This window comes from Natator depressus, chromosome 22 (genome assembly GCF_965152275.1).
Source record: "Natator depressus isolate rNatDep1 chromosome 22, rNatDep2.hap1, whole genome shotgun sequence".
Classification (NCBI taxonomy): domain Eukaryota; kingdom Metazoa; phylum Chordata; order Testudines; family Cheloniidae; genus Natator; species Natator depressus.
In genome coordinates this window covers 16,022,179-16,310,536 of record NC_134255.1, presented here as the reverse complement: position 1 = coordinate 16,310,536, position 288,358 = coordinate 16,022,179, and the positions used below count along the sequence as shown (strand labels likewise).

Below are 288,358 nucleotides of genomic sequence, written 5' to 3'. Positions count from 1 at the left end.
TTTAGCTCCGGAGAGAGATTAGATAGCAAGTCTCTGAAACACAAAGCCCCACAGCAGACTGAAACGCTATCACTGCCACACACAGAGACAGCTGCTCTGTCTAGATACAACTGTTGTTTTATTATTTATCAATTGTGTTACCTCATTCACACCATGGCCCTTTGCAGACCCGTGTATAGACAAGAGCCCTCTTCCAAGGACCTTCCTCTTCAGACTAACTAGAATTTTTTATTCTAGACAAGCTCTCAACAAGGTCCCATGAGAGGCCCCTGCTGGCCCAGAGTGGAATTTTACAGACATTTACACGCTATTGGGAAATATAATTTGTCTGGTTTTCCAGGTTTCAATGTCCTGTTTAAACATATAACCCCACAGGAAACTAAAAAGCGAGAGGCATCCATGTTCTCTGCACTGGCCAAGTAGCAGGTTACAATGACTGAACCGTATTCAACCAGAGCGGAAAAAGGGCGAATTGAGAGAAGCAGGAGTGGGATCGGTGTTTGTACAGCTGCGCTTACACAGTTGGCAGTAACTACTTGCACTCCACTGAATGAATGTCCTGGGAGGGGTAATGCCCAGAACTACAAGCCTGGAAATTACCAAGTAAGGAGAGACTGTGGCATGGCACAGCAAAGGTGATGCATATAGAAACCTTATTACCAGAACTAGGGAATTTAGTAAAGGTCTGTGTCCTGGTTGGTCATTTCAATATGACTTTGGATTCAGGTTTCAAATCCCTCCACATATGCTTTTGAAAGACATACACTGAGTCCTTGCCATCTACGGTGGGAGCAGTGGTCATGTAGTCAAAACAAAGACCCGCGTTTTAGTTCTCACTCTGCCACTGACTTCCTGTATGATCTTGGGCATGTTACTTCCCCTCTCTGCACCTTAGTCTCCCCATCTTTAAAATGGAGATAAAAATGCTTCCTTATCTGTCTCAGCAGTGTAGTTGTAGCCATGTTGGTCACAAGATATTAAAGATACAAGGTGGGTGAGGTAATATCTTTTATTAGACCAACTTCCATCCAATAACTTGATCCAATAAAAAAAATTTACCTCACCGACATTGTCCCCTTATCTGTCTACCTAGGTATTTATGCTATGCCCATCACCATGGTATTTCACCTTCCAGAGTTGTTATGAAGCTAAATTCATGTATGTTTTTAAAACTCACAGTCAACCTCTGGAACTCCTTGCCAGGGGATATTGTGAAGGCCAAAAGTATAGCTGGGTTCAAATAGCATTAGGTAAGTTCATTGAGGATAGGTCCATCAATGGTTATTGGCCAAGATGGTCAGGGACACAATCCCATCCTCTGATGTCCCTAAGCCTCTGACTGCCAGATGCTGGGACCGGACAACAGGGAATGGATCACTTGATAATTGCCCTGTTCTGTTCATTCCCTTTGAAGAATCTGGCCACTGTCAGACAGGGTACTACTGGGCTAGATGGACCATTGGTCTGACCTGATATGACCATTCTTATGTTCTTATGAGATGGAAGGTGACTGAGAACTGTGAAGTATTAGTACATATTAGAATAGTTATTTCAGTACAATAGTGTGAAATTTAGTTGGTAAGGTCTCTGGGGCAGGGACCTTCTTTTTGCTGTATGTTTGTACAGCACCTAACACAAGGGGGTCCTTATCCATGGCTATGCAGGCGTGCTGGAACAATTTTTATAGTGGGAGTGCTGACAGCCATTGAACCAAATTGTAAACCCTGTATATAATGCAATCAACTTCAAGCCTGGGGGTACTGCAGTCCCCTTATTTCCAGCACCTATGTGTGTAACACATCATGTTACCTATAAAAGTCTCCCTAAGGCGGATCCTTTTGAAATAGAGGGGTTTCAACATGAAATTTTGTCCTGAGAATTATTATTAAGGTCACCAATCATGAAAGGAAAAATGACAAATTCTATGCACAAAGAAAATGTATGTTCTAAATTTTCAAAAGTGACTAGTGATTTTGGGAGACTCTTTTTGGGTGTCCAACTTGAGCTACCTTAAAGGGAGCCTGATTGTCACATGGGAAGTGCTTAGGACATACTAGATTTGGGCCTTTTTTACAGCATCTCATTTAATGCACCCAAAAAACTAGTCACCTGGGAAAATGTGCAGAGCTGGTCAGAAAAATGTCCAAACCAAACGTTGATGGAAAATGATGGGGGAAGTTACACGAAGATGTCCATGGTTTTTTGTTTGTTTTCCAACCAGCTGCAATTAGTTAAAAAAAAAATTAGTTAAGTTTGAGAAGCATGCAGGCTTCAGCGCTCTGTGAGAGGTATGGGAGGCTTTCCTGATAGCAGCTACAGAGAATGTGTGACAGGATCATACTTCTGAGTTGTTTTATAATAAAGGCTGAAAAGAGAGGATTGTTATTCTGTTTGCAGCACTATTCTAATCAAAAATTTTACACAACACAGAGGTAAACCCTAGGCCCTGACCCTAAAACACTTACACACTGCTTCACTTCAGCCAATGTATTATTATTTATTATTTGTATTACTACAACGCAGGGGAGCTGGAACAATTTGTACAGTGGGGGTGCTGAGAGCCATTAACCCAAACTGTAAACCCTGTATGTGATGGAAACCACTTCAATCCGGGGGGTGCTGCAGCATCCCCAGCACCCTTCGTTCCAGCCACTATGTGGCTATGGCTCGTGGGTGCTATGGTAATAAAGATAGTATCATAGTAAGTATAACTAATAATAACAGTGACACATGACCTATAGGGTTCAGCCGGCAGCTTCCACACATGGCAGTTGGATCCAGGAGCGAGCGTTTCCAGTGGATTCCCATTTCCTGAGCCTCCCCTGCGTCTGTCATATGTCAGCCTTTGGGTGTCCTACTCAGTTTGTCATTGTGTTTTCGCATCACACTCTAGTAAGAGGTCCCCTCCCCTGCAGGGGTTCATTTCCGTGACAAGACATGTTTCCTCTGACTGGATCATCAGTAGCCAGGTCACCCTTCCTTACCTGTCTCCTTCCAGCTCACACACGTATTTCACCACTGGAGTCCAGTCAAACGCTCCTGGCTCATTCTTCAGCCATTTCTCCAGTTCCTGGCGGTTCCGGTCTGTATAGTCCGAAGCGATGATCTCCTTAAAGTTCTCGCAGGCGGAAAGGAGCTGATAAATGGTGGGGCCGCTGCCGATGTCAATCAGGGTGTCGCCTTTCAACCCACCTGGTTGGAACGGCAGGGAACAAAGTTACATTGGTGCATTGCATGACCCATAAGACGGAGAAGTTGTACTCAGTGTTGGTTGGGGTTTTTTTGAGGCGGGCTTTTTGTTTGTTTGGTTTTCATTTGCTTCTTTGATGCCTCATGCGAATAGTATGTAGGATGGAACGCTCCCCAGCAACAGCCTCAACACCTAAGGAGGTGTGTTCTGGTTAGGGCCTTTGCCTAGGACTAATGAAATGTGCCACAGACTCGCCGTGTGACTTTGGTGAGTCACTTAATCTCTCTGAGCCTCAGTCCTTCATGTGTTAAGTGGGAATAACAATCCTGCCTTTGTACATCTTGTCTATTTAGATTATAAACTCTCTGCCTAGGCTGAAGTTGGTTCCTTATTCCCAATTCCTTGTCTGTGGTACCAGCATCCTATCCACTATTCCCAGTTGTTTATTTAACCTCCAAAATTATTTCAAAATATGTCAATGTAAAATTTCTAAATTTCTAAAATTTTAGAAATTTTATCAAATGTATGTGATTGAATGTGATAAAAATTTAAATGACTAATTACTTAATTATTTATTAATTGAATGACCAAATAAGTGGATTGGCAGTGTGACATGAGGCAGAGCATTGCACAGTAACAAAACTTCAGGTCAGCCAGCGGCATGCCTCAGTTCCTTCAGAAGAGTCTGACAGTGGCGGGGATGTGTCAGTCGGGGTGACCCAAGACTGATTTTGTCATGTTTGGCCTGTCAAAACCCAGCTCCTTACTTCATTCGTAATTGAATAATCAGCTCATTATCTTTCACATTTTATCAATTCAATCACATTGATAAATATATTTTAAATAATTTTGCCCTTTGAATAAGGGTCTAGGAACCATGAATAAGGAACTAACTTCAGTCTCAGAACTCTGTAGGGTAAGGACTTCCTCTGTGCTTGTACAGTGCTCAGCACACCAGGGTCCTGATCTCAGCTGGGGACTCTCTATACCATCACAATAATCATTCTATAGACGCTCATTATCATAGGTGTTCTGATACCATGATCCTCAACATGCTTTAAAAATGTTGCTAGAAAACCAGAGTAGGGAACCAGCAGTGGAAAGGCTAACCCAGAATACCCTGGTTATAAACTGCTTAGCAGTGAGCCCAGTCACATGCTATGAGATGCCACGGAGAAGTTCTCCAGGGTTTGTAGTAACATCAGTAACCCCTAGTCCATTTCCAGGTTTAGAATCCAGCTGGCAACATCTGTTACTTCTCATAACACATAGCAGGAAAGAAATCAGATTAATTTATGAAGAGGGGGGATTTTTTTTAATTCCTGTGATATTAAAGGGTTTAACAGCTTGTACAACAGTGAGGATAGTTCCAGATTGCAACATTGATCATAATAGGATGCAGGGAACCAGGTCACCTGCTCCTTTTAGTAGTTGCAATTTGAAGTCCATCTGAGTCAGTGATTTTAATTCTCATGAGAGTCTGGGGTTGATGACACAGATGGCTCCCTAATCAGGGTCCCCCATCCTGAGTCTGCCATTCCAGCCTTGGGCCTCACCCTCGATTCTGCCATTGCATCTCATTCTTGAACTGCAGCTCCCACTCGCTCTTCCCCTCCTGGGCTCTACCACACACAGCTCTGCTAATGCAGCTCATACGCTTGTTATTCTAATCCCAAACTTCACTATACACAGTGCTGCAGACGCTCTTCAGTCCTGACTCACAGTCCCCACTTTTCTCTGTTCTAGGTCTCCTCCAACCCCAGCTCTGCCAATACCCCTCAGTCCTGACCCACAGCTCCTCCAATGCATTATTCCAGCCCTCGACCTCTCCAGAATTGAGATTGCCACTGGTATATGGATTTTAAAGGGGAAAATTGAGTAGCTAAACTAGCTGCAACACTTAGGAAATGAAGGGGCTAACTTAACTCGGAAATACTTTCAGTGGCTTAGTGTGAGTATGTAGCTCTAGAGACTAGTGTGTGTGACATACAAAACCCCACATCATACTGAACCATCATGGCCTCTACAGCTGCTAGTTACAATTAGAAATGCTCTCAATATTATTTATTATGTGCATGCCATGAGTATGAAGACAAGACTCCTGTCCTAAAAGCCTTGCTACCCTTATAGAGCCTTGTTGTTTCCCGTCACAGACAGCATTATTAAACGAGCATGTGATCACAGGACAGGGGAAAAGTTGAGAACTTCTCAGTCCTAGTGCACTATACCCGCAGGACACTATACTCACCTGAAATGAATATCTTAAACAGGCTTCTCAGATTTAATTCCAGAATTTCATTCCCTTGGCAATGACTGGAACCAAAGGAATAATAGGTCTTCAAATACACTGCAGGATTAAAATCTTTCTGGTAAGCTTCTCCCCCTGTGAAAGTAGCTGGAGATTCCATCTTGCACAAACAACCTCTGCTCTGCATTTGTTCCGAATGGAGACTGATAGCTCTTCCTGTTGATACTTTAACCCCCTCCTTGTACTTGCAAATTTCACTTTCACTTCAGACTGGGAAATTTTTCAGGCTGAGAGATCCCACAGGATCTGCAAGATTTTCTCAGTCTGCAGAATCAAAAGAAGAAGCAGCAGAAAAGACTATATGGGGAAGAAAGTGTGTCGTGACCACATTTTCCCAATGGGAAAATGGGACACTGTGTGGGGCTGGTCTGCACGGGGCTAGCCTGAAGCCCCCTGCCACCCACCCGCATGGGGCTGGCCCAGCCCAAGCTGCTCTCCTCAGCCTTCCCTCCCTTCCACTCAGGGCTGGTGTTGCTGCTCTCCCACCTCCACCAGCACGTTCCTCCATGCCCTGCTAGGGGTCGCCCCCCACTTTTTTTGGCCAAACTGGGCATTTGTCCCTTTTGCTGATCATCAGTTGGCAAGAACAAATGGTACAAATGCCCAGTTTGGCCAAAAAAAAGTGGGGACAGTTGGGACAGGGCTTAAAAAAGCAACTGTCCCAGCCAAAACAGGACATATGGTCACCCTAGTCTGAGGCTATGTCTATACTAGCCGTGGGATGATGATCTGGTCCTGAGCTCAGATGATCTGGTCTGGTTCTGGTCTGGTCTGGTCCAGATCTGGAGCTCATTCTGCAGCCATTTCTGCACTCCTGGGGTTTCTGGTCCATCTAGTCTCTGGCAATGATCACTTTGAAGGTTTTGCTGGTGTATGGTGGGGCTGGTGCAGATATCAATCAGGGTCTCCCCTTTAATATTGTCTGATTTGGAATAAACAATCCCAGCTTCTCAGGACATACAGCAGCAGGGGATGGACGATGAAGTTGGATGGGTAGAGGCTGAGTCTAGCAAGCTTGAGGATTTCTCCTCTACTTTTCTTCCACATGTCTATTCAGGGGACACCATCATAGGGCCTAATCACATCAGCCACACTATCAGAGGCTCGTTCACCTGCACATCTACCAATGTGCTCTATGCCATCATGTGCCAGCAATGCCCCTCTGCCATGTACATTGGTCAAACCAGACAGTCTCTACGTAAAAGAATAAATGGACACAAATCTGACAACAGGAATCATAGCATTCAAAAACCAGTAGGAGAACACTTCAATCTCTTTGGTCACTCGATTACAGATGTAAAAGTTGCAATTCTTCAACAAAAAAAACTTCAAAACCAGACTCCAGCGAGAGACTGCTGAATTGGAATTAATTTGCAAACTGGATACAATTAACTTAGGCTTGAATAGAGACTGGGAATGGGTGGGTCATTACACAAAGTAAAGTATTTCCCCATGTTTATTCCCCCCCTCCACCCCCCCACTGTTCCTCAGACGTTCTTGTCAAATGCTGGAAATGGCCCACCTTGATTATCACTATAAAAGGTTCCCCCCACCCCACCTCCCGCCCCTGCTCTCCTGCTGGTAATAGCTCACCTTAAGTGATCACTCTCGTTACAGTGTGTATGGTAACACCCATTGTTTCATGTTCTCTATGTATATAAATCTCCCCACTGTATTTTCCACTTTATGCATCTGATGAAGTGAGCTGTAGCTCACGAAAGCTTATGCTCAGATAAATTTGTTAGTCTCTAAGGTGCCACAATTCCTCCTTTTCTTTTTGCGAATGCAGACTAACACGGCGGCTACTCTGATACTTTTCTTAAGAGTTTCAAGAAGGCCATTTCCCATGAGAGGTAAAATGCAACGAAGGACCCCATATACAGCATTCCCCACACACAGGGATGTCTGTAAAGTGCTTTGAGAGCCTCATGCGAAAGGGCTATTGTGACAATGATCAATAGATACAACAGTCCAAATTAGGGTGACCAGATAGCAAGTGTGAAAAATCGGGACCGGGCTGGGGGGTAATTGGCACCTATATAAGACAAAGCCCCAAATATCAGGACTGTCCCTATAAAATCGGGACATCTGGTCACCCGAGTCCGAATACATGTGATGTAACAGGCTAAAAATTGAGGTTGCCACTTAGGCTTGCTTGAGCCTCATTCAAATGAGAACTTCAAGATCTGGCCCAGTGCAATGTGAAGAGCCACCTTACATGCCCTGCTGAGGGTCAGGGATAGGCAGCACTTGATTGCAGTGCCCAGGAGCTGTACACAGACGGTACGCGGACACCAGAACCACAGCCTTACGCCATGCCCTGAACTGTCTTACTGTGGTTTTTCAGGACAAAGGGCTGCAGAGAACGTGGTTAGCAGCAGTCAAAATAGGTTGGCCATCCTATATCTCCCCCTGCTGGGTGTAGTATGTATGCAGATGCCTCTTTACAGTGCCCTACCAGTATTTATCAAAATTTATGGGGTTGAAAAGAGCTAGCTCAGCGTAAGTTATTCATTGTTTATTACATGTGGAAGCAATAGTGGGTCCACTCTCAAGGCAGATTTTGTGCTGCTTATATTATTTAAATTATGCTCTCCCACCAAAATCAGAGAGCTGATCCAGAGCATTTTCATTCTGGTTTCCTATCCGAAAGTAAATGGTAGGGAGAATACACTGTAGTTAGACGATGAATGTTTTTTGCTAATACTCAACTACATTGAACTCTCCTGTTTACTGGCAGCTCAAGAATTTCTATTGTAGTTCAGAAAAGAAGCCCCAAACAAAACTCTGGACCCAAATAATCCTGAATTTTACCAAAGTCCGGGTCGAAATCTGAGCTTTGCATCTGGCTCTGAATTGTATTATGATCCATCAGAGCCAAACATGCCCAAACTTTGGGGAGATACACGTGCAGAGCTGGACTTCCAGGCTCAGGTGCATGTTCTCACAAGACCTGTTGCTTGTGTATGAAGGTGTAGCCTCACCGCTCATCCCCAAGACTGTGTGCTATTCAAATTCTTATCAGTAATTCCAGTCCATCCCAACACACCAGGCTAGAGCATCCCGCTCAGCAGCATCTCAGAGAAAGTCGGGAGTACAACACCTTGAGAATCCAAGAGTTCAGGGCCAAAGCCCATGAAATATTTAGATAGACCAATATATAAGTGCACTTTGTGTTTTATGGCTCACACAATGAGAAGGATTAAACATAGTATGGTCAGTCTGTTGTCTAGCTAAGCTCTGTCCCATGGGGCTGGGACCAAATAACACTCCAGGATTGCTCCCACTAGATGAAATTAAGGGGCCAATCCTGGATCCCACTATGAACCTACTGTATTTCTCTCATGCAGAAAGGGTTCCACAGTCTGACCCATTGACAGCTCAATACAATATTGGTCAAACCTGGAAACCATTTTGTACAGGCCTGTTGAATTCGAATGACAATGATCTTTTGACTCATTCTAAACAGACCTGACAATTTGAATTTCCTACCCATGGATTCTAAATGACAGAATTCACTCCTGTAAAGAGGGGAGATCACAGGATATAAGCTTCACACTAAGGTTTTGGGGTGTTCTTCTGCACAGGATGAAGTTCGCCCAAAACAAAACACTTCTGGAAATGTGTGTTTCAAAGTAAAGAATCAAATTAACATTGACTCTACTCAGCAATGATAAGGCCTCAGCTGGAGTACTTGTGTCCAGTTGTGGGCATCATGCCTTGAGCAAGATTTGGACAAATAGGAGAAAATCCAGAGGAGAGCAACAAAAAGAATTAAAGGTCCAGAAAAGATTAAAACAATTGGGTTTGTTCAGTCTGGAGAAGAGAAGACTGAGTGTGGGGCGGACATGATGTCTTCAAGTACATAAAAGGTTGTTATAAAGAGGAGAATGATCCATTGTTCTCCTTATCCACTGAGGACAGGACAAGAAGCAATGGGATTAAATTGCATCAAGAGAGATTTAGGCTAGACATTAGGAAAAACTTCCTAACTGTGAGTATTAGAGAACAAATTGCTTACTGGAGTGATGTCTATTTTCAGGGTCTTTGGGGGACCTTTTTTATTTTTGGTTTGTGGATCAGGTTTTAACAAATGCCAAATCTCCAAGTGAAACTAAGCCCAACCTTTAATGCCAAATTTTGCTCAGAACTCATGCCAAGGTTGCTGATGCATCCTGAACCCTAGCAAACTTTTTAGCAAGGATTTGTAACAATATCTTGAACTAGGAAAGGTTGCTTTAGCATCTCAGCTTAATGCTTTCCCTATAAATGTTTCAGTTTGGATACCCCGCCATTCTCTGCCAACAGCTTCCAGCCTCCACAGGACTTTGATGCTGAGCCCCATTGGGGACCTTAAAGAGACTCTGAATCCCCCTGTCCCATGTGTTCCCCCTTGAACCTGCTCCCCTTTTTTCCCCTTGAAATTTCTGCCTGCATTCTGTACCACTGCAAACTCTTCTGGCCTGTCTACAACAAAGTTTTTCCCCAAGGATCTCTTTGTTGATAAATTTGCATTTGATCAGTGAGAGTTGCTGGCCCTGCATAAAAGCAGCTTTGCAATACTCACGGGATTTAAATAACAAGCTTCTTCCAGCTCAGTACCTGTCCTGTCCAGCTCACACACACCGTGCAACCCCAGAGTCTGACTCCACTCCAGCTCATTCTTCAGCCAGTTCTGCAGTTCCTGGCAATTCCAGTCCCTGTAGTCTGAAGCAATGATCTCCATAAAGATCTTGCAAAGATCTAGAAGCTGGTAAATGGTGGGCCACTGCCGACATTCACCAAGGTGTTTTTTACACCTCCTGGTTCAGACTGGGGAATTCTTCAAGCTCATCATGTCCTAACCAGGCTAAATGCAGCTGCATCTCAATTACACTGGGCTGTTTTTCCAATGCATTTTTTTTTCTGTTAAAATCATGCCCTGCTTCCATTCAGGGCAATAGCCAAACTCCCACTAATTTCAGTGGCCTGGGGCTTTGCCCCTAAGACTTTAAATCTTCTAAGCAATCTCAGCTCAGTTGGTGTTATGAGTGGTGACAGCTTAGATTCTGCTCTGGTTCTCCCTGTGACCTCCCACCCACAGTCAGAGCGAGGAATCTGAACTCTGTCTGAACTGACCCAGCATCAGGAGTCTGCCTCTGAAAAGGTTCGTGGCCCTGCCAATAGCAAAGGCACAGAGGCTATTGATCTCAGCTGTTCAGATTGGCACTTTGCTCTTTTTGTTTTTTCTGCCATTTTTTTAAAAAAATCACATTAGATTTCAAGGTAACAAGTCAAACGACAGATTAGGTACAACCTGCATGTTCTGTCAATGGGTCCTAGCAACATGCTAGGGCGGCGGTTCTCAAACTGTGGGTCGGGACCCCAAAGTGGGTCATGACCCAATTTTAATGGTGTTGCCAGGGCTGGCGTTAGACTTGCTGGAGTCTGGGGCTGAAACTGGAGCCCAAACCCCTCTACCCAGGGCTGATGCCAGGGCTTAGGCTCAGGCTTCTGTCCCCTCTCCCGGGGCCATGTAGTAATTTTTGTTGTCAGAACCATGCTGGTGGCTTCCAAGGCCTGGTCTACACCTAAAACCCAGGCTGGCCTTGCTACGTTGCTCAGGGTTGTGAAAAATTGTACACGTTGTGCGCCATAGTTAGGTTGACCTAACCCCACCGTAGATGCAGCGAGGTCGATGGAAGAATTTTTCCATCGAACTAGCTACTGCCTCTCAACGGGGTGGAGTCACTCTAGCAATGGGAAAACCCCTTCCGTCACTCGAGTAAGTGTCTCCAACGCTAGAGCTGCAGCTGTCCCACGGAAGCGCTTCAGGTGCAGACATGCCCTATGGCAGAAAGAAGCAAGTTCTCAGGGCTTTTTTGAGCCTGCAGATTGGCTTGCCTCCAGCCCCCGCCAAAGGCACTTGTGGTCTGAGTATAGCCCCGCCACCAGCATTTTGCACACATCCGCTCAGGAACAGAGAAGGGAATTGACTTTCTTGACCTGGAATCAAGCTTGACAGCTCAGGCGCATCTTAGAGGAGATCCGACAAGACCAGGTGCTTGAGCCAGAAGTTCTGGATACCCCTCTCAGCCCCAGACCTGCATCCATCCAGATTCTTATCTGGAATTCTGACCTATCTGACCAGTCCAGCCAGTGGCGTCCCACTTTGGAGAGCAGCCGTGAGAAACTGGGGAGCATAGAACCTGGGGAATATCCAACAGTGTAGGCTCCAGGCCCACAGAACATTACAGAATTATATATAATATTACAGCTGCATTGTGCTCTGCTGATAAAATAGTATGGATGGTACATGTGGCAGAGACTGGCCTGTGGTGGGGGTCATGACCAGAGTATCTCTGGGTTCCATGATCCTTGGCTACTAGAACAGTCCTTTGCAGGCTCTTACTAGCCAGTGCAATTTAGAGTAGCCCTGCAGCTGCTCTAACTTTTGCAAAGAGCTGAACTGGCTGCCAGTTAGCTAAAGGTTCAGGAGGTAAAGGAGTGGGGGAAGAGAAGGAGGCACAAAGCCACATTCATCTCCTCACCTCAGTTAGGTGCTGCCTGAACACAGACTGACTGGACCAGAGGGCCAAGCCCGACTTGTCTAATTCCATTGAAAATTGCATTTCCGGAGAAACCTGAAACCTGAACTAGGAGACAAAAAATTAAGATTAGAGCCCATGAGCCCATGTTCATTAAAGCAATGGAAAGCTATGCACATTGGATAGGGTTCGAATAGAGCAAATCCACCTCAATATCCTCACTGGGAATATTTAATGAGGCCAGTTTTTTCACACAAAAAATACACATTTTTCATACCGTAAAACAGAAGATTTCAAGGAGTAACATGGCATTTCATTAACACAAGAAGAGCATCAATCAAAGTAATATAAGGTGCTAAGTACGTTTACAGAAACAAAACCATTCCTCTGACTATGTAGCTCATTGGAGCTTTTCTTTGGCAAATGCCAACAACCAAGCAGAACTTGGATAAAATTATTCAAAGATTGCAAAAAAATTTTTAAAAAATAGCGACCAAAATTGTCTGTTGGAACTCATCCTGCAGAGAAGCATTTCCTCAGTTCAGTTCATCCTGCAGCAACAATTTAGCTGCTTATATTCTCCTGTATTTGTCATGGGCATTGTGTATTTCACAACAAAGGGTTAATTTAACATTGCTGGAGAAAATACTGCATTGATTTCATTGTTATGTTTATTAGTAATATTAAGCTCTGTTCCTTCGGGTAGGGTTTGCTTTACCCATACTCCCCAAAGGATTTATATTGCTTCCTCTTTGCGAGCGAGAATGAAGTACATCCCAGAGAAATCAGAGCTGTCATCGATGAAATTATCATCCCTGAAGAGAATCTCAAACTCCTGAATGATGAAGCCAGTTTCACTGAGGACTTCCCTCAGAAATTCTTCTCTCAGGACCAAACACGAGAACCTTTTGGGGCCAACCATGAAGAAACTGCAGCCCAAATCTCCACTCAGCACCAAGTGCCCTCCTGGCTTTAACAGGGAGCTGATGTTCTTCAGAGCATTGTGGTAAGTGTTCAGATCTTTGCAAGCAGCTTCCAAGCACAGTGATGAGATCAGACAGTCAGCTGGAGGCAGGATGATTGGATCCATGGGGTTGCTTTTGTGGACATCACATTTTAGAACCTGTTTGATGGTTTTCCTTAACTTCATCTCTTTCTCAGCCTTCTTCTCCCTACAGAGATATACACATATACAATACAAGATGAACTCCCAAGGGTTATCTGCAATTTCAGTGTCTTTCTATGATATAGATGTGAATATTAGGAGGAAAACATTGTTTGCTAGAGTGATGTCTATTTGTAGGACCTTGTGTTAACTATCTTTAGTTCCCTCTTCTCTGGGTCAGTTTTAAGACATGCCAGAAAGCCACCACATTTTGGTCAGAACTCATCCCAGTTTGCTAACAGGGTCATGAACTCTGGCTACGTTTTCAGGGGACCCCCTGATTAAATTGTGATTTTGTAAGAAAATATGCAAACAGGTGAATTTATTTCAGCAACACTTTACCAGTTGATAACTGTCTCCAAGGTCTCTAATATTGAGAACCACAGGGGACCCTATACAGATTCTATCATGACTAAAAACCACATTCCCCCAGCTTTCTATTTTCTCCCCAGAAATTCTGCCTGTATTCACCACTGATTATATTGCTGATCAGCATAAGTAGACCTTGCTGCATAGACAAACTAAGCAATACACAAGGGATTTAGGCAATCTGCTTTTTCCAGCCCCGGTACCTGTTTCCCTCTAGCTCACACACGTATTCCACCACTGGAGTCCAGTCAAATGCTCCTGGCTCATTCTTCAGCCATTTCTCCAGTTCCCAGTGGTTCCGGTCTGTATAGTCTGAAGCAATGATCTCCTTAAAGGACTCGCAGGCAGAGAGGAGCTGGTGAATGTTGGGGCCACTGCCAATATCAATCAGGGTGTCCCCTTTCACCCCACCTGGTTCAGAATACAGAATTCTTGGAGCTTATTGTGTCTTAACCAGACTAAATGCAACTTCGTCTCAATTAAGCTTAGTTGATTGAGTTTTAATACATCTAGAGCTAAATCTTGCTTCCACTGAAGGCAATGGCCAAACGCCTAGTGACTTCAGCGTTACCAAGCTTTGGCTGCAAGTCCTCAATGCTTCTTGACATGCAAATTAACATCAGATACTCTCCTGCATATCTAAACTAACCCAGGCAGCAGTATAGAAGACGACAATGTTGACGCTGCCTGGAAGATGTATACGGAATGAGTGCTCTTTTTGTAGCTGTAAGAATACTATTGTACATCAGGCGGAGCTATTCACAGTAATGATTATTTACTCGGCTGTTACAGGGCTTCACACCATGGACCTGATTCACCACTGACCGTCACCTTGTGTCGTCCCATAAAATCCTCCTCTGCAATGTATAAATGAATTGATACAGAGCAAAGACGAACATTTATGTTTCCAATTAGCAGGTGTTAGTAATTTTCTTCTGTCTAGACTCCTACATTCAGTCCCTTTCCATGGTGGATTGATACCATAGTATGTGCTTTTTGTTGCACTTACATTTTTGTTCAGCTTTAGTGTTTCCAAAATGCAAGATGCTCTAATTCCATTACCAGTCCCCTGAGCCATGCAATTCCCCCTTACAAGTTACCATATTTAAGGACAATCCCCAGGATTATACCATGTGTCTATGGGGTTGCAGTAATTGTTAGTAATAGAAAAAATACAGTATGATGCACTATAGCTGGCTCTTGGAATCAAACAGCTTTGTAAACAGAATTGAAATTTGCATCACATCAACTTCTTAAAAAGGGATGCAACCAAATATATTCAATAATTTAACTGCAGGGGTGATTTTGAACACATTTAGAGCTATTGATAAAAGACCTCACTTCCACTCCCAGGAGAAGGCTAAAGGGAAATTTGCTATATAATAATTAATAATAACTAACTTTTCTGTCTGGTGCTTTACATTTATACAGCTCCAAGCACTTTGGACCGGAACACTCATGTCATTATCCCCCTTTTACAAATGAGGCACAGAGAGGTGATGTGGCTTGCCCGGGGTCAAAGGGAAGGTCAATGGCAGGCGTGAGAACAGAACTCAGGTGTCCTGAGTGTCAGTCCAAGGCCGTACTGCATGGATGCTTGCAGAAAGGGGAGGATGGGAAAAGCTTTCTGATAATCTGTGGTACTTGCAAAGGCTGAGCAATAATATTTAGCCTATCTAATGGGCTTTTTATCTGGAAACGCTAGCTGAAGGGTCCTCAGCCCCCTGTGCAGCAAGGTGAGACTTGATGAACTGCCATAGCATGTTTGTTGCACATCAGCTAGGGGTGACCGTGGAAACCAAATAACTAATGCATATTACAGGATACTTCACCACAACCCAGGCCAAAAGGAGGCATGATAATAACCTGGTTTCTGATGTCACAGACAGGGATAGATGAGCAGGGATGAGTCCCAAATCCCACCTACAGGCCATACCTGAAGTGAAGGTTTTACAGTATTGTTTCAGGATGAAGATAAGAAAGTCATCTCTCCAGGTGTCTTCCCCAAACTTAAAATATTCCAGGAAGGCCTTTGGGTCAAATTCTGCCTGGTAAACATCGCCTCCGGTGAACTCAGTCATGATGCTCCCTCTGAATCTGCACATACAATGCGTTGCTTTTCCCTAGGATTCCTGTGCACAGCCAGCTGCTCCTGATCATTCAGAATCTGAACTCGGCCTTTTAACTCTTTCCAGCAGCTTTGTAAACAGTATTGAAAAATTGCATCACTCTGCCTTTTAACGCTTTCTTGGGCCTGAAACCTGAGAGCAACCGTGAACCGCAGCCCAATGGTGTTTACCTTTAGACGTACTACTTTCTGTTCTTTTAGACCTTTTTAATCCCATTTCCTTTCCACACCTACTGAACAAGTTACAGGGCCCTAAAGGAATCCCAAGCTGCAGCGGGTACAGCGTTCTGTGAATAGGTCATGTCGCCATGCCGGCCTCACCCCTTCCAGAGCTCACAAATTGTGTTCGTGGACAGTGGGAGGGTCCTGAGATTAGGTGAGGGTCTGTCATGAACTTCAGTGCTCAAGTGTGTGGGTGAAGAGAGAAAGGAGAATCATGAAAAGATCAACTTCAGAAGCACATAGACTATCATAACCCATGCTGCAGCATTAATATGACTCAACCCCTCATTGACATATGTCAGGGACTCTGCAAGGTGTCTTCACTAAACTGGTGTAAGCAGCAGGGATTGTGACAGTGTGAGATATCTACTGAATGAACAACATGTTCATGGACTAAAAAATTCTGCTGGATCTCAGGCAGAGCAATCTCTGGTAAGGACCTTCATTGGAGGATTGCTGAGCTGCAGGTTTGGCCCTGATTTACAGTTGCCCGGGACCTGTATATATTGCATAGAAGATCTATGTGGAATGAGTTCTCTTTTTGTGAAAGTAAGAATACTCTCATACATCAGGCAGAGGTGTCCTCTGTAGAGATTATTTACTAGGACCTGATTCACCACTGACCATCTTGTGTCCTCATATACACTCTTCCTCTGCAATATATAAAATAATTAATGCAGAGCAAAGACTTATGTTACCAGTGATTTCCTCCTGTCTAGTCTCCTGATTTCAGTCCTGTTTCATTCAGGATTCATACTCCAGCATGTACTTTTTATTGCATCTATATTTCTTTTAATTGTTTTCATATTGCAAGATGTTCTAACCAGTCCCCTAAACCATGCAATCCCCACATTACAAGTTACTGTACTTAAGGGCAATACTTAGGATTGCACTCTGTGTCTATGGGGCTGCAGTAATTGGGAATAATAAATAATAAAAAACACATGATGCCATACAGCTGGCATTTGTATTGCAATGGCTTAACGCACAGCATTAAAAATTGCAGCGCTCTACCTTTTAATGCTTTCATAGCCCCGCAAGCTGAAATCAGCTGGGGAATTCAGACCTACTGTCTTTAACTATAGATGTACAGCTTGTTATTGTTTTAAACCTCCTTTTTATCCCATTTGCTTTGTTCAAATCCAGGGCTGGTTACAGGTCCCTAAAGGAATCCAAGCTGCAGCTGATACAGAGTTCTGTGACCAGTTAGCAGCACTATGCCAGCCTTACCCCTTCCAGAGCTCACCAGCAGATACATGTACAGGGGGAGGGTTCTGAGATTAGGCTAGGTTTGTGTCACAGACTTCAGTGTTCTAGTGTGGGGGGAAAGGAAGAGAAAAAGGAAAGTCACATACAAATCAACTTCAGTAGTTTATGACCTCTCATGCACCATCCTGCAGCATTCGTGTGGAGAAACCCATTGTTGACATATGTCTGCAAGGTGTCTTCACTAAACTGGTGTAAGCAGTAGGGATTGTGACACTACATGTAAAATGTACACAGAATGAGCAACCTGTTCATGGACTAAAGAATCTCACTGGATCTCAGGCAGAGCTGTCTTGGGTGAGGATCTTCATGAGGGTATTGCTGAGCTGCACATTTGGACCCAATTTACAGTTTCTCTGGACCTGAGTAGACACCTCATGGAAGATATCTACAGCATGAGTACTCTCTTTGCAGAAGTAAGAATACTCTTGTACATCAGGCAAAGGTGTCCTCAATATAGATTAGTTACTCGGCTCCACACCAGGGACCTGATTCACCACTGACCTGTACCTTGTTTCATTGTATAAACTCTTCCTCTGCAATATATAAAGTAATTAATACAGAGCAAAGACAGACATTAATGTTTCCAATTAGCAGGTGTCATTTTCTCCTCTCTAGTCTTCTGCATTCAGTCCCATTTCATTCAGCATTCATCCCCCAGCACGTACTTTGTATTGCATTTATATACCTATTCAGTTTTAGTTTTTCCATAATTGTAAGATGCTCTAATTCCATGACCAGTCCCCTGAGCCCTGCAATTGCCAGTTACAAGTTACTGTACTTAAGAACAATCTATAGGGTTACACAATGGCTGAGTCTACAGAGGGATAAAAAACCTGTAGCTGACTCAGGCTTGCGGGACTAAGGTTTTGGGGCTGAAAAATCTCTGTGTAAATGTTCAGACTTAGTTTGGCGCCCAAGATCTGGAGCCATGCAAAGGAGAAGGGTCCCAAAGCCCAGGGTTCAGCTCAAGCCCAAATGTCTACCCAGTGATTTTTAGCCCTGCAGCCCATGCTCTGCAAGCCTGAGTCAGCTGAGGTAGGCCAGCCACAACTGTGACATAGGTCTTTTATCCCTGTGTAGACATGCCCTATGTGTCCATGGGGTTGCAGTAATTATTAGTAATAAAAAATACAATGTGATGCAACATAGATGGCATTTGCAATCGAAAAGCTTTGTAAACCAGTGTTAAAAATTGCATCATTCTGTTTTTTAACACTTTTATATCCCTGAAAGCTGCAAGCAGGTACGGAAAGCAGCCCTACCATATTTACTCTCAGACATACAGCTTGCTGGTGTTTAAAACCTTCTTTTAAATCCCATCTCCTTATCACAACCACAGGGCAGGTTGCAGGTCCCGAAAGGAATCCCAAGCTGCACCTGATACAGATTTGTGTGAATAGTTATTAGTGCCCGGCCAGCCTTCGGACCTGATTTACGGTTTCCCTGCACCTGTGTAGACACTGAATGGAAGATACGTATGGAACAAGTACTCTTTTTACAGAAGTATGCATACTACTGTACATCAGGCAGAGGTGTCCTCAATAACGATTATTTACTAGGATGTTACAGAGCTTCACACCACAGACCAGATTCAGCCCTGACCTTCACCTTGTGGCACCATATAAAGTCTTCCTCTGCAATGTATCAATTAATTGAGACAGAGCCGACATATATTAATGTTTCCAATTCACAAGTATTAGTTATTTTCTCTTGTCTAGCCTCCTACATTCAGTCCCTTTCCATTCAGGATTCATACCTCATGAGGTACTTTTTATTGCACTTACATTTCAATTCAGTTTTAGTTTCCATAATGCACAATGCTCTAATACCATGAACCAGTCCCCTGAGCCATGCAATCCTCTGTAACATGTTACTGTATTTAACAACAATCCTTAGGTTTACACTGTGTGTTTATGGGCTTGCAGCAAATGTTAGTAATAAAAAATACAAAGTGATGCAATATAGCTGGCATTTGCCCTCCAAAACCTTTGTAACAGTATTAATTGCATCACTCTGCCTTTTAATGCGTTTGTATCCCTGCAAGATGAGTGTATCTGTGGAACTCAGCCCCTACCGTCTTTAACTTTAGATCTGCATCTTGCTGTTTAAAACCTTTTCTTTAAAAGCCTGTTTGCTTTTCCCAACCACAGGGCTGGTTACAGGTACCTAAGGGAATCGCAAGCTGCAGCTGATACAGAGTTCTGTGACCAGTTAATAGCACTCTGCCAGCCCCAGCCCTTCCAGAGCTGACAAGCAGATACATGCACAGGGGAAGGGTTCTCCGATTAGTCCAGAGTCCTGTTGCAGACTGAGTTGCTCTAAGTGTATGGGCGAAGAGAGAAAGTCACATACAGATCAACTTCAGCAGCTTATGAACTCTCATGCACCGTGCTGCAGCATTAGTGTGAATCAACCCATTGTTGACATGTCAGAAACTCTCCAAGGTGTCTTCTCTAAATTGTGTTAGCAGTAGGGATTGTGACAGTGTCAGACACTGCGTGTAAGATATATACCGAATGAGAGTCCTGTTCATGGACTAAAGAATCTCATTGGATCTCAGGCAGAGCTGTCTCTGGTAAGGATCTTCACGAGGGTATTGGGGAGCTGCACATTTGGACTCGATTTACAGTTGCTCTGCACCTGTGTAGACACTGCAAGCACGAGTATACGGAACAAGTACTCAGCATGCATCAGGCAGAGGAGTCCTCAATAAAGATTATTAACAGGGCTTCACCCCATGGACCAGATTCACCATTGACCTTCACCTTATGTCCTCATATAAACTGTTCCTCTGCAATATGTAAAGCAATTGATACAGAGGAAAGACAAATATTAATGTTTCCAGTTACCAGGTGTTAGTGATTTTCTCCTGTCTAGTCTCCTACATTCAGTCCTTTCATTTAGGATTAATACCCCAGGAGGTACTTTTTATTGCACTTATATTGCTATTCATTTTTAATGTTTCCATAATGCAAGACGCTCTAATTCCATTACTAGTCCCCAGAGCCTGCCATCTCCTCTTACAAATTATTGTCCTTAAAGACAATCCCCAGGATTACACGATGTGTCTATGGGGTTGAAGTAATTGTTAGTAATAAAAAATACAAGGTGATGCAACAGAGCTGGCATTTGCAATCCAATAGGTTTGTAAACAGTGTTAAAAATTGCATCATTCAGCTTTTTAACGCTTTCATGTGCCTGCAAACTGTGATCAACTGTGGAACTCAGCCCTATAGTCTTTACCTTTAGGCATACATCTTGCTATTATTTTAAACCTTCATTTTAATCCCGTTTGCTTTTCACAACTACCGGGCAGGTAACAGGTCCCCAAAGGAATCCCATGTTGCAACTGGTACAGAATTAGAGAATGTAGACATTTAATACTTTGTACGGATCCTCGGAGTGTGTGGCAAGGACGTGATCACAGAGCACAAAGTCAGGCTTTTGAGATTTTTATTAAAATAAAGGAAAGAGTTATCATAGCCCCAAACCACAGAGCCGCAAAGAAATAGCACAGTTCTATAGACCCTGGTGCAATCATCCCTTTACAAAAGCTCCTGAAACTAGCATACTCACACCCTTCCTTGGGGACCTGGTAGTGGGAGACAGATTACATAATAAAGTAAGCTTGCAGGCTAGCTGCATAGGCTACATATCTCTGTTCCTTTGGGGGGGGGGGTTCCTTTACCCATACTCCCTAAAGGATTTATATTATTTTCTCCTTTGAGCGAGAATGAAGAACATCCCAGGGAAATCAGAGCTGTCATCGATGAAATTATCATCCCTGAAGAGAACCTCAAACTCCTGAATGATGAAGTCAGTTTCACTGAGGACTTCCCTCAGAAATTCCTCTCTCAGGACCAAACACGAGAACCTTTTGGGGCCAACCACGTAGAAACTGCAGGCCAAAGCTCCACTCAGCACCAAGTGCCCTCCTGGCTTTAACAGGGAGCTGATGTTCTTCAGAGCAAGTCGATAAGTGTTCAGATCTTTGCAAGCAGCTTCCAAGCACAGTGATGAGACCAGGCAGTCAGCTGGAGGCAGGATGATTGGATGCATGGGGTTGCTTTTGTGGACATCGCATTTTAGAACCTGTTTGATGGTTTTCCTTAACTTCATCTCTTTCTCAGCCTCCTTTCCCCTAGAGAGACATACGCATATACAATACAAGATGAACTCCAAATGGTTATCTGCAATTTCAGTATCTTTGTATGACATAGGTGTGAGTATTAGAAGGAAAACATAATTTGCTAGAGTGATGTCTGTTTGTAGGACCTTGTGTTAACTTTGTCTTTAGTCCCCTTTCCCCTGGGTGAGGTTTTCAGATATGCTGGAATGCCCAGAAATGTTAAGTCCTAGCCACCACATTGTGCTCAGAACTCATCCTACTTTTGCTAACAGGGTCATGAACTCTGGCTACTTTTTCAGTGGACTCCTCCCTCCCTCCCCCCACGCGCCCACTGTCTGAATTTAGGATTTTTTAAACATCTACAACCAGGTGAATTTACATCAGCCACATTTCCCTCTGCATTTCAGACTGGAAAAATGCCAACACCAGTTGATAGCTCTCTCCAAGTCTCGGATGCTGAGACCTCCTGGGGACTCTATACAGACTCCTACCACATTCTGCCTGCTCTTTATTTTCTCCCCAAAATTTCTTCCTATATTCACCATTGATTATGTTGCAGCTTCCAGCTGATCAGTATAAGTAGATGATGCTGCATAGACAAACTAAGCAATACACAAGGGATTTAGGCAATCTGCTTTTTCCAGCCCCGGTACCTGTTTCCCTCTAGCTCACACACGTATTCCACCACTGGAGTCCAGTCAAACACTCCTGGCTCATTCTTCAGCCATTTCTCCAGTTCCTGGCGGTTCCGGTCTGTATAGTCCGAAGCAATGATCTCCTTAAAGGACTCGCAGGCAGAGAGGAGCTGGTGGATAGTGGGGCCACTGCCAATATCAATCAGGGTGTCCCCTTTCACCCCACCTGGTTCAGAATACAGAATTCTTGGAGCTCATTGTGTCTTAACCAGACTAAATGCAACTTTGTCTCAATTAAGCTTAGTTGATTGAGTTTTAATACATCTAGAGCTAAATCTTGCTTCCACTGAAGGCAATGGCCAAACGCCTAGTGACTTCAGCGTTACCAAGCTTTGGCTGCAAGTCCTCAATGCTTCTTGACATGCAAATTAACATCAGATACTCTCCTGCATATCTAAACTAACCCAGGCAGCAGTATAGAAGACGACAATGTTGACGCTGCCTGGAAGATGTATACGGAATGAGTGCTCTTTTTGTAGCTGTAAGAATACTATTGTACATCAGGCGGAGCTATTCACAGTAATGATTATTTACTCGGCTGTTACAGGGCTTCACACCATGGACCTGATTCACCACTGACCGTCACCTTGTGTCGTCCCATAAACTCCTCCTCTGCAATGTATAAATGAATTGATACAGAGCAAAGACGAACATTTATGTTTCCAATTAGCAGGTGTTAGCAATTTTCTTCTGTCTAGACTCCTACATTCAGTCCCTTTCCATGGTGGATTGATACCGTAGTATGTGCTTTTTGTTGCACTTACATTTTTGTTCAGCTTTAGTGTTTCCAAAATGCAAGATGCTCTAATTCCATTACCAGTCCCCTGAGCCATGCAATTCCCCCTTACAAGTTACCATATTTAAGGACAATCCCCAGGATTATACCATGTGTCTATGGGGTTGCAGTAATTGTTAGAAATAGAAAAAATACAGTATGATGCACTATAGCTGGCTCTTGGAATCAAACAGCTTTGTAAACAGAATTGAAATTTGCATCACATCAACTTCTTAAAAAGGGATGCAACCAAATATATTCAATAATTTAACTGCAGGGGTGATTTTGAACACATTTAGAGCTATTGATAAAAGACCTCACTTCCACTCCCAGGAGAAGGCTAAAGGGAAATTTGCTATATAATAATTAATAATAACTAACTTTTCTGTCTAGTGCTTTACATTTATACAGCTCCAAGCACTTTGGACCGGAACACTCATGTCATTATCCCTCTTTTACAAATGAGGCACAGAGAGGTGATGTGACTTGCCCGGGGTCAAAGGAAAGGTCAATGGCAGGCTTGAGAACAGAACTCAGGTGTCCTGAGTGTCAGTCCAAGGCCGTACTGCATGGATGCTTGCAGAAAGGGGAGGATGGGAAAAGCTTTTTCATAATCTGTGGTACTTGCAAAGGCTGAGCAATAATATTTAGCCTATCTAATGGGCTTTTTATCTGGAAACGCTAGCTGAAGGGTCCTCAGCCCCCCTGTGCAGCAAGGTGAGACTTGATGAACTGCCATAGCATGTTTGTTGCACATCAGCTAGGGGTGACCGTGGAAACCAAATAACTAATGCATATTACAGGATACTTCACCACAACCCAGGCCGAAAGGAGGCATGATAATAACCTGGTTACTCATAGAATCATAGAGTTAGAAGGGATCACAAGGGTCATCTAGTCCAACCCCCTGCCAAGATTACTCCTGGAGAAATTCTGCACCACTGCGCAGGTGCAGAATTCATATTGTCCGCATATTTCTTTGCTCCCTCACAGAAAAATGGGGAAGCAAAGAAATCTGGCAGCCAGGGCATGTCTGGTTGAGTGCCTGGAGCAGCTGGCAGAGACTTAAATCACGTTGGGTTGAGGGGGCTGGGGTATGGATGCTTGGACGCATGGGAAGATGTTAATCACCGCCAGGGGTATGGGCATGCATGGCAATAAGGGAGAGGGACTCTGTCCCTCTCACTGGCATGGAGGGGTAGGGCTTTGTTTTGTTTAGATTTAGGTGTGAGGCAGGCTCTGTCCCCTGAGGCAGAGCAGAAATACAGCAGCCTGCCTGTGTAGTTGTTAATGTTCCTATTATTAGTTAATTGTTCCCATTCTTAGTCAATTCTCCCAGGAGCATAAAATAGGTATAAAAGTTTTAAGGTTCCTTTACATTGCCAGAGTGGTGTAAAGAAGCCTTATTATAAATGACAGTCAGCTAGGGAGATCTATGTGCTTTCTCCCTTTTTCCTGTGTCACAATGGGGTTAGATTACAGCTCAGGAGCAATTTTATTTACCCATTTTTTTTAAAAAAAAAAAAAGAATTTTTGAGGGCAAATAAAACATTTGTCAAGCAGTCAAAAAAATGTCAGGACAGTTAGAACCAAGCATTTCCCAAAGTAGCCAGCCAGGATTATAACTGGAATGGAGGGTACTGTTTACCAAGTATTTGTAACTTAACTTTCATGTGTTTAGGAAATGCTGAATAGTTACTGTGACTTTTTTTTCTGTATTATAGTTTAAATAAATTACTAAAGTAATTGAAACTGGTGTAATTACACTGCATTATTTTGAAAAATAAAATATACAGAATTTTTAATTTTTTTTGGCACAGAATTCCCCCAGAAGTACGAGATGCAGGATTTGTTGTGTCTAAACCATTGAAGGCAGATGGCTCCAGCCTCCTTTTGAAAACCACCAGTGAAGGAGCTTCTACAACCTCCCCAGGCAGGCTGTTCCATTGCCCTACTGTTCTGAAGTTTTCCTGAGATTTAATCTAAATCTGCTATGCTGTAGTTTGAACCCATTGCCTCTGGTTCTGCCCTCTGTGGCATGTCACAGACAAGGATAGACAAGCCAGGGATAAATCCCTAATCCCACCAAGAGGCCATACCTGAAGTGAAGGTTTTACAATAATGTTTCAGGGCAAAGTTCAGATATTCTTCTCCCCAGGTGCCTTCCCCAAATTTATAATGTTCGAGATAGGCCTTTGGATCAAACTCTGCCTGGTAGTCATCTCCTCCGGTGAACTCAGCCATGGTGCTCACTCAAAGTCTGCACAGAAAATGTGCTGGTTTTCCCTGGGTCTCCTGCCCACAGTAGTGCATGTCACTAGGGACAGCTCATCTGACCTCTGTCTTTTAACACTTTCATGTCCCTGCAAGAAGAGTGCCGCTGTGGAACTCAGCTCCTACACTCTTTAACGTTAGATGTACAACTTGCTGTTGCTTAAACTTTTCTTTCTTAATCCCATTTGTTTTTCACAACTCCAGGGCAGATTACAGGTCCCGAAAGGAATCCCAAGCTGGAAGCTGATATAAAGTTCTATGAATAGTTAATAGCATTATGCCAGCCTCTCTCCTTCCAGAGGGCACAAGTTGATACCTGCACAGTGGGAGGGTTTGGGGATCAACTTCAGCAGCACTAGACTCTCATACACCATGCTGCAGCATTAATATGAATCAACCCCTCATTGACATATGTCAGGGACTCTGCAAGGTGTCTTCACTAAACTGGTGTAAGCAGTAGGGATTGTTACAGTGTGAGACTGCATGGAAGATATGTAGCAAATGAGCATCCTGTTCATGGACAAAAGAATCCCATTGGATCTCGGGCCTGGGCTGTCTTTGGTAGGGATCTTCACGAGGGTATTGCTGAGCTGCACATCTGGACCCGATTTACAATTTACAGTTGCCCTGTACTTGTGTCTTTATATCCTAGATGGCTTTGAAAATAACAGGCTAAATATATATTGTACAAAAACATGGTAGGGGACCCGGACAATGTCTCTCAGGAAACCATCCTGCTCAGCCCCTTGGGGTTTCACTAGATGAGAGTTTACATGTATGGCTTTGTCATTATTTATGATTGACTTATGATATTAGAGCAGTGCCTACGAGCCAATGGAGAATCGGGTCCCATTGTGCTAGGTGCTGTATAGAAACAGCATAATACACAGTCCCTGCCCTCAAAGATCTTACAATCTAATATCATTGATACAGCAACTAATACAGAACAATGACAAATAATTCAGTGTTTTCAATTAGCAAGTTTTCTGGAAGTGTAATTCTTCTGCATAAAGTCCATTCTTATTCATGACCAACTCCTCAGTACCCCAGAACATACTTTTTATTGTACTTATAGTTTTAATCAGTGTATATATGCAAAATACACTAATCCCATTACCAGTCCCCTGAGCCACCCAATCCCATTTACAAATGACTGTGAATAAGGACAGTGCCTAGGATTACAGAATGTCTGAGCAGACAGTGATTGGTGGTAATAGACCAATACAATGTAATTTGGTATTACGGGCATTTGTTATAAAAAGTGCTTTACATTTACTTATTAAAAATAGATACCAGAAAATACAGTCAAATAACTGAATGGGGTGGAGGGTGCTAATGAAGCTGGGTCTTTTAACAATAGATTCATGTATCCATTCCTTCAGGAGAGCTTGGAGGGAATTTGCCTCATAATAATAGCAATAAGAACAAACACAAACCACTTTACAAAGAGAGGTTACAATTAAGGTTTACCAAATGTTTCTAAATGAAAAAAATATTGTCAGAAATGCTGTTTGGTTGCAGTCTATATATTTTGTGAAAACAGTTCATTTTCTTTGAAATTTCCCTTTTTTAAAAAAATAAGAAATTGTAATTTTGGTGTGTGTGTGTGTGTGTGTGTGTGTGTGTGTGTGTGTGTGTGTGTGTGTGTGTGTGTGTGTGTGTGTGTGTGTGTGTGTGTGTGTAAAAATACACTATCGAAAAGATAAATTGTTACTTTGCAACTTTTGGTTGCTGAGTTTGTTTTGTCAGATGTTGCCCTGCGGTGATTCGTGGTTGGATGTTTGTAGCCATAAATTCTGGGGGACTGTGCAGTTCGGTCAGTTGATCCACATGTCATGGAGGTCCCTTGACAGGCTAAGGTTCAGGCTAAAATGCTGCATGATCAACTTGTTGCTATCAGGCTTCTCTTAGACTTTGGCCAGAAGAATTGAACCCTTCTGAAAACATAAATCAATAACTGATAACCTCCTGAACTTTAGTTCAGCCAAAGCACTTGGGCTCTGTAATATTTCACTTACGTAGGAGAGTGGAATAATTCCTTCCACTGCAGGAACGACTGAGTGAAATTCTATGGCCTCTGTGATGCTGGTGGTCAAACTAGATGTTCATAGTTGTCCCTTCCGGCCATAAAACCTGTGACTCATGAAACTTGATTGACGTTCAGTGGAACTCAAGCTTCTAGGTCACTTAGGCACTTTTGAAAATTTTACCCATCTAAACTAAACAGGTGTATGTGATGGGGTGATCACCCCACACTCGCCCAGAAAGGGTCAATGCAGAGTGAGGAGTGGGCTAATGAATGCAACAGGCCATAGTGGAGAGCAATCAGGTGGCTAAGCAATCCCCTGATTGAATGAGGGAGCCCAGCTGAGGAGGAATGAGCTAGGCTGTGACTATAAAGGCAGGAAATTGGCAGCAAAGGAACGGCTGGGAAAGGTTACAGTTACTCTCTGGGAGAAGGGAGGTGTGTTTGGGCTGGTAGACCCAAAGAGGAGAAGCCAGGAAGGTAGAACAGGGCTCAGGGAAAGGCAGTAAGGTCCAGGAGGGAACAGACCTTGATTGTTGGCCCAGAGTAGTGGGCGGGCCTGGGTTCCCCTGCCAGTCACTGAGGGAGTGGAACTACGAAGCAGTGAATAGGAAGAATGCTGGAGCCTGTTTTGTGGGAAGAGACTTTCCAATGCCGGAAGGGGAAACCATTTGGTGATCTGGCCCGAGGGCCAAGTCATGAAGAGGCAGCATCAGCTCGTGGTGCAAGAAAGGGGCCACAGATCCAGAGAGAGAGTCGGAGAGACAGTGTGCAACCATGGGAAGGAGCATTGACCTAGCAAGCTATTCCCCAGAATGACCAGATGGAGGTGCTGTCCTAACGGTGGGCGGGGCACCCTGTCACAGGGCACCAGTAGAGGTGGTGACTATGATGACACAGCATGAAAGAGATACACATATTCCTCTTGTTCATGGAGGAACCCTGCTGCTGCTTCAATAAGGATTTCTTACCAAAATATCCCAGGGCTACTGATTAGGAGCCAATAAATAGGCATAGACAAAACAAAACACTCACAGAGTTTGAGCGAGTCTGAAGTATTGTAGAGGAACAACTCTAGGGAGTGAGAAACAAAGTCTTCTAACAAATTAAGCTGCTGAGTTTAGATCTGGTCTCTTAGTGCACGTCTACTGCTAATGTCACCTGGAATAAGCTATAAATCAGGGCATTTAGGATGTTGCTCAGAATTTTCTCCATATCCTAAAAGGTAAGGTTGAACTTTTCAGAGCAGTCTAACTCCTTATGAAAATCAAAACCTAAATCTCTCTCCTATATCCACCCCCTCTATACCATATACAGAATCTAGAGAATGCCCTCTGGAAATAAGCCTGCACTGGCCCTCAGGGGTTGGACTAGATGAGACCTAGTAGATCTCTTCCACCTCCCAGAGCCATGGTTGTCTGAGTATTTATCAGGCGCCTTTCCATTCCTCCAGCAGAAGTACAGAAAATACAGTCTCTTCCTGAAGTGGTGACTGTTCACGTTTCTTGTGATATTTCACCTGCACCTATTCTCTTCCTCTGGGTAACTGGTACAGAGCAAAGACAAACGTTACCGTTTCTGGTTAGCAGGTGTTAAGTGATATTTTTTTTTCTCTTGTCTGTTTCTCTACATTCCATCCATGGTTGATGCCCCAGCTCAAGCTTTTTATTGCATGTCAATCTCTGTTCAGTTATAGTTTTTCTATAATGCAAGATGCTTTAATCCCATGACCAGACTCCTGTGCCATGCAGCTCTCCCACCTCCCCCCTTGCCCCAGACAAATTGCTGTAATTAAGGGCAATCCCTAGGATTAGAACTCCATGCCTGTGATTTCTCAGTAACTGATTGTTTTGTTACTTTGTGAATTTTTTTTTGTAGAGCTGGCATTTACAATCCATCAGCTTTCTAACCAGTATTAAAAAGTGCATCGTTATTGACTTATTAAACAGATTCAAGCAAGTGCATTCAATAATTTAACGGCAAGGGGGAATTTTAATGAAGTTGAGTCAATTTAATAAAATACTCTCATGCTTTCCCCTGCAAGGAGGCTGAAGGGGAATTTGCCATATAATTAGAGCAGGTTTGGAAATTCTCATTCCCATGAAAATTTTCAACTAAAGTTTTCATTACAATTTTCTTTGAAAGTTTTCAAGTTTTAATTGGGAATTTTGTTTAGCAACTGAACTTTTTGAGTTTGAAACTAAAATAAAAATGCAGTTTTCATTTTTCCCATGAAAACCTAAAACTTTTCAAAAAACCTGACAGCTTTCTCAAACAATTCCATTTTTTTAATGGAAAAGGAAAAGCGTTTTTCCACCAAGAAAACACTTTAGTGGAAAATTGTTTACCATCTCTGCAAATCATAATCAAAACACTTTTCTCTTGTGCTCTTCTCCATAGATTTTTTTAAGGTGCTTTACAAAGAGAGGTCCATGCACTATCCCTATTAGCAGCTGGGCTGGGCTGATACATACAGAAGGGAAGAGACTTGGGTAGGGTCACATAGCAAGTCAGTAGCAGAGGCAGGAGCTAATCCCAGGCTTGCTGGTGGTATTGTATTGCATTCCAATTGGATACTATGCAGAAAGGGGAGGGAGGGTCAGATCTCACAGACTAATAGCACTTATAAAGGGCTTCTCATCTTCAAAGCACTGTAACAAATACTAGCTAACGAATCCTCTAAGCAGCCCTGTGCAGTAGGGTAAGTCTGAAGCATGGCCACAATGAGCCAGAGTTTTTACTGCGAAGTGCTCTCCTAAAGAGATGTCTGTATACATGTAGATAGTTCACTGATAATGTGCTACTGGTTGATGCTCAAGAATATGTAGCTTTGTACATAGGTTATCTAAGACCTATAAAAGTTGTTGTAGTTATGCACTTCAAATTGCTTCCACTGTGCAGCTCTTTCCATCAGTACTTTTTTGTGCTATAGGTTGTTTTTTGTTACAGGCCCGTTGTGAGTGACTCTGGATACCAAATAACCAAAGCACATTCTAGTGATAGTTTGCCCCAACAAAGAGCCACACAAAACCTGGGTTTGTGTCACAGACAAGGATAGACAAGCCAAAGACATAGCCCAGGTAAATTAAGCACTGGTGTCAGTCCCCGTGAATGGATCGGCAGGGTTTTCACTGCCCTGATCACAACACTCAATGTGAGGAAAGTGAGGCACAGAAGGGAGGTGGCTTTCCCCAAGAGCACACAATGAGGCAGGGGCAGAGCTGGGATTAGACACCCAGAATTCTAACACCTAGCCCAATGCTCTGCCTTATAGCCCCTTTGACCTACTTCATAAAGAAATCTTGATCTGCTGTGAAAGCTCATTATGCAGGGATCAGGCCTTCCTAGCACTGACCACTGCAGGCTTTGGCACTGCATGTGACTTTCTTGCCTCCTGTAAGCACATGGAGAGCTGATTACACTGAATTAGATGAGGATGGGGAAGTAGGTTAGCCACTTGTTGACACATCCTATCCAGCTTTCATGCTGCTTTCTCTTTTCTCGCCACTAAGGGGAAGTAAAGGATCATGTTAAACTGAAAGGAGAATCCTAGCAACTGATGAACTGGTCTCAAATATCTCATCCTATGAGCAATTACAGCAGGTGCCAAAATGATCCAACAATTCTAGGTTCATTACAAACTCGATATATACATAATTGGCCTTTATTTTTTTAAAGAGTTGTCATTGGCAATGATGGGTAGATGAGCTGCTATGTCATAGTCATGCTAATCATTTCTATGTTAGATCCTAAGGTGGCTTTGATTAATAAACCCCACTTTACAGACAGCATGTGTGGTGAGTCCCGCTGGTAAAAACTAGCTACCAAAAAAGGAAGCTAAAAAATAAAATTTGCAAATCTGAAAGGTGAAACTTTTAATTAGGTTGTCGTCTTTTTAGTGTGAAGAGCACAGCAGTTCTGACCTGCTATTCAAACAGACTCAGATGATTACAGTGAAACTCACACCAGACATAATTTGTCAGGGGAACTCAGAGCACTTTATAAACATTCATTAAATAAGCCCCACAACACCCAGGGGGTACGGAGGCCAATACTGTCAGCATCTTTACCTTATAGATGGGAAAATGAAGGCACAAAGAGGGGAAATGACTTCCTCAAGTTTCTTAGCAGGTCAGTGGCAGGGCTGGGAATAGATTCCCCGGTCTGATAAAGCACAAACAAAACCGTGTGAACTCTTCCCACACTGATCCACGGGTGAAAAGGGGAATAGAGTCTGCCACACATAGTCTATTTCCATATTGGCAGTAAATAGTATCCAAAGCAGGCACTGAAGACCTCCTCTGCATTAGGAAAACTGCTACTCACTTTTCAGCACTGGAACACCCGTGATGATCCCAAAAGTGTGCAGCAGAACCTAGGCACAGTACATGTATATTTTTACTCCTTGTTGTCTAGCTCTGCTCTGAGTTACAGAAGTCCCTGAAATAGATGCCCCCTGGGGAAAAAGGAACAAAATGGAAGTGGGGTGAGATGGCCATCTCAATGCAAGTCCCAAAAGGGCTGGTACCTTGTCATGAGACCCACCAGCACCGGTCTCTCAGAAGAGAGACCGCAGTTTGAGTCGTAGACTTGAACGTCCTCCCTTACCCTTAGGCCTTGTCTACGCTGGAATTTCAGCCACTAGCACAGCTGCACTGACACAAACCATTAGCGTGTACAAGATTTGCACTGATGCAACTTACTCTGATATGAAACCAAACTGTGTCCACACCGTGGGCTTTGCATCAGTGGCTGAAACCCCAGCACAGACAAGGCCAGAGAGGGGGTTCCCTGATGGGGGAGGCATGCTCTGATTCTGTGGGGTATCTGCTCTGTGGGACTCCATGCACTTCCCGCCCAGCAAGGGGCCTCGCACCTGCCCCACAGTGTAAATGTTCATGCATCTCCAGCTTTCCCTGCAGCTGGATGTAGATCAGAGTCCCCACCCCCCTCCGTGCCTTGCACAAATCCAGGGGGAGGTGACAGCGCCTGCCTTGCTGCATTGTGCATTTCTGGGCAGCTCAGGAGCTGTCATGATGCTCTCACTAGGTGGAGCTAGAGCACTGGGCATGGCGGGGCTGGGGAAGATGTCCCTGTCCCGAGAGCCGGAATGCGTGCCAGCTGGGTAAGGGCAACTGCCTTTCTCTGTGAGTTAGGTGCAGCGTTCTGGCAGACAACAGTGGGGAATCACCCACTCATGCCATTTTGGGGCAGCTCCAGCTAATCCTCTGCATAGAGCACGGAGGCACTTTGCATGGCCACGTGACCCTCTGGCTGTGAGCACGGCTCTTTGCACCTACGCTGGCCTTCAGCCAGGAGACAAGCAAGGCACCACCCTCAGCAGACTTGGGGAGCAGTAGAAGGGGAGCCAAAGCCACTGGAAGAAGCTGCCGGCTCTCTATGGCCATGCCTGCTCTGCAATGGGATGCCCTAGGGCCCCACAGTGATGTCTTCACCGTGCACTGGACAGAATAAGCATCATGATGATGATGTGCTGCAGCCTACAGGCCCCCCAAAGTGGGAACTTTCAAACTCGCGTTGGATTCATGGACCTAGCCATTGAAATGCTGCGTAGCAGGTCAAGATGCAACCTCCATCCACCCCTCCGATGCTGCACAGGGTCCATTCTCATTGAAGTAGAAATGCCAGCAGCAGAGTTCAAATATTAAAACTGACAATTAAATTGTGGTTTGGGCTTTAGTTGGTCTCTGCCCACTGGATGGGGGTGATCACTAACTTAAGCCTGCTCGTGCTTGTGCACTGTGTGTTCCCCAATAAACCCCTTATTCTCCCCACTCCTGATTCCAATGACATTCTCTTTGAAATTTACTTAGAGCTCCCGCCTGCCCCCATCCCCAGAGAAGAGAATATGCTCAGGCTCTGGAGGACTGTTCCTGACAAGGGGGGACCAGCTTCAAAGGCAGCTCCGGGGGGAAGAGGTAACTACATCAGATGGGGGCATTAGGCAAACTCAATTTCAAACATACTGAATCAGTTCTTCCAACTCCCCCTTCAGCACTCGTGCAATGCTCCAGGCCCAGCTTCAGGGAGTGCTCTTCCAAAGCATTGCTCAGAGTATGGACCCCCCATCACTGAGAACGGGGCAGTCACAGGCTGTGATTTTGCTGCAGGTGGGGGAAATGTTCCTAAGAGGTGGGGAGCTGCTGGAAGTGTGCGGCTTAATTTCTGGGAGACTCTGTAAGCAGGGAGAGAGAGCTAGGCACCTGCCTGGGAGCCCAGGAGCACCGGAGTTCTAATGCCAGTTCTGCTGCTGATTTCCTCTGTATTGTGGCAAATCACCTGACTATTCTCTCTCTCTGTGAGTGACCTGTCTAGAGCCACAGAGAGAGAGTCAACAGTAGGGCTGGCATTCGGGTGCCTCCTGGCTCCCAGTCCTGTGCTCAGACCAGTCGACCATGTCTTTCTCTCTGTGGTTCCCTGTAAACGTTCAGCCGGGTAACACTGCAAAACACCAGCATTCCAAGGACTAAAGTGCACTGTGCTTGTGAAACTATAGGCGGGCAGGATTCCACGTGACACAGTGAAGGAAGGGGGCATTTCCCTTTCCCAACCCCAAAACTCCAAAGAAAATCACTGCAGCTCTGTACACAGGGAGCCAGATCTGCTGCCAGTCTGGGCCCTGATCGAGGCTGCTGCTGGCTCCTTAAGAAAATGTGACCCGGAGAAATGCAGAATCTTTCCACTGAAGAACTGAATGCTGGCTGTTTCCATCCCAGCCCTGCACTGTGGTGCATTGAGTCCTCCTGAAAGGGCAATGTGCTCTCGGTAGCAGGACTGGCTCAGCCACTGAGGGCACCTGTTGCACCCTGTGGATGGACAGATGCTCATGTCCTGGGGGGAAAAAAGGAAGCCTCCATTTGCACACTGAACTGGTGGACTGTTCAGCCACTTCCTCTGCTGCTGTAAAGGACCAGGGGAAACTGCCTTCCCCTGCCATTGTGCATGTCGCTGGAGCAGGATTCCCGAATGCAACCTGCTTGAGCCACTCCCATGCGAGACGGGACACCGCCTCAGATCCAACACCAGAGGGTAATGGTAGCACGATGCTGCTAGGGGAAGGATTTCAGAGACGGATGGGTTTCCGTGAGAGACTGGCTAATTCTGCACTGGCTGTGTCAGGCCTGGGTCACACAGCAGCGGGAAACGGAGCTACTGCTGCCAGGAAGCTGAGTGCAACAAGCCCTTTTCTCTCTGGTCACGGCTCCAGTTGGTGGAGTTAATGGGCTCAGTGATCCGTAGGTCCCAAGCCCATTTTCCCATCACCATCACAGTTCCCCTTCTCCGCCCTATTAGAGCAGGAAGCAGAGAGATTCTGTAAAAAGCCTCCGGCATCCATATTCTCGGCACAGGACCACAAAGGTCACATGACTGTGGCATGATCCCCACAACTGAGCAGCGACACTCCCCAGGCAAGCGCTATGCTGGGCTTGCGACGTAGGTGCGTGCTGTCAACGCAGACGGTGCGGTGGGCATGAATAGTCTTGTCTTCCACGAGTTAGACCTAGTTCCCCTGGGTATAAATGCAACGCCATTCACATGTGGTGGAAACTTACTGGTTACACACAAGGTAGAACCTACACTTGAGGTGGGGAAAGAGTTGCTGTGTTAGCATGAGGCATTACGATATGCTGAGTGTGCAATGCAAACCTGCCGTGATACTGCATGGTTGCATGACATATTGCATGATACTGCGTGCTGCCTTTGGTTTCCTGAGTCTTCTCATTAACGCCTTCCGTGTGGTGAGATATTAACACAGAGCAATAGATCAGATCAGCAGTGAGGTTTTCTGAGTGACCTCTTTCATTGCAATCCTCTTGTGGGATTCCAAGAGGTATTTACATCACTGAACCTCACTTACTGCTGCACTCACTAGGAAATGAGGTCAGATGTCACCAGAGGCATAATCTCTCATGCACTGGAGCATAGGATAATGTCTTGCATGGGTCTGGAAGGAGATGCTCAATGCAGGAAAGCCTCACACATCAGATTGGGGGCACTGTGGAAGAATTCCACCTGCAGTTGAAATGACAGGTTTATAGGCCGCATCTGGAGTCCAGTTCCTCGCCCCTTTCAATCCAGATCTCAATGCACCTTACAACATGAATTAGTTGAACATTAAACCTTAGCTGTGATGTAAGTACATACAGTCCCCATTTTAGAGAGATGCAAAATGAATTGGCCAAGGTCACACAGTGAGCCTGTGGAATAGGCAGGAATAGACCCCAGGAGTCCTAGCTCCCTGAGTGTGTATCATGTTGTAGAAATAGGCCTGAGGTCCAAGTACCCTAGAAGGTATCCAGATCCAAAGTGGACTGGACTGAAATATCAGATGAAAACACCCGTTCACTTTGGGAGAGATTGGAACCACCTCTGAGCTCTGAGGCTTGGGCTCAGTTTTTGGTCTTGTCCCGCAGAGCAGCTCCAGTGTTTGTCAGGATAGTCTATTTGCATGAAATTGCACAAAGCGGGTTGGGGATAAAAATGAATTTGAAAAAGACAAGAGGGGCCCAATGGTATTTGTGGCTGCAGAATCTCAGTGGGCCATGGGGGACCTCTCCATCTTGGCTCTCCATCTCCCAACACAGTGTGTCACCATTACCTGACTCTGTGCCAACCTGGTGGTGTTATGGAACAGGCCTTCTCCCACTTCTATGCAGACCCATCCCCTTTGCAGCTCCTGCTGCCTGGAACACTCTCCCTGTATCTCTCTGCTTCTCCAGCTCTATTCAGAACTCAGCTGTAGACATCAGCTGATTGCCATTTTCCCTAATACTTTTAGTTCAACCGAAGTGTATCATTAGGGCTCTATTGTCTTCTCCTCCTAAGTGCTTCTCTGCTTAATAGAAACAGCGTTTTGATATTTACACTGGGTTGAATGGAACTTATTTCTCTGGTTAGTATTCCAGGATAATGCATTAAATCTGTCATTAAAGGGGGGGACTCCGCACAGGCTAAGGGATCTGAGCTCTGTGCAGCATCTCATCTTAGTCACATCGAAGTGATGCATAACTCCATCACCCCACCCCCTTGATTCGGAAGGGGCAGCTGAAAGCAGCTTGATTTTCAGAGGCATTACATATCTACAGTCCCCATTAACTTCAAGGAGATCTGTGAATACTCAGCATCTGTGCCTATCATGTCATTCGTGACTCTCTCTCTGCCGCTGACACAGGGAGGGCGGGATAGAGAAAGAGATCAGAAAGAAGGATGACACTGGGAAGTCACAATGTGGCAAATGATTGATTTTTTTCCCCATCTTAAATTAAAAGCTTGCTAAAAAACCCGAAAGACGCAGTAGTGGAGCAATCCAGCCCTTTTGTCTATTGTGAGGCAGTGGCTTTCCTATAGCCCAGGGTCATCAGGGCTTTTCATGTTGGAGGTCATAGGGAAGGGTTTCCCATAGGTCAAAGGTGAAACCCAGCTTGATCTTGGTGAGTTTTATTATAGAGCATGGACTTAAAAATATCTTTGCAGGAGATAAAATATTAAAGTGCAAAGAAATATCTGCAATAACAATGATGCTTTTGATTTAGATAGCACCTATTACCAACATATAACAGGAACTATAAGGAAAGCTGAATACAGATGAAATGCCATTTTATCCCCTGCTAAATGCAGTTCACTGTGCAGAGGTGCAAGGCTCTGTAGAAAGCAACTGAATGGTGCAAACTAAGTGGAAAGAGAAATGAGGTGATTTGCTAAGTTTAGTGGTAGAAAACTGGTCCTTTCTGTATTTTAAATTTTCCTAAATGGACTAAGAGTCAAGTGCCCTCTCCTTTTATTTGCACCAAAAAGTGTAGATAATGTTTCTTAAAAGTAAATATTTCCATTAATAAATGTCTTTCTGGAAAAAGAGACCGACTGTTCTTTTGTTGAGGCCCCTTTGCCCCCCCAAAATAAAAATGGAGACAACTGTGCTTTTTAAAGGATACAGTGCTTTTAATTTCACAAATGAAACTTTCAAACAGCTCCTCATGGGCTGTTCGAGAACTCCATGGCATTCTTCAATAAGCATTGATGGAAAGCTGCATTGCCAGTTAAAACGGTCGGTCTTTTGGCCATACAAGACCATGTCTAGAGGGGAGAGAGCGGATGTTTTTTAAAGATGACTTGCAAAGATGAAAATTATGGGTGTGTACTAGAACGGGTTAGGAAAGGAATTTTTTTCCCTTGAAATTTAGACTTTATTTTTTTTCATTTCTGTTGAAAATTTTCAGGTTTTTAGCAAAAGCTGTATCCCTCTCCCCCCCTCCCCACCCAGTTTTTGGCACCTGAAACCCCCAAATTTTTCAACAAAACCAGAGTTTTTTCTCAAAAATTCCCATTTAGTCAAAAAGCCATTTTCTGTCAGGAAAATGGTTGTTGGAAGATTTTCCAGCAGCTCTGGTGTGTGCTCTTGTATGCTGCCTTAAAAAGGATAAGGAAAGCCTGATGATCGAGAAGTGGAAGGTGGTCAGGTTTGTGATGGTCCTTAGCTCCTGTGGAAGTTCATGCTAAAGACTTGAACCAGTCACTGAGAAACCACTGTAGTTTAAAGCCACCTTTGCCGTCCCCAATCCGATCTTCCCTACTTTTGGAAACTAACAGAGTAATTGAGAATCAGGCCCAACAAATTTTGTATAATCTGAACAAAAATCTCCACCAGGTCAAATCTGCCTTGGTGTGTCTAATGTCCTAAACCTGCTCATTATCCATTTGTCCTTAGTCAGGGTAGGCAAGATCTGAATTTCTAGTATGAAGACAGAAACAGAAAAATCAAATTTTAAAAAATAATCATTTCAGGCCTTCTCTCTGCACCATAAAAAAACAAAAATCCCCACTGAGATACTGCACCCCATATTCTTCACAGGGATTATATTGTGATATGATTATGGCATAATTATGATGCATTTTGTATAAGACAGGTCATGTGAGATGTCAGTGGAAAAGTTATGATTTGCTGAATATAATTATCCTATTAGTATCTGAAGTTATGAATATTGACTATGTATCTGTATTTCAAATGTAGTTACACCTGGGTGATGCCCACTAGGCAAGATGCTTTCAGTGTAGCTAGGTCATAGTGAAGGGCCTATTCAGGGTAATGAGCCATTGGGGAAAACAATAGGCCTTAGGAGAAGCTTATCCCCCACCTGGTGAGCCTCCCTGAGAATGCTCCAGACAGCCTGTAAGTAATGGCTGCTATGACTCCACAAGGTCATGTGACCAGACCACATGACTCTGGACTCTATTTTGGGGTGTCAGTGTTTTTCCACAAACTGAGTTTGGGGCAAAGCTGAAGCTATATAAGGCAGGGAGTGATAGATCTGTTGTTCTTCACTCCCCACACAAGAGGACTCCCAGAAAACACCTGAGGAACAAAGATTGAACTGGGGGAAGTGCTGGATGCAGGCTAAAGGGGTTTCTAGCCTGTGCATGAAAACCTGGGGATCCCAAGCTGCAAAGCAAATGCAGTTTGTCCCTTAAGAATCTGCCAGCCTGCTTGTATCATCAGTCAGGGTGAGAGATTATTAATTCAAATCTTATCCTTCTAGTATGTTAAGCTCAGTTTGTGTTTTTGTTTATTTGCTAGGTAATCTGCTTTGATCTGTTTGCTATCCCTTACATCACTTAAAATCTATCTTTTTGTAGTTAATAAACTTATTTTATGTTTTAATCTAAACCAGTAAGCTTGGAGTGAAGTGCTTGGGAATCTTAGCTCAGGGGGCTGTTCCATTTCTTCTCCACATTGAAGGAGGGGCAAACTCTGAGTTTTCACTGTGCAGTGCAAGACAGTATAATTTTGGGTTTATACTCCAGTGTGGGGGACGTAGGCTGAGAAGCTGGCAATTATTTTGGCTGTAGCCTCTCTATTAGGCTGGTCTGAGGGCCTGCATTTAACTTCCACTGGGTGTGTCCCTACCTGTGTGAATGCTGGTAGAAGTGTAGGACTGGAAGCGGGTCTGCAGCTTGTCATAGCAGCAGTGTGAGAGGGAGCCCAGGCTGGTGGGTCAGAGGGCTCAGTGGTACCCCAGTTCCAGGTGGCACCCCAGAGGGAACCCGTCACACACACACACACCCACCCCTTTTTCAGGTCACCTTTCAATCGCAGCACAGCCATCTTGCCCCCTGGTGTTATCTATAGGGTTTTAATCCCTCTGTATTTATTTCCCCAGGAACAAAATATTTCTCTTTTTCCCTATAATACTGAGAATTCTGAAACAAAAGATGTGTTCTTGTTCTGCCTTTCTTTTTCCTGTGTGCGCTCACCTCTCCTCTCCTGCTCTCCAGTGATGGTGTTAAAGGTGGGTGCAAGGAGTTAGTTATTCATTTGTTTTTTAATTTGAATCTTTGTTGTAACCAGAAACTAGCAATTAACAATTACCAGACTGTTTTATAGTCCTGTAGAAGCCCCTTTTATCCACTTGGTTTTAAATGGTTCTATCTTTTATTCCTAGTTTTCAGGAATATAAAACTTGAGGTAAACATTGTAAAATCATCACACTTTGCTTTCCTGTTTTATTGCTCCCTCTGCAGATATACCTTTACACATAAATAAGACTTTCATCTCTACAGTACTTGACAACTGAGTACTAAGAACTGCAATAGCTCTGAGAAGTTTCATTAATGGACTTTTGCCTACAAATCTCACTATGATTCATACCAAATCTCAGTCTTTGCTTGGCCCAATGGTGTGGAGCCTTGAGAAACTGGCTCAGCCCTGCTTGGCTATTCGGCTGGGTCACTGAGGTGCCTGTCAGGGAATTCATACAGTTGCATTAGGACTGGTGAGGTTATGGGTTGGAGGGGTAACTCCAAAAGGCTTGGTTGTGCTGCACGTGTTAATGCAATCGCTGTCCCACAGTCCCAGCTGGTGTAAATAACGTGGGGATGGGCAACGTTTAAAAACATAGTTAGATGGACCTAGGAGAAGCAGTGTGGTCTTGTGGCTACAACACTGAACACTGGTTTAACCCATCCCATGTAGACAAGCCCTAAGAGATCTGCTGTCTATTCCCAGCTCTGCCACTGACCTTCCGTGTAACCTTGGGCGAGGCACCTCATTTCTCTGTGCTTCTGTTTCCCCTGCTGCTCTTTGGCTAACCTACTTAAGCTGTAAGTTCTCTCGTTATTTGGAGGTGCAGCACTCAGGACAGTGGGGCTCTGATGTCCTCTGCAGCCACTCGGCATTACTGTGATACAAAGAGCGAATAATAATAAATCCGCTCCATAACTCATGTCTCCGATATCTGACCCATGAGGTGAGATCGTGGAACAGTGTTGTCGGCCAGTATGGAGGCACACATATAAGGTTAGCGTCAGCAATACGGAGGTTTTATGATGGATAATGACAGCTGTAGCTGTGCTTGAGGAATGGGGGATAACCAGATCTCTCTCTCTCTCTCCCGCTCATCACTGCAGGGCTCATGAAGGAGTTTGCAGCAGTACTCAACAGGCCAAGGACTTACCCTTCCCACGAAGCCTCAGGTATGGGTTGCTGCCAAAGTCAGGATACCAGCTGTGATGAACCAATACTCTGCTCTGGCAAAATCTTTGTTCCTCCTGTAACCTACACTTACACAGTGGGACTCTCTGCGCCCCGCTGGTGTCAGGGCCACAAAAGGATGCGTCTACACAGGGATCAAAGCCCTGCGGCATGGCTGCAGCTGGCCCAGGACAGCTGACTTGCGTTCAGGATGTGGGGCTAAAAATTGCTGTGTAGACATTCGGGCTTGGACTGGAGCCTGAACGTCTACAGAGCAATTTTTCAGCCCCGGAGTCCGAGCCCCTCAAACCAGTCAGCAGGCCTGGGCCAGCCAGGGGTTTTTCATCGCTGTGTAGACATACCCAAAGAGGTTAATGAGTCTGTACAGACAGTGAGCATAACAGAGCTGGGTCTTTAATCTCAGACAGTAGAGGCTCATGGTCTTAAATCCAGAGGTGCTGGGTAGGATCCCCCCTGTCAACGACCCACCCTGGGGTATCATGTCTCACTGAGAATAATTTTGGAAGGAACCCCTGAGTCCTGTTACTGCGGCCAGCAGGGACTGGAGCATGCCACCTCCTCCATGCACCTGCATCTGAGAATGCAGGAAGCCCCTAGAACCATTCTGCCATGACACCTCTAATGACGGTACGAGTATCACTCTGTCAGCTAGCTCCAAAATTCAGCTGTCCTCTATTGTAAAGGCCGCACCATGGGGCTGGGGGTAGAGGATGGTGGCAGTGGTGTTGGTAGATGTATTTGGGATTCTCTGGCCTGATGCATGCTCAGAACCAGCCCTGAGAGCAATCAGGGGAGGCGCATCTCTGAGCGTAGACAAGAATAAAAACCCAATTCAGTTTACACCAGCTGGAACCCCAGCTTGCTCTTACCTATATTTAGGGACCGCAACAGCACAGGTAAACCAATCACGGAACCAAGATTATTCCCAGCTGTAGGCAAGGCCTTATAAAGGAAGTGGAAAACGCCCTTCCCTTACCCCAGCTCGGGGGGCGGGGGTGGAATCTCAATATTCCAAGAGACCTCACCACTTATTGAACATCACATGCAGCAAGTGTAGGTGGGTTTCTGAGGCTAGGGGCACTTGGGCCATTTTGTTCAGCTGCGAAGAGAAAGCGAGCTCTGTCTCCCAAGGGTATGTTTTGTAAAGACAAGTTGCATCGTAGACCTTCTCCTTTCATTGGAATGTCTCGGGGTCATGGCTCATCTGGCGCAATGGGAGAGCATTATTCACTCCCTGCTCCAGCACGTGGAGGTATACACAAATATTTATCCAGCCTCTTGATGAGCCAGAACTAGTTGTACCACTGCCTTTTGTATAACATTACATGACACAACCTCGCTAAGAAGTTTCAACATGCCCGCTGCTTTGTTTACCAGGGTTTGTCCTTGCTTCTCTCCAAACACGATTCGTCAGTACAAATCTGCTCAGCAGCCTGATCACCAGGCAGAGCTGTTAGATTGGTGCAGTGGTCAGAAACACGACTTGCCAAGTGCTTTCAAGTGTATTCCTGTACTGCTGCTTTTCTGCTAACTGCAGAGCAGAGAAACGCTTCTGTTACCAGCAGCGACATTAGCTTTTGGTTAGATGTCCGGGGAAGCTCTTGAATAAAAAGCCAGGGGAGCTTGACAGCAGTCTGTGGATTTAGAAACATTAGTAAAACAGCTGTTTCAAGGGCCAACTGCCCAGCTGGCGGAAATTGGCATCACTTCATTGAAGCCAAGAGAGCAATGTCAGTTTACGTCAGCTGAGAATTTGGCTTCTGTTGTTCAGTTTAGCTAATCTAATCTGATGGACTCCCAGAGGGTGCTGGTGGTGGTTTTTATTATTAACAGAAATTTACAGATTTTGTTGGCTTGCTTTTTTAAATTCCGAGTCACTGGGAAGATGATGTGTGGAAATGGGTCTGACTTTGCTCTTGGTTACTCTGGTGTAAATCTGGAGCGAGCACACTGAAATCAATAGAGCTGTACTCACGTAAAAATATTGATCTGGGATGAAAATCGGGTCCACTGTGTTTTGTTGAGATGCGGAGTGACTTCACTTTTATACAACTTATGAGTGCGTGCATGTAGAAGGGGCGTTGTTTGCATGTAGGGGGATGCACATGTTTGTGGTTGTGAGTTTCAGAGAGGAAGAAAGGAGGGAGAGGCTTATAGAGAGATAAAACGGAGCAGCAGTGTCTAAAACTGCTGAGATGCTAGCCTGTTTAATCAAAGGATTGCAAGAGAGGTGCAGCAAGTGAATTGCAGTTTTCAGTCACTCACTCACGACATGGTAATTTCATCACAGTAGGAGGACACTGTGGCTTTTAAAAATCGCTCCCTTCCTCCTCATCCAGCCAAATATTTTTATTTCACAAAATGCACTTAAGACCCACTTGCTTAGACCAGCCACATGGCCCAAAATATCAGCAATGGGATTAAACCGCAGTGCTGTGCATTGTGAATGCTGCGCGGAAGTTCTTGTTACGGCTCAAAGTTTCCCTGTGTTAAAACGGGCAGAGTTTGGTAGGGAACGTTCCATGGGTTGTGAATATCGATGGGTTGGACTTCAAAGGTACAAAAGGCAGTTAGTGCCCCAGTGCCTATTGAAAGTCAAGGGGGGTTTGGTGTCTTTTGTGCCTTTGAAAATCTCAACTCTATTGTACTTTTAAAAGATGCCACTCTGGGCATGTCTAGACTAGGGAAATAGCTTGTGTTTAAAAATGTGTTCGCTGGTTGTGGCCATCTCTGCACTTCTACTCAGGTCTGACGCTCCCCTTCCCTCGCTCCCACCCCCCAAGGGAGCTAAGGGGAGCAGGAACCGATGGGAGGAAAGGCCTGCTGTTGCGTGTAGTTTGTTGCCCTGGATTTACTTACTCACGGAGGGGGAATCAAGGCTTAGATGCAAACCAGCAGATATCATGGTATCAAATGGTTTATGATACTATTTGCCAGCGCCTCTATCTGCTACCAAGTCTTCAAATGTCAAAGTCAGTCAGGAGCGGGGATGCAGGTGATGAGAACAGGTGGGTTATGCTAGCCTCTTGGGTCTCACTAATTCATAGGAATTAGAGGGGAATCAGTTAACGACAGTAATGGATACAAGCACCTGCGATGGGTGCCTGTAACTGAGGGAGGGGGAGGGAAGAGCCCTGTTGTGCCCTTGATTTTGCAGTCAGAGCTAACCTTAAAGACAGCCTGCCTTCAGTGTTGCCTTCACACGGGACTTTTGAAGCAGTGGCAGACGTTTAAAATAAAATGAGTGTCTTCTCTAATCACATTAGGCTCTATATCTACCATATAAACAGTCACTCTGCCTTTCCTGGGTAAAAGAACCAATGCTTTCTTAACCCCCGATCCATTTAGAGTTAATGACATCTACTCTGTGGGCAAGACTTGGGGCAAGATCCTCAGGTGGCATAAATCAAGCTGGCTTCACTAGTTTCAGTGGGGCTATGCCAGTTTACGCCAGCGAAGCACCTGGCCCTTCTCCCTACTGACCAGATACACCTCACATGCTCACCGGTTAAAGAGGTTCACAAGCGAATTTGGTTTATGAACAAGTAAATAGCCATTTAAAACTGGCCTGGGTTGAAGACCACTCGCCACTTGACCTTTCTTCAGGGTTTCAGGGCTTATGCTTCTGTTTCCCTTGGCATAGTTCCTTTCCAGCTCTGCAACAGCAGAGATCCACGTGCTCCCGTGAAGACTTACACGCAGTTAAATTATAGCTTTAAGGCCTGCCTTAAACCCATCAAAGCTAAGAAACTTAGAGCCAAGAATGAGACTTCATTCTTAACTCACCTCCTTGGCATCAATGCATCAAGAGATGGGAAAGGCCAATTAAACCCTGTTGACTCAAACTCCCAGCTTGGGCAGGTGTGTTCCCTACAGGCTGTTCTCTCTTCAAGCTTCGCCCAGTCTAGTTTTCAAACAATTCAAGTAATGTGGCTCCCACCTCCACCCCGCCCTTGCGGGTCTATTCCACAGTCTAACTCTTAGGAAATACTTCCTTGATATTAAACCTCTGCTCAGTTCCACCCTATCCCCCTGGTGTTTACCCTTTTGTTGCACTCTAGGCAGATCCTCTACTTCTTTGATGGTTTACACCCTTTGTGCAGTAGCAAATAGCAATGTCTTCCTCCACTTAGTCTTCATGTGGACAAGCAAGATGCATTCAGAATGTAGCACTTTTAATCTTTGCTCCCAAATCAGTTCCTTTGGGCCTTATCTGGACCCCGTTGCCACAGTACCTCAGCACTTCACAATTTTTAGTGGATTTAACCTCATAACCCCCTGTGAGGCAGGGCAGTGCTATTAACCTCATTTTACAAGTGGGGAACTGAGGTACAGGCAGACTAACTAGCTTGCCCAAGATCACAAAATGAAGTCTGTGACTGAGCGGGGAATTGAATTCAGCTCTCCAAACCCCAGTCTAGTGCCAGGAGTGGGGCAGACAGGCCCTAGACTGGCAAGGAAAGGGTTAATGAGAGCCCACGGACTGGACAGCTAGACTGTGGCAGGTGTCAGGTGCCGTGAGGGGAGTTAACTGGCCCTCACCTCGGTCAGGGCTGACCAGAAAGGAAAGCTGTCATGACCGGACCCAGGGAGACCAGCTAAATTACTGGTTATTTGAAGACAAGCCCTGAATATCAGGGCCCTGCTGAAGGTTCACTGGATGACCCTATTTTGAGCTGGGGTTTTTTGGGGGGTTTTTTCCGCATGATTTCTTTTGGACCTTCCCATCCCAGAAGGGGAAGGACTAAATCATGCCTTGGCCAGCAGGTAAAGCACTGCTACATTGGACCTCGCACAGGGCAGCGATCTACCAGCGGAGACCTGTGGCTGGGTGAGTTGTATTGTTTGGAGGCACAAGGATGTACCACAGAAACAAACCTCTGACAGTAGCGTCACCACCGGACTAGACCTTCCTCTCCAAGGAGAGTGTCCTCTGGTTATCCTCTGTATGGCTGGCATTTGTCTGGGTCCCACGGTGCCCAGAATTGAAGATGATATCTTCAATTGGGGAAATGTAACTAGGCACCAGTCCTGCAAACGCTTCTGCATGTGCTCACAAGTTAAACACATGCCCAAGTGTTGGTGGGATTGTGGTCTTCATTCTGACCAAGACCTCAGAACTTCCAGTGGGAATTTCACCACAAGGCAGGGGGAGAGAGACCTGTGCACTAAATTCTCCCCTGTCCCTTCTGAAAGAGAATTATTGAATCGCTTTCCAGAACCAGTATATGTTCCTGTCTCCCAATCCTGGAGCCTTTAGTGAGCCTTCCAGCATCATAGGGAGTGAAAAGTGAAGTTGTGCATGCAAGAAGTGGGATGGGGAGCAGCAGAATTGCCAAAAGTAATGGAAGAAAAGAAACTATAGAAACAGCACTTATTTAAAAAGCTGTAAAACAAATCATTGTTACCTAGTGACTCCGTATCTGCATGGTTTCGATTTTGTGTATGCTGTTTTTATAGGATCCCTGAATTAGCCTTCAGAATGGTAATATTGTATTTTCCAGCTTTGGCTAGGATTTTCCCACCCTAGTTATACTGTAGGTAGTATTTTCTCAATTTTTGACTAGTCCGGGAAGGGGAAGGTTAATGGACACCTGCTGTGTTACTGTTACATTCATTAAACATATTTAGAAACTTCTCGGCCACATTAGTTCTTCAGGGTATATTAGGTCTCCCCCTGACAAGAAGAGGGGCTTTAAATCATATAGTTTCCCAGCTATATATAAGCCAAATGAGAGTTTGGGGGTTGTATGCTGCAATAAGGATTCAATTTAGAATGTAAAAAGGAGAATGGTTGTTTTTTGTTATTACATGCCTGCCAATTATGACAAACATTTATAGAGAGATCTATTGTGTAGTGCTTGAGCCTTTCTGGATTAATATGTTTATAATAACTGATTGGTAATGAATATTACAACTAGTTCCATCTAACTTTTAGATTTTATGAGCAAGGTACTATGTCTTGTTTAAAGCTGCAACTGGCTATTAAACATGATGGCCAATAAGATAAAGTCACTTGAATTATTAAATTGATCATTAAAAATATTTATAGTTTCAAATCTATGGGCCACGGGGGGTGTTGGCTGGACAGAGTAGTGAAACTGGAAGGCAAGACTCCTGGGTTCTATTTTGAGACCTGCCTCTGAGAAGCTCTGTGACTTTGGGCAAGTCACTTGGCCTCTGTGGACCTTAGTTTCCGTGTTTGTAAAATGGGGAGAATGATACACCCCCCCTGGTGATGAAGGTCAGTATGAAGCTTAAATAATTAGGACTTGTGACGTGCTTTGAAATACTTGGCTAACAGGCTTTATGGGAGGCTGAATTATTGTTAATAGATGCATCAGTTTATACCATAGATTCTTATTATGGAGGCTCCATTTGTGACTCCTTAGTTAATTCTGAGTCTATGGATACAGCAATAGAAAATACATAGCAGGGAACCATCCTACATTGTCCCCAGCAAGGAACAGACAGGATGGCATGTGCGAACCTTTTCCAGCTGTGATTCGGTGTTAGGAAAGGATTTTCCCTGGAAGCCTGTTCCTGCAGAATTGTTCATTGTGGGATTATAGACTTGCCCTGCAACATGAGGTACTAGCCACTGCCAGATACATGATACCAACCTATAAGGGCCATTCCTCTGATCTGGTCTGGCAGTGCCTGTGTATTGGTCCATAGGATCTGTCACACGTTTGTAAAAGCTCAGTAAATCTGCTTCAGATTGTGATGTTTTGCTAGCTTGCAGTTCTGGTGAAATAAAATCAACTCCAGCAGATCAATAGGACTTCCACAGTTTTTCATCTTCCCTCTTTCTCCAGTTGGAGATTGTAGATCCATCCGTCCTTCTGGTGGCCACCCAATGGCCAGGAGAAAGATGGATGAGGCCTCCTCTGCTGAGAGAGGAGCTCTGATTTCTACCACGTCAGTCCTGAAGATGTGCAAGCAAAAACCTTCCCAACAACTACTGTATCTTCTTGTCTCTCTTCTCTTTGCCAGAGTTGGACTCTGTGCTGAGAGCCACACCTCTAAAACCGTTCCTTTTTAAATGAATAAAGTCCTATTTTCAAAAGCCGCTTCTGATCTCAGGTGCCTCCATTCTCTCATCTGAACTGCAGAGATGCTGAACAATCACAGCTCCCAGTGGCTTCAGTTGGAGTTGTGGGTTCTCATCACCTCCAGAAATGAGGCCCAAGCGATGTCTCAGAGATGGCACCCAAAATCAGAGGCCATTCTAGCAAATTGTGGGCTCAGTGCCTGCATCATGGAGTATGGGGGAGATGTTAACAAGACCACACGTTTGAAATTGGGGCGGCAGGGGGAATGAAGTGCTCAAGATGTAAAACTTTCTGGGAGCAGGCTGCTGCTACCAGGCCAAAAGATCCTGCGCAGATGGCTGAGAGATCAATGACACCATCTTTTTACTGTAATGGTTCAGTCATAATTTCTAAAAGACATTTATTAGACTCATCTCTTCCCTTTTCTCAGGGACTGCAACTTCTTGGGTGCAGGGAACTGCAAGAAGCAAGGTAGAAAGAGGAACCCGATGTTAATAATGAGACCAGTGCCCAAAACCCCATCTATTCCTCGCCTCCAATTTTCTCCTGTGACAATTTATAGGTTAGTTTGATGCTTGAATAGCTGTGTCTCTCTAGTAATATGTATTCTCCGTAAGTATTCCCTGCTGTGGCATATCCTAAGAGAACTCCATCAAATAATTATCTTCCCTTTTATTTATTCAGTCTTTTCACTCGATCTGCATCACTATAAAATATTCCAATGGCTTCCTCTTAGTACAGAGCCTTCCTGCGCTTGTAAAGTGTATTTATGTACAGTATTAAATCCACAGTATGTGACTCTTTATCTTGGCACTTTCCTCATTTGATGCCACTGCCAGGGCTGGCCCCAGCCACCTTCCATCTCCGCAATAATACTCTATATAATTAGCACATGCCCCAAATCTGTTTCAGTTACACAAAGGTGATGGCATAAATAAAAATTATATACGAGTTTGCACTTCCCCCCAATTCCCAAAGTCCTTTGCAAACATGCATTAAAGAAACTCCCTGGAAGCCCTGAGAGGAAGAGTAAGTCAACATGATTATGTTTATTTTATAGAGAGGGGAAGTGATTTGCCCCAAACTACAAAGTATGGCAATGGTAGAGTAAGGAATAGAGGCCAGGTCTCCTGAGTCCCTGTGCTCCATGCTAAGGAATAACCCACCCCAAGCTGCTAAGTTCCCAGTGTTGGATATCAGCTCTCCTATGCTATCCATCCCTGAGGTTTTGTACTCTTCTCTGAGATCCTTTAAAATGCAGAGGTCCCAGCTGTGACGGCACTGAGGAGTAATCAAGGTTAGGTAGAAGTGCAGGGAGCTATTGACCACATGCATAAGCACTGGTGGGTGTAATGGAAAAGGGGGGAAAAATCAATTTCCTAAGCTGCCCCTTGACATGGGGAAAACCAAACTTGAATAAGCCATGCTGGTTTTAATGCAAGACTCGGAACAGGGGTCCCCAACACAGCTACCTGGTACCTGTTGTGTGTTAATATTGTGATTATATGGTCCGTGGAAAAATGAAAGAGCTTGATTCTCCTTTCCACGGGCTCCTGTGTAATCCTTTACAGCACTACAAAGGGGTTGCATGATGCTACCGAGTCAGAATGGCCATGTTTCACAGCTGTTTTGAATGGGAGCTAAAAGGAAGCACAAGAGGCAGGTCTTGGAGTCTTGGGCCCCTCTTGTGTCTACATGGTGGCCAAGGAGTTACAGCATGTCTGCCTTCCCAAAGCAGCATCGTTTTCTCTCGACATGCCCAGTGGGTAGCTTGGTCTGCAGAGAGCGATGTAATAAGTACTCCAAAGTGGCAGTCACCAGAGTGAATTCTTCCCAGAAATGTTTAAAAATGTGAAGAACCAGCATGAACGAGACGTTCCAGCTCACTGTTTACTAATTGACTAGAACAGCAAAACCTGGGTATTATTCCTAGGATGCTGTTTGCTCAGTAGTAGAAAAGAAGCACAGGATGGAGATAAGCGGCAGGTCAGTGTGGCTCAGAAACTTCCAAACACAGGGGGGCAACTTGTCCAGACTTAGCTGATTTACACCTGAGTAGCAAATGTTGGAACATCTGGGAGGTCTTGAATCCTGGGTTTAGACCCATGTCTGTTGCTTTGGATTTCAATAGCAGTCGTCGCTGTCTGACCTGTCTGCGCACCCCACAAGCATTTGTGAATTGAGCTTCGCAGCCTGCCCTGTAAGGTAGGTCTCTGTTATTGTGTCACTTTTACAGAAGAGGAAACTGAGGCACAGCAGGGGGAAATGACTTGCCCAGGGTCATAAAGGGAATCTGAGAATTGAACCCAGAAACTCCAACTCACCTCTGAATTCTTAATTCTTTATAGTTATTCAGAATCCAGCGTTGAATAGGAACAGCAAGGCAGATAAGTGCTGAACTGCCCAGAGGCCAAAGAAGCTTCTCTGAGCTTCCACAGTAGCTCCCCTGCCCAAATTCTGTAGTCAGATATACTACTCAATACCATAAAACACCCAAACCTTTGAAATCCAGAGTGAGCTATGTTGTACTGGGCGGGGTTAAGATGTGGTTAGGGTATTGGGCTTGTTCTCTGCAGTCAATGCCTTGTTCTGCCACAGTCTTCCTATGTGAACCTGGTCAAGTAACTTAGAGCAAGAGTTTGCAACCATTATTCATGCTGGTGAGCAGTTAGACACACAAATAGTCCCAATGATATCAATGAGATTGCTCAGATGAGTAAGTGCCCCTAACATGAATAAAGGCTCCAAGCTAGCCCTTAACCTCTCTGTGTACCAGGGGATAATTACAGCAGGTCGGGAAATCAAATTTTTCACAAGGGGAAAAAAAATATGTTCATTGTCCGTTTCAAAAATTTCAAACTGAAAATTTTTCAGCTGCCAAAAATCAAAATATTTTCAGATTTTGTTGTTGAAAATGATTTTTTTCCACAAAACATTTTGATGAAGCCCCATTTTTCAGCAAAAAGTTTTTTTTAATCACAAAAATGTCAACAATCTCTAGTAATACTACTTTCCTACCTCATAGAGAAATCCCTTAATGTATGTGGCACACTAAATACTGTGGTGATGTTACCCATAACAAACCCCTACATAAAAAGTCATCAGCCCAAGCTCTTATTGTCTGATTATACCTTGAGGCAATGGCAGCTGCTCTTACTCATTTTCATGGGTGCCACATACACCAAGGAAATATTTCCATTGCTCTCCCTTCTTAAATTCTTTCATTCACTCACAGAAGCTCCAGCTCTTACAGATGTTGTTGCTTCTGGGAGTAATTGAAAGGAATAATAAATTATGGTTTTCCCTTCTCTCCTAGTATGCAGTGTGCCCCAGAGATGAGACAGCTAGTGGGATTACAGAGGAGTGCGCTGGACAATTTAATCACAGCGCAGGTCTTGCAGAAATAGTTGTGTTCACAAGGAACTCTGTCCATAGCGTGCAGGCTAAAGCTGGATTCCAAACTCAAGCAGATTTTGCAAAGGTTCCCAGGTGATGCCGATGATGGGTTTTGGCAATGCATCCCAAAGGAATCCAATAATGTCATGCCTCAGCTGCAGGCATGTCAGTGTAAAATGGCCCTTAATTATAACATCCCACAGACTCAACCTGGGCTGCTTATGGTGAGGCCAACAGACATGGGATGCTCCTGGAAGTGGAATGAAGCCTTGCCTGTCAGTTGCCCATAAAGGGAAACTCACAGCTCTTCACCATGAAGCTGCTAGTGCTACGCTTAACAGGGCCAGGTCCTGACAGGTATCCCTAGCAAGCAGCAGACCATGACACCTGTCGGGGCTGTGTCCATCTCTGGGAGTTTCCCTTGAGAGAACAAATACATACAAAACTTCCAGTCTGCTCTGGCCACACATAAGACCGAGCACCCCTCTGTCCTTTGCTGTCTTCCCCCCCACACACACACACAGCTGCCAACCTCCTCCCCCGGGCAAGTGTGCATCATATTGCACGGGCAGTGCTGGAGTAACATCCCTGGTCTAGTTTGTTCTGGATGCCACTGTCTGATGTGGGCACATCTGAACACAGAGCCCGGGGAGCTAGTCCACAATCCTGGTGCCAATAGCTGGCATACCCCTTGGTTTTCCTGCAGGGAGCTAGAACACAATTCTGGTGCACAGGTTATGTAACACAGATGGGCTTTGTAGGCTACAGTCGTCACTGCAAATGGTCCAGGGAGGGGTGTGCCACGGTCAACTACCTGACAGAGCAGGCTGGAGGAGACTAGTGGTGACCTCCTTGCTTCTGGCCAGCTAGGTGCATCCTCTCACTGGGGGGAGTGCACACAGGGGACAGAAGCAGGGACATGGCTCAGAGTCCACAACAGGAGCACTCACCTGTCAGGGAGCCAGAACAATGGGAGCACTGGGGGTGTCTGTATTTGTTCTTTCAAGGGAAACTCCCAGGGATGGACATGGCCCCGATGGGTGTCATGGTCTGCTGCTTGCTAGGGATACCCATCAGGACCCATGTATGTAGTACAGGTTCTTCTACAATTACAGCAGCCAGGAACAGTGAGGCTATACCCAGAGTCAGAGAGATGGCAGTCACACCAAAGCTCAAGGCCAGCCCTCTTAACCGTCACCTATGGCTTAAGGCAAGGGCATGACCCATTTAAACACTGGCATCATACAACCCAGACAGATCATGTCACTGTTAGGAGGCAAAATGAAAGGGGAAAAAATATCCTTTGTCTTGTCTCATGAGAGTTTGCTGCTTGGGTGTTCTGCCGATGGCCCATTCAGGGCAGGGCATAAGTGGATGGGAGGAGAGTCTAAAAAGAGTTCAAGCTGAAGAGAGCAGCTTGTCGTGTGTAAAATAAGTGATTTGATTGGACGCAATCTGGATCTGTTGAAGTCAGTGAGAAAGTGGGGGAAATGGCAGTTTTCTAACTGGATGAGATCAGGATTCATCCATCCTCTGACCAACAGCTGCAAGAAACCCTGCAGTTATGGAAGAACCGGTCTCCATGGAAAGTCTCTTCCTAACCTCCATCAGGTAGCAAATGGCTAATGCCCTGAAGCTGGAGGGGTTTATACCCATTCCAAAAGTCTTGTTTATCTTTTTAAATCTTAACTATTATAACCTTGGATATTCTTGTCTTTAATTGACTTCAGTAGGCTGTGGATCAGCGTTGTCACTCACAGCATCTGCACATCGCTCTATAAAATCCCACTTCTGAAAGGCAGAGCAAGTAATTGCATGCGCGTGCACTGTGCCCAGGTGCACAAATGCCCATTTGCAGGTATGACAGAGTCATGCGTTAGTGGCTGTGGCTGTATCTTAGCTGCCTGTGTTTAAAAAATTTAGCCCATCGTGACGCTTGTGAGAGGAGGAGCTCTTCAGGGCTGCAACAGGCCGAAACATTCTCCATGTGTAACATTGCTTGCACTACTCTTTTAAAGTAAGAAAACATTTCATAAAAAGTTGGTCAGCTGCTCAATGTTGGATTTTTACACCACGGGCGGTTATTTGGCTGCTGCAATTTGATTGCTGCTAGTTAATAACATTGAGTTATGGGAAAAAATAGCAGCAACGGTTCAGAATTGTTGCTTTTTACCTGAAGACCTCTCATCATTCTGCCTCTACTCAGGCTGGCTCAGGCCCGGAAAGATCTTTAAAGAGGATGCTCCTGGTATAAGGAGATGTCTAAGGAAAATAAATGTTTATGCTGATGACAATAATGCTTGCACCCATTTGGACCCAGTGTATCTTTAAGTGGCTTAATATGAAATCACTGAGAGAACTCCCTAGCAAGGGTTAACTGTGGGTATAAAATTGATTGCGATTTTAGTAATTCAGTATAATCACAGTCTACCAGCAGGTTGCTTTTCCAGCAGGAGGGTTTGGAATTATTTTCTGGAGTTTGCAATATAGAACTTAAATTAAGTCTCAGAAGTCAGAGGATCTCTGCTGCATCTCTAATGTGGTGCTAAATTCTCAGCAGCACATTCTTTGTATTAAAGTCTTTGCTAGCAATTAGGTTCATTAACTATCACAATACCTTATTTATTACTCGGCATGCCATATGGTTTCCCAGCTAAAGAATGGCACCCGTTCTAGCACAGACCATTTGGCATCATAAAAATGTTAACAAATAATGTTATGGCTCTCAAGGGCAAAAGGGCTCACTGGGTTGCAGGTCTGAATGGCAGGAGAGAATATGAAAACATTTTTCTTCTATAGCGAAATAAAGAATTCCTCCAGACAGAAGTATTCAAAGAATATAACACTTGCATAACACAAATGGGAGTTTTATACATGCCTATAATAGCTATGTCAATATTTGCAGTAGGCAATGCTCTCACTCATCTCCTTTCCTCTCCCCCATTTATTTCTCCTCCCTCTTGCTAGGACGCTGTTTAAGAGAAACAAACCAGGAGGATCCAGGTCCCAAAATGCTGAAAACTGGAAGGCAGAGCTGGAGATTTACTAAAGTTCAAATGCATCTTTGCAACTGGCTTGGGAATGACTTCTCCCCAACACCCCCATTCTTCTTCTTGTGTTTTCTTGGAGATCAGTGAAAGCTCTTCCTATTTTGATGAGGAAATGTATTTGGTCAGCTCACAGGCAGAAATCAAGCCGGGGGGAAGGGGTAGGAGACGGGGAGAGAGATATGATCTTGAAAGAGAAGTATTTGATTTTGTAATCAATGTCTTTTGTTCCCCTTTCCTTCATCCCCTTCCCATCATGTATTTTTTAACACCTTGGAGGTTTTTGCATTTTTTGCTTCGTACGTGTTCAGGGCTCTAGAGGCAGAATTTATTTTTCACAGCCTGGTTTAAATATATACATCTATTGCTTTAAATCTCAATTTTGGATGACCCTGGTTTTGTGGACCACAAACACACTTTAGTGGGTGATTGCATGTGCAAAAACTACCTTTGATGTGGGACTTTGCTATGGGTGAGAATGTTCATAACATGCAGTTCCAACTTGTAACAATCCAACCTTTGTCCCAGCCAAAGGAACTGTGGCCCTGGTATCGAAGCACTTTGGATGATGATATTCACGCTCCGTAATGATAGGATCTGTAAAGTTCTGAGCCTTCTTCACCCAAACATCCAAGAGGCAACAGCTGGCTCAGGGCCTCGTTAATGGAACAGAGAGCTTTTCACCTCTAGGTCACTGGCTCAGCTGTGACCCAGGCAGTAGAGAATAAAAGACTTACAATCTGACAGCTATTCAGTGGCCTTTGGGGAAAAAGCTTGGCATCTCAGTTCAGTTCCTAGTGTCAATGTCACAAAAACCACCATTGCGGTTGATCCTCTTGTTGGCAGTCTTATCAGAAAGGCTAGGGATTAAAAGGCTCTTGGAGATTAACATTCTCTCTTGCCATTATAGGTGCTCCTTCCTGGTCTGTGATGTGACACACCCACAGGGAGTGATGTGAGGGGGAAACTTGGCCTGATGCACCTATTCTGTGGCTATTCTCCAGGACTGTCAGTCTGGGAATTTGATGCACTCCTAGACGGAAAAACAACATTGGAAGGAGGATGCTGGTAAAGTGAAACTGAAGTTATGATAATGATGAAAGTCCAGATTAAATTGGATGTTTCTCTGTCTTCAGTATTCCCAGATTTACTGGAAATGGTAACCATTAACTGCCAGCATCTATGATTATCTCATTGATCCCCCCCATGCTGTAGTCTCCTCTCTCCTAGATATTCAGAAGATACTGATCCAGGAAAGGACATCGTCACAGACTGGTCAAATCCATGTCCCTCCTGCACAGGGTTCTATGTCACTCTCAAACATACCCATTTCAGTGATGGGGCCTTCCGGGACTGGCGAGAAAAATAGGGTGGTTTGCAGTGTCAGGTAACCCCAGCAAGCTGGCTTGCGTTGGGAGGTACACGCTTAGTTTTTTTTAACTGGACTCATTTCCATACTTCTCAGAGTGTTCCTAATGTGAATGCCCCATGTTATTAGGAGTGGGGGCACCATCCAATTATTCCCAGAGACACTTAGAGAAATTTCATGCAGAGACTTGTCATTGATTCATAGAGTCCCAGGCCAGAAGGGACCACTGTGATCATCTAGTCTGACCTCCTGTATAACACGGGCCATAGAACTTCCACACAATAATAATTGCAGAAGTTGTCTTCTCTTGCTAAGAGTTCAACTCATTTGGGGGCTGGGGAATTCTCTCCTCCTGCTTGGACTATGTTTAACCTGCAGTTGCTGTAACTCCCCCTATAGGACAGAACCTGATCCAACTCCCACTGATGTCAGTGGAAGGACATGGATCACACAGATGCCAGTAATTAAATATGTTCCCATCACAGATCCCCAGGAAGGGGAGGCACTACTGTGAGTGAGTGGAACAGGGCTGATGCCATCTGGCATGGACAGAGCAGTTGGGGCACCCAACCGCAGTGTTTAACAATAACTCCTTATGTTGATATAGTACTGGTCATCCAAGAAGACTGAACACTGTGGGGCTAATAAACTTCTTCTGAGATACAGAACCTGAGTTGGAATATGACGGCTGACAACTCTATTCTTGCAGAAGGTACCATGGCATCTTTACTTGGCCACAGCCACTCGGAGCATGTTTCCTATTTCATCTGAAAAATGGCATATCTACCAGCCAGGGGCATTGGTTTCAGCAGTGACTAAAGGATGAATGATCTTCTACTGAATTCACTAGCCCAACTTCTGTGACACCTGGGTTTTATTTGGAGGTCTCTTGTACAAGTTGCAGCCAGCCCCAACCATGGTTAGCTATTGCATCTGATTAGATCACGGCCCAAGGAGATAAGGCATGCTGCACTTAGATAATAAATATGGTGATGAGCATTCTAGGCATACCTTAGATATACAGAGCATGCTCACCTCTTATTCCAATGAACAGGAACAATCATGTTTCCATTTCATTCTTATACAAGTAAGTGTGTGTAAGCAGTGGCTCCTGTTGCTAAAATGATATTTCAGGCCCTAGACATGAAGAGGCCAGTGCTCTCCTATGGATATTTTGCTTTTTCTTGCTGATCTTTTTACTTCTTGTTTCTGAAACTTTATTTCCCTTTTTGGTTCTTTACTAAAAGTTACCCACTGCCCACAAAGTGGGACATTCTGGGTGATCAGGTATCTCTGGGAGTGAGAATAAACAGCCCACAAACACTAAAAGAAAGGAGCAAGGGGTGTGATGGGTAAGTGTTTATTCTTAGATTCATTGATTTTTAAGGTCAGAGGGGACTAGTATGCTCATTTAGTATGACCTCCTGCATAACACAGACAGAACCTCACACAGTGATTCCTGCATCCAGCCCCACAGCTTGTGGGTGGACTAGAATGTATCTTTTGGAAAAACATCCCATCTTGATTTAAAGGTGCCAAGCAATGATGAATGTACCACATCCCCTTGGTTCTCTGTTCCAGTGGCTAACTACCCTCGCTGTTGAAAATCTGAGCCTTATTTCCTTGCTGAACTTCAGTTTTCTATAGCATTGACCTCAGAAATTGGGAATTCTCTCCCTCTCTATTTTTATGCACTGAAACTGCTTCTGTATCCTAAAGCAATTAACAGTTTTGTGGCCTCACGTGCAACTTGAGGACGGGGTGGTGCAGCAACCAACTGAAAAGGTGGCTGTGAAAAGCAAGAACAAAATACATATGCACACAGGAGCTAATTTTCAGGAACATTACACATAGGCTCAAGATGAGCTGAAGAGGATTATTGTAACTGGGCGTAGATGCTAGAAATTAATGTCACTATACTGGGCCTGGCCCTTTAGCCACATTTAGCCCTGTAACCAAAAACCTCCTAGATAGCAGCATTGAGGATGACTCCGGTGTGGACAGAAACAGCGCTGTTAATAGTATGTGGAGCTCTTAGAACGTCTCAGACTAAGACCCAAGTGTTTGAAAGCGATGCATAAGGTAGAAATTATGGGGTCATTTCCCGTCCAGGCTCTGTGCAGGGAACTTCATGAGGGCATTGCACATACGACTGCTGGTAGCATATGGTCCTGTGTTAAAGTGTGCAGGCCTAGGGCTTGAAGAATGGATAGTCAGATTGCAAACTCAGCCCCCACGCAGATCCGATCAAATGCAGTGTTTGGAGGGAAGGGCTGGTTCGCCCAAAACAGGTACCTTGAGGAAGGGAAGCCTGAAATGATGGTCTCCTGCCCCCTGCTGGAAAACTGTATTTTAAGGAACGTGCTTAAGCGACGGGACTCCTAGGTGCTGGTCTACCAGTCAGAACAATGAATTTAGTGGGAGTCAGGACAAATGAGTCTTAATCCTGGGGCTCTTCCACTCATGGGCTAGCTGACCCCAGGCAATCGGTTAACCTCCGTGCTGCAGGGGAGTTTATTCAATTCATTTATTATTGGGCAGGGCAGATCCACCACCCCAGACAGGAAGGGGTTAAAGAGCTCCTCTGGGCACAGATAGCTCCAACCTGGCACACCTGGTGAATCCCATCAAGCCTGGGGAGGGGTAGGTCCTTACAAGGGAGCATCCCGGTTCAGCTGGGGGCAGGTGGCACTTTGAGGGAAGTAAGGCTGATACTCCCCAGCCAGGGGAAGCCCCCTGGGAGCCTTGACCAGCTAGGCACTCTTGGAGAGGGGCCAGTTCTCTTCTCTTTTTTGCTTGTCTTCCCTGAAGGCACTGGAGTCTGCCCTTTGTGCAGCTACTTTACCTGCCCTGTGAGGGGGTCAGACAACCTGAACAGCCCATGCTAGAGGGCTGTGCTCTGGACTTTGAGACAGGAGTGACACCCACCCACCCTCAAAAGGGGCACCAGAGAGGTATAACCTACGACAACTGTCCTGTATTTATTGGTGGGGATTAGTCAGCCCCAACAAAGCATTTCTGGCAGGCCTCTTATAACCATGTAAAGTAACAGTAGGGGTACAACTTTCAAAAGCACCAAGGCTCAGATCCTGCAATGTATTTAGGTATGTGACTCACGTTGAAATCAACTCACCTAATGGAGTTAGGTACCTAAATCCACTGGAGAAGCTGCGCCTTAGGAGTCTAAGCCCCATTTTCCAAAGTGATTCAGGCACTTCAGAGCCACATCTCCTTGAGAGTCAGTGGTATTCACTGGTTACCTCCCCTTAGGTGATCTTCCAAATATGATCCTAGATGGATTTCCTCCACTTCGGTGTATATTCTTTCTGGGACTTGTGTTAGCATTTGCTGAATATATTATGACATAGTATTTACTCTGGTTAACTTTGAAACTTTTCTGTGGCTTCCCTTCCCATTTCAGTGTTTAACAGCTAAAGCACTGGTGTATTCTTGCACTATTAATTATCATTATTCTGGGCTGTGGCTTAAAGCTGGTTGAGTGCGTTTTCATTTCCTGACCTCTAGGTCTGAGCACACCCCTGCACTCCATCCAGATGGAAGCTCCAGGTGCCCAAGGAATGAACACACATGCACTTAATAGCAAAAAATACACACTGGCCTCTTGCTACCAGTGCATGAGCTGGCTCAGTTGTTGTTGTCAGCAACCACTAGAGGTCAGCAGAAGTTGCTGAGAAAGGGGCCCTAGCTTGTCTTGAGTTCTCACTGCAGAATGCAAGGAGAGCATCAAATATTTCTCATTATTCTTTGTTCTGAGCTTGGTTTGGCTTCAAGCACAAGCCAGGCTATTGGCTTTGAGTAGGAGGAGCGCAGGGCTTGGGAATCCAAAGAAAGGGGGATAAAAGTGAACTCTTTTATTAAAAAGAAAAGGAGGACTTGTGGCACCTTAGAGACTAACAAATTTATTTGAGCATAAGCTTTTAATGTGGCTTTTTAAGTAAGAAGTAAATAAAGTGAACTTCCTCTCTAAGGAGAAGCAGGTATTTATTCTTAGATTTTGTATTTAGTCACTTTAAAGACAATGAAAACAGAAGACCAGAGCCTGAGCTAGTGCCGATGGTGTAGGTACTACTGACGTCCATACAGCCATATCAGTTTATGCTAGTTGACGATCTGGCCCTATTTGTGCCAATTGAGCTGAGCTGAATGTTCACCAGCCCCCGTGTTTCTTAGCTGTGGCTGAACTTGAGCTTTGCTATAAGCTGATTTTTCAGAATGCCACTTCGCAGGCCCCTAGGGCTGTTGTCAGGACTTCTTTTTCCCTCCTCCCCAAAGTCAAAACACTTTAATGTCCCTAATGGGGTGAAAGATGCTGGCTGGACAGACCTGGAGACTGAAGTCCTCTGTTTATCTATGAAACAAATACAGCATAGTGAGCAGTAATGAGAATTTCCCCCAGTGCCCTGTGAATGGGCCACTATGCATGCCTTATTCATCCACTGGCATTTCTACCGAGTTATCCTGAGGGTACCAGCTGGGATGCGGATACCTATCCATTAAGAACTGGGCTGAAATTAGACAGCACTTAGAGGCCCCAGTCAGGGATGGGGACCCCATTGTGGCTTGGCCCTGGAACATGTCATGAAAAGACAGCCTTTGCTCCAAAGAGTTTACAGTCTAATCACCAACTTGTTTCACGCTGGCCACTGGAAACCAGTCAGATGTGGAAAACTTTTATTCACGGCGATCCTGGCCTCTGACTGCATAGCTCGTTGGCAAGCCCTTGAGCTATTTGGCTCCCCATTGCCACTTGATTTGGAGTCAGGGTTATACTTTCTAAGCCCAGCCCCAGCTGGTCATTTTTAAACTCCTTTTATGCTAGGCTCAGTCTGTCCCTCATGATACTGGTTGCAATTCTGCCTTCATAAAAGGCCTTCTGCCTGGTTTCCTCCTTTGCGGCCTGTGAATGTAAGAGCTGCTTTTCCCTCCCCACCTCATCCGAGCTAGATTCCATCTGATCTTTGCTGGATCTGCCTCTCTCATTCTCCACATCTCCAGGCTCATTCTGATTGTATGTTCTGTTGCCCACATCAACACGGGCAGCCTGTCTGCAACCAATTATTCTCCGCACATTGCTCTGTCCCTCCTGCTCTAAGCTCTCATAATGAGCAGGGTTCCTAAAGGAGCGGCTAACAAAGAGCTTTGGCTTTTGGATTGTACTCAGCCTCAGAGGTAGATGGGCAGAGTTTACCAAACCAGTGCTTGAATTCTACGGTTCTTTCAATACGTTCAGATATGTGCTGGGATGACATGGTATTGAGCACAGCCTTTCCACACCAATGAGAGGTGGTTAATTTAAAATGGGGCTTTAAAGATGGGAAAATCTTCCAGAGACTGTGTACCCCTTTCACTAAATCCCAGTCTGCTTTTAGCGTCTTCACAATTTGCCCTTGCTCTGTGTCATGATTATCAGAAATATTGGTCTAAATTTTCAAAAGTGACTAGCGATTTTTTTTATTTTATTCTTTTTTTTTGGCACCCATCCTCTGAATATTATGTCTCTAATGGTTTCCCAAGTTTGGCTTCCTAAAATTGAGTCCCCACTCAATCACCAGTTAGATGGGACAAGTGAGGCCATTTTTATTTTAAAGAAGAGGTTGCTCCCTTCCCATCTGGGTCATTTCCTTCATGCCACGGGGTAGACCTAATGTTAAACTGGTTACATCATATTCTTTTACATGATTAGGCTTTGATGTCACAAAGCCCTTGTAACAAAGAGCCTGTGATTTGAAGAAGCCCTGTCAACCGGTGAAGGAGAGTGGAGTTTTGGTCAACTTCTGACATAATTAGCATATAGGGTGTCTACAGGACTAGAAATGGTTGGCTACAGAGAGCCAAGCAAGCCACTCAGGATCAGATTATCGAAGGTAAGATTTATATTGGGATGACTGGACTAGAGTGGAGAATGGATAGAGTTTTCCTGGATAAGAACTAGTTTCCAAGGCCCAGATTTTCAAAGGTACTTAGGGCCTAAAAATGTAGCGAGATGCCTCGTGTGATTCCCCTTCTCCCCCCACAAAGCACAGAGGTGCCTAAGGCCTATTGAAATATCTGCGCCACTAGATGTCTAAATATCTTTGAAAATCTGGCCCTCAGAAACTAGTTCTTATCCAGGAAAGCTCTCCACGAATGTTTTCCCTCCATCCGTTCCCCACTCAAATCCAGCCATTCCACCACTGAATTGACTTGGATGCCAAACATGCAATTCACTAACTTTCCCTCCTGCATAAAAGTCAAATTTCCAAGGGCATTTTTAGGAGTAAATTCCCCCTCCACCGCAAATGCTGACCCACTTGCAAAATTCTGCTACTAAGTGCACAGACAAATATGTTGTGACTGATTTGGAATGCCCCAATTTCTTCCAGCCTTCAAAAGGGATTCATAAATAGCTCTTTAAAAAATAAGGTAGTTTGCAAATTGTCTTGATTTACAAATGTTATCTAAGGTTTCAGTCACTTAGGAATTTCTAAATAGATAAGATACCAAGGGTTTGTTGTATCTCCTGGCAATTATTAAGAAAATAAAATCAGTTAATATCTAACCCTGAATCCAAACTGTAATGTTAGGATGTAAACTCTTATTCAGACTCTGTTCGGAGCGCTGGAGTTCTGTGTCCTGTTTGTGGGTTTTCAGAATAATCTTGGGGAGGAGAAAATCCTTTGATTAAAACACAGCTGCATGTGCTGATCAAAACACTTTATATGCTGCCCAGGTTTTCATTATGTGTGATTCAGTCACCTAGATGTTCTCTTATGCAAGAAATCAAGCAAATACGAGCCCATTCTGATAGAACAAATTTCCCCAGCTGTATGTGCATCGCATGTGAAGCTGCAGTAAACAAACACAAGTGTTCCACTAACGTGGACTATTCTTGGCCATGACAAAGAAAAGAATGGCTGATATTTGGAAAGGGGGTTGGATGACTCAGGGAGTTGAAAAATAAGTTAAGAAACTTTGACTTCCTTGGGGAGGGAGGAGGGTCTAGTGCTTAGCCTAACCTAGAGCCCTGAATTTAATTCTTTTCCACTGATTTCCTTTGGGACCTTGGGCAAGACACTTGGGGTAAAATTTTCAAATGTGCCTTAAGCTCAAATCTTCAAAAGTATTGAGGCTTCTAAACTCCCATTGAATTCAATGGAAGTTAGGAACCTTCATACCTTTGAGGATCTGGAGCTCAAGTGCTTTTGAAACTGTTAACCCTTGAAGGCTGGGAGATGCACAGATACTATGTTACAGGTCACCAGAGAAGTGCCTATGATAGATAGGTAACTAGTTGGCCTGCAGTGATAGTTAGCTGGTTGGTCACCAGTTTGAAAGGAGTTAGCCTTAGTTCGGTTCCTCATGGACAGGTGTTCCCTGCTTATTGGCCTCCCTTTGTGGCCACAGACTGAAAGGAGGGAGAACACACATGCTTTGCCTCCAGAGTTGATCTCTTCAGAACAGGCTTCACTATTCTGGAGGGGAATGAGGAATTGGTACTTGTAGGTCAGAATCCTGGGCTTGACCTGTTTGGGATAAAGAGGCACCATTGGTCTCCTGGAGCTGTCAGACCACCACTTTATTGTACAGAGAAATTTAAAACCAAAGGGCGGGGGGAACCCTAAAACCAATCTGTGACATGATGAGCTCAATGACTGGAGGGCAGTTACAATTGATGAAAACCTGGGCTGTCTATGAACTTCCCTAGTTGATTCTATTCTATTTAAAAGTTATTTTAGGATGAGCTGTACTGAGTATATGCACAGCCCCTCTGTACCATGCAGTTAGGTCTGGCATTTAAAATCTAATCGCTTTTTCCTCCCCATCCCATGCAAGATGTCAAATATTTTAGGTTAAGAAAAGGGGAAAAGAGGAAAAATAATTACACAGTAAATTAAACCAGGGCAACCCCCCTGCTTATTAAGACTTCAAGAGTTACACGTTGCTGCTTCTGGCTTCAGCTATCTTGAACGCGTACAAAGGGTAATTCTAAAAATAGGTCCTGTACAAATGATTAGGTCATACACTGCTTGGCAGAGACTTTTTTTATTTAATTACAAACTAGACCCTGGATTGTTGGTGGAAAAATAAAAATACGACAGTTCAAAGCCTGGCTACCCGTTTTGCAGCCCAATAAACTTTGCTCTCCTTAGCTGAGTCACTGTAGATACATTCCCTTTTGTGGTGGGGGATTTAGTCATGGAATGTGGGCAGGCTGGCCTCCGCTGTCATGGTCCTGAGTCACAATTCACAATGATCCTCATAGTGTTTGCAGGCTTAGGGCCATAAGCCACTAATTAGCCTTATTGTCTTACAGTCCTCCCGGTATATATAACCTGGACAAAAGAGGAAGGAACGGAGAGAAGGCATCAAAATCTGCAAGCCCAAGAAATTATCATGCAAATATTAGTTTGTCACATGCTTGTACCTTTTTTGATCCATTTGATCTCTGAAAGCTGACATTCCAAGGGCCAGGATAGTTCTAACCTCTTCTTTGAATGTATTCTATTTCCATGTGTTTTTGGTGCCTTATTAATACTGTTGCGCATGCAGCCCCTCCCCTCCTTGTGCAACACAGATGCAAACAGCTGAGATTTATAAAAGTGACCTAGGCCCAGATCCCGAAAGGTATTTAGACACCCAGTTCCTATTGAAATCAATGGAAGCTAGGCACCTACATACTTTTGAAGATCTGGGGCTTAGTGTGTTTGGGTGTCTATTGTTTGGGGGTCTGATTTGAGACACCTTAGTGGGCTTTCAGAAAGCATTGAGCCTCCTCCCTTCTGAGAATCAGGGCACTTTCAGCTGTGCCCAACTGAGCTCCCAAAATCATGAGTCCTTTTGAACATCTTGGTCATTGTGTTCCTAACACCAAAGAGTCACAGACCTCGATCCTGCAAACGCTCTTGCATCTGGATAATCGCCTGGAGTCCCATTGGACTCCAGGCGTGTGAAGTTACTTCTCATGTACATGAGTGTGTTTTTCCCCCCACCAGAATTGGAGTGTAAGAGCCTGATTCTGCAAACACAAGCATGCACATAACGTTCTTCACATGTGTTGCCCTGTTTCTTTTGTGTGATTAATTTTTTTTTTTCAGGACGGGGCCCTAACTTTAAAAGTGATGTGGTGAGTTAAAGTAAAAAGCCAAAGGGGGATGCAGGGAAGAAGGACAAGGGTTACTGTAATACAAGTTTGTGGCCGGTCCATTAGGGTACGAACAACTTAAATATGCACCATTCAACTTAAATATGCACCTTTCCCTGGAGCAATAGCGGAGAACTCCTCCATGATTGTATTAGCTCAGTTAAAACTGTGTGGCTGTAACAATAGGTGCTGCTTATTTTAATACGGATGGTAACTACAGATAATCTGCAGATATGCAGGAAACCAACAGAAATGTGTGCGAACCGACCACCTCTTATCCTAGCCTGCAATTCTCCAAAAGCAGCTCTTCTTTTCCTGTTACTCTCTGCTATTATGAGCTAATGCCAATGCCACACAACTGCAGCATGCAGCTGTGATATGCCTGGGTCCAGTATCCGAACAGCTCAGATGGAAACTCGGACTAATCTGTGGATTTCACATGTTCTGTAGATGCACATTTAGCAGCCTTCTGGGGTCCCTGTAAAATTTCTATTTTCTTCCAAAAATAGCTTTGGGTTTGTTTGTTTTTTTAAAAACAAAGTCTAACACATTTAATCATCTTTTCATAAGCTGTCAGCTTGTTTTATATGTGAACTTGGAGCAGTGAATTATGCTCAAATCTCAGAGCAAACCTAGCACACGTGCAGTAAGAACTTTGCATAAATACCAACAATATGACATCTGTGACGGTAAGAGTTCTCAGCCCTTGGTGACAAGTTTTCAGAATCAGGGCCTAGAACTATAAAGGTAAATTGTGCACAAAGGCCGGGCCTGGTCATAGTTTTGTGATTTTTAGACCATCATTATAAAGTGATGCCAAAAGCCTTAGATTTTAGTATTTAACTCAAAATAGCCTCTCTTCCTTCCCTAAAGCTCAGCTGATGACATTTTAAACCACTATCCCAAAAGTCCCTCAGCAGTAACAAATGAACAGCTCTCCATGCTACATGAAAGCCTCCCTGATTGTAAGGGACAAACCACTGGCCCTCCTTTAGAGAATTCCTGCTCCCACCCAGCCCCCTGTCCAGCCTAAGTTTTAACTCAGCAGCATTCAAGGTTTTACAGTGAAACTGATTCAACTTTTTACTATCAGGGTCGCTTATCCCTGTTTGTGACAGTGCATAGAATCTTTTTGGAGGCTGGCAAAGAAGTGGTTAATTCTGGCTAGTGGAAGGAACACAGCTGCCTGCCCTGAGTGCAGGGATTTGCAAGGTAACAGGGCTGGGCCAGTGGGAGGGAATTAATTATTTCCACCTAGTCATATGAGAAGGATGGTGCTGTGGGCTGAGTCTAACAAACAAGGTCAAGATACCTAGGAGGAGGTAGAAGTGTCAAGCTGGAGGTTGACTTGCTCCTTTGGGGACCTTGGCTAAAGTGAGCCATGTTCTAGATTTTTGCTTTGCCCTTTTAGCAGAGTGGAGTCCTGTTGTTTGCCCCTTAAGAAGAGGGTGATACTCCTTTGTAGTTTCTGGTTTGTTGTACTATAGAGTTTACCACCCTTAAAAACCAGCATTTCCGTAACTCTCCACTGTGTCTGGTCATGAGTGTTGAACATCACTGCTTGGACACCCAGCTCTGGGCCCGTGCAATGTCTAAAGGTTATCAGCTAAATGAGGGAAGTTGGGGATGGAAAAGATCTTCTGGGTCATCTAGTTAGTTCACTAGCAAGTGCAGGACTATGCTGCCTGCTTCTGGAAATACATTCTCTCCTGCTTTTTACAGTTTAGTCTCAAGTATCTTGTGTGGTGGCTTTTCCACTCTTTAATTTGGGAGACTATTTCACAGTTTAATCTCCTCTTTGCCGGGGCCGGGGGGCCTCTTCCTAATATTCAGTTTTACCTTTTCCTCATTCCATCCTGATACACCTGGTTAGACTCCTTTTGGAGCAACCTAAACAATCCCTTCGCCTTGCTAATGATATTTCTATCCTTCAGGAATAGGTGTAGTGTTATGGCTGGCAGTTAGTTCAGGGACCTTCCCTTTATGTGTCTATAAAATACTTAATGCACTGCTGCCGCTAAACAAATTGATAATGTGCCCCACAACTTCAGTCACCATGTAGCTCAGAGAATAACTCTTTCTATTGCACTGGTAACACAAGAGGTAGTTTTGAAATGTTCCCTGGGTTTCCACAAGTGGGTCTCCAGGAGGAATTTTTTTCTCAAGGCTACATGGCTGTGAAGATCTTCTAGTGAAATCCTGGAAGTTTTGCGAGTTTAATAGTAAAGGTTAATAATAATCACAACAGGCAGCGCATCGTTGCCTTTGTATCTGGTTGAGAGATTTACAACTTAAGCTCATGGCAGAAGAAGAAGAAATTGCTTCAATCACTTGGAGTGATGGCACACGGAGAGCCACTTGGGCATGACTGCTATTTAACATGACAACCCCAGCCTGGCTTCATTTAATGTGCTGGTTCTTTTCTAATAAACATGTTACTCGATAAGGTGAGGATTATGTTTTAAAAATAAGTAAATTGCAGAAGGTGGAGAGAGGGGTTAGCATGCAATGGATTTTTCAGGGGTGGGAAACAGTAGAAGGAAAAAAGGCAACTCTTGGAATATAGAGGGTAACTCCTTTGCAGAGAGAGTCCCAAAACCTGAGGATAGCCCTGGCTGAGTTTTCTTCTTTTATGGGTAGGCAGTCTCAAAGCCTGATGACTAGGCTCTTAAATTGGTACCCATTGCTATAATATCTAGCATTTCTGTGATTGATAATTAAAGACTTGGAGATTGAGATGATCTTTGCAGGGCCCGTTGGTCTTACGTATGGCTTATCCACAACAGGTGGAAACATATTATTGTCAGGTGCAGGCACAGGTTGCTGTTGCTGGATTCAATCCAGTTGAGATGTTCGGGGTAGTCTCCTTTCCCCCATATCTCTGAGTGAGCTGCTGTGAGTGATGGACGAGAGGTTTGTTAAGTAGATCTTCAGTTTCTCCAGTCCTACCTGGCAAGGTCCTACGTAGCAAGCTGTAATGAAGTGTTCCTTTAAGACTTCTGGATTGTAACAAGAGAATCCCAGGACTGCTGGAGTTTAGTTTAGTCCAGGAAAACTTTGCATGGAGCAGGTTGTGGGAGCTCTGCTGTTACAAAAACACTCAGCGCATACTGGTGTGTGTCTCTATTTGCTTCTATATGACACTACACAAGTAAAAAGCTGAACCTATTGGAATCTCACTTACACTCCATTTTTCTATTGGTCTCGAGGCACCCAACTACCAAGTAGATGGTCTCTTTTGCTTATGGTGTCAGAACCTCCAAGTCTTGTATTTGACTTGATTTGGAGGAGGAAACAAAGTTTTATTTTATCTAAATCAAGAAGACAGGAGGTGGGAGGCAGGGGGAGGGTTGCTCATAGCAGAATTTGCTCTTAACATTTCCTGTGCATAATGTATACATGGTCTCACTGAAAGACAAGGGACTGACATTTAGAAGGTCACAAGCAAGGGTTTTTGTTTTTTGTTTTTTCATCTTCTTATTTCATACCTCTCAGAATTGCTCTGCCTTTCACTTCCTTTATGGTCACCGATAGTGTCTGAACACAGTGTATGTGTGTGGAGGAGGATATACATTCTGAAGGAAGTAGAGAGGCACATTTCCTAGTGGCGTGAGTGTTTTCTGAGGAGGACTACCTTGTTCCTGCTATTGTCAAGCAACAGATGTTCTTGACCAGGCTGTTACAACAAAGCTAATGTAACGGTAAATATTGGTTCAAATTTTTACTACGGTCCATGGCTTCAAGCAATAAGTGGCTTCTTTACATCATAAGTATACACCCAGAGAGCAAAATATGTGCAGTGAAATACAGTAACCCTTACTGCGATGGTTCATGGCAGTGTGTGGGTGGGAGGCAAGAGGGGAATGGCTCGGGAAAGGGTTGTGGGTGGATGGACATTAGAAGAGCGAGTGTGGAGAGACAGGTAGAATCATAGAATATCAGGGTTGGAAGGGACCTCAGGAAGTCATCTAGTCCAACCCCCTGCTCAAAGCAGGACCAATCCCCAACTAAATCATCCCAGCCAGGGCTTTGTCAAGCCTGACCTTAAAAACTTCTAAGGAAGGAGATTCCACCACCTCCCTAGGTAACCCCTTCCAGTGTTTCACCACCCTCCTAGTGAAAAAGTTTTTCCTAATATCCAACCTAAATCTCCCCCACTGCAACTTGAGACCATTACTCCTTGTTCTGTCATCTGCTACCACTAAGAACAGTCTAGAGCCATCCTCTTTGGAACCCCCTTTCAGGTAGTTGAAAGCAGCTATCAAATCCCCCCTCATTCTTCTCTTCCGCAAACTAAACATCCCCAGTTCCTCAGCCTCTCCTCATGACTCATGTGTTCCAGTCCCCTAATCATTTTTGTTGCCCTCCGCTGGACTCTTTCCAATTTTTCCACATCCTTCTTGTAGTGTGGGGCCCAAAACTGGACACAGTACTCCAGATGAGGCCTCACCAATGTCGAATAGAGGGGAACGATCACGTCCCTCGATCTGCTGGCAATGCCCCTACGTATACATCCCAAAATGCCATTGGCCTTCTTGGCAACAAGGGCACACTGTTGACTCAAACAGTGTAGAGATGACAAGGTGCAGATCTGAGGGAGTGCAAGGTTTGTATCAGGATTGGACTCTGCTGCTGAGCTCGCCAATTCCAAAGACCTCTTCAGCTGTGGCAACCGTGGAAATCGAATTTCAGCGGAGTGGAGCCTGCAAGAGAACGTAATACACAGACCTGACATATTGTCTGTATTCCAGTAGGGCCTAGAGGCCCCACTGAAGATCGGGGCCCCATTTTTGCGAGCCGCTGACACAGAAGTGGTAAGAGACAATCGGAGCCCCAAAGAGTTTGCAGTTTAGGGGCAGACAAGATGAAGGTAGGGGAAGCAACTTTTCTAATGCCCGTGGCACCACCAAGGTCTCTTAACCAGAGCTGTGAAGAGGGAGATTGTTCTAGTTTGGGGTGGGGGTGACATTTTGAAAATTGGTTTTGTTCCAATTTGGAATGAAAGCAAAAACGTGAGATTCTCCGTGAGGGGATGGCATCAGGACCCTGGGATTCCCAACCCCAGGGCAGTCCATCAGATAGTTCCTCCCCATGGCTTCTCAGCAGCCTGGCATGAAACCAGGCAGGGTGCCAATGGAACTTCGTCAAAATCAAAGTGTCTCCAGGAAATGCTTTCATTTCGATACATTCTGCTGGGAAAATAAAAGTTTCACTAGAATTTTCTGCCCTGCTCTCTGTTGATGCCTGTTATCCGCAAAAGACAGACAAAACTGAAACCTTCTTTGAGCAAAGAAAGTGTCTTGAAGTGCATCCATGTACGGTGTCCATGATACAACAATGGGAAGAGGTGTGTGCCATGGGAGGTGATTTTGGACTATGAGTCTGTTTGGGACTCCATGTGGAAAGAGAGTCTGTCTGGTTCCTAAAGGAAAGGTGTCCCCCACCATAGAAATCATCCACATATTTGTTACCTTTATTGACAGCCTCAGCAGAGAAACTTGGGACCGAATGGACCACGTAGTCAGAACTCCCTTCTCACCCCTAGGTGAGAAGGCCCCTCCCAGAGAATATGCAGGCTAACTTCTTATTCGATTGTATGTTCTTGGTCAGGTACCATCTTGTGTGTTTATACAGTGCCTAGCACCATGGGGTCCTGGTATGTGCCTGGGGTTCCTTGGCTCTACTGTGCAATTCAAATGACGAAAATAAGAATGCACATGAGTAAAGTTATGTAACTAGTCCTATTGCAGTAAAGGGGCACTAGTCAGGTGAATGAAGTTTATGCACGTGCTTGCAGGATCGGAGCTTTGGAGCAAGGACCATGTTTTAACTTGTATTTGTACAGCACAAAGCACAATAGGAGCTTGATTCTGACTGGGGACTCTGAGAGCCACTGTAATATAACTATTAAGGTGCAGTTTGAAACTGCGGGAGTATTTAAGTGCACGGTTGCCTGAGCTATACCTATTCTGTGGATGAATGAGGACTTCAGTTTTAGGGTCATCCGGACAATATCTTTTTAAGAGACTTAATTCCTATTGCTATTTTTCAAGTTAAACAGCTCAATAGCTTTTACTTTATTATTATTTTTTTTAAAGAAAAGTGAGAGGCTTTTTGCAGGAGTGGGTGGGTGAAATTCTGTGGCCTGCATTGTGCAGGAGGTCAGACTAGATGATCATAATGGTCCCTTCTGACCTTAGTATCTATGAAATGCACCAGTTCCCAGAAAGGACTGGGGGGGGGGTAATCTTCAGCGTGCTGCCTGGGAATTTAGCCTTGGGAGTTCCATTATTGCTAATGGGACTCATGCAGCTTAATTTCATGCAAGCTACACTAAAAATGTACCCCTAGCTGTCTGCAAAATTTCAGTTCTGAAATCAAGCCTCTTAAAAGTTAGAGCAGGATAAACAAACACCTGAAACCCTTCCCGCTCCCTCCACAGTATTTTCTTCTAGTTCACTTTTTATTCAAAAACCAAAAACACACAACAGCTCTATGGATGTAAGCAATTTTAAAAGGGGAAATAGGTATCTGGGCTGACAGCCTGCATGCCAAATTTCAGCTTGCTGCCAATTAAAACGGCAGAGTTATAACCCCTGAAAAAATGTGGTTTTGTTGATGTCTTATCTTTAACTATGCTACTGCGAATGCCACACTGTAATACTTATCTAATAACCCTCCACGCTGTCCCCTTCATTATGGGGCCTCTGTTATTAGGCTGTTCTTGTTAAATGACTGCTATCATCTGGTCCCAAAGTACATTAAATCCCATTATAATTATAAACACACTTCCCTATAACATTCTCTTTAGATTACATTCACACTGCTTTGCCCCTCAGGGTATCTTTATACTAATACCATTCTTATTTGCTATTTTAGCTGACAATATTGGGTCCTACCCTATTTGCATCCTCCAGAGGGAGAAGGGAAAGTCTTTATATCTTTCCCATTACAGATTCATATTTTGATGTCCCCTGGAAACCTCACTTACCTCATTTATTTCATTCACTCTCCCCTGTTATATAAGGAGACCTGGCTTTTAAAAGGTGTTGAACTTTGGTACCAAAGTATGTTGGCCTTTATGAATTGCACCATTCCAGGAGCTCCACTCCAAAGAGTAGCTTTGTAAACAGGCAGTTCGGTGTAACCCAGAGTCTGTCCATCTCTCACTTTTTAAAAAAATCCCTTCTTTTTGTAGAGGCTGCAGCAGTAAATCGTTGCCCCCAGACTTTCACTGCTATTCTTGCGTCACAAGAACCTGCCCTTCCTATAAACTGTGCTTGTTTGGGGTAGTGTCCTTATCCGGTCAAAATAACCATTATCAAGCCGATGTGTACCCAACATTAAACTCTAACAGAAACAGTTTCCAGCCAAAATTTGGCACCAAGCCCATGGGTTTGTCTTTGATACCTTCTCCATCTCTCGAACTCAGGCATCAGTCTCCCTGTACCACTTGCTAGCCAGGGGCTGGGCTCTCAAAGCGCAGACTTTATTAAGCGAGGGAGATTTCTTGTGTAAGGAATCTTGGGGACTGTTCTCGCTTCCTGTTGTTTCAAGTGGCCTTCTCTGGCTTGAAGATTAATTGAAGATTAGGATCGGGGGTTAATTGTGTATTTCTCCGTTTGGGAAGATAGGGTCCTTCCTAGGGTGAGTCTGCTGCGCGTTAGAGTAATTGTGAGGCAGGCTAGGACTGAATGACAGGCAGCCTTATCGTTCGCCTCAATGCAATTGTCACATTAGAAGTTCAACAAGTTTAAAATGTATCTTTTTTAACTTGTCTGTAGCGCAGTCAATTATATCCGCCTGCTTGTTAGGCGGCTTTTCGATGTAATGATTTCATTATTAACACGCTGGGGGGTTAACCCTTTCGCTGCTGCTCCCCACCTTTCGGGGGTGTTGCTAAATGTGGAGGTAGGGGCGTGTGTGTGTGTGTGTGTCAGAGAGAGAAAACACAACCTCGAATCCTGTGCATTAAAGTTGGTGCTACTCAGTGTCTTGTATTAGGTGAGCGCTGCGCACTCATTAATTAAGGCGAGGGTTAATTTAAACCCGGCTCCTTATGATTGTGTTATGGCTTCTTGGCTCACGCACTTAACGAGGCATCAGGAGCTGATTTACGAAGACCAGTCTTTTGATTTCCTCTTCTGGGCAGGGGCGAGGTGGAGAGGGACGCGAGAAGCTGGGAGTTTGGCTGTCAGGCGTGCGGGGGGCGAGGAGACCGTGTGTCCGCTGTCTAACCTAGGAGCTGCGTTTGCAGCCAGGGATCACAATCCAGCAGCCACCCGGTGAAACACCCAACGGCAGGATTGAACCAGTGGAGGTGCGGGGCTCTTGTGTGTCCAGAGCCCGGCCTCCGAGACACGTTTCGTGCCATGCGCTGGGGTGTGTGAACGGGTCCCTCTCGCGCCTGGGCACCTTGTCCTAAAGCCATCCTGCCTGCCCCCATCCACCGCTCGGGAGCCGCTTGTCCTGGGAGCGCACCGCTCCGCCGGGCACCTGTCCACACGCTGCTCCGCGACCTCCCCCTCGCTCCCCCCGAGGGCGCAGCGGGTGCCCGCTCCGAGCCCAGGGGTGCCGCCGGGGCTGCTCTAGAGCCGGATTGGAGGCATTGGCTCCGGTTCATTGATTCCCAAAGGCAGCCTCCTGCTCCTCCATGTTTGTTGTTGGCAGAGGCCAGCGACGCCAAGCGCTGTCCAGCAGCCCTCGGGATCAGCTCCCCCTTCCCTCCCCATCCCCTCCTGCCAGTCTCCAAAGCCAAGCACCGTGAGCAGCCCCCCGCTCCCTTCCTCCCCATGCAACTTTTCGGTGACTTCTTTCGGGATGGGGCAGGAGCCGAGCCAAGGGCTCTCCCCCATCCCCTCCATCTGGCTGCCAGCATCTCCCACGGGCTGGCACGCCTCTGCCCAGGACTTGGGTACCGGTCTGCCTGGCGGAGCAAACCGAGAAGCGATCTCCCCAGTAGCGCTATAATAGACACCCGCCCCCCACACACTCTGCTGTGCCCCCCTGCCCCGCTTGTACCTCCCCAGCTCTGGGCAGGGCAAGCTGACAGGAGACGCTTGGACCCCTTGTCCTTAACGCGGCTGGCTTGAGAGGGGCGGTTTAATAGACCGGAGCAGGAGGGATGCTCAGGGGAAGCGGTTCCCATCTGCGTTCTCCTAATCCGGAGCCTAATTCGGCTGGCACAGAGCTCTGTCTTGGTCCTTCCACACGGATCGCTCTGGTGCGAGTCCCGAGGAAAGGGACCCAGAGCTTTCTGTGGCTTCCCACTCCAAGCCCGGTTTCCTTCGCCTTTCGCATCAGTACGGGAACGGGGGCCCAGCCCAGCATAACACAATGCTTCCCGTGAACCCTGCAAGGTGTAGTTAACGCACAGAATAGTGTAAACCCGGAGGGTCCTGTCTCCGCAATCCGCCTGGGAACAGTCTCCTCCATCCTTGGCAATCAACAGCTGCAGTGCACGATTCACGGACTAAATCATAACACCAGGTTCCAGAGAGACCCGAAAATCGCTTCTCCCTCCCTCCCTCCACCAAACCAGCACTGCTTACCGAGGGGATCAAGTTTGAATTGTGGGGGGGCGTGTGGGATTTGGGGGGCAAGGGATAGTAACTACTCCATCTCGTCCTTTCCGAAGAAGTCCCTCAAGTCTGAATAGGTTAGCAACCCCCCCCCCAGACCCGCAGTGTTGCAGCAATGGGGGGATGGCGCCCGCTTCTGTTCCAACTCCAGGTTCCCGAGAGACAGCCCAGGCAGGTGGAAGTTTCCCTCCTGGGAGCAGCTTCTCCGGCAGAGGCCCAGCATCAAACCTGGGCCCCTGAATAATTCTGGGGCATGCGGAGCTCCCCCAGGGTGGGTGTCCGGGAAGTTTTCTCCTCCGGGATCTCCCCCAGCCCTCCCCCACGGCAGGGTGCAGGCTCCCAGCAGAGACCTCAGCAGCGAGGGGTCTGGCACAGATCGGTTTGGCCCCGCGGGGCGTGCAGGGGCCGGGGTGCTGCGGGGGGAGGGCGCTGCGCCTATGGGTGGGGGTGTGTGTGTGTGGGGGGGGGAGCCGGGTGTGGGCACGAGGCCCGTGCCAGCAGTAAAGATGGTGCCCGGGCCGGGCTTCGCTGGGGTGGGAGCGGCCCTGACGCGGGGCGCAAGCCGGCACGTCAGTCAGCGCGGTGTTGATTTGCTAACCTTAAAGCAGAGAGGAGTTGGAGAGGATGAGAGCGCGTACTGCGAACTGCCGGATCATGCTTCTGCTGCTTTAATAACAAGCAACAGTTCCGCCGCCAAGCCCGCCGGCTGCCGGGAGCCTCCTGCCATGCACTGACAGTGAGTGCCCGGGGCGGGCTTGCGCGAACTTCCTCGGGTTGCTTTAGAGGAGGGGGCGCGGGGAGGGGTGGGGGGTGTTGGTGTTTGCTCCTGAATGGATGCACGGGGAGAGCGATGCAAGGAGATAAATGGTCTTGCCTGTCATTTCTGCCCCTAGCCGGCTCTCCCCTGGGGAAATGGGGGGTCAGCTGGACACCGGGGTGCTTGCAATGGAAGAGGGAGGACTGGGGACGCTGTGGGTTCCGCTGTGTGTGGAAGAAGCTGGCAGGGAGCTGAGAGGCAATTGTTGTGATGTCCTGGCTAATATGTATTCTGAAGGGCTCGCAGGAGAAAAATGTGACTTCCCCTCCTTATTTATTTGTTGCGTGGGGAGGTGGAGCCCTGTGATGGTTTCAGAGCGAGAAGGCTCGGGTCTGGGCTGGGGGGGGGGGGGTTAACGGGCGGGTTGGGGAAGCGATTTTCCTCTTTTCTTTTTCTTCTTTCTTTTTTTGGTTAGTTTCGCAAATAGCGTCTCGGGAAGGTTGGGGTTGTGCCGGCACCCTCGCTTTTCTGTCGCTTCAGCCTTGTTTGCTTGCAAAGATGCATTTTATTTTTGTAAATGTTTGGTGCCCAGTGTTGTAATCCAAACGCCTTGGTGCGGTCTGAAAAATAACAATTTCCCCCCGGCTGGGTTCATTCCAGCCTTTGCACCTGATGACTGTTTGATGCCTTGTAAATACAGCGGCGTCTGTCTTTTCATGGTCCAGCTCAAAACTTCCTTCGCCGGGTGCAAATCTCGAGCCCCGGCGGTGGCTGGACACGTTGGGAGCGAGCAGGATAGCCAGCCACAATCGAGCTCGCGTCCCTCCCCGGCCCTACGTGACAGTTCCCTGGACAGGGCTCCGTCCATGGTGGTGTTGCTCCATGTAATCCAGGCTGATCTGCATTTGATCTTGATTATATATGGCCAGGTGCTGTTTAGCTGAGACAAATACCCCCCGCCCGCCCCAGAAGAGAGTCGTGTGACTGTGAAAGTAGCTTTTGCGCGAATTACAATATTTTGCATCCCGTCTTCCAGTGTTCCCCTTTCTTCCTCTGCGCTTCTCCCTTGTCCCCCGGGTTTAACCATTCAGCGCAGGCGGTGGGTTCGGGGTGAGGGGGGGTTCCAGCCGCTCAAACGCTGTTCGGTTATTTTTCTTTCTTTCTTTGATTTTGGTGGTTGAAGTTTGTTGAAAGCGACCCGAGCAGGGGGGGAGAGGGGGACTGGTGGTTATCTTGCGCGATAGAAGCCGTGATTTTCATTGGCTCCAAAGTGCGGAGCTGGGCTCCCTCCTCTGCGCAATAACTAAAACAGATGCTGCTGGTTTCCCCGTGATTTGTGCTGGTGGATGTGTGGGTCCCGGAGGGGTAGGTGTTCTGTTGGGGTGCTGGAGGTGGGGTGCTGGGGAGGGGGAAGGACGAACGCACGCTGCTGCTGCAACTTGGTCTAACAAGCCCCAACCCGGAGCTGATAAAGGATTTTAATAGTTCACTCATTAACCCTTCCGACTCGCCCCTGGCAGCTTTGTTCTCGGGCGAGGTGCCTTTCCCCAGGGCTAAGGAAACGCGCACAGCGGCGGCTCTGAGGCTGAAGCCCCGGCGTTAGTGCCCGGTTGGGGAAGAAGCTCCGCCGCTTTTCCCGGGGCTTTCCCATTCCTTCCCCGATCCAGCATGTTACGGGCCGCGGCAAGGTGCGAGGGGGCAGCGGGGGCCCCCGGGTCGGAGCCCCTTTTTCCCCTCGGGCAGCCGAGGAGCAGGAGCCCCCGAGGCTGGGTTTGGGGGCGGCGTGGGGTGCGCCCCGCTACCTCGGCGGGGTGTGGAATCACGGGCGGGAGCCGGGGCTTGGAGTCCCCCTGGGCAGGATTTGGGGGTCTCGCCCGAAGGCTGAGTCTGGGGGTGTCTCCGGGGCAGGGGGAGCTGGGTTGGGGGGTCAGTCCCGGAGGAGGGGAGCCGAGGGGGGTGTGTCTCCAGGAGGGGGCCGATCGGAGGGGTGTCTCGGGGCTCCCCCCGCCCCCGCTCGCTGCCAGCGGACAAAGGCGGTAGGAGCGGCCCCGCGGCGGGCTGGGGCAGCGGAGCAGGCTGCCCTGGCCCGGGGTCCTGGGGCGGAGCGGGGTGTCCGCCCGGCGGGACCCCTCTTGCTTCACGCCCTCTACGGCGCTGGCGCCGGGCTCCGCCTGCCGCTCCGTTCTGGGGGGCCGGGCACCAAGCCTGCGTGGGGAAGGGGCGAGCCGGTAGGGTGGGAGAGGAAGCCAGTCCCCGGGCCACAGATCTGCCCCCCCTTCCCGTGGGGTGCTGGGGGGCAGCGGGCACGAGGGGGTAGAGGGGTGGCCCCTTGGGTGGAGGGCGTGTGACTGTATTTAGGGGAGAGGCCCCCCTGGGTACCAGGTGTGGGTAGGACTCTGTGTTGTGGGGGGTGGGGGGGGTGTCTGACAGGCGGTGGGGGTGGTAGCTCCCAAAACAAGGTTTGCAGATTTAAGGAGGGTGGCTATGATTTCTTTGGGGTTCTGGGGGAGAAGCCTGGACACCTCCCCGCCTTCAGCTTCCAACAACAAGAGGTCTCCCCATTCCCCCAGGTTTCATTGTCTCCATGTCACAAAGGTGCCTGGAGGGTGACTCCATTTATCAGCCAGGCGAGCTGGGCTGTGCAAGGCCAAGGAGTGCTGCAGCTTGGAACCCAGCAACCCTCCCCGTGTCCCCTCTGTGCCTTTCAGCCCTTGTAAAGGGAAGTAGGTTTCTGATGTTTTTGGAGCTTTTACTGCCACAGTTTCCAGGCTCCAAAACTTAGTTGTAGAAACTTTGTATGCAACTTGCTGACAAAATCCTAAACTAAAAGTTCTTTCCCCCTTTATTTCCCCCTTCCTTTATTTTGTTTTCACAGACAACGGGCACCCAAAGCTAGTCCCGGATTGAGCAAAGAAAGACACCCTAATGACTAAATCTCAGGCGCACTATGGATTTGACTAAAATGGGTCTGATACAGCTCCAGAACCCCAGCCACCCCACGGGGCTCCTGCACAAAGCCAACCAAATGCGCCTTGCAGGGACTCTGTGTGATGTGGTCATCATGGTGGACAATCAGGAGTTCCATGCTCACAGGACAGTGTTGGCTTGCACTAGTAAAATGTTTGAAATCCTGTTCCACCGCAACAGTCAGCATTATACCCTGGACTTTCTTTCACCAAAGACTTTTCAGCAGATACTGGAATATGCTTACACGGCCACCCTCCAGGCTAAAGTTGAAGACTTGGATGATCTTCTTTACGCAGCCGAGATCCTAGAAATAGAATATCTGGAAGAACAGTGTCTGAAGATCTTGGAGACCATTCAGGCTTCTGATGAGAATGATACAGAAGTCAACATGACGGATGGTGGCACTGAAGAGGAGGAGGATAGGAAATCTAGGTACATCAAAAACCTATTTATCTCCAAGCATTCCAGTGAAGAGAGCAGTTATGCCAGCATGGCCAGTCAGAGTTTAACGGGGGCAATGGTGGAGCAGAGCCCATCTGTCTCCACTTCATTTGGACTCTCCGCGATGAGCCCCACAAAGGCTGCTGTGGATAGTTTGATGACCATTGGGCAGTCATTATTGCAAGGAGCTCTGCAGCAGAACGCCTCCGAGGACTTGCACTCCACGAGCAGCCATCACCACAGCCTCTCTGAAGTGAAAACAGAAGTGATGCAAGTGGAGGAGGCTTCTAGCCATGAAAGCCCAAGGACGGCCGAGTCCAGCACTTCTGGAGGGGACAAGTCTGATGACAAAAGCAAGGAAGACCCCGGTACTCCCACGCGTAGCAGTGTTATCACAAGTGCCCGTGAACTTCATTATGCCCGGGATGAGAATGCAGAGCAGCCCCTCGAGGTGGGCCAAGGAGTGCCAGTCGGACCGGAGCACTCGATTTCTCAAAGTGAGAAACACCTGAGTATATATTCAGTGCTACCAAATCACAAAACTGACTCGATGCTCAGCATGCCGTCCTCCATGACGCCGGCTCTTCACATGCAGCCAGCTCTTGCCGTGTCCATGGACTTCAGCGCTTATGGGGGGCTTCTGCCTCAAGGCTTTATTCAAAGGGAGCTGTTCAGTAAGCTGGGTGAATTGGCAGCTGGCATGAAAACTGAAAACCGAGCCATTAGTGAACAGTGCAGTGTTTGTGGAGCAGAACTGCCGGACAACGAGACGGTGGAACAACACAGGTAAGTCCTCTGCACTTGTTTAGTCTTGATGTGGCAGCAAGTCTCTCCTCACATTTGATGGTTCGTGTCACAATCAGCTTGTTTTGTATTTTTTGTTTTTTCTTCAGTTGAATTTAGTGCTGGCTGGTTTGACCTCAGTAGAGGAAAATGAATTCCATCTGCGGGTAATTCACCCCTGTGCATAGGGCTTGCGTGAAGCCTGTGCATCACTCTTCAGTTCCTGCTTAAGACATCAAGAAGTGGGATGTTAGTGGTGCGTAGGCCTCTTGCTGGCCCTTTGCACATGTGTGAATTTACTGCATTCTCAACGGGGTAAAGCATTAACAAGCTGCAAACTAAATAAGGGAACGCCCGGGGAGAGGATTGTGATGGGGCCCCTTGTCTGTTGAGAACCGCTCTGAGCTTCACCAACTTACTTCGCCAAGACAATGAGTTACGGTCACTACCTGGCCAGATTTGAGCCCACAACCCAGATACGAAAAATTCTATATCTTATTACCAGTTCCATACGACGTGCGCTTCCTTCTTTGGGTTGAAAAGAGGCCTGGCACTCAACTCAGACAATAGTCTGTCCTTTTCTTGCCCCATGTCCTAACATGCATTCAGATGCCAGGGCTATGCATGTGCTGTAATTGGTTTTTTTTATAACATTGGAATGAGGCATGTTGGATTCTCACATTCTGCTCCAGAGAGTTTGGGATTTTTCTCTCTGCCTTCTGGATTGATATAGAGTGTAAAATTAACAATCTCATGATGCCACTCACCCATTAAGTAACTGCATATGAAATACTTACCTTCTTGCTTCTCAGACGAGTGTCAGATGATGACTTTGGTGTCACAGTGATCAGAGTTTGAAGCTAGAGAATGTCCAGAGTAACTACAATGTCAGTGCCAAGTATCAGAGTGGTAACCGTGTTAGTCTGTATCCACAAAAACAACGAGGAGTCCGGTGGCACCTTAAAGCCCAACAGATTTATTTAGGCATAAGATTTCATGGGTATCTGAAGAAGTGGGGTTTTAACCCCCGAAAGTTTATGCTTAAATAAATCTGTTCGTCTTTAAGGCGTCACCAGACTCCTCGTTGGTTTTTGACACTGTCAGTGGTGTTTCTCTAGGCTTACGCATACTGTGAAAGAGATCAGAATCTAGCCTTTAGTGGGTCTGTTGGAGCCAATCAGGCAGGCTGATCCGCACAGATGGACCTCTGTGCTGGCACAGAGCCCTGTTGGTTGGTAGGGCTCATTGTGGGTGTAAGGGTCTGCCGGTGAGCATCAGCTTGTGGGGTCAGGGCTCAGATTTTCCTGTCCTAAGCTGTAAGAGCAGGAACTCTTAACTTGTTCCTGCATTTGGATATGCTAATATCACAGGGGTAGGAACTGACTGAACAGCCTTGTGAAGGGCTGCTTGATCCCTGTGCAGACATTTGTACTGGTTCTACCGACGTGTCAGCATTTCATGGTGTGTGTATGTGTGTGTAAGCCATGTTGCAGCCCCTCTGTTCCGTGGGGGTGACAAAAGTACATGACAGTCCAATCTCCTGTTAGTAGAATTCAAATCATGGATGACGCTAGAATTCCTAGGAGTCTCTGAAGTATTCAGACTGAGCATCTTTCAGTATTTGAACGGACCAACAAGTTTAATTAGTTTTAATGTACATAATATATACACGAGGCTCTGGCTGTTTGTCTTGTTGTGCCATCCATAAATGATCAAGGATTATCCGTAGCTCACAAAGGGCCTTGGAACATCAATTGCCTGTTCAACTTGTTACATTTTAAGTACAGCCTGGCAGCCTTAACTTTGGGATTTTCACCCTCACATGGGTTTGTCAGACTCTTCAGATGGCATCTTAGTGCAGTTTGACTGTGTGTGTGTGCATTGTGATGCCAGCTCTATTTAAACAAATAGGTGATAGCAGCATGCTAGCAATCCCCATTGGCAAAACAGATTTCTTTTTTGTTTACTCTGATGATATGTAAACAGCAGCTTCCTGCATTGTCATTCTAGAGCATGGATATAATCCATTGGAGATTGTGTAATTTTTTTTTAAATAGACACAATGGGCCAGGGCCTGAGCTGATGTAAATTGGATCTAGAGCTATACTGACTTACACCAGTTGAGGATCTGGGCTGATGTGCTTACTATAAAGCGATGCAGGCTAAATGTCATTGAAAAGCAGCTGCAGTGCATGGCTGGAGAGAATTTGAACATGGCTATCTGCCATGTTCTTAAATGTCTTCCTTTCTCCTTTCTAAAGTACAAAGAATAACAATTGATGCTCCTGCACGTACCACAGAAACTATTTTAGAAACTCTCTGAGAGGTCAGCTTGAAAGAGATTAAATTGAGAACTTCAATGCTGAATCTGCTCTAGAGTTCCCATTGCTGATCAATAATCTTCCACCGTTGCTGAGTCTCATTGTCAGGTTAGAACCTTCCTAATTCACACCCATGATTAGGAGACTCATTGTGAATGACTAAATGTTTTGAATGAGAGGACAAACATTTAAAACCAGGTTTCTGCATCATGAGATGTACTTGTTTCTGTAGCTGCAATTGTAGTTCTGGTTTAAATGATTTGATAACGTAATGCACTTCAGTAGCTTTTGTACTGTAATAAGGTCGCCGTTCTGACCTATTCACAATTTTTTCACTAGTTTAACTAAGTGTCGTTTTTTAAAAGATTGAGTTTAACCAATACCAAACCCTGCGTGGACACTCCTAATTTGATTCAAACCTGGCTTGTGTATGTTTAGCTTGTCAGTAAATTTACCAATACAAGCTAAATCCATGTAAGCCAATTTTTAAACTCATAAGAATGACCATACTGGGTCAGACCCAATGGTCCATCTAGCCCAGTACCTTGTCTTCCAACAGTGGCCAGTGTGTCAGATGGTTCTGTTCATTCCCACTGAACCAGGCAATTGAGGGATGCATCCTCTGTCTTCCAGTCTTTTAGCTTCTGGCAATTGGAGTCTTAGGGACACCCAGAGCTCGGGGATGCATCCCTGACCATCTTGGCTAATAGCTGCTGTTGGGCTTGTGCTCCATGAATTTATCAAATTGTTTTTTGAACCCAGTTACGCTTTCAGCCTTCACATCGTCCCCGGCAACAAGTGCCACAGGCTGACTGCGGTTGTATAAAGAAGGACTTCCCTTTGTTTGTTTGTTTTTGTTTTTTTTGTTTTTTAAACGTGCAGTCTATTAATTTCATTGGGTGATGCCTAGTTCTTGTGTTATGTGACGGGGCTGTATCACTTCCCTCTTCACTTTCTCTACACCATTAATGATTTTATAGATCTCCATCGTATCCCTCTTCAGTTGTTTCTTTTCTAGGATGACCAGTCTGAGCCTTTATAAGACTGTTTAGAGGGTTGGGGCCTGGGTTAAAAACCATCCCTTTAAATTGCTGCTTCTCTTTTATAGAGAAGGCCTTAATAACATGAGTATTTACTACAAGCCTTTGCTGTTACATTTTTCTACAAAATGGGGAGAATATGCTGTTTTAAATCTGTATTGCTGAAGTCCTACTGTATTTATGAAGCTATGAGCAGTGTTTTATACTTGGAATTTTGGGACCTGTAATGCTCCACTGAGGCCGCTCTATCCGAGGTAGCAATAGTGGAAGTTACAGCACAGACAGGGCACAGGTGTCTCTTACCCCTATTTTGTCTAACTCTAGAGTAGGTTTAGATGGCATACATGAGTCCTGATTACTCTATTACTGACTGGAGCTGCCCCAGTGGAAAATTACAGGCCGCAGGTTTTTTTAGGGCCTGGTAAGACTCCCATGGAGATTGGTGGGCTTTGGATCAGGCTCGGAGTGGAGGTGTGAAGAATTTGTCTGAATAAACTACATTAACGTGCCATGGATGTCTCTGTCCAAACTCTTGATTGTGCTCTACCCTATCGTTCGTTCTAGAAAATCTGAGGTTCTGGAGTTGCTTGAAGCTATCTGCTTCAGAGAGAGCAGAGGCTTGGCCATGCTGAAGTCGCTGCGGTATGGCTGTTTAGTCACCAAGCTGATTAGCAGCAGTTGTGTGGGTTTTTTTATGTTTTAAACTTGAAGTGATCTTTGTGAGGTGCCAGCAGGTTCATTTTTAGCCCAGATGTAAGCTACAACTAAATGTCAATGGCTTCTTTTGTTTCTTCCCACCCTTTCTGGAGACTGGGTACACAGAGCCTCAGCTTAAACATAGAGGGGTCTTCTGCGCTGACTTGGTTAGTGAATATTTCCACTTGCCCATGCTGTGTTTGTGAACCAAGACCGATGGTCTTTAAGGCTGTCAAGGAAGCAATTGAACATGCAAGGCTGGGACAATTACATTTGGAAACAGTAACGTCTGTGTGGGTAGAGCTATTTATTTTATATATTTATTTTTTAAGGATGCAGGTGCCTGCCGTAGACCATAGTTTGTGTCAAAACCACAGTAGAAGTGCCACTGGTTTACCGTAGTATTATCAAGAGCATATTAAGGAACCAATAGGTCCCCACAATCTGTAGTGTTCAGCTGACATAGCTTTATTTTTTTCCCTCTCGGTTGTGTGTTTCCTACCGTTTTTCATTAGTATAAGGATGTGCAAGTGGATAATGTGGGCAATAAATATCATCATTCCTTTTGGCTAGTCACTATGTATTTGTACTATGATAGTGTCTCGAGGCCCCTAGATCCAAACATCTAATAAGGGATGGTCCCCATGCTGAAGAGCTTACAGTCTAAACACATCAGAGAGAGGGTGGGAGAAAGGAAATATTGTTAGTTCTATTTTTACCCAAGGGAAACTGAGGCACTGAGGTTGTGACTTGTCTCAGGTTATGCAGAGAGTCCAACATACTGTGGGACCCAGGAGATCTGGATTTAATTCCTATCTAGTGGCTTAGTGACCCAACCATCTCTCCTTTCTTGATGGAGTTGTCGTCCGATGATGCCATTTTGTAACACAATTTATTAATAAAGAACAGTTAATTATGACCTTTTGGAAGCAGAACCATCACAATGATCTGTTCAAGGTTTGGAGTACCAGCCGAATTTTTGTCCGGAACATCTAAACTGTTTTAAAATCCATATTTTCTTTACTGAGCTTATGATTCTGACTAATTGTGTATTGAGTTTGCACCTTTATTCTTTTTTTTAAATAAAAGATTTCATTCTAGGTCCAGTGAAGTTCAAACTTAATCTAATGTTGGTATTGATTGCAGCTTCTAATTGAAGGGGAAAAAAGCTGTATTTCAACAACCTTTTTGTATTTGAAAAACCACTCATGAACTTTGAAAATCGCTGTTATACTAAATTGAACTTGCACAGTTTGTTTCTATCATGAAGTCAAAATATTTAAACTTATGGTGGCTTTTAATTTTATTTAAAATTGGATTTTTTTAAACAGTGGAACAAACTACAGGTGCAGGATAAGATTCACAAACTTAATTACCTGTAAGGTATTCTCTTCCACCTGTCGTATGTTGTTGTTGGATTGTATGCTTTTCAGTCAGGGACTGTTTCTCTCTCTGTCCCCAATTTTGCAAACACTTAAGCACGTGCTTAACTCTTTTACCCATCAGTAGTTGCACTGGGTTCAGTGGGACTACTCTGGTGTAAGTATTTAGAGGGTCAGGGCTTATTTATTCGGTGCCCGAAGAAACAGCGCCTCAATCCTGATTGGGATCTTGAGAGCTACTTTAATATACAGTTTGGCTGTATTCTATGCACAGCATTGTGTAACGTGGAGATCCTTGGATGAAAGGCCGTTCTCTTTAACAAGCAAGGATAGAATGGCTATCCATGCCATCTTTTACACCAACTATATAAATTAATGGTTACATGATTGAGGCAGAGTTGCTTAGTCGTTGGAACAGACTGCTGCAGAGTCTGGATTCATGAGTTCTATTCCCAGCGTAAGATGCTTAAGACCAAATTTTCAAAATTGTTCACTGGCTTTGGATACCTGACTTGAGCCACTTAAGGCCTGATGCCCCTTCAAACCATTTACTGAATAGCAACTGCTGTTTAATGACAGTGGTACCATGAGTGAAAGTTGGGAATGTGCCAGGGCAATTGACTGGTCACCTCATCCGTGATCTATGTCCAGTTGTAGCGTAGAATCCCAAGTCCATTCTGGCATCCCAGAATATGGTGCAGGAGATGTAGCTACAGCGCACGACCTATTTCTTTTTATATGCATGTTCCCTTTGCCAAAGCACACTTTGGGGTGCAGTTTCTACCGATACTGTGAATTTTGTGGGAAGTCCTTTGGAGTGAAGTGACCTTAGTGTTCATTTTAGAGAAGCTTTGGGATAGTTCATATATAAATAGTCAGTGAATCTGTATTTCTAATGATATGCAGCAGCCCAACGTACCTTCTGTAGAACTCATTGGTTTTCTGTAGAACTCATGGCAGGGATAGACTCACCCCAATGTGTTTAAGGATGAAATTGTTAGATTGGAAGCTCTTTGGGGCAAGGACTGTCTGTCTGTTCTGTGTTTGTACAGCACCCAGCCCCATGGGACGCTGGTCCATGACAGGGGTTCCTGGGTGCCACCACAGTACAATAATTACTAATACTCTAAAATGCTTTTGTAAGGGGGGAAACCACAATGCTGGCTAAGAATACATGCAGTTTTTAATGCCTGGCAATTTTAATGCCACTAAACTTGTTGATTTTTTTTCTTAATATGGAGCTGTGACAGTAAGACTGTAGTGTATCTTAAGCAGCTGGATAGGGAAGTATAGCTGCTTTTTGGCTCTTTCTTTGCCAGGCTCACCTCCATTTATCTTTTGAGTGGATTAGCTGACTATTGTAATATTAATGCCATTAGACCCACTGGCACCGTGCAACATGTCACAGCAAGAAACAGATGCAGTATACCATTAAAGTAATAAATCTGATAAATCAGATCCCAAGTGCTTTGTGAGATGTTATTAGTGTTAATTTTGGTAGCCTGATACAGTAGTTGTGGTTTTTTTGTTTGTGTAATTTTTTAATTTTAAGCAGTCAGCAATATGTGTCGGTAAGCTTTGCTGCAGTCTGAATCAAAACAATTCCCCTTCCTCCCCCCACCAAAAAAACCTCCCAAACTCGGACACTGATTATTTCCAGAGTTTGAAAGACAACTTAGCAGGCTCTTGTTCCTTGCTGATGGACCTTATTAGTGGCACCTGGCATCATAACATGTTAATAGAAACCAGCATTCTCCTACTGCGTGGTCACTGACAAGTAGCTCTGTCAGTTTGAGCTTGCCATGCGAGGAAGTTCTTATTAGCTTTATGGGTAAGAGAACTTGCCCTGTTCAGGAAATGAATGTTGCAGTTAAGGTCCACAGCTCTGACCCTGATCATGTAACCTGTGAGCGCCAGCGGAGACCCCGCTCAGGATGCTTGGGATTTCAGGCTTTCTCTGGTTCTTGTCATATGTAAAGAGGGAATACATTGTGGTATGTTGCAGCCTTGAACTTTTGATTTATTCAGTGGGGGGGGACTTAACCATTTCCATACAGAGAACATAGCGTGAAGAGGGAAGAGTTCTTTTTAAGTGTACTATTTTGTTCAATCAATCAGGCATCGCTCTCTGCTTTCTTTAGTGGTGTGGGGGATGGATACCTCTTGAAAGCAGAAATCTAAAATTCATCTTGCCGGGAACAGCAATATTTCCCCTATTCCTGGTAGGAGTTTTTTGTAGTTTCCCAGAGAAATACCATTGTTCTTTCCTTGTGAAATTTTCAAATCCTCTTGTAGTTTAAGATGCAGATATGTTTGCGGGAGGAATATAACCTATGTAATGCTGCCAGAAAAGTAGTGATTTTTTTCTGAACAAAAGGTTCTTACAATAATTAGTCTCTAACAGCGCTATTTAGAGACTAAAGTGTCTCGGTACAGTAAATACAATATTTTGATTGGGAAAATAATTTTTGGTGGGTTTTTTTGCTATGCTCTTATTAATTTTTTTTTTACCTTGTTTAAGCCAAAGTCTGAGGGTACAACAAAGATGACTCCACATTAATGGATGAGTACAGTGATGAGGATGTTATCAGTGCCTAGACAGCACTTTCACCTTTCCAAAATTGCTTGCTTGCTTGCTCATGATCCCTGTCATCTGCTCCATCTGGGCAGTCCCTGTGTCTCTACAGAGCTCTGTTGACTTCAGAATTGGAGCCTTGAGTTTTAAGCCAAACATCATTCAGTTAGGAAGGGGTTTCATTTTCCAAAGTGCTCTTGCTTCATTGCCTTTAGGAAAGGTCAGTAAGATTTCCTGCATATTTATAGCTCTTAACTTGAACAGTAAACTAATATTTGGTGAAAGAAAACTCATTGATTGGATGGAAAAATGGGCTGCAGAAATTTTGTGGTATTTCATGAGTGATATTAACATAAATGTGTTTTTCCTCGCTTGGAAATGTGGCAGAATGCCCTACAATAACTTTGGCAACCTTAAACTTTTGACCAAGTATATCAGCAACCTTATCTGTGTGTGTTTGATACAGACTCAATTGGTTACACTGTTCACTGTGTGTGTGTATAATGTGTTCCTTGTCTATAGTAAAGTGATCTGCATTTTCCTTTTAGTTCATAATTAGCAACAATTTTATCTCCCCCCGCCCCCTTTGACAGCTTCAAGAGAGACTTTAAATGAGTAATTACTAAATATTTCCCGGCAGCCAAACACGGGGCCATGGCATCTCCTGTTGCAAAAGTGAAAAATATTTCTATTTTGCAGTTAATTTTAGTGGCAGGCAGATCATGTTAACTGGATGTAATTGCTTCCAGATATGGCAGAGGGTTTTGTGTGTTAGGATGAAGGGTCTGGTAAGTGCTCACTTCCTGTGTAAATTAGCCTATTCCATTCATTCTTTCATTCTGGGTAGTCCTGGATTGTGTCATTCTTCTTACAATTTTTTCCCCTGGTCTGGTGTTAGGCAGCTAAGTGCTTTATGGTAGGTTTAATTCTTCGTTTGGCATTGGTCACTCCCTCACCTTAGCATGCAAGTCACCGTCAAAAGATCTAAGGTTGGCTTTGAATGCCTGTTCCAACTCTTCCAACATTTGTCTTTCTCTACTAGTAAAGCACAAAAAGGCCTACTAGTGTGCATGCACATTGATTATAAGACTGAACAACTTGTTTTGCAGTCATCGCTGCAATAATTTGAAGCTGTGTAGGGTCATTTTAAAAAAAAAACAAAAAACCCTTATCAGACAAACTTACATTTTTGAAGCAATGCAAATGTAGCTGCTGTGCAGGAGAAATAAAGCTAGGAATTAGAATGCTGGGACTAGGGAGAGCTAGAGTATATTATCTGAAACTTTCCCTCACTAACCTGTTCTCCAGGGCCTTGTGGGCACCTTTAATTTATAAAAAAAAAAAAAAAAAAAAGCTTTAAAACTCTTTCCAGGTAGGTACAGCATAGTTTGAATAAACCACATAGCCGAGTAATAAGGAACTTGCACACAAGAGTGCTGACAAAAACATTGCAATTTTATTTTAGCAAAAAACTACTGTTTTTGTTACTGACTTTTAATAAATACAGACAAAATTGTTGACTGTGCATGGTATTTTTTTATAATTGACTAAAAAGTTTCTGTTTTAGAGAAAAAAACAATCCAACCTAGGCCTTTTAACTAAGGCAATAATTTCGGATCCAGTGATTCCTTTTTAACTGTCTGAGTTTAGTTAGATGGTTAAATACAAAACAAAGATTTGTTTCCTTGTCAGAAGTTTTTGTTTTTATTTGTGAAAAGGTTAACTGTTGTAAAATAATAAACTCAAGTAAAAGTCAGACAACAAGTAAAATAGTTGTAAAACTAACTGAAACAACATATACAAAGGGGTGTGTGTCTGTGTGTATATAAATATGGGTGCACGCACGCAGACGGAGACAAAGTATGTTAGCATGGGTAAAAATACAAATGATCATCACAGGTATAGGATACTTCTGTGCAAATGTTTGATACTTTTTAACTTCTACGTTTACCTTCATATATGAAACAGTTTCAGTTCAATAGTGGAGTCTGTTCTTTTATGCTAAGAATAATTATGGAACATTCAAAATCTTTATCCAGACTGGACAGTAGTTATCTCTTAGGGCATTTTTAAGGTACCCATTATTATGGTATCTGAGTACTGGCTAGGAATCAAACAATATGGGCTTCAATAGAACTGTTTATGTGAGCAAGGGTTGTAGACTCAAGCTCACTGTCTTGTCTTTTGGGTCCAGCCTTCGTATTGTGGATGGAGTGTGGTGTAATCTATGTAATTTTCGCTGTCGTGTTAACTAACTTTATTTTTTTTAAGTTATTCAACCATAATTTATGTCCCACTATTTTAATTCAGTTTTTATTGCCCCTTTTAATGTAGTTGGGTTTTGGCACATTTGTTTAACCAATGTGTGTGAAATGTATACTTCTGAAAAATATTTCAGTTTAAAACCAGTGATAAAATGCAAGTTTGGCCTAAATATAACTATTGAAGGTAAATATAAGATGCATTGCATTCATACCTATGTTAGCATAGGAGATTTGCTGTTTATCTGTGTATATCAGTTCAACTGATAACCCTGTGGTCTGTTTATCAAGTAATCTGTTCCTCGTATATAGCTAAACACCAGTTTCTCCAATATACAAAGATAAACTGCTGGGGAAGAGGCGGAGGTAGGCGGGGAGGATAAGCTATTTAAGATTGATACAAAGATGTACAAAGCACCTGATGGCAGAAAGCAGGTACCTTGTTAAACAATGGTTGTAATAAAATAACAGTTTTAACTATTTTTTTCCTGCTAAGCGTTGTATTAACTTCCACAGTTGGCAAAGTTTTATATTGGCCTTTTTGCCAGTAGTGATAAGAAAGGACTGGTGAGGTAGAAAGGTTTGTTTTGTTTCTTGTGTATTTTTTGGGTGGCTTGCATATAATTGTCTTCAATAAAAAAAAAATTGAAATTTGCAGCTGTAAATATCTATATCTATATGACTTCATAAAACACAAAGGGGTGATCAGCAGAACTCCTGCTTGTTTGACCTCTAAAGGAGTCAGAAATTGAACGAGTGTGGGGCAGGGGGAAAAGCACCAAACTATTTCCATTACTTGCCCAGTAAGAAGGTCTGAAAGAGCACAAATAAACTGCTAAAGTTAGGTACCAGAGTTTGTGTAGGAATGAGCCCTTGATAGCTGTGCCGTCATGTTTGCAGACCTTTGAGAGTGCTATTTAAAGAACAGCGGTATCTCCCTGAGCCTTTATTTTACTATGAAGCAAATGTGAAATGCCACAAAGTCCACTCCTTGAGACATGCTGGAGACAGCAAATAGCAGCACAGGTGAGAGAGTGTGTGTGTGTGTGTGTGTGTGACATTATATACACTGCATTAGGCCTGGCAACCTGTGTAATCTGGGTTAAAAGGCTTCTGTGCTCAGAGTCTGAGTTCTGTAGGGCAACTTGCACAACTTTTTTCTTTTATGCTTAACTCAGTTGCAGAGAGATCTATACGAACAATATGTGTGTTTTGCATCCAGGTTTTAGGGTACTGTTAGGCATAGTTAGCTTAAAAATTTGTTAGGCACAGAATGAAAATATGCAATTCTGCCCAACTGCAGTCCATGGGAATTTTGCCATTGACTTCATTTTAGGGCCAGGATTTTACACTCTAGGTTTTAAAATAACTACAAAAATATCTGGATTTCACCCTTAAAGGTATCATATACACAGACTTCACGCTCTCAAATGTACGTTGTGTAATTGGATTAGTATCCTTTGAATTTTAATTCCAAATTGTGTACTTTGTCCCCAGAACCACTCCTACTGTTCGAATGCAGTTTATTTCTTATGCTTATGCCAACAAGTATCATCAGAGCTTTTGGGCACCTGTATTTGCAATAGCCCATATTCTGCACACTGTTCCCTCTTTCGCTCTCTCTTTTCTAATAGGGTTTACTATAAATAATGCATGGTGAGGAGTGTTAAGGAGGAAGCATGAGTCATTCTCATTGCTTTTATTTATATCTGTGATTTCAAAGTGCTTACTATGTGTTTTTTATATGGTATTTAAGGCCAGGTTTTGCTAATTTGGGAGCATCCAAGCCAAGCCTGTGAACTATAAGTATCAGAGCAATTAGATTTAACCACAGCACAAATTGTGCATTTTTCGTAAGTCACTCTTCTTGGAAATACATGCACCAGTTTTTCAGGTTGGCAAATCAGTTTGCAGATCTCTTACTACATGTGTTGGACTCTCATTTTACAGGGCTAAGGCTTCTGGTTGGTTTCTTTGGGCACCCCATTCTAGATTCAGTCCTGAGTGTTGGGAAGTGTGGCCCCTGGGAATCCCAGATTGTTACCTATAAGCATCCTCTTCCTGAAACTGCAGAGTGAAAGCAAAGGTGTTGAGCATCAGGTTTTTATTGCTGATGATGGGCTCTAACACTCATTGTATCTAGAAGAGACCTGTTTTTTGATTGAATAGAAACTAATACACAACTGTTATGAGTGCTAGAATTTCCTCTTGTCAAGAAGGAAAATGTTTGTGCATGTTGAGTGCCACCCTAAATTAGACACTCCAGCTACCTCGGAGCCACCTGGGTTGCAAAATGTGGACCGGAGTACTCACTTGGGTTGCTGGTGAATTGGTGTCTGTTGTTGCCACCAAACTCCTGAGCAATAATGCTGCTTGGCAGAGGGGGTTACTGTCAGTGCCTTCGCTGTCATCCTGGAGTAGAAGGAAATGAGTTAGAGCTCCTGAGAACTGTGTTCAGTACCCAGCTGTGCAATCAGTTCCTTGTGTGACCTTGGGCATGTCACTTGATTGCTCTGTGCCTCCATTTCCCATCTGTTGAAGGGGGATAATATATTTCCTTGTCTATTTAGCCTGGAAGGTCGCTGGGCAGGGGACTCTTGCTATTTATTCATACAGCACCTAGCACAATGGGATCCTGATCTCTGCAGGACTCCTTGTGCTTCCATCATGTTTATTTTTAATAACTGCTAAAGCAGCTGCTGCTCAGGCTCACACATGAATGGCAATGTGTGAAAGGGACAGGGGAGGGAGACCTGATGAGCCTCTGATGTGGTTAAAGATCTCCTGCTGCAAACCGCTGTCCATATTCCCCTTCCTTGGACAAGATCCAGCTCCGTTTCAGCTCTCTGTGCTGGATCAGTAGAAATAGTTGCTATCAGTAGCAAAGGAAGAGACTCAAACTGGCTAGTGTGATTTTTATCTTTTTTTTTTTTTTTTTTTATGAGTTCCTGAATTGTTTAAATTCAGGTTAGCTGCTGGGGACTTGCTTGAGCTGCAGGAGTCTGCTGCTAAGCCGGGTTAGGTAGCTAACACCACTGGCGGATATCTTATCTATTGCTGGGTAGGGGCTGTGGTTGTAGTGTGCTACGCAACACATACAAACTGACTTTGCGTAGGAGAGATAAGGCAGAGGCATTGTGTAATATCGGTTCATTGTCTATTTGCCAGTCCTCCTTCCCCAGCTCTCTTGTAACTGCTAACCTCAACAAAGGAGCCAGCCCTTCTGCACTTGCCTAGAACACTATTTTGAAATGCATTTCCATGGCCCTCCTTCGCTCTGCATCTACATGCTTGCGGTTGGCTGTAGGAAACAATGATAACACCACACATCATGGGCATTAGCGCAGATCCTTTTTTAAGAAATCATTTTAAACCCCGGCTGTATATTTGTTGTTGTCAGTACTGACCAATGACACTTGACAGTTGCATAAAGCTCTTTTGGCTTCAGTCAGACTGAAGCCACGATGCTGAGTCCAGAGATGAGGAGGGAGGTTCCTGGCTCCGTGTATTCTAGGCAAAGGGCCGGGGGGGGGCGGGGGGGAGGGTTTGTCACAAAGGTTTGAAGTAGTTTGTTTTGAAGGGTTTAGAACTGGAACCGTTTTTTTTTTTTTTTTAAATCTTTGCCCATTTTTTCCCCATATTTTTATTGAAACACTTTTGATGAGGAAAAAATGAAAAATTTCAATGGTGCTGACAACTCTGTGAAAAAATGGCTTTGAAAAAAGGCTAGTTTTTGGGTGCTGGGTGGAACTTGCAGCTCAGAAAAATTCAGTCAGCTCTACTCAGTGTTGTTGGGGATTGTTGTTTTTTTTTTTTTTTTTTTTTTTTTAAACCTTTGCTTTGAAATCGGGGTTGACCAAAGCATGGGCAACGGGTCTAAATGCAGTCAGGTACTACTTCATTGGGAATGCTGGCCCATTTGGAATCTGATTGTCTTCTCTGTTACAGTGGTGTAACTCCATTGAAATCATTGGCATGAAATAAAATGGATTAAATAGTTTTCATCAAAACTTTTAATTTCCCCACCAATGGAAAATGACTTTTTCACCAAGATGAAAATTTTCATCATCTTGGTGAAAATCTTCCAGTTTTTTCACTGAAAAAGTCCAGTATTTTCACAGTTTAAAATAAAAACAATTTAGTTTGGGGTTCTCCCCCTTTCTCTTTTTTTCCCTTCCCTGCCAACAAAAACCAGGGTGGAGCAGGGGAGAGGATGGGAAAATGAAAATAAAAGGAAATATTTGTTTTTGTATTGTCAAAAAATTCTTCTAAAATGGTGGGGGTTTTGTTGTTTTGTTTCAAGAAGAAAACTATTTGTTTCTTTCAAGCAACTCTAGTCTTAAACTGGTGTAACGAAGTGGGGAATTGGGCCGTTCACATCTTGGCATGCCATGACCCATAAGCCTGAGCTGAACTCACAACTCTCAATTTAAAGATGTGGGAGGCTGCTGTCTGGCCACAATTTGTATGTGGCTTGTACTCTTCATTGCCAGCGCAGCTATTAGCTAGACAAAATTTGCGTGCCATTGCTTGAAGTGCTTGGTATGCAAAGCAGATCTCACTGCACCCCCTCTTCCTCCCACCCCTTTCTGTTTTTGCTCCCGTGCATGTTAGCTGAGAGGATTCATGGGTCTGTGTGGTCAGACTGGGATTCCCATAGTAATGGTGTTGAGACATAGTCAGGTCTTGCTGCATGGGCTCCTCTATTTACTCTCGCTCTCAGGAGAGTTTGGAATGGGGGTTTCTGATTTAAAGCATTCAGAGGCAGTTGCTTACATTGATTTTTAGCTTCTCTGACCCTTTAGGTAGCGGCTGCTCCTCTCTGTGTCTAACCAGATGTAACTTAAAGCAACTGAGAAATGTGTATCATCCTTTTCTTGCATTAATTAGGGCTGGTAAATGCATTATTTAGAGTGGTAAAAGCCGCTGTAGCCTCCTTGGAAACTAATGTAGGGATGGGTTGGTGTGTACATCATGGTTCACAGGTATTGCGGGTTAGGCATGGCGTGTGTGTGTGGGGGGGGGGGGGGGGGGGCAGGAATGAAGAATGTGAGGAACTGAGAACTAGCCCAGTAAAGTGATAGGCATATGGCCTGAAAAGCCACTAAACATAGGTGGGGAGGGAGAAGCGCTCATATCATTGACATGGTCCAATAATTGCTGTAGAGAATGCTGTGGAAAGTCTTTTTTGGCTATGAAGCGCTCAGTCTAATGCAGACAGGTCTGACTCGGAAGCCAGTGATTGAGATGTGGGGCGTTGCTGAGACCTGTGGTGTTGAAAGCTTCCTCAGAGAAGTGACTTGTAAAGGCGAAGGGAGAGGGGTGGAATTTGGGGGATGTCTACTGAGCGGCTGTCCCAGTCAAGTAAAAGTATGACACCAGGAATGGGGGAAGATGGCAAAGGGGACAGTTAGGTGAGAGGGTTCAGAGGTGCATGGGGGGGAGATGAGGGAAGGGGTGTTGTGTGCTAACATAGATTTGTGTCTTTGTATGTAGGCATCTTATCTCAGGGACTGCCTCCCAAAACTCCTGTTGGCTTCAGTGAGAGTTTGGACTCTGGCCACGAATACCAGACGCAGTTGACCAATCTCACCTTTTGCACCTCATTTTAATTGCTGTAGGCTTAAAGCTGCCATAGCAAGCTCATGAGCGCAAAAGGAGCGTGCAGGTGGCCCTGGTACGCTATAATACAAATGCCCAGAATTGGACCCTCCTACTTTGTTGTACGCTGCCATGGTGCTTTCTTCAGGATGCACTAAAAAATTAACTCCTGGCCTGTAGGCATTGGTGAACAAAAGCCATCTAGGCCAAGGGACCTGCATCCCAGAGTAGCTGAGCAGAATCTTCTTTCAACTTTGGGTGGAAAGCAGCCTTCTAATTAGCACCTTTGTTGCCAAGTGAAGGAGCCTCAAGTGACAAGCTTCCTGATAGTGATACGTGTGTACAGAGGGGTCATAAAACAGCACACACAATTACTTATTGTGCACTCACAGGTATTAATGTATCAGACCCCTTGTTTACTTGCTTTGTCACAACCATCAGGTAAAGCAGGCCAAGGACAAGAAGCAAATTGCTTCCCTCCACCCTCCCACTCTCATTCCATTTGATTGGTTAGCCTGTAAATGGAACCGATGAACTCCAATAAGCATCCCTGAGCCAGAGCAAGTAGAGGAATTTGCCCTCCCCGGCCTCCCTCCCCCAAACAAAAATTTATAAGCAGACTATCCATGTGGTGTGGGCTGAGTGTCCTGAGCTTGGCACTGACTTTTCGGGCTTCTGGTTTTGCGTGTGTTGTAACGGCTATTTGTGACCTCCATGCCATATTGTGTACGTGCAAATCTTGTGTGGTGATTGTTCTTCCCTCCCCACCCCCCACTGCAAAGCCATCTGCCCAGTTAGTGGTGGAAATCACAAAAAGATAAAAACTGACTTTTTTGTAAAACAGTCCTTTGGGTTACAGATGCTTACGGAAAGTGGGCCAGATCCTCAACTGCTGTAAGCCACCGTAGCCAATGGAGTGATGCTGTTTTACACGAGCTGAGGGTCTGGCCTAGTGTATGTAGAGGTTGAGGTCCTGTCTGCTCCTGGCCATTTAAAGACCCCCTATAGCAATGCTCCCAGCAATAAAGGAGTTGATTCAGGTGTCAGGTTAATTTTGCTACCCTAGAATCCACCTGTGCAGTTTCAACTGGATCCAGTGTTATTCATTCTCTGTCTTAAGCTGGGGGCTGTTTAAACAGCTGCCACATTCCACCACAGAGGTAGCTGCACTTCCAAAGCAGGTGAAGCAATTCCCGAGCCTGTGTTGATATACATTGCAAAGTGCATAAAGATCTTTCCAGGTGGAAGGCATTTACAGCAGTGTACTAACATTAAGAGCCTGAATTCTGCTGGGTAGTCGCTTCCCTCCAGTAGCAATTGTAGCAGACCTGTACCTCACTTCCTGTGGCCAGAGAGCCTTGAAAGAAGTCTGCTGCTGCTCACCGCAGAGATGATTCACACCGCAGATGGTGGGCCTGATGGCGAAGCCATGGGCCTTGATGTCGAGCCCTTTGGGGACACCCAGTGGAGCTGCCACAGTGGGGAAACTGTAGCATGAAACGCTGACACCACATAAGGTCAAACCAAGGCAGAGTGAGTGAGCGTGAAGAGGTAATTGTGGACTCTGGGCTGGTGCCGTTTTGTCAGTAACAAGTTGAGGCAACCGGGGAGAAGATTGAGATGCTAAAATGTAATACGAGAACCAGAATATGAGTCTTGTTTAGTTTGTTGTCATGGACCAACTCCCGTGGTGCTAGGCGCTGTACAAACACCGAACGAGACCCGCCCTGCTCCAAAGCACATAGTCTCTGTGAAGTTCTGAGTGCAGGCTGCAATTCGATCCTCGGCACCCTTTCCCCACTGCAGCCGTTCAATGGCTGCCATGCCAGCCCGCTGGTATGGTGCTTGCTCTTCCGAGTGACCAGTGATGGGGATTTTGAGGCACTAGATAAATGTAAATGTGGCTCCAGTGTCTATTACCTGGTCTGTCCATAACAATGTCCTGCCATGTGCAGCAATGGAGATCCTTCCTCCTCCTAGTAAAGGTGGAGAACACACCCCTCAGTGCAGCAGCCTGGTCCCCTGGCCCTGTGGACTGGAATGCCCCAGGAACTGGCTCAGAGGGTCTCATGCAGACTTAGGTGCCAGAGAGAGTTCTGCCCTTAGCCAAAACAGTAGGAGGGAATGTCCCATCCAGTTTGACTTACCTTTGTTTTGGCTCTTCCTAACATTGGTTTAAAACTTAGGATATGTCTACACTGGAGCTGGACGGTGTAATTTCCAGATTGAGGAGACCTACCTGTGAGAGCTGTTATCCAGCTAGCATGCTAAAAAGAGAGGGGTAGCCATGGTGGAAGGAGGAGCTAGTTGTCCTGAGAACAATCCCTTCCAAGACCACAGATGCATATTCTGGCCATGGCTACATCCCTATTTTTAGTGTGCTGTGTGAAAATATCTTCTTTACGTCTTCAATTCCAGAGTAGACATGCCCTGGGGGTGCAGTGGGGAGGAACAGTGCAGGAAATGCTAGTTGTCATTGTAAATCCCAATTTACCAGTTACACTGTACCAGGAAGGGCCATGTTTAATCTGCCACGCCAGCTGCTGGATAAGATAGAAATTCTTTCCAATTCTCAGTGTATTTAGCTTTTTGGTGCGTGGAGTCCACCTAATTAAAATGCTAAGAACCTCTTTATGGGCAACTGATTGCGTGTGAAGTAAACACTATAACTGGCGCAAAATATTGCAGACCCACAAGTATTAATCTGTACAAAGAGTTAGAAAATCTCTTATAACGTTTTAAAAAGCAGTTTTAAATCCCAGATATTACTTTACCTGCAATGCTCTCTTCGCAAATTTCAGCTTGTTCTCAGACACTCCTGAGCTCTTCATTGCACAGCTAGGGATTGGTGTGTTTCACAAGTCTGGGTGGGTTGGGAACAAGTGTCAAGTACTTTTATTTTTCTATGGATAATTGGCTCATCGTTTTTTAGGCTGCTCCCTGTCCCTGCCTTCCCACTCTGAGATAAATCAAGATTGTGACTAGCAACCCCTCACCTTGTAAATACATTTGCCCTTGGAACACATTTCTTGGGTTTTGGTTGAATTATCTTCTTTTTAAAATAAAGATCTTTCTGCTAAGAATAGAAGGGAAACAAATGGTGTTAAATGAAGACCGAGTAGGACAAATTTCAACTGAGAACTAGTTACTGCATCCAAAGGGTCAAAGCTCTTCCAAGCAGGGGCTGATGATGGAAAGATCTCATCAGCCCTGTGCTCGATTTGGCACAAACTGAGCAGTTGTAATGTAAGTAGTGGTGGCTCCTGTGTGGGTTACGTATTTAGGTTTTTGTCCAGGGTTTCAAGCTGTGGAAACTGTTACCCACAGCTTCTTCTGCAGAACCTTCTTTCAAAAGGTGCGTTTGGCTGTGGCCGTTCGTACTAGGTTAGCATTCTGTTTCTTTGAATCAGTCTCTTTTTTTCCTTTAAAGGTGGCAGTGGAGGAGTGTTTATTTTGAACCAAGTGTGTGTCTCCCTGCTAATTACCTTCGGTTTGAAAGGTTCACTCTCCTGGTCTTCATGTGGAACAATAAAACCTTATCCTGTCAGTTTTGTAAATGTTAAGGATCTTAGTAACTCAGAGTTTTGGTTCAGTGTCTTGGCTGACTTCCCTGCGAGCAGCATCCCGCAGGCAACAGGGAACTGAATCTTTCCAGAACTAGATGTATAATGACTGAAAATAGTGTGTGTGCACGCACATGTGTGCATGTGTTTTTATGCAAAAAGACAAAACAAAAAAAATCCAACTGTCTTGTTTCTGAGATTGCTCTGCTGCATTTGCCTCTGCAACCACTTTATTTTAAATTGCCTGAACTTCCTTAGCGGCTTTAGCCGCGCTTGTGGATGCACTGTGCGCCTCTGTTGGTTTTGTTTGTTTTCACTGTTGGACAGGATACGTGGTAGACTAGTCTCTTTAAGAGAGACAATTTCCACGTCTGATGGGTTGTGCTGAAAGCACACTGCATACAAATAACTGGGTGGCAAAATATACCAAAATTGGAGACCAGTCAGAACTATATGTGGGTGACAGTTGCAGAGTTCAACAATGCAAATCAGAGTCGTGGGTGCTTGGCTGTGAACTGGAGTGTTTTTAAAGCTCGTGTAGCTGGCCTATAAACAGTGGCTCTATATTTTAAAGATACCACCTCCTGCTCAGCAAGTTTTAAAACCTTGACTCTTCTTTTCCTGCCCCCCCCCTTCATCTGAAACTCAGTCCCAGTGGGTGTACCCCTCTGAGGCAGAGAAGACATCAGTGAGGTCTTTGTGAAGAGCCGGCCCTGTTACAGTAGGGTGGATGCAGGGGTCTGGGGGGATGACAATGGGCAGGTCAAGCAGGCCTCTTTTATTTACAGTAGTCCCTTTCATTGGCCAAGTGAAGCCGGAGCCCCAAGAGGCCATATTGAAAGGGTACTGTGTTTGCTCAGTCAGGCCTTCATGGGGCTTGAGAGCACAGTGTACAAAGGTTGGGGGCATTACAGTGGACTAAAGGGACTTATTGTAAATTGCAGCCAGGCTTGACGGGGGTGGGGGGGAAGGGCGATAGTGTGAGGCCTTCGAAAGGTTTTATGTTTGTTTAGACATCTTCTGCCGTCTCTTTAAGCTAATTTATGGTTTGTGGCTGGGTGTATATTGTATATAGGTTTTTTCTTTAAATACATTGGGTTAATTCTTCCCTCATTCTCAAGCTGCTTTCCTATATTTTGCTGTGTGAGAGATTTTCATTGTTAAGTTGATTTATTTTTCTCTCTCCTTTTTCCATACAGGAAAAATATATATAGCTATTTTTTAAAAAAATAAACAAAGTCTTTACTTAACACCATAGTTCTCAAAAGTCAATCAAGGCCTGAATTTACCATTTTCATTCATAAATATGTGAGGTTTATCACACTTTTATTGGTAGGGAATTACTCCGTCTGGAATTGCTGAATCATGGAACTGGAGTAATTTAAGAATGTTTGTTTGCATGCATTCCTTTTTTTAAACCCTGCTAATGCTGGAGGATGATCTCTGAGATTTAGTATTAATGGTGCAATATAAAACATTTTTTCTGTTCCCCAGGTTTGGGTCTCAGAGATTGAGAGCAAGAGAGGGCCAGATCCTTGCCTGGTATAAATTGGCATATGTCCATTGAATTCAGTAGAGCTATGCTGAACTTCGTCTGTTTAAAACAAAACAGTGCCCTCCCACTGTAAATGTTAAAATAGTTATTTGTCGTTTTCTTGTGCTTTTCTTCCTTCTCCCCCATCCCCTCTCTGCCTTCACTTCATTTAGGCCATGTCTAACTACAGGCATGACAATGACACAGCTATGGTGCCATAGCTGTGCTGCTGGAGCATAGATGCTTCCTACAGTGACGGAAGGGGTTTTTCCATTGCTGTAGGTAATTCACCCCCCAGCCCGCGAGTGGCAGTAGCTCGGTCAACAGAAGCATTCTTCCATTGACCTAGCCATGTCTAAACCAGGGGTTAGATTGGCATAGCCAGAAGTAGAACCCAGGTTGTCGGAGTCCCTGTCCAGTGTCCCATTTGCTAGGTCCCGCTGTCCCAGACTCTCTTGCATTTTTCCCTCTGCAGGGGATAGTAGGGTTAAGGGACTAGCAACCACAGTGACGCTGTGCGGCACGCTGGCCAGAAGAATAAGGCAGGATATGATAGATCTATTAAATCATGAATGATATGGAAAAAGTGAGTAGAGAAGTGTTTGCCCCTTCCACCCAAAAAAACCCCAAAGGTTACCTGATGAAATTAATAGACAGAAGGTTTTAATACAAACAAAAAAAACCTGTGCAACTCGTTGCTGTGGGATGTTGTGATGGTCAAAAGTATAACTGGGCTCAAAAAACAATTAGATAAGTTCATGGAGGATAGGTCCATCAACCGCTATTAGCCAAGATGGTCAGGGATTCAACCCGTGCTCTGGGTGTCCCTAAACCTCTGACTGCTGGGAGGGGAAGGCTGGGTGGATTGCTCCAACTGCCCTTTTTTGTACACTCCCCTGAAGCTCTGATACTGGCCACTGACAGAGACAGGATACTTGGCTAGATGAACCGTTAGTATGATCCAGTATGACCATCCTTATGTTCTTAAGGATAACTTCCATCCTACTCCATGGAGTTCTATATGTTCCATATGATTGCTTGGGCTCTGTGTGGGAGGAGTGAATTTTTCACCTTTTATTGATTCCAGTTAGTGCAGCCACACGTTGTTGTTCATACTTTAAAAGCCTTCTGTTTGCTTTTAGTCCTGACGGCCCTTCTGTAGAGAATTGCATGGGGCTGGGCAATATTGAGGTGCGTAAAGTTACAACCCTCAGCACTTGTTAAACAAAACACTGTTTAGATTGTCAAATCCCTTTGATTCTTTCTGGATCTTTTTCCGCATCCTGGCTCAGCAGCGTGGTGGGGCAGGATTTTTATTATTTTATAGGTGCCATAATGTTTAAATAATGCTGTGCAATGGTCACTGCTCAGACTCTTCCCAAACTGACTTGCTTTATTGGCCCAAATTAAAAATGGTCCATTTGTTAAATGTAGCGAGCAAAATTGTGGTATTTTCTTTGCGAAAGGGTGGGAACTGTATTTTTAAACGGCAGAAAAACATCAAATACTTTTTGGGGAACAGTAGTTTTGATATTTTTTTGGTATTATGATTGTAGAGTTAATCTAAATAGTCCTATTTATGAACTTTTCACTTTGTAAGTAAATTATCTAATGAGTTAAGTGCAAAATATCCAATTTAGTTTGCCTTTTAACAAATTAATGATAAGCTCGTGACTGACCTACAAATGCTACAATCAACTGAAACCAAAAGAGATCTTATTTATCTATCGTTCCATTTGAAAGGGGGAAAGTTTGTTTGCAGATGTCTTAATCCAGTATTGCATTTTAATTAGTTTCTTCCTATGGCCTCTGGTAAGTGTGCTGGTAGTGGTATTTTACTGGTGCTCTTGTCTCTTTCTCATGAGATCTCTCCCTATTGATTTGAAGCATGTGTGAGAGAGAATCTTTCCTCCAATAGAAAATGATCCATATCGCCTGGGAAATAGACCTATTTCAGTCTGATACCAAATGACAGTTGCTTAATTCTTTTGGACACAGGGTGAGTCCACCTCAGCAAAATATGTTCTTCCTTCAAAAAATGTTGGTCTATTTCAAATCATTGTCAAATTACCCACATTTACATTGTATTCCCATTGCTGTGTCACTTACCAGTCTGGCAGGGTAATGGCAAGTGTACTTACCCACAGACTCCAGTGTGGACGCTTTCAGTGTGTCAGCATGACTTAGGAGTGCAGGTGCAACTGAACATCAGTGGGGTTTGTGCTCCTAAATCACTTGTGCTTTTGGAAATTCCCTCCAGTGTTTACAATTGTGTTTCGAGTGTCTGGGGAGAAAGGATGGAATACAGATTGGATTTCAGGTGTGCTGCACGCATTTTTCAAGTAGGCCCTGATCCTGTAAACACACAGGTTTAAAGTGAAGCATGGAATGTGTCCAGTTTACTTCAATTGGTTTCTTCATGTGCTTAAAGCCAACCATATACTGAAACGTCTGTGGGTTTTTTTATTGTAAATTCTCAGGGGCAGACACCATCCCTTTCATTTGTCCGTACAATGGTTCTGATCCTTGACTGGGGTTCCTAAGTTCTGCCATAACAGAACTTAACACATGTGAGGAGATGATTAACTTAAACAGAGAAGCTTTACTGCCATACATCCAACCAATCTTATTTATTGCCTTGAGGACTCTCGCACCAGCATTTCACTGAACTGGCCGCATAGTCTCCACTCCCTTTCCAGACCATAGTATCTTAGCCATAGAAAATTTTCTTGTGACAGAAATTGTTAGCCTGGACCCAGGACTGTTTGTGTAACCCCATTCTAAAAAAAAAAACCTCAGTGCTTTACGTTTAAAGCTGTCAGTGAGTGAGCAGAACCCATCACCCTGCCCTGCCATGTTGGCCCAGTTTTTTCTTTTCTTTTCTTTTCTTTTTTTTTAAACAGGCGCTAGTTAAACAAAGTCTGTCTTACTTTTGTGGAATTTTGGGGTTCTTTTGACAGAAGGCTTACTCCTGAATGGCCTAAAAACTTCTTGTTCTCTTGAACGCAGGTTCTGTTCTAGGTATCAGAGGAAGGCGGAAGCTGCTGACAACACAGGCTACTTTATATAGATTTTAATATAAACCTGTGCTTGGATGGGGACTAGAAGGCATTCAGAGACTCCTCTGATGCTGTTGCTTTGGAAGGCGAAAAGGTGCTGACGCTAGACAATGGTGACTAGGAAAGGCTAGTGCACAGGGCCCATTTTTGTGTCCCTGAACGAATTACGGCAAAAGAAAAATTCAGTATTCACAGTGTTAAAATGCCTATTTGCTGATCGCTACCCAACTACTTCATGCCTGTGTAACCTGCGTGACCTTTGACTGCTGACCTTTAGCTTCTCTCGATTGCCATGTCTGCGGTGGCTGTGGTCACTCAGGGGAGCAGTTCATTCTGGACCACTCGGCCTTGATTCCGATACCTTGTGGTATGCTTTGAGTTCTCATTTTGCTTTTGCTGGCCTTTCGTGCAGAACAATAATTACAGCTGGAGTGTGAATGCTGAGATGGGCGCAGCCTCAAAGCAAAGATGCCCATGGCTTTGGAAATGCAGCTCAGTCTTAGCCTTGCACAATAGGTGGACCTGCAGTGACCAATCTGGATGTAACACAGCACTCAGAGATGTTCATACGAATGACACACAATGCCACTTTCCCCAAAATAAGATACCAATTTGGGCTGCTGATTATCTGTATTTTAATTGCACATAGATGCCTCATTTGAGATCAGAGCCTCAGTGTACCAAATGCTGTAAATACATCTGAGAAATCATCCCTACTTTGAAGAACTGATCATCTATCCAAGACAAAGGTTTCAGAGACTGGAAGTATGTTTAATCCTATCTTATTGTTGGGGGAACTGAAGCAGAGAGATTAAGGGAAATTTTTCCCTTTGGCCCTATTTACTTTCCATGGGAGTTGGATGCTTTTGAAATTAGCACTTGGACTCTGAAGGCATGCAGAGCTTTTAAAAAGGTTACTTTACGTGTCTTGCCCAAGGTTTCAGAAGGAATCTCTGGCAGAACCAGGAGCTGAATCTTGCTCTCTGGAGTCCTTGTCCAGTGGCTTAACCATAAAACAGTCCTTTCGTTCTGGTTTAATGAAGGCAGGTAGACTTGGCAGAATTGAATTTTTATTTTTTATAATTGACAGATAATATTGACGTTCGTTTTTTTTTATGGTTTTTTTTTCAGTTATGCAAAATAATGAATTAAGCATTCCCCCCCCCCCCCAGTTTTTATTGATTTAAAATTTTCACAGTTACGGGAAACTGTGGTGTGTCAGAGAAGTTATTTAATTCAGTAGATGTTCAGATTCCAGAAAGTTAGCTTTATAATCGTTAAAATACATTGCCAACATCACATTGTAAAACAGACAAAATAAAGATCCTTAAACTCTAGTAAGTTCTCAAGCAATATTTGTCTGTCTTTGCCTACTGTAAATTTTGACAGGTTTCAGAGTAGCAGCCGTGTTAGTCTGTATTTGCAAAAAGAAAAGGAGTACTTGTGGCACCTTAGAGACTAACAGATTTATTTGAGCATAAGCTTTCGTGAGCTACAGCTCAGTTCATCGGATGCATTCAGTGGAAAATACAATGGGGAGATTTATATACGTAGAGAACATGAAACAATGGGTGTTTACCATATACACTGTAACCAGAGTGATCACTTAAGGTGAGCTATTACCAGCAGGAGAGCGGGGCGGTGGGGTGGGGACCTTGATTATCACTACAAAAGGTTCCCACCCCACCCCCGCTCTCCTGCTGGTAATAGCTCACCTTAAGTGATCACTCTGGTTACAGTGTATATGGTAAACACCCATTGTTTCATGTTCTCTACGTATATAAATCTCCCCACTGTATTTTCCACTGAATGCATCCGATGAACTGAGCTGTAGCTCACGAAAGCTTATGCTCAAATAAATTTGTTAGTCTCCAAGGTGCCACAAGGCCTCCTTTTCTTTTTTTTAAAATAAGTGTTTGCACCATTTGCGCGGTACAGCATTACTCCCCATTAGAGAAACGCACAGCAAAGCTGACATCACCTGGGCAATTGAATGGTAAAGTCTCTCCTGTCCTATATGCTATATTTGCCCCATGTTCTAAATATTGCTAGAACAATTGGTCTGAATGCCATTTTCTTTTTAAATTGAAAGGTTACTCACTTGAAATAGCTAACTACTCTTTTTTTTTTAATTTAAGAAGGGTGTGGGTGTAGGGTGTGCAAAGGAAGAAAACAATCTTTCTTTAGCATAAAGATCTGATTACCCAGATTTTCTTCTTTTCCTAGCCTTGTTCTCAGTAAGATTGGGCAGTCTTAAAAAGATCAGCAGGCTTAAACAAAAATGATTGCAAACGGTACGTACAATCGACTGGAGTATGTTCAGTGCAGCATTGGTAAGATTAAAAAATGCACGTTAGTGGGCACAGAGAATAATTTTCACTTAACAAATTATTGTTCTTTCAGGAACAGATTTGAAATCTATTTAATTTTTCACTGTCCCATACCCTTTTAAATGTTTCAAGTGTATTCTCACTGATAGGTTACCTTTTCTTTCCCTGTAGGCTATAATTAGTGTCCTTTACATAGAATTGGCTTAGAATTGGATTTGGAGAAGATAAGAATCAAATTACAAGTATTTATCTTGTAAATTCCAAAAGATCTACTTAGACACTGTATAAAAAGGATTTTTAAAAAACTTTACGTTATGAAAATGTAAACTCTTAATGGCTTGAACAACTAAAGAATGCTGTAATATTACACGCTAAAATATTCTCAGAGGAATGTAAAATTGCCTCCATTTTACTTATGTCTTATGTGCATCTCTCTGAATGCTTTTAATCGATTTCCAGATTTCAGAGGCAGATTGCTGATAAATTTTACTGGGCTTTATGCATAAACATTTGCAGACCATTTTATTTTTAGTAAATAAGTAAAAGATAACGGTTATCTATTTTGCAAATTAAAGTACAATCTCAGTTTTAAAATATTGACTTTGTGGGGATTGATGGAAAAAGCCAGTAGAGTCCATACGCTGTTTCTTGCATTGAAAAATTTTAGTTCCAATGCACTAGAGCTTCTGTTAGAACTAAATAGAAGCAATGGACTTAATCTGAAGCAATGGGGATTTAGGTTAGATATTAGGAGAACTGTCTAACTCTAGGGGTAGCTAAGCTCTGGAACAGGTTTTCAAGGCAGGTTGTAGCATCCCTATCACTGGAGGTTTTTAAGGACAGGTTGGACAAATTCCTGTCAGGGATGGTCTAGTTTAGTTGGTCCTGCCTCGATGCAGGGGGCTGGACTTAATGATTTCTTGAGGTCCCTTCTAGCCCTACATTTCTATGATTAATTTCCCAGTAGGTGTAAAATCATAGGACTGAAAGGGACCTCGAGAGGTCTTCTAGTCCAGTCCCCTGCACTCATGGCAGGACTAAGTATTATCTAGACAGTCCCTGACAAGGTATTTGTCTAACCTGGTCTTAACAATTTCCAGTGCTGGAGATTCCACAACCTCCCTAGGCAATTTATTCCAGTGCTTAACCACCCTGACAGGAAGTTTTTCCTAATGTCCAACCTAAATCTCCTTTGCTGCAATTCAAGCTCTTTGCTTCTTGTCCTATCCTTGGAGGTTAAGAAGAACATTTTTTCTCCCTCTTCCTTGTAACAACCTTTGATGTACTTGAAAACTGTTATGTCCCCTCTGTCTTTTCTTCTCCAGACTAAACAAACCCAATTTTTTCAATCTTCCCTTATAAGTCATGTTTTCTGGACTTTTAATCATTTTTGTTGCTCTTCTCTGGACGTTCTCCAATTTGTCCACGTTTCCTGAAATGTGGTGCCCAGAATTGGACACAATACCCCAGTTGAGGCCTAATCAGCGCAGAATAGAGTGGAAGAATTACTTCTTGTGTCTTGCTTACAACACTCCTGCTAATACATCCCAGAATGATCACTTTTTTGCAACAGTGTTACACTGTTGACTCATATTTAGCTTGTGGTCCACTATGACCCCCAGATCCCTTTCCGCAGTACTCCTTCCTAGGCAGTCCTTTCCCATTTTGTATGAGTGCTACTGATTGTTCCTTCCTAAGTGGAGTGTTTTGCATTTGTCCTTATTGAATTTCATCCTATTTACTTCAGACCCTTTCTCCAGTTTGTCCAGATCATTTTGAATTATAATCCTATCCTCCAAAGCACTTGCAACCCCTCCCAGCTTGGTATCGTCCGCAAACTTTATAAGTGTACTCTCTATGCCATTATCTAAATAATTTGATGAAGATATTGAACAGAACTGGACCCAGAACTGATCCCTGTGGGACCCCTCTCGTTATGCCCTTCCACCCATGACTGTGAACCACTGATAACTACTCTCTGGGAACAGTTTTCCAACCAGTTATGCACCCACCTTACAGTAACTCCATCTAGGTTGTATTAGTTTGTTTATGAGAAGGTCATGGGAGACAGTATCAAAAGCTTTACTGAAGTCAAGATATACCATGTCTACCGCTTTCACCCCCCGGACCCCCATCCACAAGGCTTGTTACCCTGTCAAAGAAAGCTATCAGGTTGGTTTGACGTGATTTGTTCTTGACAAATCCATGTTGACTGTTACTTATTGCCAAATATAGTTAGGCGTTTTAGCACTGTTGTCCCATAAAGGGCCTTGCTCTGTTGAAACATGTTAATTCTTCCATTAAACTTAGATTTATCATACCCTACAGATCCTTTCCTGCACACTTCTGATACTGAACTCTAGTGATCTCCGAAAGTGAAGGTTTCAACAGCAGCAGCATTACACAAGTACTTCTGTAATGTTATCTCTGGCTGGCTTTTTGCTGCGGCAGCATTCATGGGATTTATTTTGATAACTTGACAAATTGCTACATATTTCCTTTTTCATTCTGGGCAAATATATGTGGATGGTGATGACTTTTACATCATGGTGAAATGACTCAGACTTCTTAAAACCTGAACTGCTTTTGTGATGTGTTAGTCTAGTAAACAATTTTAACAAGTACCTGAGTCCTTAATAATTCAGATTCTCTTTTGTGTGTTTGTGGGGGTGGGGGACGCTTTCAGGGTTTTGGAATCTATACGTTGAGCACAAAATTTTGGAATCCACCACCTCTAATATGGATGTGTTCCGCTGATGTTACTTAACTAGCTATATACATAGCACACACAAATCTAGGGTAGCAGTGACTTTGACTTGCTGCTATGAGGGTACGTACATCCAAGAATTCTTAAATCTTCTTTTTCACAACTGCTCAGTAGAGACGGGGCCTGGGACAGGCCAGAGAAGGGTTTCCCCACTCTTCATTCCCTAGCATCATTCCCCACTCTTCCAGCTGTTGTTTTACTTAATTTCGAATCCAGGTGGGCTTTTGAATGACTGAACGCCAGTTTAGCACAAGAAATAGATGGAGGTAATTTCCATGGGCTCTGTTTTGACAGAAATTAAGCGTCTGAATTTAAATTAGGGAGATGGAGAACTCGGGCAGTCGAGGCTATATTTTCATAGTGTAAACAGTTGCAGAAGATTAATAGCATCTGTGTAAACAGTTCATTGCAGAGAAGATTTTTTTTTAACAGTTTGAAAATACTAATGACTGCTAGAAGCAACAACTGCGGTATCTGCCTTCATATTTGCTTACAATATACAGCAACAAGCTGCCCATATACAGTTACTCTTCCTGTTGATTCTACAGTAAATATTTCAGACATCCTTAGTCTAGTTCCCTCTTCTTGCAGTAAATTACATATTAAAGTAGCCTGGTAACTGAGCACTGGTTGCTGTGCGATAAGATTCAGGAAATCAATATGTTTGCCATGTGCCTGCTTGTTTATGACACCTGCCTCTAGAACAGTTGAGCAATGTTCTGTTTGTTAAGGCTACATTTCAGAAGCTTGTATTCTCCTAAACCCGAGTCATGATCTTATAGGGAAGGGTGCGACAACAGCTACTGATTTTTGTTTTCTAAGTATGGTATATTACGCTCTTTGAACACTGCTGTCTTAACAGCAGTGGCAGAGTCTTCCTTTGTCCAAAAAATGTAAAACGGTAAAATATTGTGAGTGATTTATATTTGATTATACTGTACAGTCAAGCTGGATGAAGGATAGCCTTGTCGAATGAGAGACCAAGCTGCATCTTCATGGTTTCTCTCTTGTCATCTTCTAAAAATAAATCTAGGAGCCTGTCCCTTATTTTTAAATAGTCATTTAATGTGTGTGTGTGTGGGGGGGGGGGTTGCATAAATACCTGAGAATTACATTATGTGTTATTTGATAAAATGGATATCTTGTAACCTGTCCTTTACTAGAATAACTTAATCATTTAACTCACACCTAGGTGTAGGAGGAGATCTGTTATTCCTAGCACAATGCCAAAGATCTGACTGCCGCCTTACGAAACAAAGGCAGATTTCCTGCCTCAAATGGCTTACAACTAAAGGCCCTGATCTTGCCTACGTTTAGGCCTGTGCTTTACTTGATGTGCTGTGACTTGTTCTGTCGAGGTAACAGAACTACTCAGTGCATACAACTAAACACAGTCACTTTTCCAGGAACTGATCTTAGGACCTTATCCAATAGTCATCAAAATCAGTGGAAAGACTCCCATTGACTTCAGAGGGCTTTGGCTCAGGCCTAACAAAGGCGCTCCAATCCTGAAAACATTAAGCAACTTGTGTAATATTTCTCATGTGAGTATAGTTATGTAGATACTGAAGTACCTGCAAGATTGGGTATTATTTAAGATAATGCCAGAGAGCATCAACAGTCCAGGGGAATAGGAGGGAAGATGAGGTTGAAGGCTATATGAACATGAGGTTGTGTAGGAGAAAAATACATGCAGGAGGGAGGAGGGGGTGTGGTGGGATTGGTTTGTAGAAGGCTGGTGCCTAATGTAGTTCTTTTGATTCCTGTACAGTGTGGGATGATACTCGTGGCATGGTAAGAATGCCTCAGAATGATAGGGTTGGACATAGAGAGATGTCTGTCTACTGGTGTATTGGGGGCTAGAAAGAAATTGGCTTATGTCACATGATGAAATGTTTGGGCACCGTGTAGCATTCTATAATGATGTACTGAAATTAAGTCAATGAAATTTGGCAGCTACTTTCTTGTCTGCAATTTAATCTCCGGATCAGAAGGTGAAATCAAATATAATTACTCTTTATTTATTTATTTGTTTATTTTGAAATCTAAAATTAGCAATTGAAAGTAGTTATGAAGTTGGGAGGCAAATGACATGACTTGCAAGATTTTTCTAAAACCGTTGACCTCTTACAAGATTAAGTCAGAGATAATAGTAATTATAAACAGATTATGGTGGGTCCAATCAATAGTGAACTTTACCTCTCCTAAACTGAAGGTCAGGTTTTTATTGCATTAAGATAACTGATGCTAGTTTTCACACTCTTGTTAGCAAGTGAATGCCTTTGTATAAAGCAGATTTGTGTGTGTAGGTATAATATTGATTTGTGTGTGTGACTTTTTAATTACATTAATATCCAGGGAAGAGGGAGCTGCTGGATAGTTTCCCATCACATACTAGTGAAGTTTGGATTTTTTGCCATGGGAGTTGAATATTCTGGAATTTTAAAATCCAGGCTGGGTGTGGTTGTGGTGTTGGAATCATTAGAAATGAGTAGTTCAACCCGATTCCCAGTACATCATTTCCTCTAACACTGGTTTACAAATTCATTTAGTGAAGACTGTATTGGTGGCCTCTTGTTAAAAAGATGATGTAATCCTCAAAATCCTGTTTCCTGATTTAAGATGTTAAAAAAGCGCCATTTGTAAGATGGAATAGTTACTGCTTCAGTGCTCCAAAAACTGTGTATGACAGCAGAATCCCACCCAGTCAACTAATGTAACTGTCACTGAATGAGTACCATACATAAGACCTAATGCGAATGCAACGGTGTGTTGTGATTCAAGGGAGTGGTCTTCCTCTCATTAGTTTTGCTACCAAGTTGAGATATGGGATATGAGACATTGACACAATGCTGGGAATTTGGAATTTGTACTCTTGCCCCATCACTACTTCTCCAATGAGGATACAAAGAGTCTTTATAGAGTCAGCTGGTATAACCTGTTCTGGAAACACTGTAGGTTGGTGGTATTGTAGATGACAAAACTTACATTCCAAAAGAGCAAAAATTCTTGTGATGGCTGTGGGTTTTCTTATTTTCTTTTTTTAAAGCCATCTTTGAGTATGGAAGTTTCTGCTTGCTTGTTTGGTAACTTCATGTAACGTAAATTAGAGCTGAACCCGTTTTGTGACCGCTATGAGGGAAGTAGAACTCATTTGTGATTGTCACTGTGGTACCTGTTGATGTTCGGCTCAGTCTGTGTCTACTACCCACAGGATGTTTTTTCAGTGCTTATCAGATTCTTTGGAGAGCTGATGAGAAATAAAGGTAACGTTTAACTCATCCTAAATCCTTCGCGTTCCTGAGGCTTCAGCAGAAAACTTGAGGTTACAGATGCGGCTATGATGGGATGGTGAAATGTCTGTCTTCATATTCCAAAGTAGCTTTCAGCAAGTAACCTTTTAATAAAAAAAAAATAGTGAGACAAGATGGAAAGCTTATTGAGGGCCTGAGCCAAAGCCAACTAAGGTCACTGGGAGTTTTTACACTGATTTCAATAGGCTTTGGTCAGACCCCGAGAGAGGTGTTCCTCCTTGAGTGTGGAACCAAACTTGCTTACTTACAGAAAGCAGCGGTGTCAGTCAGCTGCTTACTTTGTGTCTCATATACTGAGCTTATTAACACAACGTGTGTGTGTGTGTGTGTGTGTGTATATATATATATATATATATATATATATATATATAAAAAGCTTAGCTTGTGATACTAAAGAACTTTTTTGTAGTACAATCAAGTCACTGTGACAAAGGATGAAGTGAGAACTATGCAATTGAATGACGGTGTATTTTCAGTGGGGAAAAATTGAGTCTTCAAGTGTGGCAGCGAGCAATTATTTAAACAATAAAAGAAAATATTGCTGTCTTTGTTCCTCTTACATATAGTTGTTGTTGTCTTCCTCTTTTAACTAAGTGAACAACTGCTCGTATTTCTGTCGTTGGAGTTAGATTCCTCAGTAAATTCATCACTATAATAGCAATCCGAAATCCTGTAAAGCAGAATTCCTGGCTGCTGGCCATTCCTCACTGTGTTCCCTTTTGGATATAACATTTGGCACCAAAAAAAAAAAAAAAGTTGGAAACATCACTTTATTTCCTTCAAGGTTTTGTTTCTAGCCTTACTCTTGAGGTACACAGCAGTCACCCTCTGTTACTTTCCAGTCATCTGATCTGTCAGCCCCTCCCTTATGAAAGGCATGAGTCTGGAATATTAGTATTTTTCTCTCCTTTCTCTGCCCCTCCCTCTAATAATTAAAACTGGAACAGCACCAGTGTTTAAGCCTAGAAGAATTCAGGCAAAGTGAGAGACTTAAATAAAGGCAAACAATTTCCATGTACAAAAAACTCTCAACTGTCATTTGTCATGGGGAAATTACACTTTATCTATTTTTTAAAATATGGCTAAGGAATGCAAAATCCTTTTAAAATAGTCATAATTCTAGCTCGTTATTGCAGGTGTGTGTTTTTTTTAAAGACACATTCTCTTCTCATTAGACTCATGAATAGTAAAATATACATTGCATCCAAAAATGAAAGCTAAAACAATGTTGAGATTGTAAAGTCAAGCACTCCTGTTAGGAAATGCCAGAATGAAAGTTCCTCTTGAAACCTGAATTCATCCCTTTACCATGTGTGCATTAATCATGTGCTATTTTTATTACTCCCCACCTTCCCTTTTTCAGTGCCAGGAATGGATCAGCTCTGGGAATGAACTGGGGTGGTTTAGCAAATGGGGCTGTTGTGAGGCCGTGGTCCTGTACCAGGGAAGGACAGCCTAATCCCCTAGGAGGTATCAATTCCAGGAATTCAGCCCTGGGAGAGGTATAGGCAGGAGGCCTGAGGCGGTGCACTCAGACAGCAAAGGGGATGGAGGGGTAGCTAGCCCTGCACCCATGACAGGGATGGTGGTGCCTTGGTAGGGGACGGACACGTACACATGCAGGGGCAGGGAGAAACCATCTATGGAAGAGTCTTTCCAAACTACCAAAAGGACGGAGGGGTCTGAGGTAGTCGAGACCCATCCCGTCTTGAAATGAGAAAGTTCATCCTCCAGTTTCCCTGGGCAGAGAAGGAGTCGTCTGAACTGGTTGCACTATGGCTTTCCTAAGCCCTTCAGTTAGGGTTTCTGATTTGTGAGCAGGTTGCTCTTCTACTGTTAGACCAGACCTTGGGCTGAAGTACCCAGCAGGTCCCACTTGGCTGGGGGCAGACGTCAAGCCCGTGGGCTGTCAGCCTTCACCTGGCTCGAGTGGACTCAGAAACTGGAACTACTGGCTGTTTTTTGTGGGCCAATGGATCTGCCTCATTTTGTTACACCTGTCGCTGCTGGGTACATCCGTGTCATGATGGGACCTCGGACCTTTAGGCATGGCTCCATTCCTGGATCCTCCAGCAGCCCCTCCTGCTGCCCTTATGGGCAGTGGGGAGAGGATTGGATCCTAACAGCAGCTCTTGCTAAGCTGGTGGCTGAATAGGGACAATACCTTCAAGGGAATGGACATGAAATAGCATGGATGGCAGCCTTCTGGGCTGGGGAACCAAAATAACACAGCTGGGCCAGAAAGACCTCATTCCCATGTCACGTGGAAGCTTACTTTTCCCTTTTGCCACGAAACAAACACACGCATGCACTCTCCCACCTCTTTGCTTTTGTGGGAATGCCTTTTGTACTTGTCCGGGTCAGAGCCATTTCAGAGTCAATGCAGGCCCAAACTCCTGAGCAAAAAGGAAAAGGGATTCAGAGTCTAATGCAGACTGCCGCTCCCGCCTGGAACGTTCACGCTCTGCCCGGGCATTGCTGTGGTTTGAGATCTGTGGGTGACCTCCTGTGCTGATTCTGCTGGCGTACCTCCGTACTAGGGGCCGAGCTGGGGTGGAGGCCAAAGTTCCGCTTGACTTCTGTGGAACTCCCTTCATGGGGGTTTTGTTGCTGGTTAGTAATTCTAAAGCTACAAACCTCCATGTCTTCCTTGTTTGTTAGTGAGACACTGCCCAAGTGAGGATATTCTGGTTATACTAAGTCCCGTAGGCAAACAGAAGGAAAACAAATACTGCTCAAATGGGCACCAAGGGTGCTGAAAATGCCACATTTGGACAGTGGTACTATTGAGATGCTTGTGTTCATAAGAAGTTAATATAAAATGATGGGGTAGTGCACAGCTCTGAAAAGGCAGCTTTTCTTTGTTTAGCTTTTAATTGCTTCCTTTCACTTTTTATGTGTAAAAGATTGTCTATTTAATTAACTCAAGAATGCAATTTCAAAAACACTAATGCTTTACACATGATGACTTTTAAAATAAAAGTAGCATTCTAATATTGCATAATGCTTTTTCATGTACATATTAACCTTTAGCTGCAAAAGATCATTTTAGACAGAGAATGAATCAGTCACTAGCTCCTTGAAGAGTAAAGTGAATGAATAATCTAAAAGATTTTAATATTTTGATCCTCAATTTAGTGTGACACTTTTGGGCTTGTATTTTTTGCTCTTGGCAAATGGCGCGGGATTCTTTCTGCGTCTCCCACTTTCTAATCTTTCCCACCCAGCCCACAGTGTTGTATCATCCACAGGCGCTGACTTTCGTTTTTGCTGGTGGGTGCCTCCTTTCCACCCCTCCTCCCTGTGCAAATATTGGGTGGAGCCTCGAGGCAGAGCGGCTAGGTGGATGCTGAGCACCCCCTGTTTTTTTTCCGGTGGCTGCTTGAACCCCAGAGAACCCACAGAGTCAGCGCCTATTGCATTACCTTTTCTTACAAGACTCATGTGCCAGAGTAAGTAGCTCTGCACGAACGATGCAGATCTGGCTGGGGATGTGGGGGTAAAGGTCTGAAAAGCACAAGATTTTTTTTGCCCGACTCTCTAGTCCTTTATACCACGTTTTACACCAGTGTAGCACTATGTGATGCCAGTCGTTACACTGATGTATGTGAATGGAAAATCAGACACTTAGAGCCCGCTTCTCCTCTCACACCAAAATCTGGAGTAACCTCCGTGAACTCATTGGGGTTACGCAACTTCATGTGAGAATACAATTGGACTCTCGAGTATTATTTTTTTTTGTTGTAACACTGAGAAACAGTTGTAACTCTTTCTTTTAACTATTCTTCAAAGCGCTTGTGGCAGGGAAGGGAAGCAGCATCTTTGTGCTGTTAACATTCACAGAGCAGAGCAAACGCAACCTCCAATTGTGAATCACCAGTCACCGCTGTGCTCCTGGGTAAAGTCTGAGCCTATACCCCAAGCTCCACACTCTTTATGGTGCTGCTTTTATAATGGATGCACTTCTGAACATGGTGCACACCCTCCACACGACCTCTTGCTTAAAATACTCATTAGGGCCTTTTAAGGTTTGTTAGCTTTTAATGGACATGTTTAATCTGCACCAAATGGACGTTGAAAAAGTGGGGGGAGGGTGATGTCTGCTTAACCATAACCCACCCAGCACTGCTAATGCAGAAACTGTGAGATAGGTGGTGTCTTAGCCACTTACTGTAGCTCAGCATTTATATGTATCCAAACAAAACCCATATTTTAAATAAATCCCTCTATTAATTCACTTTATTGATGTTCCCTCAAGGAGGCTCTTCTTGCTCTTGGTAAATAGAATATTTGAGCAGAAGTTAAAACCTTTGTGACTTAGAGAGAGTCATTCAGTGCCAGACTCTGGAGTGAAACCCAAGTGATTTGCCAACTGACACTTTGCAACATCTCGTGCTCCAAAGAACCGAATCCACTGCTTAATTAATTCCACATTTTTCTTCCATGATGATTAAAGTGGTGCCTTTTGGTACGTAAGTTAGCACTTTTCCCTGAAGTCCTCATTCTCTAGTCTTGAAGTATAGGGGATGGGGGACACTTTATAGGAAAGACTTCTGGTAGGTTTGTGTATGTAATGTGGTGGTGTTATGATTTTTGCATTCTGAAGTTATTCAAATATTTCCTTTCAGGGCCTGCCTTCCTTGTAGACACATTCCTTGCAGACACACACCTACTAGTAAAGTCAGTTGGTTTTTTTGGGGGTGGGGCTGGGGGGAGGCGGTGCAAGTTCTGCCCTGCATTTTTCTTTGGAAATACTTGATCTTAAATAAAATTAATACATTATTATTGATGACTAAAACTCAAAATGGAGCCGTTTGGATTTCTGTCTGTTGATGCTGCTTCATATCTGCAGCTGGCTCTGGGAAAAATCACCATGGTGTTTTTTATTTTTAATTCTTCTCATTCTGGATCAAAATGTGCCTTTTTCCAAATAACTTGAGCAGGGGAATCTTGTGGGAACTTTGTGACAAGTTGCTGGTTTTGTTTTAAAAATCTGCCTTTTTTTGTAGCTTAGAAACCTCTCATTGTAGCAGAAGGCTCGGAGGGTTTGAATACCACAGGCAAGTGTGGGAGGCTGCTTGAGGCCATACGGCTTTATCATTCATTAATTCCTGTGTTCATTCATCCTTCTATTTAAACTTCTCTGTAAAGACGGTAGCTACAGATGGTCTTTTGGTGCACGCTTTAGCTTGAAGACCTTGGACCTGACAAAGGGGTACAGAGGGAGCAGCAGAGTGTACAAAATATTTCCAACCATTAGAAATCAAGTTCTTATTCAGTGGCAGCTTCTGTCTTGAGAACCACCCCTTTATTATTTGTTTAACTTTTAAAACTTGATATTTAAAAAAACAAACAAACATAATTAATAGGCAAGTGTTTGCATGTTTTATGGCCTTGTAATTGCATTTTAGGAACCCGAGAACTAGCACTTTATATAGTTGCCTTCTTAAATATGATGATTTGATCACTTATTTTCTTCACTAGCAAACACAAGTTTGTATTTTGCACTAGGAAATCAAGAAGTTTGCGATTCCTAATAATTTTTTCACTTTAAATATATAACCTTTGCATCAGATCACTCCTTTGTGACTAGCCTAGAAGTTTTTCACGAAAACTGATCAAAACATTTTGCTGATTTTTCCCCCCCCCTTCTTTTTTTTCCCTCCCTCCCCAACTAAAACAGAAAATTTTACTACAAATCCTCTGGGGTTTTTTGTTTGTGTGGGGTTTTTTTTGTATTTTGTTTTTTGTTGTGCAGTGGCTTATTTCTTTTTAAGTGTACATGGTGGGAGAAAGGGAATTCTTGTTCAGCTTCTGAGAGTCTGTTTGGAAATGAAGGCTGTTGCAATATCTAGTCACAGGAGTCTCCGTCCCTAACCTGAGTCTTTCACAAATTAGACAGTTGAGAACAAAACCTGCTCCTACCTAATGCCTTTGAGAGACGCCTTGCAGAGCATTGGTTCAGAGATGTCTTGTTGTAAAATCCTGAATCCCAGTGTCTGAGTAAATGACCTCATGGGGTTAGACTTGAGGAGGAGAGGGGGAGGGGATTTGTGTAGTTAGTGGTCAGATTATTCTGACTGGAAAGGACAGACAATATACCAGAACAGAAGTAATCTTGCAGGAGTGGATATGCATGTGTAGAAAATAGTAATAACATTGAATACTCTATAGGTTATTTAAGTTATATGGTCTTTCCGTAGCTTCGATTGACGTGTATTTTTGCTTGTCTTCTCGTTTGTATAGAAGCTTGCTTACCCAGGCATCTGCGGCATTCCTTGCCTGTTTCTGGATTCATTTTACATGTGGCTGTAATGACGTGCTGTGACTGGGATGTTTTGTAGGTGGAATGCTAAGTCATTTGAGTAACTATAGCAACGTGTAAATGTAACTATGTGTGTCTCTCTATATATAAATAAAGGGGGTATAAATAGATATAGACACCCCCTTTGCACGGGTAAAATAACTGATCCCACACTTCCGGGTGCTCTCTGTTCTGGAGTGTGTACATATGCAAATTGATGTGCCTCATGAAGAGATTCGTATGCCTTTGTCTACATGACTTCATCTTTTTCCTTCTGAAGGTACAGTTCTTTGATCCGTTTCTTTATAAATGTTTCCCTCACTTCATGCCACTTCCCCTCTCCCTCTCTCTTCCTCTCAGCACTTCTCCAAGGAGGTTTATTATGTTGGCATTTTTTGGAAACTCCCTTTTGTACAACTTAATGTGCCCTACAGGCGACTCCTTGTCCAAAGGGGCTCTGTTCCTCTGCACGCGCTAGTCTTGTGTTCTCCTCGTGCCCAGATGGTTTGCATACCTTGTGCCATTGCTTTGGTCAGGAATGTATTCCCTCAGGATGGGTGAAGGCCTGGAAATGAGGCTAACATAAACATCCTTTCTTCCGTCGTTCCCGTTAATCGAGTGGAAATCGTTCAAGGGGGGAAAACGACCTCCCCAAATGGATTTTCTTTGGTGTTCTTGACATACAGGGCAAACATGAACAGCATTGTCCACTGTGTGTGTATGGGGGGGGGGGGCGGTGAATGGCAGGGGAAGAGGGGCAGAGACGCGTCTTCAGTTAAAACAACAAAACTGGGACTAGTCCCCGAATGGCTTTGGGTGGGAAATTACAATTTGATCTTCATGCTATTAACATGAGTTAGCATTATTAATTTAATTTCTTTTGGATCCTGATGATAACTTATCATACACGAAGAGCAGCATGTCTGAAGTGGGTGTTCGGTACTTTCTTGGCTGCATACTTCTTAGCCTGTTTTTGTGTTGGCTGACTCCCACATTACAGCTTGAGTATTCAGGAGCATCATTATGCTATGTAAAGGAATCTGGCCAACTGCTCTTGCTTCCTTTGCTTAAAGAAGTGCCTTCCAGAGCTTTGGGTGCGGTTAAGGTAACTGACTGTGTTGATGGCAGCAAAAGAAACCAGTCTGGTGCATTTTATAAATATTATTCTTCATTACTAAATAAAGCAGCAAGCAAAACTGGAGAAGAAATGTTGTCTAGTAAGTTACAGCAGGAAGTCAAGGCTCTTGGGTTCTGTTCATGACTCTACTGCTGACTTGCCTTGTAAGCTTGTGCAGGTCATAGCACTTTTTTGTGCCTTAGTTTCCCTGTTTTACAGATGGCTATCACAATGCTGCCCTACCTCAGAGGGATGCTGACAGTATCAGGTTCACTGTTCATGGTGAGCTCTGAAACTGGCATGTTGGAGGGCCATATAAGTACCTAGATAGATACATGGGGAGTACATCATAGCTCTGAGGAACTTGCCGATTTCCTTTTTATATAGGTTTGGATCCCTTGAATTCAAGTAAGAGTCTCTAGTTCATTACAGCCCAGTATGGCAAAAGCACAGCATAAAGTTCACCCAGTAGATTGGCAGCCCTGTGTATGGGTTTGCAAGGGTTTTTAGTTCATATAGTCCAATGGCTTCTTAGTTGATGGTACTTTCAGTAGACGAGGCTTAAAAACTAATTTGACTTTCAGATTTTGGTGTATATGTCAGAGCAGAAAAATCTCTCATTTGTTAAAGGAAGAACTGTGGGCTGGATACGGGTTGGTGTCCAGATTCTGTCTCCAGTTCCAGAAGGGCTGGATGCTTTTCTACTCAAATGGGTAGCGAAACAGGTAACTGTTGTAACTCATAACCTTAGGCTTCAGGGCCAACACCCTGTTGAGATGACGCTGGTGTTTCGTCCCTCCAGCAGAGCGATTGCTCAGTAAGGCAGAATAGGATCAGTTCTTGCTGGAAAGGTTTCTTTGCAACCATAACTTGCTGGCCCTTGCTGGCTTGGGAAGGTGAGATGTAAAAATGATGGACTTCAGAGTTTTCCACCAATGTTGTAATGGGTGGGACTTTGCATGCCTTAGGAATGGAAGGTTAAAATCAGTACATTGAAAAATGTGGCATCAGGGGTGGGGCTGGAAGGAGGTTTTTTTAGTTTCTGTAGGGGGTGGGAAACTCCTTTAGGAAGGGAAATGCATGGGGTAAAAAAACAATGAAGGCACAGTGGGGCTGCCCACCCTTAGGTGCCTGGGGAAGTGGAAGAAATGGAAGTGCTGTACTCTGAATAAGAGCAGAATGTGCAATGGAGATGTGCAGTGCTAATCAGAAAGGGAAATTCTGGAGCCTTTCTAGATTACGGTGGAATGTGCCAGGTGGGTGAGAGGGGCAGAGATGTAAATGAATTTCTAGCACTGAAATGCTAATTTACAGGCTTCCCTGCTAAAGTCTGAAATAGGGAAAATCAGGTAGTAAAGTGCAACGCAGTGCCAAAGTGGTAAAACAGAACCTTTTTAATAACCAAAGTTTTCTACCCTGTGTGTAGCTGACTGAGTCCGGGGTAAGAAGAGGTAAACAATTTTGTTTGCCTCCAGGATGCAGGATCTAATCTAACCATGATTAAGCTGATTTTATTTTATAGACTGGAATTTCTATGCAATAGAAACAGATGAGGCTAATGTGAAAAATTTACTTAATAAAAAGCCTCATTACCTAATGCTGAGAGGGATTTAAAAGGAGGAGGAAAAACACGCAAAAAAATTGCTTAATGTGTTTGATCTTTTCTGCAGAAAAGTTGGAGCTAAAAGTTTTCTTTAGGAAAAACTGAATTCTGTGATCTTGTTTTTACACATGCTGTGCTTAAATATTAACACCAATTGAGTAAATTGCCTTTTAACTGCCTTTATTTGCTTTCATTAACAGTATAATTTAAAAGCTCCAGAATTTGCATGGAACCTGTTGTGCCTGTTGAGGAGGGGGGTGGGGGTGAAACTATTCATAAATTAATTAATTGTGAGGAAACCTCTTTAAAGAAGGTCACAAAATGGAAGGACTTGTTAGGAATCATTGTTTTTTCTGTTAGGTATGGATGTACTTTTGGTTGAAGCCTTTTATCGGGGGAGAAGTTGCGGAAATAGCTTTTTTCTTTTGTGTGTGTGTGTGTGTGTGTGTGAGCGTGCGTTTTGTTTTTTGTTTTTTTTTAACCTGGATATGTTTTAAGTTGAGTGAAACTAATTGCACTGGCTTTCAGCGAGTTGAAGGCAAGGCTGCTAGTATTTAAGCACCAGTTTTAAAATTAAAGCCAGGCCTTATAATAGGGCATATTCCTTAAATGGTCGTTTCTGCTGCCCATCCCCTCTGCCCGTTGGTGTGCAAGTGAAAGGAACTGGCTCCAGCCAGTAACCACAGTGTTCTTCCAGCAGTAACATTAACTGCATTGTTCTTTCATGCGATTCCTCTAAGTATGTTAAGTTTGCAGAGTGACTTCACTGAATCTGTTGCTTCCTTCTGTACAGATGTTTTTGTGGTTTTAGAACTGAAGCCAAATCAAACGTTATGAATGAAATACAGAGACCACCGTGTACCATATAATATTGAGAACTCCTCTGGGAGTTAGTTTACACAAGCGATTTTGACACCTCCTGCCTTGACAGTCTTTCCCTAAAACTATGTGCTACTTAGGCCTGGGCTACACTGCGGGGGGGAGGGGGGTTTGAACTAAGATACGCAACTACAGCTACGCTATTTGCATAGCTGAAGTCGAAATATCTTAGTTCGACTTACATGGCCATCCTCACGGTGGCGAGTTGACCGCGGCGGCTCCCCCGTCGACTGTGCTTACTCCTCCTGCCGAGGTGGAGTACAGGTGTCGATTCAGGCATCGATTTATCGTGTCTAGACGAGACACGATAAATCGATCCCCGATAGACAGATCACTACCCGCCAATCCGGCGGGTAGCGAAGGCGTACCCTCAGAAAAGCTTCACTTTATCAGATGACTTTCTAATGGACTTAGCCTGAAGTCCTAGCTTTCCCCCGCATTACCAATGCCAGTCACTTACATAAATCCCATCTACTTTTTCTCCTCCCCACCTTATGTATGATTTTTTTTGGGGGGGGGGGGGGGAGTTTAAGTAAAATATTTTTTTAGACCAACTTTTGCCAATGCTGGTAGCAAGCTTTTTTTTTTTGTATTCCAATGACTTGTTTGGAGAAAGGGGAACTTTGTGGAACGGAATCTGCTAGTGCCAATGCCTTCAGCATGCATGGCCCGGATTTTCAGAAATAAGAACCTAAAATTAAGCTCCTAAATAGATGCTGATATTTGAAGAGTGCCCAGTGCCCAGCAGCTCCTGATGACCTCTATGGGTGCTCATCACTATTTAAAGTCAGGCCAGTTAGGCTCCTACATAACTTGAAGTTCCTATTGTGGAAAATCTTGGCCTATATTCCTCATTTTCAGATTATTGGGAGGAGATAGCTGAGGAAATTGGAGTTGGTTGGATGGCTGCCCTCTGCCCTCTCCCTTGTAAATAAAAGTGGCTCTGGGTCATTTAGTCGGTGAAAATCCATGTTTGGGTTTTCCTTTCCCTGAGCTTGATTCAAAGCTCATCGGGGTTAATAGGAATGTTCCCACTGACTTGAGTGGGCTTTGGATCAGGCCCCTAATGCAATAATGTCAGCTAGGGGATGACCATGGAAACACATGAGTTTGTCAAAATGAATCATTCTTTTTTGTTTTTAAATAACAAGCATTACAGTGACACCCAGGAGGTTGTTTCATGTCGTGTTGGTGATACCTCATCTAGGCCCTCAAATTATTACTTTACTTTATGACTTATGTGTATAAAAACAAGCATGTTCTGTAGTGACCAGCCCTGTGCTAAAATAGTGTCTGTCTTTAGTATTAATGCGGAGATCCACAACCTCCTACATATACTAACATCGCTGTTACTAGCTAATGTACATGCCACACAATGCCAGAATAACATTATTGTCCTTACTTCAGCTGCCCAGTGCTTGACCTTCAGTGCAAGCTCTTGCATCAAACTGACATCATGCTGTCAAGAACCCAGTTGCCATCTGCAACCCAACACTCGAATTTGGCTCTGTCGCCTGATGGCTGCAGACTCTGGCTTTATGCATTTAAGTGCCACTTTCTGCCACCTTCTTGCTTTGGGCATCGTGGGCTGTCACCGATCCAGTGTAGTTCAGACCATTAATTTACTAGGTTGAAAAGTATACAACATTCCTCTCCCAGCTTCTAATTGGAAATAATTAGTTTTGTCGGCCTTTGGAATTTCTGAGGGAATGGTGTTGGTCCAGGTGTAGTCACAAGGGCTGGGGAAGAGGGGTACAGGCTTTCTTGATTACTGGGAACAGAACATCCTGGAAGATGATAGTTTGACACCCTCCCTTCTCTTTTTTTCATTTGTAGGGTCAACTTTTTTTAAGTCCAAATTAGCCCAAGATAAAGTGCCCATATTTCTTAACAAAGATGAAGCCTGCTGATGGTTTATTTTCAAATTGTTGGTGGTATCGTTAAGGGGGAGAATGGGGTTTTGTTGCTTTATAATTCAATGACAGGTTTCAGAGTAACAGCCGTGTTAGTCTGTATTCGCAAAAAGAAAAGGAGTACTTGTGGCACCTTAGACTAACCAATTTATCTGAGCATAAGCTTTCGTGAGCTACAGCTCACTTCATCGGATGCAATTCAATGAGATTCTCTATTCATTTGAAGTGTTCTGTCTAAACAAGGTCAGAATGCTTTTATTTTTATTTATATGAAGTGTAAACTCTGGGATCTCTTACAAAATGAAATTACTTGGAACAACGTTCCTCTGATTAGAGAGTTCATTAGAACAGGAATTGCGCTTTGCAGTGCATTGAAACAATTTGGGACTCTGCTTCTGCTCGACCCTGGGGATAGAGTTGCAGTAGTGAATTCTTTATAAGCATTTTCCATGGTATAAATGAGAGTCCTATTAACACCCTTCTGTACTTTTTTTGAGCACCAGAGATGACCCAACAAACACATCAAACTTTGTTTCTTCCCAAACACCCGAATGTTACCTGAAGAGTACAATTTTCAGTGTCTTTCTCCATCCAGTTTCTGAATGAATGAGTCATTGTGTGTGATAGCACAAGGAAAGCCTCATGAAATGCATTAAGTGTGTTGGTCAGTCTCTGAGCCAGACTCCTAAAGGTGAGTTTTTCTTTAGGGTTTTTTTCTGCCTGTTTTCTTAACCCTCCAAAAACTATTTCTTTGATGCATTGTCAAGACTTGAAGCAAACTCTCAGCACATCAGCAGGCATGGCTTTTAGTGAGATGACAACAGCATTCTTGCCCTTAGGAAGGAACTGTGTTGCATTCCTTCTCTTTTCTGTAAAGAAGCCCGAAGTGTAATGTGAAAAGTAGGAGAGAGAGAAATTAATTCCTCCAAGAGTGAAAACAAACTGCACTTGTGAGAAATCTTTCTCTGGGATCCTTGGAAATCGTGATATTTTAAGTCCATCTGAAGGGATCTATCTTCCTGGGGCTGTCTGAAGAAAGGCTGTCTAACAGCCAAGTATTAAGGTTTCATTAATCAAAGACACTTCCACTGCCCCTTTACAGAAACACAACTGCTTTGGCTGTCCTTTGCTGACAGCTTGCTAATTTATCTTCCCAGGGAAGAAACGGGGGTGGGGTGAGGGGGTGCTGATGCCCACTTGCTGTACAAAAATGTAAGCAATTGCTTGTTTCCAGTGCTGGTGTGTACATGTTTACTGTAGAGGTTTAAACCCTATGCTTAGCATATTTTGCACGAAGTGAAGTATTGTGCGTTGCCTCTCTGCCCGGCATGATGACAAAACTGTTCAATAACCAAAAGTACATGGTTATCTATTTTTATTCAAAGAGGTAATTTTCTCTCTTCCTGCTCTCAGTCCCGAGTTTGGGAAGGAGAAATACATATTTTCATGGGAAGCCTGGCATAATAAGGCTTCAGAGTAAATCACTCACCAGCGATTCAAGGAGAGGGGATAGTATATCCTTTCATGTTCTCTTCAGCCTCCTGCAATGAACTGCTGTCCAGAGATGCAAACCTTGCATATATTTTTTCAAGAACCCTTCAGGCCAGGTGAACAGGATAATCCCCACTGAGGCAGTTCCATCCCCTCTAGCTTCGATAGCGCATATGCCAAGGATGAATTTTGGCCTAGCATCTGAGATGCTCCTTTGCGGTGCTGATGCAGCAAAACATTTAAGGGCGCTTTAGCGTTAGTCAGTGGGACTTAAGCATGTGCTTACGTGCTTTGCTGAACTGGGGCCTTGCACCAGAGTACTCAGATCGACTGTTAGTTGTCTTTGCTCTACTCAACTTCTTCTTTACTAGTTTCTACTAATTTCTTTACTGCTTAATGAAGTACCTGAGTTGGTTCTTGTTTCCCGGGTGGCACAGAGAGAAGCTATAGGGTTGACTAGAAGTCCTTCAGATGGCGTTATTTTAGTGTCCTATTGCTTTTTTTTCACTGGTTAGATGTCTTATTTTAGAGCTGGAAGACTCGGCCAAAGAGTCTTGCTGTGTTAGCCTGAGGCTTGGCAACATGAGAGCTGGGCTTCTGGGCCTCTCTGTGCAAGCTTGGAAGAGTTCATAATGGTTATGACAAAGTAAAGCCTTTTTCTCCCAACCTCTGGGTTGAAAGGAGTATTCACTTTCCCTGATGATTTTAAAAATAAGTAAAGAAAACCTGGCCTGAATTTGTGCGCATGTCAGCATGTGGATATGATACCCCTGTGCATAGTGCACCAGATGATCAGATTCTTGCAGTGTGCAAAAGAGAGCATAGCCTAAAATAATCCTCCTTAAGGAGAGCACTTGGCTAACTTGTTGTGTAATATGGAGCTGGTAGTTAAAGGTGCCGTGTGTCAGCGTTTTTGGCACTTAACAAATTTGAGACCATCATTATAAATACATTGCTTTTAATCATTATAAATACGTTGTTTCTGGAATTTTGATGACTCTACTATTTAAATCTAAACCCTGAGCTTGGTGTGTCATAAACCCAGGAAATAATCTTTCTTAACTCATTTTGGTGTGGTAAGGATGTTGGCAGCACTAATGGAAAGAGACACCGCCTTCTCTCTTATTCAGAGGAGGGCAACTAAATCGGAGCCTCCCGACCCTCTTCGCTCCCCCCAGCCCAAGTCCTAGATGAAGAAATTTGGAGGAGCACTGGCATGGAAGAACTTGTTGATGCTTTAATCATGTGGCTTGTCATCCTCTTGAGTATAATCTGTGATGTACTATTAATAGTCATTGGGCACTGGTTAGTAATTTAGTACCTGTGAACTAAATTGACCTATCAAGTGAAACTGGGCCATATGAGCTGTTGCAGCAGGAACTTTCTTGAGGCCAATGAACGCTTCTGGGTCCAGCAGAGCAGGGGCGGGGGTGGCTGAATGTGCCTAATGCATTTTTTAAGAAGTTTGATCATTTTGGTTCGCTGACAGCAGTGATGTTTCAGGTGCGTGCGCGCGAGAGAGGAAGATAAAACTCTGCCCACTGGGATATAACCAGACATGTCTGACCTTAAATAATTGTAGGCAGGACTCAGGGTGACACCACTGACAGTGCTTTAGAGCTTCTGTTCTTTTTACGGTATGGAAATCTTTAAAGCACTAATACGCTGTGTGGAAGCTTTGATGGATGTGTTGTGAGACTTTGGCCATGCTCAGACATGCTTCTCTGTACCTGTCTGTAGCAAAACAATTCTCCCTTCCTCTCCTCACCTCTAGTCTGTCACCTCCTCCCCCTCTCATTCCTCAGCTTAGCATATTCCATGTCTCTAATAAAAATCTGGAGACCCCTTTCTCCTCCCCACATACAATGGCCACGAATCACCAAGCTACTCTGAGACATGGGTTGTAGGTTGAATCCCAGACCAGCCCAGGCCATATTTCAAATGCTATCCTAGGGGCTATTTTGTGAGTCTGGCAGGCGGGGTGTGTGTGTGTGTGTGTGGGGGGGGGGGTGTCGTCTCTGTTTTAGCCTGTATCCAAATCTGTGGGTTCTGCCACCTGCTTTGCATTGCCTGTCTAGCTGTTGTGGGCACTAGACCAACTTGGGTTCTAAGACTGTATGAGTTTGGGTTCCAAGACGGTGGAAGATAATGTACCCCTGAAGCAGTGAATTGAAATTGCTCTACCTAATACCACAGTAGTGACTTTTGGTTTCCAAACGGTCTTGCTTATTTTGGATGGGGTTTTTTCCAGTTGTGTGTATCGGCACGAGCTTCCTAAGTCCTTATTTCAAATGCTCTTTATCAAGCTGATCTGAAGTTCTGTATATGATTCTTTAACTATATTTGTTCGGAAGCTGCCCTTTGGGGCAAGAGCTTAATGTTGTTGTGTTCACAAGAGCTTTCCAAAAGCTATTTGGGGGTGGCAGGTAGGGAGGTTTTTCTATCTCTGTATATTTTGAAGGGGGGACAACACGCAAATTCAAATGCATTTTTAGATGACTAGAGATTATTTAGAAGAATTTGGAACTAGACACATTTTAATTCTAGCTACAGAAACAATATTTTGGAGTCCCTAATAATAAAGAAATGTTTTCATCAAAGTACTTTTATTCCTATATGTGCTGACATCTGGAGAGCTGAGATATATATTTTCCTTAAGACTGTATTTTCAACCCATGAGCTCTTCCCTTGCTGTTAATTAATCCTTTGTAGTTTAGTGACTGATGAAATCATGACTCTATGAAATTTTAATCCTTGCGCTGTATAGACACAACTGACATTATCAGAGGACCCCAGGTGTGTTCTTGAAATTAGTTTGTTGAATCTATTGCATACTTGATTACCGTATAAAATCCTCAGGATCTGGGCCGTGCATTTGAAGAAACCCATTTGCTCCTAATTTCTGAATGCATTTGGATACCACTTTAAAGTTATGTACCTGACTGCAACTAGGGGAGGGAACCAGGGGATAGAAAATAATTATAACTAATGTGTAAGGAGTGGGGGGAGGCATGAAAATCTTTATAATTAGATGAGGGTAGCTGGGAAAACACGTGTCCCTCCAACATGACAGAGCTTCTGAGCTTTTGATGGATTTATTCCATGCTGTACAAGTGACCAAAAATGAGCTTGGAGGAAGGGGACAAATCGCCATAGCAGGTTAACAATGTGGAAAATATGAATAATTTCCACAGTAAATTGGGGTCAATAACAAAATAAAATGCAAGAACAGGATACTGGCAATGCACAGCCTGGAGTCCAGGGAGACCTGGATGGGGAGGGGGGGCTTTTCTCTGTATGTGTCAGTATCCAAAAGATTTGCAGCTGCTCAGGTTGTACAGTGTAAGGAGATTGTGGTGGGAGGAAGATGCAGATGGGCTTTAGCTATGGCTGTGCACTAACTTTTTTCCTCCTGGGTTGAGGAAGGGAGGGTATAAAGCCCATTGCGAGAATGCAGCTATGCATAGTCTCTGTGGCAAGGTCACAGTAGGGCCCGGTTATCGGTGTCCATTAACAACCCCACCTTGCCTTGCTGTTCTTTGGAGGATGTTTATCACTTACTGAAGAGCCACTGATAACGGAGGGCAGAGAGATGGACAACGGGCTGACCCAGCTGGTCTCATCTGTCCTTATTTCTGCCAAGCTCTCCCTAAGGGAGAAAGAAAGGTCTTGTGCTTAGCACTCCGACTCGAGAGACCAAGGGTTCAATTTTGGCTCTGCCCCAGCATCCCTGAGCAACCCCCTTACTATTTGTCTCCTCTGTCTGGATCATCAGCTTTTTGGAGCAGGGTTTGTCTCTTCTGACATGTTTCTACAGCGCGCCATGAGGTCCCAGTCTCAGTTGGAAACACTGGGCACTACTAACATATAAATAATAATGGCTGGAGGAGAGCAGAGGGGGAAGAGAGACTGTCTGAGAATATAAGACTTTTATGTTGTGTTTCAGGTACTATGCTTGTCTGAACCAGCCAGAAAGCCAGTCACTTAAATGCTAGACTGTATTCCAGTATATTCTTGTCAGCTTCCTATCTCTTCTTCCTGCCTCCTATTTTAGTGGATTCTTTATTTTCTTAACTTCTTTTGCCACTTCCATCTTCATTTAATGTGTGTCATGTTGCTCCCATGCCTTTCTCAAGTACCTCCTGGCCCTTTCTTGTGCAGCCTGCTCTCCCCACTTCCATGGTCAGAGCACGAGAAGATGTCTTGCAATGCATATTGGAAGCCATATGAGCAGGCCCGGCAATTGTTGTCCCTCTCTGTTCAAGGTTTTTACGCCTTGTCAACCAACGAGCTGTGTGTGTCCATATATTGCATTTCTATCCCTTTGTGCATCTGGAAGGGGTCTCCCAGTGTTTAATGAATGATTTCCTGGGTTGGAAAATGGATGCCGGACTAAACGATGGGGGATTGGGATTCTGCAGTCTCAAATGGAAATTTTGGCCAGGTCATTGGAGCAAACACTGACTCTTCTGTAGCATCTTAAGACTCTTGGTATCGTGTCCAAAGAGAGCAGAAACGACCCCTCGCGGTTTTACAGCTGACTCAGAAAATAAGACCCTTGTCCAGCTTTCATGGGTCAAATACCCAGCTGTGCCAATTGGCTGGTGTCAATAGCTCTACTGATGTTATTGCTTCAGGATTTTGCCAGCTTAGTCACTTGAGGATCTGGCCCAATGTGCTTCACCCAGGGAGACTGGCAAACTTTTTGATTTCGTGGTGGTGGTAGCCATATTGCTGTCTGCCTGTTCAACTGGAATCTTCTTGCAGGTAAGAGGTGCTAGGTCTGAATACAGTTGGTTGAAGTTGGTTTAAGGAAAAATAACTGGGGCTTCTACAAAAGTTAGCACCATATATTTGTCAGTTTTTCTGACAAGCCCCCAAAGGCCTCAGTTTTTTTGTTTGTCTAAAGGGCTCAACATTTAAAGAAGCTGCCACTGCCTGCTTGGCCTTCTCAGAGTTCTCTGCAATGAAGTTTGTGGCTGAAAGATAGCTTTTTGATTTGTAAGAAGATCTTATCAGTGAAAACATTGAACATTTTCAAACTTTAAGACTTCGTTTCAAGGATTTTTTCAAACAAACAAAAAAAAAGAAGCAAATTTGACCTCGAAGCTCAGGTATTGAGGTTGCATTTCCTGCTGCATTGGAATATTTTTAATATCCTAGATTACTCCCAACAGCTCTTCCAACGTCCTCGTGGATGATTTTGTTTGTAAGCTGATGCCGTGGTGTCGAGTAGAGAGATACCTTTGCTACTTGGTCTGTGCTTGGTGCAAAACTCAGGGCTTGAGTCTTTTTTTGTGAAAACCAAATCTATTTCCAGGCTGGTAGAATTAGTAATAGGTACTTCTCTGCTTTGCTTTGTTTGACACTTATAAGGAACTGTACCAGTTCCTGCACTCCCATCACTTATGGCTGAACTAATAAATAGAGAGACCCAGCACTCAGCTCACAATTTGTGGAATGTGTTAATGCACCAATGGAATACATGCTGCTAAGGAAACCAGATGATGAATATATTTTTAAACTTGGAATCCATGAACCACTTATTATTTCTGAATTAGGAATCAAAACATATGAATAATCGCTTCATGGCCTCAGCAGATGTATTCTGCTTTTCAGGTCACTTTGTTTTTGTTAGGTTTTTAAAATTTTATTTTTAAAAAATAAGTTCCTCTGGTTCCCTCATTGACACCTATGACATCCATGTCATGTTTGCTTAATTTACTAGTCAAAACAAGTGTTATGATAAGCTCAGCCCTGCGGGGTCAACCCATGAAAGCAAATACTATTCTTTTAGTTTTTAATACGTTAGTGTCCTTAGATGCCCAAGGAATATAGATGATGTTTCTGGACTCCTGAATTAGTGCTGGTTATTCTAAGTAGAGCTGTACGAATCAGAATACATTAACCCATTGCTGCTTGCACCTCGAGCTGCTGATAAAATGCATTAGCACTTAAGCATTGCTGAAATCCCCACTTCCATAGCCCAGGGGTTTCAGTGAAGAAAATATCTTGGCAAGTTGTGATACCTCTACGTTAACCCTTTTAGTGCCTGTTTTCTAGCAGCTGGAACTTCAGGATGTCATGGGTCCATTCAGCAGACAGGTGGCGAAACAAAGAATTGATACTGGCAAACTAGAGTTTCAAAATGAATATCGCAAATAGCCAGGAAAATCCAATGCTGGAGTAGAAAAGCCTTTAAAGCCAAATTGGTGCTGTTTTGGGGACTGTGAGTTCCCTAGCATTCAGACGTCAGGGTGGCTTATTTGTGTTGTATTTTTGACTAAAGTACCTTGAAGAACAAACCCCAAGCTCGGAAGGTTGGGGACTGTCCATGTTATATTGATCAAAAGGAATTTCAACGGATTATGGTACCTTTTTAGGAGGCTTTTTTTGTAATTTGATAAGGTAACACTAAGGTACTGTCTTACCTGAAATATAACGTGTAGGAGATTTTCCGCAGCACGTACGGCACAGTATTGTTGAGTGGGTGGAGGGCTGGACGGCAGCTCAGGAGGCCCAGGTTCTGTCCTCAGCTCTGCCACTGATTTGCTGTGTGACCTTGGGCAAGTGGCTTCCCCTATCTACTTGTCTCTGCAGACCTTCTGCCATTCTGGCCTGTGTAGATGATAAAGTCTGTAGGGCATGAACTGTCCCTACAGTGTGTGCACGTGGCACCTAGCGATGCTGCTCCATGATTTATATTTGTAATACAAATCAAGCTAGAGAGAGAGTCTTTCAGCCACACCGGCAGGACATTGTACCCCAAAGAGCCCCACGGGCTTCTGATGCTGTGTGGGTGTGGAGTAGATTGAAGGGTTCTTGGGCTGAAACATGAAAAGGAAACAACTAGTGACTAAATTGCAAACTTTGTTATGGAAAATCCTTAAAGGAGGTATGGGGAGGGGATTCTTTATCAATCCATGCAGATCAGACTTTTCAGCGGGTGTCTGAGGACTTATTTCACTATGTAATTCCACAGACCAATTGAAATGAAATAAGATGTTAATGGTTATAGGGAACTCCTAACTGCAATGAGAAGAAAGCTACCGTTTAAATGTGCCCATACGTGAAGGAAACAACTGGCACGTTTTTATTTGCAGGCCATGAAACAGCCCCTCTGTTTTGCTTGGCTACATTCTGCTGGAGGCTGCGGGCAAGGGCAAGGTGGATCCCTAGCCTAGATTTCATTTCACTCAACTGTAGCAGAGAGCTTTAGGGACAGAAAGCCACATTGCTTGATCACTAGTCAATAGGCCTAAACACATGCAATTTCTCAGGAAGTGGATTTAGTGGGTTGGAGTGGCCTGTATGTACTACCTGCAGATGTCCATCCATTGGAGCGTTTGTCTGTCCTTTACGGGCGTGATAGTGGTCGGTACTATTTTCTGAGAGTGGAACCTAGGAGCTGTTGGTGTGTTGTGTTGTTTTTTTTTTTTTTTTTTCTCTTGAAGTGGGTGGGAAAGAACTGATCTCTTTGAAGATTTGTAAAGGGAAGGTGTTGTTTGGCAAACGTGACCGTATCATAAGTGGAGAGGAGAAATCATAGCATTTATTTGAAGTTGCAAATATAAATATCTCACAACCATTAGTCACACAATGCTACTGCTGTGGTCTGATGGCTATTTTTTTTACCCTTTTAAAATATAAAGTCTAGAAATCCATCAGCAAAATCCTTACTTCCATAAGCATTTGCTAGCTTTTTTTTAAACAGCTGAGTCCCAACCCAGTTATCGCTCTTCATGCTATTTTAATTGGCTATGTTTAGAGGTGAGAGGGCAGTGATTGTGCAGTTACCAGGTATATTTGGTACGTAGTCTGATCTGTTCGAGAAAGCTCAGAGTTTGTCACCATGTGTTTTAAGTAAATCGCGTAAGAAAATAAATGCCCCATCTCAGATACAAAGATACATTTTTTTATCTGAGATGTGTGCACTCATGTTCTCCTTTTCACAAACTGGAAACATCCTCTTTATCCTGCCTTCTTCCCCCCCCCCCTTTTTTTTGTGCAATTTATTGCAGTTTTTGTGCTCTTTCTTCTTTCTCTGAAATGCTTTGCATTCTGCAGGTTGTATACCAATGAAACCATTTCCTCCCCCCGCCCCTCTTGTTTATGGAGTGGTCTGAGGAAAATACTCTCTAATTCCAAATCTAACGGTTTCACATTTAAACCAGCTCAGCAAGCCAAGACTCAGCCTTCCCAGTGCAATAATTGTTGCATCCTTAGGCTCCTTTTCTATCTCTCCTCCCTGTTCCGTTCACTTTTCTACAGTATTTGCAGCCAATATATAATGCTTTTTGTAGACTGTTTTCTATCTAGTGACCTTGGGTTTCCACAAGATCTACACTGTAAATGAGATGTGGCTTCGCTGCATGTATCTTGATAAAAATATATCAGTGGATGAATTGATTTTCATATTGATTTACTCAGGCAAGAAAGGTGTGTGTGAAAATCAAGTGTCTCTTAATGACCTAGCCCAAAGATGGCTTGGAACTGCAGCTGGCTTGGAAAGTTAGAGAGCATCTACTGTAAGAAGCTGTGACATGTCTGCCTGCCTTTGCATATAATTCATTCAGATCATGGCTCTTGGCAAGCTAAGTGGAATAAACCATTGCTCAAAGCATGTAAAATTCAGGCAAATTAACCAAAGCAGGCAGGTCAGTGTCAAAACCAAAACGTTCACATACTGTACATAAATCAAACTGGTGGATTTTTGAGGTATCTGAAATTGAAATGCCTGAGTACGAATCAGACAAATCCTGCCATGAGGCTGGAGATAGAGAGAGAGAGAGTGTGTGTGTGTGTGTGTACATATGTGCTGCTCACCTGAGCTGGTTATTTGCCTTTCTACTGAGAGAACTGTTAAGGCATCACTGGTTCTTATGGCTGCAAAAGCCCAGAGGTAAACTTTTCATAGAAACAACATGATTCTATCCATGAGAAGCATCCATATCCTTTCAATCTGAGCGATTTTTACTTTAGGTTAAGAGTAGTAAGAGAACCAGTGAGATCAAGAGTCAAACTCTCATGGGAGAGGAGAGCACTGTGTGTGTGGCTCCTTTTTTAAAATGCTGCATCACATCTGCCTCACAAAATGGTAGCTAAGTAGATTCTTTAGAAATGTAAAGGGAACATAAGCAGAAAACAGCTGTAACAGTGTACATGCAGGACATATTACACACAAAGTATTGTGTGCAGCTTTAATTTCTCTCCTCTTTAAATGTTTTATAAGCAATAATTAATAAAAAAAAAAAAACTGGAAAGTGAAATACAAAAATTTCTCTTCACTCTGGCATCTCTCCTTTAAGCTGCTGCTCCCTAGGTCTTCTAAGCAGAATAGGTGTTCTCAAATATTCACTCGATCTAAGATCTAAACTGACAGTTGATTTGCTTTATTGGGGTAAGGGAGCTTTACCTAAAGGAACTATTGTTTATGATAAGGGACAATAAGGCCTCTTCCAAACAAGCCTTTTCCAAAAGGAATGATTTTCTTTCTTTTGCAAATTATTTTGTCCGCTTCCGTTCAGAATGCTAAACCAAACCAATTTCACTTGCTTCGCTTACATTTTGTCTGTGCGCTGTATAGCCTGAGAAGGGTACGTACATGCCCACAGTTCTGTATCGGATGGAACAACATATTTATAGCCGGATATAAATAAAATCAGAAGGTTCCTATAAAACTCTGTTATTACTGCAGTACAAAGTTAGAAATGCTTGAGGTTTCTGCTACTTGGCTCTCACATACTGCAATGAATATTTTATAGGAAAGGAAATACTTAGTGTCTGAATCTTTTTATAGTGCTGCTACTCGTAAGGCTGGTAACCTTCCAGATCTCTCTCAAAAATCACAATACACCCCCCCCTTTGTTTGTTTGTTTGTTTTTTAATCTGCACAAAAACTTCCACTGCAAATGCTCATGCTTTTTATGTCCCAGGAACTTTATCAACTTGCCTGTTGTGTTGGAAAATGGTCCTCATTAGCATAAAACCCCAATATCTTGCCACCTTTCTTATTGCACATGATATCTGGAGGCATCACAGTTCAGTTGGTGCTTAGACTAGTGGCTCTGGGAGAGACGTGGACGTCCCTTCGGACTAGCTGACCTCCCTCAATTTATACGCCAAGACCTGGAAGCTTGTTGCTGCTTATGGCTGCACTTGGCTTGTTTAAAGTCCGCTTGCTGCAGTTCAGCTGAAGTACAAATACTGGGATGCAGGGGAATGGACTCGGTGACCTGAGGGTTCAGTCTGATCCTCGTCCCTTCAAACACAGGAGAATGTTGGTTTGCATCTGTCTGTCTCCTTTGCAAGATGGGGTCACTGGCCAAGCATTATGGTGTCAACATAGTTGCACTTAAAATAGTAGCTGGCTTCTAGATGTGAACTCCTGTTCTGCTGCTACTGGTCGTCGGAGCCAGCACCTTCAGGATTAAGGTGCTAATTTTTACTGGGAATTGCTTCCAAATCCCCTAGGCAGCTTTGAAAAATCTCATCCTAAATATCTTCCAGTAGTGACAGCCGTGTTGCACCGGTCTTTCCAGGTGAGTAGGCTGTGCGGAGTGCCTCTTATTGAAGGGTGTGTTGGGGGCGGTGGTGGTGGGAAGATATTTTACCTATAGCCCGTTGTACTGGGTGTGAGAGATTCAGAAACCACTTTGGGCGTCTTGACTTGTGGGTCCACTGACTCTGAAATATCTGGTCTAGATAATGGCAGGAGCTTTCCTTCAGTAACAGGCCTGCTCCAAGGGCATTGTGAGTTTGCACGAGACCCTGGAGTCTGACGGGGGGCAGCTTAGTTGTTCTATCATGAACCTCTCAGTATCCTAACTTGCTTCCACAATGATCTGTAAACCTAGGGGGTTCAGTAACTACAAAAATCATCTAGCATTAGAGTCACTAAGCATTTGTGCTCTGCAGTTGGAGAAACTAGGGAATTGGTCAGTGACAAGAACCTAGAACCCATGGTAGTAATGATCGTTTTGGATACCCACAGTTCTTCCTTCCAGGAAAGATTTCCTTGCAAATCTATTAAGATTCCATTATAAACACTTTCGCTCAAGTTATACCAGCTCTTGCATCACACATGGTCCTTGGAGGGCCCTATAACCCTGGCAAAATATTTATTTCACTTAACCTACAGTATTTAGGTAGAGTAAATATTTTACCAGTAGCACTTAGTACTGCATGGTGTTTGGGGCTTGGATCCATAAGTGCTGTGCTGCTCAGGCAAGGGGACACAGATAAGCACGCTGTGGAATTTGTGGGATGTCCGATTTCATTTTGTGGCTTTTTGGCGTCTATCCTTAATGTTAATGCATATTTTCCCCCCTTGAATTTAACTTGAGGACTCTGAGATCTTAGTTTTGTCTGCCTTATGATTTCCCCCTTGTGTTTTTGTTGGCTGCCAAAACAGGTACAGGGAAAAGAATGATTTGCAAACCTTGGAAAGCTTTTGGTTTTGGTCGCCAACTCTCGATTGCATTACAGCAGAACAGAGCCATATATTTTTCGCGTTGGAGGCATGTTCTGGGTCAGCGTTACTTGCCGCCTCCCCCCCCCCCCCTTCAGTCTTCAAATTCAACAGCAGGGAAAAATGAGAAAAAATTGCTAGTGTGCTAGAAATTGAATAAGAATGGTCTTTCTGGCTCAAGGAATGATTGATGCAGCTCAGGAAAGGTGGGGTTTTTTAAAATGTTTTTGTGCATATTTTGGAAGGAAAACTGTAATTGCCATGCTGAATTTAGGCTGGTGGTCCACCTGTCTAGTACCTTGTCTCTGACTGAAGTCAGAACTCGCTATGTTAGAAGATGAAAGAAAATCCTTTAGTAGACAGCTATTGTATAACCTACTCAAAGGGCAGTTTCCTTCTAACCCCTGCCATAGCTGGTGACCTGAATCCTAAAATTCTATGTTGCTTTGTAAAATATATATATTTTTCTATCTAATGTGCCTGTGGAGTTCTCATTATCCATAGAAGTACCGAATCCTTGTTTGAATCCTTCTGAGCTCTTAGCCTCAGTGACAGTGAAATCTTGTGGTAATGAGTTCCACAGGCTGGTTATGTACTGGGTAAAATCGTCAGAAGTGCCTAAGTCCCATTTTCAAAAGTGGCTGAAATTTGGGCCTAAATGCTCAAATCACTTTTTGAAAACAGGGTTCAGATTTCTAAGTCTCTTAAGCACTTTTGGAAAACTTAACTTGCTGTCTTTATGAAAATGAAACAAAAGGATTCCCTTTTGTGAGTTTTTCATGTTTTTCAGTTTCATTTAATGTCCTTTTTGCTCTTATAAATCATGAGAATCCGGTGGTGGTCTCAAGATTGATTTTTTTTTTTTTTTTTAACTCGGGGTTGAGTTGTGTGTTAAGTCCCTGGAGGTCTTTATCAGAGGATTTGGGGTGAGATTTTTCACACCTACCTAATTTTAAAATGAATGGGACTTGGATATAGAAATTCCCTCCCTAAGGGTTTAGAAAATCCCGCCTTATACTAACCAACCTCCCTTCTCCTCCAAGAATGCATGAGTGAGAACCCATCTACCTGTGTTTTTATCATCTCATCTTGTTTTCACCTTCAGGTTGTATGAACCAGGATCACCAATGTTGTGATCTGCTGGCTGTGCTTATGGAAACAGAGGCTGAAAATGCCATGTGAAAGGAACACGGATTTTTTTTTTTAAAAAATGCGCATGGCTGCATATGGCACTGGGAGTTTAGGCACCTTAGAAATACCTGAGAAATAGATGCATGTTTGTTTCAATAAAGGGGTAGTCAGAAAAATTAGTATCTTTGCTTTTACTGAATGAATTCAGCTCCAGAACAGAGGGTGTGTGGAGGGGAAATGGCCCATTCCAATTAGTCCCTCTCTTTCGGGTAGTATTCCCAACTGCTCCTCTTTGCATCATCAAAGAAAGGCCTTGGCTCATTTGTTGGATGTACTGCATAAATCCGGAACTAACATCATTGCTTTTGTACTTGGCATGAGATTGTAATAGCAGCAATTGTGGGCTGTGAATTCGAGTTGCCCTGCTGCAGAAAATAGACACTGATATTTGCTTTGAAACTTGAGGAACCCATGATGTTGAAATATACCAAACAGCATAGAAATGGAACTGCCATAACATGGGAAAGAAAAGCCACCTCTTACTATCCTCACATTCTGTTGCTCACCATGGAGGTATATATTGTGTTTGTTGTTGAATTCCGTTTTCCTTTAACGATAGCTAAATGGACATATTGTGTGATTAATGAAGAGTTCTTCTGAGCTACAAACCTCTTGACTCACTTTATAGATATTTTTCTCTCAAACCACTTTTCATTTCACATTCCAGTCTTGGCATCCTGGTAGTAAGGAAGCACACCTGGTTAGCACTCGTTTCTCACCATTTCCTCACATAGAAGACCCTAATACTGCTCTTTTTAAGTATTAATAATTTTGTAAAAGTTTATAGCTATTTCCCAAATATCTTTTATGAACTTTGGGCACCAGCCAACTCTGTCCCACCTCCCAAAGTTTATACCCACCTTGTTCATCAAAGGAGAGCATGGAGCAAAGATAATGTTAAAATACAGAGCTGCTTGACAAGCCAGCATTGTGGGATTATTGCTTATAATATCTTCAAATACAGTTTTACTCTGAAAAGTGACTTGGTAAAATGAGCACCTTGTTAATCAATAGATCTGCTCCCTGTGCAAATTCAGAGATGAGCCTGCTGACTCCGGATTAGTAACTAAAATAAATGTTTTACTCCTTCTGGAACTCTAGGATTATGAAATTCTTTTCTTTTGGCTCAACAAATTTAACTATGCTCCGATTTCCGAAACTTGTTGATTCGGGAGTCTGATAGAACCTAGCGTGCCTCAGATTCTAGGTTGAGTTTGCAGGGCTGTTAATAAAGAAAAAGGAAGTGACAACAACTGACTGGGGATTTGGATAGTTATATTTGAAATTGGTTAAGAGGAAAATTGAGGCTCTGGATAAATAACCTTAAAGTAAGCAGAGGATATTTTGATGCAAGACTTTAGGGTGCATCAGTCTCTCCTTGACTGTTTCAGTGAAGCTACTTATATTCATAGGTTATAAAGGCATTAGATTATCGACTGGCCTATGTGACACAGGCTACCGGATTTTACCCAGTTACATCTGCATTGCATCTGGTAGCTTGTATTTCTCTACCACATATCTTCCAGAAGGGTGCATCCAGTCTTGCTTTGAAGAATTCAAAAGATGGAGAATCCACCAGTTCCCTTGGTTGTTTGTTCCTGTGGTTAATCACCCTTGCTGTCGGGGATGGGGGGAACTACCCCAAAAAAGTGCCATATTTCTGATATGAATTTTTCTGGCTTTAGCTTCCAGCCATTGATTCTTGTTCTGTCTTTCTGTGCTCAGCTAAAAAACCTTTTAGTACATGGTATTTTCTCCCCATGAAGAGGTTATAATCAAGTCACCTCTCAATCTTCTTTTTAATAAGCTAAACAAATTGAGCTCTGCAGTTCTTTCATGTCTGTGGCCAGTTTCAATTTAGAACCTGAAGTCTCTTTTTGATCCCTTTGTTGCTAAGGGAAAGTACCTGTAGTCCAGTGAGACTCATCCACCCGTAAAGTGGAAAAACCTCCTAAAGATCTACGCCTCAGCGAGGAGTCCTGGTTTCTGTGGAAGTCTGTAATTTACTGATGTCTCCCTATTTCCTCTAGTGGAACAATTTTAGGTTTCACTCAGTACAGGTCAATGTTTTATCATTAAGTAATCACGGCCTGCTAGGGAAATGTAGCGCTTCAGTGAGAAGCCATCTCTTCCATGCTTCTTCAAACGATAGCAAATATCAAAACATTGGTTTGAGTCATAAGACGCCCACAAATTCCCACGCTTACCTGAACGGTCTTCATATTAGTCATTAGTTTTGAGCATGGATACATCCACTAACAAGCTGCACTTTACTGTATTTCATTTTGGACTTTTGGAGAATGTGGAAAAAATTGTTTCTTCCGGTGTCTTCTGCGTTCCATCGCTGTCTGCCGCATTCCATCTCTGTCTACCCATGCCAGCAAAGAAATGTTCGCTTTCTGTAAAGTATTATAATTTGAATGTTCAGGGGGCTACTAAATTATGACTAGACCTGAGAATTTCTTAACCAGTGACACTTCCTAATATTTGCAAGTCATGTGCGAAGGGTCTAAAGGTTTGCAAAGTGACAGTTTGTGTATGAATTCAGTTGTGCCTTATGGAAGGCAAATGAAGTTCCTTTCTGTCAAAGGGTAGTCTCCGCTCTCTGAGTGAAGAGAGCGAGGGTGGTGTCTATTGAAGAGATGTATATGGAAGGCACTGCACAAGAAATTTGACACTTGAATGATCGGGATTAATGTTTGTGACCTTTCCTCAGAAAATGCAGCACTTGAGTGTGACGTTCTAGCCAACTCCATCCTTTCCCTTTGGCCTGGTTGAGCGTGCATGGTCAGGAATGATGGATCTGGATATCAGCCATCTTAGGGGTGCTTTTTGCTGTTCCTTAACTATACATTTATTTGTTTTAGTAAAAGTCACTAGTCTGGCTCTGGATGAGTAATTTATTCAGTGAGAAATGAATTTTCCAGCATTCTAAACAGTAAGATCTCTACTGATGAGTCCAGCCTAGAAAGGAAAACCGTGGTCTATAAATTTAATGGAAATCACTTAATTGTTCATGTGCATTGAGGAAAGAATGATAAAGACCTGCTGCTGTCAGTCTCCCAAAAAGGAAGTCTCTGGGATGAGCAAGGAGACGTTCATGAAAGTGACAAGGCACGTGAATTATCACGTCAGGTTTCTCTTGGTTTATGCCAAACATGTCTGACACCACCCTCCTCTGGTGCTCTCTTACCTCTCCCCATTCATGGAACTACCCCAGATGTAGATGTCCCTGGAAAAAGTTGTCTAGAGGCTGGGCTAATTTGACCCAGCTTACTTTGGTTTTAACCAAAGTCAAATGCTGAATTCCAGTGTTTGTGACTTCTTAGGAGAGAAACAAATGAATAGATGGTACAGGATGCTTCTTTGGCTTGGATCACAAATTAAATCTGCTGGGTGCTGAGTAACTCTTAAAGGCAGATTGGTGCCCAGCTTCCATTGACTTTCACTGGGAGCTGGGAATTTGAAAATCTCCCCTGCTGTTGTAATTTTTGGAGTGTACCAATTTCTCTGGTGTATCTGGAAATTCCTTTTTATAGTTGTAGGAAGTAGCATTCCTGTGTGGTGTGTGTTGAGATTGTTTAGTTACACTGAGTTTCTGTGCAAGTTTATCCTTTATAATGGTGAAAGCCAAATAGATTGATGTAACTCAACTACAATGCTAGACTGACATTGCATCTTGAGAAGTCAGCATCTGTGAATGCTAGGGATGTTGTCAAGGTTGCCAGATCCATAAATTTACCTTCCTGAGCTGAAAAAAGAAAAAAGAAAAGGAGTACTTGTGGCACCTTAGAGACTAACCAGTTTATTTGAGCATGAGCTTTCGTGAGCTACAGCTCACTTCATCGGATGCATAGCATATCGTGGAAACTGCAGAAGACATTATATACACACAGACACCATGAAACAATACCTCCTCCCACCCCACTCTCCTGCTGGTAACAGCTTATCTAAAGTGACCATCAAGTAGGGCCATTTCCAGCACAAATCCAGGTTTTCTCACCCTTCCCCCCCCCCCCACACACACACACATACAAATTTTCAATACTTTTTTTGTTAGGCATGACCAGTTTGGAAGGGGGGAAAAATGGAGGCAAAAACTTAAGCAGGATGATTCTTCAAAGGTCAGGTTTGGCCAACTAGTCTTGGCATTGCCCTTCAAAGTTCTTGACTGGCACCCATTGAATGCTGGCAGTGTTGAAACAGGTGTTTCGTTAACACAATGAAGCAGGCAGGTAGGAAGCAAATTTCTACTCCTTATCTGGCCTGTGATGTGACTGCATTGGTGGTTGGCATGGTGGAAAGGCTAGTGCTAAACACAATAAAACTCTTCTTTTCAGAATGTCGGACACCATTGCTACACCAACTGATATCTAAATAACAGAGAAGATGCTTATCCATTAGCCCTAAATACCTCAATTTGATGAGAGGTGCTGTAGTTGGAGATCCTTACAATGCCCTTTTTCTCCTGTTCTCCAATAGTGGAAGTGAGTGGTTAACCTTGCTGTGAATGTCAAGTTACCCTTATTTATTATTTGAGCTCAAATAATGTTTCTTGGCACTGTATAGAACATAAAATAAGACATGCACCAAGGGTTCTATACTCAAAGAAAAAATGACTAGTTTTTACTTCTACTGGGTGTGTGTGAGAGAGAGAGAGAGAGAGAGCGAGCCTTTTTTAGAGCAAAGGGCTTGCATGGTTAGGTATCTACAATATCAAATTTGTGTAGCAAATGTTTGGGTTTTCTATTAGCATGGTTGTTCATAGAATTAACTGGTTCAACTGGTATTTAGCAAAACTCTGCAGTGTTAAAGCTGTTAGTTGCCAGTAACTTTTTTGCCTTTCCCCAGTAGCTGTGCGCCCTGCCAAGTCTGTGCACAAGCCTTGAAATGACAAAGTACCCTTTAGTTAATTGCACAACGGATCGCCTAGAGTTAAAAGTTCTGATTTATATGACTATAGCTCTAACTGCTCAATAACACAGGCCTGTAATCTACTTTCATTTCAAACAGAACTGTGATTTATGGGGCAGCATGCCGCTTTAGCTCAGAAATGAGGTGTTCAACATATGCTCTGTTGACATAAATTTGGAATTTATCGCTCTTGTCAAAACTGCCTGTTGGACAAAGGTGCGTATTAAGGCAATAAATGGCTCAGAATAGCTTTCTGTCAAATTTCCTAACCATTGTATTCAGTCTATTTGAGGGGAAAATATATACTTAAAAGTAATCAAATGTCCAAAATCCATACATCTTGTTTGCAATGGTAGGGGTTATTGTGGGGGAGGCAGGTTGGGGATGGGGAGTGGAGAGGGCTTCCCACAAAGTTGCAGTCCATTTAGAAAGCTTACCCCAGGTTTAGTTTATCACTTCTGGTAGGAGGCAGGCTTTTGTCTTCCTCGTTTAAAGAAGGGGAGGTAGGTGGGGGTATGGAATGAAAACTCATTAAATTAAATATAGTAAAAGACATTTTTATGTATGGGTTTTTAAGCAGGCGGAGTTAGAGTGGGGCTGTAAACTGAGCAGAATAGGGGTTTGTTTATGGCAGAATTGAGCTACTTGCTATTTGTGATTTTTACATATTAGGACTGTACACACATCCCATCTCCCCTCTTAGAGGGAGAGAGAGAGAAATTATTGGAAGGATAAAGGATTAGCCATTGTGTGACTGGGAAATAACAGAGTTAAGGCTGAGTAATAAAAAAGACTCCTATAGGAACTTTAGGAAAATAAAAAGTCAGTAAGGCCATAATGCAAACAGATTGTATGAAATAACCAATGCAAAAATGTGGATGGCAGTTCATCACGTGTCTTTGTGTCACTTATGTAAGTTTGTAGTAAGACTTGTGCTTCCTAAATCCCAGGAGCTTTTGGAAATTTCCCTCCTAGCTACTGCAGTAGTCGGTGTGTAACTGGTACTGACTCTATGGGCTAGCTTGTGGATTAGTCTGGACCCTAGGTACGGTGAATTCACTACCACAGAGTTGGAACAAAGCCTGTAATGAGGAAAGCCTGTGGTAGTTTATTTCCCCTTCCACACACTGTTCCTGTGTACACGTGGATAAAGTACATGTTGATAAATGCCTGCACATGCCCATTGTATGCAACTGAACATAAAAATCTCCTGAGTGGTGCAGAATCGCTTGCCACCAATCCTGTCCTTTTCACACAAAGCACCCTGTTGGGAAAACTCATAATTTTTACACCACACGCTCTTGACTAGCCATTGCTGGAATTACTGTCTCTTTGAAGTGCTTTTTGCAGGGCATTTACAGGCCTTTTTAATTACTTGCAGCTTGTAAGGGGCCTACTTCCATTCCAGCTTTTGTTTGTTTGTTCTTTCCAGTGTCTGTTTGGAAAGGAATATTGCTGCGTTGTGTTTTTTTTTTTTTTTTTTTTTTTAAGTATAGGGAACTCGTTGGCAAACCTGTCTTTGTGGTTTTTACTTAGGGAAGGGCTCTTCCTTCAGCAAGTTTGCTTTGAGTGATCTATAGCTACTCCTCAAGGTACTGTACGCTTCCTGGCTTTTAGGCCTTCGAACAAAGATAGTTGCATAATCACAGCTCTGTGCTACCTCTCCGTAAACAAGGTCATGTGTTGATTTTTAATTTCCTTACTTTGAGGAAGGTTGGAATAGCAAATAGACAGTTTATTTCCAAAGCCAAAACATTCTTGAGTAATAGCTGATGACCTGAAAACTTTAGCTCCAAGCTGGTTTGATATTTAAATGTGCATTTTTAATAAACCATAATTAAAGGGAAAACCACATTTAAAAAAAAAACACCACCTCTTTGGAATGGCCTCCCATGAGGGCAGGTGCCTTCTGGTGCTGAGGTCTTCCCAACAGCTTCACTGTATTTACTTGGCCTGATTTTCCCCCCCCCCCTCCCCCCCCCCCAGCAAGAGCCTGGTGCATAGTATTTAGTGTGACTGAGGTTACGTAGATGCTCTGTTGGTGGAGGTGTATGCAGTTGTCATGGTCAGCAAGTGGCCCGCTTGTATTTGGGACAGAATTGATAAACTTCCCCTTCTCTCTGTGCGAAAGTAGAAATCTCATTTCCCTGGCCTTGCTTATTTTTTTTTTTTTTGAGGGCCTCCAGCCCCTAGAGGGCATGGCCATTCCAAGCCAACACGTGACACTTCCCACTGGCTGAGGGAAAGCTGCGTTGCAGCCCCCGTAAATGGATTGTGTGGCCGGAGTAGCACGATATTGCTGGTCTACTGATCTTCAGCAGGATGTCCTGCTGTTGGGAGTTAAAAACCCAGACCGTGGCAGTGACACAGTTTGAAATGCATTAGACGGCTTTGGAAGGTATTGAACTAATAAAACGGTTACCCCTGGACACAGAAAAAGAGATTGTCCCCAGCAGGCCACGGACAGAGGGTGGGGAATGTTGGAAGACTGGAAAGGCCATGACGTTCTCTTGTCTTAGAGGTTCTCAGAAATGCAGTTCCTCTGGGACTTGGATGAACTCTGAGGGCTATAATATTTCAAGCACTAATAATTGAATCCAGAGATGAGGCAGGAAAACAAACATTTACAAAGAACTGGAAGAGAGAAGCTTCTTTAAGGTTCCATAGAAACGTTATCCCCAGAATTCTCAAGCAGGAGACCAGGGAAGGCACAGCATGCCCCACCAATGAAAAACCAGGTTAGAACTATTATGTCAGCAGGACAAACTTTCATTGGCTGGCCATATCCCGAGCACGTGATATTTTTTCCAGCTACTTCTCAAAGTTGCTTTCAACCAACTTAACCCTTTTTGTGGGTATTACATCCATGTGAAAAAATTTGAGGTCAGATCTTTAGCTGCCTCTTCCTGCTGGTAAAGAGGGAGGGAAATGGAAACTGGAGTAGAGCATGTAAAGGGGTTGTGGGGGGGTGAGGGGGAAATCCTTATCCATGTCCCTCTATTCTTCACTCCTTTGCAGCAAACCCCATTTCCAAGAGGAAATTCAATTGTACAACACCACTTGCCATACCTCTGGACAAATTCCAAGGCTGACGCATACTCTTGCATTGTAGCATAGTCTCCTCCAAATAAAAAAAGCTGGATTTTGAGCCATGCTAGTGTCCTAAATCTAGGATTTTAGCAGGAATTTATCATGAGGCCTTTGTTTCTCCAGCAGTTGCAGCAGAAAATTTGTATACTTTGAGACGTGCTCATTTAATGTTGCACAGTAAAGTAATTTTGCATGCTGCAAGTATTGACTAGTGGTACTATATCGAAAAGCGTGGCATGATTGTATGGAAAGAAAGACCTTTCCAGATTGCTGTTCCTTTTAATCCCTGAATATCCTTTTGTTTAGTTTAATTTGCTTATAAGGACATCTCGGGACAAACAGAATAGTTGGAATTTAATTTCAGCATCAAGCTGTCATAATAAAGTTCAGTCTATCTTTCTGTACCCAAATTTGGATAATATCAGTGAGGAGAGATCTATTTTAATGTTCTTAACAACTCCCCCCCCCCTTCCATTTTAAAGGTACAACTTCAGTAAAAGTGCAGAAACACGTATTGATCTCCTCGCTTAGATCTTAACAGCCTGAGCGGCTGTAATACCTTGCTTACATCTGCCAGGTTTTTGTGCAATTTTGCAACATCTCCTTAATCCAGTGAGCATAAATAGAACATTTCAATCATATTTTGCTACCAGGAACCTAGAAGATAAAGCGCTTTTAAGACCTTGTTGAAAGAGACTGTATAAGATTGTGCATGATAAGATCGTCCTATAAGTAGACACCAAATGAGAAAACTTTTGTGCTCAGGTGAAATTTGTCGATAAAGATATTTCAAATAAATTACTTAGTGAGAACTCGAGCATTTTAAAACAATGAGCAGGTTACGTAACGGCCGGAAATATCAAAGCTGAAGTTTGATTGCCATGTAGATTTCTATGTGAGCTGCTGCACTAGTAAGATTAATGTGTTCTTTTGTCGTTTCTGACACCCTGTTCTAACACTCTTTTTCTGGTGGGGGAGGATCGGGCGGGGGGGAGAGAGGAGAGGGAAAAGTCTTATCTGCAAGCACTTTACTGGGATTGTGGTTAGCTTCAAATGCTATTGTCTGTTCTTACGGTTACAAGAACTAGAACGAATTGCTCTACTCCAGAGCCAGCTCGACTTACAGACTATGTGTACATACAATGGAACGGGTGTTTTTTAATACGATTGTGTAATGCAGGAAACAACATGGTTTTTTTTAGTCTCCCCTCCTCCCCCCTATTTCTCGAAGTATAACTTTTATATAGCACCATTCCACCCAAAGAACGTTGACAGATTCTGGGATAGATCCCAAGACAGTGTAAACTTAGCTCCAGTCCAGTCAGTGGGGTCCACTCGTGTAAAGCCCTGAGCACTTTCCTTTCCCACTGACTGCACTGGGACTGAAGGTATGCAGCATCTTGGAGGATCAGACCCTTTGTGAAAGGGACACTTCCATCGTGGATGAAGTGCAGCCCCCTCAGAGGGGGAAGGCAGCAGCGGTTGGTTAAGTCAGGAAGTGAAGAAGACTGCCGCCAATGGACACTGTGGGTGGGCTTTCAGCTAGGTAGAAAGTGGTAACCCCAATATTCTGGTTGGAAGCCAGCTTGGGTAACATCCTGACTCAAGAGGGGCCTTTATACATATAACAAGGGGTCAGGAGTTAATTACTGTGGGCGTGTCTACACTGACAATTAACAGCGCTGCAACTTTCTTGCTCAGGGGTGTGAAAAAACACCCCCCGGAGAGCAGCAAGTTGCAGCCCTTTAAAGCGCCCGTGTAAACAGTGCCCCAGCGCTGGGAGCTGCGCCCCTTGTTGAGGTGGGTTTCTTTAATGCGACCACACAAGGCACGTTAAAGCGCAGCCGCAGCATGCATCTCATGAAAAAGACGTCCCCTCCAGCAGCAAGTGTCCCCTAGTACCGTGCTATGGCTTTGGTTCAGTGCTGACTCTAAGAGGAGGGGGCCCTCTCCCCCAGCAGACTCCCTGCAGCACCTTGACATTTACTGAGAGATCTTGACTTGGCCTGTCCGTGTTAGCTGGAGGTTTGACAGGGCTCCAGCACAAGGCAGTGTGGCTGCAAGCATCTGGTTTTCTGGCAATCCCGCGATCCCTCGCATTCAAGTATTTTTCGTTTGGTGGTGTCCAAACTGTCTTAGAAACCTCAAGAACACAGTGTTCTAGTCCCTGTACAGAAATACTGATCAAACACATCATTTATCACTTGAGGGGAGGGTACTGTTCAGTGTAGTAAATATGCCCTCCTGGCATGCCTTATTCACCACATCCTTACAATGCATCAACACAGATGCATTTAAGCCATGTACCTGGTTCTGTGGCAGTGAAAGGGTTAAAAGAAGTTATCCAATGAACACCTTTATTTCCTCTTTAACTTGTGTAGTTATTGTTTGTGCTTTATTATTTTAAATCTGATTTGAAATTGTTTGCCTTTTATTGATATATTTACTTTATGGCGAGCATCAAGTGCTGTATTAAACAAGTAAATTGTGTTGTAAATGCCTTTGGTAATGTTTATTAATATTGACTAATCATGGAGCAATGAGCTCTGTTGCTAGCAAGCATAATATGTGGCAATACCATCTTGTCAAATAGCTCTGGGTAATACGAATTTGTACCAAAAAAAGAAAGACGTGAAACACACCATGAAGTTTTTCTTTTACTGGGCAGGAAGGGTGTACGGCTGGCTTGCTGGCTCCAGATGCTCATGATGCGTATCCACTGCTGTTCTCTCTCCCGAGATATCCTCAGTCCCCATACACACATACCACCTCGTCCCACACATTGGCCCAACCAACCTTGCTCCTAGTGGGCCTGGCTTAAATCTTGGTATCTCTAGTCAGGTTAATACTTTTTGTTCTCTGTCAAGGCACCATGTGTTTGGCTCCATCCTATCTTGACATTCCAGTCTAGAAATCAGAGAGGAAAAGTTTTTGTTGGCCAAAAAACAAAGTTCGTTTTTTGGGTTTTTTTTTAAGATAAGCGGATTGTTGGCCACATTGACAAATATTCCCCTTCCTTCTGCAGTAAAGATGCCCTAGCTTGCGTGTTAGTAACTTGTGTATCCACTATAGTGTAATACCTAGCTCTTACACCGTGCTTTTCACCTGTAGATCTCAAAGCATGTACAAAGGAGGTCGGTACCATTATCCCCATTTTACAGGTGGGGAAACTGAGGCACAGAGGAAGTGATTTGCTCAGCATCACCCAACAATCCTATGGCAGAGATGGGAATTGAATCCAAATCCCTGTATCCCAGTCCAGAGCTCTGTTAGGAAAGACAGCAGCAAGCCTTGTTGGGACCCAATCTTGTGGCACTGAAGTCAATGGGAGTTTCGCCATTGACTCCAAGATGAGTTATTAACCATTGTGCCTCTTAAACCCACCACCTCCATTATTATTATTTTTAAGTGAAAGGCAGTAAGGACCACGGGGCATCGCTTAACCCAGTCTGGTGCAAATGGACGGTTTAACATTGGAGTGCTGCTTGACTGAGTGATGACTCAAGATGAGTGCAAGAGTGTGTGTTTGTGTTTTCAGGGGTTGTCTCTTCCTTGGGAAAGATCTCAATTGGACACAGTGTTTTTGTTTCAAGCGTGTGACAGTCTGAGCACAGGCTATCTTTAGACATTACCCTGAAAGTAGCATTTGCACTGTATATGCCTACTCGGCTTTCTTACCACCCACCCTGCAACGGGATTGGGTAGAATCTCTCACACAGCTGTGGGGTATGAGAAATGGCAGGATGCAATTGGCGTGTGTGTGTCTGGGAGATACTTTCGAGATCTAGATAAGGGGAGGGAAGGGGGGGGGGTGGCAGTTTGCAGCAACGTTTGTTTGCCATGTGGACTCACCCATACTTCCAGGGTTTGGGGTTTGTCCCCATCCATACGTGGGCTGTAGGAAAGGCTGGGATTGTGGCCTTCCTTCCCCAGCAGCCGGGGTTAGTAGTTATCCTTAAAATTGTCTGGTAGTGACACCGCGCAGTAATCGTACAGCAAAGATTAGTGCCGAACGGTGTTTTATGGTCCCAGATTAGATTACTGATTTTTAAAGGCCCACACTAGTTTTTTTTCCTCATTATTTTATTTCTCCTCTTACCACTACAGAATGGAGTTAGGCACCAAAACAACTCTTACTTCTGCTTTTCCAGGCCTTAAAAAAAAATTAAAAACATGGTGGATAATCACCACATCCTGTAAATGTGTTTTTACCCGTAAATTAGTGATAAATCCTCGTCTTCACTCCAGTTTAAGTTAATTTTTACCTGGCAATTTTTGTTTAAATTATTAAAGTTGCATAAATGAATACGAAAGAAGAAGGTTACTTTGTGATATTTCTAATCGTTTGAAGATGTGTAGTCTCAACCTTTTAAAAACTGATGATGTCTGGGGCCACCATCTTCCCTGAGGGCAGCTTGGCTCTATCCTCTTTTGGAAACAATGGCCATTTTGAAAGAGGGCCACTTAACTAACAGGCTACGGTGAACTCAGTCCCAACTAGAATAAAATATGGTAGACATTTGGGAAAAGGGCCGTTCTTCATAGAATTCTTTGTAGAAGAATGTTTGTGAGCCTCGTTTAAAAAAAAAAATCTGAAGAAGTGTTTTTTTTTACCCACGAAAGCTTATGCCCAAATAAATCTGTTAGTCTTTAAAATGTCACTGGACTCCTAATTGTCCATAATTTTGTGGCTTGTTACTAGGGCCCAGCCACTGACTTTCAGGGTCTTCTGATGCTGGATAGCCAACTAAAGTGTCAATGGATCCCTGCTTTCTGGGATACGTATACCCTGCCCAGTTCTGCACAGAACTGTTTCATAGAATCAAAGGACTGGAAGGAACCTCGAGAGATTATCTAGTCCAGTCCCCTGCACTCGTGGCAGGACTAAGTATTATCTTGAGTTTGTAGTTTATACTTGGCACCAATGCAATAAAACATGTTTGTCTTATAACAAAGTGATAATAAATAGTGGATTTGATTAGAAGGTTGAGTAGGTCATTTGACTCTATCGTCGGATGAAAACATCAGCAAAGAACTCTTTTTATAGAATCTTATTTTGAAAGCTGCATGTGTTTTTGTTGTTAGACTCTTCCACTTCCATCTGTATGAAAAGATCACAATAAATGGGTGTGCATCTTTCTTAGGAAAATGTAGCAAACTTGGCTTGATAGCTTTTCAATGCTTGTGTCAACTACAAAGCATGGGCTGCTTCTAAACAATACATTTATCAACCTCTGACACTGTGAAATAGTCAAAGTTCATTTAATGTTTTCTGTTTAATGTTTCTGAGTGTAGTTGGCTCAACAATAGATGATCGTGAGTTAACTTTGGAACTTTGCCTTGCAATGTCAATGTGCGTGAGACTTGCGATTGACCAATAATTGGCCTTAAAAGGGGGTGGAGGAGAAGATGGATTTTGGGGGGTGGTTAGTGAATAACAGAAAACTGTGATTGAAAGAATTCTCTGGCTATAGCAGTGTGAGTTGAGGAGTGGAAAGAAGGCTCCTGTTTGCTAGGATACTGTATCCTCTTGTCAGGGTCATGATTGTCCATAGACTTCTGAGATTAGCGCATTCGTGTGCTTTATGCTGCCAGGGAGCAAGTGCCTTTAACATGTCACTTGCATTTTAATAATAACTTAATTTTTTTCTGGCTTGGGCAGCGCTGCTCACCAGATCTGCACAAGCAGTGTCTGCTAAATATTATTTAATCTAGTAGAGTGCACTAGGATCTACTGAATTGCTTTTGAGTGGGGTTGTTTCTTTAGGAAGAAGAATGAACATCCTTCCAGAAAGGAGTGGTTTGGGTTCTGAGCTAAATAGTGCAGAAAGCACGATCTTGATGCACTACCCATCTCTCCAGACTCTCCAATCTGGGCTCAACGGGGGAATCCAATTAAGTGAAATATATGTAAGGATTTTAGTGCCCTAAATATTCCCTACTTTTTCCCCTGTAATGCCCACCTTTCTAGTCAGATTCTGACCAAGGAGTGAATGAAAGCTTTGTTCAGTGCCACTTGTCATTAAACTTGTTGACTACATTTAAGCAAATTTGAACAGTAAAATACTAAAGCAGAAACTCTGCATCAAGCATCTGCTGCTTCAATTTCTGGGAACAGACATCGCTTTGCCCTGTTTCTGGGGGTGAACTTGCAAGACACTTAGCACCCTGCCTTTGCTCCTGCTGAGATAATAGGAGTTAAGGATGCTCATCTCAGGACCAGTTGTAGTAAAACTCTCCAGGATTCTGTCCCATCTGTACTGCTCTTGGGAGAAGCATTAGTGAGATATTTTTATTCCTTCCATCCTCCTCCTTCCCTTTGGTACTTAGCCTGGAGAGTCTCTCACGTGCAGTATTTTTAGCCAGAAGAGTGAGCTGTGTTTATGCTTCATCAGCACTCCAAACATCCAGCAACATCTGGATGGCACTTCTCAGCAGGGACCTTGCAGCCTACCTCTTGCCCCCCAATATGGACTCACCTACTGCAGTAGCAAGCAGGATTAGGGCAATGGAGTTCCTGCTGTTCGCTTTCCAAAGGGGCCACTCTTCTAATCTGCTTCTGAGCTCGCTGCTTTGGCTAGTGCTCGTCTGTTGCTACCCTTGGTCCAGGTGGTGTGAGATGCACGAATACATGTCATCGATGTACGTATCCTAACATTGCCCCCTCAATGGAAAGGACAGCGTTGATGTCCTTCATGAAGTATTTGTAGGGATGGGTACATCTCTAGCTCGCCATCTCTTCAGGGTTGCCAGGTGTCCAGTTTTCGACTGAAACGTCCTGTCAAAAAGGGAGCCTGGCATTAAAAGTCTGGTTTGTGTGGGGTTGGCAGGCTCCCTACCTGGCCCCATGCGGCTCCCGGGAAGCGGCGATGTGTCCCTGCGGCCATGGGGGCTCCACGCACTGCCCCAGTCCCTCCCTGAGCACCAGCTCTGCAGCTCCCATTGGGCGGGAACCACAGCCAATGGGAGCTGTGGGGGTGGTGCCTGTGGATAAGGGCAGCGAGTATGCTGCCTGGCCGCCCCTACGCCTGGGAGCTGAGGGACATGTCGCTACTTCCAGGGAGCTCCCCAAAGTAAATACAGCATGGAGCCTGGTCCCTGCACCCCCTCCTGCGCCCCTGCCCCAGCCTTGAGCTCCCTCCTGCACCCCAAGCCCATCACCCCCTATCCCCCCCAGAGCCCGCACCCCAAGCCAGACCCCTCCCCCTCGCACCCCAACCTCCTGTCTCAGCCTGGAGCTCCCCCCCCCCACTCCCTGAACCCCTCATTTCTGGTCCTTCCCTGAAGTCCGCACCCCCAGCTGGAGCCCTCACTCCCTCCTGCACCCCAATCCCCTGCCCCAGCCTGGTAAAAATGAGCAAGTGAGTGAGGGTGGGGGAGAGTGAGTGACAGAGGGAGGAAGGATGGAGTGAGCGGGGTCTCGGAGAAGGACCAGGGCCTTGGGGAAGGGGCGGGGTAGGAGATGGGGAAAGGGTGTTCGGCTTTGTGCATTAGAAAGTTGGCAACCCTAGTAAGAGTTCTGATCCTTTTATTACTAAAAGGGGCTTGCAGTCCCTCTAGAAATTTCACAAGAGTAATTTTTCTCATTCAGCTTTAATTGCTTCATGGTGTCACTGTGGTTTGCCTGTAGGGTTTCTGTTTCTGGACAAAGGCAGGTAGGATAGGTGCTTTGTAAACAAACCAGTTAGGGGAAGGAAAAGCAAAACCCTACAGGATCCTTCTTCCTAAAATGCCAGAACTGAAACTTTCTGAACTTCACTAAAGCAAGCTTTGGGGAGAAGATTCAAGCAGGCTTCCCACATGCTCCTCAGATAAAGCAGCTCTCCTTTTCCCTTTGCTCAAAGGACACCCAAGAAATGACTTCCCTTTTAGCAACCTTGATAGCAGAGTAGGCCTCGATGGTTGAATATTCTGGCTGAGCCTCCTCATTGCTGTTGGCCAGCAGAAGTCCCATTTTTCCCCCTGTCCCTACAGCTGTCTAGCTTTATATGAAACAAGTATATCTGTGATTTGTGTTCCTGCTGAGCTAATGAGAAAATTCACGGATAATGTGTAGATTTCATGAAATATTCAAAAGGTCTCAGTGTTAACATTTTAAATAAACCTTTTTCCCCTTCCCCCAAACAAGCAAGAGGACTAATCCGTCTCTGTTTTTCCCTAGGAAGCTGCACAGTGGTATGAAGACTTATGGATGTGAGTTGTGTGGGAAACGATTCTTGGATAGCTTGCGGCTCCGAATGCACTTACTGGCTCACTCAGGTAGGTTTAGAGACTTCGATGTTCCGTTAGGGACTGCTGCCTCTGTCATATTGACCCAAATCTATTGAAACTCCCCGACAAACTTTAACAGTGCACGCATGTGTGTAGGACAGGGGATTATTTTAACCATTTTAGAATGGTAAATTATGACTATATTCCCTTTTAATTCCAGAGCCGGTTACATTCATTTTCAGAGGTTTTGTTTTCAGCTCTTTAACTGGGGAAATATTTGCAGGTCCTCAGCAGCCTGGAATAACAGACTTGGACTACTGCATGGCTGAGTGCTATTCGATTGCCTCCATCCACTTCGGCCACAATATTGGAGTGGTTTTCCTGTGTGTGTGTGTGTGTACCGTATTTGCCACGTACAGGCACCCACTGCAGTTTCATGAGCAAAACTGTTGCAAAATTAGGCACTCCGTCTAATGAATCTAACTATTGGGTTCAAATTATGCAGGCCCTTTAATTAAATAGATATAGAAAGGTTGGAATGCTAAACTAGTGAGAAGATGACGTGTTTTGCAAGTTAATTTAGTCTGAAATTCCTATTGGGCATAGAGTCCCATATACAATTAGTTTTTCTATTTAAAAAAAAATGCAGGCAGCCATTGGATCCATTTGCTCAAAGGTAAAGTGTACATACGAATTCATGTCTCATTCATTCAAGGGTAAATCACTTAGGGTATGTTCATACTGCTCACGAAGCCTGGGTGCTTACTCCGGTTTGAGCTCATGCCCCACGCTTCCGTCCACACACACAAATCAGTCTGTCTCGGGTCAGCAAACACTCAAGACCAAGGCCCTGCAATACTGCTAGGGAGGTGGGTCAGAGCCCAAGTCCCACTGTGACTCAGGTCCAAGCCTTGTCATTTTGGAGGTCTGGACGCGAGACAAGTTGCTGTCCTGAGTCAGAAGGTCTCTGTAGTGTAGTATGGCTCCAAGACCTGGCTCCAGCAATCGTAAAGCCAAGTTTACAGACACACAAGTGCAGGCTTGGAAACATCGAGTCCACAAGCCCAGGTCCCACAGACCTAAACTTAGTGTGCAGTGTAGACATAACTGCAACACTACCAAAAAAAAATCCCTGCAGCAGTGAGTCTGAGCCTATGTCAACTGACTCAAGTTCGCAGGGCTTGTGTTAGGGAGCTAAAAATAGCAGTGTAGACATCCCTGCTCAGGCTGGAGCCTGGGCTCTGAAACCCAGTCAGGGGGGAGGGTCTTGGCCAGAGTAGGAACACCTATATTGTTGTCTTTAGCCCTGTAGTGCAAGCCCGAGTCAGCTGACCTGGGCTCTGAGATTCTGCTGTGGGGGTTTTTTGCAGTGTGGACACACCCTTAGAGTCCACATGAGTTTACAAGGCTGCACATTTGGAGTAATTTTGGAAGGATGCTAGCATCACTGTAGAACTTTCTGCCATATGGTCTGTAGGAATAATCACAGGGTGGAGAGTCAGAAGGCAGTGAGTTCTAATCCTTCCTCTGCTATTCCCTCCCTATGTGGCCTTGGGCAAGTCACTGCACTTTCTGTTTGTTTGTTTTATTTTAGTGCCTAAGAGCCCTAGTCATGGACCAGGCCCTCATTGTGCTAGGCACTGTACAAACACAGAACAAATGGTCCATTTCCCCACCTGTAAAATGGCGACAATTAATACTTACTCGCCTACCTCCATAAAATGCTAAGTGTTATAATTCCTGCCAGTGCTTTAATCGTGAATGGTAATAAGTATGAGAGACCAGATGCAGGATAATTTCCTAACTCAAGTTCATGCATCTCATGGAAGTGCTGCTTCTGTCCTTGTTCTTTAAGCACTGAGAGCGGCTTCTGCCATTCTGGTTGGGTCAGAGTGGGAACCGAAGCACACAGATATCTCCTAGCAGATGACTCCTGGATCGTTGATCATGGATCAGTGAATCTCCTCTGACATACACCAGCAGCACATGTGCTCTAGAGGTCCTGACAGGGCTAGAATAAACACGATCATCTGACCATAGACATGCAAACAAATGTGGGATAAATGAAGAGATTGTGCACAATAAGTACAATCAGTTTTTTCAAATGCTTCATAAATTGTTTTCTGTGGAAGATGAGCACACGCTGTCTCTCTCTTACTCCTCTGTTTTTTTGTGTTTTTTTTTTCCCTGCAGTCTGTGCTTGGTCCTGAGTATTGACTACTATATTTCTTTTAATCTTGATGCATGAGAAATTAGACTTGGAGGGGGAAGAGGGCTGCATGGCACATGGGGAGTAAGACAGCAAGCTCTCGGGCACAATTTCAAAGCTGGCCATAAGGCACCAGTGAACTGAGTTTGAGAGGAACTCAGAATAGTCTCCAAGGGTCTCTTCTCCTTGGCACAGAACTACCCAGCAACATGGCATAATTGGCAGCCTTTGCTTAAGGGGGAGGCCTGCGGCTGGAATAAGGGAAGCAGGTCATGAGTGAGATACCCCAGCAGGTCTGGTCACGTAGGGGCTTGCGCAGAGCTAAGCAGTGTTGCGCCTGGCTTTCCCCATTGCTCTGTGTTGATGGAGGGTGGGCAGCTAGATGCTGCAAGAGGACTCGTCATACACATGGTGAGAGTGGTTGAGGAGGGCTGGTTTTTCCTGTCGTGAAAATAGGGGATGATCCGGTTCCATTATATCCAAGCCACTCAAGTCTGGAGGTTTGTTTGGGATTGTCCCAGTCTCTAAAAGAGAAATTCTCCTGACCCAATAAGAGCTCACACCTCTGAGTCCCAGCTTTGAGAGCCTGGCCCTAAATTAGCTGAACTTTCAGCTGTCCCGCGGGGAGGAGTTAGGGGCAGCTGAGTACCTCCCGCGAGAAGGGCATGAATTGGGGGGCGTGGTGCTGCTGGGAGGTGGATGACAGACACTAGAGCCAGGAATCGCGCAGCTGCTATCCAGGTTTCTTCCCAGAGCTCTGGCAATTCACCTTGCTCCCTTCCTCTGGCACCTCTGCCCCTTTTACTTATGGGCCTCTCCTCAACATTCAGTGTCAGGTGCACGAATAGTCTCTGGAATACCAATGCACCCCAGAACCCCACTGCACAGTAACCTGGCACAAATACTGAATGGTATTGCGGTAATACCTAGAATGCTGCTTGTGCAAGGCGCTGTACAGACAGAGTGAAGATCTGTTTGTTGTTCCTCCTCTCCAACCTCTCTTGTCACCCAAGGCTGACTCTGAACTCCTGGTGCATGATGGTGATCGTAGTCAATTTATTAGACTATCTGCCACACCTGGATCCTCCCACATGCATGAGTTTGGCATTCCAAATGGAAATGAATCCATCCGCTGTCTAGCTGTATTTCCCTGACACCCTGCCTCTCAAAAAACCAAGAGCAATAACTCTTGTGCTACTGTTTCCTTCTGTGTTTGGTCCTGGATATTGACTGCTGTATTTCTGTTAATCTTGATGCATGAGAAATTAGACTTGAAGACTTTTCTTCTGTGTTTCCTGTACCTAGGCTAGTGTTCCTTCATATATATCTGAGAGTCTGCTGTGACTGGCTTTATAAAGAGAGTCCGGTTACAGATTTTATTCTAAAAAATACTAGATATAAATCAATGAAAAGACAATGGCCCCTTTTTATTTCTGCCTTTAAGGCCTGATCCCGCACGCACTTCACTCAGCATGGTCCTTATTCTCAGGAGTAGGCGACTTGCCTCCCTTTGTCCTTCTCACAGTATCAAACACTACTCCCAGCCATAAGTATTTGCAGGATTGGATCCTCTGATTTGTTGTCATTTTAATTGGGCCAGATTCTGACTGGCGTTACCATCCGGTGTATATTCCCGGAGTCGCTCCCCTGAAGCCAACAGAGTTAATCCAGGTGGCACTTGCTGTGCCCTAGGCAACGGTGCCAGCTGTCTAGTGAGGAATAGACACTGTCCGGGGAGGGTGCGTTGCTTGCCGCCTCTGAGGTCCTGGCTAATACCTGGCATTGTGGCAGGCCGTGTGTACTGCACTTAGCATCTCAGCTGTGTTTTCCCTTCCCCCTCCTCCTCCTCCATCCTCCCCCTTTTTTGGCTTGCACTGCCTGTGTGTGTTGTTGTCGTTTTGGCCCCATGCCAATCCCTGGCGGGCTGCCAGCCTTGTGGGTACAGTATGTACAGTGAACATTGAGCCAAGTTTGTCATCATACAAGATTAATTTTTTTTCTAATCTGTCTGGGGTTGGGTGAAATCCGAGGGTGGGGGGAGGCAGAAGGAGCTGTTTGAACGCTCGAAAACAGCCGCATTAAATTCCAGCACTGTTATTTATTAAAACACGAGACCTTTGCACCTCTTCTTTTCCTTTCTTCCCCCCGCACCCCCCCACCATGAAATGAGGTCGTGTTGGATCCACAACATGAGGTTATGTTTTCAGTGACTAGCATGCTAAAATTAAATCTCCTAAATCCAGTTTTCATTGTCCAAATGGACAATTTTGTTGAATTAGAAGTTTGCCCTGTAGGAGACCCTTATGATTTGGGGTCCTCCCCCACACCTCAAAAGGCCGTAGATGATGGCAGTAGTAAATGTTCCATTTAATTGAAGTTTTTCCATTTCAGTCGGAATGTGTTCAACTAATCAAATGTTTGAGGGATACCTGATGATAAAGAGAAGTTTAATTAATGAACAATAAACTAACGAATTAACTAACGAGATTCTTCTGGCCTGTCCCGGTTCTGTGACTCCTATCAAGGTCATATTGTACTGTAATGCAGGGCTGGGGGGCGGCGCTTGGGGAGGGATGAGCACTAAATCGGTGCTTATTTTATAACGTACAGTTCAATTCATGTCGTCTTTCACATGACCTGCTGTCAGTTCCGGTGATGTGCTGGGGAAAATCTTTTTTGGGGGTTTCCAGTCATAGGGAAAGGAGAAATGCTCTGATGCAGCTCTGGGAGATCAGTTAGAAAGTTTTTCCTCTCTTTCTCCCACTTTTAGGTTTCTCTGGGAAGCTGAGAGACTGTAGGGCTGGATCTGCAGCTGGTATAAATAGACAGCGCTCCAGTATCTGGCCCTCACTCTGGTGCTAAGTTCAATATCTACCCATTTTATATAGCAAGAAAAAGAGCAAGAGGGGTGAATCTGCACCGTTGCCACCTCTTCCAGTGTTTTCGTCAGTCTCACAATATTTGGTGGTCTTTCTTAAAGCTCCAGCTGCTGAAATTAGATTGCTTGACAAGCTCGGCTTTGTTTATTTTTAAGTTTTCTAGCCCTCAGAGTTGTGGAGAAAAGCTGGAAACTGTGATCATTAAATATTCCAATGCCAGAAGGCAAACAGAACCCAACTGTTGTTTGTTTTTTTTTAATCTCATGATTTTTAAGCAAATCACACGATTTTTGAACATTTGGAGTTGGCAGTTGTGCACGTGTTTGACCCATGTCGTCACTTTTATATAAGGAGAAGAAAACACTTGAATTAGAAACGAAGGCTGCTGTGTCTAATTCCATCTCCCTAAAATGTCCTTCCAGATCATTACCCCTTTTTTTTTTTTTTTTTTTCAGTCCAGATATCCATTTTCTTTAGTCTTTTGATGCAGTCTTGTCTCTGAGGTCTGGTCATACATCCCATTTTCCTGCTTTTATGAATATGCTCATGGAATGCCTTCCTAAAAATAAACTTTAACGAGTGCTGGAGCTCAGTTATGAGGTGTATGGGCTCAGTGCATGAAATACTGGAGGGAATTCTAAGCCCTGTGCTAGGCAGCTAAGTCTAGAGGATCCCTTCTGGCCTTAGAATTTGATGTTATGAATGCTCTCACTGAACTGGTCTATAAAGCCATTGTCCTCGCCATATCAGAACCCACCTCTGCTGTGACACCTGCTACTAATGGCCAAGAACAGGTGCAGGGGATGGTTTGATACTGTTCTGTTTTTTAATGTTAGTTTTGTCCCCATCCATCCTCCCTTTGCATATGGTTTTCCATTGACCTGAGAGCTCTTTGGAACTTGGCTCCTGTATTCCTATATGAGTGGATAGGCCATAGCACTTACTACTGGTGTATTGCAGAATGTGGATCATAGGCAAATAGAGCTAAAATGCTTACATGTATAGGGGTTGTTGTGACACTGTGAAAAGCAGAGAGGGAGAGAGTGGGGACATGGTCTGGAGAAGTGCGACCCTCCATTTAGGAGTGTGTTTCTCATGGAATAGTGTGTGCATAAGTATTGCATGTATGTATAGCATAATTATAATCGTTACAAAACTGCAAGGCAAACCCTATTGTTAATACTGTGTTCAGGGTGTTCTGGCAATATTAACTTGGCAGTATTACACATGCAGTATATTTTAAGCTAAAATATGGTATAAACGTAGTTTATTTAGGTTTACATTTAATGAGGGACAAAGTAGTGAAGAGCCTTAAATGTGTTCCATAGGGTTGAGTTAAGGTTGCTCTCTTAATTAGAGGTGGGTCTTAAGAAACGTTAAAGTTTAAATCTTTTTCCTCCCAGGAAAAGAAAAGAGGGCGGGAGGCGGGAAAGGAAAAATCTCAAGCTATTTGGAACATACAGTTTACATGCTCCATTGACTTAATGAGCAGAGTTTGAGTTCTCTGAACCAACAAATGCTAGCTACACATATATGCATCTCTTTTTAAGTGAATGTGTATAGCCTTGATCCAAAACACCTCTGCATGCTCAGGTTGCAGTTAGCAAGTCGCCAGTATTGGGCTTCATTGTAGACTTAAGTTTTTTCTTCAAACCACACCAAGGCCTAGTTGTTACGGAGGAAGATGGCCAGGGCAAATTCCATGCTTCCAGCTTCAGCTCTTGGTGCTTGTAACTTTTGTTTATGAGAGAATGGTTCCCCGCCCCCAGTCCAAAATGGAGATGAGGAGAGTGCAAACAGAGCCCCCATTTCCTCCCCCCCAAACAAAACACTTCTCCTCCATGTAAAGACCAGTCCTGGACTTAGTGAGCTCAGAAGGGGAATGTTTCAAAAAGTTACCAATGTATTAAAACGAGAGAGTGCCTCAGGAGGCACCCATTGTAAAGAGTGTGTTGCGTATGAGAGAGAGAAAACTACACACTTTCTAATCCACTGATCCATCATGCAATCCCAAACAGGCAACGCCAAGGAACACTGCTTGCAAAGGTGTGATTCCTTGTTTTAATTATTGTTTTGAACGCTCAGGTGTTCATTCAAGATTTTGTAACCCTGCACTGGCAGATTCTCCATCTTAAAATAATGCCCTAAGCATGACCGTGTTGTTCGTTGACTTAATTCCATTGTGCTGCTTAGCAGGTCAGTGACTGTGACGTGGCCCAGGGCAGCGGAGAGTCGCATTTCCGGCCAGACTGCTGCTAATGACACAGTTGTGGCAAGGAGACAAAGGTGGCCAGTCTGGGGTTATGTGCCTAGAAATGACTCCTAAGCTGCAGCCAGCGTTCACCTCTGAGCAGGCCTCAGGCTGCCTGTTTGATTTCAGTGAAGGAGAGGCAAGTCTGCCCACAGCCTGGCCCTACTGAACTAAATCCCGTTTGTGGCACGTAGTGTCACAGCCAGAACTAAAATTCCATGGCATCTCATCTTTAAGGAGCACAGGAATTCTGCCCGTGGGGGGCAGTGGTAGTAATTTTTATCTTGCACCCTGTTTTAAGGGCAGCCAAAATCTGAGCCCAGCTTTTTAGCCACTAAGAAAAGTTGACCTGGCTACAGTGTGGGGAAGGGTTGAATTGGGATTAGGGACATGCAGGGGGTTAGAGAGCTCTTGAGGATGAGGGGAAGCCAGTCCCTGGAAGCGTGTGCGCACATGGTGTGGCGGTGAGATGAGATTTTGGGATCTTCTTCTCCCAGGTTGCTATTGCTCTAGCTCTAGTCGGATTCTGACACCCGAAGCAGAGAAGCTGCCTCTTCCTTCCTTCCGTCCAGTGTATAATCTGCATGACAGGAAGGCGAGGTGATGCAGGCGTTCTGACTTCAGCTGCCGATGTGACAAGAGTAAAGGAGAATCCTGACAGCTGAAATCTGGGGCCTGGCATCAAGGAGCAGAAAGGCTGCAACAAAAGCAGTGGCAAAATGCGTGGTGCAAAGATGCCCAAGGTTCACTAGCCACCTCCTTTCATTGGCTGTGTTGTGCAATCACCAACCCCGTGCCCTCCCCCGCTCTGCTGGCGTGCCCCACGATCGTCGTGTGTCCTAGTGGGCTGGTTTTATCCAGCCAAGATCTAAAGCTGTGGTTAATTCATTTGCTACCAGTCTCTAATAAATGCAAACTTTTCTTCCTCTTCATGTTCTGCGCTTATCTCCTTATTAAGCGTTGAGCTACAGAAGATGTTTTCTCGTGAAGTATCTGAGATGTTCATCTTGGAATTAAGCTGCCTCCCTCTCTGGTGCCTTTTAAAAATGTTGTTGTTTGCTGAAGTCGGTGTGTGCATCAATGCAAAGTTAAGAAAAAAGGGAAGCGCTGAGATTCTTTGGAGATTGTTCACCCTCCCTCTTCCCCTTTCTCCCTCCCTTTTTGCATTTTGGCTGGCATCCCAAATTTATTCCCAGAGTGATGTCATCGGCTTGCCGGCAGGTCTGGATGTTCTGCCAGCATTCCAGAGAGTTTATGATCATTCGCAGATGTGCATCCAAGAACACACTGTACCCAAAGCAGAAATTAATGCAGGCTTGACTGCTGTCCAACCCTCATACACAGGAGAGAGGAAAAAAAGAAAACAAACTGTTTAATGCTGTTTATAAATTATACACTGGCTGATGAAATATACATTTCTTTTCCCCCAGCCCCTCCCTGCCTTCCTTTTCTGCCTCAAGAGTCTAAGATGAGACTGGAAGAATATGGTTTGCTTTTTAGCTCCTGTTTTGGCTGGAGTCCTAGCCCCTGCTGCTGATCCAGAGCCAGGGTATTTTTCCCCTTTACCTGATGAAATACGTTTATTTTGCAGCCATCACTACTCCTCCCCCTCTTTTGGATGCTTTTTGTTATTCAAGGTGTTCTGCTAAGCATTATGCATCGAGTGTAATGCCAGGACCCATTACACCATAGTGTGCTCTGTAGCAAATAAATCTTATGCACATCTGTCTACATTAATACTGCTAAATATATGTGATCATCCTACTGTAACCCATTTTCTCTCTGGTTTCTCATCATGCATGCGAGATGGGAAAGTTCTGAAAGTTCACTGTAGGCTGCGGTATTAGAAAACATTCCCTCCCTCCTGAAAAGGAGAACATAAACATGCTCAGGACTCTGCATCCAGATTTGGGGTGATGTTGCTGATCAGACCATCCTCCCCCTCTCCCCAAGATGCGTTCTTTAAATTCCTCCCCATGTTGTGTGCAATCCATTTACATGGCTTTTGTGTTTTTTAATACTGCTAATGTTTATCATTTGCCCAACAGGCTTGACACATTTTGTTTCCTGTAGAGTATCGCAGCTTTAAAGCCCCCTTGTTGCTAAGTAGCAGCCTCCCTGTACTGTAATGGGCTGATTTTGTATTCTGTTCAGCACTGTATCTTATTTTTGTATGCAAGACAAAGTGTTTTGATGGAGGACGATTGCAGAAGTGTCTGGAGGCTGTTTGGAGTTTTATGGGCTGTACAGTACACTGTGTGCTTTCTGAACAGAACACAGGCTGTTGAATTTTGGATTGGATTTGTCATTTTTTCCCCTCTGAGAGGAGGCTGTCAGATAGAACATTACTTGAGGGGTGGAGAGAAAAGTGGAAATTGTGTAATAACCTCTATTTTTCGCTAAACCGAAATTATTTTTTTAGTCCCAAAATAGTCCCACAAATTCATAAGCTGCTATGGGGGGAGGAACAGGCTAATGAAGTTGATGATATGACATGGTTGGTGCTTAGTCAAATGCCTTTCCGTCTCTTGTATTCCTTTTCTCTGAATTCTAAGCTTTCCCCTTCATGTGGGGTTTACTTCTTTTTAAATGGCTGGTGGGCTGGCGGGAGCACTTTTTTTAGAGGCGGGACGCCAAAGGGCCAAAATGCTCCAGACTTTACAAAAGCCCTTAACTTTTTTTCCCTTGCCGTCCGACCATGACGGGTAGGTAAGTTGGGAGGCAGAAGCCATGTTGTGGGTGACACCCAGACATGCTAAACTCCAGGACTACATCTCTAAAATGGCATTCGGGGCAGAACACAAGCCAACCAAAACCCAGGAACTTGGGAGCAGCCAATTCCTCACTCAGTGCTGACCTTTGCCCTGCTTGCAAGTAGGTGACTCAGAGTCTGCTGCAACATGGCACAGAAATGCTTCAGTACCTAGGCACGAGGGCAAAGTTGGTTGGACAGAATTAGCAGCCTGACCTCTGTGCCTTTCTCAGTTTGTTGCACCCTGGATGAGGGCATGACTCTGGCATCACACCTACACAGCCCATCTCTGAAAGCTGAATCCTTTATGGGACCTAAATGTTTTAAGGAACAAGCCCAAACAATTAGGTGCTTTTCTTCCCTCTTTCTCCATTCCAATTTGACTTATTTGACCTATTAGAATGTGATTTGGAATGATGGTAGTTCTTCCTTTGACCTAGCCCTTGTGATGCTTCTCTGTTGGCATGGTTTGCGCAAAGGGGTCACCTCTTAAAAGCTCTACTTACACGTTGCATGAAAAACAAAACCCATTTTCCTGTTTTGGGAAGAACTCCCTTCAATCGGGTGAAGATTGTGGATGAATGTCTTGTAAGAATTCTTCTAAAATCAGCAAGTGTAAAAAGCTGCTGAAATTGTTCAGGTCTATTCGGACGCACTGGGTATGTGAGACTTGCTGCCATTTACTGACTAGGTGTCGGAAACCATTTGGAAAAAGATTTTTAGCCACGTGTCCCCCAAAAGAGCCATCCCTCCACCACCCAGCCATAAATTTTCAGCTTTGTGGGGGGAAATAGGAAAGGGGAGTTGGCAGCACCTTAAAACTCAGAAATTCCCAAAGGAGTGTTTCTTCAGGGAACCCCAGCTCTAGTCCACAACACCCAAAGCATTATTGAGAGAATATAAGTGATCCTGCTCTCATGGTGGTGTAAATCAGGAGTTATTACTTCATCCGTGCAGAGATCAGAATCAAGTCAACATGTTACATCTCAGTAGCATGGAAGGGGATGGGAGCCAATGACACAATTTTCACTGGGTGTTTTTATCTACCTATCTACCTATCTGTCTCAATTTGTAACCCTATACTGGAAGCTGAGAATGTAGAAACCATTCAGACCATCTTGAGAGAGTCCCTCTTGGGGAATGCCAAAGCTTCTGATTCTGAGCATTTGTCCCTTATACAACTACAAAGCCTGGGTGGTGGCTCTCTACCCATAGTCCTAGACCACATTGGGCTTTCAAAGGCATTCCTGGTTGTCTGTGGATTGAAATATCTTGTAAAATCAATTGATGGATGGGAACTGGGGAGGTGGACAAGTGCAAAGAGTTTTCTCTTGCAAAGGGGCCTTCGCTTCATGTCGGGGAGTTTGCTGGGCCTTTGACGAAGGGAGTTGGTCCACGCCAAGACTTTATGAAATGAACTGTGGAATAAAAATGTCAGTCCACCCCTAAATTTGAGATGCTGTGCGAAATTTAGGTTGTGCACTGTGCCATTGCTGGGGTAATGTGGGAGCACAGGCAATGTCCAGGAAACATGCTCTGGTCACACCGTCAACCTCACAGCATGTGAAGGTGGTTATCTAGACACCCTTTATGTGAACCATTCAAGAGGCTTGAACAATTGTCTAAACATCTATAGCAACTTGCTACAGATCTAATTGTGCGGAACCAAAAGCACCACCACTGTACAAGGCTATTTGTGGGGCAGCTTGGAATCTATGTGTTGCAGAAAGAGGGCTGTGTAGGTTTTGAGTAGAGGGTGGGCTGGGTGTAAGTCAGAAGCCACAGGGTTTTTTAATCTATATGGCCAAGGTGTCCTTATGGATGCGGTGATCTCCCATTGAACCTGGGTGCTATTTTTCTTCCCTGATGATCTTTTCCCACCTTCTGAGAGCAAATAAGAACATTCAGGCTGATCTGAAATGCATGCACTAGTCAGCCAGATTGTCCCAAAGATAACAGTAGATGTTTATAAACCTGCTTTAAGCAGCATAAACCACTATGATTATGCAGGAAACGGTATTCAACAAGCTCAAGTTGGGTTGGGTGGGGGCTGCTTTTATATCCCAGGCAATTGTACAATGAGGGTTACATGGAAGCCGAAAATTGTTCCTTTGCTCTAATAGCACAGCACAGACCATTACCTTCCAGATTTAAAAACGAAATGAGCTCATCATATCTAGTGACTTACCCTGACATTCATGCTCAATTTAGAAGTCTGTCTTTACCTTTTAAAACCTATGCTTTTTATTTTTCTTATATTCACTGATTACTTTTTTTTAATACTAACCCCCACCTTCCCCCCCCCAAAAGCAACCTTTTGCATTTTCCGATCACAGAAACTATTCTTGGTTTCCTTCTTTTGGCCCTTGGATGTATTTTTGACATAAAATACAAGACATTTTTATAACTGTCTCTTTCACTTTGGGTAAAATAGAGGAAAAGGGAAAAAATAATAATAATAATAAAAAAAAACCCACAGCGGCTTTATGTGGGCAAAAGAAGAAAACAAGAGAATGGGGTAGAGAACAGGCTAAATTTAAAATTGTAATTGGCTGACTTCCACAGGCTTGCGGGTGTTTTAATGACTCATAATAACTTCATTTAAAACCAGCTGAGCAGAAAATAGATTGGAGAGGAGCCTCAGGCCATTATGGATTTGTGTTTTTTGTGGGTTTTTTTTGGTTTTTTTTTTGACAAGCTCTGTTTTCGGCAGCCAGGAAGGTCCTCATAGAGGGCTTGGCTGTTTTCTCTCTCCTAGAGTTGGTGGTCTGCCCAAGAGAGATTGTATAGAAACCAGTTTTTTTTAACTGATTAAAAATAGATGCCTTGAGGTATTATTTTAGCATCAGTGTTGTTTTTTTTTCTTTGTACTTTTGATGTGGTAAATGGAACATAAATACAATTGTTTTTGAAATTACTGAATTAATTAGGTAGTAAAGTGACAACAATGCATAAATTTACTTTGCAATTTAAAAAAAAATCCATATTTCCGTTCCACATTCTTGTTATGTACAGCATTGCAAAAAATGTGAGGTTATATATTAATCTCTTGTGTTTTAGAAGGGGGTGGGAATATATTTATTATACGTGAAACGCTCACTGGTGAGTTGTGGAAATACAGCTGGAAGGGAATCCTGTATTCACTTAGTCATTCAGATTCCTTTCAGCCTCCTTGCACTAGACACAATGCCAGAGGAGTAAGTGTTATCACTTCCTTTTATTTTAAAGTAAATGGGCGAAATGTTTTGAAGGAATGCACTCTCCAAACGCTTGCTCAAACTCGGGTACATAATATGCCACGCTTTGGGATTAAAATGAAACACCTACGCGGCAATCAAGTTTAGTGTTGAAAACAGTGGGTTGAGGGTTTTTTGGGCCTTCAGGGCATGATGAAAGGAAGTGGGTCTAACAGCTGTCATTTCCCAAACAGCCCAGCCAAGACTGAAGCTTTCCCTTGTCAGAGAGAAGAGGTTCCCCATTCTGCTTACAGATGGTCATTGGTGGCTGTTACTTAAAAAACCACAGGAGCTTATTTCTATAGCTGAGTAGGGTTTTTAGCTATCCTCCTTCTATTGACTTTTAATGGGAGTCAGAAAACTTAGCAGCAGGACAGTGGGGTGGGAGGAAGTTTTGTTTCATGGTCTCTGTGTGTATATAATGTCTTCTGCAGTTTCCACGAGATGCTATGCATCCGATGAAGTGAGCTGTAGCTCACGAAAGCTCATGCTCAAATAAACTGGTTAGTCTCTAAGGTGCCACAAGTACTCCTTTTCTTTTTTCTTTTTACGAATACAGACTAACACGGCTGTTACTCTGAAATCAGAAAACTTAGAAAACACCTTATGCAATTCATTGAAAATTCACCCCAGGTCTGTGAAGAGAACCAGTGAAGAATGATGGCATGATGTTTTTGCCAAGTCTTCGAGGCGGGCTTGTAACCAACAAATATGGTTTCGGTAGTATCCAAATAAAGAAAGCTCTGGTGTAAAGCCTACTTTGGAATCTGTCCAATAAAGCTGCATGTATAAAGCTGGATACAATACATACTGGATGCAATGCATTGAGAGAGAACAGAAGTCCTGGAATTCTGGACTGCTTTGGTGATCTTGTTAGAGCGACCTTAACGTGGTTGGGAGCTTTGTTTGTTTTTTCCCTGTTTCTAGGCAGTAGTAAAGCACTTAGTGGCTGCATGCAAGCCCTGAGTTGGATGTTGTCCCACCTGATCCTGGTGAAGAGGATGAGGATGGTACCTGAATGCAGTTGACCGGAAAACTGCAAAGGTCTTAAATGAATACCATGAGCAAGACTTCATGCAATCCCATTGAAAAATCTCTCTTCACCAGGCTGAGTTTTTTGATGAATTAGAGGGGCTTCTCCTGGGCTCTGCGATGAGCTGTGGGGCTGGGCTGAATTAAAGTAACACCAGGAAGGTGAGAAATCTGGAGAGAATTCCATTCCTTTAACCCCGGGAAAGTCCTTGTCAGATTCTTCTGTGGCTTACACCCTTCATGCACCTGCAAGTGATCTCACCGCGATAGCCCTGTAAGTCAGGGTGGAATATGCCCTGTAATTGTCAGAGCATCAAGGAATCCTCTTGCAGACAGATTCCTGTAGACAGGAAGACCTCTGCTAGCCCTTTGACACAAAGATGCTGCTCCTGCCACTACTGTTCTCTAAGGCTGTGCCTGTCATCCAATTCCTGTGGATAAAAATTGCAACCCTTTAATGCGGAAGCATGTCGTTTTCTGTTAATCTCTTCCCCCGTCGTAGCCTGTCTTCTGTCTTTCTCCTCGCTGCCATCCCCATAAAAGTTTATCACAGTCAGGGATGGTTAAATGGGTGCAGGAAAACAGTGTTTTAGTAAACTGTAAAATTAGTTGGGAAGGTTAATGAGGCATTACTTGTCTGCCTTTGTAGGAAAGGCAGGTTTATGAAGGTAGCTGAACACCTAAGCGGAGGAGTGGACTTGCAGCATTTAAAGGCAAAAGGGTCCTTTTATAAAACCCTGTTTGAACAGATGTGCTCAGTCTGTCATCTTGATAACATTTATGGCTCTAAATGAAATCTAGTAGAAGCAGGGAGGGGGTGGAAGAGCGCTTAAAACACGGTGTTTGAGGTAGGAACAGTCGGTTTCATCTTCATGTTATATGTTGGAAACACACCTCTGGATGCTCTGTGCTGCCAAGTAGCAAAGGGGCGTGAGAGTCAGAGTTACCAACAGTGCATTTCCATACCCACAATTTTCAGGTCCTCTATTACATCTCAAACGGTTCTGTTTTCAAGCCCCAATTTGAATGTCATTCTAGATGTCAGGTACATTTTAATGTTCAGGACATAATACAGTAAAAACAGTTATACACACAGACCGTTCTCCTGGCTAAACAAAACAGAACAATAAAAAAAGCTAAGCACAGCCATTAAGCGCGATGGGGAAAAATTCTGTCTTGAAAGTCAAGCTTCTAAGAATATATATTTTTACTCTGAAAATGCCACTGCCGTATTTGTAATGCAACACCTCAATTATGGTGAAAGGGGGTAGAAATCAAAGCTATGAAACAACCAAGGATCTTTAGATCCACTGCCTGAGCCACAATTAAGGTTTCAGAAACACCAAAGGCAAGCCAACGAGTGTCATTTTTAACCAGTTAGAACATTTTACTACTTCCTAACATCAGAAGTGTTAAAACTGGAGAGCCTATTTCTTGTCCTCAATAAAGTAATTAAACTGAATGAGTGTTGGGAAGTATTATTAGGTTGATAGTGACTAAAAATAGAAAAGCTCTCTTTTCAGATCAGCTGAGGTTTTCTGAAGACGTAGTGCTATCCTAGTGGTGTCACTTAACCAGGACCTTTAAGCTGTGTCTTTGAGACTCAGGATATTTTACAGAAGATGTAGTCAAATGATAAGGCTTGCTGCTTGCTTTATTCTAAAGTCAGAGTTGAACCAGACAGCTGGCAGTTGATCAGTTGTCTCTGCATTTTGCAGTGTAAACGCCCAGGGGAGTCTGAAGGATTCTGTTCTTTCTTTTAAATGAATTAAAAATAGTGAGGGCTTAGGGAGTGAAATTTTGGGGTGCCTTTGGTTTGTTAAGCAAAAATCACCAAGGGCATTTTCATCTTTATCTGCAGCTTCTGGCAGGTACAGTGGCCAGATCTCAGCTCTGTTGGCAAAGCTCCATTGAATTCAGTGGAGCCACACAAGCTAGGGGCCTGGTTCTGTATATGTAACCAACTCATTGGTGAGTCTCTCTAAGGTAACCACCTCTCCTGTGGAAGGAAAGGAACAAGGACTGGGGCTGGCAGACAGGCTGGGAAACTCTGTCAAATGCCCATTTACGTTGTGAAGGCAAGTGGGTTACATGGGCACATATCCCATTGATATTGGGTGCAGAGGCAAGGAGGAGTTGAACGCCAGGGTAGCATCTGGTTGTATTGCACAAGAACCCACAAGATTATCTAGAAGATCTACGGGAGACAGGTTTTGTTGGTTGTTTTTGTGTTTTATCTTTCATAATCCCATAATCATTCCTGCACATTGATGCATGCAGTGTCCAGATCATGGTTCAAGATGGAGAGTCCAAAATCGAGCTGGATAAAGCCTATTTGAAGAATTCTAACACAGATTAACTGAACAGTCAATGAGATTGGTGTGTTACCCCTGGTTGTGCCCAGAAGTTTCGTGAATTCGGTGAATATCCCAGTCCAAACTGATATTCCTTTTTGCCTACATCCTGGTGGTTGTGTGGGCAGCTAGAGCAGTAGAAGGAGGAGGATATCGATATCAATATGCTCATATTGTAGGAGGAATGCAAAGGGTCAGACTGCCTGGTAATCAGTAATTGGAGAGGGGCAAGGTGTGTGCCTCAGTAGCTTTTCTCCTATGTGCAGGAGCATCGTGCACCAGCAGTGAGTTTAGCGAACAGAAAGCCCTAGATACTAGTTTGTGGATCTGGTTTCCTATGGGGCCCCATAAGACTTAAAAAGTCGCTCATGCTGTGTAATTACAACAGTGGGCCTGTCCCCATGAGCCCAGCTCCCTTGCGAGGTAAACCTGTCCAACTAGAACCAGAAAAGCATAAAACCTTCTTGCAAGTAGAAGAAGGAAACTGCCTCAAGGCTTGCAGCCATGTTACAGTGGTTTGAGGCCTTTGGAAGTTTTTGTTCTCAATTCCAGGAGACAGAAAGAGAAGCTGCCACAAACTCGCCACCATTCTACAGATCAGTACCCCAGATGAGATGAGGAGCTTGGATACGTTATTCTTTTGTCACCTTGGTAACATCCAGAGGAGAGCAAAAGACCCGGGGACCATCTGTGGGGTTTTTTTTGGTAGTTTGTTCTGTTTTTTGTATAGCTATACCGGTAAAATTAAGTGTAGACTAACGCTCTCTCACTTGTATGGAGAGAGTCTACCACATTTCCCCAGTAATTTGGTAGCTAGACAACAAATCATTAGACCTGGTTCCCAAAGAAAAGTGAGATTCTGTACATGAATATTAAGAAATGACTGTATTTGGGACATACATTTTGGTTGTTTTTTGATAATCCACCCTCTTTATTTCTCTTCAAATTCTAGGTCTTGGAAGAAACCAGTTTGTAATAAGCAAGCCACCTGTGAGTCTGTCAGCTTTGTCTTAAGACTATGCTTTTCCTATGTGCCCCTTCTTTGTCACGCTAAGAATGTCAAAAGCTGCAAGTCTAGCTTCCATTTGATTGTTATGGCTCAGGCTTACTATTTCAGGCTGCCTTGCCTAGTTCTACTAGAATGGCTTTAATGTGGTCTTGCTAAGCTGCTGGAACTGTCTGGGTCCGAGCAGATTCAACCGGTGCTAGAAAATCCCTGGCTGCCAGGTTCCTGTCGGAGTTTGCCCAGATGTGCTGGAGTGCAGTTTAAAACTTGGCGCTCTTGGCCAAGTATTTTTAAGATGTTCCATTTCAAGCATGTTCATCAATTCCAGTTTGATCTTATTAGCCACGTGCCGATGTACTCTTTTTTCTCTCTCATCCACAATGATTGTAGTGGTTCCTTTCATAATTGCCTTTTGCAGCCTTGCCAGAAGAGTCACAGCTTTATCAGAGACCTGGTTTTGGGGAGCTGCTCCTGTATAACTTCCGAACCCGGTTGTTTTGCCTGTCATTCTGATAGCGCCTAGAGGTCCCTAATGAGATCCAGGGGTCCATTGGGCAGGCATTGTACAAACCCACAGTAAGAGACCGACAGGCCCTGAAATGGAATGTTTTGCCTGAATAAAGTAAGTGTGTGTGAGTGAGTGAGAGAGGGAAACCAAGACACATTTGAAGGAAACTATTGACTGTCATAAAGCGCTACTAATAAACAAAAATATTCAACATTCTGTGGGGCAGGGACCATCTTTCCCTTCTACCATCTTTTCCCTCTGTACGTGCCTTGCACAGTGGGGCCCAGATGCTTCACTTGGATGGCTACATGCTAACACAATACAGGCAGTAGTCGGTTCAGTCAAGGATTCGCGCTTAGTCTTCACTTTCTCAACGTTTAAAGGAACCCCCTGTCCCAAATGACAGTCTTCCTTAATTTTGACCAAGAGAATAATAGGTAGATGCAGTATATAGACACAGATGTTTCCTCTGTTGGCTACTAAGTCTCATTCTTCCAAGGCCAAAAAGTGATGCTGGCCTGTTACAAGCAGGCTTATGTGCTGAAACCTTGCTAGGTGGTACTTGGTGCTCATCCTCTTTCTTGGCTGCCAGACTCCCTACCCCTAATGCCAGCGTTCCTAAGGCACAAAGGTTTTTCGTGTTCAGGTTTTATGAGATAATGGTGTTCAAGTGCTGAAGCAGGCTTCGCTTTACTGTCGTGTTTGGAAACATCACTCAAAATAAGCAGTTCTTAATTTTCATCCACATTTTATGCTTGGATTATTTATTTCCGCTGCCGCCACTCCCTCTCCAAAAGCCAGCAGAAGCTGTCTCTTATCTCTTGCTTGTTCTTTGTGGGCGCTGGTGACCATGAGGGTTGTTTTGGGGAGGTACAATTAGTGTCTCTGGGGCTGTGGAGAAGGGGCTATAGCTGTTTCTTATGTTCAGGGTGATGGAATAATGCTGAATGAGAGGGTGAGGAGTATGGAGATTTGCAGCCAGTCTAGGGGACAGCAGTGACTATGCAGAATCCTGCTGAATGGAAAAAGCAGCCGCTCCATTGTATGTTTATGCCAGTCCTTTGCAGCACAGACCTTTATTAGGCAGGGGCTATAAATTTACTTGTACAAATATAAATGTAAGCCTCTGAGACTTCTGTGCCAGTTACAAGGCATGCTCTCCATCACAGCTGACCCTTGGCATCATGCAGAGTTCCATCCCGTTGGGTAGATCATCTGAAGGTATATACTGTAGGCAATGCAAACCCCTTACTAAAAATACCCCAAACAATATTTACATTTCAATGGACTAATAGTTTCTCTAGGTGTTTTCTTAAGTAACACCAGAACCTTTTTGATGTATTGCTCTCAATCATGACCTCTCCAGAGCTCTCTTTAGTAAATATCTCCATTTTTTCTAAACCCTGTTATAATAAGCTCAGATGTTGGATGACATTTTTCCTGGTGACTCACATATTAAAATTAACCTTGAACTATTTACATGCTCAATCACTGCATTCTCTTCTCTCTGCCCCCTTCCCCCGCCCGAGCATGTGTACATTACAGGAATTCTGGCTCTGCATCAATTTTTGTTTTGTTGATTAAAAAAAATTCCCTGCCTGGAGTACACATCTACTTGAGTGAAAGAACACACAGTACTGGCCTTTGGAAATTGGCAGGCAGTGTACTGTTCCCTGACTGATAAGAGGTACTGTAAATAAAACTGTACAGCATAGCCCTGTTGTAAAATGCCCTATGTCTGTACTTATTGTTCTGACAGCTTATGCTTTTTTGGGGTATGCTGTTTTGGTACACTCTGTACTTCCTTATGTAACCAAGCATGCATATCTCATCAGAACATTCAAGATGTTTATTTTAAAATCTCAAGGAATTTTTCAAACCCTCCATTAGATGCTGGCAAGCTCTTTATTTTCTTGTTTTGCATTTATAATATTAGTCTTTGAGATTTTTTTCCCCCCTTTTCTCATTCGAGTTGCATCTCTCAATTTTTGTTTGTGGGTTTTGGGGTGGCATATGGGGGTTAGCAGTAGTTCTATCCCAGGCATATCAAAGTACATGAGCCAACTTCTCCCAGAGGGGCAGCATTTTTCCGTTGCTTTGCAAAAACTGCCTATTGAGCCTGGAAAAATGAATAAGATTTTCTACTGTTGTCTCTTTCCCAGCTTGTCTTGATGGTTATATCTCCTTTGAAGATGGGGTGGAGGCGGTTAGCTTGTTTGCTTCTCCAGCCCAACAAGACTCTGCAGTCAGGCTTCGGTAGCATCACAGCCTTGTGGGTTTGTTTGTGTCCTGGTCATACAGCATTGTAGCGGTCAGTCCCCGTTCAGATTTCTTTGGCAGATTTGTTTGGTACATACAAACACCTGACCCACCTACTCCTGACCCTTGATGAACATCTTGAGACTAAAGAAGGACCTACCCAATCAGGGAACTTCATCTTCCACATGGGCAAAAGACACAACACTGCTATACTTGGGTCAGGGAATGCTTCAAATAAGCAGGTTCACAGCCATAAGCAGTAAACATCCAGGTCTTAATGGTGTCCAGGACAAGTGGAAAACAACCTGAAGGTGTTTAAGTGATGACCTATTTTCTGTGTTGCCTTAGCTGATGTGGTACATTATTGAAACTTGCTGCTGTATCGGGTTGATGTAACTTCCGGGGTAGTGCCTCCCATTGGGGGTTTGAAGGAGTTTGACACGTCTGCGCACTTTCGTTGCCCCAGTGACTGTTTACTATACATTATGTGCTTTCCTTGCACGTTGTTCAGTGGCTTCATACTTCAGGATACTTTGGCCTATCCATTGTTCACCAGTTGCTTTTCAAAAAGTTTATAGAACTAGGCTGTATTAATTTAAACCTGGACAGTGCAGTGCAAGTGCTTATCAAAGCTGCTTTTATTTTAATAAAGCACAGCACAGAAACTTAACAAGGTGTTCTGTATATCATAGGCTCCTAGGAAGTTAGAGACTGAAAGCGTCTATTAGACCAAAGAGCATGTCCTTCCCTTCGAGTTCAGGATATAATCCTCCAATGGAGGTAGCCAATACTAAACTGATACTGCACTTGATTGAAGCTGGAAGGCAGGGCTGCAATGCTAATAATGCATGTCTGTATTTATAAGCCAGGGCAAACTATTATATCTGATATAATTAATGGCCTGATTTTCAGAGTTGCTGAGCACTCCTGAACTACCATTGAGTTGAGTGGCTGTCTGGGGTTTTGAGCCCCTCTTAGAATCAGGCTATTAAAGCCCTGCTATACATCTGCCTACATGTTTTCATTTTTGGCATGCCATCCGCTCAAACTGGCTTTCTGCCTACTGCATGTATCGTTTTATCCATTTTCCAGGAAAGGCAGGAAGTTGTCCCAGACTGCCCCAAACTTGTTAGCATTCTTCCTCCAGTCGCATATTGCTGCTTCTAATGCAATGTGGCCAACCAGAAGAGGAGAGCAAGCACAGAAGTGAGTCATTTCAGACCTGCTGTATTTGATGTGCAGGAACCCCAAAGTGCATCTTCTTTAAAAACAAAACAAGCCCTGCCACAAATTAGCATATGCTTGGGGTTAAATGTGGACTACACGCTTTTTTTGTTGCTGTTTTAGGAAAAGTAAATGGCTTGAGAACGAGCTGGCATTTGTCTGCAATCAGATTGTTCTACCCCAAGTCTCAGAGATGTCAGCCTTTGGCTATTGGGTGCATGTGCAGTACCAATAAGGACTGTACTGGCCTTTTGGGTCAACGATCCAGGAACAAAACATTCTCTGAGTAATCTCTGGCATGACAGACTGTAATAGAACTGACCTTTCTAATTATGTTGGTAATAGAGCTGTGTTTGTTATTAAAGCAGTACTTTGTTAGTGGAGGAAAGAGGCAGCTGGCATCCTATCCTTGCTTGTTCTCTTTATCTCCTTCCTCTTTGAACTAGGGTAGCGTAAGCTTGGCTGCAAGTCAAGTTGGCCACATCCATATTGTATTCAGGTCCTATCCCATAAAGAAGCTCTTAAGAAATAATCTGCCTGAATAAAAATATATACACTTAAAAAAAATTGCATGTAGCTGAAAGAAGCAAGTTTCCATTAATGTCTTTCTAAATGTGTAACCAGCCATATGATGTCACTGGAGTGTTTTTTTTGTTTTGTTTTGTTTTTTTTTTTTAAGGGAACAGCCATGTGGTTTATGCACAGTTGAGTTGTTTTGAATGCAAACTTGACATCATACCGAAGGCAGCAGAGAACAACATATGCACAGTAAACAGGCAGACTGTCTTATTGATTAACAGATGAGACCTCTATTATCGATCAAAGCTTGGCGAGAAAATTTATCACTTTTAATTTCACTGCTGCCAAATATTTCTGCCCGTGAGCCAGCCGTTACTAAGGCAATTTAAAGGCAAAGGAATTCTCTCTTTAATGGATCTCACGGCACCTCTGTCTTTCTCTACCTGTTTTGTCTGCACCTTTCTCTAAAGCCCTGTATTTTTGAGGGGGGCAGTGAAGTACTTTTCTTCGTATTAAATTTGGAGGGACGGGATGAGGATGAGAAATGCCATCTGAATTCCTGGAAATAAGCCACGTAGCATTTTGGTGTCTCATGATGGGAACACTTTCAAATGTAGCAGGGGAAGCTATGTAGCTAAGGTCTACATGACAAGTGAGGTAGCTGGCGTTTTTTCCCCACATCATACCAGTTTGAAGATTACCCTGTCATACTCTAATCATTATTTAGTTTTCTTACAGCAGATGTATCAAACTTCAAAATCTAACAAATGCATTCACAGCTTTTTCCTGGCAGCATATGTTTAGAAGATTGTGTATATTGTTAATCTATTTTTATCTGTAAGTTACTTATCTGCTGTTAGACATCCTGTTTTTTTCTCATTATAACTAGAGCCTCTGACCCACTATATGCAGTGCATGTTGTTAGCAATTTTCTAAGAATTCCCACAAATACCACATCTCTCTAATAGTCACAGAAATATCTGTGCCTTTCACTAAATTGTGTTGTTTCTGCCACGTTTCTTATCAGATGGTTCTACGTTCTTTCTTTCCTCTCCTCTTTAGATACTGGTAATAACTGCTACAATTGGCAGAGTGTGCGGGAAAACCAATTAAAATTAGATCAGTTACAACTCTGGTGAAAGTCACTGATGTCTAATGATTTTTTTAAACAAATATCTAATTTGTTGGAAAGCAGCTCTTTGATTGTAAAGAGCAATGTAATATTAATAGTGTATTTTATTATTAGGCTGTTCTTCTGAGCTACTACAACCGTGTGTTGTGTTGTGTTGTGTTTTTTCTTTTGGTGCTGCAGAAGACCCACTGCTCCTGGATAAATTGGGATCTATGGGTTATCTTACTAGGTAGAAAATATTTGATCTTTCTACTGAATGGGTCAGTGAACATTTCCTCCCTTTTTGGGAATGATCCGCGTTTGTATCACTTTCACGACAGCACAAAGTGATGCCATAGAGAATTGCTCTATCCTGTCCTCAAGCATGGATAATTTGTATTGCATTATCAAATACTGATTGGAATACTGCTTTAGTTAGCAATGTTGGGTACAGACTCGTTTAACTTGTTCTGGTTTGACTTATTACAAACAAAATCCACATTAATTGCGGTGTTTTGAAGAGTCTGACAATGTTTTACTTGGCACAGAGACTCTTACCTTAAAGTTGTCTGTGTCTGTCTTTCCTTCCTGCTGTACATTAAATGGTCCCTGTTGCAATATCGTCTCTGACAAAAATGTTTACAGATTGTATTTCCGTTGGATCATCTGAAGACTTATATTGTGCCTGGGTATCTTCATAATATGCTCTTTATTTTTTTTCCCTCTCTAGCGGGTGCCAAAGCGTTTGTCTGTGATCAGTGTGGTGCACAGTTCTCTAAAGAAGATGCCCTGGAGGCGCACAGACAGACACACACCGGTATGTTGACTTTTTTTTTTAAACACATCCCCAAAAAACGTAGTTGGTCTGCACAGCGACACCTGGTCGAGCAGGCAAAACTTTCCAGGAATCCTGGAGAGAGCCAGAGAGAGGAATAAATGATACATTTGTGTGGTGTTCACCTGTCTGTTAGCTCCAATTGGAGATAGCAGATCATACCCTCTCTCTCCAGGTTCACACACAGGTTGATACAGCAAGATTTTTTCCTGATAAAACAATTTTTCTTAACTCTCAGAGCTGTTCCCAAAAGCCCTCTTTTACCAAAAACCAAAATCAGAGTTCTTTCTACCAAGAGAAAAGAGTGTTCCCAGTCTTGGGGGAAGAGGGTGAACATCTTTTTGGCCCCCTTTGTCTTTTCCCATTCAGTTTCTAAGAGGTGATCCTTGCAAAGTGGGGGGACAGGAGCCCTATTTCTTAAGGATGCACAAACTTCTGTATAAGACTGTGCAGAATACTAGGATTGAAAGGATTCGCTTTTTTCCAGTAAATGTTGACTTCACTGCGCATGCACACGCACAAACGAGCAAAACATAAATAAATAAATAAATAAAAATTCCCCTTGGTGGTAATCAAAATTAAGAAATAGGCAAAGTAAGAAATCCTGCTGAGAACTTACTAGAGTCCCACTTGAATGTGTACAAAACACGTTGTAATGAATGCTGCCTAAAGCAGTTTTACACTTTGGCTAAAACAGCTGGCTTATAAAGCGTTAACTGTTTGTTTGAATCTCAGTGTCTACTGTCATTAAATAATTATTGTCTGATCACCCCCCTAATTTCCCACAATTGTTGAAATTTAAATAGACAAAAAATTTTAAAAATATTTAAAATAAACATTAATATTATCCATCAATATTATTAAAAAATATTGAGTTCTGCCAAGCCAAAGAATAAATGGGAGCTTGGCCTGCCCTGGTTACCCTACTCACGAGGTGGAGATGAAGTGACCGGACGACCATCTATGAAATGGCTCAGCGGGGGAACTACAAGTTTACTCTTGGTCCCTATTGGGAAATGTTGCCCATGTGTCTTGTGCATCATTCAAGTATTGTCCTGGAGCACTGAGAAATGTTTTTCCAAGACAATACAGGCTGCTTCTTTTTTTTTTAGTTACCCAGGTCAGAGCAGGGCAGTGGGGGTGTGTGGGATTGCCTCTATCTATTACCCGCAAGAGGTTTCACTCCCTTCTGATAACTCCCGTTGTCTGAGTGTTGTCTTCCTCTTGCATGCCGGGCTTTGCTTTCTAGGCAGAGCCCTCTCTTCTTTGGATTTCACTTCAGCTCCTAGGGCCCTGTTTGGCTCTGAAGAGGTGAGGTGTTGAAAGGACAAGGTTTTAACTAAACGATTGCTCTTGCTCTTAACTATTTTGGCTTCCTTTAACTCAAGTCTAAAGTCAGTTTGACAATAAGGCATTTAGTTGAAGTCTCATTGCCTGAGAAGATTAAAACTAAGCTGAATGAACCCTAGATGATATACTGAAGGGAACAATCAAACATTGGCTAAGGCAGAGAAATGGATAGACTATATGGGGCTTTCTAGCATCTCCATTTTATATAAGTCACCGACAGCTCTTTAGGAGTTCTTACCCAACGTTTCTTTTCTCAGTGCCCTCTGATGGTGGGGGAACAGTATGGTTCTGCTGGATATTTCTGAATATTTGTGTATTATGACTTTGCACCTGCATTTTCACCATCATGGCCATTCCAGGAAATACCTAGGAGAAGAACCATCTCTCTGACTTGTGAGATTTGGCTGAGACTTGCAATGAGATCTCCTATTTCATTACAAAATCTACAAAAATGAATTTTCCAAGGCTCAACCAATGTCCCCCCCCACCCCGCCATTCCTTACTTTGAAAGCTCTTTCTCCTTGTGCTAAATTCCGCATACAGCAGTTGAAAGCAGAAAACTCAGATGTCTTTCTGGATGAAACAGAAAAATCTGGTGAAGAACTAATATTTTCTGTCTCTCCACTAAGCTAAATGTGTTCTGAAAGATCAGATCATATTATCAGCTGTGACCTGAAACCGTAGTGTAGAAAAGGGTTGACAGCTACACATGCTAGACATGAAATGATCTGTCAAAATGTTACTCGGCGCTCGGTTTTCAAAAATTTAAGATGGTTTGATTGGAATCTAAGAGAAGGAGTCTGGGGATGCTGTTGCCAGGGAGTTAAAACTTCTTGCATTACAGAAGCTGAGTTGGGGAGCTTTCAGTCTTTTACATGATGGCATATCCTGCCCCAGAGCTGTTGTCCTATTCCATGAAGAACATGTTGATAAATCCATTATAGGGTCATGTATACCAGCTATGAAAGGCTCATTCACATAAATAGTGACTTGTAGTGGCTCCATCTTGCCAAGCTGGGTTTTACATGCTGGCTGACTTCCCCTAAAATGATTTAACTGGACACTTATCCCCACCCCAGCTCAAAGATGGTTGAGAAGAACCAGGGAAATGGGGAAAATGGTGTCCTTAGTAGATGTTTATTCTTGTGAGGTCTATGTGTCTGTTTGGAATATTGCTGTCCTTTTAAAAGGAAAACAAAGGATAGAGTGGTGGTGTCACCATGTTGGTGCCAGGATATTAGAGAGAGAGAGAAGGTGAGGGAGGTAATTTTTATTGGACCAGCTTCTCTTGGAGAAAGAGGCAAGCTTTGTGCTTACACAGAGCTCTTCTCCAGGTCTCGGAAAGGTACTCAAAGTGTCACAGTAGCTGAAGAAGAGCTCTGTGTAGCTTGAAAGCTTGTCTCTTTCAACAACCGAAGTTGGTCCAATAAAAGTTATTACCTCACCCACGTTGTCTCTAACAAAGGATGGAGAAATTCTCATTTAGGGCTTGTATGAGCGTGTGCAGCTCAGAGGCGTGACCACCACCAGAGAAGTGGAAACTGACAGGAAGCACTTATTGACTGCGTCAACATTTGTCTTGCAGAACTTTCTCACCTGCTAGCAAAAAACAAACCAAGAGGTGTGGAGGGTGTTGCAGTAACTCACGAGAAAGAACACCATTATTTTTTCCTGTTGGGTGGTGGCTAGTAATACCCTTATCATTTCAGGGCTTCGAATACAGGAGTTGAAATAAATGCTGTTGCTCAATTACATTTCTTAGTCACTGGTCGCTCTCCAACAAACGATTTCTGTTTTGTTGAAATTGGATATTCACTGATTTTTTTTTTCGGTGGTTGGGTCACTGTTTTTGATCACGATTATGGTATGGATCCAAAATTCAGATGAAATATTCAGCAAGAAGATTTGAGGAAATCTAACCATCTCCGTCATTACTCATCTTAAAAGCTGATGATTTAAGCTTTTCAAAAATACTTATGTGCTATTTTCAAAAGTGACTTAGGAGTCTGACTCAAAGTCAATGGGACTTGTACTCCTAAATCATTTAGGCACTTCAGAAGATTCTCACTCTGAATTGGCAGATCAGTGCCCTTTTTCATCCTATTTATGTGAATAATTAATTGTTCTTTATCTTGACTCTATAGAGGTCATGTTTCATTGGCATAGGACACGTGTAGTTGATGTCAAGATGTTGACTGGATCGTCACCATAGACTGAGAGCCTAATCCCGCATTGCAGAAGAGAGATTCTTTGATGTCTAACTTAAGAATATATCCAAAAGAAAGAGAACCAGGTTCTTAGGGGGCTGGTCTGTGGCTGAAGATCTAAAGAGTGCAGTGGTCCCTGAGATGGACGCTCCTGTGAGTGGCTTCTAGATGGGAGCCCCTAATTCTTTCCCCCGTGTGAGCGAGTCATGTGGGACTCTTCACTGAGGTTCTCCTCCCCACATAGAATCATAGAATATCAGGGTTGGAAGGGACCTCAGGAGGTCATCTAGTCCAACCCCCTGCTCAAAGCAGGACCGATCCCCGACTAAATCATCCCAGCCAGGGCTTTGTCAAGCCTGACCTTAAAAACTTCTAGGGAAGGAGATTCCACCACCTCCCTAAGTAACGCATTCCAGTGTTTCACCACCCTCATAGTGAAAAAGTTTTTCCTCATATCCAACCTAAATCTCCCCCACTGCAACTTGAGACCATTACTCCTTGTTCTGTCATCTGCATATTCAAATATAGGCTTATAAACCCAGAGTGAGTCCAAAAGCTAATGGCTTTTCTCTTCCCTTTCCTTTCCCCGCAGTGGCCAGCAATTGTGTCTCCCTCTCACATTTATACTTCTTTTTCCTGCCAGACTGACCACAGGCTTGATAGGTGGCTGATGCACGGGATGAACCTCTTGGAGTTTTTTCTTTTTCTCTTTGTTCTGAAACACTTGGAAACAGAGTGGCCCCAAGATAAATTTATGGCCTGCCGTTGAGAGATAACCCCAAGAGGAGATGGGGAGCATAGTGAGATGCAGGGGTTTATGGGAGCTGTTCATGGCTGTAGGTGTCGGTTCCTTAGTGATCTGGAAGTTCAGCCATTGACTTGTTTGGCTATATGCCTTGAAAGCGTGTTGCTACCAATAGATACTTTTATTGCAAGGTATACTGAGCCTGCCTCTCAGTGAAACTCTACTAATAACTCTGAACTCTCCTTTTTCTTTTGTCAGAGTGCTTTAGTTTTATTAATAAATTGCCTGTTTTAATATGAAACTTTGATGGCTCTGGCAAATCTGTATATTCAAAAACAGAATTCATCTGCTATCTCAAAGCACAAGCTGAGTACGTAGTGATTCTAACTAGCACACGACGTTCAAGCAAAGGCAACGAAAGAACCATTTATCCATACTGAGTCATTTTTTTGAACCATTGAAGGGTACACTAGATTAACAAACAGTAATGTTTATATGGCAGTGTTGTCTTAATTCCATTCCTGCTCAGTTCGGTTTGTAACCGCACAATACACCAAAAGGATCTATCAAAATAAGTAGTGGTGGCATGCAATGATGCATGCCATGTGTGGTTAAGGCTTTTTTTGCATGCATTGCTCAGCACGAAGGATGTGGATGTAGAGAAAGGTATTTCCAATTCATACATAAGCTAACTTGACCATTTATTTCCTATCTAAATAATTTAGTGGTGGATAAAATGATGGTTGCTTTACCAAAGAGCAAACGGTTTTTATCATGTTTCCTTTTGTTGTTGTGCTTTTGCAGGGTTTTTTGTTTGTTTTGTTTTTTGCTTTTGTTTGAGTACAATAATAGGTAAATACAGGGCACTCCCTTGTGCGTTGTATATTGAGACAAATACATAGTGCAAACACTGTAGTTTCTAGAATGCTTCTGTTAAACAGCATTGAAGAGTTAACAGTTAGGCTGCTCCAGCATGTATTTCATTTATGCTTCAGAGTCTTTACCCAGTTCTCTAAAGTAAAACTAAAAGCAGTGTGTGGGGAAGGAGCCCACTTCTTTTTGTACTATATTAGGAACAGCTTAATTTAGTACAAGCGAGTCTTTTATTACTGATAAACTGATAAATACCATTAATATCTTAATTTATCCTCAGAGGTTGAAATTTGACACCTGGACACTGTGTTGGCTTGGAAAACACAACCGGTTTTGTGCCAGAGGTTTTAATGACCGATCAGTAATATAAATTGCTGCATCACTGAACAGGAGTAGGTTCACCATGTCATTTGATCTGAAAACTTCACTGGCCAAGCAGCAGTTAATAAATTTTCAAATAATTACCCTCCTTATTCAAAGTCAAACTAATTAGGATTGGTTTTTACAAATAATAATGTTGTTTAAGCAACTGTACATACCAGATTAGGAAGAGAAAGAAAAAGGATTTGGAATGTACAGGCTACCAAAACAGGAGGAATTAAATACTGACTGTACTTTATTTTCAATGCTATTACCACATGTTTGTACAGCACCTGGCACAATGAGGTCCTGACCTGCTTGGTTATTGGAAACGACTACAGCATAAATATTTAATAGTAATGTATGGCGTATGTGACCCATTGCATGCTGTAGAGAGTTGGATTTCAGTTAGCAACATCAGAAACCATTTTTATCTGTTCCACGAGTTTGGTGGTGGCTGCTGGTTTGGGGACAATGAAAATTTCACCTGGATAGGACAGAAGGTGTATGTCCGTAATCCATTCAAATATTCTCTCTGCCTCTCCAGACCCAGACATCTTATTGTAATGGTAGTTAGAATTTGATTTAACCAGTTTTCACATACAAACATAGTTTGCCAGTTCCATGGGAATCTGATAATAAGCTAGGCTCTAACAGATGGGGAATGGAAGGAAATTGAGTGTGGTCTGCAGGATTTCTTGCACCTTCTTTTGAAGCAGCGGATACTGACCACTGTCAGACAGGATGCTGAACTAGACAGACCATGCCTTTGCTCTGATCTGATTATTCCTGTGTTTCTGTGCTAGAATTGTGCCCTGTATAAGGAGATGTGACCTGAGGGACAAGGATTCCAGTACATTTTTGTTTGTATCCTTAACCTGCTCGGCTAACTGACGGCGAAGAAACTGGGATGGGGACAGAGTTGTGGCTTGCAATGACAGTTCTGTTGGGCTTAAATATGAGAACCTCTCCTCTCGCTCTGCCTAGGATCGCTTGGATGGATCCAAAGACTTTCTCAGATAGAAGGGAGATTATGGAGTCGAAGAAATAAACTTGCACTAGTACTTGATTAAATGTCATGTAGCAACCAGTTCATGGCTTAATATTTTTTTGTTTTGTTTTTAGAACTGTTGCGCATTCTGCACTCCCAGTGAAATAAATAGGACTCTATGGCTGGTCAGCACCTTTTGAAAATTAGGTCATTTATGACCTCTGACGAGAAGGTGCAGCGTTAGGAATGTGTGTTCTTAAGAAGGCATTTAATGATGACTGAAGCTCAACATGTCCCATCAAAATAAAGTTAAAACAGGGCAGCTGCTAGGTTTCACTAATAACCTTGAAAAATGTGAGCCGATTTAAGTATATTTGATTTAAAGCCTTGGGACTGGAATGTTCGAGGCTGCCAAAGAGAGCTATGCTCGTGCCAAAGCTCAAATGGTGACATGAAAACGTAGCTTGGTGGAACAAAAATAGGACTCCTGGGTCACAGGGACCCAAGTTAAACAGGTTTATCATCACCTCCTTAAGATGTAAATATGCGCTTCTCAGTTACACATCAGAAATGGGCTTTATGGCAAAAGGAACCCACACTTGCCAAGAAATGGATAGCTTCCTGTTGCTGAGCAGCTCTCAAATAGTGCTGTCTCTGGTACAAAAACTTTAATTATAGAGGCTGTATTAAAGAAACTTGATTTGCAAATAACTCTCTTGCAGAAAAGATTTCTTATGCCCCTCCTTTGTCCTCGCCAGCTGGTTTTTTGACACGCATGGTGAAAGACCTTCCTTTTGCAGAGGTGCAGCAAGTTTGTATTACTTCTTGAAGCTGCTCTGGCAGATCATTGCAAGGGTGCTACTATATGATTCTTTCTAGAGAGAAATGAGGCAGTGTCCAGGGTGGGCTGAACTGACTTGTTCACAAATGCAATTTTTTGAGAAGGGCCACTGACTGAGTCAACTATAGATCAGTTAGTTTTTACATCTCTTAACAAAGTGTACAAAATATTGACAATGCTGCATAGCTCTTTTCTTAGATCAGAAGAAGATTTTACAAAAGGTATGGATAAGGTAAAGGAATCTTGTAAATTTCCACTTAAGTGTGTAGACAGCTCTGGGGTGGAACAATTTAAAAATATGGGAAAGCCACCTTATCTAACGTACATTTCACATTGCTCACTGCTTCCTAGAGAAAGGTTATCTTGCTGCATCCTAACTTGTCTTAAATTTAGACTATGTTGACTACTATCAAACTGACCCTCTTACGATAGAAAAACAAAGCTTCTGTTTTGGATACAGGGTGAAATTTTTTTCTTACTTGAATGTTTTTTTCCCCCTTATGAGTGTAGAGACTTCTGTACATTCTGCATAGCTCAGTTGATTCAGGACTGAAAAGTTCTTTCTGGGTGTTCACTTTATTTGGCCTGAATCCTACAGTAACAGAAAAAGCAGCAACTGTTCTGGCTTATCTTCAGAGCAGTGGAAGCATAGTGCCATGCCTCTGGGAAAGTGTGGAAAATTAGGCATTACTTTTTTAAAATTTAAAACAACAATAAAATAACTTTAAAAACTGCACACACGTTCCCATGCATAGGGGTATGGTAACTCATTCTGTGGGTTCATGTGAGCTGCTGACTCTAAAATATAATAGCTGTTGACTTTTATAAATATCAGAGGTGAATTGTATAGTATTTCCATGAATGTGCCAAGATGTTTAATATGAGAAAGCTACAGATCCAGAAGTGCTGCGTAACCAGTGTCATGTGCATATGTTTGGACTGTCAGTATGCTAGCATAGATTTACTTTTGACCTAATTTCACACTGATATTACAGAGGCATGTTTTATGCCTAATATAGAATTTATTTTCATAGCATATGCTCTCGCCTCCATCATGGCAAGCAGTTCACTTTTTGATGTGTGGGGTCAATGCTACTGCTCCCTGTCAGGTGCAAGAAGCCTCGGCAAGGCACTTCATTCTTTTGGCATATTCGGTATGGGCCAGTGCTGCTCCTGGTATTCTGCCCACAGCGGCAAGAACTGAACTAAGAGGAAATCTGCATTTGGACTTCTAATGAGAACCCTTTCACAGCTATGAATGATGCATTCGTGACCAAGTCAGGTCAGCCCACTCTGGACACTGCCTCTTTTTCTCTTTTCTCTCTAGAAAAAAGAAATGAACGGCTTGAGACACAAGGTGGGTGAGGTAGTATCTTTTATTGGACCCACTTCTGTGGGTGAAAGACAAGCTTTTGAGGTACACAGAGCTCTTCAAGTATTACCTCAACCACCATGTCTCTCTACATGGCTACAACAACTCTCCAACAAATGTCTGTTTCAGTGAAGAACTGCCAGGAAAACAGACACAATGTGTGAGAGTTCTGTCTGTCCTGTCCCGGCATGGCAAGGGTCCCTTCACCCACCCCCCATTCCCAGGTACAACTTCATGCTTCAGCTCTGTTCCAGTCAGTGGAATGGTTCCTTGCAGGTAGGAGATGAACAGAACAGTTGAATGACTCTACCAGATCTGATCTGCTTTCTTTATTGTGTATAGTTCTGCCATGTCCCATCTCATTCATTTCCTCTAAACTACATCCCAATCTTTTCAATTACTCATACAGAAATCTTTCCAGGACTCTGATCACTTTCATCCTCTGTACCCCTTCTATTTTTACTATATCCTTTTTCAGATAGGGTGCAGAGACCTGAACACAGCATTCCAAGTGAGGACATCCAATTGATTTCTAAAACGGTGTTATAATACTTCCCATGTATTCCTCATGCATCCTAAGATTTTGCATGCTTTCTTGACAGCTGCTTGAAAGGAGGCGTAATTTTCATGGAGCTGTCCACAGTGACAACCAGATCTCTTTCCCAGAGTAGTTACATTTAATTTAAAACCTGGTAATGTGTATGAGCAATTCAAATGATTCTTTCCAAAATGCATTACCTTGCATTTGTCAACACTGAGTTTCATCTTCTATTATGCTTCTTGTGGCCCTAGGCTGCTTAGGACTCTCTGAACTTCCTCACAGAGTATATCTACCTTTTGAGCTGGGCGCTTGGAGCTAGTGACTAAAGATAGCGGTGTATCATTGGTGGGCATGGGTGGCTGCTCAGGCTAGCCACCCCAGGTAAAATCCCGCCTGACCCCCTGGGTATGTGCTCAGGCAGCTAGCCCAACAGAGCTATTTTAGGTGCTAGCTTGAGCAGAGCTAGTGCTGGTGTGTGTATGCAAACTGGGAATTCTACCTCGCAGCTCAGATGTAGATGGACCCACAGGTTTCTGTGCTTTAGGCAAAATTTTCAAAAGCACCCAGCCTTAAAGCGCAAGTCTCACTGTGAAAAGTGACTGAGACACTCAAGAGCCCAAGTCTCATTGAAAATCAATGGAAGTTAGCCTCGTAGGTGCTAAAATCATGCTTGAAAATGACTCTGAAGTGTCAAAGTCACTTAAGTTCTTTTGATATTTTACCCTTATAATTTTACCAAAATGATTTTATCTATAAATTTTGCAACCTCGCTGTTCACCCGGCCCAAGCCAGATCACCAATAAATACATTAAATGTCACTGGTTGTAACCATGAATGCACTTATTCCATCCCTTCTAAGAGGAAGTGGTCTGCTTTAAACCTGCCTTCTCTTTATATAAACCTGACTACTGATCGTTGATTGCTGCCCCATTGCATCCTTTAGCCAGAAAAAAACCTCCTTTATGGTGACACCAAACATCGGTGCACACATAATAGAATGGATTTAATAAAACCAATGTGTAAGTGAAACTATAAATCATTTTGGTGGTGTTCACGGGATGTTGGTAGCATTTTGATTTAATAGTTGGACAAACACAAGGGTCTATTTTATTCACAATTTACAGGCCTCAGGGCTGTTAGTCCTCCAAATTTAATAGCACTGAAATTGCAGGGTTTGCGATAATTTGCCTATCACTTTCTGCTCTGCTATTGATGTTTATTGTCAGCAGGATGGAATCTCAATCTGATTCACTTAGATAACATGTCTGTTAAACATTTGGATAATTGTGCCATCATTAACTTGTCACATTATTTTAGAAATTCAAAACAGGAGTGTGGTAAGTGGAGGTAGAAGGGCGGGTAGATCCTACATGAGCACAACTGGGGAAAGGAGAAGTTGACAATGCATATGGCTTTCACTCTGGAGATTCTTACAATGTATTCGGGAAAGCTGTATGTGATGTAGCCAGTTGCTGATAAGATGCAGGAGGCTCCAGTGTGTCACAATGTCCATTTTATACAGGATGGAATAGCACAAGGTGTGGGAATGGCCGCCCATCTTCTTGGTATGCATGCGGATTTTGTCCAAGCCTTTTCGGAGCTGGGGTCCTAAAGTTAGGCTTCTATGTCCATTTTTAGGTGCCTATGTAAGTGGCCTTTTTTTTTTCCCATAAGTGCTGGGCACCAGCCAGTTCCCCCTGGAGTCAATAGAAGCTGCTGGGTGCTCAGTGCTCCTGACAAATCAGGGTTCTATTTAGACTCCAAAATATGGATTTGGGGGTCAAAAGTTAGATGGGCTCCCATTTATTTATGTTGCCCTTGTTTCTTTGGTGTCATGTACAATTTTGCTCCATGAGCCCAGGACATTTGAACTTACTCTTCATGATATTTGTGGTGTTTTCTTTTTTCCCTCCATCCCCCTCCATAAGAGGTTAGTCTGCAAACCAGGGTGGTGGTGGTTTTGTTTTGTTTTTTAAACATTTGTTAAGCTATTTTGCAGTAATCAAAACGAATCTGTTGGGTGAGAACAATTGATGTTGAAACCTAACATACAAGTTTTTTAGACCTGATGATACACTAAAAATCCTAAGAAAAAATTAGCCTTTTAAAAAATTCCTTTGTTGCTTTAAATTTCATATACCCATCAGTGCCAGGGCAAACCCAATCTCAGTTTGGAGTATGAGAGGGAGCTGCAGATCAGCACTGAAAAGCGCTGGCAGAATGCTAGGGAGGAAGCGTGTATGTGTTTGCATGAAAAATTTGTGCTGCATGCCATAAGCTGACATCAAACAAGAGCTGGGCCGGAAATGGTTTGCTCATCCTCCAAGAGCTTTTGCGATTACACAATTTTTCCTATCCTGAATCAGGACAAAATATTGAGATCTCAAATTTACAAGAACCAAAAATCTGAGGGGGTGCAGAAATATTGGATCAGTCAATCAACATTTTGATTTAGATAATTTTTTTTACATAAAATTTAAAAACAAAGTTGTTTTGAACCAAATCCTTTTCATTTTAGAAATATCAAAACAGGACCTTCTGACAGTTTAACAACTTTTTTTAAAAGTTCAAATTAGGAGATTCATCAAAATTGATGCTTTTCCGCAAATAAGTTCGGTTTAATCAAATCTCCACTTTGTGACCCAACCCGCCCCCCCATTTTGCCAGAAAATTCCCAACCACCTCTACATCTAGCTATTGAGGGGTTAGGAAGGTAATTACTGCAAGGTAATATAAATCTGTGCTTTCATGTGATATAAGAGAGAGCCTTCCATTCATGTTCTATTCAGCGGGCATGTTGATAGATGGAAGCCACTAAATGAGTTAGGATTACAAATCATAAAGCTGAGCATCTCAATTTTTAAAAAAATAAATAAATAAAAACAAACCGACAAGCTGTTGGGGGTGAACGGGATGTTATGGTTCTTCCTGCGGGTCTTCATCTTAACACCTGTCCAGTTCAACTTTACTATCAGTGTATTTTGTGCAGTGATATTTATGCTCGCTGTTACATGGCACATTATAAGTTATCTATTGGCTCTTCCGTTAATGAGATAAACAGGTTCTGTTGGGCAGTTTTTTCTCTGAAGTTATTCATTCCATTCTTATACAGGAGCAAGTATACAGTAGCTTCTGTGTAAAACCTGTTTGACAGCTGACCCATCTCAAGGGCTGTTCAGTGGCAGATTTGTCTGGTTATTTTAAAGGAAGATGTAAAGTAAGTGCTGGAAGGACCACTAAAGTGTGTGGGGAGGCAACCGGCATTGTGACCCTCTGTGCCAGGTCACAGCACTCACTCAGATTTGGCCCAGTCATGGCAGCAGGGAAAGGGCTCCCCCTTACGCCACCCAGCTCTTGTCGGGGTCTGCCCATTATTTTTGGGTCCCCTATGAGTTCAGGTTTTTAAAAGTTGGATGCATGGCCCTTCATCTAAAAAGTAGAGGGGCAATGAAAGGCCCTTAACCCCCATGTCTCTGGTGCCTGTGGAAGGAGGCATGGGGATGGAGTGGAAGGGAGGTGAGAAACCTTGAGAGATTCAATTAAGCACCCAACACTTTGAACGTTTCTCTGAAGCTCTGTGAGATCTGCAAAGTGCAGCTGGAAAGCTCATGATGATAAATTTTCTTCATGTCTACTTTTCCTAAGTTTCTGGGGTGGTTCTCGTGATATTACCAAAAGCCACCTTCAGTTTCCCAGCTTTAGTTTTACCTCATAGCATGCCAGCTGGAAGCATGAATTACCTTTCTTGACTCATCTTGGTTTTTCCTCTTTCAAGGCTTGATCCAAAGCCTAGTGAACTCAGTGGGAGTCATTCCATCTACCCATTGACTTCAATGGGTTTTGGATCAGTCCCCTGAAAATGCAAGTGTAAGAGACTTCCTATTTTAAAATATATCAGCAACTTCAGAGATCACTTCATGGTTTGGGCTGTTCCATAGGTTCTCAGCATCAGCTGGCCCACTGGTAGTATAGCTCTATAAAATGGCACCATTATACATGTAAAGCAGTACTTATCAAAGTGCCTGCAAACAGTCAGCATGTTTCCCTTAACCAAACAAATATAAAATCTTCCCAGACTGCCTATGACTTCCTATTACTGTTTCACAGTACTCTGGAGAGTTTTAAGATAACAGCTTGATTAAGCTTATGAGGAAAATACTATCAGATACCATTCTTCTCCACAGATCGAGACAATGTACTGTAGTATTAAATATGTTTTAGGGTAATTATCTTTCCTGTAGTCATTTCAGTTACATGAACAAAAAGGGAAGGAGGGAAGGCTCAGCAGGTGCAGAATAGAATGTGGGTGGATATGGTAGCCAGGCATATGTTAGTTGACTTTGAGTAGTAACAGAGGTAGGCTTTTGGGGCTTCTTCCTAGCTCCCCGACAGTGGTGTAAACTTCATAGACTTCAGTGAAGTTCCTTTAGATTTATATTGGTATGGGAAGCAAATATCCAGCCCTTTGAGCCTATAGACCAAGCTCTTTTGTCACCAGGTTGTTCTGGTAGCAACTTTTCTGATATTTAAATATGTTGCACGTCAGTTTCTCCCCTGTTAACCACAGGTGATCGAATTAGAATCGGACTTCCCTATTTCACTGTTTCAGTCATCATTAGAACTGTGCTAGTTACGCCAAAACAGTTAAATTTGAGATTGTACTTAAAGGCTTTGGTGCACATTGCCTGGCTGCTTGAGGAATTGGCATGTCTACCCTGTAATCGCTCCAATTTCAGTGGAAATATGGTCAAGGGAACAATAAACACTTTTTTGCTTTTCAGTAAGAACAAAAAACTTTCCATGATTGTAGGAGCAATTCAGACCACTGGACAGAATTCTTCCCTCGATCAGACATCTGTTCTATTCCATGTGAACCCCTGAGTTCAACACCAGTGTTCCTGAATCGTTATTCCATCAGGCATAGGGATGTGATGATGTATAGGACCAGCCCAGGGGTCAACAGGAAAAGGGGTTAGCCAACTTTTTTGGCTGGTGGAAGGAGCACTGATGCCTATCATGAGTGAATGCTGGTAGCAGAATTGAGCCACCTGTGGAGAATTAATTAATTCACCCCACTCCTCATAAGAGGGATAGTGATGCTTGGGGAAGGTAAAACCTGGGTTCTGTAATGAAAACAGAATTTCTAGAGAGCTAAGAGGAGAATTGGGAAGCACTTCCCTCTTCTACGAGGCCGCAATAAGCCACACTCTAGATTTTTGCTTTTGGTTTTGGCTAAGAAAAACCTTACTCCATTTCTTTTTGGCCCTTCCAGGGAGGGCATTCTTTGCTTATTTGTTTTTCAAGTTGCTCGTGCTGGTGAGCAAAGTGGAAATGGCAGAAGGGTTAAGTTACTTTTGTGTTTTGGTTTTCACCAAAAAGTTTACTAGCAATTGGACATCTAACTTAATGAATGTCAGTGAAAATGAGATAGGGTCAGAGGCTAATATGAGGTAAGAACAAGTGAAAAGTTACGTAGACAAGTTAGATGTCTTCCAGTCACCAGGGTCTGATGAAATACATCCTGGAATACTCAAGGCACTGACTGGGGAGATATCTGAGCCATTAGCGATTATCTTCAAAAAATCATGGAAGACAGGATAGATTCCAAAGGACTGGAAAAGGGCAAATATAAATATAAAAGGGCATCTATAAAAAGGGGAATAAGGACAACTTGGGGAATTACAGACCAGTCAGCTTAATTTCTGTACCCAGAAAGATAATGGAGCAAGCCTTGTGGATATGGGGAAGCAGTAGATGTGGTATATCTTGACTTTTTAGTAAGGCTTTTGATACTGTCTCACATGACCTTCTCTTAAACAAAGTAGGGAAATATAACCTACATGGAGATGCTATAAGGTGGGTGCTTAACTAATCTGGGAATGGTTTTCCAACCAGTTACCAGTGGTTCACAGTCAAGCTGTAAGGGCATTTTGAGTGGGGTCCCGCAGGGAATAGTTCTGGGTCTGGTTCTGTTCGATAGCTTTATCAATGATTTAGATAATGGTATAGAGAGTACACTTATAAAGTTTGCGGACGATACCAGGGAGGGGTCGCAAGTGCTGTGGAGGATAGGATTAAAATTTGAAACGATCTGGACAAACTGGAGAAATGGTCTGAAGTAAATAGGATGAAATTCAATAAGGACAAATGCAAAATACTGCACTTAGGAAGGAACAATCGGTAGCACACGTACAAAATGGGAAATGACTGCCTAGGAAGGAAGGAGTACTGCAGAAAGGGATCTAGGGGTCCTAGTGGACCACAAGTTAAATATGAGTCAACAGTGTAACACTGTTGCAAAAAAAGTAAACATTCTGGATTGTATCAGTAAGAGTGTTATAAGCAAAACACAAGAAGTAATTATTCTGTGCTGATTGGGCCTCAGTTGGAGTATTGCATCCAGTTCTGGGCAACACATTTCAGGAAAGATGTGGACAAATTGCAGAAAGTCCAGAGAAGTGCAACAAAAATGATTAAAGGTCTAGAAAACATGAACTATGAGGGAAGATTGAAAAAATTGGGTTTGTTTAGTCTGGAGAAGAGAAGAATGAGAGGGGACATAACGGTTTTCAAGTACATAAAAGGTTGTGACAAGGAGGAGGGAGGAAAAATTGTTCTCCTTAACCTCTATGGATAGGACAAGAAGCAATGGGCTTAAATTGCAGCAAGGGTGGTTTAGGTTGGACATTAAGAAAACTTCCTAACTGTTAGGGTGGTTAAGCACTGAAATAAATTGCCTAGGGAGGTTGGGGAATCTCCAGCATTGAAGATTTTTAAGACCAGGTTAGACACACACCTGTCAGGAATAGGATTAAGTATTATCTTGACCATCTTGAGTGCAGGGGACTGGACTAGAGGACCTCTCGAGGTCCCTTCCAGTCGTACACTTCCATGATTCTATGAAAGCGCTGCTGCGCTCACAGCTCCAGGCAGTGAGGAAGCCCTGCAAAGCAGAAACAGCACAGTTGATACTTAGTCATATGTGCACCTGTTAAATAATAAGTGCTGGAGCTGGTAGAAATGTTGACAAAATGACAATTTTTCCCATTAAATTTTTCATGAAAATCCTTTACTGTTTTAACTAGCTCTAATTTATTATTACTACTAATTTTGTGAGTATCATTGTTGGGACTTAACAATTGAAATAATAATAATGGGAAAGATAAAATTGTGGCCTCAATTGGATAATAAAAAAAGTTGCAGGGTTTTGTACAAAGGAAACAAACTTGTTCTTCTGGGGGGTTTGGGGATTTTTTTTCTTTTTTTTTTTTTTTTTTTTTTTTAATGCCAGTGAAGAAAGTTTAAAACAATGTTGCCAACTCTTGCAATTCTACTGCAAATCTTGAAAATCTGATTTTTCTAAAAGCCCAAAAAGCTGAGGTCCCGTGGATACACCAGAATCCCAGTTATCATTAAAAAGAAGGGGGTATATTTTCAGCCCCTGGGGCTGCAAAAAAAAAAATCTGGAAAGCATGAAGACTAAACATGCAAAAGCCATCAGTCAAATAAAACCCCCAAAATTGTTATTTTTGAAGTGTAATGATTTGTAAGCCAATCTCATGATGATTTGGGGCCTGACTCATTATTTTTGAACACTTGGGGGTTGACAATATTGCAAATATTGCTCCTGTGCTATTTTAATACACCAAGATCCTGATCCTTCCAGCACTTCCACACAAGAGTAAAGTTTCATAGAATCATGGAATATTAGGGTTGGAAGAGACCTCAGGAGGTCATCTCGTCCAGCCCCCTGCTCAGAGCAGGACCAACACCCACTAAATCATCCCAGCCTAGTTTGCCGCATCCAGGGCCTAAATGATTTGATCCTGGTGTTGGTTTCAAAGTAGAAGTTGTGTGTGGATCACAATGAATTAGAGTGGGGGAAAAACTGACTTCCCATTGTGGGAGCCTGGGGTTAGAAAGAATTGGTAATCTCTAGCATATGAACCACACATCTGGTATCAGGTGGGATGCCACCATCGATAAGGAAATTTTAAACCCCTCTTGTGAAGGTTCAAAGGACGTCTTTCCTGATGTCTTGAGTCATACATATTGCCCAGGAGTTGTTTACCAGGTTAGAGAAAAGAGCAACATTTTGAATTAGGCAGAGAGGGTTCCTCCTGGGGTTTGTTCTATTTCAGTAAAACAGGGATCTCTAAAAATAAGAACAAACAATTGTGAAGTTGCTTTTACAGTTTCTTGATGGTGGGGGGGGGGGAATAAATAGGTGGTTGTGTTTGTTCCTCTGTACACGCGCACATGAGTGTGGGTGTGTAATCTTGAATTCTACTTCCGCACTCCCGCCTACAAAATATACACTAGAAAATGGCAGAAAATAACTTCTGGTGAACTGCCTAAATTCACCAGTATTCCTTTCCATGTGAAAATGCTTTTCACAGGTCTGAGCTGCACACTGCAATCTCAGATTCCAACAGTTATGCACTAATCTGGTTGCTAGCAACATAAGGTTGCAGAAGGAGATAGCAAAAGACTTTTGAACAAAGTTTATCAGTAGAAGGGACTGAAAGCAGCACAAATGAGAGAAATAACAGCATAATTATTTTACTAGAGAATTTCGTCTCCTTTTCCCCTCCCTTCGCCTGAGCGCTCTTTATATGTAAGCTGACTTCTTCAAACGGATGCTTTTTTTGGGTAAAGTTTATTTCTATAAAAACAATGCCTGTGACAGCTAAACTTCCCATCGGAAGCCTTCTTAATTTGGGAGCATAATTCACAATGACAGTTTAACAAACGGGCAGCCTTTAAAGATAAAAATGAGCACGGGGTGGCAGTTCTTTTCATTACATTTTCTTAACTCCCTGACTGAAATGTAACTTTGTGAGCCTGTGATCTTGGTGTGCTTTATGTAAACGTATACAGGAGAGGGGGTGCAACAGAACCAAAGGGACCCTTTTTTGTTAAAACATTTTGTTTCAAACACACAGCCTGTTTCGTAAGCAACTGGCCTGAGGTTTTAAAAAGCAGGAGCCTAAATCCATATTTAGGCACCTAAATATGTGGCCTCTTTTTGTTTGTTTGTTGTAGGCTGAGCACCCAGCGTCCCATATTGAGGACAGTGAGTGCTCAGCACTTATGAAAATCATGCCACTTACTTAAGTGCCTGAGTCTGGACTCAGAAGCTACCTTTAAATCACGGACTTGCTGTATTCAGCGTTATGTTTAAACAAGTGAGGTCTAAGTGTTGCCTAGTGTAACAGAATCTTCATAACGTGTTTGAAACTGTGCCATTCCTGTGTTTACAGAAGAACAGAAAGTACCAAAGCTAGTGTCTCTTGAAAGGATCTGTACATAATCAGAGCCTTATGATGTACAGCCGAAATGTTTTGGTGTGTACTTTGGCTTTGTTTTAAAAATGAAATGCCTAAAATAAGACCTCCACCTCCTGAGGCTGTCCCAGCAAGCAAAATCTTAGTTTTAAATATAGTATGTGTTGTCTTAATGCTGTAGAGCTGAAAGATTCATGTGTGTTTATAGCGAAGGATGCTTGTGAAGGACTTGCAGGAGTAGAAGCGCTAATTATTAATTTTAGTGACTTGTTTCCATAGGGATGCATTCAATTTAAGTCTGTCCTGAATTACATGAATTACAGTAGTACATAAAATCTCCATCTTAGAGTGGGACACAATTGTGTCACTGTCCAGACATAGACTGAGTCCCTGCCCTCCAAAGCTTACAATCTAAACAGGTTAACTTTGGAGTAACATCATGCTGTCTCAGCTCAGCCATGCTTTCTCTGACTGCTGTATGGTACACGTGTTCCTACCAAACATAGGCCTGTCATGTGATGCATCTGACTGAAAAGCCAATTCCCCAGGCTCGGTCACCGTATATGTTTTGGGTAGATTCACCCATTAATCAGTCATACAAACTGAGCTACCACAAAGAATCCTAAATTACAGCTCGGTCAGCCTTTAATCAGCTCGACCTCCCCCCCCCCCCCCCAAAAGCAAAACGACGTCCAAATGTAGACATTGATATGACACTCCAAAGAGAGCCTTTGAAGGTTATAATTGTGAGGGGCCAGCATTTCTGCCCTATCACAGCCCCATGCCTCTAAGTGATCAAAATGAATAAGTAAAAGAGAAATGTTCTTGTGATGCCCAGTACCGGCCAACAGTGTCATAGCAAATGCTATGAGCATTTCTGTTGTTAGCCTCTTTCTCTTTTTTCCCCCTTCCCTCTGTGTGAAGTTCAGCCCTTAAAGCTTTCAACAGGCTGAGAATGAGTGCATGTTCTTGATTCAGATGCGTTTTTGCTGTTAAATACACATTTCTGAACGATGCTTTGGGCATTTTTAACTTTGGGAAAGACGCCAAAAAAGTGTGCATTTAAAAAAAAAAAAAAACCACTGACAACCCACCCCTGATTGGTTTGGAACATATTTTCTCTAATCCAAATATATATCTTTGCCAACATGTGATTTTACAGGCAGTGATTATCTCACCTGAACTTGGGTTTCTATTGGGGTTTAAGCTACATACCAACAGCTGACGATATAATGTTAACAACTTGTCTGTATTAGAGTCGCACTTTGTCATTCCCATAACTTCGGAAACCTGATTCTTGTGCTGAATGCAATGGACCCAATTTGGGGAAAGTATGTAATTTAGCATATTAAATATGGTAAATTACCTTTTGTAATGGCTTTCAATGTTTCCACGCTAGGCAGGCTGATTGCCTGTACTATGTAACTATACTAAAACTTATGGTACATAGAGAGCTGCTCAAACCAGGAATGAAGGGTTAAGCTTTCAAAGCATTGCACTCTGTCATATCCTATTAAGATCATCAGGAGTCACATGGCTATAATATCCCCATACTTAAAATATTTACTCCTCCAGTACTTCACCTGGCTGTTTGACTTAGTCTTCTACACCCAGGGGTGACTGTAGAAATGTTAGCAGGGTGCTGTGGGGTGGAAATCTTTGGGTCTCCGGTGAACAGCAGGAGAGAACTGGGAATTTCAGCCATTTGTCATTAGTCTTAGGTATTGCAGGTGTCTGAGTGCACAGCACCTTTTACTGAGTATCACGTGCTGCACTCACATTAGGGTGAGGTAAGGTTACAGTTTTATTCTTCCTTTAACTCAGAATTTCTTGGGTTTTGCGGGTTTTTTGGTTCTTCAGTATCTAACACAGAGCCTCTTTGTCTGACAGTAATGTTCTGTGACTGTGCTTGAAATTTGAGTCTGAACACACATTCCTAAAACTGGGAATCTCTCTGGCTTTTAACCATTTAAAAAAAAACATTTTAATTAAAAAAACTAATAAACTTCAAAGCAAGTTTGTTTGTAAAGATCAAGTTGTCAGGAACTGTAACAAGAATGAGGCTCACCTGATCAGACATGCTTACCTAAAAATAAGCAAATAAATAAAAATATACAAGATCTATGAAACCAGTACTTAAATGGCCAACGGTCTACATTTAATTTTCCTGTGCAAATACTATTTAAACTCTGATGAGAAAACCCCTCTTGCTAAGCTACAGAAAAATCTTTCTTGTCCTTTAATTCTAGATGAAGGGGATTAGTGTGAACATATTTAACCTCTGACCTTCAAACAAAAGCATTATCAAATTTAGTTGCCAAGTGGTTCCCCATTTAGCTGAACTAGTTTAGTATCTCAGCAAACTTTTTTTTTTTTTTTTGCAAAGCAAAGCTTTAAAATCTATTGTTACCTTAGAAACATTCAGAGATTTAGCAGTACTCTCTTCTATTTAGATTTGAGATGGCTGTCAGAGCACAGATAAGAGAACCAACTTCTGTACAGTTGGTGTTAGAACTTGCCTAGGGTTCAAAAAACAAACAAAAACCCTCCAAACAAACAAAACTTTTGGTGGTCTGGAAAGATTAGACTAGTTGGTTTTTTACCCTCCTTTTTATTATATTTTTCTTCACCAGTCTGCTTGGAGGATTTAAATAGTTTGTCATAATTCCATAGCATTTGCTCTAGCAAAGAGAATAAGTGCCCATGTCTTGATTTTGTTTGCCTGTGGTAATTACACTCCATTTTCCTCTGATGATAAAAAGTGCTCATTGATATCTTGATTTCAGCTTTCCAAGGCATGGAGTCAGAGCACTAGCAACCTGAAATGTTAGTGAGCATCTAAGTATGCGTTTATTTTGGGTGCATGATTGTTATGCCATCCCCCTTCAAATAACCAAGCCCTGAATGACTTTATTAACTCATTTTTAACAATGTCCTTTGGCTGTTAACTACATCTTTACATTTCCCCTGCAAGCCAGAGTGGTCACTAGGTGGTAGACATTGTCTAGTGTGTCTGAAACACAGCTGTTCCAAGCAAGCCCTTTATAAATTAGCGATGAAATGTGTAAAACTAGATGGTCAAGGGTCTCTCAGTCCACAGTAAAATATTCCAGCTTGATCTTGGAATGCCGAAAGGGGCCTCCCTTAAGAAGCTGGTGTCCATTTACAGTGCATCTCTCATAAACTCGGCCACTGGGGTAAGGGCAGTGAGACCAGCCCTCCTGGTATGTGATTGATTATCTGGTATTTATGCCATTGAGGACTTTTCAGCAGTTTAGGGTCAAAGGGTCATCTCATGTGTCTTGCTGCAAATCCGCTTCCTTTTGTACAGTGAGGGCTGGGTGAGCAGACACACAAAAACAGCTTTTTTCTTTTCCTTGGGAAAAAGGGGAGGGGGACGGGTTGGTGTCAATGAAATTTTTTTTCAGCTTTTTCTGAATAGTGTCCTTTTTAATTCTAAAGAACTTTTAATTAAAAGTAGCAGGAAAGTTCATCTTGACAAGGTTTAACTTACCTTAACAGTTACTTTTGTGTCCTCAGATTCTTGCCTCTCTATTTAAAAAAAAAAAAAAAAAAAAGGAGACAGAGAGAGATTTTCCCCTCCATTACTAATTAATGTCTTTATGATTTTTCTGAAAGGTCTTTTTAAATCCCTGTAAAAAATACAGGGGTTGGAGTGGAAGAAAGAATTAATAATCTGTCTAAAAGTTATTGGCAATTCTGATACTATTAGTCTGTTCAGTACTTTCGCACTAACAAATGTAACGTGCTTTAAATTTTCAAAGCCATAATCTTATTTACTGATGTGTAAAGCAGACACCCCCAATGTTTCTTCATTGCAGCTCGATGACAATAGATTTAAACAAAAGTTATTATGACTCTCTCCCCAAAGGATCCCAAAGTGCTTTATTAAATCGATGAACTATATACAAGGATTGCTTCACTCAATGTGGATATGCTGTCATCTCTGGGGTGGGATGTAGAAGTTGTTTAACAGCACATAGTGACACAGTTTAAGGCAGGAAATAACTTCTGTACTCACTGAAAACCAAGAGGAAATCTGAGATGAGCTGAATGAGATTACACAGATTGGAGTTTGTTCAGATTACCAGGTTTACACACTACTCTTCCAAAAAAAAAAATCCATGTTTTTTTTTTGTTTGTTTCATTTGTATCACATTAGTGCCCACAATGTGCTAGGCACTGTACCTGCATACAAAGAGACAGAGCTTGGAATACTAATGCCCCTTGGAGGTCAGGATTTTAGCCAGATGTCAACCACACAGCTTTCCTAACCCCATGTTGGGGCACTCACTTCCTACAGACACAGAGAGAAGAGTACCACCTAACAAATCACCAGCCCTTTGGAGGTCTTTCAGCCAAACCCTGAACATACCAATTCTTAACTTGAGTGCTGAAAAGGTCATTGCATAAGGTGATGGGACTGCAGGTAACTCTAGCAGCTTCACTTCACTTGAAAGTAGCTTTGTGGCTTGGTACAGTGGAGAAGATTTAGCAACTGAGGGTCAAAGGTTTTGAATAACCTGTTTTTAAAAAATCAACTTTTCCACGTTGTCAATATTCCTCTTGTGCGTACTGATGTCTTGAGTTATTTTCCAGCAGCACAAAAGGAAAACCAACTATACCTGTTGTCTATGTTAATCAATTTCTGTTGCATGGATGTTGAAGGGAGGGGTCGTTTGGTTTTTGAAACCACAAAAAAGTATGACAATATTGGTGGTTTTGTTTTTAATTTTCATTTCTTGCTGCCCATTTCGTTATGTGCAAGATGTGGAAGGAAATTTGTTAGAATATCTCATTTAATGTGGCCGACTGTGTGAAATGTGCTTTCATGGTGTCTTAAAGCTAGTGCACTGGATTACTTAGAAGGAGACTAAGGACCTCCCCCTGCCTCAATTGGAACATGAGGAAAATATTCCGACTCTGCCAGTTGGTAACGGTGGAAGTGTTGCACTGGCAGCTCTTCTGTCTGGTGTGAACAGGGAAGTTGTTCCACCGAATTCACCTGGCTACATGACATGTCTACCCACTTGGCCAGCTCAAGTGGCTGCAATAGGGACATGCGAACAAGGGGGGAAACTAGGCTATTGGTGGCATCTCCAACTGGAATGGGACTACCAGGGAGGCAAAGTGAGAGAGGCACTGTGTGAGGCTTTGCAATTATAAACGCCTTTCATTTGAAGACCTTAAAGTGCATTTTAAACCTTAGTTAAACTTCAGTGCTTTGCATTAGCATTGACATTCAGTAAGAAGCTCAAACGTACAAGCTAAAGGTAGGTGCTAATACGTGAAATGGATTGTTTTGGCGCAGCATCAAAACCATCCCTGTGAGGGCTCTTCCTCTCTTCCCCGGTGTGTCGGGAATGCAGCCGACGTAATGCAGCTTGACTGTAAAGCCTTTAATATGGTGTCTCACAAAATTTGTCTTGAAAGGAAAAATTCAAGCTAACACTGATATGACTGTTGTCACGTGTGCTGAACGCCGGCTGCTGCTGAACTGCAAACAAATTGCAGTGAATTAAAGTGTGCTGTGGTGTGCGGTGAGGAGCAGAAAGGCCTGGAAGTTGGGCCTAATCTCATGTAACTTCCAACAGGAGGGTTAACACCACATGCAATTGGCTGAAAGTATTAAATCAAGGCGGCGTTTCAAACACCATTAAAAGGGAGTGAATACAAAGAAATCTAGACAAGTTAGAAATGGGCTAGGAAGAACAGACTATGATTTTCAAAGCTCTCTGAGGAACGTATAACTAGACATTAGAACTGGCTGATATTTTTGACTAAAAATGTCCTTTTGACTAAACAGAAATTGTTGAGATTGTGGTTTGTTGTTTTGTCACTGAAATATTGAAAACCAATTTTTTTGAAAAAATTGACAACTTGGAAACCGAAAAAACTTTTCAATCATCACAAATCTGAACATTTCAGTCCAATAAAATGTTTTTAAAAAGTTCTTTGAAATTTTTCACAGAAAATGTTTTTTCCCAACCTGCTCTACTTGAAATAGTGAACTGGAAGAAGATATCTGGGAAGCCATAATGATGACAATGTGCAATTAACTAGATGGGTGCGTCCAGTGTGACCTAGTGGCCAAAAATGACACAGCAGTTTGCTTTTGGTTGAGCAGGGAAGAATACATGTCCCTTGAAAGGGGAAGTGAGGTTTCCTCTTTATGTAACTCTGATATAACCTAAAATACTAGTGATGTTCAGTTCAGGGAATCTCTATACCAGAAAGATGACCTACCGGGTGGAGGTCTGAGAAGCGCAACAGAAATTGAAGCTGGAAGGAACAATTTGTGGCGAGATATTGAAAGAGGTAAATATACATACCTTGACCAAATAACTTTTTCCAGGCGGTAGAGGCTAATACAGACATTAATGGTTACTGTCTCTATATGCTTGTGCATAAACCTGAAGGAAAGAGCAGTATGACGATACATAACCAAGCTTCCTTAGCTCACTAACCAGAAAACTCCTCACAGAAATGCCAATTCTATCAAAAAATAATCTCCCGAGGGAAGGTATGGAACTCCATTGTTTGAGTCATTCAGAAGCAGACTACGGTAATCTTTGAAAGCTATACCATCCGGAACAACTGTGCATTGGTAAAGGGATGGATTAAATGTCTTGATAGTCCCTTTTCTGTGTGTACTTTTTCTGGTTCTCCTCTTATTCAACTCAAAGTAGTTCGGGGAATCAAGGGGGGTTTTGTTGTTGTGTTTTTCAGTAATGCAGTTTGCATGCATCAGATTTATTGAACCATTTCTTGTTGCTCTGTAGCCTTAAAATTCTAAAATATATGGGATTTTTTGGAGAATTTGCAAGTGCAGTCCCGTTATCATCACCACTACTACTTATTGTACGTGCAACCTGGCTCTGGTGGTACGTGACCAGGATTCATCGCCAAATTTGATCCATTGGTTGGATCATTAGCTTTTCTCCGGCTTGAGCCAGGTACTGACGGGGAGTGCAATGTGAACGCTGATCCATCACTTATATTTCAGCACCGACATTCTTGAAAGCATAACCTTTTATGCTGTTTGAGTGCTATAAAAACAAGTGGTAATTTTGATTTTCTGAATAATACTTTGACTTTACCTGACAGCCAGCATCATCGTGCACAAGACCCAAATAAATTCCAAGACTTCAGCTGTGATATTTTGTTTTAAATCAAAGGACTCTTGCTTTAAATTAAAAATGAGCGGTTCTGGTGCCCTAGATGACCCAGGGTGGACTTTTCCTTCCATTTTACGCACTCTCAAACCACTTCCATAAAAGCACTTCTCCATCTTCATCTTTTTCCAGGAGAGACTAGAGCCATGATTATCAAAAGTGACTAGAGACTTTGTGCCATCCTCCCTTCCCCCCACCTCCTGTAAACCAGACCCCATTGAGAAGTCCTTAGCTGGGAATCCAAAAACTTGTGAACCCAAATTCTGCAGTCACTTGTTTTGTTTAAAAAAAAAGAAAAAAAAAAGGCACGTCTCCAGCATATTGATGGTACTGCAGCCCAAGCCAACTGCTCTCCACACTCATGTCTCAAATGCACTGAGTAGGAGGAATGAGGGAACAGAACTCTGTGAGACCATACGTGAAGAGGAGACACTATATACTGATGAGCAATTGCCAAGCAGCATGTTTGGGAACCTCACCAGAAGCTGAGTAGTTGAAACGCTATACCATTCTCCCCGTCCCCAGCTAGGGTTCACAGGCAAAACTCCTCATGGGCAATCGTACCAAAGGGTGCTGACAGATGGAATGGAATCAACATGGACACCTGTCCTATCTCCACCACCAGCAGATTAAAAACAATGAAACTGGAGCAATGTCCACATGTTGCCTAGGAGAAACACCAGATTGAAAGGAGTTTAAGAAACCTGCAAATTCTAAGTGAGGCCAACATTGCTTTCCCACAACCTGCTTCTCTACCTTAACTGAAATTATGGGTAGGTGGTCATGAGAAATAAGACAGACAAATTATTCTCTCTTCCACTTGTCAGAAGTAAAAATTATTTCCCAAGTAGTTTCAAGCAGAGTTTGTGTTTATATTAATGCTTTAAATATGAGCACATTTTGTTTTAAAACTAGAAATTCTATTGAGGAGATTGCTGGTTATTGAATAAATAACTTGTAATTCCAGACCAGTATGGATCACTGGCGAAGTTTAACATCCTGACAGTGCGAAGGCTGAATTTAGGAATGAGCCTGTAGCTAAACTGTGGGGTATGCACCAAGTCACACTTTACTGAGCCAGAGTCTAGACCTGGAATCTGATAAGAGGTGATAATGGCTTTGGTTTACATTAGTTCCCACCTCACATTTTGTTTTATCTAGACTGGAACAGGATTTTAGAGGGGAGATTCATCACTATCCTGTTAAGTTGTGGACACACAGACCGAGACAGGCATAATGTGGCCATTGCTTCTGCATTAATATTGGACAAAGAATTGCCATGCTCGAATAACAGGAATAATTCTGCACCACCATTGTGTGTTTCAGTGAACTACGCACATAGAATTGTCCTTCCTTTGAGATAAAAACTTGCATCTTAAACCTATGCTCAATCAATCTTTCATACCTGTTTTAAGTTGAAATATCATTGCTGTCTTACATATATCTAAATTTAGATGCGTTTGAGCGTATCGTGTAATATCACTAAGCTTTTCCTATTCAGTTGCTTTACCAGATGGGACTCTTCAACCACATTTATTTCAGTTGAAAACTCTCTAGTCAACTTTTAAAGAGGTCTTTGATAACTGACTCAGTTCAGAATTTGCATTGGTTAGCAATGCCAGGGTGCAAACCTCTTTCTGACATTTATCATTGCCCAGAAAAGACTAGTCCAATCTCTGCAGGCAGATTGCATTTCTGTTACTATAATTATTTTGGTGGTTCTAAACTTTTTAATTGGGACCAATGCTAAAATGTGAAGGTTTTCTTCCTTAGCTCTGCTTCTGCATTGCTGGGCTTCTAAGCATTTTCACTGTTTGGCCTTTGCTTGGTAAAAACTTGAGTAGCTGAGCCTTTGCTAGCTTCCTAAAACAAAATATCAAAGGTGCGGGGGGAAGGGGACTGGCTCCAGTTTAATTTTTTTAAATGTCATTTACTGAAATAAGTGCATTGACCTAAACTATAAATGGAATTTGAACACTCAAACCTCCTTAAATGTGCAAATCTCTTTGGTGCAGTGTGTGGTTTTTTTCCATGCCATTTGGAATTTGGGAAACTCTGATTTCCTGACCGAATGGTGAAGATGCAGTAAAATGTAATCGGTCCATAGAAAAGTTACTTATTTTCATTTCGAAACATAAGGTTTGTGTGATTGTTGGTTTCCTTAGAAAGAGAAACTTGTTCTTACGGTCTGTGTAGGTGTGCATACTATTGAAAATACATATTTAATATGTTCCTTGCCTCCTAATTACAGACCTAGATTAACCTAGGATTAAACCCTATCCACTGATCTGCTGGGATTAAAGTAGTGGAGACCAGTCCCTCTTATTTTGTTCTGTGTAGCAGTGTGTGAGAGGCAGCTTAGCAAGGAAAGCAGGTGTCACTAGTGGAGACAGAGGTGTGCTAGGAAGGCTTTTATCCAGCACCTCCTCTTGAGCAGCTCCTGCCGGTGGAGCTGTGATGGAAGCAAAGGCAGCAGTGAAAACGCTGCCAGCCTTCTGCAGAGCTGAACCTCGCATCCGGCACAAAGGTCTTGGGTGGCTCAGAGAGGACAGAGTACATCTCCCGGTCCAGATTTTTATCCCAGTGGGTCCAGTTCTGTCCTCTGATGCTTGGGTTCCACTCACGCTGAGGATCGGGCCCATTCTCGAGGGCTTGTGTGCACAATACAATCTAAAAAGAGGATTTCCACAAGTTGGAGTTGGGTACTCACTTTGGTGGTGGAGGAGTGCAGTACGATACAAATAAGTGAATTCTTTCCCCAGGTCCCTTTTGTATGCTGGACACACATGTTTCTCTGAGTATCTGATAAGGGAAAACCACACTGTAAAACAAAAAGAAAAAGGAGTACTTGTGGCACCTTAGAGACTAACCAATTTATTTGAGCATGAGCTTTTGTGAGCTACAGCTCACTTCATCGGATGCATACTGTGGAAAGTACAGAAGATCTTTTTATACACACAGACCATGAAAAAATGGGTGTTTACCACTACAAAAGGTTTTCTCTCCCTCCACCCCACTCTCCTGCTGGTAATAGCTTATCTAAAGTGATCACTCTCCTTAAATCAGTTTTCCAGCCTTTATTGCAATGCTAGGAAGCCACATGGTTTTTCAGTCCACCATAGTCCTCTTAGTTCTGCATCCTCTTCCAAAACGCATCCTTTGATATTATCACCAATACACATGGCATTAAGTGCCTAGCATATTTTGGGTGGGTTTTTTGGGCACTATATAAATGATTTCCTATTAATGAAGACCTCTTGCCCAGATACAGCGATGGGCACCAGTACAAAAACCTTAGAGACTGTACAATTACCATGAAGAACAAATAAGTTGATTGGAGGGCAGACTCTTGTTCTTACATAAAAGGTAAAGCAGTGGGTTATCTTATGCCTAGATGTACTGTGCTTTCAGAAAAAAGAAAAGGAGTACTTGTGGCACCTTAGAGACTAACACATTTATTTGAGCGTAAGCTTTCGTGAGCTACCATCCGATGAAGTGAGCTGTAGCTCACGAAAGCTTATGCTCAAATAAATGTGTTAGTCTCTAAGGTGCCACAAGTCCTCCTTTTCTTTTTTGCGAATACAGACTAACACGGCTGCTACTCTGAAACCCGTGCTTTCAGAAAATCCCAAGATGGCCAATACAGCAGGTGCATGCGTGCACACAAGATTTGCATGCTTTTGTGCTGTTGGACATGTGTGTTCAGTTCCAAGTGCAGTTGGCATTAGCTCGACAAGCATTTCTGAGGGCAAAGTCTGACCTGCAGTGGCTCTTCTATTGAGTGGAAGGAGTTCTTACAAACAACCCCTTTGGGCTTGAAGAGTGACCATGCTTATGTAGTAACAGCCTTCAGCTTTGGGCATTGAAATCCATCTCTGTAACATTTGTATCCCTTGGGCCGTCTTTTACAAGCTATTGTCTTCAAAAGCAGGCAGCGCTATACGTGGTAACAACAGAAGCGGATTAATGCTTGTCTGGAATAACGTTTTTGAACCAAATCCCTATTTTCGTTCGCAAATAGAAATTGCAGCTCATTTCTATACTAACATCTTGTGTCCTAGCCTAGCTCACAAGGCTGCTAAACACATGCACCCTGTCCTTATTTGGAATTTAATTTTTTTCCCCAAAAATTATATCCATAAATTAACACTTGCAGTATGAACCCGTACCCTCCTTAGTGATTTTTTTACCTCGAATCCAGCTGCTTCAGTGATTGACACAAAGCCATTCTATAAATAAAGTCTTTTTCTTTTTCTCATAAAGACTTTGTGGTTTAGTTTGCCTTCAAGGTCAAGATCAGACCTTTCTAAATAAACACATATCAAAGGATCATTAGCAAAGCAGCACTGTTAAATTGAGATATTAACTTCTGTCAACTGCGCGTTTCTTTTTTGTTCTGTAACTCATGACTGCAGTGGGTTTTTATTATTTTGGCCCTAGGCGGTAGCATCTGGCTTCTGTAGAGACTGTAAAAATTAAAAAGCAACACAAATCATTGTGAGAGAAAAGCAGTAAATTCAATGATAAGAATTTAAAATTAAAATGTTTCAGTGCTTTTATATTCTGCAAAACATGAAATGAATGAGTTCTGTGCCTGTTGCAATAAAGCTACCGCTGCTAATAGTCACTTGATTTTTCTCCCGCTCTCTTGTAATAATTCTTCCCCGAGCAATTACCGAAAAGTGTAATAAAATAGAAGTAAACTGATGATGATGATGATGAAGGGCAGCAGAGGGGCGCAGAGCTACTTGCAGTAGTGACTTTCTAATGCGTGTCAGATGAACAAAGGATTTAAAATTGGAGACGTTCTGTCCGGAAGGGACAATCAAGTTTTTTGAAACCAAAAAACTATATGCAGCCACCTATTTGGATCTGGCTATTTTTGCAAGCACTTGCGACTCCATTTGTCCTGTTCAAAAGCAAGCAGAGCAGTGATTACCAACACAAGACATCCTCCCCCTCCCACCTCCCCCCGCACCTGTAATAAAGGAAGCAAGGCATTTTTTAACACCCAAGTTCAGCAGTGTGGTGCGACTGAGAATAGGGGTAAAATGTCTCCTCTGGGGTGGGTGTTGCTTTCCTGCAGTATAAGAAGGTGGAAGGACGGACAGCAGCTGCTTGGGCCCCATACACAGGTTGTGTGAGAAGGAATATTTTGCTGGGAATCTTGAAGCCAGACTTTGAGGTGGAGGGTGGGAGGGAAGCCACATATGTCATTTTTATGCAGCCTGTCGTTTTTGACTACTGCACCAACATGCACTGAGGCTCAGGGCCTTTTGTCTCCTGTGAACTTCGCCAACCAAAGGAGAGGTGAGAAACGGATCCGGTCATTTTGCCTCACTAAAAGAGAATGAGAGAAAGTGTGAAGATTAGGGACTGAGAGGTCGAGTGAAGAGGGTGTGACTAATGTGCCCGGTCATTCAGATATGAGACCACATTGTTCCCAATGTCCAGATGGTCCTTGGAATTAATCAGCTCAGGCATAAGCAAACTTCCAGTACAAGAATGTTTGTTCAACTGCTTGCCTAGTATAACATAATGACATAACCAAGTACCCACCCTTGAATAATAGCCATTCAGATTCCAAAATATATGCTGTAAAGTCTTCTAACAAAGACATCATTCCCCGCCCCCCACCCCACTTTCTGTGCTGAGAGTCTTGAGATTTGAGAATGGATTTTGTCCCCCCACATAGACTCTAAGGTGCTCATGTCTACCAACTGTCCTGTTTTATCCTGGCTGTATCTTTGTCTGACCCACCCATTTCAGCCTTCAAGTGGGGGCCGTACCTTGTCTGCAGCGAGGGCATCTGGTTATAGCTTCACAGCTCTGCAGCCATGGAGAGGGGAAGGAGGAAGAGTTGGATGTCTCCTTATCCTGCTTTCTCCTCCACTCCATGTTGTAGAAAGAGAAAATTCCGATTAAAAATAAGTCGGAGGCTCTGCTATGTGCATGTACAGCACAATGGGGGCCTGAAACCTCCTGGGCCTCATAGTATTACAGCCAAGTCATAATATTATGGCATCTAGTCTCCCTACTTCCAGACAATGCCAGGTCATTGAGAGAAGGCTTCCACCTTGGCCTTATGAAAGGAGACTCTCTTCTTCCGCTGATGGGAAGCTATCCTAATATTCAACCAAAATTTCCCTTTTCCCCCATTCCTGCCTATCCGGAGAGCACCATGGCTGCAGCATTCACAGTGCTGGCCAGCCAAAGACACAAGAACCCTGATATTGTTCTTGAATACAAGTCTCTCAAGTGGCATCTTCGCTGGTTTCTAGTGGAGGTTGCTTCTACCAAGAACTAGTCAAAACATGGGTGGGAGGAGAAAAAAGAATTTCACCCTAAAAAAAATCAAATCAAATCAAAGGAATTCTCCCCTCCCCATTTTTCATTATCAAAATTTTGACCGTTTTCCAGCCAGCTCTGCTCATAATATTTGTGTAGGGAAGTTACACGTAATTTGGGTGAAAAAAGACGAGGCAGCATGGCAGTTACTGTTTGAAGCTACTTTCCATTACAGAGAAGGGCTCTCTTCCCCCAGTAGCTGCAGCATTACACAGGCACGAAAGGAAGGAAAATCGGCAGCTGAATAGGAGATGGCTTGCGCTGCTTTTTAAGAATTAATTTTCTGTAGTCCGTTAAACTTAGGAAGAAAGTTGTGGTATCTCTGAGTAAATAATAATAATCAAGCAAATGCCCCCTTGAGAGAATTTCCCTTCTATAAAGATGTTAATTAGTACGAAAGCTCAGTCCTTGAATCCAGAGGCAGGCTTTGAAACTGGTTTTGGATGAATGGTGATTCTAACATACAAGGAAGTGTATCTTTGGTGGTTTATTGTGTGTTCGTTTCCCATCTCCTTGAACATATTTTTTTGTTTGGTTGGGTTTCCCCCTCTGGGGAAATTAGATGTGTCCCTGCTTGGTCACATATATACATTTCTCTGGGCAAAATTCCATTTTCACTGATGACCAAGACCAAAATATGTCTGCAAAGAGAAAACTGAAGGATGTTTTTTCTAGTCCCGGCATACTCCATTGAAATGTGGATTCCATCTCTGGCTCTGCCGCAGGCTCATACTCTGGCCTTCATCCAGTCACTTGGAGCTCTCGGCTTAGTTTCCGATTCTGCAAATGGTGATAGTGCCCAACAGAGTCAATTGCGTTGGAAGGCTGGACTCACTGTTTGTAAAGCACTTTGCAATCCTTGGAGTCTAGGTGACTGAGAACTCAACATTGCATTACAATTACTTTTAGAAGTCCATAGTTCGATTCTGCATCTGTTAGGCTGGAGTAAAGTAAGACATGACAAGAAATGCACTTGGATGGTTTGTCCAAATGTTAACACATACTACTACTTAGCATTTAGGTCATGCTTTATAATGTTCAAAGCATTGTGCAGACATCCTCACAACGTCATAGATACGTATCATTTATCCTCATTTTATGGGTGGGGAAGCTGAGACAGAAAGGCTAAGTGGTGTGTCTACGATCCCCCAGCAAGTCAGTGGCTGAGTCAGGATTAGAACTCAGGAGCTCCTGACTCTCAACCAAACTAGGTATTTATCAGTCCTCTTGTGTGTCTGGGTGCTCTGTGTTGTTCTCTTACTCCGTGTGCAGCACAATCCTGTGTTTTTCAGCAGCTCCATAACAGTGCTGTTGTGTTGCCTTTGAAAGATCCTTCAAATACAGTATCTTTTTTTAAAGAATGTGTTTTTAGCATTCCAGCACTGCTACAGTATTAACGGAAAACAGCAATCATCTCTCAATAGGGTCATTGTTTCATGCAGAAGTGTTGCACGGGAGTGACATGAGAGGGAAAATTTTAGAAGGATGGGTTTGCTGAGTGCTGGGATGACACGCTTTTTCTTTTTTTTTTTAATAAAAGGGTTTTCAGAAAAACTGCAATTAGCGTAGGTCTCTCTCTCACGTTCCATACGGGCTCGCTTTGATGTTGCCAACTAATAGATGTCGTTCTTGTCTTTATCATAGCTCACAGAATCAGATACTGAAATCAGGTTAATCTTCTTAGCCTTAGCAACGCAGATCTACTAAAGTTCTGGGGCAAAGTACAGTCTTTCATATGATGCACGGGAGCCGCTTTAAAGAGCCACTGACTGGGAATGAACATCCCATTAGACAGCCCAGGTAGTGTTTCAACAAACATACATCACATGGCAACGACTGGTTTTGCCATCTTTTGCTATATTGCTGCTCTTTGTGGGATGTACACTTATTTCTCCTGTCATGGCAACATGGTAGAAAATGCACCATTGCGATGATGTTTTTAAAATGCCAAGGCCCTTTTTTATGGCTTTAACTCCGTGCTGGGAAAGATGCAGATCGAGGGGTTGAATACCCACATTTTTCCCCTGGACCAATCGGAGCATAGGCGGCAGACAAACACCTCTCTCCCCGCTGCTTCAGGTGTCTCTTGGAGGGTAACTTCTAGGAGTGGGGGTTGTCTCCAGTGCTCAGATCATCCTTGGCACCTTCCTCTGAAACTGCCAACAAGTGGGACATCGTCCAATGCGAATGGATTTTACTGATTAAGGCCCTGATTCAGCAAAGCGCTTCAGCAAGTGCTCAGGTTCCCTTTACTCTGATGGGATTTAAGACGTGTGTAAGTGCTTTCCTAAATATGGGCTACAATCATCTGCCCCTTAGTAACTGGGCTGTGACGCAGCAAATCGTTTCATCTTGGACACTGGATTGCAGTCAAATGGTAATGACGTAGGCCCGGTCTAGTGTCCACTGAAGTCAACAGGAAAAACTTCTCCTAACTTCAGCAGGCTTTGGATCAGGCCATTGTAGGCCAGCATCACACGGACAACCTAGAAATAAAAAGCTCACTACCAATAGCCTACTAAGCAGCACAACTATTGCAACATTGAAAAGTGATCATAAAAATGGGGGTTGGGGCAAGAACCAAGGATAAGCTTGGATGGTAGCATAAGACCAGGAGAAACCTAAACTTAGGTAATTTTAAGACCTAAGAAAACCGGTTATGTAGACTCCTCAAGCAAAACATCTGTCTCTCAATAAGAATTCTCACCATATATAAGCTGCTGCAGGTTCAGTTTGAAACAAGGACTATTTTGTAGCTCAGTGGTTCCCAGACTATGGTCCGTGGACCACTGGTAGTCCATGGACATCTGGCTGAACACATGGTGCTGGCTCTTGCTACTTGTTTCCAGCTGTTGCATTGCATTAAGACGGCTAAAAATACATTTACTTTCCTAATATCTCTTTTCTGTGTAAGCAACCACTGGGATGTCGTGCAATCGCAAATAGTACCGGAGTTGTCCATGAGATGCTTTCTATAAAGTAGTAGTCCACATGAAAATAAATTAAACGGCTCTGAAATCTAGCATTGCAAGAACCAGGCATCTTGTCTGTTTTCTTAGCAGGATTATATTGGAACCTTTATCTTCGGTGCCTACTATAGTGAGTACATATTTGGCATTTCTGTTATGAAATCACATGTTTTACAAAGTTTGGTTAGACATACAAACTGAATGAAGACTGAAACTTGTTGTACAAGGCTTCTGACCCGGAGTGGGGGGGGGGGGTGTATATATGTGTGTGTGTGTATATATATCTAGTTATGATTTAATCAGTTTAACTATGTTTAGGTTATTAGTGCGGCAGGAAAAAGTTAACCTCTGTGTACAAGAGGTGGCATAGTGTGGTGGTAGAACACAGGACTAGGACGCAGGAGCTGTGGTTTCTATTCCAAATTCTACCAACAAAGTTGCTGTATGACCTTGGGCAAGTCACCTTGCCTCTTTGTGCCTCAGTTTTCCCATCTGTAAAATGGGGCAAATGATATTTACAGACGATGGGTAAAATGCTTTGAGGTTTTTTGGTGAGTGCCATGTACATAACATATTGGTAACATTGTCTCAAACTGCTTTGAGCTTTTTTTAAATGTCACTCTTCAAACAGCATGCCCCCAGCATAGGCCAGAATCTCCTTTTCTTTGTGTAGAACCCTCAGAACATGTTGTACAGCCAAAGAAGTGTTTAAAGGTATACAGTTTAGTGGCTGAGTAGCAGTCCCACCCATGACTTTGTATGGATTTCAGTGCCGCTCATGCTTACAGTGTATTATTGGGCTTAGTGTCCTTTGTTTTTAAATGTTGATACCATAGAATCTTTCTGGTTTTTCATCCTAGTAAATTGCTGATTAAGGATCTCTGATGCTATATAGTGATTTGCTGGAGTTTGGGACAGGCAGGGTTATTAAAAAGATGAACAGCCAGTTTAATAATAATAATAATAATAATTAAAAAAAAGGAAACACTAGGCAACTAGTATAGATAAAAACTAGTAATATTAATTTAGACTCGAAGTTGCATGCAGAGGACAATTCAGAGTTAAATGGCCTGTAATTTGCCCTAGGAAACTTGTGAGGCTTTGCAATAGAATATGATGATGACAGCTGCAGGACCTGGGTATGGCAGGAGCAGGCTTGGGTTGGGGGGAGCGATAATATCAGAAGCTGCAGGGAGAGTGAGAAGCGCAGTCAGACTCCTAAGCTTATAGCGCAGAACAAATAAACGTGGGAAATACCCCAGCCAATTAACAATGGCAGTTGGAGAATATCTGGGCTGAATATGATTCTTCTGCATTTTAGGCTCTTCTTGCTTCCCCCTATTCCCTGTGGAATAAATTAAAAATGGGCCTGTCCTCTTAATAGCTCTAATTGAAGTTCAAGCCCTGGGAAGGCTAAACTGCATCGGGATATCCAAAGCACAGCACAATATCCCCGAGCTGTTTGCACCCTTCACGCCGCACACTTGGGAGCTTCCTGCTGCTTGGGAGACCAGGGGAGTTAAGGCGATTTGGGGTTTTGTGAACCTGAAAGCAAGGAGGCCCCTTCAAAGAGAGGCTGAGCGTTGTTTTTTCTGGGGAATGGAGAAGAGGGAGAGAATACATGTGCTGTCCTCTGGCCCCTACAGTAGTGCCGGGGCTATGGAGTGAAACCCGCTTAAAAATGTAAGAATGAATATTTGATAAGGAGATAAAAGCTGTTCAATGATTAAAGCCCCACACATTGTATAGCTAGAGACGTTTACCCTGCTCTTCAAGGGGCCAGCTCAGCAGGCATCAGGTTTTCTCTTGCTATAGGGTATACTTAATCTCAGAGTGGTCTAATGTAGGGAGCACCTCCTTGTTTATTCCTGACTTCGGCTCAGCCTGGGAGACAACATTCTTTGCTGTGTTCATAGTAACGTTTTCTTCCTACATCCCTCCCCCTAAAGATTGGTACCTGATCAGGAAGGAGACTCCATGCAGCCTCAAAATCCAATCTAATCTGCCTCCCCACCCATAAAATGCTTATTTTTCCCAGTAGGGTTCATGCCACCATTTCACTTCTCTGCTCTTAGGCAAGTGTGTAATTTCACACCCCTTCCCCTCATATGTCCATTTCTTGCATGGTCTGCTGGGTGAAGCACTAGGCATAGTCACGGGTTGTACTGAGTCAGCCGGATTGCACGAGAGAATGGCAATGCAACTGTGGTGTTGATGGGAGCTTGGCAGAGATCCTAGAGAGATGATATCCCTTCCCATAACACGCTCAGAACCATTGCTTATTCCTACCCCTCCTCTCCCATCCAATTCCTTTCGCAATTGGAATAGCTGAAGTTGGCCATTTTGATCACTTTAAACCATGCAGTTAGGAAAACCCAATGAGGGTCCGAAGTACTGTGGTAGATCCAGCCATTCCGACATGGTAATGATACACGCTTCATCTGGCTGTGCTGTTGGTATCAGCTGTGTTCCCCGTATCAATTTAAAACCCCATGTCAGGCGAATGGAGAAGGAGGGTCAGAATTGGGGTAAGGGAGCTACAATAGATGGCGTGAGGAAAAAGAGACACGTACGGGGTGGAGGGGGACTTGAAGTCAAATGTCTCAAAGTCAGATCCCTTTTTAGTATGAATTTGCTGTATCTCATTCTGAGCACTAATTCCAATTTAATTGCAAGTGGCCTGAAGCCTCTTCAATAGGAGTAACAAATGGTTTGATTTTGTAAACTTCATCAGACTGCATTTTAAATGCGACACACTAGCCCGGCTCGAATGCCAATGAAGCACTGAAGTAGCTCTCTGTTTACTAATTATCCGTTTTTACTTCATGCCACGCTGACTGGCTTGTCTGATTAAATCGGATTTGTGGGATAGAGAACAGCTAGCAGAGTTTTCTCTATAGTAAACGAGATTGAAACTATGGACCGCCTGGCTGCACACTGTAAATTATATTTCCTTTTAAAGGGGACGTGTCTCTTTTACTTCTTTGACGTACCTCCTGCATATTAAACTTTACGGTACAGAAATGTACATGGCTCCTGGTGGTGGTGGTGGTGGTGGTGGTTGGTTTTTTTTAATCCTGCATCCTCCCGTATGCTTGTATCCAAACAAATCTTATTTTTATTCCATTCTCTGCAGACTCCGGGGGAGAGTGGGGAAGATTACTAGTTTTCACTAACCTCGTAAAAAATTGAACGTTCTTCCCAGGATTCTGAAAAGGGAGAAATATTCTGAAGTGTATTTAAAAAAACCTAGTTTGTCTTTAAATCTCTGGTGATGGGTAAGTGAAAAATACTGCTTTTGGGAGAGTAAAGAATAGCTTTAACCCTACACCTCACAAATCTCTCCACGTACAGCCACTAGTTTAAAGTTTTTTTCCTCCCTTGAATATGTATCAATCCAGTTAAAAATCAGCTTTCAAATCATCTGTTATTTAAGAGTCTTGCACATATCGGATACCTCTCTCTTCCAAACAGTTTGTTGCATCCAAAATCTAATCTAAATGGCAGGCTATCGCTTGTCTTTGAAGTCTTCATCACTTACACACACTGTATTAATTGTTTACTACTGCAAGCTTTGAGAAAACAGCCCATAGTCTCTCTCACTCTCTCTCTCGTTCTCTCAGGAAAAAAAAAAGAGAAGGTGGCTATTGAATGTAGTGTAATAGGGCTATGCTTAAATCTCTACTGTTGCTAAGACTTTAATTCCACAAGCTTGACCTATTCTGCCCTCTCTCTTGGTATCTATCTTTGTGCCTAGAGCTTTTTATATTTTAATTTGCTTTTGAATGTCCTACAAAATTAATGGTATACTTTTTGCCATTGTGCAGCGTACAGTACAGGAAAGGCCCCTTGGTGTTCTCTGATAGCACCGTTACCGTGGAAATGAATGGCCACTATACTTTCTGTTCCATATTCTCTCTTTTTAATTGTTGACAGTAAAAAGCATTTAAATGCTGCTTAATTTGTAATCATCTTCCTGGAAAAAAGGAGAGAAGCACCATTAATGTCAGTGAAATGAATAAATTCGTCTCCCTCGTTTTTTCGGATGTGTCTGTGTGGTGGTGGGTTATTTATCTGGGAGTGATTTTTCTTTCAACGCTGGAGCGTTCAAATGTCTAAGTGGCTTGGAAACAATAGCGCTGCATTATGTTGGAGATTTTGGTTTTATTTGCGTTTGAAGTCGTCCTGGACGAGGGGGTCGGGGAGAACACCACCAGCAATACATCTGGGGTCCGAAAAGGAAGTATAAAATTCAGCTTGGAATTCCAGCATTCTCTGTCCTCGTGCACTGGCTCAGTCCTCAATGGTCCTTGGTTTACCGTTGAGGGAGTACTGCTGAGCCAGTCTTTATCTTGTGTGTATTAGCACTGGCAACTTAGGTGCATCAGTTGCATTTTGGTTCCTAACTCCTGTTGTCCTCTAGCTTCCTAACAGCGACCGGCAGAGACTTCAGTGTAGTTTATGGGCATAGGTGCTTTTTAAATAACTTGGCTGTCTGTCGGTGGTTTGTTTTCCTCCCTCCTTAGCCTTTTGGGGTTTCTTTCTTGTGCTGCTCAGCAAGTTCACTGTCTGTCTGTGGCCACATGTTCCAGTCATCAGGGCCAAATTTTCAAATCAGCTCAGCTCCCAGTTAAGCAGCAAAGCAAGTGGCTTGATTTTTTTCCAAAGAGTGCAGCACGTTGCATCCTGAGCTCATCCCGAAATCTGGTCATAAGCGCTAAGGTGGGAGGTGCTGAGTGATGAGCACTCCTGAAACTCTGGCCCTTATTTAGGTCTCTGAGCTGTCTTGGAAATTTGGCCCAAATGCCAAGCACTGGTACATGTGGCCCTATCTGGAGTTGGGCCCTGGCCGTGACCTGTCGGAGTGCTGGGTGGGTTCCAGCGCTGTGTGCCATCTTCACGTCTTGTTCACAAGGGGACGGCGGCTTATTGCTAAGATTGGTCTCGACCTCATGGATAAAGTTACGCCAACCTTGCTGGGTGCCTGGTGAGGGGACTGGAGCTGGCAGTCTCTGTGGCTTGGAAATCTAGACATATCCCCTTGGCAATTGCCATCAGTTGGGTCAAGACCCTGTGTCACCTCTGCACAGCTTTACTGACAGAAAGCTTGTTATTTCTTGGAGGGATGCCAACTAGCCTCTACTCATCCATACACACGCTCCCTCTCTCCCTCTCTCTCCTGAGCATCTGCCAGTGATGGGCAGGGATGGAGGGAGAGGAAGCTATTTATTTCTATCGAAGTCACACGACTAGCTGTGCCCCTTTTGTGTCACTATGATCTCTGCTCCTTCTACCACATAACCCCGACGCATGAGGCCCTTTCTCCAATCTATCAGGCCTCCACCCACTTATTTCATGAGGCCTGTAAAATGTGGTTCTCTCCCTTCAAATTGTTGTCAACCCAACAGGCAAAGTCCTCAGGGAGAATGGCGGGTGGGAGGAGAGGGCGGGGAGGGCAGGGGAATGAAAGAGTCTAAAAATCATTCGAAGTGCGGGAGGAACCCTGGGTTGGAAGATGTGCAAGCCATTACTGCATCGTCACTTGCTTTTGTTCTGTCCCATCCCTCATCCTTTGTCTCTGTGGATTGTAAATTCCTTGCATCAGAGGCCTCGTCAGCCTTGTCTAAAGCCCTTCGCGCACTGCCGATGCTATGGAAATAATACCATGGAAGAAATGTGGTGCTTGGTGTATCTAGGCTCGTTAGGGGGAACCAGGAAGGAAGACTGGAACTCTGGAGATCTGGGTGCAATTTCTGCTCTTCCACAGACTGAGACACACCTTTGCGCAGTGAGTTTGCCTCTCCATGCCTCACCTATACAATGGGAATAACAACACTTCCTTTCTCCCACCCTTTGTCTTATGTGTTGAGTATGCTGTAAACTACTCGGGGCAAGGACTCTCTCTCAATATGTGTATGTACAGCTCCAAGCACAGTGGGGCCCTGATCTCTGCTGAGGCTTCCAGCCCTGCTGTAATACAGAAGTATAATGCTAATCACCCCTAAAGTGAAGGCTTTTGCACCATAAGTAAGTGATCAGATCAGATGGCCCAAGCCTTGAAACTCAGGCGCTGATCCGAATGTCAGGTGGGTTTGAGATGATGCAGCAATGTACAGGAGGCTGTATTTTTGCCAGCTCCTCATTCACTAATCCTGCGTAGACATCCTCCTGATTTACTGATCATTCAACAAACTTTCTTTCATATTAAAAAACCCCCTTCATTTTAGAAACTTTTGCCAAGTGATAGAGGAAAGTGCCCCGCAGAGCCACGCAAGCCCTCTTGTGTATTGCACTGTCCTTAGCCATTTGAAAATGGGTTTCAATTCTGCCTCAGGACTGAAAACAAGTTGTTTTTTTCCCCCCTCCTCTAGACATGGCCTGCATCCTGCCTGTTAGAATTATATTCAGTAGGTCTGGACAGGACCTCCTGGGTCTTCTCTTGTGTCCCTCTGCTTTAGTGCTGGATTGTCTTCTGCACTTAAACCCTTTGGATGTGTCATAGCTAGCCGTGTCTTCAGACTTCTAGCAATGAGGAGCCTCCTTGACCTCTCTCTGCAAACTATTCCATTGCCTAAGTGACCTCCTAGTTAGAAACATTTCTTCTTTCCTAATGCTTAACTTAAAATTCTCCCTACTTCTGTTTTCAGGCTGCTCTGCTCCTAATTTATAGTCTCCTTTCGCTGTTTGCATGAATGCCTCCCCCAGCTTCAGTATTCTTAAAAAGCAGCAGGGAAGTTACTGTTAACTTTTAAGCATCGCAATAGAGGTGGAGGAGTTTAGAGGTGGAAGGGGGTGTAGTTTAAAACTATATTTTGCAGGCGCTATCTCTTTCCAGAAAGTTATCCCTCCACCAGCATGTAAGGAACCTCCTTTGATCATCCAGTCCACACGGTCCCACACACTGGGAGTTCTGTGCCTTGCAGGTGCCACGCGTGTGTGTGTGTGTGTGTGTTTGTGTTTGCATGCGTGTCGGTCTCCTTTCTCCCGAATATAAATTAATTTTTAATTCACGTGCTTAATGATGGACATCAGGTACACTTGGAATGTGGGTGCATTTCCCCTTTAACAAGCCATGTGTTGTGAACCAATGTACCCTTTAGGTGTAAACAACCTCCCTGATTCTGTGGGTGCGTCCTTGAGCGTACGCAGTTCTGAGTGGGTTTTTTCCCCTTGCTTCCAAAAGGCAGCTCATCTCTAACACTCTTGTTGTTGAAGTTAGTCCAATTTTTCAATCGGGGGCCAATTAGTTTCACAAATGAGGGTCCTGTGGTGCCATCGAGGATTTGTTACGGGCCTGCGCACTGGCCTGCCTGCTTTGTCCTTCCTTCCACCCCTGCTGGAGACCATTGTTCTCTCCCTCAGCGGGTGCTGCTTATTGCAGATTTATATGGGCAGGCGTCCTGCCGGCTCAGGGCCTCCACTCCACAGCTGGCCGTGGTACTTAAGGCCTCAGACCCAGTGACCTCTGACCCGATCCTGCTGTCATTTTGAAAGTTACAGACCAGAAGGCTGCATACCTCTCGGGATTTACTTTGCACGACCCATTTTGTTTTGGCTTTTTTGGACACTTCGGAGAGTTTTGTCAGCAGCCCAATTGGTATTTCCCCCCCTTCCCCCGGGAAAAAAGCAACAGAGAGGGTGAGATGGCCTTTGCTTACTGATGGGGGGTAGAACGGATGCGTCGCTTTGTGCGTGTTAATTCTTTGCTTCATAAATTCTTCCCTCATCGGATTCAAAACGAAGCCTTTGCCTGCCTTGCATACACTCCGTCAAAGGCAGAATAACTGAGACTTTAATACACACAAACACACGTGCCACCTTGTAACTTGAGCTTGTGGCAGAGATCCAAAAAGGCACACTGTCATATCAGTCCTTTGTGCTGAAAGTACTTACAATGTCCAAATGTTCCAAGAATGTTTCATTCATGCTTTTGTTTGTTTTCGCCTCTGCTTCCAAAGTCCTTTCTCTGGAACGTTTTTTCCCCCCTCCTCCCTTGAAGTGATTGACAAAATTAGTAAATCTATTCATGTTACTTTTATTGTACAAGTACCAATAAATCCCACATGTAGCGGGGCACACACCTTAATGAGCTAGTGAGCTGACAAATTTGTTTACTGTAGCTGGAGGTGCTATATAATGAAATGCACTTGTCTGCTCACTGCAGAACAAATACAGGAGGCAGCCGTGGTGAGCTTGTCTTCCTTGGAACGTGCTGATGGAAGTTTGGCATATTCATTTGCATTTAGAGTTTTAAAATGTAATCATTCTGTTTGCACTTAGTTTAATCCATAATAGAGGGAGCCTTTTTCCTGAGGATTCACTGGTCTCCTGACTAATGAATATGAGAGCATATCATACCTTCTCCTTGCCCAAGTTTACATTAAAGATTATACAGCTATAAGGTTCTTTGAAGACTTTTAATCTTAGAAAGAAAAGGCCATCTCTAACAAGCTTGCATTAAGAAAGGAACTTAATGTTGGTATGGAGAGCTTACCAAATGTGTATAGTGTGCATTAGAGAGAGACTATTTGGTGTTAATGCATGGCAGAAAACCACTGAAATGTGTCAATGTCCAGCTGCAGTTCATTCGGAGTGGCTGAAAAGGGGGAAAGGACAGAATTCATCAAGGTGCTAAATCAGAAGTTAAGGGCAATATTGTCACATATAGATGGTAGGAAGGGGAACTGTATGTCCACAATCCTCCCTTGACTGCTTTTACATCCTCTTAAGATGCAGACAGAAACCTGTCTCCCTGCGAGTCAGCGTGCACCTGTATATCATATCCAGCCCATCCTTGAACGAAAGTGGTGACTGTTATTGATGAATGCGGTGACGACTCGTTATTTATGAGGATTATATCCTATGAACATGAATGCAGGCTCTCAGAGGGGACCTATTTTGCTGACAAATAGGGGAGCCAGCCCTATGGTAGAGAATTCGGATAGGACACCAGCTATGATTGGAAGGTCAGAGTCATGTAGCCACGATCTTACGATTATTCAGTGGTCTGCCGACACCTTCTGTGGCTCTCTAATGCCCGTGCTAACTGCTGTACTGTTACCAAAAAAGACACTGTATATTTAGAGCCTCTGCTCCTTTGATTAGGGAAACGCTTATAGCTCAAGATAATAAGAGCCTTGTGTTGGGAAAGGTGCTGCACCTGAAATCTTCTCCAGCTGTGTTCAGCTCTCTCGCGCTGTCTGTTGCTTCCCTTCAAGATCTAATTTGTATGGAAGTAGCACAGGTATAAACATAGCGATTTTGTTGTGATTCATGATCCAGAACGTCACCCGGGTGCAGTGAAATCTCCTCTGCCTTTTTGACAGCCCCCTGGCTTCACCTCAAACTAAACATCGTTCTTCTTTTTATTTTAAGTATTTTCTGTGGGTGAATTTAGTGCCTTCCTCTGGTGAGAATCTGAGGCTAGCACCACACAGAGCACAGACAAGCACTGTTAAAGAGTCCCAGGTCTCTCTTGGAGCAGTGGCAGTGGGATACGGGAAGGGGGTGGGCATTGTGACAAGCTCAATGGATAACAAGTAGGACTCCCTTCCTTCAATATTTTTCCCCCTGGAGATCAGAGGCAGGAGGCATGTTCCAGAAAGAGAGGTCCCCATGTCCTGAGGCCTGGCAATGCAGTGTGCACACATGCCCCTTCCCCTGTGCAAAATTACATTTCCCGTTGGGGAGTAATGGCCTGAATTTAACCCACCACAGCAAAGGATTTCTGGGTTAAGGTTTCCTTGCATAATACGATAGGAAAAGCGTTAAGAAAGTAATCACATGTACTCTAGGGAACAATGCTTTTGCAACCAAGGGGGACACTAGATGACCTAACAAGAATTATAGACCAAAAAATACTTAAGATTTAAATATAAGGGATGAAATCCTGACCCTATTATTTTCAATAGAAACTTTGTCATTAACTTCAGTGGGACCAGGATTTCTCCCAGGGTGCTGAAAATCAACCACTAGTAGGAGACCCCAGAAATTTCTGAGTACAACCAAGGGAGTCGATAGTACAATGCACGGTAAAAAGTACAGCTTTAACCTGGGCATCCTTTAATTCCATGTATTTGCTTTGTGCTCAAGGGGGAAACTGAGGATAAACAAGCACCAAAATGTTAACAGCTAAATTTATGTCCCTACAGTTCCTTCTGCCTGTCATCCTGTAGTTTGATTTTTAAAAATCCATTAGATTTAAGCATAATTTCCTTAAGTGAGCACAGGATGACTTCTCTTTAATGAAATCACAACTTTCCACCAGTAATTAGCATTTCTGTTGCCGTCACTGCCATTCAAGTCAAACTTAGAGACCTGTACAGTGCGTTCCTTCTCTTGCCGCTGATAAAATTCTATATTGTTGTTAGTGATATAACTGGTAAGTTCATTTACTTCAGATGGTTTTTTTAAATAACTAACTGATGGCAGTGTCTGGTTAGAGCAAGGAACAGGAGACGGAGCTCCTAGATTCTGGTCCTGGCTCTGGGAGGGGGAGTGTTCCCTAGAGATGAGAGAAAAGGACTAGCATTCAGAACTTGCTATTTATGGGCCAATTACTCACATCTTGACTGTCGTCATACGGGAACATCCGGGTCTCAAGTTTCCCCGTTTGCAAAATAAGTGTTCCTGCCACCCTCACAGAGATGTGGCCTATTTAACATTAGCAAAGTACTTGGCGATCCACAGGTGAAAGGTGCTGAAATATGCATGGTGCAGTCTGATTTATCATTAATATTATCCCAATGTTACAAACCAGGACGGCTGTCCGGTGTCTGTTTCACAATGCGTTAGTCACTGCTGCCCTCATTCCTAGGCCAGCAGTTCTAGTTACTACCTACCCTGGTTTCCTAAGAGGGATTGGAGACCTGACTCTGACACCCACAGACAACCCTTCACACTCAGGTGGGCTGCTCTCTGAGCAGTCTGTCAAGGACAACAGCTCCTGTCCTCGCAGTGGCGCATCCTGCTTTGTCTTTTCAGACATCCTGCTTTCTCGGACCTCCGCTGCTGGCACACTCCCTCTAAGCATGCAGAGCCAGCCCTGTCTGATGCCTGGCATGGAAACCTGCTGCTTTGTTCCCATCTCGATTGCCTCTACCCAGCCATCTGTACCAGCAGTCAGAACAGATTTGCTGCTTTGGCACAGGCATGCTCTAGTATATTGACCCGCCCTGCAAGTTAACTTTTTAACAGGCAGCAGTGGTGGCTTTTTTGCCCGAGAAGGCTTGCCTGGCGCTACTTGCCTTGCAGCAATATTCCTGCAGAGTTAATTTCTGGCACATACAATACGGAAAATTTGCTTTTTTATTTTTTAAGGGCAATGCACATTCAGTGGTTACCTTGCACATCTTGCTGCTGCTAATGAATTGCTAATACAATTTTCTAGATAATTTTATTTCCATAGTCCCCACATTTTAATGTGTCTCCAAAAAGGTAGCATTTATTGGCTTAATCTCCCAGCATAATACAATTTGCACTGACTCATAGGTTCTGAACAATCAGCTATGCATAAACGAAAAAAATTGTTTAATAACACAAAAGTCGTATATTTTTACTGGTGGTGTGTAAATATCTGGGGGGGGTTTCTTCTGTTGGTGCAGCCAGCTTTATAATCGTGTGTGGTTCATAGGATTTAGTTTCTGTTTGTATTTCTCTTAAGCATCCCAAGCAATAACGGAGATGTTATTCTATTACATTCAACCCTCTAGTTTCTAGGGCAGAATTCTGAGCTACTCCCATTTGCAATGTCTCTAGGTCCCACTTACATCAGGGTTTAAGGGGACAGAGATACTCAGTGTCTCCAGAGAAGTTCCTGCTTAGATCTCTGAGGTGTATAGGCCTGGTGTTCAAAGCATGATCGTCGTCCGAGAGGGAATGCAGAAAACTATTAAAAACAGCTACTTTGTAGTTAGGGGGAAAGGAGGCGTCTGAGTAGGGATATTGCCGAGCCTGTAGTTACAGGGCTGGGCTTTAGATGGAAGTCTTTCTAGCTGTATCCGGTGCACCATAAAACACCTGAGCTAGTTGCACCGTTCCCCAAGCCTGCATTTGTTCTACATGATGTGTGGTCCAGTGGATGGAACAGGAGTCCTGGGTTCTACTTCTGACTCTGCTGCTGACGTGTGACCAAGGGCATATCATTTGCCCTCTCTCCTCCACCTGTAAAATGAGGACAATTACACTGGCCCACTCTGTGAAAATCACTTTGCAATGTAAAAAGTGCTATATACAGCACTATTTGCATTTATCATCCAGAGGATATATTTCCATAAAAGGTTTCTGGTGACTGTTCCAAGACTTGTTACATCAGGCCAGGAGGAAAGAATCTATGTTCCACTAATGACTCTTCCAGAGGAGACCCTCAGAACAGTTCTGCCTGGACGCTAAAGAGCTCATGCCATTCTTTGTCAGAATCCGAGCTTGCCATGGTGTCCTGATTTGGCCAACATTTCCCCTCCCCAACTGCCTTACAGATAGCTGCATTTCATCAGGCTACTTATTCCTCTGTAGCATGTGAAGGTCTTGTCGAATTCTTTAGGATGAAGGATTTTATCTTCATGTAAAGATTTTATTATTAGTGTCAGATAAAGATGAACCAAAAGCATTTTTCTGTCTTGGTCCATGATCACCAATGAGGTGCTTTCAGAATCATAGACTCATAGAATATCAGGGTTGGAAGGGACCTCAGGAGGTCATCTAGTCCAACTCCTTGCTCAAAGCAGGACCAATCCCCAATTTTTATTTGCCCCAGATCCCTAAATGGCCCCCTCAAGGATTGAACTCACAACCCTGGGTTTAGCAGGCCAATGCTCAAACCACTGAGCTATCCCTCCCCAAGTTAAGTGCTTTTTATCCCCCCCCCCCCAATTACTACTTCTGCTCCATATTCCAGATGCACGTTACAAAGTTATTTTCTTCCAATTTAAACTGATTCAATTTGAAAGCCATCATATATACATTCATAACCTTTATTTTTTAATTTGCTTCTCAGCCAGTTTAATCAGGTAGGGGTACTGTGATAATACATTCTTGATACTGCATTACAGCTATCTTATAGTTGCCACGCTGTGTAGCTGTGCAGTTTGGTATCTGCTCAGATATGAAGGGATTGGAGTCTCCCTTTGTTTTTGGCCATACTGCTCAAGGAATAGAATGGAAATGTTGCCATGTATTGTTCTGCAACCCAACAAAGGAAAACTCTTGCCATTTGCTTTACCATGTGTTACAAGTTTCCAGTGCCCGGTACAACTGTAGATGTCAAGTTTCCACTGAGTATGTGTCGGGGAAATAAAAATAGAGTGAGTTTCAAATTGACCTTTAACGTCTACATTTTTATTGGGGATTGGGTAGCGATGGGGAATGGGTATGCAACGGTTTCCATTTGAGAGTACTAAACCGACACCCCAGTTTTCTGTTAATCCACCCAAGCCGTTTCATCTGCTCTTTCAGAACGGAAGAGTTATTACAGGGAAATAAACGGAGATGGCTTTGGCTGTCGAGGGGTAACGAGCTAATGTGCAATATGACTGGCAAGCGCTTCAAGAAGCATTGACCTGACGCAATCCGTGCCAGTGACTCCTCTTTGGTTGTGCCGAAGTGCTTTTGAGTTGATGCTCTCTCACGAGTCTGTTTCAGTAGCTTGCTCAGGTCTGTCCCTTCCTATGACAGTTTCCTTGGGTTGAATGGTGCTGCGTTCGAGCGCATGTTGCCTTGACAGGGCAATCGCAAGTAAGAAAGAATGGCCAAAATGCTTCAGAGCAGTGGCCCATCTAACCCAGCGTCCTGTCCGCAGAAGCGGCAGCATGCCAGAGGAATCTGCTGCAAAGGTTGCTGATGAGAATTTCTGCCTTTCTCCCCAGGTACTGACATGGCCGTCTTCTGCCTGCTGTGCGGGAAGCGGTTCCAGACGCAGACTGCCCTGCAGCAGCACATGGAAGTGCACGCGGGAGTGCGTAGCTACATCTGCAGCGAGTGCAACCGCACCTTCCCCAGCCATACCGCCCTCAAGCGGCACCTACGCTCACATACAGGTACGCTGTGGCGATGACGAGATCCCACTGGAACGCTCCAGGAGGTGGCTGCCTGCCCTTGCGAGGGGATAGGGAGCGGGCCTCAATGCAAGCCCTGGGCCTCAAGACAGGGAGTCCTGTGTTCACAAGCCATTGCATAGGGATCTGTGGAACAGCCCCAGGAGGACCCATCTAGTGCATCACCTCTGACACTACGGGATTGTTCCCTACAGTGCATCCCCAGTTCATTGTCTAGTGTAAACCTATGGGTGTCCAGCGGCAAGGCTTCTGTCACTTCCCTTGGTGGGCCTAATAACTCTCCATTAGGGATTTTTTTTTTTTTTTTTTTTTTTTTTTTTTTTTTTTTGCTGCTCTTTAGCATCAACTTTCCCAGTTTCCTCCCTTAGGTAAATTAGTGTAATGGCTGGGCAGTCATCATTATATGATGGTGCCTGAGGATCTCAGTTAGGAATTAGGATCCTGTCGTGCTAGACACTGTGCAAACTCTTATTAAACGACAAGCCCTGCCCCAAAGAGCTGTGGACCGGGTTAGATTGACCCAGCTGTGTTACTCAGGGCTGTGAAAAATGTTGCATTCTCTTTGACATAATTAGTTGAGCTAACTCCCAATGTAGATGCAGCTAGGGCAAGGGAAGAATTCTTCTGTCAACCTAGCTACCGCCTCTGAGCGATGGATTAACTGCACCCAGGGAAAAACCCCTCCTGTCAACCTAGTATGCATCTACGCTGTAGCACACAGCACCATCGCTGAACCACTGTAGCCTGGACATACTGTAGGTTACAGCCAGTGGTGCAAGTAAAATCCAGTGGGGGGGGGCACCAGCTAAAGGGGCACGTGACCTCCCCACGTGACTCTTCACCGCCCCAGCCCGTGTTCTCCCTGTTCCCTCCCGACATCCATCCCATGTTACCCGGGGCTGGGGGGGAGGCTCGGTCCTCATCCTGCTCCACAGGAGATAGGGCTGGGGGGGTGGTACACCTGCCAGAGCTGACAGCGTTCTGCTCCTTTCCCCGCTGCTGCCTCTCCCAGCAAGGAAAGGAGCAGAACCCACAGCCCCACCCCGCAGCCCTCTCCTCCAGCGGGGCTGCTGCTGTGTCTTTCTGGTACACCACACCGGCTACAGCATGCTGGTAAGGCGTACCAGAGCATACCGGCCTACTTGCACTGCTGGAGAGGATGCAACAAACAAACTGGGGGAGGAGAGACACCAGCAAAACAATTCTGGCTGGATACACCAAGCGTGGGGTGTGGCTCTCACCCTATTAAGTACTGTCTTTCATAGTAGTGGATACCACTCTTCCGAGACTTGATGGGTTGGGCTCATGACCAGGAAAAGGAAATTCGAATGAAGGATTCCTAGTGGAGATTTAGTGATAAAGAGAAGTGGTGGGAGCAGTTGGAGGGCTTGGGGTTTGTTTTGTTTTTGTTTTTATTTCCTTTAAATATAAATTAAAGGCAACGTCACTCTTCAGTAGAACTCATCTGGGCTTCTTAAGCGGCGTGCAGTAAGTTTATCCTGTGTAACGTGGCATGTGACCTTATTAGTAGGGGGGTGAATGTACCTCATCGGCTTAAAGCACTAGATGCACATAATCGGCCTGGTGCCCCGCCTTAATGGGATTATAGTGACCTCTGCTATGTGGACGTGGTATTTAAACTGCGCCGGGAAAAGTTCCAGGCAAGTTCTGTTTTGCTTGGAAGAGCAGTGGGGCAGTCAAACCACAGACCTGGATGGGCCGTGTGGTGGATTCAGACAGTCTTTGAGACCCAAACATGGGAAACGGATGCCTGTTCGAACTCTAGAAGATAATGCCATTGCTTCTGCTTTTATAAGGCACTTGAAGCAGCTTGCTAGACTCCACTAGGCAAATCCTTCTACCTACAGCTAGTAAAAATGGGATATAAAACAGGTGAGCAGCAGCCCCGGTCTTTGGAAGTTGGGGTTTCAAATCAGAGTGCTTACATCAGAGCATCCACTGTTCCAGCTAAGCCGACCTAAAGGCCCTTGAGTACCTAGAACAGGTGTTTGGGCCCCTGAATCCCAACATGTGCACCCTAAATTTGAAAACTCACTGCTTGGATGTAAGACTTGTAATGTTGAGGAAAGTAATTTTTAAAGCCTACAATTCTACAAATGAAAAGTGACCTTTCTTTAGGAAGGGGATCCATAGCCTTCAAAGTAGAGTGAAAAGGCAGAGATTCTCAAAACTCATTGGAGACTTTGGCATCCCAGCTTGAGACACTGTAAAGGGGGCTGTTTTTCAGAACGTGTTGAGCCATCTGGCCTTTAACAATCAGGCCTCTTTATGGTATGTCCAGTCGGGCATCCAAAATCACTAATCACTCTGGAAAACCTTTGGCCCAAACATATAGGGTCTTCCACGGAAGTTCTTCTGTGTATAGGCAATTTGAGGGATATGGTTCTGTTTCCTCTTTAGTCCTTAGCCTTTTCCAGGATGACACACTCTGGCTGTTGGGCAAATACAGGGCTAGCTGCTTGGTTGTGTGGGCTGGGCCTGCTGTACTCAACAGGAATAGCCTGGTTCCCAGAGCCCGTGGCCCCTGGCATTGGCCTCTCATGCCTGTGCCTTAATCCAGCCCTGTTTATAAACCTTAATTTAAGGGAGGCGGAGTGTGAGGATTAACTCACACACATTGTTTTGAGGCCCGTGGATGAGAAGGGCTAGGGTGATGGCTGTTGTAATTCTGTTATCCTTCTCATCTTAATTTAGCATAGGTGCCTCTAAACTGCCCCTCCGCTCCCATTAGTAACCATAGCTGTGGTTAAGAGTTCACCTGAGATTTGATTACTGCTACTTTTCCCAACTGTAAAGTCTGCTGCAGAAGCTTCTCACCCCTTCCCAGCAAGCAGCATATATAGATCAGGTAGTTTGCGCCAGACTCTTGACAACACATTAAAGATGACACCTGCTGACCGTGGCTGTTGTCCCCTTGTGGAAAAACTGTCTACGACATGGTGTTCAGTCTTTTTAAACAGCGCAGCATTCCCCAAGGTGTAAATCAAAAGCTCCTTTTCAAATAAGTGGAAAGCTTAGGGCTTGCGTAAGACCTTTCATCGGAACACCTCGAAGCACTTCACAGATCTGGGTCAAGTGTTATTACACCCGTTTTACATCTGGGGAAACTGGGGCACAGAGAAATGAATTAACTTTACCCCAGTCCACAGAGCAAGTTATTAACATAGTTTGGTATAAATCCAAAACGTCCTGACTTCCAGTCCCCCATGGACAACACTGCCTCCAATTTATTGGAGTAGTTTGCTGTACTATAAACCATTCATGTGCAAACATGGAACAGGTGGTAGTTGATTATTGCTCATGGCTTGGCTTGTTCTCTTGCAAGAGATGAACTATATCGTGTAAAAAGGAAGAGGGTCTTCTCTAAGCTATTATCTTTCCTGTCATTTGTGCCCCAGTGAGGATCGAAGTACTAACCCTCACCCACCCCATGAATGTGTATAAATACTATGTCTTGAATCACAGGAGAACAGTGACTTATGGATGAGTTCAGTAATTAGCTGGACTGTACCGCTCTATATGGTATAGTGGCTGGTGTGTAATTTGAAGGCTTGTTATGAATCATAGGGATTGAAATTACTTTGTCTGGGAATTGGGAAATTGTTTGCAGATGGGTGGGGGAAATGTTTTCTTCCCATCATTTTCCAGGTAAAACAATTTTCTTCCTTGCTTGATCTGTTTGCAGTTTCATTTCTGGGTGTGGTAGCAGGTGAGTTTGGCATCTAGATTTCCCTTTCCCTCCTCACTACTGATCTGGGGTCAGATGCATTTGTTGCGTTAGCCAGGGGATGTTTCTCTCTCAGCTGGAAAACAAAATCTCCTGTGCTAGGAGGAGGTGAGTTTTAGTGGGATTTCACACACCTCTCCCCTGGGTGACCAGCCTCAGCCCAGTGGGAATTGTGGTTCAGTGTTTTCATTCAGGCACTGTTGAGAGAGAGGATTGTCTCCTTAATGTGCTGGGTGTATTTTCACAGTGGGAAAGGGCAGAGTCCTGGTCCTGATGCCAGCGGGAGTGGAGAGCACTCAGTGCATCTCAGGATGGAGAGGCTCCGGACACACCCCTTCTGCTTAGCTAAGTTTTAGAGTTGGGGAAGGTCAGCAAAGTATGTTCAGAAATCAGAAAATAAGAAATCTGGGTGTGCAAATGCAGGGACAAATCCTGAGAGGTGCTAAGCACCGACCACTCCCTTGAGATCAGTGGGAAATGTGTCTGCTCAGCCCCTCTTGGGATGAATTTAACCAAGGTAATTGTATGATGGTCCCCAGCTCAGGATATTTCCCTGAAGGGCTCATGTTTCCCTTCCAGCAAGCAAGATGGCTGTGGGGTTTGGAGCCCTAGCAAGAGAGAGCAGGTTGGTGGGAGTGGTGAATGATATGCCACTTACAATCAGGCTGCCCACAAACCGGGAGGTTTCTGTTTCCACCTATTTTAATTGTCACCCCCCTGATAGGATCATGACAGGAAGAAATGGACAGAGGAAATGCCAGTCAGTGCCCAGGAAAGAGTCTCTCGGCAGCTATGTCCATTCCAGTGCAGGCAGCTACCTTGCAGGCACGTCTCAGGACCTCCGCCTCATGCCGTCAGTGCAGTGAGTCCATCATCTGACCTAGGTTGTGACACCAAATCCTGGCAGATGGATGCTGCTGGTGCATGGTGTGATGTGGGCTCGCCTCAGAATATACCGTTTCCCACAGCCCAGAGAGGCTGACCTGGAGGTGGAGTAGCTATTCTTTTCCCTTTGGACTCTCATTTGGGAAAAGCTTGCTCAAATCACAGTCCTTTGAGCCTGTTCATTTAATCTGGGTCCATTAACTTGGGTATCCTGCTAATGTGTAACCCTCCTGGCACCAGACCTTCCCAGAGCAGCAGACAGAGACTGCCTGAGATGAGGATAAAGTTCATGAGACCCATTGCCTTGGGGAGACTCAAATATCCACGTGGACAATATCCTATCCAAATTCTCCACCTAAGCTTTGCTCACAGCCAATTCCCAGACCCACAGATAAGCCCGGCCAAACCCTGAGTTGGCCCCTCAGGCCTGATGATGTGAATCTGAGAAAAACAAGAACTACCTGTGCCCCAAATCCTTGTCGTGACCCTCCTTCCACCAGGTGGAAGTAAAGAGCTCTCCCTATGGCAAATCTAGCAGAACCCAGGACCACAATCGGCCTGAAATCCGTTGGCCCCTGCAAAATTCCAAGCCTTGCTCATAGCAAAGTCAACACAGTTATGGGCCCGTGGAGGAGGAGAAATGCTGAGAGCCAGCGACGGCTCCCTGACTACTCCATCGATACTCTGGGTTTGCCTGCACGGCAATAAAACACCGTGGCTGGCCTGTGTCCGCTGACTTGGGCTCATGGGGCTTGGGCTGTGGGTCTATAAAATCACAGTGTATGTGTTTGGGCTCTGGCTGGAGCTTGGGCTCTGGGACCTCTCACTCCCCCCCCCCTCGCAGAGTCTCCTTGGTGACCTTTTGGCTTTTGTTTAGGACAAATTAAGGATGCAAGGAAGTCTCATTTGGTTCTTCCTGAGTTTATAGTGCCCAGGGATGCACCCTTTGGGAAGGAGACATTAGCTGTAAAGACCTCTCTGAAGATGATCTCTTTTACCAGTAGGAAAGCTTGGCATAAGGTTTTTGGTCACATTTAAATTGAGTACATTTATAAAGGAATAATAAACGATGGTTAATAGATGATATAAGCATGTTAGACATTGGTGTAGCCTATAGATGGTTATAAGCATATTAGTAGAAAGTGTTTAGATGGTTATAAGATGTGGGTATAGCAAGCAATCCACTGACTTGTTGGACTCTCACTATCTATAATTGTCAGAAGGGTCACCGTGTTAGTCTGGATCTGTAATAGCGGCAAAGAGTCCTGTGGCATCTTATAGACTAACCGGCATATTGGAGCATAAGCTTTCCTGGGTGAATACCCACTTCGTCGGATGCATGTAGTGGAAATTTCCAGAGGCAGGTATAAATATGCAAGCAAGAATCAGGCTAGGGATAACAAGGGTTAGTTCAATCAGGGAGGATGAAGCCCTCTTCTAGCAGTTGAGATTAATTGATTATCCATTGATTAAAACATCTATTAACCATGTATTAACCTCTTCTTTGTTTAAATTGCACTTCTCATGTAAAATGTGGCCACTTTTTCTAAATATGAGTGTGTTCACACATCTTTTTAAAGGTTAAAAAGGATCCAGCAACAGCATTCCAGTCTTAGTGCATTTTACCCCTACCACCCAAAACACTGAGTGCTGGGGAAAATCCATGCAGTGGTTTGGAACCTCCATGAGATACAGAGACGGCTGTGCCATAGTGAATAATAGGAACGCGGGGTTCCCACTCTTAAATTAAACAAAACCAAATGGACACAACCCTTACTGTGTCTAGCATCATCTCTGAGGTGTTCCTTTCAGGGAGACATACTTTTTCAGTGAATAATGCTGTACTGAGATGGGAGAATAGGGCTAGATAATGGAGGAGAAATGGTGGATTTTTTGGTTAACACTCTGGATTGGGACTCAGGAGATCTGCATTCTGTTACCAGTTCCTCCGCAGGCTCCCCATGTGATCATATACAAGTGACCTAATCTCTTGTTGCCTCAGTTCCCTACCTCTAAAATGGAGATAATTAACACACTCACTCTCCTGCCCTTTGTCTAAGGTACTTAGAATGTCAATTCTTTGGAACAGGGACTCTTACAATGCATATATACAGCACCTGGAACAATGGGTTGCAATCTTGGTGTTTAATGCTTGTGTAATAATGCAGGAGGCCTTTTGCCTCTAGCTTCTGTTACATCTCTTACTAGTAACTCTTTTTACAATATTTTCCAGACACAGTGTGAATTATGTCAGTGTCTTTTGCCATTTTCCTTCCTTTTCCTCATCTCTTGTGAACACCAGGAACCCTAATTTCTTTCCCTTTTAGAAACGTCCCTATAATCTCCCTTCATCACTCCAGATGGAAAAGGTGAAGGCAAGATCCTTAGCTGGTGCTGATCAACATAATTCCATCAATTTCAACAGCACAATGCCAATTTCACCAGCTGAGTGTCTGGCCCGGAAGTTTTTTTGTCTTTAAATCAGACCTCTTATTTAAAGATGAGCAAAAAATGTAATTATTTAATGCTTGGATTTCCATAAGCCGGGTCCACACTCTTATGCGTATATGTGTGTTCTCTCTCTCTCTCTCTCGTGTATGTATGTGTACACACACACACACACACACAGTGCCTTGCCTCATTAATATTCCGTTGTTCCTAGCCCGTTTGCCACCAATGCTGCATGTTGAGTATCAGCAGCTGTGTTTGGTAATGCAGGCCAGCAGAGTCCTTGGCATTGATGGATCCCTGATTTACACGGCTGATCATATAATAAACTCTCAGCTGTGTAGAAAAGGCATTTTATGGCCTTGCGATTGGTTGTTCAGTAGACTAACAAATACACCAGGTACAATATAAAACCAGGGTCACAGGTGCAGAAGGCTGGCCAGAGGGGGCTCTAATTAGTCCCGTTTGTCCTGCACTTAATGTCAAGCTCATTAAGGGGCCCTACAAAGTTAATCAACATGCCACAAATTGGATTTTTTGAGTTCTGCTGCCAGTTCTGCGCATGCTGCAAGGCCGTGGGTCTGCTCAGCTCTCTGTATCAGGATTACAGGCCAGGTGCTGCGCATTTCCCTTTTCCTTTTATTTGGTCTGACTCTCAGGATTCCATGTTTAAACTCCTTTAACATGTGATCAGGTTGATAATGAAATTCACTAAGATCCTGTCAAACTAGCTCCTGAGTTTAACACTTCATTTAAAGTACCAGGGTGCTCTAAAGAAACAGCAGAGGAGGGAAGAAAAAGAAAAAACTCCACTCAGACCAGTGGCTGGGTCTTAATGTGAATTATTCACCTGGTTTCCATTCACACATTTTTCTAAAAAAATTAATTTAACAAATGCAAATTCTGCAAGTTCTCATACAGGGGCCTAGCCAGCACTCCAGTATCTTTTATTTTTGAGCAAGGCGCTGAATGGAATACTGAAACAATAATTCTGAAATTTAAATATCCCCCATGCTTCCCACTTCTGTCACAGAAAACTCCTGGGTCAGATGCGCAGCTGGTATAAATCTGCAAATTATGCCTGTTTTCCACCAACTCAGGTTCTGGCCACATGTTTTCAGAGCTGAGCTCCATCTTTATAAATGGATTTTTTTAACCTCAAAATTCACCATTGTGTCACCATTTGCTGCCCCGCTTCAAAAAGAATCTGTATTACTAGATAGATTCATATATGGAACCCATCACCATAGTGCCAGCACATCTAGTGATTGTGATCATAGTTAAACACATTGATTCTGTGTTAGAAATTCAGGAATTGTCAGATCTTCAGTTGATGGGCTGACTTTGATAGAACCAGGTTCATTGACACCATTGAGCGCTCTGGCCCAACATAGAATAAAGAATAAATGCAGCTTGACTTCAGTGGAGCTACCCCTATTTATACCAGATTGGGCTCAGCTTTTGTGTACAAATGAACGTTTAAAAAGCATCCAAAGAGGGAAACCTTCTCCCTCCTTTCTTGTCACAGGGAAAACTGCCATCCACGCCTCAAACCCCTCTCGTGAGCTGTGTACACGAAGTGGTTTTTAAGGATCAAATGCATTTAAACCTTGTGAGCTCTCTGCTAGTCTCCTGCAATCAGAAAATAATGTGGAATATCAGAGTTATTATACACAATGCTTTAAAAAACCATTTAGTGCTGCCTGAAAGATTTGGAAACGCTAATGTAAAATCAAAATTTATTGTGAGGAAGGTCTTCATTTGGGAGGGGCAGATTTTGTTGGAGGGTCTAAAGAGAAAAGAGAGTGAAATATCATTTTAAAGAGGAAGTGAAAGCACAGGCATCTGAGTATATAACTAGAAGGACAATTTATGCCCAAGCACGAGTGCAGTTTGACATGGGGATAATGAAAAAACGTAGGTCATTGTGGATGACTTAAGCCTTCAGCAGCTGAAGAAAATGTATGAAATGCGAGGAACATTACACGCTTGGCAGCTCTGCACATCTGCAGTAGGACAAGTGAAATACAGTTGGCCATTCTTTACCATAAACTGTGGTTGTAGGATATGCAGCACAGAGAAATTGTAATTACAGTGACAAGACAAATCAGTGATATTTAAATATTCATGAACAAAGTCTTGGGCAATCAATCTATCTTTATTGTCCTTGCCTTCACTTCTGTAATAAATAAGTAGCTGGAGCCCTCACCTTTCATTCAAATAATTCTGAGTTTGGTGCTAAACTGAAGTACATTTATCAGCCACCCAATCTGGAATATTTAAACACCCAAAGTTTTTGGCCCTGGGTGGCATCGCATTTGTCTGGAGAGCAAGAGGGAAATGGCTTGTGATTGCTCCCCGATATAGGTGTGTGTGTGTGACCCTCTCTTTGGCAGACAAATGAGCCCACAAAGCCCTCCGTTGCAGGGGAGCAGTGGACCTTCCGTCACACCTCTCCCTTGCTGGAATTCTCATGCCTCAGTGAGGCTTGTTGAGGTGTGTGTGGGGTGGTTCCCAATTTGATTCCCCTCTCTGCTGATGGGGCACAATGCCTGAGGAAGCAGCTGGCAGACCTGTAACCTCTTTGCAGGCTTGTCTGTGCTGGAGAGCCTTTACTTTCTCTGCCATGGCACTGTTCCCTGGAGCCAGTAAGAAGCAGCTCGCTCTGCGACACTTTTCCCCCCTGCTGCGCTGAGATGGTGAAGCAGGTTGCCTCATTAGCACTTCCCCAACCCAATCAGCGAGGTCGAGGGTCTCCTGTGTGCAGCAGGGCAGCGGGTCCTTCCCATCCTGCTGAACTGCAGGAGGGATGGCTGTCATTCTGTCATTCCTGTTTGACAGGCCATATCTGGGGGTGAGGGAATGAGAGGAACAGACATGGGGAGGGGAGGGGAGGAGTTAGGGCATGGTTTGAGTAGAGGAAGACTGCTGTACTGGACAGCCCTTTGGTCTGCTCTCTGAACTGGTCCATATGACCCAGGCCTCTTCTACCCCCTAAATCCACAGTATCTGCAAAGAATCAGCCAGCCAGAGCAGGAGCAGTAAATAACTAGTCAGTCATTACAAACAAGTGGGAGTCTTCATATCCTGCCCATTGTTAGCCTAAGTAACAGCCAGATCTTATCATTACTCCCCTCCTCCTCCTCCCCCCTTGGCAAGAGCTGTCTCTCCCTGCTGTGTTTGTGCAGCACCTGGCATCATGGGGCCCTGATCCCAACTGGGACCTTTGGATGGTGGTGATATTATTATTTGTATTATTGTAGGGTTTAGGAGCCATCGTCATGGACCAGGACCCCAGGAGCTAGGCACTAGACAAACAGAACAAAAAGATGGTCTAAATCAATGCCAAATAATAATGTACAGCAAGAGGTGGCTTTGAAGTTTCATTAGGTGGCCTCTTATCCCGAGTATCTCCATCCCTTCTGGGTGTTGAGCCAAGAAAGGAATGTGTGTAACCCCACTGCTCTGGCTAAATTGCAGCTTTGATGCTTACTCCCCCTGCATTTCCAGCTGGATGGAAGATTCTTCTTCCCTTCTAGTCTGAAGGTGCTGTGCAGCATTGCTCTTCATTGCTAGGCATCTCTTGCGTTCCACCCCACAGCCAGCTGCATGTCATGGGTGTGTGAAGTGACCACTGTCCATTCCTTCCCCTTGACCTTCTGTGGTGGGGGGGGACGGGGGGAATTAAGACCTCACAGATGGCTTTTCGAGAGGTGGGGGCAGTATAGAGAGAGTTGTGCTGATGCAGGCTGCGAGGTCTGCGTAATGCTGTGCGGTGTTCTCCACTGTCTCTAACCACGTGCTTGTGTCATTCCAGGTGACCACCCCTACGAGTGTGAATTCTGTGGCAGCTGCTTCCGGGATGAGAGCACGTTGAAAGGCCACAAGCGCATCCACACTGGAGAGAAACCGTATGAGTGCAACGGCTGCGGCAAGAAATTCAGCCTCAAGCACCAGCTGGAGACCCACTACAGGGTGCACACAGGTACCGTCCCGCTTAGCAGCACGTGAGTGAGCTGCTCCTGCAGCCGCGCCGCCGTGGACTGTGTTCCCCTGAGACCTCACAAGCTAAACAGGGCTGGGCTGGTTCAGCGCTTGGATGGGAGTCCTCCATGGAACAGCTAGGGTCACAGTGAGGGGTTCCCGAGGGACCATTCTTCCCTTGAGCCGGTATCGAACTGCTGCCCACAAGTGGTGGGATGGGATGTCACACTGCTGAAAGCACCCAGCTTTCAAACTAATTATTTAACCGTGGTGTTCTGCACAAGAATCGGGGCATTAATTCCTGTGTCCTCAGGAAGTTCTATGCTGGTAATTGCACTGTTTCCCTAAGCTCCTCCTGCAGTTTCTGTCGAACACGGTATCTTCACTCCCTGCCCTGCCATGTGCGCTGTTAAACAGCTGCTGGGCCCCAGCCCAGGACAGGATGATGTGATGCCTGGATCTAGTTTAGGTATCAATTCAGGATCCTTTGAGAGAAAAGGTGCTGTGGAAAGAACTACATCTTGCCTGGGCATTTGACAGCTGAAGGGCGTGAGAGCAATATAAAGTTGGGACAAATGAAAATACACTTGAGACTTTCCCCTTTACTTTTACTTCATGGCTACCTCTCCCATCTCCAGCCCCCTGCGCCCTTAGCCACCAGCCCCTTTTCAAAATTAATCCTTCTCCTTTGCCAGCACAAACGAAAGCTGTGCAAGGTGCCTGCGGGCGTCATGGGCGGGCTGGGAAGGAATAGGCCAGACTCCTTGTCATACTGAAATGATTAGGGCTGGTTAGTAACAATTACACTCATCTCTCTCTGGAGAGAGAATAAAGAGAGCTAAGCAGTGCTGCTCCCTCTTCCTGCTTTTACCATATGCAGGAGCTGACCTGGCTGAATACCCAAGCCATCAAATGGTGCATCCCCACCTACCATCTGCCTTCTACATGGCAGGCTCAGAAAGAGTTGCAGGGGCTCTCTAGCCACTGGAAGATGCAGGGAGATGCAACTGGAAGAGACCCCCCATCTTCAGCAGGGCCATCCTCACTGCCATTCCTGCATGAGGACGTGGCTCTCCTGCCCTGTTCTGACACAGGGCAGTGATAGGTGTTAGGAGTAGCTAAAACGAGGTCCCTATTACTAGGTCTAATGATAGCTCCAAGTGGAAGTCAAAGTACCCAGCCATCCTTTGGTGCATGTCACACCTAACCCCAGTGTCCAGGTTCCCTGGGTAACTCACTGCTACCCTGTCGTTTCGGGGCAGCTGCAAGTCTGGGAAGCACTAGAGAGTTTTCTTCTCCCTTATATGTTTTCATCCAGCATTATGGTCATATTCGTCCCTTAAATACTTCATTATTTCCCACATCCAAAGCTGCCTGAATCATGGGCACTTGCTCTCGGAAGGCTGCTGCAGTTCCCTAGGAATCCAGGCTTGTTGCTGGGGATAATGAATCACTGAATGCGTCAGCATGTAACTATTGTAAATAGTGGATCAATATTTAGATCACTTTTGCTGTTCATTACTTCATTATTCGCTGTGTCTGTGCACAGAGCAAGTATCAATATCAGAAAGGCCAGGCAGTTAATTACTGCATTGAAACGAGTCCCTGAAATCTCGGCTCCAGCCTCATATGTTATCAAAATGATTCATAGGCGTCTGCTGAGATTCAATAACCCCAAAATACGGGCAACTGAGCCGGAGCAGAGCTCAGCTTCCCTTCAGGGACCTAGCTTCTGGGTACCATGGGGGAACATAGCAGTTACCAGACTCGATCAGATCCAGGTCCATCTAGCCAGCAGCCTGTCCCCAGCAATGTCTGGCTCCAGCGTCTTGAGAGGATGGTGCAAGAAATACTGCAGTGGTGGATAACTTGCCCTCAGGGGAAGTTTCCACCTGACCCCTATGAGTCCGAGTTGGGCTCATGCCCTGAAGCCGGGAGGGGTTTTAGCTCTCCCAAAGCTTTTGCTGTCTTTTTTTTAACCTTTCTCAATTTTTTTCATGTAAAGCCCCAATCTTTTTTTAATCCTGCTAACCATGATACCTTGGGGCAATGGGTTCCCCAGGCTCACCATGCACTGGGTCATAATGCCCACCACACTCAGGTTGGTTTAAAAACATTCAGTGGAGACCGCTACAAAATATAGAACAACTAGAGGTTATATAGAATGTTTCACCCATAGATCTCCAAGTGCTTCACAAAGGAGATGAGCATCATTATCTCCACTACACAGAAGGGGGAACTGAGGCATGGATAAGGGAAAGTCACGCAGCAAGCCAGCGGAAGAGCTGGGACTAGAACCCTGCTCTCTTGAGGCTCAAATCCAGTGTCCTGTCCTCTAGGCAACACAGTCTCAAATGCCCTGTTATGCCTGAAAATCACCTTCCCTTTCCTTCCCTCCCCACATCCCAAGGCCATAATGAGGAAGGATGGCCCAGCATTTAGGGCACTGGTCTGAAATGTGGGAGACCCAGGTTGATTCTCCGCTTTACAGCAGACTCCCTATGTGATCTGGGGCAAGTTATTTAACCTCTTTGTGCTTCAGCTCTCTGGCTGCACAATGGGGCACCACCTCACAGGGGCACCGTTGAGGATAAACACCTTGAAGACAGCGAGGTGCCCAGATACTTCAGGGATGGGCAGCTGCGTAAGTACCACAGACAAGTCAGTGTGGTCGCCACCTCACCCTTCTTTTGTCTCTCTCCCCCTGTTGTCCCTGCAGGTGAAAAGCCTTTTGAATGCAAGCTGTGTCACCAGAGGTCCCGAGATTACTCTGCCATGATCAAACATCTCAGGACCCACAATGGCGCTTCCCCCTACCAGTGCACTATCTGCCTGGAGTACTGCCCCAGCCTGTCTGCCATGCAGAAACACATGAAGGGCCACAAACCAGAGGAGATCCCCACTGACTGGAGGATAGAGAAGACCTATCTCTACCTTTGCTATGTTTAAGGGACATGGAGGGGGAAGATTTAAGTCATGAAGGACTGGGCAAAAAAATGCATCATCCATGGCCTTTTATTCTGTTGTTGTTTACTAAAGGGATTCTCCGTTTTTGTCTCTGGCTCGTGAGGTGTTTGTGTGGGGGAGGGGGAATAATTCCCTTTTTAATTTTTGGGTTCTCTGTGCAGTCGATGAGAAAATGCATCAGTATCGAGGCATAGCCAAATATCTGCTCATGTTTTGTGACTACGCACGCCAAGGGCTTTGGAAAGAGCAGGTGAAATGTCATGGTGTGGAGGGGGGGAATGGGGCAGTCCAGTGCACGCTTTGGGGTCTGAGATTTTTGGGAGGTTTTCCTTTCCTGGTTTGAATTTTTCGTCCCGTTTTTGCCACATTGGTTTAATTGACTCAGGCCTCGTCTACACTTAAAAATGAGGGCAGCCCAGCTACACTGCTTAGGGCTGTGAAAAATTTTGCACCCTGAACGCTGTAGTTAGGGTGACCTAGCCCCTGGTGTGGATGTGGCTAGGCTGACAGAATTCTTCCGTCGACCCGCCTGTCGGAGAGATGGATTAACTACGGCAACAGGAAAAAACCTCTTCTGTTGTAGCAGCTGTAGGGTAGACATGCCCTCAGTCACCCAGCTTTATTCAGCTGCTTCTTGTGCAACCTCACCAGTAGGTGGCAGTGTAATGCCTATCGTTAAAATCCCCCTCAGGGGATTCCCCCCCAAATTAGATTGAGTGTCCCTGTTTTGGGGGTACCCAGAAATACCAGGGCAGATGATGCGCAGCATGACGGTCTGGACGCTCTGGAAGTTCGTTAGCTGTGCGAATGATGTGGTGGGTCACATTGCAGTCAAGATTTCTCCAAGTCACGAGTGATTTTTGGGAGCCTTGGTTTTTTGCCTGCCCGACTTGAGACACCCTGAATTTCAGAACATGCTGATCAACCTTGTTGGTGCCTGCAGCCGGAATCACTAGTCAGTCTGGCACAGCTTGGCGTAAGTTAGGGCACAACTGGAATTTTCCTCAGGAAGGGGGCCAGGGAGATGACCCCTTCAGAGCAGGGCACCGGTCCCAGGTGGAGAAGATGGTGAGCTGTAGGTGCCCATGGGCACAGCACGGCTCAGCTTGGTGCGTGGCTCTCAGAGAGCAGAGCCAGCAGCAGGCAAGTTTGTGGGGCTGTAGCCTGGGGAGGAAGCAGTAGGATATGCCACACCTGGGCACCCAGTGCCAGGGCAGGGTGCATCCCAGGCAGTAGCGGGGGGGAGGTACCATGCAGCCCCGTGGGCCTCCAGTGCCCCCATTCTCCATGAAAAGCCCTGGCATCAAGGCTGCAGCCGGGCCTCCCCTCCCAGCCATCAGCACCAGGACTCTGGCCGGGGTCCCCCGTTGGGTGCCCCATCCATTACTTCCTGGGTGCGTGGCAAGTCCCTGGCCTCAGGGCCACCCTGAGCTGCTATCTGGAGCATCGGTGGCCGTTGCTGGGTCTCTGCTCAGATCCAGCCAAGGGAAGGCTGTCCCCCTGGCCAATGTTGCACCCGCTTGGGCATAAGTAAAATAAACCTGAACTTCGCTACAGTTTTGTTTCATTTTTTTTTTTGTCCCCTCTGTCCCTGGGCTGCTGTGTTTCAGATGGCAGATAGTTTCCTGAAAACATTTTCAGTTTATTAATAAAATCTGAAAACAAAAAACTGTTTTGGAGAAAATGAATTTGAATAAAAATTCAATTTGAAGGAAGCTATTAAAATAAATTTGACGATGGAAACTAAGTGAGCTTCAGATTGTTTGCATGCCTGTTAGTGCAGGGTGTCAGGAGCATGCTGGTGAGTTAGACTAGGATAATAATTATCCTGCTGCATAGGACAGGTAGGGTGACTTCTCAACCTAGTATGGAGTATGCCTTCAGAGTGCCCCCCTCAATCACACTCCTCAATTAGTAAAGTTCTTGTTACGTTACCACTTGGAATGATCAGAAACTGACAGCTGCTGATCCTCTCATTCATGCAAGGAAAGTTGCCCTGGATGTTTTGATCAATGTCACTACTCTTATGGCCAAGTCGGTTGGTGCTGGTGGTTGTCCCGCTATAATAAAAGCTACTTGGATATTTTGGGCTGAAGCCAGTCTGTTCAAGAGCTTAGAACTTGGCTGCAAAAATTGCCTCTAGGCTACAACCCTCTCTCCTGACCAAAGACCTTTCTATGCATTTTTTTATTTTTATTTTTTTTTTGAGGGGAGGGAATTAGAACCAGATTGAAAGGGCAAAAACTTCCAGCCTGTTTGTCAAATCCCAGCGGTTGGACAAGTGTGTCTTCAGATGAGGGAGTCACGGTTCAAGATGCTCTTAAACTGCCCCCTGGTGCCTGGGTATTGCCAGGGGTCTGAAGGAATGATGGGTGAGCTCATATTCCCGCCACTTGCAAACACATGCAATATATCCCCATGGCTTGCAATGCGTCACAGTGACTCAGGATGGTTAAATGCTAACCTGTCAGTTTGACCTAAATTTGTCAGAAATTTGAGGAGAGGGGAGTAATTTACAAGTTCAGGTGATGGATTTTGTTTGTATCATGCTGCTCAGTAGCTCACTTTTGTGTCTCCACTTATGCCACGCCTTGCAATTCAACAGTGCTCTTCTTTTTTAAAATAAGAGCCCTTTAGAAACCATCCCGTCTGGCTGCAAGAGCTTTGCTCTGTATGGGGAAATGCGTTTTTTGTTTTGTTTTCCATGTTTCAAAACAGGAACATACCAGTTAATTTTTTTGCTCAGCCCTCCGTCCAAGAAGCTATGAAGGAGTGAATGGTAAAAGACGGCTTTTCTTTGTGTTTGGCTTTGGGGGGGGTTGGTTGTTTTTGTTTTAATTTTGAATATTTCTGTTTAGCACATTTTACTTGAAATTACCTCGGTTTTTTGTGACCTCATGAGCTTTTATTGTTGGGTTGGAGGTTTTTGTTTTTTAAACGGATAGGTTGTTTGAAAGGCCATGCCGCAGATCGGGGACATGCGGTGTAAGAATCGCATGCTCGGTGAGAGTGCAAAAGTGCCACAACAGCCGCAAAAGTAATTTTACGGTGGTTTTTGTGCATTATCATTACCAAAATTGGTATTTTTTAACGGCCTGCCTTGGCAGAGCTGGGGTCGTTGATTCTTAAAGCTACCTCTTATGTTTGGTTTTGTTTTTATTTTGCAGTTATGAAAGCACATTTTGCAATATTTGTGTTCGCTTTGTGATGTCATTTCAATTTTCATCTCATGCTTTTTACTTGCAATTGTATATTATTTTGTAACTTAGCTGCATTTATATTAAACAAAAAAAAAGTTAGGGAAGTGTTTTGTAGATGGAAGTAAAGGGAAAAAAATGAGGGGTGTTATACTGCTGTGCCCACCCTACCCCCAACCTTGTCTCAACTGTCGGGAAAAATTTGAAGGCCTTAAAACTGGGGAAAATAACTTCATGTGACAGTGGAGCAGGGTAACTTACCGTTTAGTGAAGATTTAGTGCTTTGAAAAGGAAAGAGTTAAACTTGAATATGTGAATAGAACAGTAGAGTGTTGTTTATAATGTGAAAAATGTGAGTATAAAATCACTTAGGGCAGAACTTGGATAAATAAATCTGCACTAACGCATCAATTTTGCGTTAGCCAGCAATGGCCATGAGATAATCTCTGTCTCAAAACTAAAACTGATGTCAAAAATGTTTAAGGTATTCCACCAAATGAACCCATTCTTCACATCCACCCTGTCCCCCATTCACCGAGCTGAAAGGGTTGAACTGATATTTACAAAGTGTAATATTTTTGTAATGTTTGTTAGTCCCTGTGTCAGTTTCCAGAGGACCTTGCCCTTCCTTTTGTAATGTGAACAGGAATTGTGGGTGCGTGCGTATGCGTGTGTGTGTGTATGCTTTTTGTGCGTGCGGTTGTGTATTAAATCATGCAGTATTGTTGTAATCCAGTGTTGCAGCCTTGGATGGTACTAAATCAAAATATTGCAACTTCAAAATCACATGCAGGAAATGTATGCAAACGTGCATGTCAAATGCCGATTTCCTACATCTGCTAACATAGGCTCGAGGTGGAGTGGGGAACAGGCAGTACTGGAGGTATTGGTGACTTAACAATAATTTCTTTTTATTGTCTGGAGTTACACTACTCCTGGGCAACCATCATTTGTATTTACTGTTAACTACAGAGAAGCAAATTCTTCCTCAACGCCCCAATCTAAAAGATATTATTTGCTGTTGAATGTTAGAGGATATGTGGAGGCAGTTCGGATGCATCAGTGGCAGAGCACAAACACCTACAGAAGTAGACAGGGTGACAGACTTCACATGGAGCTCAGGCAAACATGAACAGGTCTGGAATGTAGGAGGAATCTATCTGCTTTCTCCCCCCTTCCATTAGAGAGCACAGTCTTAGGGGGCGGGTGGGGGGGAACGGGGAAATATTGTGTGCAGTTTTATCTTCAGAGCAGCATCACTTCTTTGCTCTGTTGGCCAGGTCAGTAATTTCCATTTTAGATAGTCAGTGAACATTTTGAGCACTGCTTATCACGGTATATAGTACTCTTTGTGAATTAGAATGGTAACTTCCTTATACAGTTCTATCAAAACTTCTAAAGCTGCCTATATGCACAGACATTACTCTGTTTGCATCATCCGTTTTGAACGTATACCTGGCTGTCTCTGGTGGTGTTTTGGGAATAAAATTAGTGTCGTCTCTCAATTCACAGCATTACGATCCTTTTTATGCATTATATGTAAAATACATATATATCTATTCAAGCATACACTCATGTGCGCACACACACATAGGATTGATTGTATCTTTGCTGCTTTGTGTTGGGAATGGGAAGCAGAACAGATGCTGATTTAGTACAATCCAGGATGTAACTCTGGAGAATGGCTTGTTTAATCTTTGTGCCTGAAAACAGTTTTTTCACATTTAAAAGAAAAAAAAATGGCTGCGATTTCTCACAAGTATATGGTACCTTTTTGCAGTAAATTGGTACTGCTGGCGGGGGGATGTCATGGTACAATGGAGCAAACAACTAATTTTCCAGCTCAATTTATTCTCCATTGGAAGACCCTCTCTTCCCCCACCATCCTAAGTGTTGGCACATTTTGGCTGCACCACCTGGCACTCTGTAAACGGAAGTTTGTTTCCTACCAAACCCAAAAAGTTCAAAATCGGGTCACTGGGATGCTTTAAGTTTAAAGGCACGAACTTTTGTTGAGTGAAAACTCATCAGACAAGATGAGAACACTTTTCTGATTTTTCACTCCGCTTACATCTCATTGTTCTCCCCTTGTCCCTCCCTTCCAACCCCCCTCATTGGGACATCTGCTTCTGTGGGTGTCATTCCAAGACTGCTTTAACCTATAGGACAGAAAAGAGGGTTGACCAAAAAGGCAGCAAATTCACCTCCGACATACAGCTATGAAATATCATTCCAATGAATGTGGCTGATGAGAAGTCTCTGGTCCCATGACATCCTTCCGTGCGGAGTACCAACCTTTTGGTGTGCATCATAGTATTTGTTTCACATAGTGTTATGTATGCATGATCTTTTAAGGCTAACAAGCCATGGTAAAGCTCCATGACATCTATCCATATATATATAATTATATATATGTATATTATAGCACTGAGGACCAACTGCCCTTCTGGACCAAGCAAACAAAGGCTTGTTTTCATTGCTTGTCTTGTATGTTGTGACAGCACAAGTGCCAGTCTGATCGCTCTGTATTAAAACTAGTGTTTTTAATTAATTGATGTTCTAGTTCTGTCTACCTCAGCACCTCCTGTTAGCCTAATTTTAGAAGGTGCCCAATTTTTTGTTTTTTTGGTTGTTGTTTTTTTTCAGATTATCGGTTACTATTTTTTGTATAAATCTTCTGTTTGTTTTCTCGTTCCGTTCATTTCTTTTGCAGCACTGCTTGTGAGTCCATTCTCTAGCCACAGATGCAGTTAGCTAAAAATTTAAAAAGGAAAAAAAAAAATCCCAAATTGTGATGTCTCCTAGTTGCAGCTCTCCGCATCTGCCTTCATTCTGTGTAGATTCAGCTGCGTTTCTTTGTAAAACTTCAGTGTTTCTGACAGAGGAAAAGAAAAAAAGGAAAAAAAAAAGAATTTACTGCTGCAGGTTTTTTTTCTCTCCATGTGTCACTAAGTGAAGTTCGTGCCTTCTATAGCAAAGAGAATATTTTTTACATCCTACTAACAGTAGATTTTTTTGTAGTGAACATTTTTTGTATTTTTATTTATAAGTCTCATAAGAAAAATAGCAATGTTCAGTTGTATACCTTGAATCTGCAGTTAGAAAAAAAATAATAAAGTTAATTCAGTCGTCTCTGCCTGCCGCCTCCTCCTTCTATTCTTTGCTCAGATGTTTCTCTGGCCAGGAAGAGGAGAAATCCATCGAATGAGCTAAAACCTTACCTGATCCCTGTTGAACAGGACTGAAATAAGGGACGGGATTGGAAGGCTAATGCTATTTCCATACAAATGGCCTTCACCTTTCAGAGAGCACTGGAGAGCGTTTTGCTTTTTCTTTATACCAGCAGATGTCAGCCTCAAACTACTTCTGGTTCCCATTTTAACGGGCTCTGTGGCTTCTAAAATAAACGAGGATGGTTTCCAGTTCCCCTTCTTGTCTCTGGTGGTTTGGGGGTCAGGCACTGCCTTGAAATAGTGGTGAAATAATATGAGACTGACCTCAACCGCTCTTCCCTGACACAAGTGTTTCCGATATAATAATCACCACGAATCATTTCAAGACAGCTCAATTAGAGAAATAATACTTAGGTCTCAGATCTCACTTCTCCTCACCAATGTGCTCTCTGCACTGCCATGCGCATGGCCACTTAATATTTCTTCCTCCCATTTCATGGGCGGAGAAACTGAGTCTCTCACACCGCGTAAGGCCAAGATTTTCCAGAGCTGCTAATGATTTTGGGAGCCTCCATATTTTTGTTGGCTGCCCAGTATGAGACACCTTAAAAAGGGGCTGATTTTTCCCAATGTTCTGAGCACTCGCCGTTGTGTTTCAAGATGGGTACCATAAATCGCTGGCCACTGTTGGAAGTCTTGTGCCCATTGCTATGGAAGCAGGCCCGCTAGCTGGAGATAAGATTGCTCACCACAGAGGGTGCTGCTGTTCAAACTATAGGGGACTGGGATACCTTGGCCATCCATCCGGGTCAGATAACGAGAATCAAATTGTGATTGAAATCACTATGGTTTACTCTTAAAGTAAAACAGAGTTGGCAGGTTATTCTCTGATCAAATGCCTTCCCTCTATAATGGCAATTAAAATTGGAGCACTGCCATGCTTCTTGCACAGTGCACTGGCCCTTGGCAATGCACTGAAACGATAGAGGCCTTCTGTTCTAATGTTCTTGCTCATCACTTATGTATCACGTGCAGCTAGAAGCTTCAACCAGCTCCAGCTTCCATTGGGCCAGGCTCTACCTGAACAGATAACTGATGGCTCCTGCCCCAACGAGCTCACAATCTGACTCTACTTCTCTCTCCTTTTGCTCCATATCAGCCTTCCACAGGGCTCAAGGGCAGCAGGGTGGGTGCTAACCTGTCTCCTAGGCAGAAGTCCGGCTGCATTGCAGGAAATGTTGGTGAGGAGGAGAAAAAGAACCTGCTAAACTTTCGCACATCATGAAATACTCACCGCCCCTTCTCCCTTGCAAATGAAGGTGAAGAACCATTTAAAAATATATGTACCTTCTTCATCTGGCCCCTGGGAGCTCAGCTTTGTAGGCCCAAGAGGCCAGGGTTGTGCGGGGGAAGCCCGTGGTTTCATAACAAACAAGGCTTCTCCCCTCCCAGCACAGCCTGCGTCCTGGGTCCACGTGCTGGAATTGCTGCTGCTTGTTTGTTTGAGTCGCTTCGTCCCTGGGAGCTGTCACTGCTGACACCTTGTCACCTCTGATATTGTGGCTCCTTCATGGTCTCGCTAATGCTGGAAGTTGGGCAAAGCAAACTTGTTCGTCTCTCTGAAAGGGCAAGTGCCTGCTTATGGGGGGGGGGGGGGGGCAGGGGGCGGAGACTGTTTGTTTTTTCTTTCACAGCCCCCCAGCCCTTGCTCAGCTTTCTCTGCTGTCCCTCACAACATGCTGAGTGCGTGTCTCCAATGCACGCACCCAGCCTGAGCAGGCCTCTTCTAAGCTTTCTCTTGACAGATGGGAGGGCAGCAAGATTTCCATCTTTAAAACAACATTTAATAGCAGTTTTCTGCTAAATGACATCAAAGCAGAGGCTTAGGTGCTCCGGGTGGGTCATGTGCCCCATGGATATGGGTGAGAAGAGGTGAGTGAATAGCGACCCTGCTGAATAGGCTTTGTGTGACAGTGAGGGCTTCCCATCCGTATGTGCTCTTTGACCCAGATATGATCTAATGGATAAAAAGGGGCCCTGACAGCGCGAGCATGAAAAAGCTTTGTGCCCTTCATTAAATCCCTCAAACCATATTTATACAGCCTCAGCGGCTGAGCAGCCAGCGGCTGTGCACAGCTCGGGGCTGGGGAAGGGAATGCCCTGGAACGTGCAAAGAGCGCTTGACCAGCCTCAGGAATCCACTCCCCGAATGCCTGAGTGACGCTTCACGGGGTGCACAAGGGAAGATTCCTGCCCACTTTGCCTGGGCACACGAAGTCGAGTGACCTCCGCTTTGCAATAGCAGCTCATGCCGCATTCGACCCAGCAGAAAAGAGTGAGCGAGATTCCCTTTTCAGTGTACTTTTGCTTGCTGTAGAGTGTGCAGGAGTCCCCCAAAGCTGGCCTGTTGACTGAAAGTTGGCAGCAGATTTAAAAAAACAAAACAAAACCAAAAAAAAAAACTTCTTATGCCTCAGCTCTGGGGAGGAGCCAAGGTGCTGCTGTCGAGCATGAGAAGTGGACGAGGAGCCAAACAAAAGCTGCACATCCCAAGGGCTGTAATAGAAACTTTTTTTCTATTGGACAGGAGAGGAAACACCTGAGGGTGGCATGGATATTCTGGCACACGCACAATGTACTCCAGTTATCTCGCAGTGTCCGCAACCCCAGGTCTTCAAAAATCATGAGTTGGGGCCCCAGAAATCATGAGACGGTTAAAAATCGTGCCCTTTTTAACCCAAGGAATAATAGCTGTGGGCGATTTGTCTACTGGGGTTGGACACTTTGGGGTCTCCTGTGGTCACGTGTTCACACTCTTCTCTGAACCAGGGAGGCTAGAAATGTATGGTTTTCAATGGAAGTTGTTTCTTACGTAATCACGGGACTCCAAGAGTTGAGATGTTAAGAAAAACACTAAACAGTGCAAGATACAAATAAACTGAAAGGGCCTGATGCTGCTTTACTCTGAAATCCCTTTGCAGCACCCCAGCAAAGTAAAGGGGCCTTAAACTGTGGGAAATTACAGTACTTCCCCACAAAAGACCCCTTTACGCTGCCAGTGTGCCATAAAGGGGCTTTGGTGTGAAAGAGCATCAGGCCCCAAATACTCTGCTGGACACTTTTTTCCCCTTTTAAATTACACACTGGGGCTCTGCACCTCGAGACAGTGTATCAGCCAGCAAACTAAAGTGCTTTATAAAACTGTTTGCTGCCATTTGTCATTTCACATAATGGGGAAACTGAGGCAAGAAGCAGCCAATATTTCAGGTGTTTTGGTTTTGGGGATGCCCAACCCAATCCACCTTAGGGTTGAGCTTTCAGGTTGGCCAAGCACCCAGAGCTGCCATCAGCTTTGACTGGCCTGGCCGATGCTCAGAAGCTCTGGATTTCAGGGAGCTGAGGCAAAGCCCCAGACCTGGGAACCTCCTGCAATCAGACTTTGGAACATCACCATCTAGTTGCCTTGCCCAAGGCTGCCTAGCAGAGCTAGGAACAGACCCCTTAGCCTCTTCAATGACTCAGACCACTTTACCATGCTCTTCCCATCAGCATGACCTCTCCAGGAGCAGGGAACAGTCTGGCCTCAACCAGGCAGACAAGAGTTAAGCCAACACAAAAGGAGGCTAAAGAGGGGAATTCCATGGGGAATCTCACAACTGGGCCAGGTCAATTTTTAGAAAGGCTCAATCCCCCAGTTTGGCCCCCTCTGCGCAAAGTGGGGAGGAAACAGCGCCCGCCTAGTTCCCATCCAACAGGCTTATCGGGATCTGGTTAATCTGGTATCCGAATAAAACTGATTCCTGGCACTGAATGAGTGAACACAACAGCGAGGAAATGGCCAGCACAAGGAGGAACAGGGCCGCCCCCAGGTAGGCCCTGAGGGAGATGGAGGTAAGAAAGGAGTTGGAGGTAAAGGGAATAAAGTCTTGGGGAGACTGTTACAGGAAGGTAACCTGGGGAAGGCATTGGGGGGAAGGAGGGAAGGGTCTGTGGTTTTTGTCATGTGTGCGTGTGCCTGCCCAGCCCGGGCGCTTGTGTGTCTATTCTCTCTTGGTTCTTCGTGTGTAGAAGTCTGTGTGCGCGTGCCTGGAGGCCTGCGCGTGCCTCGGATCTCAGCCGCCTTTGCTGGCTCTTCTAAATGTGTTCTGGGCTCACCAGGGAGCTGAGCAAGTTTGCTTCAATGAAAGTGAACTCGTTCATTTAAACCTGACTATAGAGTACTCTGGCCCCCTGCTGTGTTAATTATCCTGTAGTTCTAAACTGATTGCTGTACACTAAGCTTAAACCCTCCTTTATTTATTTACTGACTACATTAACAGCAAAGCCTGCACTCCTTTTATCTAGTTGCAAACTCTACGGCATGCTGCACTCATGCTCTTATTTAGCGGCTCGATACAATCCCATCATGGGGTGAGGCAGGGGCTGTAATTAATATATTTTCTCTCTGCTTTTTCCTCCCTCTGCCTCCCTCCCCTCCAGCACGAGGCCCTGGGAAGCAAGAGCAGTGTGGGAAGGCCCCTTGGGGCACTTGGTTATAAAGCCCCCTGCTCATGTGGGTTTGTGGGGAGAGGTGATGCTCCTATAGCCCCTCCATACTGCTCTCTACAGGCTCCCTGTATGGGACTCAGTGTCCCCATGAGCAAATAACTCCCCCCTGCCCTCCATCTCTGGTTTGGAGTGCGAAACCCTAGCTTAACACTTGAGAGAGTGTCACTACCAAGAGGCAGCTTCCTCCTTAATTAGCGCCAAGCTCTCCCAGCAGAGGGAGCAGCTGCCCGAGCACCTGCTAGGCTGCCACTTCCTTTGCATGGCCTGGTGCGACACATGAGCCCACGGGCCGTACCCTCGCCAGGGCTGCCGAGCCAGTCCGGGGAGTTATGGGAAATTAAAATACGGTTAAATGTTAATTACGGGGAAGCTCCAGGGCAATTAGTGTCACTTAATGTAAAGTGCTATTTATATCTTAAATGACTGATGAAATACGTAGTCATTATCCTGTGCTCCAGCAAAGCACGTTGCATTCCAGGGCCCTGCGTCGCTGTAAACGAGGCGAGGAGCGTCCTGCCCCAAACTCCACGCCCAGACAGCCCAAAGCTCCATCCGTGGACTTGGTCTCTCCCTGCCCTTCAGTGGGGCTTGATTCTTCCTACTCTTCTCCCCGCCACCTTGCACTTGTCCCTTCATGCAGTTATACAGGTTGGTGCAACGGCTTTCTTCTCTGCAGCTTCTCCCGTTCAGAACAGCCTCCCTGCGTCGCATCACCTCATCTGGGGACCTGTTTTCTTCTATGGTGGGCCATTCCTCTTAACATTGTTGTCATGTTTCAGTCTTCATGCCGAAGCATTTGGGGATAGCGCCCATGCAAGGTGCTATGTGAAGCATGACCGCTTTGTCTCTGCATGGGAGGCCTGTGCTCAGCACCTTTCACAATCAGGCCCTCGGAGGGAAGGCCAGAATTTCCCAAGTGCCTAGTGATTTTGCGTGCTGAGCAATGGGACACCTGAAAGGGCAGGTGCTCAGCCCAGTTGGAAAACCAGATCCCCAAGTCGAGTGCCCAGAATCATGAGTCGTTTTTGGAAAAATCTCGGCCTAAGGGCTTGATCCCAAGATTTGGAGGTTGCCCCAGCCTGGCCCCTGCAGTCCAGCATCCCAACGAGTCTTTCCACAGGCCTCAAACTTCACCGTGGCTACTCGGAGAAAGCTTTTGCCATCCCCACGGGGGGCTTTTACCTGAGCAAAGCTCGCGCGAGGTGGCACAATTCCAGCCCAAGCAAATGGCTGGGCAGGCTTGTTTCCAGCGGGCCTCACTCCTTGGGCTCTAGCCCCTGGTTTATGCTGCATTAAATCCAGGCTGCAGCCCTTGCTCTCATGTCCCCTTAATTCCATACACACACCTGCAGCACCATAATCCACTAGGATCCCACACACAATGGCTATAAAATCCTTGGGGCTCGTTTGCCTATTAGCAGAGGTCCTTGGGACAGAAGCACGGCTGCCTTGTGCTGGAAGGAATGCAGACTATTTATACTCCTGCTGGAGTGACCCACATTCCTCCTGGAGACCACCCAGCTCTCCGCACAGGCAGGGGCGCTGAGGGAGGGGGTTCAGGCTGGGTTAAACACCCAGGTCCTTGTGAACACATGCTGGGCTGAAGGGGTCAGGCCTCCAAGCAGCTCCATGGCACTTGCCATGCTGAGCCCCTTTGTGGAGAGGTTGTACTGCTGAGGCCTCTATGGGGCTGGTTATTGTAGGGTCGTCCTGTGGGCTACGCGAGCTGGTTTGTTTTGCTATTCTGAGGGTCGCCCTGTGGATTACCCGAGCTGCAGAGGCTAGTTCCAGGTTTTGCCACCAGACCATATTGCCCAGCTCTGTCCAGCACCCCTGGCCGGCTCCAGCACCCACAGGCACCACCACGGCCCAGAGTGCTTTCACTCCTCTGGTCAGTCACACTGGCACGGCTGCTCCTTTGAGATCCTTCTCCCTGCCACTCTCCCGTCCCGCTCCCGAGAAACACTGGGCTCCACTGCCACCGTGTGGGGAAGGGGAGCAATGGTGTGGAAAGGCTCTGGCCTGCTGGCGAAGGCCCGGCGGGAGACGAGCAGGCCCGTGGGTAGGTGTTTATTAGCATTAACTGACCCAGTGCTCCCTTAACATTCCCAGTCGGCTGCTGCACAGTTTAGAGCCAGCTGCCCTGGAGTCTGAGCCGTTAAGCTCTGACTGCAGCATCCAGAGAAATGAGTTTGTTTCCCACCTCCCCCGGGCTCCCTCAGATTGCAGAGTCCTGGGTGTGGGGAGGGGGCAGCTCTGTGACCCGGGGCGCAGAGTGCGGGGCTGTGAAATGCTCCGGGCGCCTTCGGGGTAGAGGGGACAGCAGCATGTGCCAAGCCGAAGTCCATGCTGGCTGGGCTGCAGTAGCAGAAAGGAAGCTATGGGGGGTGAGAGCTAGGGAGGTTGGTGCCTCTGCTCTGGGTACAGGTACTTGTTTCAATGGCAGTTTTCGCATGCAGGGGGCCACGGCCTCATTGCCTAGAGGAGGAACTGACAGGCTGGTGTGATACAGGGATCTATGGGTACTGGAAGTCTATGGGGAATACACAGGCTCGCTGCATGGACGACTACCCGTCCCACACACAAGTCAACTGATTCCCTGTGTCCATCAACTGCAAAGGCTGATGGTTGAAACCAGCATTCGCACCTTACCCTGGGCCACAGCCAGAAGGTGGGCAGCAGTCATGGATACTAGCCTGGCCTCAGGTCCCCAGCCGGGTCAGAAACCAAATGGAGAGGGATCCAGGAAACCCTGTGTAGTTGGATGGGTGCCCAACTGCTCAGCATCCTGGGATCTTTCTGAGTCCATCAGTCTCTGGATAAAAATGGATCCATCAATAGGATGGGGAAAAGGCATGATGAAGCCCCCCCAGTAAATGATAATTGGACAACAGATGCCCCCCCTTCCAGTCCCATCTACCAGCATGGTGGGGTGGGGTTGGCATTGCTGCAGATCATCCCACTGTTGACATGGAAGCCATGAGACACCAAGTGCGGCTGAGGAGCATAGACCCAGGCAGAGGCTGGTAGACAAGGGGTTAACACTCCCCTAACTAGAGGAAGGAGGACAGCTGCTTGCCTTGAGCGCAGAGTTTTGCTGGGTAGCAGGGATGGGCCAGCTGTGGGCAATTAATTAATGGCCCCTTACTGCCACTAAGGAAGGATGCAGTGGGGGGTTGAGTCTGGCAGTGAGCATCAGGGCGGCAGGATTGCTGCGGAGCGGGAGAGGAGAATTAGGATGCACTCCCTTTTCCACTGGGCCTTGGCTGCAGTGAACCATGCTAGACTTTTGCTGGTGAGTTTAGCTGGGAGAAGAAGATGGCTCTTAAAAGGCCGGTGGATTCTTTGCTTCTCTGCTTTGCAGCAGAGACGTTGAAAGCCCGCCTTGCCAAGCCCATGTTTGGGCTGGGGCTTGTGCCACCACATCAATGTGCTAGAGCCATCGGGTACTGAAGTTGCCCACAAGATGATGTCCCACTCGAGGGCCGGACCTGATGCTGACTTTGCATTGTGGTGAGCGTGGAGCCGTCCTGGATAGAAGGGGTGACCTAAATAGCATGTTGCTTTAGCCCCCGTGGAATCTGGAACAGCCAGTCAGACTTCTGGGTGAATGAGCCCTAATCAGGGAGCATTAAAATCCCAGCCAGAAACCAGTTTAACTTTCCAAAAGGCTCTTTGATGGCTGTCTCGGATTGGCTGAAGGAAAAACAGGTGTGCCAACTGGAACTCACAATGTCAGCAAACTCGGGGCTAAGATATTGCCACAGCAGGTTATGTGAGGATAGTCTAAGATCAAACCTTGATCAACAGCCTCTGGGAGCTGCTTTACCATGAAGCGTTTTCCTATAGACGTTTGTTTAGAAAGTTAGAAAATTGTTCCCTGGAATTGGGCAGTGGCTAAATTAAATGAGGATAAACGGGCGACTGGCTCTCTGCTGCACCAACCCCCCTCGGAGAGTGGAGATGAAATCCTTCCAAGCATTTGGCCTAACAGAAAAAAGTTATTGTAATAGGGACATTGTCATAGGATCACGGCTTTGTCTGCACATTCACGGAGCAGCTGGGAGCGATTATTCTGCAACAATGTTCTGTTCCATCAACATTATGTCCTCATTAAACCTTTATTAGTAGATTAGATTCAGATTTATTGATTTTTTGAGAGGAAAATCCAGGCTCGCGATCTCAAGGAAACGTCTCCAACTTTCCCTGCGCTCTGAACTTTTCCAAATTGTCTAGAAGGGAAAAGCTTAACCTTGAAGAAAGAGAGCAGTACCCCTTGTGCAACCTTGGGGCCCGACTTTCCATGTGGGGCCTGCCCTTGGAGCAGATATGTGTTAATACCATAACAGTTGGGCAGTATTTCAATAATACTTAACCCTTGTATTGAGGGAGACACCATAGTCTAGTGGCTCTTACACTGAAGGAGAGTTAGGTCTAATCTCTGCACTGTCACTACTGTGGTGTTTGTCGTACGAATGAGTAACCTAATGAAGAAAGGTCAGTAGTGGTCTCCCCATACAGATGGAGAAACAGAGTGGAGGGGTGACTTGTTTAACGTCATGTGCCGGTCAATAGCAGACTATCTACCAGCCCATGCTTAGTAGAACAGTATGGCTCCCGGGAGAGCGGTTCCTAGTGGAGAGGAACGGGAGGCAATGGTTGTAGCTGGGGGGTTAGAGGAGTCATGGGGGAAGGGACGAAAGCTGAAGAGCCGGATGGGGAAGATCGGAACATGCTCATAGCATGTGGGGGACAGACCTGTACAGAACAAGAGCCCAAAGTGGAGGAACAGGAAGGGGTGAGGTTGTGGGGGAGGATAGTCAGTAGCTGGGAGGGGTGAGAACCAAGGGGCAGGTTAGAAGTCAAGTAGATTGAGCTTGGCATTGGGAAGGAGAGGACAGGGAGCTCATGTCGGATCTTGTTGACCTTTTCCTTTGAGGAAGTCCCTGAGATCTTGCTTGGAGAGGGCCAGGGCCTTGACTCATAGCTGTAGTGTGTACGTAGCTCCTTGCACTGGAGGCACCAACTCCGATCCCCACTGATGGGGACTCTAGTGGTCATGGGACCAGAGGCTGGGGTCACAGTTGGGCCAGTCTGACTTGACATCCCTAGCGCTGCTGGGGATTCTGGGGTGAGGAGTGTGCTCCCTTGGCCACACGGGGCTCGTTGGCGAGTGTCCCTGTGCCAGCATTTATTGGACCAGCCCAGAACACAGGCCTGAATGAGTGCTACTCGGGAACAAACGCACAGGATGCTCGCTGCTTAAGCAGCAAGGCCCAGCCTAATATCGCTTCCCCTAGGCACTGAGCCAGGCTGTGCTCAGGGATTGCCATGGTTGGGATCAGCTCCAAACACCTTGGTACCGGCACCACTCTTGACCCATCTTGAAAGCCTGGGACTCCTAGCATGGGCTGTGGGCCCCAGGAGCCCACAGAACCTCTCTCGGGCCCCATCCCAACTCCTTCCCCCTCCTCTTGCAGCAGAACAGATTCCTGCCTCCTGCAGCAGCTTTTGCCCTGCCGAGTGCCGTCACTCGTTCTGCCTGCCCCCCTCCTCTGCCCCCTGCCGGTTCCCAGCCCGGTGGTTGGGGTGAGTGGGGAATCCCCCGGGGGTGGGGAGCACAGGCTGGGGGTCAGCACAGGTTTCCACATGCAGGTGAGGCAGGCTGCTCAGGTCAGAGACCAGCGTGAGAATCAGGCTGTTGGGCAGCAGGGTCCAGCCCAAGCTAGAGGCGCTGCCTGTCTTTGTTCCCAGGCCTCAGCGGGTTTGTCTACACTGCAGCTAGGAACGAGGCACCCGGCCGGGTAGTCGCAGACTCAGGATAGCAGTGTGGCCATTGCTGCACCAGTGGAGACTCGCGCCAGCCACCAAGCTCAGATCACGTGTAGCAATGTCCTGCTAGCTTAACTTACTTGTGCTAGCTTCGAAGGGGAGTTCGGTCTCTGCGGCTCACTCAGCCATTGCCCTTTCTGCTAAGGCTACCAGCGAGGGGGCAGCTGGTGCCAGTTGGGAGGATGGACCCCAGCCTGCTGGGTCTGGAGATGAGGCGCTCTGAGCACAGGCCAGCACGGAGACTCTTGGGTTGTGAACCTGGCCACACCATACAGCTAAGTGGATCCTTCCCTAAGTAAGCGATTACCAGGCTGGATTACATTTTACAGCTGTAATCCTGCTCGTGATATCATTGCTCCTTGGCTCCAGCCTAAAGAAGGGTGGATTCCTGCCCCTCTGTTTTGGCCCTCTTGTCCCATGCAGGAGTGATGGCAGCATGTGGCTACGGACTCACAGCTGCCCCTCTGCCCCCACCCCCACCGTGTGATGCATGAGGGGCGGGGATGGATTCTGGCTGAGCCTTCGTTCGTTGAGAGCTTGAGCTGAGCATGGACAGCAGCTTCCTCCTGCGTAGGTGTGTGCAGGGCTTGTGTCAGAGGCCTTGGGGCAGGTGAGAGATGCATGGCTTGGATCTGATTTGTCAGCCCTCTGCAGTGGGATTAGTACCTTCCAGGGGCCCTGAGGCCAAGCAGAACTGACGTGATTCCCACAATTTTCTATTTTTTTTTTTACCCCAGTGTCTACTAAAAGGTGGGTGAGTGGCGTCCTCCCAGCCCAAGCCCACATGATAGGGGCAGCTCCTCAGAGACCTGTAAGATGCCTCGGGAGGCAGTGGGGATCAGGGCTAAAGCCTGCCCAGGAGACGTCTGTTCATCCACCATCTGACTTCAGCGGGGTCGTCAGCTTTCCTTGCTGCTGCTGTGTTGTCTGGGTGCATGGACATGCACCTATAAGGGGTGTGGTAGTTCGGACTCCCTCCATCCCTTGCCCCAGATGCCCCAAAGTAGGGTACGTGCCGCCTGCATAATAACATTAAAGATTATTTGGGGTTACTCTCCTAGAGCAATCAACGGGCTTGGCACAGAGCTGGCCTTAGCATTTCGAGGCAGCAGGTGAAACATGCTTCTCCCTCCTCCTCCCAAACATTCCTGCCCCCCAAGATCTGGCCTGAGCATTTTGGGACTGGCTAAAGGGATGGTTCTTTCTGGGGTCCCCCACCGGCGTGGGCTTTGCGGACAGGCAGTCCCTGGGGTTGTTCCAGTGAGGTGAGTCCCAGGTAACTCCTGCCCAGTCCTCAAAGGACTTACTCCGGTGGCAATTCGCCGCCGCACAGGGGGAGGAGGTTGGAGCCAGAAGTGTGGAACCCCTGATCCCTGTTCCCATTTTACATGATTTGGGGAAGGCTAGTGGGAGAGGTGAGTGCCCAAGTAAACAAGAATTAATGGGTGCTGGGGAAGGGGATTAAAATTTCTATTGTTCTAGTTCATCTATAAGAATTCCTCTCCCAGGGTGGCAAATGCTGCCCCCGGAGCCCCAACTCAACCCAGTGAGATGGGAGACCCAGCTGTGGGGGGAGACTGGGGACTTCTTGTACATCAAGGTGCTAGAGCAGGGTCTGCATGCCCACTCCGGGTATCCACGTGGACCTGCAGTGGGAGGGCCCAGTTCAGTGGGCCGATTGGATTTGTCCGTTGAAGCGTTTGATGTTACATGAAGGCAGCTCATTCCAGAGGATGTTAATTGCCCGTTGCAGTGATCAGGTCTGTAGCACCATCGATCTCACCAGGATCAATGGGCTGATTTAGTGTCTTACTAACTCTTTAGCTGGACACCTCATCAATAGCCAGCCACTTACCGACCATCAGCACATTAACACAGGTCGTGCTGCCAAGAACCCACTCTGCCCCGGTCCCCAGCTGTCACTCATGGCTGAGTTTTCTTGCAGGTGAAGACTTTAGGAGGCCATGTGCTCAGTGACCTCAGCTATGGAGCCAGGCCAGCAGCCATCCCACAAATGGAGATGACACCCAGCTGAGACCAGCTCAGGGCAGCTTTTCATGGCTCCCCTGGAACAGCTGCCACTCAAGGACCACGATGCTTGGGAGTGAGCTACAAGAACCTGTGGGAGAGACCCATGAGGACCTGGAGACTGGATCGGGGATAAGGTGGCAGGCTGAGGTGAGGAAGAAAGGGAATGGACTGGGGGCGGGAGGATATTGCACACGGCCATGTCTTAGTCAAACAAGAGGTCACCCTGGGGGCAGGCAATGGGTCAGAGTTGTGAGCTGTGTGTCTCCAGGAGCACTGCACTTTCTCCACAAGCAGCGTTCGGTGGCGATGACCCTGAAGCACTGACAGCATCAGGCCCCTGGTGGGCAGCAGTGGGAGCCCAACTGCTTAAGGACTCTCTTTGCCTTTCTGATTTCTGCTTTGCGCCCCAGGTGAGGAATGTTAGAGGCATACAGGGCTACTCACGTACCGGGTGATCAGCAGACAATGGCCCACTCCTCAGGATGTAGCTTTGAAAGGCTGGGGTTTTGGCATAACCCAAGGTGGGGAATTTGCATTCACCTCGCCCTAGAGATGCCCCAGGAAAACCGCTTCACGCTGTTTGTTCTGTTCTTGTCTGGCCCGTTGTTCGGTATAGTCCTTTTGAGCCACCAGGTCTTGTATCTGTCACATCTGCCCCCTCGAGAGGTTACATAGGATCCCAGCCCACAATAATACGTAAACCATTCATTTAATACAATGGACCGCAAAGATACTTGCATGGATTTCAATAAGGTTTCCCAAGGATATGGCAGGAAATTACCATTCTTATCACATTCTTCTCACCCAAGAACACTAGGACATACTAGAGTGTGCTTCTGGAAACAAGAGGAGGCATTTCCTTTCATCTCCAGCCTTTCTGGGCATAGCCATGGTTCTGGGGGGCTCCCTCCCTTGCTGCTGTGTACAGTGGAATTGCCTCCTCGACCCAGGGAAGCATTGTACCTTGGCCCTGGAGGTGGAGAGTGATCCTGTCAGCCCACCGATGTGTTAAGCTGATCCTGTCATTACTCTATTAGTGCTTTCCAACTACCATACAGCAGAGCTGGAATCTGAAGGGGGTTTTGTTGGCCAAGCATGCAATAGAGGCAGGCGAGGGAAAGAAACTTGCAAAGCCTGGTGAGAAGCTGGTTCTGATGAAATGGCAGGCAAAAGAGAGTCAGAAACAGGCCCAGGTGCTTTATTCTGTGCTGATGGAGTTAGTGAGAGCAACCGCTGCATGTGATGGACACACCATAAGGGAAGCAGCTGAAGCAAATGGAGTGAGAGGAAGGAAGGGACACTCGGGAAGGAACTGGGCTAGCTGTGCAGGCAATAATAGATGCTAGGTGGAGTTGGTGAACAATGAAGAGCACTAGAATGTGACAATGGGAGGCAGGTCCCATGTCCCCATTCCCATCTTGCTCCATGTCTTCCTGCATTGACCCCAGCTTTGCCTCCATTTGGTCACCTCTGGAACTTCTAGTCCCTTCCATCTCACTCCCCATCCCACCACACAGCCTCACCCCTTACGGCTACAAAAGGCAGATCTCTCTGAATCAGCCATGTGAGACAACACAAAGATAGAGAGCCCAGCCTCCAGGGGCTGCAGGAGGCTCAGTGTTTCTGGATCCATGAGAATTAAGTATTGTGTCCTCCAGCTTGGTCCTGATCTCGCCCAACCTCCGCTCTTCTCTCCTGGATGGCCAAAGCAGGTCATTTCACTGTCTGTGCTTGCAGGGTAGGAGCTCCAGGGCCACGTGGCATGAAGCCTTTAGTATAAAGCCCAAGGATCCAGCAGGTCAGGGTAGGAGAGGAGGGTAGACTGTGGTGGCATGGGTTACGCGTGCGAAGTCTGCACTTGGGGCTCTGCTGTGCCAATGCTATTAGGCAGCACTGGGCAATGTGCCAGGTGGCAGAGGGGCAGGAATGGTGGACGTGACACCACAGTATTGACACCAGTCTATGTGGCTTTGAACTCCTGGCCTTCAGTGTCCACATGTGCATGTAGATATGAGGATTTGTTGCCCTACAACAGAATCAGAGGGCAAAGAGAGCTGATGGGATAAGCTGACCAAGGAGCACAGAGGAGATGGAAGTTGTGACATTAAAGTGGGCTCCCCATGGCCAGCACCTCCACAGCCACCCCAAGGGCTTAGTCAGATTGTGGTCACACTGAGGCACCCCAATCGTGGACCAGGAGACCACTTTGCTAGGTGCAATTGGTCTCTGCTCTTTGCCCCTGTTTCCAGCCATGTGTGAGCCTGACACAGTATGTGCCATGTGAATGGGCCACTGCCTTAATTAGGCTTAAAGGGAAGGAGCAAAAGAGTCCTCAGCGAAATTGAGAAGCATTTAAACAGCCCCTCCTTCCTGCCCGCCACACACAGCCATCAATCGGTGCTCTTCTCCTGTAGTCTCTGTCCTTGGTGCTGAACACTCCTGGCGCTCCAGTGCCAGTCATGTAGGGCGAGAGGTACGAACGTGTTCAGCGTTGGACTTTTTCTGCTCCCATGGGAGCAGGGTTAGGCCAGTGTGGCGTGCCCTTGCTGGAGACGTTTTCCAAATATCTACCATGCTTTCCTGTGGTCACCTTGCCGAGTGGATTTATCCAACACCCACCTGCCACTACATGAAGTCACTCTCTGTCCTCTTCGGTTTAGTGAATGAAACATCCAGTTTATTATTTAGTTTTCCAAGATCTCTTGGGTAAGACAATTGAAACTGGTAACAAAACACCATACACAGCACATAGTCTACGTGGGATGCTATTTACAAAAGAGCCATGCCATCAAATTACCGGCTGTTCCCGGCAGCATGCAGCTATTGAACCTTCACAGAGACTTACTTGCTACACAGTAACCTGAAAGAAATACTCAAACAAGAAAATCCTGCTTGCTAAAGTGTATGGTAAGAGCTAGGATAAGAGATGTAAGGGGCTGAAAAAGCACATTGATTGCTACAGATGTAAGGAAAGCACCCGCAGAGCCAGCAAGGCACTGAGGTGGCATGGAGAGGCTGGGGTTAGGTGGCTGGGAGCCCCCGCACCCCATAAACAAATAGATGGGTGTTTGGGTCTGGACTGGGACTAAGTCAGCCTCCTAGGGCTCTGGTCAGCTCAGCACCCAGCAGTCGAGGCGTGTGAGCCTGGGAACTGTGCACATTCAGACTCCCTTGGTATATTCCCACCATCTCCTGCTTCTGCTGTGGCCGGATGCACAGGGAGGCCAGCCTGTGTGGTGGGATCTTGCTCTCTGTGTCCTGATGGAAATGAGAGAGGAGCTGGAACAGGACTGGGGGAGTAGGTGTGCGGCATGTGAGTGGGAAGGGAGTTAGTTGGAGACCGGAAAGGGGGTTAGGCTAAGGTTAGTGTTGGCTCAGATTTAATTAAAGCTTGTTCATCCCTCTCTAACCATCTCCCAGCCATGGTGTTTGGAGCCCACCTATGCTACACCAGTGCCGCAGAAGAACTGCTAGGCGCTGTATCTCTGTGGTTAGAATATACAGGGAAGTCCGTGGAGCTGGGAATGACCCCTTTCAAACATGGCAGTGGAGCGCCCTGTCACTCTTGCCTGCAGAGACCGGCACGGCTCATGCGTACTGCCAGATGGACCAGAGGGTGCCCAGCGTGATGCTATAGGCCAGCACAGCCACCAGGTACACCCGGAAGAGCAGCACGTCCAGCACGTAGCCCACCTGGAGCCACTCGCGGGCGATGTCGCGGAACTCGTCGCGCTTCTCCAGGAACTGGCGGATGGCAGCGATCTCCTGCAGGATGCTTTCCACCACCGGGGAGCTCTCTCCTTGTGCCGGAGGTGCCGGCAATGGCCTTGCGCCTGCCGTCCTCTCATACTCGCGGAGGTTCTCGCAGCCGTAGTGGTTCAGCTTGGCTGTAGGAACGAGAGAGAGAGAGGGGGCAGCCTTTCAGAGGTCCCAGCCCTGCACTGCTGAGCTTGGCTGTGCTGGGCATTATACCACCCCAGAGGTGGGGTTCTGAGCCCCCCTCCCCAGTGTCTGGCCCAGAGCCACCCTCTCTTACAGCAAACAGCCTCTGGGAGGAGGCAGGGGGGTTAAATCTAGTATGTCCCTTTTCTCTACGTGCTAGGCCAAGGGGCGTGTGCTCCAAAGAGGGGTGGTGCTCTGGCCCCATTGCCCCGGGGCCAGCAGGGAGTGAAGATGCCTGGGGTGCCTTTGTAAGCTATGCAATAGGGCCAATGTCCCCGAGCTGTGTGGCCCAAAGGGGATCCTGTTCCACTGCTCCTTCCTGGGCCACATGGACTTCCTGGGCAGAGCTGGTCCCTGGGGTCCCGCTGAGAGCAGTGGGGTGCCCCTCTCACGGTTTGGGGCTAATGCCCCAAGAGGATTTGAGTTCAACACTGACCCCATCATGCAGGCTCAGGTGTTTTGCTTCCCTGCATCATGGTCTAGCTCCACCAGGTGAGCCCTGAGTTCTTTCTAATCCCATGCAGCTTATCCCCCCTTGGTTGTGATAGTAATGTGCAGCCAGGAGGCCAGCTCCCTGCGGCCCTTACCCCCTTTCCCAGTGCCACAGCTCGTACCTGTGCTGTCATTGTTCTCTGGGTGCCGGCTGATGTCCGAACTCGGTGTCCTGCTGGGGTAGAATTTCTTCCTGTCACGGATGCAGAGCAGGATGGTGGCTCGTTCCAGCACCAGGTGCTTGACCCAGTCAGGGACGTGAGGCTGCAGATCCTGCTTGTGGACCAGGCGCACGATCAGGATGGTCTCAGTCAGGCTGATGACCAGCAAGGCCATGCACACAACAAAATAGACGCCTGCCAGAGGAAGGCAGCAATGGTCCATGGTCAGCAGGGTCAGTCTCTCGGCTAGAACTAGGCACGGCACAGGCAAGGCCTGGGTGAGCTCTCTGTACTCACCTCTCTCGATGTTAGGTCTTCCTCACATGTAGTACCCCCTCCTGCTCCAGCCCTACCGGGACCCCTGGCAGCTCAGCGTATCGCTCAGCGTAACCCTGACCCAACCAGCATCCTGGCTATTCCTGTCCTAGTCACCCCACACCCAGCTCTGACAATTCCCCTCAGTCTTGATACACCACCCTTGTTCTTCCTGTCCTCAAGTGCATCTGGAGCTGTGCAGGTGCCCTGTAATTCTGGCCCTCAGCAGACCCTCCTACTTCAGACCTGGCCTCCCTAGCACCACACAGCTCTGCCAGTACACCTCAACCCTGACCCACAGGCCCCATCTCTTGCTATCCTAATTCTGGTCTTCTCCCTCCCACAGCTCTGCTAATGGTCCTTATGCCCAACCCACAGCACCCCCACACAATTCTGTCGAGTGCACTGTCCTACCAGATCCTCTGGCCATACAGTTCATCTGCCCCAGACTATCATCACCCAGCCCCTTCTTGGCTCTGGACTCCGCGAGGGAGACAGATGCTAGATTTCAACCGGGGATGTGTGCGCACCTAGGTAACCACGGTGATGGGTGCTATCATACCTATCAGTGGGGTCCCGATGGCAGTGGCCGGCAGCGTGTCCGACACAATGATCAGGAAGACTGAGTAGCCCAGCAGGAGGGTGATCTTGAAGGAGACCCTCTCCCCACTGTCGGGAGGCAGGTAGAACCCCACGATGTCCATGACCATCAGGAAGATGCTGGGGAGCAGCAGGTTGACGGCGTAGAAGAGGGGGCGTCTCCGGATGACCACCTGCCAGCACAAGAGGGGGCGGGGAAGGTGGAGAGTTCCCTGTCAGTAGGAGGCCATCCGGGAATAAAGGCCCGTGGCTGCCTGGCTCCCCTTCACCGCTACTGGGGCCTGTTATTGCCAGGCAACCCTGTCAGAAGTGAAAGGCCAAGAGCTTTGCTGGCTGAGTGGCTGCTATGTTCCGCAGGCACGTATGGCACCGGCTGTGATGTGTTCCTCTCTGCGGCAGCCCTGCTCGTTTGCTGTGGGGAGCATTGCCTGCTTCTCACCCCGAGCGCCCTAACGCGTGACCCCTGGTCTGGCTTTGAACTGGCAGCAGCAGCTTGGCAGGGCACCTGTGGAGCTGAGACTGGCTATTGCCTGGCCGCCCCCATTCTAAATGAAGGGCCCAGGCCCATGGGCACAGCACAGACTGAGAGCAAGGGCATCCGGCTCAGCTGGCCTGCATTTCCGGTTGCAAAGCCGCTCCTCCATGCACACACCCCACCGCAGCACACCCTCTGGGCTCCTTATTTATAGTCACCAGCTGCCCCATAAACAGCCCATTAAGCCACACACCTGCAGTGGCTTGGATCCTCGGACCATCAGCACTGGAGACTTTTAATGGTCTACGGCCGTATTATGGCCGGGAAGTGGAAGGAACGGCCCTGCCCTGGAAGGGGGGCCCCAGCTACAGAACCACTTCATGCTGGGGGAAATGGCTGCTCATACGGGTCAAACAAACGGCATCTGGGCTTACTCTGTGTGTGTTTCTTGGATGTTCGACTAACTCTGGCTCAAACCAGGGTGCTGGGGGAAGCTCTGCAGTCTGTAGGCAGCAGCTGGACCCAAAGGGGGAAGCTGGCCATCAGGTAGAAGCCATGCTGAGCGACCTCGTTTGCCTCCCGTTAGCAAACCAGGTGTGAGCTGCACTGGAGCGGACCTAGGCTGGGAGTCCTGTCCCCTTGTATGAGTGATGTGCTGCAGCTTGTGTTGCAACAGTCCTTGCTATCCCCACCATGATATGCAGGTAGCACATGCTGAGGGGTTTGCTTAGCAACCCCTCTGCACACTTCAGAGCCAGGAGATCGATTGCACAAGTAGAGAGAGAATGGCACCCTTTGCCTTCTGCATCTTGATGCTTCCCCAGCTCAGTTCTCCCCGCCCCCCCCCCTCCCCACACACACGGCCCACACCCAACCAGGGGAGGGCCCTTACATAGAACTTCATCTCGGCGTAGCTGTCGCTGCCCTCCACGCTGAACTCCCGGAACTGGCTGAGTACGTAGAGGAGCTCCCACTCCCCTTGGTTCATGAAGATGCTCTTGTCAAATTTCACCAGCTCGGGCTGCCGCCACAGAGAGATGTTGATGTCGCGGACTGTGGGGTGGAAGAGAGGTGGGCATCAGGGCTGGGGGCCTGAGGGGAAGGGACATCTTCCCCCAACACTGCTGATGCACTCTATGCCCACAGCCATCCTACAAGATCTGGGAGCGTCACGCTCCTCCCTTCCAGGCCACATTCCTCTTCTCTCCTTGTTCACAAGGACGGATTGGCCTGCATGCGTTCCCTATTTCTAGGGTTGTCTAGGGGGGTGAGGCATGGCCTGCACTGAGCCAGCGTGCTCCCAGAGACTGTGATTGCTACATGACACCCTCCGCCCCGCTAGCTCTTACCCCGCTCTGTCCCTCCTTGGGCGGCCATGGGCTAACAATACAAACTAACCCCAGGCTGCCTGTACCAATGAGCCCAGCACTGACCCAGGGAGCCCAACCAGCTCAGTCCTTGCTTTCCCTGCTGGTAAGAGGACCATTTTGTGCCTTTTGCAATGTCCACTAGGAACGAAACTGAGACCCACCAAGTGGCTGCGAGCTATGGAGTCCCTGACCAGGTCATATTGACTTCCCATGCAGCTGAAGGCTTTCTTAGCTGGCCTGATCCCTCCCTTCCCAAGGCTCCTGAAGGGCAGGGTGCAGCGGGGAAGGCAGGGCCGCTTGTCACGTACTGTTGTGCAGCCAGCTGGTGAAGGTGAGTGAGCAGTTCTGCACGTCGAAGGGGAAGTTGTAGATGTCCAGGCTGCAGGCAGTCACCACCTGGATCGGCTTGAGGTTCTGGACCTCCCCGTGGTAGCGGATGTAGACGTATGGGATGTCCGGGGACTTGCCCACGTCCACGCTGAAGTGCACAAAGAATGAGAACACCCCCGTCAAAAAATAAATAAATAAAGCGGAGTCCTCTGGCTCTTCTCTACCATGGTGAAATGCCAGCTGCAGTGGATGGGAGTGCCCCAAGCCTGGCTAGCCAGGACAGTTGGGAGACCATCTCTGTTAGGAATGGTAGCAGCTGTGATACCCGCTAGATGTGACCCTCAGGTTCCTGGCAGGGCATTGGGCAGCCTGAAGCCGGCAAAGTTGGGCTGTCCAGAAGCCTGAGACCATGCAGAGGTCTCTGTTTAGAGCCTGTTGCTGCCAGCTGACTCGTGCCCAGGAACCTCTCCAAGGAGACAAGCAGCCCATCCTACCTGTTCCCCAAAGAAACCTACAGGTTTATTGACTCTCCAGCTCTGTGGACCCATCTCTTCTTTCCCACCGCAAACCCTCCCGCAACCAGTCATCCCCCATCTTTAGTTACCAGCATAACCCCCACGCAGCCAAGCTATAGCTCCAATGCTTCTCTCAGTGGGTGACTTGTCTATTTTGACTGTTATCTCTGCAGCGCAGGGCTTTTTGTTACTGCCTGTGTGTACAGCGCCCAGCACTGCAGGGCCTCAATCTCAGCTGGGGCGCTAGGCACTGCTGTAATACAAATAATACTTGTAGGAAGCACAATAGACTATGGCAGACTCCTTAACGTTCAAAGGACAGACATATACAACAGTTACCTTTGGTGACAAGGCCCCTCTGATGCATATGGGGTTACTGGGTTTGTGTTCGTCACATGGTTCTAAAAGGAAGAGAGGAAGTGGTGCAAAGGAGAATACCCTAGAGGAAAGCTGGGTCCTGGGTCCTCCCAGCTGGCTGGGGTTGGAAAGGCCGCAGAGGGGCTGGTGAGCTGATAGCTGGGGATTGATTTGGTCTGGTTTTGAGTCATGTGTTTGGAAACAAAGTGAGCCTTGAAGGAAAGGGGGGAAATGACTTTAGCTGGGGCTTTGATGATATTTTTTTTTAACTTCCCTGGCTGGTGAGTTTGCACACAGCCCTACACCTTTGCATCTCGTTAGCATTGCCATAGGACTCTCTCTATGGACACACTCTCTCTGATTAGTACCAGGAATGCCTCACTGAAGTTATCACACTGCACAAAGCAAAGCTGTAAAGTTTTTAAAGGGTGGCAAGTGCCTGAGATCATGGCAGCTCCTTAAATCCTAGCAGAATAGAGATGGTTAAGAACAATAGATTTCTTTCCCGAGGAAGGGTTGGCAGTTCTGCAGCTGCCCCTGCATTGTGTTTCCTGTACAAAACCTTCCTCTGAATATCTGAATTCCACCCCAAATGCAGCAAGGGTAATTATGAACGTTTATAGTCAGCCAGCATTGGAAATGTCCCAACTCCTCAGCTATTCCCATCTGCAGTGTACGGTATGTGGGGATATTGCCAGCTCTGTGCAAACCAGCAGCAGTGCTGGGAATACAAAGTGGAATGTGAACTTGCGGGGGAGGCGGGAGAGAGTTAAATCTCCAGGCCCCATGGGCTGTTGTCCGAGAACTTTGCTGCACTTACAACTCATTGATGAGGATGTCTGGTACCCAGATGCTCTCGGTGGGGATAGACATCTGCGTGATGTTATCAAAGTCCTCTGGATTCCACCTGAGAAACTCGTCAATCCAGTGCTGCAGAAGTGAGATAAGAGGGGACTTAGGCAGCAGGATCAATTCCAGGCCGGTTCCCGACCTCTGGCAGGAGTATTAGATACAAAGCAAAGCCTATCTTCCCAATTACTGCACTTGCCCAACTGTATGAAGCTTAAAGCATTCACCCATTCCCCTCTAATCCTATAGCTCTGTGCCCCACATGCTACTGGTCATCCTCTGATGGTTTTGACCTCGCTGCACTAAGCTAGGACATTATCATCCATGTGCACGTGCTCTGAACCACCGATCTCTCTGCTTTCCAGAGGGTGCTGGGTTTTACGTGTTGGCTACATACTGCATAAGGGGATGTCTTCTTGGTGTTGGAGCAAGTCTGTGCACTGTTCTAATCTTCTGGAGACTCTGTGGATATATCCATGTCCCAGCTATTTATTTGGCTGCATTTCTCATTTTGGGATGAACTAGGTTAGCTGAGAACCAGCAGGAGCCCATAGGGTGCTCTCTTTGCATAGCCAAAGAGAAAAGGATGGTGTGCTTGGGGAGCTCTGGGTGAAAAGAAAGTGAGAACTCTCATGTGGATGCCAAGGGGGATGCCCCACTTCTCTCCTCCTATCCTGGAGCTGTGGGAGTAAACTCCCTCCGCCCCATGAGGAAAATGGAAGTTAGAATACAAGGCAGGAGCTGGCCAGAGTGACGTGAGCAGCAGACATGTCCGAGTTTCCTTTGGCGAAGCAGGCAGCAGGCCTGCCTTCACAGAGGCACTGACGGTCTCCAGCAAAAAGTCCCCACAGGCCAGCACCCCCCAAGAAGAACATGGCTCCTGAGCACAAAGCGTTCTCAACATCTCCAGGGCTGTCTGAGAAATCGCCACCTTACTGTGGGTGCCGGCACTGCAGCGATAAATGCGACTAACCCTGGAGAGGGCCCAGGGCAAGTCCCACCGAAGGAGAGTGGGCGAGAGAGCCGGGAGGGTTCCAGACACTCACCTGCCTGTACCAAAGGTAGGTTGTCAGCACCTGGTTTTTTTCATCCTGTTGGAAATAAAAAGCAAAAGGGTGAAATGGGCGAAGGGCATTTCACAGCTCAGGGGTTACTGGTCTTGTCATTAATGCCAAGGGCCCAAAGCGATCAGGAAGGGCTTAGGTACAAATGATCACCCGGCTGCAGATGTAAGTGAGGATCAACTGGCAAGAACACAAGAGGAGAAGGTGGGGCGATGGCAAAATAACAAGCAACAGAACCTCTGATTGCAGATCCTTTGGGACACGGATGGGCCTTCTTAAGCTCTTCAGCTTTCCCCGCCAGAAGGCCTGTCTGTCCTCTAACTGCCCTGTTGGCAGAGGGGCCTTCAGATACAGTCACTGATCCAGCACCTTTTAGAGCAAACTTCTTTCAGTTCGGAGTAAGGGGTGAGTGTGGATGGCTTCTTGTAGCAACTCTGCCTTGTCTGTGGTCAAGCCTCTCTGGCATGGTGCACTGAATATTGTTAAATTATACCTAGGGCCAGGTTCCATATCAACTCAGCATGTTGGGTTCTGAGCACTTTGGAAATCTCACCCTTAATTAGATGCCTAAATGGTTTCTGAGCACTTGAAGACATGGCTCCAAGTGATTTGCCCTAGTTTACCTAAGTCCAGCTCCTAAAGAGGATGTGTCTCCACACTTCACCCTGGATGTGGAAAAACTTAGTGACATATGAACCTCCCTAGGCTCAGAGGTACCTACCTCCACTCCTCAGGCCCAGAAGTGTTAGGGCTTCTGGGCTCAGTGGCAAAGCAGAAGACTTACCACGCTGAGAATGGCATATACCATGACATCAATGGCTACGTTGGTTGTCCTTCTCCAGTCCTGAACTGGCCGGACACCCTTTCTGTAATGAGTCAGCAGGTAGTCGGAGAGCTGGAGCAGGGCTGGCTTGGCAGAGTTCAAAGTCCTGTTGTTCCCTTTCCGAGCAGCTAAGGGGAAAAAAAAATCACATTTCCTTGGACTCATTTCTGGGCATGAACCCACTCAGTGCCTCACCTTCCCCATTCCCTCTCTCTCCATGCTGCTGCACAATTGACGCAAAGCAACCTGGCTCAGGGAAAGCTGACTCCCAGCAAAGCATGGCTCAGTCTGGCTGAAGTAGCTTCCAGCCAAGACCAGCTCAGTGCAGCGCCTGCCGGGTCATCTCAGGTGGGGAGTGACTCCCACTCAGGACTGGCTCGGTGTGGCTCCTGTCGACTAGAGAACAGAGAAGCACTTTACTGGCTCGCCATGTGGAACTGCCTGCTCCGGGGCATATGGGCTGGGCTTGAGACCCTGCAGTGCAGTCTGGCTGTGGGATGGGGAGCTCCACTAATCTGAACTACTGCAGCCTATAGCCTGGCTCCCAGCTGCTCCAAGTACTGCAGGCACATCTCTCTGCCTCTCAGATAACTTTTGGGCATCCTGAAATTGTCCTGCCCAAGGTCCGCACATACTCAAAGGGGTTTGATCTTTCTTCCATTCAAAAAGAGCACAGAGTGCATATTGCTGGTGTAACAGGCTGGCCTGCCTCATGGGCTGCAGAGCCTGGGGCTAAGGCAACCCTGATTATAGGATCAGCCCCACCTGAGAGGAATCAGGTGGTTCCAGTACAAAAGGAGCAGGAAGTGGCAGTGAAAGGGAAGCTACATCTGCAGATGCTGCAGGGTGTAAGAACGCTCCTGCAGGGCTCTGTGTCAGCAGGAGAAAAGCTCAGAAGCAGGGCCGAGTGAGCTCCAGGCAGGTAGACTTGGGAGAGACCCTGTCCAAGTAGGGAAGAGACTGCAACTGGAAGGGACTGTGGAGAACAACAAACTCCAGGCAGGAGGTTGCTGGCGAGCAGAAAGACAGGCACTTATGGTGGTGGGGATGTGCCCAGCTGAAACTGGGATGAAGCCTGAGTTTATGTACTGTTTTTCCGAAAGGCTCCATGGGGTTTTGGATCAGGAGAGAGATGCTGAAGTGGGGTCGGGTCCTGGAGGTCCATCGTGTATCAGAAGACTAAATAAATAGGGCCCCTTGTGGGGACTGTTTGAACGGCCTGTGGACTGTGGATTTCTCCAGGGCTCTGAAGAGGGGAAAACAGAGGCCAGGTGTCTTAGAGGGACCTCTGGCCATAAGGGGGCACTCAGGAGGTGGCTGCCTGTGTTATTAATGGGAACAGGATTTACAGCAAGACTGACCTCATGGTTAATGTATATTTTCTTTCCAAAAAGCCACCCTGCTAGCTCAGGGCATGGATAGCTCCCGGCCCTTCTCCCTGGGCTCTCTGTGGGAGCTGGGTACGAGGTGACATGTGAAGGAGTTTTAGCTTCCAGATCTGTCATCTCCAGACATGGACAAGGATCAATGGCAGAGGTGAGACTATTCCCACCTGGGGAATATTTAAAATTTCCCTCTGTATTTTTTTAAATCAAATTATCCCAGGGAAGTGGAGGACATGGAGGAGTAGGAGGAAGAGGCTGAAGCTAAAGAGAAACCAAGATGTTTAATTCATTTACCTCTTTAATTGATTTTTTTAAAGAATATTTGTGTGACTGAAGACCTGATCCAAAGCCCATTGAAGTCAATGGTAGTCTTAGCATGGACTGCAATGGACTTTGGATCAGGTTCTGAGAGTTTCATACATTGTGAAAGCTTCCAAGTAGTCTTGGCCAATGTTTTTACAGCCAGACTTTTTCTTGGAAAGCAACAGCAGAGCAGCTGGTTTGCCTGGATATCGGTCAAATACCCATTGCTTGGCCTGTTCCTCCCTCCTTGGCTGCCCCCATAATCAGCTGCAATGTGGGGATGGTTTAAGGTCTTGCTCTGGCACCACTGAAGTCAATGGGAACCTTGCATTTGACTCCAGTGGTACCTCATCAAACCCTAGGAGCCTACACTTTCTGCAAGCCATCTCCATACACCATCATGGCTTTCATTACTGCCCAGCAAACCAGCTAGCTGGGCTCCTCCTCTCCTTCTGTGTTGAACTGACAAAAGGAAAGGAGTTATGGATTGTAGCTCTCCTTTCTGCCTAATAAGTGTTAGCAGAGCTGGTGGGATTTAAAATGAATGAGGGGCCCATCACAAGTTGTGATAGCTGTGATCCCATGCCTTAGTAGGGTAGTAATGAAACACTGCTCCCTGGTTGGCCCCTTCACACCAATCAGTCACAACATTACCATCAAACCCCCAGAAAGAGTCTGGCAATGGGGCGGGGGGGGGATTGAGAGAGCGAATGAATTTCCAGACACTGGCCCGCAACAAAAGGCTGTGTTTAAGGAAGCATGGCTTGGTTGGTTTGTTCCTGCTGCGGGAATGCTTTTTCAAATATTGCAGCAGAAAGTTGAAGAGCAAGGACAGTGTTGTGGTTGAAGCACTGGTCTGGGACTTCCAGAAATCTGGCTTCAGGTTCTCTCCCTGCCACAGAATCCCTGTGTGACCCAGGCAAATCACTTAATTTGTCTCTGTTTTCTATCTGTAAAATGGGGTCAATAATCCTTCCTTCCTTCCTCCCACCACAAATGCAGCAAGGGTGACTGGTGGGGGAGAGGGTGTGTGAGAAAAGGTTACTCTGCCACTGCCTGGGCTGTACCTGTCCTGGAGATAGGGGATCAAGTCCCCACTTGCCAGTGCTGTCCGTTTGGAACCTTTGAACAGAGTTTTATTCACTTTGTAGTTAAATAGCAGCACTTGTTAATACTTAGACTTGTTGGTATCTTGAAAGTCAGGCCTCCAAACAGTCCTGCAAGCTCTCTGCGTTAATGCTGTGAGCACTGAGTGCATAACAGATTGCCCCCAATGCAGTGCTCCTGTTTGCAAGGCAACTTGTGAAGTGAAAGTCAAGTCAAAGTCACAGAACCCTGTCTGCAGCTCAGCCCGCAAACATGACCGTCTAACCAGAGCACAATTCACATGTAATAAAAGGAGCTGACTGGAATAGATCTGCAGGGACTTGGGAAAAGCTGTCTACGAAGGGGCCTTTCATCTTTCTTTAAAAAAACAAAAACAAAAAAGCTTTACCTAGAACCTATGATGCCTCCAAGTTAGCTGGGCTCATGAGCCCCCGCCAGGTCTGTGTAAGGCAAAAGAGGATGTGAGGGGGGTGAGGAAAACAGGCTGTTGTTTGGTAGGAAAACAGGCTGTTTGGTCGTTGTGCTGTAGACTCTGTCACACTCTCTTCCAAGTGGCCCTTAATGGTGCAGCCTGTCATAGTTGGCTCACAAAGGTTTGCTTTTGGGGCTTGCCCTGCCAAACTCTGCAGTTGAAGTGGTGGTGTAGCCGTGTGGGTCCTGGTCTATTGGACAAGGTGGGTGAGGCAATATCTTTTATTGGGCCAACTTCTGTGGTGAAAGAGACAAGCTTTTGAGCTCCACAGAGCTGCTCTTCATGTCAGCGCTGTGTAAGCTCAGAAGAAGAGAAAATCTGGTAGAATTCAGACACCTCAGTAGGTAACCTAGTCTTGCCGTGTGTTTCTGTGTGCACGCGAGAGAGCGAGAAATAAAGCTGGGTGGGAAACAGATTTCCCATCCTGATGATTGTTCAGAATTTGATTTTTTTTTTCTTTCATCCTGAATTGGGGTGAAAAATCAAAATCTCAGATGTTCCCAAATAACCCCCCCTTCTCTTAAATTTTCAGGTGAGCCAAAGAGTTTAACAACAATCATCCTGAAACTCAGACCCAGCGGGCTGGGCCTACTTGGATTTGGATGGCTAGCCCCAGCCGCTGCAGTGCTGCAACATCCCCATTGCTAGGCTCAGCATGCTAGCTTGGGCAGAGCTAGCACTTGTCTGACTACCTGAGCTGGGAGGCACGTTCCCATCTGCAGTGTAGACATACCCAGAGTGATCAGCCCTGCCAAGCTGAGAAGTACCAGTCACCGGGAGTTTCGCCTTTGGGCCTTTACCTCTTGCAGGCAGTATTGGTATGAAAACACAGGATGCCAGCCTCTCTCTTCAGCAGGCTTGCTGCTGGACAGCTCCCAGTGGCAGCTGCCCAGAGCAGGAGGGAAGCCAGGATGCAGATATCACACACAAGGCCTTGGAGACAGAACCAGTACAGGTGGCTGGGGGGACAACTTTGCCTTTAGGGTGGAAGTGACTCCAGTGCTGAAAAGTCAGCCCACACCCTGTGCACTACTTACATCCTGCGTAAGCCCTCAGTTAGTGGTGTATTGGCTTCAGGTAGCATCTTTAAACAGGTGAACCCTTTGTCAGCCCCCTTTTTCATTCGACTGGAGTTTTGGACCACAGATCTTCATTGCAGAATTACTCCCATCAAATCAAAACTAATCAACCACAATCTTTCTGCAGGAATAAGAGCCTTAAACTTGCAACTTTGCAGATTCATTAGATTTCTAAAGAAACACCAAGGTCTAATTTGCTGGGACACTTTTTTTTCCCCCCTTTGCCTAGGTATCTTGGGAGAAATCTCACTTTTCTGCATCAATCTCTAAACAAAGAAGCAGCTTTTTTCCTTCCAGGTGTTTTCTATCGTGGCTTCACGCATAGGTCTCCTGTGTGTAGAAATGAGACCCATTCAGGCTTATTAAATGGTGAGTTTTCCTAGAAGATCTGCGTTGTTCATCGGCACGTGTTAGTACTCCTACCACTGTGATCCTGAGGGAAAATTGAGTTTTCAGTAGCCCTGGGGCTTGTCTCATTGTAGGATGAGAAAACAGAAATTGTCAGGTGTCATCTCGTCCTGCATCTTGTCTCCAAATGCTTTAGGGGAAGGTGCAAACTCCTATAATGAACAATGAGGCACTGCAAATGCTCTGGGGTATGTATAAAGCAGGCTCCATGGATGTGATTTTTTTTTTCCTTCATGCTTCCTGCTGAAGTTGTTTCTAAAACTCTGGGTTTCCTTGGGTAACCAGGAGTGCTTGAGTAACAGACACAAGGAGAGTGGAGCTCAAAAGAAGGGAATGGAGGGAAAACAGCCCAACTCCTCATCTCTAATGGGCTTGGCTGCACGCTGAAGATGGAGGGTATGTGCTCAAAGCTTATTAATCATTTTCAAGCCAGATGTTAAAACTAGACTTGGAACTAAGATGAGGCTGGGCTAATAGGATGGGATCTGGATTATCTATGGCATGTCATTTAAAATAGCATTCATTGGCATGGAAGGGGGACTCTGAGCACAGGGGAGGCAGGTCCACAGCACAGGAACCGTGTTTTATGCGTGTTTGCACTCGCCAGAAAGAAAAAAGGCATTAAAGTCCATGTGAAATTCTTGCTGGTTGGTTAAAGTTAGTTTCCTCAAACACCCTGTGGTTCCTGCATATGCCAGAGAGGAGCGGGTGCTGTAGGGAGCTGGCTGTAGCTTCCCAAACTTTCAAAGTGAAGAACGCCATGAACAACGTTGATTGCTGGCGGGGCTGGGAGGTGGGGGGAGGGGGTTAGATGATGTGACAGTAGCTTTTAGTGGAGCGACCCATTAGTGAAGCATAAAGTGATTAGGGCTGGAAGGGGCCAACATTAAGCTGTCTAGTGCATCCTCTGCTATCTGTGTGGGACTCTGACCTTGCTAGACTTCTTCCAATAGGTGCCCAGCCAGCTGTGACTTGAAGAGTCCTGGTGACTTTGATTCCAGGGCAGTGGCTTTCTAGCTGATCTTGCCACTTTTGCTTTTTCATTGTGTTTGTCTCTCCCCCACCCGCATTAAATATATTTGGGCCAGAAGCTCAGCTGTTATAAACCAGCATGGGCCACTAACTTCAGTGGAGCTACACTGATTTACACTGGCTGAGGATCTGGCCCTTTCCTCCCTGCTTTTATCATTGTTTACTCAGGACAGCAATTCCTTCCTTTCCTCTTCTGCATCCTCACTCTAATGCAAAAGTTTTGGCGGCCAGAAATGATACTCAATGAAAGACAGTTTCCAACCTGCCTTCAAAGGAAATCTCAGACATACCCTTGCTTTGAAACCTTACAGCTGCATTGGTACCACAATATTGCTTCCCTTGCTCGGGAAAGTTCGGCAACAATAAAGAATGATTCCTAACTAATAACTGACAGTTATGAGAGAGTCTGCACTGCTTGGGAATAGGAGCATGGAAAACAACTCATCATCTGTTCTGTTTACTGTCGTCCAAAAATATTTAGTCCTCCATTATGAAAAATGAAGCATTAGTAGGGATATCTATTTACCAAGCTCAAGAGTTTGGGCAACAGGTTCCAAATTGATATATATATCACTGTGTTCTCTCTTTTTTTTCAATCCTCTCTGACTAAACAAGCTTAAACTTTTCAACTCTGCAGCCTTTTATTATTGAGTCTAAAATTATCGAGTCTAAAAACATCCCGTTAGCCTGTCACAAAGGCTATTGCTAATTTCCCTGCTCCAGAGCCTGACCTGCATTTCTGACACTCCTCTGAACATGCAAAATCACAGAACCCTTTCCATAACCTGTTATGGGTGTCCCCCCTTCATCAGGCTGTATAGATCAATTGTGATAACATGGGTGTCTCTTTTAAAAAAAAAATTGGTGTATTTCATGCACAGAATTTAAGCCATCAGGCTTGTATTAAAATACTTCTACCCATCTCTCAGCACCTACAAGACCCCCCCAACTTTCCCATAAGTTTCCTTACCTTCACTTTGAAACATAAAAGTGAACAGCAGCAGAGCAAGAAATGCCCAAAGAGTTGAGGGTGGCATGGCTCTGATCCAGAGGGTCACAGTCTTTCTTAGTTCCTCTTCACAATGATTCCACACGTAGGACTGAGTCTTCTGGTTCTCCTCCGCTCTGACTCCCGCTTCTATCCATCCCTCTGCAGATAAAGGGAACCTAATCAGGGCAGCAGGTACACCTTTTGCTCGCTTCCCCCCCCCCCCCAAAAAAAGGTCAGGTTTTTGAAAATGCCTAATTAATCTTGCAATCAGACTCCTCTGCTGCATCACATTTCAGGCTGGGAGGATAAAAAAGGAACCCACCCACCCGGACTGATGTCACACGGGACAAATGCACAGTGCCTCTCAGTCTCTCCCTAGGCAGGGAGGGCACTGGCATGTCTGCATGAGGTTAACCAGGGAGGCAATTTGTTACCTGAGACCTGGCTAAAAGCTGTTTCAGATAGAATTGATGGTGGTGGTTTTTCTATAATTTGTTTTAAATGTCTCATTTTTGCTGTAGACAAAACCCTCCGATTTGAGATTGGAATTTAATGGGGATGAATAATGTTAACTATCTCTCTGCTAGTGGGTTGGATGAAAAGAGAGTGAGGTTTTCTGCAGCAAGATGTATTAAACTGCTGTAATGTATATATTACATCCACACAATGAGACCTGTATTAAGGATCACATGGCCAATGAGGGAGTACAGCTACTTTAAAGTTTACCCACCCAGTTTTGATCAGCCTTCAAATAAGGAGCTACCTCTAGGCAGCTGATGTGTGGTCAGTAAGGGTTGATTTCACAGGGTCTGTTCAGTTTAACTGGCTAAATTGATGCAGCTGAATTGATTGCTGTGGAGTGTGGCCTGCTTATCCCACAATGAATCTGGATGTCTCTATTCAGGCACGTAGGGAAGAAAGTGTAGATATGTGTGCACGTGTATGGTTGTACAAGTGTGTGCACGTGTCTAGAATATTACAACTTTCTGATTACTTTTCAAATTTTTCCTTTTTAGAGAAAAGAGGAAGTTTTCAAGTAAAACAAATTCATACAGATTTAAGGACTCATTAAAATCCCTAGGCTTGACACCCGTATAACTCCAGTGACTTCAGTGGTGTGACTTCTGATTTACACTGGTGTAAGTGAGGACACAATCCGACCCTTTGTTGCATTTCAAACTAAAGCTGAAAACATCTTCCCTCTCCTGTCCATTGGGCTGTCTCTTTTTCCATGCTCTTATGTAACCCAGAGGTTTATTCCTAGATTCCAAGGCCAGAAGGGATCACTGTGATCATCTAGTCTGATTTCCTGTATAACATGGGTCTTAGGACTTTCCCAAAATAATTCCTAGAGGTGATCTTTTAGAAAAACATCCCGTCTTGATTTAACCATTGCCAGCGATCGATGGAGAATCCACCATAACCATGGCTAAATTATGGCAGTTAAAAACGTACACCTTATTTCCAGTCTGAATTTGTCTAGCTTCAACTTCCAGCCAATAGAGCATGTTCTACCTTTCTCTGCTAGATTGAAGAGCCCTTATTAACTATTTTTTCCAAGTAGATACTTCTAGACTGTCACGAAGTTACTGTTTAACCTTCTCTTTGTTAAGCTAAATAGACTGAGCTCCTTGAGTCTGTCACTATAAGGCATTTTTTCTAATGGGGCTCTTCTCTGATCCCTCTCCAAATTATCAACATCCTTCTTAAACTGTGGATCCCAGAACTGGACACAGGATTCCAGCAGTGGTTGCACCAGTGCCAAATACAGAGGTAATATTACCTCTCTGCTCCTCCTTGAGATTCTCCTGTTTATGCACTGAAGCAGAACATAAGCACTCAGTGCGATGCAGTGGCCAAAAGGGCTAATGACTGGTATCACGTCAGCCCTTTTTTGGCCACCACTTCGCACTGAGAGCTTTCTGATTCTCCCACAAGACTTGTGGGTTTCTGAGCCGTTTGCACAACAGGACAAAGCTGAACCACTGCTTCCGAATGGCAAAGCACGAGTGTCGATGTGTGATGTCACAACCTGAAGTGTGGCATGTAATGATCAATGAAACTGGATACGTTTGTTAAAAAACTGCCTTTACAAAGCCAAATGGCAAATAATCAATATGCGCCGAACAAACGAACTCTTAAACAACAATCAGTGCCATGCAGTTAATTCCCTGTAGGCAAGCAAAATTTGAAGAGCAAAACTATCACTTGAATGTTTCTGGGATAGTCTGATTGTGTTATAGGCTAGCTTAGGGGTGCTATTGCAACTAATTGAGTATTCCACTTGTTAAGTACAGTTAATGTTCTCCCTGGGTCTTTATTATTAATTATTATTTTTATGGCAGTCACAGCCAGGAGCCACAGTCATGGACTCGCCAACCCCAAGCATCCAAAATCATGAGTCAGGCCTCAAAAATCATAAGATTGAAAAATCTCATGTTTTGTTATGCCAAAAATAAATTTTCGGTTTCTTCTTTTTGGTTTTTTTTTTGTTTGTTTGTTTTTTTATTATTTTTATTTTTTAGGGTTTATTTTTTTTTCCACTATGTGGTAAACAACTTTTTCTTAACCATGAGGGGTAGAAACTATTTGAAAAGAAAGCTGACCTTCTCCCCCAAAAGATGACTCTGGGGGCTGGAACTCTGAGAAGCCCCAAATGCCCTGAGACTTGCAGGAAAATTGTGAGGGTGGGCAGCTGCGCTGCAGGTGGGGCCTCTAGACATAGCTCAGCCGAAATAATCATTATTAAAATTGAGCTGCAGATATATAGCAGGGGAAAGGCCGTTAATTGTTTAGTGAAAGACTATCTCCCTTTTAACGCTCTTGTGCGTTTTTTGGCATTGATAAAGTTTGGTAGGTGGACTCCTAGGTGAGCATTGAAGAACTGGGCTCCTCTGTGATGATCTAACCAAAGGGAGCAGTCCAGGACCCTGGGGCCCTGCAATGATAGTTATCACCAGGGTTGGGTTTTTGGTTTGGTTTGGGTTTTTTTGCTCCCGGACAGCACAGCAGTCAAGCTTTCCCTGAAGAAATTTCCTATTAATGGAACTGATGGCAAAACAGATAGGCAGGAATTGGAGCCCTTGGCTGCAGCACGGTGCAAATTGCATCAGATGGCAGCGTGGAGTCACTTAAACAAGATAAGGATTAGTGCGAGGCCCTGATGAACTCCCCCTCGGCTGCCAGGAGTTGTGTCAGGGAAAGAGAGTGCAAAGCCAGGGCTAATTTGATTTCTCAGCTGTTAAAGGACTGCCAGTCCCCTCCCGGGGAGTGCAGACAGCTCGGAGATGTTTGCTGTTATTGAATCTGGATAATAAAAAGCACGAGCAGCACTACTGTAGCAGAGCCAGGGACCATGCCCTGTGCTGCAGATACTGCCCAGCTGTAGGTGAACCCCTGTGGGATGCACAGCTGGATATGAGGATGGGCATTGCTAACACCTGGCCTCATTTTGGAATGATGCACAGTGACTGGTCTGGGGAAGGGGGGGGGGGGGTGATGCATCCAGCAACCATCTCAGTTGGCACTAATTGGCCCCCATTGTTGCCAGCTTCTTCAGAGGCTGAGGACTACATTGGTAGTGTGGATGGTCTGCCTCCTTGCCTCTTGAGGGCATGTTGGCTAGCAGGAGATGGTTGGTGCATAGAGAATGCACCATTGATCCTTACATTGGCCCACTCTGGAGATGAGTAGAGGGTCATCAACCCTGGCACCTTGCGCACTGAATTCCTGCTCCTGTCATCCTCCTATCTGCCTCATTCCCGATCTCAAGGGGGATGTCATGGCAACAACTATCCCAAAGGTGAATAAAGCCCAGATTCTTGCTCAGAAGCATGAGCAGATCCCAAGGCCATGGGGCTCATCTTGTGACCGTTCGTGGCATGTAAACTGGAGCCTCCCATTGGAGAGGAGAGGAAAGTGTTCCTGCACCTGAGTCATTTTCCTTGCTTGCACATTGGTCACAATGTCAGGCAAGGCTGTAGTGGCCAAGAGCCAGGGCAGCCTAGGCGTGGAGGCCCACTAAGGGCCTGAAAATCAGGGAGAAGGTGGCTTAAGGCCTGGGCACAAAGGGTGATCGTAGTGCTAGGCCTGGCATGAGGGGAAACTGAACTAGAGCTACTGTAGCAGCATAATTAACTCTGAATTTTCTCCCTTGGGGTTTGTCTTCATCTTTAAAGAGATTTTAATGTTGTTTCTATCAGCCCTTCTGTTATCGGATGTCTAATTAGTGTGATATATTATAGCCTCGTGTTACACACACATAGAGACTGTACATTTGGGGCTGTTACAGGATGCCCACTGTAATGGATGTGTTTTCATGGGATGTCTGATATAAATTGGCAGCATCCAGATCAGATTTACTTTCCGAAATGGTGTAATGGGATTTTATTAGCTCTGTAATCTGCTGCATGGTAATTGCTTTTCTGGGAATCGAAGCACTTGGCATTGAGAGACTTTCAGAGCCTCGAGAAGAAGAGCTGTTTTCCATCACAGTTTGCCCTGTAACTAAGCCTGAGTGGTACCTAGCTAGACCTGCTCTGGATGCATCACAGACCAAGTAAAACTTTCCAAAGCTCTAAGTGCGAAAGTTGTTTTGGAAAATGGGACTTCTGAAAATGTTAACCTTGGTAGGTTATCCAGACGAGGGATAGGTTAGCCTGAGCCACAATGTTGGAAATGCACGGTGATACAAAATAGATGGCATTGAGTAGTAAAGAGCAGGGCAGGAAACAGTTTTCACAGAATTTAAGTTTTTGAGAAGGTGGGCGGTGGGGAGGAACACCTGTCGTGAATCAGGACAAAAAGTTGACATCTTGAAAATTTTCATGAACCCCAAATATACAGATCAGGTCAATCAAAATGTTTTGTTTCAATTTTGACCTTTAAAAAAATTAACCTTTTTTTACGTATAAATTAAATAAGATTTCTAAATGAAAAGTCATTTCAAACTGTTTGTTTTGGAAGTGTTGAAGTAGGACTTGAGTCTATTCCCAAACTTTCAATTTCAAACTCAATTTTTTTCCCCCCAAAACGAGAGATTCTTCAAAACTGCGAAGCGTCTGTTTCGAAGATTTTTCCAGTGGAAAAACATTTTGTCAGAAAAATCCCAACTCAGCTCTAGTGAAGAACCACTTGGATTTCCTTTTAACTATTGCTAACTTTTATTAGACACACTAGCAAGCGAGAGAAATCGCACTCCAAGCTGCATTCAGCATTCAGAAGCAGTTGTCTATAGTGGTTCCTAGTCTCCTGGATTATCCTGTGTCCAGAGAAATTAAACAAACTCAGATGCAAACTGGAGTATTGGTTGCAACAGTATATCCATGCTGAATAAACTTTTGTTTTTAGACTTAAGCAAAGCAAGAAATTGCCTCAAATGTGGCCCTTTCCCAAAGGTGAATTTTCCATCCAGTTTGCAAGTAAATAAATGTTTGTTTACAAGGGAAGCATAAGTCATTGAACTGAAGACTCCCTCCCTGACCTCAGACAGCTTGTCATTAGTGCATGGATGATCCAATCTGGGCTTTTGTATGCTTGCCTTGGAGCTGTACAAAACCTGATCGAGTCTCTGTCAAAGGACTTTGTGGAGAGCCCATCCGCAGGGTGTGCTGAGTGCTTCCCCTGGGTAGGTTAAATCTGCATGGTTAGCTCCTAGTGGAATTCATGGAAGTATCCTCTCTTCTCCCATCCCCTGTTTTGAGGCTATCAGGTTTTCTTTCTCCCAATGCTGCAGAGAGTTTTTCTCGTCAGCTTTTCAGCCTGAGCATCAGGCTAAAGATTTCTGATTGAGGCAGGATGGCTCATGATCTTGATGGTCTTTGTTTTCCTCCCCTCATATTTGTTTTAGAGCCCCCAGCCTCCATAAAATATGTAATTCACTTGGAATTAAACTCAGGCCCCCACAGCTCTCGGTGATGGAACATAGCATGTCGTTTACTTTTGCATATAATCACAGAAATGACCCTCCTTGAGCTTTTGTGTGGAATGGCTCAAATTATTAGTCCCCTTCGGAGAGTACCTGAAGAACAGCTTGAGCACTTGTTAAATTTGCTAGCATCCTCACAGTTCCTCCACTGTTTTCTTATAACTCTTTTTCTTTCCAAATTTTTGGGTGAATTTGATTCTTGTAAAAGTGTCGCTCTAAAGAGCGACTGTGGTAAAGTCCGGCACAGAGCAGGCCATGGCTGTACAGCAGTCACTCCCTGCTCTGCTGATGTACCTCTGTCCTGACCTGTGTCCCGCCCCTGCTACGCCAGTCTGACAAAGCTCTGCCAATGCACCTCAATGTTATATGCCTCCCAACTGCCTCATGGTTTCATTGTTTTGTCTCCTACTGGGGAGGAGTATGATGGAATAGTTAGAGCAGTGGATGGATAGCAATGTCTTGGTTCCATTCCCAACCCGCTCCATGGACTTGCTCGGTGACCATAGGCAAGTCACAGTCCATGTCTGTGCCTCAGTTTCCCCATGTGTACAATAGGATTAATTACTTGCCTCTGGTACTGCAGCTCACATTAACGAGCTGAGGATGAGTCAATGGCTTGCAAGGCCCATAAAGCATTTGAAGGAACTACAGAAATGCAAAACTGGACCTAATATTTGTAAAGCAAGATCAGTTTACACTTTAAAGTGGGGATCTACTCTGAAAATTGACCATGAAGGGAGCACCCCGCAGTCCTGCATTTATCTCACAACAACTTCTTGATCAAATTTCCAAGGGAAACTATGGCTTCTCCCACCTACAAACATGCACAGTCTGGCTGGGATTAAAGCAAAACAGGCTTGAGTGTCACTGCCAGGGATAAAGATCCCAGGGGCCAAGTTTGCTTCTGTAACCTGTGGAATTGCAGTGGGTGGAACCACTGGTGCCTCGCGCCCTGCAAGTGGCGACAGGACAGAATTTAGCCTGCTCTTCCCTAGCAGCGTCAGCCCTACGGCTGGCAGTGAAATGAAACACAGGCCTTTGCTTGGCAGCAGGCTCTGGCTATGCAGAGAGTTTTCTCTGCAGAATAAGAGGCCTTTGTACATAGTCACTTTTCTGACCATAGCTCCATGGTAAGGCCCCAGGGAAAATAAACTGAGACTTTGTGTAACAAAGACTGCAGGCCACAGAAGTAAACTCAGTATTTCTTGAGAGGCAGAGCCAGCATACATATGGTTTTACCCTCTGTTCCCCTCAGTGCTCCCTATTTAAAGGGTGCCTAATGAAGACCCAATTAAGCTCCACACCCCTCAGGTACCTGCACAGTAACCCTTTGCATTACACTCTACCTAGCCCATTGCTAGCTCCATCTTGAATACAGTCTAGCCCCAGCCTAGTGGGATTTTGGCCACCAAGGCGGTAAAGTTGCTTGCGTCATAGTTTAAAATGGCAGCGGCCCTGAAAAGGGAATGAAGCAGCCTCTGTTTCCCAGAAGGTGGGACTCTGTAGGAGATGGAGAGTCGGAGGCAAGGGGCTTGAGGAAGGACAGGGGAATGGGGAGGTTTAAAAATGAGCCCATGGTGTAGCTGTAGTTTGTAAATTGCGGGGCACGGGGCCATTTCTTGTTTATATGGAGACAGCTCCCCATAAAAGCTAATAGATTTTTGAAGGATATCGGGCATGGGAGGATCTGCTGCGCTGTTAAGCCTTTAATTTAGCTTAGGGAGCAGGCTGGCGTTCCCCCAGGGCAGGGGGAATGTCGTGGCTCCAAAGCTCTTGCAGCCTGCAGACACACAAATGGCCTTGGACTGATCTAGGTGCTTGGGGCTGTTTTAGCCAATCAATACCAGACAACAGGAGCTGAGCTCAGACGGTGAGCTGAAGCTGCTGTGGTGGCGACTTGCTACCCTGCCCCAGCCTGCTTGGAGCCCCTTTAGGATGGCCGCACGCAGGCACCTGTCTCAGGTGACACCGCCTGTGGAGAAGAGCACCGGTGACAAGCAGGGTTTGCCCACGGCTGGTGGCTTCACCCTGATCCTCTACCAGAAGAATGAAGCTTCAGGCAGAGCTGTTCGGGACCAAGTAGGTGTCAGGGAATCCCCGGGTGGATTTGCACCCTGTGAGCTCCACTTTAACCATGAGGTTGGACAAACCCGGGAATTCAGCGAAATGCAGCAGAAGCCATTGGGTTCTGCCCGGGGCTGAGGAGAAGCGCACAGGAGGGGCTTTGCAGATCCTGCAGTGACTCCTTCTGCGTGGGGCAGGTGGCCTAGCGTGGGACTGAACATCTGTTCGAATTTCTTCTGGTAATGATTTGCTCTGCAGTGGCCGGTGGCTCTGACTCTGGAGTTTCTGACACACCCTGCCATTTGCTCTGCTTCTGAGAAAAGGGGATGGGGTGGGGCAGTTTGACCCCTCCCAGCCAAACACACCCCACACGCCAAGCCTGGGGGATCCAGAATTCCACATGCTGGTCAATGGTGCCCCCTCAGGACCACTGGCTGAGGCTGCTCACACCAAATGGGCTCACGATACATCTCCAACGTGGCATGGAGGGAAACGTCCCTGTCTGGCAGGTGCCGGCAGCTTCCCAGGGCAGATGTGCAGGGGGAGTAGGACATGAAGGAACCTTGACTCTCAGGTTTTTGCTTTCTCTCTGGGCTGCCAGCGTGGCAGTTTCTCAGCCTTCCAGCTGCACTTGCAGCTTTCCTGGCTAAGCTGTTGTGGGGAAGGAGTGGTGGTATTGATGGCTCATTACTTGCATTAATAGTGATTGACAGATGCCAACCAAGCCTTGACTCCGCCACCTGATGCCCTGTATCTGCTCAAATTATTCATTCATTAAACCATGCTTCATTCTCCAGCCTGAACTCAGCCAGTTGAGCGTGAAGCCTGGGGTGGGAGCGTGTCCGAAAGCACCGGAAGCAAGGGCACTGCCTTGGCTTGTGTTGAGCTGTATCCAGACAGTGATGCTGAACACACAGCTCTGGATGTGTCTACACGGCACACCTATGCCCAGCTCTGTGGACTCAGTATTTCCAAGCCCATGCTTGAGTGTCCGCACTGCATTGCAAAGCTGGGTTTCCAAAGGCTGGACCCGGGTCCCATAGCCGTGATAATACGTCCATACTGCACTGTGCCAACCCTCTGACTCAGGTCTGCAGCTTGAGGTGTGTCCACACTGCAAAATGGACCCGAGTCTCTGCAGGACTTGGACTCTGGGGTCCTAGGCCCCTGGTCCTGAGTGCCTGCTGACTCAAGGCAGATTGATATGTGTGTGGATGGAAAGACAAGGCAAGGGGCTTGAGCTCAAACCTGTGTCAGAGCCCGGGCTTAGTGTGCAGGGTAGATGTTTTCAGTGTCCACACACCATGCCTCTTATCCGACCCAGCCCTAGTGGGGAACAGACACACTCGGCTAAGTGTGAGCGCCTTCTCAGTACCTCCTGGCATCTGGAACGCTCTCCCTATACTTCTCGGTCTCCTTTGAAATCTCAGCCAGAAGCACCTCCTGTCCCCTTGCTTCACTGCGTCTTAACCTCTCCCTTCCCTGGCTGCTGTTCCTCGGTGTGGTTGTATTACTTCGTGCGCCTGTGTTTTGGGATGCAGCACCCACAGGCTCAGCGTGGTCCCCGCAGCCCCTGGGTAAGACATTGCTGTGACTCAGCTTTATGGCCCTGCCAAATGAAGCACAAACTTAAGTACATCACCTCCCTGATCTGATCGGCGGAGGCTGGAAGCTGATTTTCAGTGTGAGGCTGAGCTGGGAGCTCAGTTACACGTTTCACTAATCAAATCACTGTCATGGGTCATTTCAGATACTGATGGTTTTGCTCTGTGCTAAGAACCAGGCTATCATGAACGCCTCGGTGCTGCATTGTCTTACTAATTATGAGCACATAAATGTCTCCTTAGGTAAATAACTCACCGTAAATAGAGGTGGACTCACAGATGGGTGGCTTACGTGGCTTCAGTCATGTATTCCGTGATGGGAAAGCCACAGGGCTGTATTCATGTGCACAAACCAAATCAGTGCACAAAGAATCAGGCTCCGTTCTGTCAGATTACACGTGGCTTCTCTGCCTATGGGATCCAGAGCAAACCATGCTATCTCTTGCAATGCTGCCTGCAAGAGGGCGGTTCAGTTCTTGATTCCTCTACTGTGACTGCAACTCTGCAAGTGAGGGGTGGGCCTCAGTTGGTGCCAACTGGTGACTTGGGAACCTTCCCCACTGCTTACGGACCATCAGACTCCTTTTACATCAGCCACCAATCTCAAAGAATGAGCTTTGGTCAGTACCAGGGACGGCTGGGCACCATCTCCCATCACCAGTGCCTGAGCCATCCAGCCCCCCCTGGGTCTGGCTTGTTGGGCTCCTCCTCCATCACAGAGTCTAATCAAAGGGACCTCCTTCTGCTGGACCACAGGTCTGAGAGAACCAGGACAAGAACCTGCCTGCTGCACCCTGGCAGACAGCCTGCTGCAAAGGAGAGACTCC

General features: G+C 44.7%; 5 protein-coding genes across 7 annotated transcripts in view; 1 reads left to right on the top strand and 4 right to left on the bottom strand.

Moving 5' to 3' along the window:
* LOC141975939 (nicotinamide N-methyltransferase-like) overlaps window positions 1–5,614 on the bottom strand; it is a 7,411-nt gene extending 1,797 nt beyond the window's left edge. Inside the window, exons 1-2 of the mRNA XM_074936636.1 lie at window positions 5,439–5,614; window positions 2,985–3,192 (exon numbers count right to left, since the gene is read on the bottom strand). Of these exons, the coding sequence (XP_074792737.1) occupies window positions 2,985–3,192; window positions 5,439–5,598 (368 nt within the window). The 5' untranslated portion in view covers window positions 5,599–5,614. The remainder of the gene's footprint in view (window positions 1–2,984; window positions 3,193–5,438) is intronic.
* Window positions 5,615–12,761: 7,147 nt separating this feature from the next.
* On the bottom strand, window positions 12,762–15,664 carry LOC141975964 (nicotinamide N-methyltransferase-like). Its single transcript, XM_074936685.1, has 3 exons — window positions 15,496–15,664; window positions 13,763–13,970; window positions 12,762–13,197 (listed from the first exon to the last, which is right to left on the bottom strand). Exons 1-3 carry the CDS (start codon window positions 15,662–15,664, stop codon window positions 12,762–12,764), a joined length of 813 nt encoding a protein of 270 aa, XP_074792786.1.
* A 5,225-nt stretch (window positions 15,665–20,889) lies between these two features.
* On the bottom strand, window positions 20,890–25,039 carry LOC141975869 (nicotinamide N-methyltransferase-like). The gene is made up of 3 exons (XM_074936534.1): window positions 24,877–25,039; window positions 21,961–22,168; window positions 20,890–21,319 (listed from the first exon to the last, which is right to left on the bottom strand). The coding sequence occupies exons 1-3, from the start codon at window positions 25,019–25,021 to the stop codon at window positions 20,890–20,892; spliced, it is 783 nt and encodes a 260-aa protein (XP_074792635.1). The 5' UTR covers window positions 25,022–25,039.
* A 49,725-nt stretch (window positions 25,040–74,764) lies between these two features.
* On the top strand, window positions 74,765–241,352 carry ZBTB16 (zinc finger and BTB domain containing 16). Of its 3 annotated transcripts, XM_074936694.1 has the most exons (8): window positions 74,817–74,910; window positions 76,452–76,619; window positions 77,807–79,125; window positions 153,699–153,796; window positions 177,819–177,905; window positions 226,866–227,036; window positions 237,953–238,120; window positions 240,839–241,352. In XM_074936694.1, exons 3-8 carry the CDS (start codon window positions 77,879–77,881, stop codon window positions 241,066–241,068), a joined length of 2,001 nt encoding a protein of 666 aa, XP_074792795.1. In that variant the 5' UTR covers window positions 74,817–74,910; window positions 76,452–76,619; window positions 77,807–77,878; the 3' UTR covers window positions 241,069–241,352. The 3 variants fall into 3 exon arrangements, with proteins under 3 accessions (XP_074792796.1, XP_074792795.1, XP_074792797.1); XM_074936695.1 differs by lacking the exon at window positions 76,452–76,619 and having other exon boundaries at window positions 74,765–74,910; XM_074936696.1 differs by lacking the exons at window positions 74,817–74,910; window positions 76,452–76,619 and adding an exon at window positions 76,182–76,296.
* A 21,224-nt stretch (window positions 241,353–262,576) lies between these two features.
* HTR3A (5-hydroxytryptamine receptor 3A) lies at window positions 262,577–278,044 on the bottom strand. The gene is made up of 9 exons (XM_074936642.1): window positions 277,917–278,044; window positions 271,122–271,288; window positions 270,320–270,364; window positions 269,245–269,354; window positions 267,531–267,700; window positions 266,745–266,905; window positions 265,340–265,550; window positions 264,424–264,657; window positions 262,577–263,754 (listed from the first exon to the last, which is right to left on the bottom strand). Exons 1-9 carry the CDS (start codon window positions 277,981–277,983, stop codon window positions 263,456–263,458), a joined length of 1,464 nt encoding a protein of 487 aa, XP_074792743.1. The 5' UTR covers window positions 277,984–278,044; the 3' UTR covers window positions 262,577–263,455.
* Between the last annotated feature and the right edge of the window lie 10,314 nt (window positions 278,045–288,358).

Coding starts and splice junctions, on each gene's coding strand:
- HTR3A (XM_074936642.1), bottom strand. CDS start 277,983: ATGCCACCCTCAACTCTTTGGGCATTTCTTGCTCTGCTGCTGTTCACT. Junction 270,365..271,121: donor TATATGCCATTCTCAGCGTG/GTAAGTCTTCTG, acceptor TATTTCCAACAG/GATGAAAAAAACCAGGTGCT. Junction 264,658..265,339: donor CATCGGGACCCCACTGATAG/GTATGATAGCAC, acceptor TTCCTCTGGCAG/GCGTCTATTTTGTTGTGTGC.
- ZBTB16 (XM_074936695.1), top strand. CDS start 77,879: ATGGATTTGACTAAAATGGGTCTGATACAGCTCCAGAACCCCAGCCAC. Junction 227,037..237,952: donor GCACCTACGCTCACATACAG/GTACGCTGTGGC, acceptor GTGTCATTCCAG/GTGACCACCCCTACGAGTGT. Junction 238,121..240,838: donor CCACTACAGGGTGCACACAG/GTACCGTCCCGC, acceptor TTGTCCCTGCAG/GTGAAAAGCCTTTTGAATGC.
- LOC141975964 (XM_074936685.1), bottom strand. CDS start 15,664: ATGTGCAGATTCAGAGGGAGCATCATGACTGAGTTCACCGGAGGCGAT. Junction 13,971..15,495: donor CTGTAAAACCTTCACTTCAG/GTATGGCCTGTA, acceptor ATTCTGAACCAG/GTGGGGTGAAAGGGGACACC. Junction 13,198..13,762: donor TGTGAGCTAGAGGGAAACAG/GTACCGGGGCTG, acceptor ATATCTCTGTAG/GGAGAAGAAGGCTGAGAAAG.
- LOC141975869 (XM_074936534.1), bottom strand. CDS start 25,021: ATGGCTGAGTTCACCGGAGGAGATGACTACCAGGCAGAGTTTGATCCA. Junction 22,169..24,876: donor TTGTAAAACCTTCACTTCAG/GTATGGCCTCTT, acceptor ATTCTGAACCAG/GTGGGGTGAAAGGGGACACC. Junction 21,320..21,960: donor TGTGAGCTAGAGGGAAACAG/GTACCGGGGCTG, acceptor ATGTCTCTCTAG/GGGAAAGGAGGCTGAGAAAG.